The following is a 201,933-nucleotide window of genomic DNA, read 5'->3' on the forward strand; positions in this document are numbered from 1 at the left end:
GGCATATATGCAAAGCAGGAGGTAGTGTGCTCTCCCAACTAGTCGTCAGACGTGCGGTCCCGATGCCCACGACTGTTGCATCTCATGCTAACAGTCTATAGGATACAAATTGGTCACTTGCGGGAAAGTGATCATTTAAAGCAGTTGTCCATTTGAGGTCTTCCAGACCTCTGTGCCTATCTAGTCCTCTTTACTGAATGGAAGATAACATTCTTCATCATCATTTTAATTGACAGAACCAGAACAGTCCACCAGGAAATGTTACCTGAACTGAATAGAACAGTGATCAAGTGTCTGTTACGCAACAGGCATAGGAGCCATGGGATGGGTCAATGGAACAGGATCTGTAAATATACTGATGGTACTGATAACATTTTTTCAGTTTTTCAACTGAATGATTGTCACTTTAACTACAGAGACTATAATTCCTCAGGATTTTTAGAGTTACTCCTATTTTTTGTAGCCGATTGATTAAGCTGCTGTTCCAAATTCACCCAACTTACCTACCACCTCCCCTAACTGAACTTGTGTGCAGAACTTAGCTCCAGCCCCATTGAGAAGGGGCAGCCATGAATTCTGCACAACTGTTATTTTATTCATCACTGGGAGGAATGTATTTATCTTCACTAGGGTAATATATTTATATAACTTGGAATCTTTTTGTTTTCCAGGGAGACTCAACAGTTCCATTAAGCAACGGCAAAAGCAGTAGCCATCGCTGAGAACAGACTTCAATCTTAGCAGGATTTACATTTCACAAATAAATATTTAAAAGCAAATCAAAACAGAGCAAACCCAACATCCTTGCATGGACCCAGACCACGCCTATTAGCCTGGGTCCACTTCTCCTGGGAATGATGTGATTCTGAGACCTATGTTGATCTTGTTCTCTCCCTTAGGAAAAGTTTGGTGTCTTTAAGAGTCTACCTACAGCCTGACCAGGCTGTGGCGCAGTGGATAGAGTGTCGAACTGGGATGCTGAGGACCCAGGTTCGAGACCCTGAGGTCTCCAGCTTGAGCGCAGGCTCATCTGGTTTGAGCAAAGCTCACCAGCTTGGACTCATGGTCACTGGCTCGAGCAAGGGGTTACTCAGTCTTCTGCAGCCCCACAGTCAAGGCACATATGAGAAAGCAATCAATGAACAATTAAAGTGTCACAGTAAAAAACTAATGATTGGTGCTTCTCATCTCTCTCCGTTCTGGTCTATTCCTCTCTCTGACTCTCTCTCTCTCTCTCTCTGTAAAAAAAAAAAAAAAAAAAAAGAGTCTACCTATCTAAAAAGCAAAATCAAAAGATGGAGGTAAGTAGAATTGGAAAAAACTTATTATTATTATTATTATTATTATTTTACTAGATTCAACCAGAAAGACGTTGAGATTTTAAAAAATCTCATTTTACAGGGAAACATTACGTCTTGACTATGGGGCAACCAATCTATATAGACTCTGTAGATACAGTCACTCTGTCAGCTGGGATGATGGGTCACATCTGTGGTGAACAGGTGTTTACCAAGAGTCTAAGGTGCACGAGTCAAAGTGTGCTGTGGCTGAATGGTGAGATGCTCTCCGCAGATGTTTCAAAAGAGAGTTGTGCTTCCTAATTAGCCTGACAGACAAACCATCCCCACTGGAGAAGACAGAACGATATGACCATGCTCTTCTTTGCCTGCCTGTGAAAGATTAACATCTAAGGAGGCTTGACTCTGTTCTTGATGATTCTGGACTAGAAAGAGGTTGCTGGGATGACTGGGGCTCTTGGAAAGGGACACTGTGGAACTTCTTCTGGAAGGAAAATCTAGACAGGGTCTCCAGACTTGGTAAGTAAATGTTGAAAGAAATAAAAAAAAAGAAGGAAAGAATAAAAAAAGAAGGAAAGAAAAAAAGGGAGAAGGATTTTTTCGCTCAGACAAGAGCCATAGGAGTAATTAACCCTAAAGATGGAAACAGCACATGACCTTTGGTGAGGGATACTTTCTGAGCATTTTAAACAGGATGTGACTGCTTTGTAATACTTCGGATGACATGGAAAGTACTCCGTCGTGAATGAGAAGTATCCTGCTTAACGCGAGCGCAGCCTTAAATTAATCCACACACGACCGCGTCTCTGGCCAGGTGGAATATTTCAACCCTGCATTTCCTGGCCTGCCTGTACTCTTCAGAGCAATTGCCTTTCATAAATTTCAGGAACGTGCCTGCTGCAGGTGGTTGAGACGTGGGAACAGTCATAAATCTGGGGCTCAATGGCTTCTAGCGTCTAAAGTCAAGGCTCTCTCAAGTGCTGGCCTTGGCACCAGTGGAATCCATGCCATAGGATCGTCTTCCACAGGTGGAAGTTCGATATCTTATGTTTACTTATCACCGTCCTTGTCAAACGGCAGTGGATAGGAATGTGAAAAGACCTCTGTTCTCCCAGCCGGCCATAAAAGGCTCGAGGGAAGCTCTTCGAAGCTCTTTCCTAAGCAAAGAGAACTCGGTTGAAATGTTCTACACTCTGTGGCCCAGGCTGAATTCCTGTTGATCAAGATGTGCAAATTTTGAAACTGCGGACAGTACTGCACCCTGTATACACTGTGCTTTTTTCCTATACATACACAACCTTTTCAACCATAGGAAGCATTGTGAGGCTCCTCTTTGGCACATCCAAATTGCTAGCACCATGCCTCTCAAACTTTGGGGCCATTCTTAAGTAACACAAGGGTGACTTGGACACAGGCACTGCCATACTTTGGCAGCTGATCTGATAACTGAAGGTGGCCACTGAATGACTAACGGGTGGAGTGTGTACACAGCACAGAGATGTCGGACAAAGGAATGACTCACGCCCTGGGTGGAACGGAGTGAGATGGCATGAGGTTTTACCACACCGCTCAGAACGGCATGCAATTGAGAACTTATGAATCGTTTATTTCTGTAATTTCCTGTGTATCCGTTTTGCCCTGTGCTTGACCACAGGTCCCCAATACAGCTGAAAGCAGAATCTCAGGTAAGTGGGGGAGGGGACGACTGTCTTCCAATTTGTGGCTCATTTGAGAAAGGAAAAAGCAGGGAATAACACCATACCCCCCACCTCAAGCTGATTTTGTTGGGAAACATCACCCAACTGTTTTCTTATTAATTTACCTTGGCAACACCTCTCTATTATGTAATTATGTGGAATTTCAGACCCATATTTACTTCTATCCCCCACACACCTTATGTTACCTCAGCTTTCCACGACCATATTGCGAGACAGGACTTCCTTCTCCTAGTTCCTGTAGGAGCTCAGATAATCCTATTGGGAGATAAGCTACATTGGCTCCAAACAGCTGGGGAGCCATGTAGTGCAGGGGTGAGACCAGGGCTATGGCAGGAGGAGGTCGCCTCAGAGAAGGGAGGCCGGGGAGGGAAGCCCCTCTTTCACACGTGAGCAGGTCTGTGGTAAGCAGCATGATCCACGCACAGGAAATGCAGAATAGAGATTTTTGGAGCAAAGAGCCAGAAAAAGCAAAGTGTCAAGTGCTTGGTGTGAAAGAACCAAGCGTGTCCTGGATCACATTGATCCCGAGGGAGGGTTGGACAATTCTGGCCAGTGTGGGACACCTCTCAGAGAAAAAGGGGAAGCTGAGGCCTCTTGGGGGTAGGGGGAGGGGGATGAGAGTGTTGGAGACAAAATGGTGATACATTTGTAAACAGAAAGTAGAGAACTGGCTAGTGCTCTGCAGCTTACACACAGCAGGGTCCTCAGACCCACGGTGGCCCCAGAGGGGCTGTCTTTGACTCTAACCTGCAGGTGCAGGGAAAACCCTCCAGGACCTGTTCTGCGCTCTTTTACCTGATTCAGAGGGTTTGGGAAGGGCTTTGACTTCACCATCTAAAAACTCCCCCCACCCCTGCTCTTCTAATGCATAGCTGGGGTCAAGAAGCACTGCTCTCCAAATATGGTCCCAATCCAGCAGCGTCAGCATCACCTGGACATTCGGTAGAAATGCAGATTCTCAGGTCTCAGCCCTGGCTGACCAAACAAGAGTCTGGGAAACACGCACTAGAGATGCAGGAGCCTCAGGCTGCTGCTTCTCCCAACAGCAGCTGTCGCCCCCTCCACCCCACCCCCATTCCTCTCGGGAATCCCTCCCGGGCCCCTCCCTGCCTCCCTCAGCTGGGCTTGGAACCTGGGGTCTCCCTCTCCGGGCTGCACAGACTAACTCCAGGGGCACTCTTCCTCTGAGAGCTCGTGGACAAGACAGTTTCCTGGCAGGCAGAAATCAAGGCCCTAAAGACGTGTCTTTCTCTAAGTTGCACAGAGTCAGGATTCAGCCCAACGCCAGGCCACTTTCTTAGACTCTCCTCTCTCCGTCTTCTTCCAACCAGTTGATTTACCGTTGGGAACACCTGAAGCCACACCTGATGTCCACTATCCACGGCCTCCACTTGTCTCGTGCCCCAGCCCTCCTTCCTAGAGTACCACAGAGACCTCCCAGCAGGCCTCCCTTACCTCAGAGCATCCATCCGTCCCTCTCTGCACCGTTTAGCACGTGCCCCTCCTTCCATATCCACAGCCCGTTCACTCATGCACACCAGGGCACGCCCCTGCCCACCTGCACATGCATGGACACGTGTGCGGGCCACAAGCATCTCTTCCAGCTACTCTGCTGCGTGCGGGGTAAAGTCCACACTCCCTGGCCTGGTGTCCCAAGGCTTCCTCCTGCTGGCCCTTCCCTGCCATTCCAACCTTATTGCTCACTAGCCTTATTTGCGAACCCTCTGCTCCAGCCAAATGGGTCTACTGGGAAAACCCTGATAAGATAAGCAAGTAAAATTGGAGCCAGCGAACCCGGAACAGGTGCGGGCAGCCACAAGGGCGTCAGGCTGAGACAGCTTCAGAAACGCCAAATGCGCAGGAATCTGAATAGATACTCTCGGGTCTCTGAGTTAAACAGGAGAATAGTTTAATGTGGAGAATGGCAGCGGCAAGGACTTGAGGTCTCAACGGTGCTTTCTTTCCATCTCTTATTTCTTAAGGTTTTTCATTTGTTACATTTTTTCTAGAGCATCTAGCTTGAGAAATGACTTGGTGGTTATTTCAATTAACTGAAATATTTCATAGAAGATTAACCAAGGGCTTGGATTATGGCAACAAACCTCATTTTATTTCAGGCGTTTGCCCAGGAAGAGCATCAACGCCTACCTTCATAACCCAAAGAGCACTGTTGCCATCTGGTGGTTGCTACCTGAAATACAGGCAGAACTGCATTTATTCATTCAACAAACATTTTGCCAACACTTGCTGAGCGACAGGCAGGCCTTCTCCCAGCCACTGGGGATGCCCTGTCAAATCAGGTACAGTTTCTGTGCTGAAAAGGTTAACATCTAGAATGTAGACATACAACTGATCAGGCAACTTCAAAAGAGAAGGCCTGGGTGCTAAGGTAGAATCCAGAGGTAAGATTCATTGTCATGAGTGGTCCCGGTACCTTCCTCGGAGGTGACAACTAACCCGAGTGCTAAAAATGCACTAGGACAGGGGTAGGTTGACACAGGGCCTGTCATAACTCAGGTGAGCACAGGTATAGGCAGGCTGGGCCTCGGTATTCATTCAGACCAGCGCAGATGGAGAGGGAGCTGAGACCACTAAAGATAAAACATTCAAGGTGTAAGGTTTACTTCTTCAAGCAGAAATAATATTTCTGATTCACAACGTCCAGTGGGGTGTAGAGAATGGAGGCCTGATTCCAGTAGCACTCCATCCTGAGAGGGTCTGGTTGGGTGGACTAGCCTTGTCTCATTGGGTCTAGAAGAGTATCACATACAGATGGCTCCAACGGCTTCATGGAGCTGTGGGCAGGCTCCTGGCAGTGAACTGGAGCAGGACCTGCGCTAGCAGCTGGGGCTGGGGGAAGTAGGCTCAGCCTCCTGGGGGAGACTTGAGGCAAGTGGGTCAGGTGTCAGCTCTCCATCACCACAAAGGCTAGTTCCTCTTTATCCTTAATGCCTGAACTGACTACAGGGCTTTGGCTTTTAGGGACTTCCATTGTCCCTCATACCCCCATTGGCCGGCTGCTTGCAGGTGACCCAGTGGGGGCATCTGAACAGTAGTAGATGGTGGGATCAAAAGACTGAAGGAGCCTGTGTTTCCAAATCACTGCATGGACAGCTGCCCCCGGGACACCCATATTTGAACCGTTAGGTGAGCGGGAAACAGACTTCGATAGCAGCAGGCCCTGGAGATTGGGGGCACCTTGTTGGCAACACTTACTCTATCCACTTCCCCCCTAGGACTCAACTCCATACCGCCGTTGTGGGGAGTGGGCTTCTCCTACCTGCTCATATACATATCGCCTTGAAGGCAGCCGCTATCGAAACAGATTATCTTCTGCTTTAGGGATTCCCCATTATTGGGCCCCGTGTATATGTCACAATGCCCCCTTTGCTCTGTGTTGGGGCTGCAGGCTGCCAACTTTGCCTAGAATACGATCGTGGTCTGCTGCCAGACTGGATTCTCCACTACCTCATCCCCATCCCCAGTGACTAGGAGGTGAAAAGTGGAAGTTCCAGGCACGAGCTGGCCTGAAAACTCTAGGACTTGCCTTAAGGAAGTCCAGCCATCCTCCGACTTTGTGTTCACCAGCAGAGCAATGCCTCATCGTCCATACGTAGCTGCCCTCAGCCATGAGGTGTGCCAGGAGAGATTCGATGCCAGTGCAGACAGTGCTGGCATCTGACCACGCTGAGATCGTGGGGGATATCAATTGATAGAGGGGGCTGACGTGGGAAGGAAATGGGGCAGGCCACCTCTGATTGCAACATCAAGAGCAGCCAGCAGCCAACAGGTTGTCCCCACCTTCTGAGGAAACACAACAACCAAGGTCCGAATGGTAGCACTGCATCCGAGCCAGCACTGTATGACCGGGGCGCCTGGATGATGCTGATGGACAGATGTTAGACTCGCATCTAATGAGCTCCATCCTCATTTTGATAATAAAACCAGGTGGGAGAGAACTGGCCTGGATACATCATGTTACCCTCTGCTGAAAGCCCTCACTTCAATGGCTCCCCTTTCCTTTCAGAAGAAAACAGGACGTTGTTCACCTGGCCCACTAGGTCTTAGGTATTCTGACCCCTACGTATTCTCCTACATCAGGGGTCAGGAACCTTTTTGGCTGAGAGAGCCATGAACATCACATATTTTAAAATGTAATTCTGTGAGAGCCATACAACAACCTGTGTACCTTATGCATTATCCAATAAAAATTTGGTGTTGTCCTAGAAGACAGTTGTGATTGGCTCCAGCCACCCACAACCATGAACATGAATGGTAGGAAATGAATGGATTGTAATACATGAGAATGTTTTATATTTTTAACGTTATTATTATTTTTATTAAAGATTTGTCTGCGAGGAGTCCTAGGTTCGATTCCCAGCCAGGGCACACAGGAGAAGAGCCCATCTGCTTCTCCACCCTTACCCCTCTCCTTCCTCTCTGTCTCTCTCTTCCCCTCCCACAGCCAAGGCTCCATTGGAGCAAAGTTGGCCCGGGCGCTGAGGATGGCTCCATGGCCTCTGCCTCAGGCGCTAGAATGGCCCTGGTTGCAACAGAGCAATGCCCCAGATGGGCAGAGCATCGCCCCCTGGTGGGCATGCCAGGTGGATCCCAGTCGGGTGCATGCGGGAGTCTGTCTGACTGCCTCCCCGTTTCCAACTTCAGAAAACAACAACAACAACAACAAAAAGATTTGTCTGTGAGCCAGATGCAGCCATCAAAAGAGCCACATCTGGCTTGCAAGCCATAGGTTCCCGACCCCTGTCCTACATCCTCCAGTCTATGTTCCCCTTTGCTTGAGCCATGCTGGTCTCCTCTACAGCCTTCCAGCACACCCAACACAGTGCCAGGTGCCTGCCTAGGACAATCTCAACAAACCAATGTCAATGAAGAAATGAGAGGCAGAGGCTGTGTCTGGAGACTGTTGCAATCTGATAAAATGGAGCTGCGATTTGGGCAGACCCCTCGTTAATTACAAGGACCCTGAGATCAGAAATCTAGCTTGTTTGCCACTCCAGCGTACTCCACTGTTAAGAGCAGCATCTAACCCTGACTTGACGCTGATACATTTATGGAGTCAGCAACGTGAATAGAACGGATGAGAGAATGAATGGATCAAGGGAGAAGTGGCCAGAACCAGAGAGACTCAGTAGGCAGAACCAACAGGGGAGGGGCTTCACTGGATGTGGAGTGGGGAGGGGCTGAGAGAGAAGGAGGAGTCAAGGAGTCAGGTGTCCGACTTGGGGGCTGAGCAGAAGGAGGTAGCAGTTACTGAGACAAAGAACATGGGGTGAAGACAGGAGGTCAATGGAGAAAGGAGGCTGAGGTGCTGAGTCTGGTTCTAGACATTTCAAGTCTGCAGCATTCGTGGACTCTCTGCAAGAAGAGGCCCAGTGGGCAACTGGATAGATTGGTCTGAAAGTCGGGAATGATCACTGGGTTGGAGAGGCGAGACTGGGGAGCGATCAGCCTGTGGCTCCTAATTAGAGTCCAGCACACACAGAAGGCGGCAGCGTGACAGGTGGTATGGCTGCACAATGATATGTAAAATATGGTCCCTGCCCTTATAACCAATACAGAAATCAAGATTTGACATAGACCTTAAAACTGTTTACAAACCCATCCATGTCTCCATAGCAACCCTGAGGAGATGAGACAATACTGCATTATCAGGGCGGATGGGGGAACACACAGATGTCTGCTGTCTCCCACAGGTCTCCTAACAGGAGACCTCGCGTGGCGTGGGTCCAACAGAGAGTGGCACCTGCAGAGTCTACGCGAGCTGCCCCCAAACCTGTCTTCTCTCATGTCTCCCTCCGCCGTGGGGCCCAGGAGATGGACGGGGAAGCTGATCAGTCCTTACCCAACATCCTTTTTTCTGGTCCTGTTTCTCCACGCCCACCACTGCCCCAAAGTCATTCTGGGCATGGCCGTAATGACCTACCTGCCAAATCCCAGGACGCTTTGGTAACGAAAGCTGGAAAAGCATGGCGTTTAAAGCCAGCCTGGCCTCTGGGATGCATTCAGTGTGTGATTTCAGACAGACTCATTACCTCTCTGAGCTCCATTTCCTTCTGCCTGGAACCCAGGAGTGAAAAGTCCTGCTCACCGACTCCCCAGGCTCTCTCTGGGGCTGCAGCAAGGTTGTATGTGAACGTTCTCTGGATCTGCATAGTGCCCCGTTGTCTTTTTCCTTGGGGTCCCGCCCGGCAGAGAGAACGCCTCCCGGTACCTCAGACCTTGTAGACGTCGGGCTTAGCGCAGCCAGCTGGGAACCGTCAGCAGAGGAGGAAGGCATGGCTTAGACTTCTGCACGGGCCAACTTTAAACACAGGGAACACGGAGGAAATACCACAGTTTATGGAGTGAACTCTTTAAAGAGAAACACAAGACTTAAGTCAAAACAGTTGACCCAACTCTGGGGGAGGTGTCTGCCTGGAGAGAAGAGAAAAAAAGATGGACATGGTTGAGGTGGAGGGGGAAAGCTCTGGGGGGTGTCTGGTCAACTGGGGTGAGGGCACACAGCTCGAGGGAGGAAATACTGACACTGCCTTTATAGGAGGCGGCACCCAGCAGCCGTGTTAAAATGCACATGCCTTTGGTCCCAGCAATGACGCTTCTAAGAAAGTCACCTGGGATACAGCCTCAGACGAGGCCACAGAGATATGTACAAGGATGCTCACTGCAGCTTTGTTCGTAGCTGGGAAAACTTGGAAACAGCTGGAATGCCATTCTATGGAGGGCAGGCTAAGGATAACAGAGCCACACACTGGAAGTCTGAGTAGCAAAAGATGCATTTCTCTAGGTCTGGGTGCAGAAAGATAGTCGTGATGCATACAGTGAGAGGGAAAGGCCACGTGCAGAAGGGTGTGGTATGATGATTTTGTTTTCTTTTTTTTAATTTTTACCTATTTTTTAATTTTTCCATTGATTTGAGAGAGAGAGGAGGGGTGGGGGGAAGAGGAGGGAGAAGGGGAGAGAGAGAACCATCCACTCATTGTTCCTCTTAGTTATGCACCCATTGATTGCTTCTCATATGTGCCCTGACCTACGACCTCTGGCATGCCAAACACTTTATCCACTGAGCCACCTGGCCAGGGTCATGATGATTTTGTTTCCATAAAAACAAAAAATATACCCATGTTTATATATGCATAGAAGGACATATGAGAGGATATATATTAATTCATTGACAGAGTCTGTCTCTGGGAGTTGATAGAGTTCCGCAGAGTTGATTGTTTTTTTTTTTTAATTTATTTATTAAATTTAATGCAGTGACATTGATAAATCAGGGTACATATGTTGAGAGAAAAACATCTCTAGATTATTTTGACATTTGATTGTGCTGTATAACCCTCCCCCAAAGTTAAATTGTCTTCTGTCACCTTCTATCTGGTTTTCTTTGTGCCCCTCCCCTCCCCCAACCCCTCTCTCCTTCTTCACCCCATACCCCCTCCCCCCATGCCCCACCCCTGTTGCCATCACATTCTTGTTCATGTCTCTGAGTCTCATTTTTATGTCCCTTCTTCTATGTATGGATTCATATAGTTCTTAGTTTTTTTCTGATTTACTTATTTCACTCCATATAATGTTATCAAGGTCCATCCATGTTATTGTAAATGATCCGATGTCATCATTTCTTATGGCTGAGTAGTATTCCATAGTATATATGTACCAAAGCTTTTTAATCCACTCGTCCTCTGACGGACACTTGGGCTGTTTCCAGATCTTTGCTATTGTGAACAATGCTGCCACAAACATGGGGGGTGCATTTCTCCTTTTGGAGCCATTCTATGGTGTCCTTGGGGCATATTCCTAAAAGTGGGATAGCTGGGTCAAAAGGCAGTTCGATTTTCAGTTTTTTGAGGAATCTCCATACTGTTTTCCACAGTGGCTGCACCAGTCTGCATTCCCACCAGCAGTGCAGGAGTTGATTGTTTTTAATAGACATATTATGTAAAAGAACACATCCAGAGAATAAAGGCCTAGTTATTGTGTGATGATAGCAAATACCATTGCATCACCCTGCCCTTTATCCGGAAAATGTACCGGCCAGAGTGTCCCTGCCTTGCATCACAGATATCAAAATTGTAACGCATCCTTAATCAAGTTGCTTTCCTGATGAAAATCCTTAATATCTGACCCTTTCACTCCATCCTGGTTAGTTTACTGCCCACAGACCTCTGAGTATTATCTCTGCTCTGAGGCAAGCGAAGAAAGGGTGTGATGATCTCACCACAAATCACGTAGGAAGGGCTCCAAAATAACCAGTTGGAGGAATGAATGAGTGAGCTCAGTGCCACTAGGGGCACTAGCCACGCCTCAAGAAAGTCAGACCTCTCTGAGCTGGCCAGCCACCAACATTCAAAGAAGTCTCCATGAACAAGGCAGGACCTGGGCCAGGCATATGGGTGACATGTCCACGAAGTGGTGTGAGATGCGGAGCTCCAAAAGAGCGACGAGAGACCTGCGCCCTGTCTCTAGCCGGCTAGGGGACTTGGTACCAGTCCCTCCCTTTCTGGGTTCCTGTTTCTTCCTCTGTAAATAAGACTTGGGGTTGGTTAACATCTTTCAAAGCACGATCCTAGGAACGCTCCATCTGGGATGTGCTGATAAATGTCCCTTAAAGGGGACCCCGTGGTCAAATATACTCGGGCAGTGCTGCTCTCAGCACTCGCTCGTAGAGCTCCACGGGGCACGTTAGCAGGTTCCAGTCTCCGAGAGGTCTTCCCGTCTCCCATTTATTCCGCCTTTGCATTGTAAATGGAAAAGAATTTGTTTTTCTGAGTGACACGTACACTGCTTCCGGTAACCTCAGAGGTCCTTCCGACTCTGGATCCATGGCTGTGATGAACGTGCTTCCTCCATGCCAGCCTGCTGTCCTCCACAACCCACAGCCTCGCAGCTCTGCTTTGTGAGGACAGGGAGTCTGCTGATTCGCTGACATCTCAGTATCTCTGACTGCGTGGGACACAGGAGACCTAGCGCGTGGAGAGGGGAAGTCTGAATGGGCTGGGCTGGGGCATGGGGCAGTGGGGTCCAGATGGGGTGCAGCTTTTGGGGACACCTACGTAGGGATGCAAAACAGGGAGGCAGGGAAAATGGACAGAGAAAAGGGAAGTACGTGGTACTTGGGTGGTTCACGCTCTTATTTGTGGCTGGAACTCAAGTATTTCTCTGAATTTAAATACGATTTGTTTACCGATGGTGCCAATGTCTGAATATCAACTTTAGTTAAGAAAACGGGCTTTGGAGCCCTACATCCCATGCCTTTCCTATAAAACGGGATTTCATTTCACCTCATTGGGTTGTTTATGAGGAGTCAGTGAGTTAACACACGAGAGCACTTGTAGAATAGTAACTAGGCACACAGTCATACTCCACACATGACACTGTCATGACTCAGGATCATTACTTATATTTTCAGATGAGATTACTCTCTGACCTGACAGCTCCACTCAGATGTCTCCCAAGCATCTCAAACTTACAACCAAAATAGGGTCTTGGCTGGTCAGCCCAGCATGTGGATGTCTCGGGTTCAATTCCCAGTCAGGGCACACAGGAGAAGCGACCATCTGCTTTGCCAGCCCTTTCCCCTCCTCCTTCTCTCTCTTTCTCTCTCTTCTCCGCCCCTCCTGCAGTCATGGCTCGAATGGTTCGAGCAGTTTGGCTCTAGGCACTGAGGATGGCTCCACGGCCTCACCTGGGCGCTGAAATCACTTGTTCTCTTCACAACAGAGCAGCGCCCCACATGGGCAGAGCATCGCCCCCTAGGGGGCTTGCCGGGTGGATCCCAGTTGGGGCGCATGCGGGAGTCTGTCTCTCTGCCTCCCCCCCCCTTTCACTGAATAAAAAAAATAAAACCAAAACTGAATGTCTTGACTTTTCCCCAATGAGACCCCCATCTTCCCCATCTCAGTAAATGGCACCCAGTATACCCATAGATCAAGTCAGAAACCTGGGAGTCAGACATGCTCCCCCCTTCCCCTTTCCATCCCCCCACCAGGAAACTCCGCAGCGTCTACCCCCAAATACATTCCAGGCCCATCCACTTCCGCTCACCCCCCACCCCTGCTGCAGTCTGAGTGGCCGCATCTCAGGACAGATGCGACAGTCTCTAAGCACCCTCCCTGCTTTTTCTCTCCTTCCCTTCCAATGAATTCTTTACATGTGGCCAAATGATTGTAACAAACATAAATACTAAGTGGCACATCAAATGAAGCCCAGGCCTCTCAACCAGGGCTCTGCGCTGTCTGGCTGCTTCCCTCAGCTGGCCGGCCCACTGTACTTGGGGACACCTGCCCCATTACTAAAGGTGTCTTATGATGACTAATAAGTAAAATAGGACTCAGTCTCCTTTTGTCAGATAAGCTCAGAGCTAGAACAAAGGATCCATACATAAGTCTATGGATATGTTTTTAGACATTTAAGAAATCCTCCAAACTCAGGACAAGGCAAGATATTTGAGCTGTTCCTACAGCCAGCCCCAGAGAGGTCATTAGACCCTGGGAACCAATAAACTTGCAGGATGGATGGACTTGGGGTGGTCAGCATTATTCACGTCTGGAATATAAAGGTTCTCTTTACCCATACCTTCATTTAATTATAAGTTAATTTTATTTTTTGAGAGGAGTCTTCCTTTAAGGACCACTTATCCAAGTAGAAACCCAGGGTTGAGCCATTCTGTTCTTCAGCCAACATGGGGCCCATCCTGCTGCCGCTTCCCAGGGAAGTTAACATAAATGTTTATTGACAGCACAGTCATCAAGAAAATAGAGTTGCTGATTCATTGCCTTACACAGAAACCCTTTGTTTTTCCCTCCTCTTCCTTCCTCTTTGTAAGGACACACTCTGAGAAAGAGCACATTTTGGAAACCCACATGATGTGACGTTTTCCCGGCTGCCTCTTCCCTTTTCCACCTGCAGGTCGCGGTTCCTGTTACAGGCAGGGCGGTCATCGGTCACCGGTCAACCTCTTTCTTCTGGAGGACACCCCCTCGGGGGGTCTCGGAGGGACCATGGAAGTCTTGGGCTTTCTCAAGCTGGAAGCGAACGGCCTCACACTGATGGTGGCCCTGTTGGTGGTCCTCTTGGCCTTCCTGAAATGGTAAGTGCAGCCAGCAAGACCCAATGCCCGTGGCATTGTCAGAAAGAGCCGCCCGCCCGGAGTTTTGCTGGAGCCGGGGTGCCGAGGGGGTGGTGGTTGAGGAGTGGAGTGGGTCTGTGGGAGTGTGTTTTCCTTCTTTTCTAATCTAGAGGGAGTTGAGTATTAACACAGCTTCAGCATGAAAAGCAAACAGCCAGGTTAATCTTTTGCTAAAATGCATGAGGCTGAGGTGTCAGGAAAGGCTGGGGATTCAGTGACTGAGGACGCCATTCATAATTAAGTTTGAGAGAGAGAGGGAGAAACATGTTGTCGGAAGCTTTGGGCAGAAGTAGTTGGCCGCACGCCGTCCCGTCCAGTCCAGTCATCTCACCTTGCGTTTCTAAGACCCTCTGCCCGAGTTGGATTTAACCAGAATCAGCTTCTAGTTTGTGTTATGTTAAAAACAGGAAGGATCGGGGTCTACGTTGTGGGATGTCACAGTTTAAGGACATTTCTGGAGGTTTAAGGGCAAAGGGGTGGGACTTTCTTGTTTTCTTGTATTTGATCAAAGGGAACGGACCCCTATGAACATAGCACATGCAATGCCCACAGAGTCAGACTTGGACTGGGAGGAGCTCCCTGTCATAATGTTAATTCAACAGGTTTTTCGAAGTCTGGCTCAATGGAAGGCTCCACAGCAGGCAACCTTTATGCATACTCACCTTCTCAGGGAAACTTACCCTAGTGACTCCCACCGGCAGCACCTGGATATAGGTGGCTCTGGTGCTGGAGGGGAAAGTGGGAGCAATCACGGGGAACTTGAGTTGGAACAGAATTTCAATGTAGGTTTCCGGTGGTAATAAAGCCTCCTGTGGATTAATAACTGGGAGAGCCCTTCAAAAAACATCAAGCCTAATGCAAACGTGAGGTGTTATTCTGTCTGGTATGTGTATAGTCTGCAAATGGAATTCCCCGTCTGATGTTCTGTGATGATGAAGTTACTTCTTGGAAATTAGCTCTGAAAGGCAGCTCTGGTGGTTTTTAACTGGTTTAATAGTTTTTTTGGACTTTTCTATTGCAATATAGCTTCTCTTGCCTTGAGACCAGCCATATGTAAATGGTAGCCCTTTCCTCCCATCCCAACCCAGCCCATCAATCCATCTTAATGTCTTACGCTCAGTGACGCACACAGCCCAGTGCCTGACACCCAGTAAGGTGTTTACTTAGTAGGTGTCAGCCACTCAACTATCATCTGTGCAACCTGAATGCAGAGGTAAATAAGTCTTTGGTACGTTAGGTGTATTTTTAACTTCTTATTAATATTAATGTCCCATCAATAGCCAGGCTCTGACTGTGGTTCTCAAAGCACATCCCACCTGAGTCCTCCTGATTGGTCTCACAGCATCGATGTTGATATTATACACTTTTCTACATGCTGGCATTTGTCTCTATTGTGTCTTTTTCCATTTCTGTAGTCTTATACACGCAGCTTAGTGCCTGACATATAGTATGGGCTTGATCAATGTTCGATAGATGAATGAATGAATAGCATATATTAGCGTTACTCTGGTCATGGAAAGGGGCATGTGTCCTGACTGATAAGCTGTCATAATTGGGCATTTATAATCAGCGCAGATCAGAGAGTCATGAACAATAATAACCCCGCACCGGTCAGCAAGGCAGCTATGCATTTGTAATGTATTCCCGGGGCCACATTAATAACCTAGATCACCGACAGAGATTAGATAAAAGCACAAACCAGAAGTAGTGAATAGGAAGTGAAGGCTGACTTCCAACTGTTATCACAAAAAATATTTATTGATCTGTTAATGTGTGACAGGCACAGAGGGAGGCCCTGGGACAAGGTCAGGAAACAGGAAGTCTGAATCAGATGCCCATGGCAGGTGGGGGGACATGGAGGTTCTGGGGGGAGCTCGATGTCTGGAGAGAATGTTCCAGAAGGGAGAAGAGCAGCGGGAGGAAGTGGCCAGGGCTGTGGCTTGGGTGCCCTTGGGTCTATCCCTTGATTCAGCTCAAGGAAACTGTCCTTGGGCTGCCATCCCTCTTCTTCCAGGCAAGACTAAGTAGCCACCAAGTGACAGACATCAGCTTGAACGAAATGGGGACTCCCTCCTGCCTCATTTTTTAAAGAACATACATGCAGGAGAGACAAGGGTGTTCAGCGAAAGCAGGAAGTGGAGAGGCACAGCCTTCATGCCCCGGGGGGAGAAATGGTGGAGGGTGGCATGTCCTATACATGTAACCCCTTAGTCTCTCCTCTCAGAGTCACACCTGCTGTGGGACCAGGTAAGACCGCAATGGGGAGCCTAAAACTCTGAGAAGGTAACATTATGGGGAACACCAGGATTGTTCCTTGCCTCCTGAACCCACCAGTGACTTCCTTCAGGGTAGGGGTGAGGTCTCATAGCTTGTTACAATTCTGGAGACCTCTGTCCATGGCACAGGTGTCCTTCTAGCTTTTGGTTCAAGGACTTGGGGTTTGGCTTCTGCATCCTTTGGTGGCCTCCTGTCCCCTCCCTTTCCCCCACATCCTGTGCTGTTCGAAGTTCTCTGAAGGCTCACATTGCTGCAGGCGCATGCTTGAAATGTCCATCCTCCTCTCTTTTCTTCAATGCTAAGCTCAGGGGCATCTCCTAAGAAGCTTTTTCTGTGGGTGCCCAAGGCAAGCCCCACCTCAGTGCTGCTTTTACCTTGCCCCCTCCTCTTGCCCCCTCTCTTTCTCTCACGATGCCTGGCTTGCACTTGGCACCTAATAAATGTTGGCTGAGGACTAATTCCAGCATCTAAACTCTGCTGGTATTTGTCTTGCCCATTCTTCCCTTAGCCTTCACAGCTCTGTACAAGTCTTCTGACCACGTGAAACCAGCCCCTTTCCTGAAAGCCTATTATCGTATTGCCGTTTTGTACCTACTTGGTGACCAGTTTCCTAATTGTTGCAGGTGGACTGTCCTTTGCAGCCTCACTCACCTTGCAGAGCAGAGACGGGGACATGTGCTTAATCAGCAAACACTTCTTAGTCGTTAAGTGCATGTGTGGATTCAGGAAAAGGAAGACAAAATCATTCATTTCGTTTAGAAAGAATGCATTGTAAACTAGGCATAGCAGATTTTGACAGTTTTCCCCAAACTGCACTTGACATGATTTTTTCAAAGACGATCACTCAACTTGGCAGGTAGGAGACTGAGCAGTGGGATTGGGGGTATGAGGACATCAGGGCGGTTCCAGGGGGTGGGAGACGGAGCCCGGTGGTAGAATGTATCAGTTAGACATACACCGAGCTCAGCAAAGGTGATTAACACCAAGTGACAAAACATTTTAAAATTTCTGTTTGAAATTCTTACTCCTGGAAGAGATGTGATGTATAAGAAATAAGTTGTATGAGTTGAATATTGCTAAAGTCAACCTTAACTTCTAGGGCACTTAAACTCTCAAGCACACCTAAGGACCGGCAGCTGGGTTACTGTAATAAAGGTTTCTTTATTCTTTAAGAAAAAGTGTAAGGAAAGATACTAAATAGTAATAGTGATTTTCGTTCTTTAAAAACATTTATTTATTTAATTTTTTAAAAGATTACTGATTTTTTGAGAGAGAATGGAAGGGACAGACAGATTTCAATTTGTGGTTCCACTTGCTTATGCCTTCATTGGTTGATTCTTATATGTGTCCTGGCCAGGGACAGAACACACAACCTAGAGATCTAATGTATAGCACGGTAACAATAGTAAATAATAAGGAATTAAAGGAATTATACTTGCAGTTTGCAAAGGTCTGTAAACCCTAAGTGTTCTTACCTCACACACACAGAAACAAAGACAAACGAGGACTATGTGAAGTGATGGATAGGCAAATTAGCTTGATTGTGATAATCATTACACAAGGTATGTGCATATGAAAACACCAAGTTGTACACCTTAAATAAAGAAATACAATATATAGGCCCTGGCCGGTTGGCTCAGCTGTAGAGCATCGGCCTGGCATGCGGGGGACCCGGGTTCGATTCCCGGCCAGGGCACATAGGAGAAGCGCCCATCTGCTTCTCCACCCCCCCTTCCTCTCTGTCTCTCTCTTCCCTTCCCGCAGCCAAGGCTCCATTGGAGCGGAGATGGCCCGAGCACTGGGGATGGCTCCTTGGCCTCTGCCCCAGGCCCTAGAGTGGCTCTGGTCGCAGCAGAGCGATGCCCCGGAGGGGCAGAGCATCGCCTCCTGGTGGGCAGAGTGTCGCCCCTGGTGGGCGTGCCGGGTGGATCCTGGTCGGGCGCATGCGGGAGTCTGTCTGACTGTCTCTCCCCGTTTCCGGCTTCAGAAAAATTAAAAAAAAAAAAAAGAAATATATACACACACACACATTTTATTTGCCTATTATACATCAAAACAAAACAAACATCAGGATAGAACATGGGAGCCCAGCTGAGAAACCTTGAACCTGTCAGAGCAAGGCAGTCACCGAGTGTCCCTGGTGTCACTGGAGGTAGAGGGAGGGGCCATCCCGCCACAGTCATGGGGATTTGCAGACTGAAGCTCAGGTTAGACACCATTTCCCAAGTTTTGTTCCTAAAATTGTTTGGGAAGTTAAGTGTAATTGAGTATAAGGCCTTTCTTGGAGATTCACAGCCAAAGGCCCTAAAAGGTTCTATAAGTAAAGAAATCTGTTTAACTTTATTTTAACTCAGTGTTTCTGACACTTATTGAATTAAGTAATGTCACATAGGGCCATGGTGAGAAGGGCAAGCGGGACCGTCGGGGACAGTCCCTTGGAAACGGCGGTTGGACATGCCAGCAGGGAGGCAGCTGCACAGCCTGCTGGGGATGGAGGGGTGGCTGAGCAGGAATAAAGCACGGACAGTGTCCCTTTGTGGGCTCTCAGGCTCCAGGTTGATGATGTTGATGATGTTTCTCAGGATGTAGAAGGTACAGAGTCTAGAGGCCAAAGCAAGGCCAATGTTGCGGGGCTGGCTCCAGTTCAACTTCAAAATAAATGACTAACCACAGCTGTTCGGCAATGGCCACAGGAGGTTGTGAGTGCCCCTCAGCGTCCATCAGGAATGCCTGCCAAAGCGCTTCCTTGCGCGGGATGGGCAGCTGGCATCAATGACCACCCAGCACCTTCTAGAATCTAGATCTAGGCTGCAGGATTATTGCATCTGTTGATGCTCTCACATGAGTGGGTCTGTGCTGAACTCAAGTGCTGCTGGTGAACGCAGGTCAGGTGAAACACACATGATTCACGAGCGACTGCTCCTGCTTCCGCCTGCACACCCCACTCATCCTCAGCGGCATTTCCCGTGGCACCGAGAGTGTCCCCAGAGCCTGGAAACATGCCCACAGAGCGCTTTCTAAGGGGCCCCCTTGTAGATTCGTGCATGACTCTGGCTTCTCGCCTCTCTGTCCCAGTCCCTTGGCTTTTGTGTCTCGCCTGGCAGTCAGAGGTGACTTTGGAAAGCAGAAGGGTCTTGGGCTGGGTCTGAAAATGCAGGGGAGAGTTGATCTGGGAGAGAGGAGAGGGAGACAGTTTCAGGTGACGTATCACAGGTGAGGGCAACATCAGGGTTCCGCAACAGGCGGTGGGACAACACATGGAGAGTAACGAACATGGTTTAGAAATGCACGTTAGAGGCTGCGGGTAATTCCCAGCGCCACCGAGCCTCCGGCGAAGGAGGGAGGCTACTTCCCTTTTTTATTTTTTGCACTTTTCACCTAGGATATGATGGGTACTTCGGTTTAATAACTTGCTGATGAGCTTGGAGATAAAATTGAGCCTGCTTATGAAAACTAGGTTGGTGCTTCCTCAAGGACCCTTTTCACAGAATATTATTATTATTTTTTTGTTTCCTCTCCTTTACATAGTTATACACAATATCCCTAGCCTTCTCCTCACTTTATTGATTTTTCAGAATGAGAGTACGAGGTGTGACTATAAAGTAATGTGACTGATTATTTTAGTACACACGCCGGAACTTACACAGCCAAATGAGTTATATGACCTGCAGAGGTGCTGTCCTGATAGGCTAACCCTCAACTGCAGAGATGTCACGCGTGGAAAATGCATTCTTAGCCCTTTTCTTTGGGAATGATCCTTGGTGTCCAGATGCTGTCTTTTGACAGCCCTCTAAGGCAACGAATTATCACCATTGTTGAGAATGAATTGATTTTTAAAAACAAAACAAAACAAAACAGCCCCGATGTGGGCAAACAGGAGATTAGACCAGGGTATGATTTCTAACCCTAGACAGAATGTGCTCATAAAACAAGAAGACATTGTTGTTGACTCAGAGGCTCTGGAAGCCTGGGAATGATGTCGGAGGGCACACTTATTGGGCGTATGAGCTTTTCTTAGTTTTGTTGGTTTGTTTATTTGTTTGAAAGGAAACAGTAGCAATAGTCTTCATACTTATGATCATACTTTCTCTAAGCTGGTAAGGAGTTCAGGCTTCTGGTAGCAGAGACGGGAGAACCACCTCATTCATTCTATAAACCAAGCAAATCATCAGATTCCTGTTGGTGCCTTACTGAGCCTCCAGAGTAAATGTTTGCTGCCACTTTCCCTGGGAGGACAGTGACTCTTCCAGAAAGAGAGCTGTTGGTTGAAGCCTTCCCTCCACCCCACCCCTCCTATGACTGACCGTAAGAACCAACCCAACAGGCTGTCATTTGCCGTTGAGGGTGGGTGTTCTGTTCTCGAGAGCCTCAGCAGCAATACAGGGAGCTGTTTCTGGCTACAACACTGAAGGTGCATCTGAACACAAGGATGAGACTTTGGGGAGAGAAGGGACAGGGGAACAAGGTCTCACACCGTTTGGATTGGAACTTAAATTATTAAGAGCTGCCTTGTTCCTGAGTTGCCAGAAATATATATGTGATGTTGTACAACTTCCAGGGGACGGGACGGGGAAAGAGTGCCAGCTGAGTGGGGAGATCCTCAGAGCCCTGGCCTCCATTGTGCTTGGCCTCCTCTCAGAGCCTGGTCCTGCTCCGTCCTCAATCTGCATATGTCCCTGCAAAGGTGTGCTTCTTGGTTCCGCCTCTATAAACAGCAATTTCTGAACATGGTCCCAGAAAGAAGGTGGACTTTTTTTGTTTTCTTAAAGGCAACTGGGAAAATGGTGTCGGAAATGGTCTGAAAGCAAGGTCAACCTCCACAGATAGTGGCTGCACCAAAATCCCATTTTCCAAGCACTACGCCCAGACACCCTGGGAATGGCCCACACTATGCACCCAAACCAGCAGCTGCCTCCCCTACGGGAGCTGAAAGGTGCCTAAAACCCTCCCTCCTTCCCCTCTTACCTGCACACAACACGCCCCTTCTCTGTACACCACACACACCTAGTCCCTGCTGCCTGGTGCCTTTCCCTCTCGGCTGGTCTCAATCCTACCCATCTTTCCAAACCTTGTCTGCACGTTGCTCTTCCTGAAGGTCTAAATCAGGCCGGCCCTCGATGATGCTGCTCCCTTTGAACTCCAGTAGCTCCTTCTGACTCTATTGCTACCTTGGCATGTACCAGATTATTTTATTGTTTCTGTGTGTGTGCCCTCTCTTCCTAGCCTGATTATAAGCTCCTGAAGGTGGGGACTGAATCTTAAGTCAGTGAGTGAGTACCTTGCACATAGTAGCTGCTCAATAAATGTTAACGATGACCATCATGCCTCAGGTAACTGAGATAGCAGCTCCGCTTCCCAATGATTACTGTTTTTTGTGTGTAAGTGCACAGAAGTATGGGGAAGAATCACTCTCCCTCTGACTTGCACACTAGTCACTAGTGGCACCATGCTCACAGTGCCTGGAAGAACACCTTGCATGTGGCTCACTGGAGAAGTAAATAACTTCTTCATTCACATGCTCACTGAGTGCGGAAGGTTTTCTAGGCTGGGTGCTGGCTCCACCTCCTTGATGTGCAGTGGATGACATTCCCGTGAATTCAAACAAAGCGATTGTCACATTAGGAAATGAGGAGCATGGCTCTGATGCAACAGGAGGGGATGGGACAGAGTGCAGGACACAGTCATTTGGAAGGTGTGATATATAGGAATGCACAGAGCACTCAGGGTCTGAGCTGGGTGTCCTGACCACAGTGTGGGGGGACAGGACACATCCAACCCAAGCGGAGAAGCTACAAAGGACGAGCACTTTCTCCTCCATTGTTCTGTTGAACACCCCCCCCCCCCAGTTTAAAGCAATGCTACCTAAACTCTTCACCACCGCCCACTGTTTGCATCATTTCCTCATAGGTTCCCATGTTCTGTTGTCCAAACAACAATGTATATTTAAGCACTGATTGATTTATTTCCCCATTTTAATTACTCAAAGACAAGCCGAAGGAAGCTCTGCCAATGAGAACAGCTGATCAATGGGATAACCCAGCACCCAGTATACCAGGTTATAATTCCACTCCAAAGCAAAGAAACTTGACATTTTAGTTAACCTGCACAATCTTATTGTCAATAAATGCCCAATTTACATTAGGCTCTTTGAAATGTTGAGAATATCTCCAGTGCCTCTTTCCTACCTACACAGATCAATAGGCATCCAGGGACCTCCGGCTGTAAGCATCATAAAGCCGTCGGTTATACTTTTACGGGTCTGAACTCTGTCTGTGCAAAGAGGGTGACCAAAATCAGTAGCATCATCTCACGGCATCAGGGATGATCGAGAGAGGTAATTGGGGAAGTCTCAGGAGAAACGTGGCATTGTGGACGTCAGCTAAGCCTTGACAGTTCAGGACAGGTACACTTCTTATACTGGGTGGCTGTCCCTCTATTCCTACTATTCTTATTGATGAGAGGACTGACAGTCCCTCCCCTCAGCATGTGGCACATCACCCCCCCCCACCCCCAACAGTGGTTCTCAGCTTTCCCTCACCCTCAACAATCAACCGACCCATGGACTTGGCAGGCTGTGTCCTAAGAAGTCCTTGAATTATTCCTGTCACTCTGCCTGCTCTCCTCCACTACAGCTCAGGATTTCAACAGCATCCTTGGCCAGCAAGTCTCCCAAACGGTTTTCCTGCTCCTGTCTTAGACATGCTCCTCGAATCTGTCCTGCGACCCTCCAGCTAGAATAACATCCCAGGATCTTGCCCCTCTGCTGCATAGAACCCTCCCATGGCCTGCCCGCCTAGAGACCGTCTCCCTGGCCTGGCACACGACGCCCTCTCTGGCCTGGTCCCGTCCACCTTGGCATGTTCGTCTCTTGGCAGGTCTTACCTGGATCTCTGCTCTTGGGTGCTCAGTTCTTTCCACACATCACCTGTTTATCATCAGTTTCCTTCCCTCTGCCGGGTGCCCTCCTCCCTTCATTCAACCAAGAGCTTATGCATCCCGTGTTCCTGGTCCCACGGCACCTGGTTACCACCCTCTCTCTGGCTCCCCCATTAGAAGGTGAGCTCCCCAAGGGCAGGACCGGGTCTTGCTCAGCTTTAGCTTTAAGAAGTAGGATGGTGACTAGGGTGCTCAATCCGTTTCTATCAGGTAACAAGCACTCAATCTTGAATGAAAAGTGGTCACACATAGGATTTCGTGCGACACATGCCTGGCACATATAGACACCCGACCCACATTAAGTTGTTCTTTGCTACTATGAATATCACCGTAGAGAATTTCCATTCATTCCTGTCGCATACCTCTGCAACCCGTTAGCTCCCCTACCTGTTATGTAACTAAGTTTCATTGACTTCAACTCTGGATCTCAGTACAAGATGTTGTCGTTATAATTCTGTTTAGGCTGGGCTGTGAGTTGAAGTTCACCCCTGCACGATTTATTAAGGGAGGATTGCTAAACAAAATTATAGCACCAAGGTGACAGTTGACCCCACTCAGGAAAATAAACTACCGTCAAGTACTTGAGCCGCACGTTACTTCATCGACATTGCCTTTCAAAACGCTTTGCTCTTGGCTGCCTTTTCTCACTTTGTGTAGTGCTCCGGAGCTTGGACGTCAGAACCATATTCAAATCCTCACTAGTGTGGTGACCTTAAGCAAGTTTGTAAGGTTTCTGTGTCTCAGTTTCCCCCAGCTGCAAAATTGGGATAGGAATCGTATATACATTGTAGCATTAAAAGTAGGTTTAAATGAAGTAAAACATAGAGTAGACTTAGAGCAGTGCTGGGCACAATTTGTGTACAATGATCTAGTCATTATTATTATTCAATAACTGCAGGCTTATATGCAACAATATTTGCATAGCTGCCAGGTGGATAGATTGTGGTTTTAATTTAATTTTTTAAAACATCGTTCAGCCTGACCAGGCGGTGGCGCAGTGGATAGAGAGTCGGACTGGGATGCCGAGGATCCAGGTTTGAGACCCTGAGGTCACCAGCTTGAGCGCGGGCTCATCTAGTTTGAACAAAAACTCACCAGCTTGGACCCAAGATCGCTGGCTCCAGCAAGGGGTTACTCGGTCTGCTGAAGGCCCACGGTCAAGGCACATATGAGAAAGCAATCAATGAACAACTAAGATGTCACAATGTGCAATGAAAAACTAATGATTGATGCTTCTCATCTCTCTGTTCCTGTCTGTCTGTCCCTGTCTATCCCTCTCTCTGACTCTCTGTCTCTGTAAAAAAAACAACAAACAAACAAAAAAACAAAAACAAAGAAAAAAAAAACATCATTCAGAGTTCTCACACGGTCTCCAGTAAAGCACTGAAGTGAACATGAAGAGAGCTGTATTTCACACAAGTGGTCTTATTTGAATGATCTTGGGCTTATACCACTAGGTAGTTTTTGACCTTAAACAAATAAGATGAGGCTTAAAAAAAATCCCCACTGGAGTTAGCAACTAAGAAGTCTTAGGTGACGTTGGAGATGGTCACCGATGGCGCGGTGGGGACAGAAGCCAGGATGCAGCAGGTTTAGAAGTGACTGGGAAGGAAGGCAGTTGAGAAGAAGAGTGTGGATTTTTCTTTCAAGAAGAAGGTCTGAGACATCAGCTTCAGCTTCCAATGGTGACGTGGAGATAGTTATCCTGGCCTGTCTCTTTGAAAAGGAATATGAGCACCTTGTGAACAGTAAATTTTACGGCGACTCATGGAGAATTTGCCAGCTGAGATGCTGACACGGTGGGTCCTGGTGGGGTCTCTCACTGCAGAGTGAGGAACCAGCACCTAGAATGCTAAAAGCAAGGGCACAAGCTCAGTGTAGGGTCTCTGCTTGGACCTGGGCTGAGCCTGGGGATGCACCCAGAATTTCTAGCTGACTAAGCAGAGGAGGTCATGGGTTGACTGATGATAGAGCTAGCACACACTCTGAGAAGAGCAAATATTGATTCAGCGGATGGGGTGGGAAGGAGGATGCTGCCTCCTGAAGGACCCAACTCCGGTCTGGAAAAGCAGAATTGAGGGAAGGCATTTCTGAATCTTAGCAATACCCTTTGGATTCTGGGGAAAAGCCTGAACGCAGCAAGTGCAGTGTGTTCACCACGTCCTGAAATATTACAACCGGGGCACATCCTTGCAGATTGAGAGCCGCATTAAGACAAATTCATTCTTCTGTTCTCGGCAGTCAACGTATGGATGCTGCCATGACAAGAAACGGCTGTGGACGAAAAGAGACACCGCCCCAGAATTCTCTTAAACAGTCTCAAGGGGGTTGGAGCCCTGCTGGGTTCCTAAAGAGAAAATGTCTTAGGATTATGTCTTCCCTCCTAGAAACTACCACCAGGTGCTGGCTGAAAGAAGAAAGGGGTGAAACCCACTATCGCAAGTCCTGTTACCACAGGGTGAATTTAACTTGGGCTTGCCCATGTGCAAAGTGGCTTTTATCTCTCTCTGTGCTCCTCTGTGTCGCCTGCTTTGTGTCTTCTCCTCTAGTAGTGGCCAGTGCAGGCAAACATGCAAGAGAGGTCCTGCGATCCAAAGTCTGCCACAAAATTTCATTTCCTTTTTCTCTGTAAAATGGGGGTGCTAATTAAAACAGTTAGGATATAGGTTGGTTTGTATAATAATACTAAATAGCAAAAAACAACAACAACAACAACAAACAAACCCAAATCCCCCACAAAACCCAATGGACAAAAGAAAAAACAAAAAACAAAGCACAACTTTCCAAGTAAGCCAGGAAAAGAAATGTTTTCGAAATGTCTTCTTCTTTCATTAGGGTTCTTTTCCTTCCCTCTCCCCTCCTCTGACCCTAGGGGACCAGGGAGACCCTGTCCCCACCAACACCTTCATGCAGATTATTTCTTTGATGGCTGCTCACAGTTCTGAGGGTATTTTTACTGGGTTGAGTAGGGCCCTGACCCACGTTCATGTGCACGCAGCAACCACCAAACGTGCCTAATTTGCAAATAGGGTCTTTGCAGACACAACCAAGTTAAGATGCATTCGTAGTGGATTAGAGCGGGCTGTAATCTGTGACTGATGTCCTTGTAAAAGGAGGGAGGTTTGGACACACAGACGCACAGAGTGAAGGTGATTTGAAGACATGGACGCATGGGGAGAACACTATGTGATGCTGCAGGCAGAGATGGAGGGATGCAGCCACAAGCCGGGGACACCAGGACTGCCAGCAATCTGCAGCAGCTGGGAAGAGCCAGGAAGGCTCCTCCCCGAGAACCTCAGAGAGAGAGCGAGGCCCTGTCGCACCCTGACTTCGGACTACCGGTCTCCAGAGCTGGGGAGAATGGATTTCTGCTGTTGTAAGCACCCAGCTTGTTCCAGCAGCCCCAGAAGACAACTGCAGCCTCCTTCCCTTCATGGGCCTGAGTCAGAACAGACCCATCGGATGCCTGGCTGGAGGCTCCTTCAGGCCCTTCACTCAGGCAGCCCAGGGCTAGGCTGGGCTGCAGCCTGGCTGCTGACCCGTGGGCCAGTCCCTGGGGCTGGTCTCCCAGTCTCAGTTTCTCTGTCTATGCAACAGACATAACAAGGACATTGATGGAGACTAGAAGCCACAATATTTATAATGTGTGGGTGCAATGCCTGACCCAAAGCAAATGCTCAGTCCATGTTCGCTATTATTAGCCATATGGTTTCCTGGAGGCTTTACATTCATTTTTCACCCAAGTTTGAAGTTTCCCAGATTTCACTTTTCCAGGAAAGCCAAGCAGATCCTATCTGTTCTCCCAGTGATGGACGATGGCACCTGGCACCGTGCCTGGCACCTTTATGGAATAAAAAATGGCACAACGACAACTTGTTTCAATACCTCTTCATAGGAGAGCACAGCATACATACCCAGGAGGCTTAGGAACCAGCCTGAGACACCCAGGGGGAAGCTCTAGGAGAACGACATGCTTTAAAGCAACTGGTCACCTTGGGGCTTAGGTGACACGGTAGCCAGCGTCCAGGATGTTCCCTAAATGGTCCCAGTCCCATGGTATTCACACCCTTGCACCGCCCCTCCCCCACTGCACCAGGGCCAGTCACGTGACCATAGACCACAATAGAGGTGACAATGTATCACTTCCAAGGTTAGGCTGAGTGGCTCAGAGAGGGCCACACAGTGAAACCTGCCAACTGTTACCCACCTGGGCAAGGAAGCAAGGTCCAGGCACTGGCAAGTCTCAGAAGACCTCATAGCAGCCCTCGCTGACAGCTGAACTGGAGCCCTGCGGGAGACCCAGAGCCCAAACCACCCAGCTAATCTGTTCCCAGACCCCTGACCCTTGGAATCTGTGTGCAATCATAAACGCTTGTGGTCTTATGCCACTTCGGGTTTATAGTCATGTGTTACACAGCAATCGATAAGTAACACAGGTGACAAGAGAGGAGTGGCCTGGGTGAACCACGACTAGGACAAGGAACAGTAACCCCCCTACACGGGATGACAAGGTGTGGGAGGCAGGCACCTTATAATAGGGGAGGCTGGGCAGGTTCCACATGTCTGCACATCTAGTCCAGAGCCCAGACGGGTGAGAGCCATGACCAACCGCATCGCTGAGCGAAGGGCACTGAGACTCTTGGTGCTCTTAGACTGGAGCTACTGCCTTTTGACCTTGTTCCATGCAATTTCCAGTTGGACCTCTAGCTGGTCACCATAGCTAAGTGGTGACCAGAGGCCAATGAGTGACCTTGGCAAGAAATCAGGTCAACACAAAAGATTTGAGGATTACAGCAACAACAACAACAAAAAGAGGCAATGGAATTAAAAATATTTTTGGGACACTCACAGTAATCTTTTGTTATTTTGACTGCCTAAGCTTTTCAAGTCACCTGTCAGGTTGGGAGACGGAGTCGGGTTTCCCAAGCCTATTCTAGGCGATTGGGCAGGTCCCATTGCAAAGAGAGATGGAGATGCTGGCTGGGTTTATGAAGGCATACCAAATCCAACTGGCAAATAGTATATTATTTGAACGCCCACTAGGCTAGATATAAAGCAACTTAGAATCATTCTGTGCACTCACTGCGAGTACCCAATACCCCTGAGTACCAACCTTGGCTACTAAGAGATACAGCAACTTAAAGAAACAGTTCCTTTACTCTCTACATAGGCTAGGTCTTCCCTTTAAATTGACCTGTCCTTGTTTCAAGCCTTGGGGTCCTGCTGACTCACTGGCTAATCTGATCAATGGATTTGATCCCAGGAGAGAACAGAGTCTTGTGAATGGTATCTGCCCCTTCCCAGGGCCCTCAGAGTTGTCCACCCACAGAAGTGAGCAACGCAGAGCTTTCCACACCTCCTGTCCTGTAAGACAGATTTGGTTCTAGGCACTTGGCTGCCCTGAAATGTGAAATGAGACACAGCCCAGGCTGCTAGTTAAGAGCACAGACTCCAGAACCAGACAGCCTGGGTTCACATGTCAGCCCTGCTTCTTACTCGCTGTGTGACCTTGGCTAAGTTACTTAATCTCTCTGAGCCTCTGTTTTCCCGTCTGAAAAACGAAGATGATCACAACACCTCCCCACACTCTGGGGTAATAAATGAGTTAACATGTGTGAAGCACTTAGAGCAGCTCTCGGCACCCGGAGAACACTCAGCAACTTCTCACAATTATGACAAAGGGCATGGAGGCATAACAATAGCAAAGAGTTTAGTGCCTACACTGTGCTCTCTTGGGGCTCCAACTGCCATTGAGGTTCACCCACGGCAGAGGTCTCTTTCACAACATTTAAGGGTTCTTGAAGGACTTCATAAAAACAGAAGGATTAACTACAGATGACTAAGCCCCATGATGGAAACAGAATGAGGCACAGTAAATAATGGACTTGGGCAGGATTATATTCCTACAAACAATACACCAAGTTCCCCCATTCTTTGTTTGCAGTCCCTCTGCTTTAGGGAACCAGTGGCCAAAGAAATGTATCCATGTGCCTAGGACAGTCTGGGTGGACCCCTGGAGAAATCTGAAGAATAATTAGGACTTGCCAGGTGGAGAAAGAGGGTGGATACCCCAGGCAGGGACCAGGGTGAGGTAAGTAGGCATCCAGGGTATAAGATTTAAGGAGGCATTGACGCTCAGGGCCATACTTGAGCAGGGGCAGTACTTGCACATCCCTGACAGTGAGTGCTTCCTTAAATATTGTAACCCCCACCTCCCCTGATGCTTCATTGCCTCACCTTAGTCCTGGTTCTGCAGAAGAGCATAGGTTTCAAAGCCGGAAGGGTGAAACAAGCTGATATAACTAGAAATGTCCAAGTCCTGCAGGGTTGCTGGAGTCTAAAGACCACTTGGAGTCAGTCTGGGGCCAGATCATCAGAGGCGCTATGGGCCAAATAAAGGAATGTACTGTTTGGTCTAAGAGTGACAGGGAGCCCATAAAGAATCCTGAAGTGGTCACAACATGGTCAGATGTGCACTATAGCAGGATTCTTCTGGCAGCAGCGTGGCCGGCAGACCGATGGATAAGGAGAGAAACGGGGCTGGGAGGCCAGTTCAGGGAGCTACTGAAAAGTCCATGCCTAAGGGCAAGACAATGGGTATCTGAAATAGGGCAGTGCCCGCTAGAAGGAAGGAAAGAACCCACTTGAGACATTTTGAAAGCAAAATTGACAGTCCTCGGGGACTGACTGCAGATGAGGACTGACGGGAAGGGTGGAAGGTAGCGCTGAGGTTTCTAGTTGGTGACCAATCTAGAAGCCCTGGGGCATTGCTAGGTAAAATAAGAACATGGAAGGCTGTTGTCAGGGCTTCCCCAAGTCCAAGGGAATCCCTCGTTTTCCTATTTGTTTTCTATAGGACACACTTTCTATCTCACTCACCCGTACTCTGTGAGGATCACTGAGCTAAACCTAGTGGCTTCCAGACCCCATCCCCTCATCCTGCTCATTGGCTTCTAAGTGGCCTTGGGGGTGTCAAAGTCCCTTCAAAGGTGGCTGTGCAGCTGGGACCGGACCAACACAGCCGCATGCCCAAATGCCCATTATTCCTGAGCCATAGTATCCACAGCTCCGGCTTGGCCACCATGACCTTGCTGAGAACCTGGAGGGGGTCTGCATGCCAGGCCCAGGCCAAGCTGGCCTGGAGCTCTGGGGGACAGGGGCATAGGAGGCGGGTAAAGGGGAATGAGGATGTGTTGGGAAGCTGAGAAGCTTGAGCTGCCAGGAGAAGACAGATTAATGAGACACAGTCTGAGACCAGTGAGTCAGCCAGAGAGCATGCTGGGAGGAGAGGGGTGGGTTTCTAAGGTGCAGCCCAGAAAGACAAGTGGCTATGCTGGGCGCAGTGGCGAGGTGGCCAGTGGCTTCCCAGCAGCCAAGTCTGGGGCAAGGAGAAGTGCTAAGACTGCAGGGCAGCATTTGAAGGCACTGACTTTGGGACTAACTTCCTCTGACCCAGGCACAACCACACACGCTGACCTTGTGGTCAACTAAGCCCCCCAGATCTTCTTCTATGAACTTCAGTGAAGCAGGTCTCACCTTTCTGCACTTGAGAAGCTTGGGGAAAAAATTGCTCTGCACGCACTTCCCCACATTCTCATAAAAAGAAAGCAGGTTAAAAAGCAAGTCTGAGCTCTTTGAAACGTTAATTAAAGGCACGACAGTTTCCTTATTTAACTGAGGGTTGCTACCTCATTTGGGATTATTAGCAAAGCAAGACAGCCTTTGTTGTGCTTGACAAAGTGATTAATTCAGACTCTAGGTGAATTTTGGCTTTCTCAACATCTTTTGATGTGCTAAGATTCCCCAGTGAGGACAAACACCATCAATTACTTAAACAAGCCATTACCTTGTGAGCACAGTTATTGGCCAGGTCCAATCTACTAATTGGCAGATGGAGACAGGGAAGTGAACTCTCACCCTGGCTGGGACCCTTACGCATCTAGGAGGGGCAGGAGTCTTTTCAATTGTCTCATGAGGGTGTTCCTGCTGATGTGGGGCAGCCTCGCTATGGCCGCTTCAAAAATGCATCTTGGGTGACTTTGTGTCTCCAGCACCCAGAGCTGACCGTGGTTCTCTGATGACAACTTCATCACCTTGGGCAGGCTCTGCAGAGCTCAGCGTTGGGGGGATGTGAAAGAGAAGCGTCTGTAGAAGCAAAATCCGTACTTGAAAGGAGTTTGCAAAAAATTCTTTGGCTTGCTTTTTGGCCCTCTCGAGAGCCAAATTCTCCAGCTCCTGGGACAAAGCAGGACAAGGCAGGGGCTGCGCAGGATGCCCTGTCTGGGCTTAAATCCCCTGACACGTAAGGAATTCAGGGTCCAGATCCAAGAGGCTGCCTTTCGTTTTTAAAGATACAAACACATGAAATCACATTTGAACACACTGGTATTTAAATTTGTAAATTAAACTATATTATAATACATTTAAAGACATTTTGTTTTAAAATGCTTATTATATGTCTATCTTTAAGTGCACTAAGCCATTCGAGACCCCTCCCCCGAGAGGGTTGGGCGGCAGGTTTTAGGTCGCATTTATATATGTCACCAGTTTTTCCAGTGGGTGACGGGGGAGCTTGGCCTAGTTAAATTCAGTCAAATACTTAAAAAAAAAAAAATCTAGGAGTGGTTCATAAATATCAGCCACTTAACTGGTTTTATGACATAATTCAATTGCCTCATTCTATTTTTAAAACAGAAAGGTGAGTTGCACACCCATTCGTGTTCTGAAACTGCTCGATGCTCTGCCTCCATCCTCCTCTGATTCTCACCAGCACCAATGGGCAGGGCACCCTCTGTGCATCCTTCTGGGACCAACCCTGTGACCACGTGGCAGAGAACTGGGGGGACAAAGGCTGAGGCAGAGCCTGGCTTGGGGCCTCCCACAGAGTCCCCTCCTTTCCGAACCACCTACTCCAACCCCACGCCTTTTGCTGCTCTTAGTCCTAGAAGGGACCCGTTGGTTTTCATGGGGAAGGATGGGCATTGGAAAGCATACCAGACTCAGGCATGTACGTAGCAAACTTGAGTGCAGGCTCACCGGCTTGAGTGTGGGGTTGCCAGCTTGAGTGTGGGATCATAGACAGGACCCCATGGTTACTGGCTTGAGCCCAAAGGTCACTGACTTGAGCAAGGGGTCACTGGCTCAGCTTGAGCCCCCAGTCAAGGCATGTATGAGAAAGCAATCAACAAACAACTCAAGTGCTGCAACTACGAGTTGATGCTTCTCATCTCTTTACCTTCCTATCTGTCTGCCTGTCTCTCTCTCTCTCTCTCCCTCCCTCTCTCCTACCCTCTCTTTCTTTCTCTCTAAAAAAAAAGGAAAAAGAAAAAAAGTGACCTGCTTGGACCATGCTTGGCCTAAGAACCATCTGTAGCAGGTGAGATCATTTTAGGGGGTTCATGGACTTTTAAAATTTTCCATTGCAAAGTGTTTATTTTTACCATGAGTTCTTATTTATGAAAGTAGTAATGGTTTTCCTCTGTGGCCACGACATAAAGGTTTCTTTTAAAATAAATGCATTTAAGATTACTCAAAGGAAATGGGAAGTAAAACAGCACAAGTGACTTGCAGATACGGCAAAAACTGTAAAGATGCTAAACAACTGAAGTTAGAAGACTAACGTCTTAATACCGAAACACTGATCTGTTGCCTGTTTAGATAGTAGAACCACCAGAGTCCGGTTCAGTGGTGCCTGAGGCAGAGGCTGAGTATCGTTCGAGCTCTTGGTTTGCTTCCTGCCCACCTCCCACAACTGTACCATCCAATGTTCCCTAAACAGGAAGCTCTGACAATATCCCAGTCCCCACCCCCAGACACTTCTCCCTTATCGGCACACTCCAAAACTATAAAATAAAAGCAAGATCTATACACAATACAAGTTGGTGTGGTAGCTAAATAGCGGCCCATGTTCGAATCTCTGGGACCTACAGAATGCCACTTTCTATGGCAAAAGGGACTTTAAGGATGGGAGTGAGGATCCTGAGATAAAGTGTTATGGGTTACCTGGGTGGGCCCTAAGTGAATTCATGAGGGTTTTGTAAGGAGGGACTCAGGAGGAGTTGGTCACAGAAGGCAATGTGATAACTGTAAGCAGACATTGGAGTGATGTGGCCATAAGTGACAGAAATAATTTCCTGTATCCTGTGGAAGGAACCATTCCTACCTGATCCCTCAACATTAGGCTAGCGAGACTGATTTTGAACTTCCAGCTTCTGGAACCATAAGACAACACATTGCGTTGCTTTAAGCCACTAAATGTGTGCTTATTTGTTACAACAGCAACAGGAAATGAATACAGTTGAGAAAGGTTAGTTTACTTAAAAGAATGCCTTCACTTTTTAGTAGGACTCACCATATTGATCGTTTATGTAAGGTGTCACTATACATTGAAAATGATTCTCATTACAAAGGAGTCAATTCACAAGTTTCAAAGTCGGTTTAAGTTTTTGAACAGGCACTTAACATGGTTGAAGACTCAAATATGATATCATGACGTATCACCAATACATACAGTGAAAAGTCTTCCTCTTCTTACTAGACCTAGATGCCATTTCCCACTCAAAGGAACAGGCTACTTGGGAAAATTGCTGGTGCAAGTTTTGGGCAAGAAACATGTAAGCCAGGGGTCCCCAAACTACGGCCCGCGGGCCACATGCGGCCCCCTGAGGCCATTTATCCGGCCCCCGCCACACTTCTGGAAGGGTACCTCTTTCATTGGTGGTCAGTGAGAGGAGCATAGTTCCCATTGAAATATTAGTCAGTTTGTTGATTTAAATTTACTTGTTCTTTATTTTAAATATTGTATTTGTTCCCGTTTTGTTTTTTTACTTTAAAATAAGATATGTGCAGTGTGCATAGGAATTTGTTCATAGTTTTTTTTATAGTCCGGCCCTCCAACGGTCTGAGGGACAGTGAACTGGCCCCCTGTGTAAAAAGTTTGGGGACCCCTGATGTAAGCTAAACCTGGAACATCTTGCCATTTAAGGAAGTTACGGAAGCTGTTCTGTCTAAAGTACTCAGGAACAAACTTATATGCACCCAACCAGACAAAGATGGGATAATTTGATAAATAATAATTGCAATGGATCAAAGCATAGCAAAAACACTTAAATCCATGAATTCATCATGATGCAAATATATCATGTGTCACCATTATAAGGTGATATGGAATCAACTCTTCAGCTTAGCACATTTTATATTCAGAAGTTGCCTATAAGAATACAACAGACACTGAAAGTACTGCATGTCAAAATGTAAAATGTGTGAGATGCAGCTAAAGAAATATTAAAGATTTTAACCTTAAATATATTCATTAAAAATAATATTGAAGACAAGTGAGCTAAACTGTTAAGAAATTAAAAGAAAAAGAAACAAGAATGGCATATCAACAAAAAATGGAGTAAACCCAAAGAAAATAGAAGAAAGATGATACTGAAAATCTGAACATGTTAATTAAATAGAAAGCAAAAAATTAGAAATTGTCAACAAAAGCAAAAGTTGGTGCTTCGAAAAGATTAATAAAATAGACAAAACTATGGCAAGACTAATCAAGAAGAGCTTCTCTAACTAAACTAGGAATAGAAGGAAATGCCCTTAACCCAAAAAAGAATATCTATCAAAAATCTACAGCAAAATCTCACACTTGCCCTGGCTGGATAGCTCAGTTGGTTAGAGCATCATCCCGAAATAGAGAGGTTGCCAGTTCAATTCCTGGTCAGGGCACATACAGAAGCAGACTAATGTTCCTGTTTCTCTCTCTCTCTTTCTCTTTCTCTGTCTTCCTTTATCTCTTAGTAAAAATCAATACACATTTAAAAAAAAAATCTCACAGTTAATTTTGAAACATTATATGCATTCTCCTAGAGTTAGCCATATGAAAAGGATGCTCTCTTTTACTGCTACTTCTAAATAGTATTGTACTAGAGATTCCAGCCAATAGAATAAGAAAAGAAACTGAAAAGTGAGAGAGGATTAGAAGGAGAACAAACTGATATTATTTGCATAACACACAATTGTCAGCAAAAGAAATCAAAGAGATTCCACCTGTAAGCCAATAAGAAAGTTCAGAAGGATCACTGATTACAAGATTGGCGTAAGAAAACAACTGTTATTCCCACACGCGAGCAGTGCCAATCTACCAGATGCACACCAGATGACTTCCAGCCTGGATGGCAAGTCAGAGCAAGGGTTTGTGGGATGGGGCACAGGAGAGGGTGATGAACATGAGCAGGAGGACACAAAAACAGAGTGAGGCACTAAACGGGGAACTGAGATGACCTCATTAGAAGCTCTGCATTTCCAAAGAACTCTTGGCATGATGCATGACTAAAGCAATTTCTGTAGTTACAGTTTCTCTAGTTGCAGTGGTCAGGGTAGAATGAAGTACGAAGGAAGAAGGAAAAAGAATTTAAAGTCAGCTAATAAGGCTGTGGTCAGTTACTTTCTAAATGAAAACTGTTCAGAATTCTCCCTCCTGCCCAAATACGTGTTCAGAGTTGAGTCGGGTTTGTGTCCTGTAGCAATAAATGACTGCATTGATTGTCACAATAAAAGCAAAGGACGCTCTCTGAAAAGACCACATACACTTTTGGCTGTCATTTTCCAACTTAAGTCCCCTTAATGTAAACAATGATATAGGTCCATATGCACAATTGTGGGACAAATATGCATTAATTTCCATCAAAGGGAGCATGATCTAAATATTGTAATATGGTTGTGTATTACCTGCTTTACCCAGCAGCACCCTCAGCCACTTGCACTTTTTTATGGTACAGGAATTAAGGGCATATTTTGACATAAAAGAGCAAATTTCTCTCACATTGGCACCTGTTAAAGGACCAGGAGGAGATAATTATTTTTAAATCCTTTTTCGTTGACTCTCTCAAGCTCATTCAGGGGTATTCCCAGATGGCCAGTTTTCTTGGGTGGCCATAACACATTACCACAAACTGGGCTTAAAACACCAGAAGTTGTGATCTCTCTGTTCTGAAAGCTAGAAGTCTGAAATCAAGGTGGAGACAGGACATACTCCCTCTGAAACCTGTAGGGGCGAATCCTTCCCTGCCTCTTCCTAGCTCCTAGTGGTTTGGTAATGATCTTTGCTGTCTGCTGGCTTGTGGCTGCATAATTCTGGTCAATGCCTTCGACATCCCTCAACATTTTTCCGTGTCTCTGTTCACGTGGCCATCCTCTTATAACAACACCAGTCAAAATGAATCAGGGGTCCACTCTACTTTGGCATGACCTCATTTTTACTAATTAAATTTGTAACCACCCTATCTCCAAATAAGGTCATATTCTGAGGAACTGGGAGTGAGGACTTCAACATATCTTTTTTGGGAGTGACACAATTCAACCTCTAACTCCTGGGGTCCATAGATTCTGGGTTAAGAGCCTGTTGAGAGAGACAGAGGGGACCCTGGGACCAGGGAATAAGAAACAAGGGAGCAGAGAAGAGAGTGGGAAGGAGACAAATGAAACCCACTTTGTAATTTTGCTCAGAAGTCCAGTGGCAGTGACCTCTCTCCCTGCTGATTTCGGTGCAAGGATTTTAGCTACTACTGACAGCAGCATTTGGCAACTCCTAGTCTAAGACACTCAAGGCCTATTCATGAGTCCAGGCCGCAGAGTGAAGTTTATTGACTGTGTCTAGAACATCCTCTGCTGATGCCATATGTTTGAAAATGTCTGAATTTTGTGCAGGGACACACAAGCAGTATTTTCATAAGTGGAGTTACATAATCAGGGCATGGACTAGCATAATAATTAGCATGTGTAATTAGGCGCAGACTTCTTGTCCTTTAATTAGACAATCAAGACATCTAATTACAAAATTAAGATGTAATTACGTGGCCCAAGATGACATATTTCTTTCTACCCATTAGAGATTACATTTAGAAAATAATTCACAAAAACGGAGGAACAAAAGGAACCTAGAAACCTGATTGGAGATGCTGAGGGAAGTTTTAAGTGGACTATGCGTCTCCTTTGGTCTTTTTCCCTCTTAAGAAGATGTGAGGAGTGTTATTTAAAATATCCTAGTTGACTTGAAAGAATCACTGTTACACTCCGCGCTGTCAACCTCTGGTACACACACTAATGAAGAGGAATGTGGGCACGACTAATCCGTGCAATTTGGATGTGGCTCTTGACTGCGGTTTGCAATTACACTTGAACATGGAGTTAAATGTTCGAGTGTCCCGGGGATTCACTCAAACCCAGTAATGCAGCCCGCCGGTGGAAACATCGGTCAGGAGAGCTGGGAACAAGAACCCCTCTTCCTTTTCTGTCCTGGATGAGCTCTCCCTGGTGGCCCCTTTCCTGACCTGTGGTGGCACAGTGAATAAAGCATTGACCTGGAACGCTGAGGTCACTGGTTCGAAACCCTGGGCTTGCCTGGTCAAGACACATGGGAGTTGATGCTTCCTGCTCTTCCCTCTGTTCTCTCTCTCTCTCTCTCTCTCTCTCTCCCTCCTCTCTGTCTTCTCTCTCCAATAAAAATGAATAAATAAAATCTAAAAAAAATAGTAGTAACAGTTAAAAAAAATAAGACTTAAACTGCTCAGAACAACACAAATCAACACTTAAGTTGGGTTGGCCTTACTGAAGATTTGAGTATTCGATGAAAAGTTCTTATTTTAAGTGTTCCTTACTGGCCTGCGGGTGGGAGGTAGGGGGAAGGCAAAGACTCGAGCAAACATTCCATCTTTCTAATAATAAGTGAGTGATTCTTACAACGGTGGCTTTTTTTTTTTTAAGTTCCAGTACTGCTCTGAAGCCCAGCTGTAGCGATACTCCCTCTACTTTTTCTCGCTCCTAAATGAAGATTTGGCTGATCTCGGCATGATGCTAAACACTCAGTTTGACTCATTAATTTTTCTGAACGAACTGAACTTTTGACCTAATTAGCCGGCTGATCAGGGATTACAGCCATATGTCCGGGTTTTTCCAAGCCAGTTCTGACTTTCAATGTGTTACCCCTCTGTTCCCATAAACTGTTGAAATATCCTAGTAATTCCAATGTTTTGACAGCCACACGGCACTTCTCAGACTGCCGCTTTCTCCTGGAAAGTGGCACAGAAATCTGTCGGGCCACATTTCCTGATTTTTGGTTAAGAAAATATGTTTCCCATATGGTTTCAGGCCGTGAAAACAAAGATATAAAGAGGTTGTAAGTGGCTGGTGATGAGGTCTCGTCTCCACGGCGTGTTCCCTCCGTCTCTGTTTTTTTTTTTTTTTTTTTTCTCTCTCTCTCTCTCTTTCTCTATTAGGCCATGAAATGTGCTGAGGGACGAATTATGTACAGGGGCAATTTTGACCAAGAAAATAGACAAATCTGCACAAGGAACTCGTGTTTGCTATCGTTGCTTTTTCACCCCATGCTTTCTGAGACAAATGTTCACAGTAGTTTCAGAGGCAAAGGGGCTGAACTGGTAGAGGTGTGTTTTAGAAAACCATTTACATTATAGGTGGTGAAGGGGTATTTGGACAACATCATTCCTCAGGGGGTCGCCCAACTGTGAGATTGTAAGATTCCTTGATCTCCAGCCTGCCACTCAATCAGAAGGAATTCACTGAGTCCTGTGCTTCTCACTCACCCATAGGGCTCTACCTCTGCAGCCCTTAGGCATCATCAACTGGAAACTTCTTTTTTTTTTTTTTTTTTCTTTTTTCATTTTTCTGAAGCTGGAAACAGGGAGAGACAGTCAGACAGACTCCCGCATGCGCCCGACCGGGATCCACCCGGCACGCCCACCATGGGGCGACGCTCTGCTCACCAGGGGGCGATGCTCTGCCCATCCTGGGCGTCGCCATGTTGCGACCAGAGCCACTCTAGCGCCTGGGGCGGAGGCCACAGAGCCATCCCCAGCGCCCGGGCCATCTTTGCTCCAATGGAGCCTTGGCTGCGGGAGGGGAAGAGAGAGACAGAGAGGAAGGCGCGGCGGAGGGGTGGAGAAGCAAATGAGCGCTTCTCCTGTGTGCCCTGGCCGGGAATCGAACCCGGGTCCTCCGCACGCTAGGCCGACGCTCTACCGCTGAGCCAACCCGGCCAGGGCATCTTTTTCTTTTTCTACCCTTACTTCCAGAGGAAATAATTCGGACACCTTCCAGGGCCAAAAGCATGAATGCACACTTTGGTTTCTCTGTTTTTCAAATGTGCTCTTCCCCCCCAACAGGTACTCTACTTCGGCATTTTCAAGACTGGAGAAGTTGGGCATCAGGCATCCCAAGCCTTCGCCTTTTATTGGAAACCTGACATTCTTCCGCCAGGTAAGGGCTGTCTTCCATGCCTTCCTGCGTAAGACACGCTGAGCCCAGTGGCGCTTCCCCGTGAAGCACTGCCCTATCTAGGGCACTCACACCTGCTGTGCTCTGCAGGTGAAGGTGCCAAGTGATGACAGTGATTCATCGCTTGCCACTCATCAATATATATTGAGCCCTATAATCCATTCATTCATCCATTCACTTAAAAAAGCCATTTATTGAGTGTCTACATGTCCTGCACCCTGGAAATGTGGGAGAAGTAGCAGTTACTTATGCACCAAATATGATAATAGTGGACAACACCAGATCGGATCTATAGAGCCCTAGACTTGTTGTTGTTCAGAGGAGCAGGAGACCCTTCAGGGCTAGAATCATCCCGGAGGACTTCCTGGAGAAAGGGGACCTGCAGGAGCAATAGACACAGAGACAAGGACACACAAACCAGACGGGGAGTAACAACGGGCAGGATGTACCTGCATGAGAACCAGGGCACAGCCTGATAGGCAGCCTGAATGCAAAGACTGGGGAGCCCCGAGGAATGTGGCTGGAGTGGGAGGGAGAGACAGGTGGGCTAGGTTCCTGACGGTCTAGAAAGGCAAGCCAAGAACCATTCATGCACCATCATTTGTGAGTAGGAGATGGATGGCCAAGTGGATGATTACTCTGTAAGGGAGAGAATTTAGGTCAGGTCTGTAGACCCCAACTACTGTTGATGTCTAGGTGTGTAGTGAATACATGGCTCAAGTTGGTAAATGACAGTAAAAAGACAGGGACATTGGGGGCAAAACCGGTACCTTGTGTGACTAATAAAAGTATACAGGATTCAAAGCAAGACAAGTCAAACATGCCTCTAACTTTGGGGCCTGGGTAACAGGGAGAAAGAACTCCATGAGTTGTCAGCAACAAAAGGTCAGAAGGGAAGCTGGTTCAGCAAGATACCCTTGATTTACCAGAGTGACTAGCAAGTGGAAATGTTCACATTTGTAGATATAGGCCTAGGGCTCTCTCTTCTAAGGTTATTGTTATTTTTTTCCTCACACTGGGTTTTATCAGAAGCCAAATGGTTTATTCTGCTAACCCATGGGGCTGCTGCCACCAGACCCAACATCAGCAGCCAACAGATCCAGCATGTGACAGCCACTAAGCCAAACAAAGGAAGGAAGGACTAAATTTGGGCCAATGCTGATAACACCCCTTTAAAGTCTCTTTAGCATTCCCCCACCCCTGCCCCCCAGAAAGACAGGTCCTTGGCACCAGAGAGAAAAATCACATTAGCTATTTCTGTCCTTCCTCCTTCTCAGGGTCTTCTCTGTCCCTTTCTGTCCCTCTCTCCCTTTTTCAGTCCCACTATCCTCTTTCACCCTTTATTGTTGTTACTTCTCTCCTGATAGTGCTTTTTTTTTAAAAAAAAAATCTTCTCCCATCTCTATCTCAAGGGTGGTGGGTTCACAACTTTGAAAGCCCACAGCTACTCACCTGGGCTTCCTGAGAGATTCCCAAAGCAAGTGTAAAGAGATTTCTAAGTGTCAAAATACAAGATCAGATCAGATGGGAAATGAGATACATTTCTATCTTTCTGGGGGGTGTGGGAGTGATCAGTAGCATTCAGTTGAGTAGTTACAATGGCATTTACATGTGGAGGGAAATAGCTGTTCCTGTGAGGAGAGCACTGTCCCCCTGTACCTGGAGAATTTCCACATGGACTCGTTTTCAGCTTGGCATCCTTGCGTGTACAAATCCTGCCCAGTTCTCTCCAGAATAGAGTAATTTCAGTGCCTGTTTTTATATTCATACACACTCTCCTTGATACATGACAAGCTTAGACTGTGAATGTCAACTTCATGAGGATGGAATGCATGTCCCTCGAGGAGGACAGCTGCCTCTTTGACCTCCCCCAACCCTCACCTCTCACCCGCCCCTCACAGATCTGCTCGTAGTCTCCATTCCCACAACGCACATAGCATCTTCCACTCCCCACCTCCGACCAGACCACGCATATTTTCACATATACTTCATTCCCACAACACAATTGATCTAGCATTTTCTGACCGACACCCCCCCCCCCCGCCATGCCTCTCTCCAGGTATACACGCCTTTCCCGCCACAAAATGTGCCTAGTGTTCCTTCCTGTAGAAAGTGGCTCTGCGGTCCTTACGTTCTGAAGATGTTGATTTTAGTGAAAATTTAACTTGGATCATGATCATTCAGAATTTGTGATAAATTTGGAGAGACTCGGCAGATGTTTACACATATCGCGGCTGTGAAGCTAGGCTTTGCCAAAAATAATAATAATATAAACCAAATTGCAGAGGGGAATGTGAACGGAGTTCAGAAAGCAAACAGTTTTCAAATATTTTAGCAGCAATTATACACAAATAGTTTAAGTATAGATGATCTTTGCTGTCCATTAAAGCGGAGCTGATGGAGACTTTTCCTTGGCGCTCTCTCTCTCTCTCTCTATATATATATATATATATACACACACACACACACACACACACTCACACATATATGTATATATTTTAAAGCTGTTAGCTTATTCTAATACTCCAAAGTACTTGAAAGCAATATCACTCCAATTTTTTTTATTGTTGATGTAATTGCATTCTTGCTGTTCCAGACCTTTGTTTCTGAGTAAGTTTGAACACTTGAAATTTTGTTGCACTGTGTTCTCACTCTGGTGCTGTGTTTTCTGCAGGGTTTCTGGGAAAGCCAAATGGAGCTCCGAAGGCTTTATGGGCATCTGAGTGGGTAAGAGGGAGACTCCATTCTTCCGCCATACATTTTGATTGTTGCATGAATTATTTGGAAGTGATGACAAGGGGGGAAGGTGTGTGTGTTTCTATCTTTTGAGGAAGGGGGTGCCCAGCCCATGAGGCCCCTAGAATTGACCCCAGGGTTGGCCAAGGGGCTTGATATAGCATGAAACAACGCCACTTCCCAGACTTTATGACCCTGGCCTGAGTCAGGCCGTGGGTGCCTTCACCATCTCTCAAGACAAAGGGTACACCAGGGTGTGCTGCCGCGGGACCCGGTGGCCTCCATGCCTTGCTCTGATCTGCCTAGATAAACCATGGCAGGTCTATCCCTGTGAACTTATCTGAACCATACTTGGACCTGTTTTGTTCAACTTTATGGTTACAATATACTGTCAGTTGTATGACCACATCATCTACCATCCAACCCAGTCCGCTGTGGAAAGTAAAAGGGGGTGCTATCAATAATTACCCCAGGACAACAGTGGAAACTGAGGCTGTCCTGGATCTCCTGGGACATAGGATGACCCTAGTTTTCAGGCAGGTAATTTAGCTTTCCCTTTAATTTTTCCTAAATTTTCTCTTTTGTGCTTCAGAGTATGCTCCCTACCCACCTTAAAAAGAGAAATGAAATTCCAGAATCTGGTGAACAAACTCATGTTCAGAGCACTTGCCTATTCAAGATTTCACAGACTTGAATCAACTGACTCTTGACATGTGTCTTTCCACACGGGAGTCCTAATCATTCCAGCCTGCTCTCACACAGCTTATCCTTAGCCCCTGGGTGATTTTAGCAGCTCTTTTGCAGACCTCCAGTGATAACTTTTCTGGTGCAGTAAAGTTCTGTTGTGTTCCTGATGTACACCCTAATGGGGTCCCGTGGCTTGGGAAGTCCTTCAGTCCCATGGCTTGGGAATTCCTTCAGTCCCTTTCCTTGGCTATATATATATATAGCGCCAAGGAAAAGTATCCATCAACTCCGCTTTAATGGACAGCAAAGATCATCTATACTTAAAGGATACGTAATGCCTGGTCTACCAGGGATGACTTTTGAAAGAGATTGACTTGTATCCAGGAGACCCACAGTTCGGCCAAGTTCTAAACCACTCTTTCATTTGCTCTGTGCCCCTGTGAAAGTAATATATTAAGATGGTCTACCAGATGCTCTCCGTATGGGTTTGTTATTTCTCTGTAACAAACTAAAACGAAGAGACTTAAAGAACAAAGTATGATTTTTATCCTGTGTCTTAGGGTTAGTTGGCATTGACTGAGCTAAGCCACCCTTGTCTAGGAAGTGGGACTGAGCTCCAGGGACATCTGCAGGGCAGGCTCTTCTCATGGGGAAGGCAAAGGTTCAGAGAGCAAACCCAATGACACAAGAACATTTTAAGTGTCTGCTGTATCATGTCTGCTAACATCCTGTTGGCCGAACTAAGTTATATGACTAAACCCAAAGTCAGGGCAGGAAGTCATGTGGCCATGCATGACATTGATGGAGCAGGAAGGTGTATTCCTGCAATGGAAAGATGGAAAGATGATGCATATCTTTCAATAATAAGCAACTAGACCATATGCTCTAAGATACCTTTCAGCTTGGTCTTTCTTTTCCTTCGATTTTTTTTTTGTAGGTATGTGTATAGCTTCTTGCTTTCAGCACGATAGGTACTCAAAAAAGCTCAAGGGATTGAACTGCTTACCTTTCTCTTTCTCGTGTGCTGTTCTATTGCTCTGTAAAAGTCCTCATTCCACCTTTCCCTTTCTAATCGTCTCCTTCTGCTGCTGGCTTGACCCTGACCCTATGGGCTGCTCTGTACATTTCTGAGACACCACCCTGACACAGAATGACATCAGCTTCCCCAGAATTAGGAAAAGGTTTCCTTGGGTTTGAATTCTAGGAACTACTTTCCTGAGTACTTTTCGTACAGATTTTCAAAGTCAAGTCTTTGGGTATTTTAAAGTAATTTTGAAATCTCAGATGAAGAGTTTTAAAGGGCACTGCAATAACCGGTGGGTGGTATATGAGTACGCACGCAGGCGCATGCATAAAAGAGAATGAGAGAGTAAGACAATTGGTTTCCTTGACAACAGGATGTCCAATCAACTTTCTCGCAACTTTAAGTTAAGACAATTTATCCTTTGCATTTCAAGGGAACTTCTATCAAAGAGAATGATTTCAAATGAGGTTGTAGAGATAGAAATTGCAGTATTATCTACACTCTTTGTTCCCAGCTCTGGTGAAAAGGAAAAAACAACAAAAAACAGAGAGATGGTGGCATAATTTCTTCATACAAAGCTATCACCTTTTTCTGCTTTAGGCAAAAAAAGATGAGCCCTAAAATGACCTCTTTTGAGACGCGTCCATTCCTGGATTGGGTGGCAGCACAGGGGTGGGGTTAAATCCTGCTCTAGCTCTAATCCAGATGACACTCAGACCGCTCACCTCTTAAAACCAAAGCGTTGACTACTTCCAGTCAAGATGGCAGCCTAGGTAAACGCAGTACCTGCGTCCTCCCACAACCACATCAAAATTACAATTAAACTATTGAACAACCGTCATTCAGAACCCCCTGAAATCTAGCTGAATGGAAGTCCTACACCTAGGGATTTAAAGAAGAAGCCACATCAAGACTGGTAGGAGGGGTGGAGATGCAGAACAGGCTGGTCCAACACCCACATGTAGTGGACAAAAACCAGGAGGGATATCTCAGCTGCAGAGGTCCCCCCTGAGGAGCAAGGGGACCCAGCCGCACCCCAGACCCCTAGCCCAGGTTTCCAGAGCCAGGAAGAGAAGTCCCCATAACCTCTGGCTGTAAAAACCAGTGGGGATTGAGGCTGAAGGCCACGGAGGGCTGCTAGAGAACCAGGCAGATCCTCTGACGGACTTCCTCAGACTCACTCCCTCTGAGCTCCAGCACTGGGGCGGCAGCTGGAAAGGAACCAGGGACACACAGGGAGGAACTGAATTGTCTAGCATCAAGGCAAGACCTGGTGAGGGGGTGCTTTCTGCCAGAGAACAGTGCTGGCAGAGGCCATTGTTCCTTTGCTGAGCCCTCCCCACACAGAGCCAGCAGGCGAGCACCATTTTTGAGTCTCCATCAATCTGGTTGACACTACTGGACACTGGTCATTCCCTGAGACTCCGCCCAAGCCATTTCCAGTGGTATTTCTTTACAAATGGCCTCTCTTGCTTCATGCTTCAGTCTTCCTAAACTCTCTCAAAGAGGGAGCACCTGGCCTCTGTGTACCCTATACTTCTTGCTAAGTGGCCCCAAGCCCAGCATTAGTGGCAGCTGACCTTGGTCTGCAGCCTGGCCTCTCTGGGACACCTCCAAGCCCAGCACAAATGGCAGCCAGCTGAAGACCACTCTGTAGTTCATGCCACGTGGCCCCAGGTGGGGCACAGGCAGTGGCTGACCTTGCACCTCCCAGAAGGCCCCAGAGCCACTGTACTCAGTGGACAGCTATAAACCACGCCAGATTACAACCCTATCTAATCCATGAGCGACATCCACCATGAGCAACACCCTCAAGGGGTGGGCTCAGTGGGTACCAAAGCACCACTGAAGCACGTCCTGCTCTGTACGGGCAACTCCTGCACAGCAGTTCCTCTGCTGTGGTCACGGCCAGCCCTCGCAGCAGATCGGCCTAAGGGTCAGTCCCTCCCAACAGCAATCAGGGCTCAACCACCACAGGACAGTACACAGCCTACTCAGGGGCGCACCTGGAGCACCCAGCGTGGATGACTGGGGAGGCTGTGCCACTGGGCCCCACAGAACACCTTCTACACAAGGCCACTCTACCAAGTCTGGAAGACGTAGCGGCTCTACCTATTAAGGGAGAAGCTTTCTGACAAGAGGGGTTGAGAACATTAGTGTTTATCATCACCCCCACCATCATCACCATCACCCCCACCATCATCACCTCCCCCACTACCACCACCATCACCACTACCATCATTACTACAACAACCATTAAAACCACCACCACCATTATCACCACCAGCACCACCAAACACAAAATGTCATCATCAGATGTCGAATTATGTAGTCTGCTTTGCCAGGCTGTGTGCAAATAACACTACACATGTTGTCTCTGCCTTTCTTGAACTTGAATATAAAGTGAGAGGGCTGGTATGAACAGCTATATGGCTTTTACTCATAATACACGGTTACGACTCTTCTGAATTGCACAGCGGTATCCTGGGCAATCTAACATGAAGAAAGCAAGGCTTGATCACTGTAGATAGTCTTCAGTCAATGAATGACTCTGGTAATCTCCTCCAGTCTGAAAATAAACCCTAAACTGGCTTTATATTCCCTCCCAAACCCTAAAAGACCAATATCAACATAATCATACATTTGTGACTGAATATAAACAGGATAGAGATTATGTTCCCCTCCCCCAATTTTTAACTGACTTTGCCATCCAGTGGATAACAAGCCTTTATTATGCTATTACTATTAATTTCTTATAAATGCTTACACAGCATCCTAAATTCAGCTCATTTTAACTTTTAATGGCTCCATTCAAAGCCCCTTTTCTCCTTATCTCAGCTGTCTTTTAAGTGACAGCTCTAAAGATATTCTTTTATCTAGCTTCATCCCCATTTCTTCTCACCCCTCATCACTTTAGTCTTGATGTCTAGTGCACGATTACCTCTCTTCTGTTGAACTTGATCTTCATGCTTCCCAGCATCCATCACCTATGCCCCTCCATTAGATTAATGGTACCTGAAGCCTATATCCCTTCATCAAGCCAGATTTGTTAAATAATCTCATATACGCTCATGAGACCATCGAGATAAACAGGCACATTGTCCATAATTTATAAAGTACAAACAACTATATAGAAAAAAGTTTTATATATAAAACTGACTCCCCCCCCCTTGGGCCCTCACACTCCTTCTCAGAAGCAACCTCTGTTCTCCCATGTCTTAATACTCAAATGGATAATTCATGATAGATTCTGTCCTTTACCTTGCTTTGTTCATTCCTGATAGTGGGAAGCTTGTCCCATTTTAATACCTTCATTCTTGTTCAATACTATTCTGTTTTTTAAGGATTCAACTGTATGGATGTATCCTAATTTTAAAAATAAGTTCTTAATTGGCAAACACCTTTTACTTTTATAAACAACAGTGCCGTAAATATTCTTGTATATACATTGTTGTCCTGTGTCAGTTTATCTGTAGGATAAATTCCTAGAAATAAAATAAAAACTTTAATTTAATTTTTAATTCATTTTAATGAATTCAAAATTTACCTTTTTCACCCAGTCCTGCAATCCTTCTCCCCTCTGACAGCTGTCAGTCTGTTCTCTATCTACGAGTCTGTTTCTATTTTGTTTCTCAGTTTATTTTCTTCATTAGATTCCACATATAAATGAAATCACATGGTACTTGTCTTTCTCTGACTGGCTTATTTCACTTAGCATAATACTCTTTAGGTCCACCCATGTAGCCCCACAAGGTCAGATTTTCTTCTTTTTAATAGCCGAGTAATACTCCATTGTGTAAATGTAGCACAGGTTTTTCTATCCACTCATCTACAGATGGGCACTTGGGCTGCTTCTAAATCTTGTTTATTGTAAATAACAGTGCAATAAGTATAGGGGTGCATATAGTCTTTTGAATTAGTGTTTTGGGTTCCTTTGGATATAGTACCAGAAGTGGAATCACTGGGTCATAAAGTAGTTCTATTTTTAATTTTTTAAGGAATCTCCATACTGTTTTCCACAGCGGCTGCACCAGTCTGCATTCCCACCAACAGTGCGCAAGGGTTCCTTTTTCTCCACATCCTTGTCAGTACTTGTTTATTGATTTATTGATGAGCGCCATTCTAACAGGTGTGAGGTGATATCTCATTGTGCTTTTAATTTGCATTTCTCTGACAATTAGTGACATTGAACATCTTTTCATCTGTCTATTGGCCATCTGTATATCTTCTTTGGAAAAGTGTCTATTCAGGTCCTTTGCTCATTTTTAAATCAGATGGTTTGAAGGGGATTTTTGGTGTTGAGTTGTTTATTAAGTTCTCTATAAATTTTGGATATTAACTCTTTATCAGATGTAGCATTGAGGAATATGTTCCTGCATTTAGTAGACTGTCTTTTCATTTGGTTAATGGTTTCCTCTGTTGTGCAAAAATTTTTTAGATTGATGTAATCTCGTTTTGTTTGGGTTTGTTTTTTTTTTCTTTTATTCTCCTTGCCTGAGGAGGTATACCAGAAGAAATGTCACTACAAGAGATGTTCAAGATTTCACTGCCTCGGGTTCCTTCTAGAATCTTACATTTAAGTCTTGAATCTTGATGGCAGTTTTAATTTGCATTTCTCTAATTACAAGCAAGTTTGAACACCACTTCATTTGTTTAAAATCCATTGTATTTTGTTTTCTGAAGAATCCTTTTCCATTGGGTTATTGATATTTTCCTAATTTATTTGTAGAAGCTCTTTATATATTAAAGAAAAGCACCCCTTATATTTAATATATGTTACAAATATTTTCTCCTTTTTCTCATTTATCTTTTGTTTATTATATATATATTATTTTCCAATCAGAAAACATTCATTTTTTTGAGTTGTTGAATTTAATCCATTTTAATGGTGTCTACATTTACCCAGAAAGGCTTTCTTCACCAAAAAATTTTAACTTCCATCTTTCTAATATTTTTTATTTCATTTTTAAAATTTTAGATATTTGAGGCATCAGGAATTTATCTGAGGGTAAGGGTGGGAGTAGGGCTCTAGCCTTATTTTTTCCAGATGGTGGTGTTTCATCTGGAAATTCATCCTTTTCCAGCTGATTTGAAATATCACTTATCATTTACTGGTTCCCATATGTATTTCTGACTTCTCCCTTCCATCCCTCTGTCTAATCACATGCTGTGCCTCAGTGAATAGCCTTCTTCTGATATCACACATGCCACACCTTCCTGTACCTAGCTGCAATAGTGTTCTAAGAACATTTGTGTGAGTATCTGATTCTGAAGCAATCTTTCTCCCATGACCTGATGTCCTTGCACTGAAAAAAAAAAAATTAGCAAACAAATAAGCCTTCAGTATAAAGTACCTAGCACTAGACACAAGGTTCATGCCTGCAGGAGGTAGAGGTGACCCAGATGCCTATAACTTGGAGGTTTTTAGCACCGCTTTTTATTTAATTAGCTAACACACGTAAACAAATAGCACCTTGTCACCAGGCAGGGAGGAAGTTGAGAACAGTTGGGGTACTTATGGAAACGCATGTGGCATCAGCCATGAAAATGATAAGGTTGTTGGCTCTGGCCAGTTGGCTCAGTGGTAGAGCATCAGACTCACATGTGGATGTCCCAGGTTTGATTCCCGGTCAGGGCACACAGGAGAAGCACCCATCTGCTTCTCCACCCCTCCCCCTCTCACTTCTCTGTCTATTCCTCCCCCCCTGCAGCCATGGTTCGATTGGAACGAATTGACCCTGGGCACTGAGGATAGCTCCATGGCCTCTGCCTCAGGTGCTATGAAGAGCTTGGTTGTTGAACAATGAAGCAATGCCCCATATAGGCAGAGCATCACCCCCTAATGGGCTTGCTGGGTAGATCTGGTCAGGATGCATGTGGGAGTCTGTCTCTTACACCTTTCCTCTTACTGAATAATTTTTTAAAAAAAGATAAGGTTGTTCAAAGGTTTTTTGTTTGTTTGTTTGTTTTCCCTTTTGCATTTTTCTGAAGCTGGAAACGGGGAGAGACAGTCAGACAGACTCCCGCATGCGCCCGACCGGGATCCACCCGGCACGCCCACCAGGGGCAAAGCTCTGCCCACCAGGGGGCGATGCTCTGCCCCTCCGGGGCGTCGCTCTGCCGCGACCAGAGCCACTCTAGCGCCTGGGGCAGAGGCCAAGGAGCCATCCCCAGCGCCCGGGCCATCTTTGCTCCAATGGAGCCTTGGCTGCGGGAGGGGAAGAGAGAAACAGAGAGGAAGGGGGGGTGGAGAAGCAAATGGGCGCCTCTCCTATGTGCCCTGGCCGGGAATCGAACCCGGGTCCCCTGCACGCCAGGGGATGCTCCACCGCTAAGCCAACCGGCCAGGGCCTCAAAGGGTTTTTTAAAACTCATATTCCACTGTGCCATCCATTAGGAGAGGGTGTGCCCTGGAAGTCACTAAAGTATAAAAACTTCTCATGTAAGTGCCCTTCACCATCATCCTTAGGTATTATTGAGATGAGGCGGAATGGAGATGGTCTGCTTTAATGCAGTTGGATAGCTACGTCATCCACATGCAGAAGATCTACTGGCCTATTCGCATAGATCAAGAACTCTAGGATCATTTACAATGACATGGATGGACCTTGATAACATTATATGAAGTGAAATAAGTAAATCAGAAAAAACTAAGAACTATATGAATCCATACATAGATGGGACATAAAAATGAGACTCAGAGACATGGACAAGAATGTGATGGTAACGGGGGTGGGTGGAGGTGGGAGGAAGGAGAGAGAGGGGGTGGGGGGAGGGGAGGGGCACAAAGAAAACCAGATAGAAGGTGACAGAAGACAATTTGACTTTGGGCGAGGGGTATGCAACATAATCAAATGTCAAAATAATCTGGAGGTGTTTTCTCTGAACATATGTACCCTGATTTATCAATGTCACTGCATTAAAATAAAAAAAAAAAAAGAACTCTAGGAATTACAGGGCTCCAAAGGACTCAGCCTGTCAGCCTGTGTCATGTGATTGCTCTTTAGAAGACAACAAGACACTTGAACGTACTGGACTTGAGAATGTGGCGGAGGATAGGGTGGTGTAGGTGATTGCTGATTTGTGTAAGAAAATAGACGTATTCAGACTCACACTGGGCTGCCAACATGGGGAGATTGTTACCGTTTTTAAAATGGATTGAATTCAATGGGATCATAGATGTTTAAGAATGTCAGAATTTAGGTGGGATTTTTCCACTTAGGTGGAAATAAAGCCACAGTTGCAGGAAAGTGTCACAGACACTGATGCACAGCAGTCGAACTTGAACTTTCTGGTGCTAATGTGGAGTGTATGCCTTGGAACGAGACTCGTTTAATGAGTATTGGACCTAAAAATGCAATTCAGTTCCAAGAGGTATTGATGTAAATAAGCACATGCTACGATCATTGAGAAAACACAATATCTATCCCTGAAACTATGGAATTCTACACAGAAATCCTAGATTATCCTAACTTTGCAATGAGGCCCGACTGGGGGCAATATTTGGGTCCCCTAACTTAGTAAAAGTTGAGTCTTTCACGAAAGTGTTGAAAGCAAAGCTTAGACTCACCAGTTCAAGTAATGGGAATCTGGAACCAAAATTAATATGAGACTGATGGTCTGTATGTTATAATTATTGAGAAGCATTCGGTGAATTAAATATCAACAGGCTTGCTGGTCAAAAAGATTAATCGCTAATGCATGGCCTGTAAGGGCACATTTAAAATGAGTGTTTATTAAACTGTCACTACATTTTAGGGGAGCACATTATTTTATAAAAACCAATACCCTAAAAAAAAACCAACCAAACAAAAAAAAACCAATACCCTGACATGTTGGGTTGATTTTTATTTATTTATTTATTTATTTATTTTAGGCTTAAGAATAGGAAGAAAGTTGTCATCAGAAACACACAGGACAATTATCACCAATCCAAATGTGTAGCCCAATAGGTAGAATTATCAAAGGAACAATTGTTCTTCAATGAATAGGCAACTTAGACCAAAAGGGACAGAGAGAATCTATTAGAGCCTCACTTTTCTTGAATGAACCTTTAATACACTATTCACCTTGCCTGTCCCTATCACAGTCTCTTGTTATACAGAATAGTAGATTACTGCCAAGCTTCCATTCTTACTGACAGCTTAAGACCACCTTCTCCCTAGCCTTCCTGCTAGGCCTTTCTAAAGCTGACCCATTTTTCTGCATTTCTGACCTCTTCTTTTTCCTCTATTTCACCTCTCCCTTTCCTCCACCCTCATTCTGTGACAACCTATCAGTACGGTTGCTGCATATTTCAGTGACTGCTGCTGGCCAAGTCTTTGAGACTCACACTCTTAAAAGATCAAGAGCCTGTATTAATTCCTCTTGTTCGGGGAGCAAAACACCTAACAGAGCATGGTGACTTACAGTGGGAGCCTGGGGTTCACGTTCCAGCTCCAACTCTCTACTTGCCACTTGTTAGCTTACCGGATTTAGGCCAATCATGTCTCCTCTCAAAGTCTCAGTGTTCTTAGATGTAAAATGAGGGAATTTGGATTATATCAGTGACTTTGACACTTTAATTAATTATAAGCCTCAGAAAATAATATACTTTACATTGTGATCCCGTACACATACACGCACCAGAAATAAAAGTTTCACAACTTATTCACTATATAAGACTCACTTTACTCTGGCCAGATAGTTCAACTGGTTAGCGTATTGTCCCCATATGCAAAGGTTGCAGGTTCGAACCCTGGTCAGGGCACATCCAGGAAGAGATTGATGTTTCTCTCTTTCTCCCCCCCCCTTCCTCTCTGAAATCAATACATAAATTTTAAAAAGACATACTTTGATCTATTCTAGTCGATTCTTTCATGAAAAAAACAAAAAACAAAAAAGCAAATATAAGCTGGTCACACCCCATTAAAGTGGTTTCATAACCACTAGTGAGTCAAAATGAGCAATTTGAAAAGCAAGGGGCCAAATGATATGTGAAGTCCTTTCCAGTTCAAAACAAGATGACCACAGACAGATGACTCAACTCCAACAGTCTACCCTGGAACATTTTTATGAGCCCCATTTTTTGCCCCATTGTGGTTTAAGATGCTGAGAAACCACTCACAAAAGTTAGCAAAAGCCCACTGTTGGCAGGGGAGGTCAAACCTGGACCGAAACCCTGTTGCCCTGGAAACGGGCTCCTGCACCTGACTGTGGACACAGGCCTGTGCTGGCTGCCCCGTAGCACCTCCCCTCGTCATCTTTAGAATCATAAATTCAAATACCATTATAATCACTTCCCAGCCTTAACCCAGAATCCTCCAAGCTAAAAAGCTTACTACCAAAATAGAGTAGTTAGTCCACAATTTACGTCTCTCCCTGACTTTTTGCATTGAGTGTCAATATCAAAATAATTTGCATGGGTGTCCATTCTCAGTGAGGTATGGCCAGTGGGCTGCTTATCCCAGAGGGTGGGGCAGCCGGAGGAAACGCCCTAGGAACTGGAAGCAGCCCACTCGCTGGGGTGGGTGAGGGGTGGAAACAGACCGGGCTGCAGGTGCTGACGGAGCAGGCTCAGCTGATAAGCAAAGCACGCATGGGAAGGGTGAAAAACTGACACTGTCCATTCTAGGAGGCGCTAGCCGTGCACAGCCCAGGAGAAAGCTGCCCACAGAGGTGCTTCTGGGCAATAGTCAGGCATCTAGGAAAGCAGGAATCACGAAGGTCTGGCAGTGGTGTGAGGGCCCAACGACAAGGCGTTCTGGGCCCTGAGAAGCCAGTCTAGCAGGAGCAGGAGCAGAATCTCAGGGAGATGAGCCCACAGGACAAATCACCTGCAGACTCAGTCTTATGCCTTAGAGCATGACGTGAGACCCACAGCTCAGAAACCAGACCCAACCCCTGTTCTCAGCTGGGGACAAAATGTCCATCCTGGCTGGGACAGATGGCAACTGAGGATGTTGTCGGGTGTTCCACTTCTGGGAATGGGCTGGGACAGCAGGTGGTGGGTGCTATGCACCCAGCTTGGAGGAGTGGACGGTCTTGAAGGCTGGGAGGCCAGCCACAGATGTTCAGTTCTGCATTCCCTGGTGTGTGTTTCCAGAACACACCAGGTATCTCGAGCTCACGGTGGAAGGGAGCTCATTCTCACGAATGATGATCAAATGAGGCAACACCAACTTCTTTACACCCTCTCTGAAACAGATGTGTTCCCCAACAACAGAACATCTCAAATTAAAATCACATATGAGCTCTACTTCTAGCTAATATTTTCGAGTAATGAATTCTGTATTTAATTGACTTGTACCTGCATCAAATCCAAGTTGTTCAACCCAAATGCAAAACAGAGTTATGTAACACAGCCCTGAATCACCGTGGCGTTTGCCAAGTAAGGCTTTCTCCCATCTGGAGGCGGGTCCAAATGACACATGGCATAACACATATCTCTTCCGTCGAGAATGCTTTCGCACAGATAATCTCAAGAACCGTACACATCTAGCCAAGTCTTACAGCTCTTAACCCAAATTTATCAAGAACGCAAATAGCATTCCCATTCTATCCAAAAAGCAGAGTGACAACCCATCTTTAATTTCACACTTAAAAAAACAAAATCACTACCCAATTCAAAGAAGCAACTAACTCCTAATTTTACGGAGCTTAAAAGTTCTTCTTTGATCACTATGTTGTGAGCAAAGAAACTTTTTCTGCACATGCTCTCAGAACTCTTGAATAAGTTAAAAAAAACAACAACAGCAAAATCCTACAGTTTTGAATCTTGCTACACACATTGGGCAAAAGGCAAAGGTATCTAAATGTCTAAACCTAATTAGCTCTAGATATATAGTATAAATTTAAAAAAATAAATAAGCCATATACCATTACACATACATTTGAAATTCTACTAAATTTGGAATAATCCAAGTTTCTCATTAAATGACCGCATTCTCCTTTCTTCCTCAGACTCTTTTAGAGTTTGGGTTGTTTCCTATATACCCAGTTATTCCTGGTCAGTCTTATGTGTAACATTTCTATGGCCGTGCCTGTCTAGTTGTTCTCAGCCATGCACTGCTGGGCTTTCTTGGAGTCGACTTGCCTGGGGCAGCTCATGGAAACTCAACTACTAAGATCTCCTTGATTATCCTTTGCATCTCAAGACCATGCTCATAACAACTTCTTTCCAACCTTGCCCCAAATCGCAAGAATTTTGCATCCTACTCTATGAAGTTTCCCACTCTGGGTAAGGCTCTCGGTTTATTGGCCTCTTTACGAAGGCCTGACTCTCTGACATGTTCCCCAGGCTCCCCTGCTTCCCCCCACACTAACCACTATGGAGACACTGTGAGCACATGATGCTATTTTTGTCTCTGCTGAAAGTGGAACTTGCTAACCTCTGCCCTGAGCCTATGGCTGGTGGATAGCTTTTTACTGCGTGTTAAGCAGACGTGCATGAGTGTGATCTTTTGTGTTGCAATTCCCATCAGCACTGACTGGGTACAACTCAGGCTACAGGAGAGGTGGGCGTCCAGGTCTGGACTGAGACCAGTGCCTTCAACGGCAGGACCCCGGGAAGCGAATCCAGGTCCTCCCCGGGTTACTTCTCAGCATCGCCTCCATTGCCAACGCTGTACCTGGTGCCTATTAACCACCAGAGACTTCACTTTCCTTTGAAGTTTGTCTGCTATTCTTTAAGTTCATTCTCTGGTTCATTGCCAGACCACAGGTTGTGTCTTATAACTGACATTGCCACTGGATCTTTCCAAAAGATTCCAACCTAGATTCTTAAATTTTTTAAAATTTATGATTTTAGAGAAAGACAGAGAGAGAGAGAGAGAGAGAAATGTTGATTTGCTAATCACCCATCCATGCATTCACTGGTTGATTCTTCTATGTGCCCTGACCAGAGATCTAACCCACAACCTTGTATACTGGGATGACACTTGAAGCAACTGGCTAGGGCTCCAGCCTAAAGACTTTTAACTGCTTCCCCAAAATCTGAGAGTTCTATGCTAGAGTTTGGTCCCCTAGAACATCACACGGGCAAGTGGCCACAACTCCCGTTCCTCCCTGTCTGGGAGCCCACTGTGGTGCTTTATCTCCCACCCTCAATGGACACTCAGCATCCTGAGTTCCGCCCTCCTTTACCCATCCCTGTAAATGAGCACCAGCTTCCAGGGCCTGAGAACCCAAACTGACACCTACAAAGATTTTATCTGAGTAGGCAGAAAGGGTCATCACGCTCTACAACCTGGCCAGCAGGAGGGACTCTATAGCCCATGGCTGTGGGATTAACAGCTCCCCTGCTTCCCGGCTGATCCAGGTGTTCAGGATGGCATGAAGAACATTTGGCTGAAGGATGATATGGTTTAAATTATGGTAAAATATACACAACATACAACAGATACCAAATACACACAACAGAATTACCATCCTAACCATTTTTAAGAGAACAGTTCAGCGGCATGAAGAACATTCACATTGTTGTGCAACCATCGCCACCATCCATCTCCAGAATTCTATTCATCCTGAAAAACTGAAACTCGGTGGCCCTTGAATACAAACTCCCCATCTCCCCTGTTCCCTATTCCCTGGAAACCACCCTTCTGCTTCCTGTCTCTGGGGATCTGACTGCTCTACAGTAGCTGTCCTTTTGGGACTGGCTTATTTCACTTGGCATAATGTCCCCAGGATTCATCCATGTTGTCGCCTGTGTTAGAGTTTCCTTCCTTTTTAAGCCTGAATAATATTCTATTGTACATGTATGTATGCCACATTTTGTTTATCCGTTTGACTCACCTTTTGGCTACTGTGAACAATCCTGCTGTGAACATGGGTGTACATATGTCTCTTAGAGAGCTCACTTTCAATTCCTCTGGGTATATATCCAGAAGTGGAATTGCTGAATCATGTGGTAGTTTTACTTTTATTTGGAGGGGAACTGCCACATTATTTTTTGTACCGACTGGACCATGTTACATTTGGAGAACACTTTATAGCAATGCTTTATTGTCCCCTTTGACCATGACTGAGTGGCTATAACTCCTTGCCTTCAAGCCTTGACAAGTGAACTCCTGAAGAAATTTAAGCGTCTTGTGCTCTGGAACCTGATTGCTCAATGTGAACCACACATTTCTGATGGAAAGGCACAGCTCCCAGCAATTCTGCCCCAACTTCCTGTTGACTATAAGCCAGTGAATGCTCTTCACCAGGCCAACCCTGTTATCAACAAACACTTGTAGTGCACCATAAATTCAGTTTGTTTTAATAATTCCCAATAGCCCCCGCCCAGGGCCCCTTCTTCCCTTATCTCGCACTCTGCCAAACCCTTTACAATTTACATTTTGCTTTTCTAGTCTGCTTTCAGACCTCTCTGAGTTCCTTTTTACCACTATGTCACTGTGGCCTTTATGTCTCGTGTAAATTTAGTCTTCTCAGTCTGGGACGCGTTGACTTCTACTTTCTTATTGCCTGGGCCTCCACTCTCCTTCTCTCCTCCCTGGCACCTGCTTTTTCATCTCTGGGCTTCCTACTGCAAGTAATCTGTCAACAGCACATCCTTGCAATTTGTAACTTATTTGCTCTCTCTCTTTCTGTGTTTCTTTTTTTTTTTTTTTTTTTTTTTTTTTTTTCTGAAGCTGGAAACGGGGAGAGACAGTCAGACAGACTCCCGCATGCGCCCGACCGGGATCCACCCGGCACGCCCACCAGGGGGCGACGCTCTGCCCACCAGGGGGCGATGCTCTGCCCCTCCGGGGCGTCGCTCCACAGCGACCAGAGCCACTCCAGCGCCTGGGGCAGAGGCCAAGGAGCCTTCCCCAGTGCCCGGGGCCATCTTTGCTCCAATGGAGCCTTGGCTGCGAGAGGGGAGGAGAGAGACAGAGAGGAAGGAGGGGGGGCTGGAGAAGCAAATGGGCGCCTCTCCTATGTGCCCTGGCCGGGAATTGAACCCGGGTCCCCCACACGCCAGGCCGACGCTCTACCGCTGAGCCAACCAGCCAGGGCCTCTCTCTGTGTTTCTTTTTTTTTTTTTTTTTTTTTTTAATAAATTTTTATTAATGGTAATGGGATGACATTAATAAATCAGGGTACATATATTCAAAGAAAACATGTCTAGGTTATTTTGTCATCAAATTATGTTGCAAACCCCTCGCCCAAAGTCAGATTGTCTTCCGTCACCCTCTATCTAGTTCTCTGTGCCCCTCCCCCTCCCCCTAACTCTCTCCCTCCCTCCCTCCCTCCCTCCCATGTCCTCCCTCCCCCCCCACCCTTGTTAACCACCACACTCTTGTCCATGTCTCTTAGTCTCATTTTTATGTTCCACCAATGTATGGAATCATGTAGTTCTTGTTTTTTTCTGATTTACTTATTTCACTCCTTATAATGTTATCAAGATCCCACCATTTTGCTGTAAATGATCTGATGTCATCATTTCTTATGGCTGAGTAGTATTCCATAGTGTATATGTGCCACATCTTCTTTATCCAGTCTTCTATTGAAGGGCTTTTTGGTTGTTTCCATGTCTTGGCCACTGTGAACAGTGCTGCTATGAACATGGGGCTACATGTGTCTTCACGTATCAATGTTTCTGAGGTTTTGGGGTATATACCCAGTAGAGGGATTGCTGGGTCATAAGGTAGTTCTATTTGCAGTTTTTTGAGGAACCACCATACTTTCCTCCATAATGGTTGTACTACTTTACAGTCCCACCAACAGTGAATGAGGGTTCCTTTTTCTCCACAGCCTCTCCAACATTTGCTATTACCCGTCTTGTTGATAATAGCTAATCTAACAGGAGTGAGGTGGTATCTCATTGTAGTTTTGATTTGCATTTCTCTAATAACTAATGAAGCTGAGCATCTTTTCATATATCTGTTGGCCATTTGTATCTCTTCCTGGGAGAAGTGTCTGTTCATGTCCTCTTCCCATTTTTTTATTGGATTGTTTGTTTGTTTGTTGTTGAGTTTTATGAGTTCTTTGTAAATTTTGGATATTAGGCCCTTATCTGAGCTGTCGTTTGAAAATATCAGTTCCCATATAGTTGGCTGTCTGTTTATTTTGATATCAGTTTCTCTTGCTGAGCAAAAACTTTTAATTCTGATGTAGTCCCATTCATTTATCTTTGCCTTCACTTCTCTTGCCATTGGAGTCAAGTTCATAAAATGTTCTTTAAAACCCAGGTCCATGATTTTAGTACCTATGTCTTCTTCTATGTACTTTATTGTTTCAGGTCTTATATTTAGATCTTTGATCCATTTTGAATTAATTTTAGTACACGGGGACAGGCTGTAGTCGAGTTTCATTCTTTTGCATGTGGCTTTCCAGTTTTCCCAACACCATTTGTTGAAGAGGCTTTCTTTTCTCCATTGTGTGTTGTTGGCCCCTTTATCAAAGATTATTTGACCATATATATGTGGTTTTATTTCTGGGCTTTCTATTCTGTTCCATTGGTCTGAGTGTCTATTTTTTTGCCAATACCATGCTGTTTTGATTATCGTGGCCCTATAATATAGTTTAAAGTCAGGTATTGTAATGCCCCCAGCTTCATTCTTTTTCCTTAGGATTGTTTTGGCTATTCGGGGTTTTTTATAGTTCCATATAAATCTGATGATTTTTTGTTCCATTTCTTTAAAAAATCTCATAGGGATTTTGATGGGAATTGCATTAAATTTGTATATTGCTTTGGGTAATATGGCCATTTTGATTATATTTATTCTTCCTATCCAAGAACAAGGAATATTTTTCCATCTCATTGTATCTTTTTCGATTTCCCTTAACAATGCTTTGTAATTTTCATTATATAGGTCCTTTACATTCTTTGTTATGTTTATTCCTAGGTATTTTATTTTTTTTGTTGCAATCGTGAAGGGGATTATTTTTTTGAGTTCGTTTTCTAATATTTCATTGTTGGCATATAGAAAGGCTATGGACTTTTGTATGTTAATTTTGTATCCTGCGACCTTACTGTATTGGTTTGTTTCTAATAATCTTTTTGTGGAGTCCTTCGGGTTTTCGATGTATAGGATCATATCATCAGCAAAAAGTGATAGCTTTACTTCTTCTTTTCCGATGTGGATGCCTTTTATTTCTTTGTCTTGTCTGATTGCTCTGGCCAGAACTTCTAGCACCACGTTGAATAAGAGTGGAGAGAGTGGACAACCCTGTCTTGTTCCTGATTTAAGGTAGAAAGTCCTCAGTTTTATGCCGTTTAATAGGATGTTGGCTGATGGTTTATCATATATGGCCTTTATCATGTTGAGATATTTTCCTTCTATACCCATTTTGTTGAGAGTCTTAAACATAAAATTGTGTTGTATTTTATCAAAAGCCTTTTCTGCATCTATTGATAAGATCATGTGGTTTTTGTTCTTTGTTTTGTTGATATGGTGTATTACGTTAACCGTTTTGCGTATGTTGAACCATCCTTGAGATTCTGGGATGAATCCCACTTGATCATGATGTATTATTTTTTTAATATGTTGTTGTATTCGGTTTGCCAGTATTTTGTTTAGTATTTTAGCATCTGTATTCATTAGAGATATTGGTCTGTAGTTTTCTTTCTTTGTGCCATCCTTGCCAGGTTTTGGTATGAGGGTTATGTTGGCCTCATAAAATGTGTTTGGAAGTATTGCTTCTTCTTCAATTTTTTGGAAGACTTTGAGTAGAATAGGAACCAAGTCTTCTTTGAATGTTTGATAGAATTCACTAGTATAACCGTCTGGGCCTGGACTTTTATTTTTGGGGAGATTTTTAATAGTTTTTTCTATTTCCTCCCTGCTGATTGGTCTGTTTAGGCTTTCTGCTTCTTCATGACTCAGTCTAGGAAGGTTGTATTGTTCTAGGAATTTATCCATTTCTTCTAGATTGTTGTATTTGGTGGCATATAATTTTTCATAGTATTCTACAATAATTCTTTGTATTTCTATGATGTCTGTGGTGATCTCTCCTCTTTCATTTTGGATTTTATTTATTTGAGTCCTGTGTCTTTTTTCCTTGGTGAGTCTTGCCAAGGGTTTGTCAATTTTGTTGATCTTTTCAAAGAACCAGCTCCTTGTTTTATTGATTTTTTCTATAGTTTTTCTGTTCTCTATTTCATTTATTTCTGCTCTGATTTTTATTATCTCCTTTCTTCGGTTGGTTTTGGGTTGTCTTTGTTCTTCTTTTTCTAGTTCCTTAAGGTGTGAAGTTAAGTGGTTTACTTCGGCTCTCTCTTGTTTGTTCATATAGGCCTGAAGTGATATGAACCTTCCTCTTATTACTGCTTTTGCTGCATCCCAGAGATTCTGATATGTCGTATTTTCATTTTCATTTGTCTGTATATATCTTTTGATTTCTGTGCTTATTTCTTCTTTGACCCATTCATTTTTTAGAAGTATGTTGTTTAGTTTCCACATTTTTGTGGGTTTTTCCCCCTCTTTTTTGCAGTTGAATTCTAGTTTCAAGGCTTTATGATCAGAAAATATGCTTGGTACAATTTCAATTTTTCTAAATTTTCTGATATTGTCTTTGTGGCCCAACATATGGTCAATTCTTGAGAATGTTCCATGTACACTAGAGAAAAATGTATACTCTGTCGCTTTGGGATGAAGTGTCCTGTAGATGTCTATCATATCCAGGTGTTCTAGTATTTCATTTAAGGCCACTATATCTTTATTGATTCTCTGTTTGGATGACCGATCTAGAGCCGTCAGCGGTGTATTGAGGTCTCCAAGTATGATTGTATTTTTGTTAGTTTTTGTTTTAAGGTCAATAAGTAGCTGTCTTATATATTTTGGTGCTCCTTGGTTTGGTGCATATATATTAAGGATTGTTATGTCTTCTTGATTCAACTTCCCCTTAATCATTATGAAATGACCATTTTTGTCTCTGAGTACTTTTTCTGTCTTGTAGTCAGCATTATTAGATATGAGTATTGCTACGCCTGCTTTTTTTTGGGTGTTGTTTGCTTGGAGTATTGTTTTCCAGCCTTTCACTTTGAATTTGTTTTTATCCTTGTTGCTTAGATGTGTTTCTTGTAGGCAGCATATAGTTGGATTTTCTTTTTTAATCCATTCTGCTACTCTGTGTCTTTTTATTGGTAAGTTTAATCCATTTACATTTAGTGTAATTATTGACACTTGTGGGTTCCCTACTGCCATTTTATAAATTGCTTTCTGTTAGTTTTGTATCTAGTTTGATTCTTCTCTTTTGTTTTTCTATCATTTGTTTTTGTTTGTTTGTGTTCCATACTTCTTTCCTCTGTTGCTACCTTTTTTAAGTTAAGTGTTTTTGTGGTGGTTTTTTTAAGGGTGGTTACCATTAAGTAATGAAAAGGGTACCTACCATATTCATTGTAGTACCCTATCTTATAAGTATTTCTGCACTTCATCGTCCTTTGCTACTGTTAATCTCCATCCTCTCCCCTCTTTTTTTCCTTTGTTGTCACAGTTTAAGTTTGGTTTTATTGTGTTCTTGGTGGAGCTGTTACTTGTGGTGTTGTTTTCTTTTGTTCTTTGAATCTGGTTGGAAAACCCCCCTTAGTATTTCCTGGAGTGGGGGCTTTCTGTTGATAAATTCTCTCATCTTTTCTGTATTTGTGAATGTTTTTATATCTCCTTCATACTTGAAGGATAGCTTTGATGGGTATAGTATTCTTGGCTGAAAGTTCCTCTCTTTCAGGGCTTTAAATATTGGGGTCCACTCTCTTCTAGCTTGTAGAGTTTCTGCTGAGAAATCTGATGATAATCTAATAGGCCTTCCTTTATATGTTGTACTCTTCTTTTCCCTGGCTGCCTTGAGAATTTTTTCTTTGTCATTGGTTTGTGTCATCTTTATTATGATGTGCCTTGGAGTGGGTTTGTTGGGGTTAAGAAAACTTGGTGTTCTGTTTGCTTCTTGAATTTGAGGCTTTAGTTCCTTCCACAGGCTTGGGAAGTTCTCGTCTATTATTTGTTTGAGTATATTCTTCATTCCATTTTCTTTCTCTTCTCCCTCTGATATACCTATTATTCTTATGTTATTCTTTCTGATGGAGTCAGACAATTCCTGTAGGGCTTTCTCATTTTTTATTATTTTTGAGTCTCTTTCTTCTTCTCTCTGTTGTGCCTCAAGTTGTTTGTCTTCTATTTCACTAATCCTATCTTCAATCTGGGCTGTTCTGTTAGCTAAGCTTGTTACCTCGTTTTTCAGCTCGTGAATTGAGTTTTTCATTTCTGTTTGATTTGTTTTTATAGTTTCAATTTCCTTGGTAATATATTCTTTGTGTTCATTGAGTTGTTTTCTGATCTCCCTATATTGCCTTTCTGTGTTTTCTTGTATATCTCTGAGTATTTTTAAGATTTCTATTTTAAATTCTCTGTCATTTAGCTCCAAGGCTTCCAATATGTTAAGTCTTTTCTCCATAGATTTTTCCACATCTATTTGTGTTACCTCTCTTTCTTTTGTATCCATAATATTCGATTTCCTCTTTCTTATCGGCATCTGAGGGTGGTCTTATTGATAGCACTAATTAGAATTAATAAAGAGTAAAAAGAAAAAAAAAAAGGGTAAAACACCCCACAAAAAAAAACAGTAATAATTTATTATTTCCCCCTTTTTTTCTCTCTTCTCTTTCCCTCCTCTCCCCTCCTCAGGGAAATATCGTGCCTATAATGGAGGGCCTGATTTGGGGTGAAGAGTTCAAGGGGCAAAAAAAAGGGAGTAGGGACCTACTAAATGCAAAAAAAAAAAAGGAAGAAAATCTTAGACAAGCATAAGATGATTTGCTTGTAAGTGATGGTCAACTAAGAGATATAATGAGAGGGATAAGAGGGAATCAGAAAAAAGGACCAAAAAAGAATAATAAAGAAGAAAAAATAAAAATAATAAGTAAAAATCTGTTGTATTAAGTGGAGCGAAGACTAAATACAATGGAGACCTTGGGTTGGGAGGACCCAAAATGCCACAAAAATAAACAAACAAGAGAAAAAAAAAATAAAAGCAAAAAAGAGAAATAAAGCCAAAAAAAAGCCTTGAGTCCCAAATTAACTAATTTGTTTGTGATTGAGGATTATATGGGAGGGAAGTAAAATGAGAAAAGAAAAAATGAATAGAAAGGAAAAAATAAGAAAAAGAGAAAAATGAAGGAAGAAATAAAATAGGAGGAGAAAAAAACAAAATAAAGCAAGACAAAAAAAAAAAAAACAAAAGAGGAGAGAGTGAGAGTTAAGTGTTTTGGAGTATAACCTTAAAGGAGGGTGAGGATGAAGAAGAAAAATAAAATGCAACACTCATGGGTAGTGTAGTTCAAGAAAGGGGAAGCATAAGATGGGCAGAGAATAGAAGGACCGAGGTGGAGGAAATAAAGGCAAAAAGATAGAAGAAACAAACAACAACAACAACAACAAAATTAGTGGATCAAGTTGTAAAGTCTGTGGGTTTTTCTTGATTTTGAGAGGTTAACTTCTTCCTTTTTCTTTTCTCTCCCTCTTCCTAGTCGGTGACTCTGTACCCCAGGCTCTGCCCCTGTGTCACTCTTAGGTAGGGATTTGCAGTTGATGGGATTCTATGGCAATGTCATATAATTGGCTTTAGTCTTGCTGGAAGTAAAGGCTTGTTGGCGTTTGCAGGGTCCAACGATGAGAGAGTTTGCTTTCCTGGATTCTCTCTCCTAGTCCCCCCTTTCTGAATTAGCAGCCTGGTGATCCAGCTATAAGGCTGCAACTGCTTCTGCCTGGGGAGTAAGAGGCTCAAAGAGCTGGGAAATCCCCACTCTATCCCCACTCAGTGCAAGGCTTTGGGAAAGGCTCTGAGAGTCAGGGCCTCCAGTGTAATCAGGCGGGGGTGGGAGTCAATTGTTTTCAAGGTGACTGTTCAGCGCCTATCATTTAGTTGGACCTCTCAACCCAGGCTTTCCACACTTTGTAGCCTGTTTTTGCAGGGAAGAAGAGGCACTAGTCTCTGCTTACGACTAGTGTAGTATAGACCTTATTATCTGCCAAGTCCTTCTTGTTAGCGTTTATCCCTGAATATGGAGGCTCTATCAATCAGACGTTGCCCCCGCCCCTTTAGCGAGAGGCACTTAAAAAATATCACGCCTCTTGTCTTGGATCGCTGAACTGAGAGAGATCTTATCAATTAGAACCGAGGGTGCGCAGATTTTATGGGTTAAGCTAATTTCAGTGATTGGGTCGCAGCTGTGCTTCCGAAGGTATTTTAGGCTGCCTGCACGCGCCCCTCCCCCAATGCTTGATTGTTAGCTTGAATGGCTGGGTGAGGTGCCCCGCCCACGGAGAGAATCTCCCAAGCCTCTCCTGCGCTCGCCCGGCCGCTGGCGGCTGGACCACACCAGGCGCAGGATAATGGAGCCCCCTGGGTGTGCGGGCCAGCAGGGCGCCCTGGGCGCGTGGAATGCCCAAGGCATGCGCGTGAATGGGGCGCTCCAGGCACCGGTGGCCGGCGACCCCCACTCGCAGTGTGCGGGCCGCTGGGAACGTCAGCGGTGCTCAACCTGACCGGGCACGCGCGCGGCTGCTCGCCGCGGCTTGCGGCGGCGGCTCGTGGCGGCCGCTCCTGGTGGCGGTTCGCGGCGCGGCGGCTCATGGCGGCTCGCGGTGGCGGCTCGCGTCGGCCGCTCACGGCGGCTCGCGGTTCCCAAGTATATGGGCTGACTCACCGCAGGCGCACTCCCTCGCGGCTTGAATGAGCGTTGCTGCGGTAGCTTCCTCCACACCCTCGTCTCTCAGATTCAAGTGATAACAGTCCTTTTGCTTTCAGTTTGTGTGGAACTCCGGAATGCTCCGAGGATAAATTTTTCTGTTTCTAGTTGATAAATTTGTTGTGATTTAGGGGAGAGCTGTCGGACGCGCTTCTCACGGTGCCATTTCCGTGACGTCACTCCTCTCTCTGTGTTTCTTTAGCACAGCTTTTCTGCTACTGTCACAGGCACATGTCCCAGCTTTGTGACCATTTGCTGGAGGAGACCTGTTCAGTTCCCTTTTGTCCCCACAGTCTCTGCACTGAGCGTGCTCACTGGGAGAGGCTCCATCGCTGCCCAAACACAAGAGAGATGGCAAGTGGCCTGTGTGACTGGCACATAAGTTTGGGAGAAAGTTTAGAGGCTTGGGCTGAAATAAAACACGGGAGAGTAGAGGCCGAGGGTGTGCCAGGAAGGTGTGACGTCTGGGACACCAATAGAGAGGACAGCTTTGGCAGTGGCAGGGGAGGAGACAGACCTAAGGAATGGTGCTGAGGAAGTGGGGTACTTGCAGGCAGCCATGCAGATACCCAGAGTAGAGAAGGGAAAGGCCAGGGGTGGAGGGAGGATGGAATTTATAAACAAACAAACAACCAAACAACCATTCCAATAGCCCACTGGAGTGATTGCAATGATTTGAATCATCAGAAACATAAGGAAACAGATTCATAGATACAGAAAAGAGATTGACAGCATTAGAGAGGGGGGTGGTTGGGGGCTGGGTGAACAAGGTGAAGGGATTAAACAAACAAACAAACAACCTCATAGACACAGACAACAGTATGGTGGTCACCAGGTGAAAAGGGGGAGGGGGCGGTAGGAGAGGGAAAAGGGGGGATAAATGGTGATGGAAGGAGACTTGGCTTTGAGTGGTGAACACGTAATATCCTATCTAGATGATGTAGTATAGAATTATATACTTGGAACCTATGTAATTTTATTAACCAATGTTGCCCCAATAAATTCAATGAAAGTTTTTTTTAATATTTTTAAAAGAAACATAAGGAAAAGAATAGAAAAATGTTATGTAGGAACTGTCCTGCTGCAGCAGAATTGGACACTCACTGATTGTAAGGAATAGGAGATGAGCCAACATTAGTCACCAACGCTGGCTCAGAATTCTGCAGACAGAATGGTCATTCCTGCCATCATGAGGAGGCTGAACATGGCAGAGGAAAAGACAGTTCCATCTACACCGTGGTTCAAATGCATGAGACACTGGGTTCAAGGTGGCTTAGGGACCCAGCCCTCTAAGGATGACCCAGCACGTTAGGAGGAGAGGAGAGGTTATGAGTCCCAGGCTGTGCTTGAAACCTGGAACACCCAGCCTCCCAGCCTTCAGCCATCGAACATGGCATTTCCTACAGTGCGCCCTTTGGAACATTTCCAATAACAATCATCACTACATGGAAAAATAAAGGGGGGGTTCCCCCTGGTCAAATGCTGGAAACACTGGGTTGATCAAAGAGACACAGGTCTCTTTATTGTAAAACTTCTCAGAACCTTTCATGGCATAATGTGCCTGGGAAACCTCCAAGTGAGAAATTGAGTATGTGGTGTTTATTTGACCACAGACCGTTTCTGTTGGTTTGTTTTTATGGAATGTCTCTTGGGACTAGAATACGGAGAGCAGGCTTTGAGAGAAAATGCTGATCTGATACGTAGCGACATCTTATTCCTAAAGAATTCTACATTTTTTTAAAAAGCCATTGATGAGAATAGTTTACTTCACCACTGTGAATTATCAATGTTGCAACCAATAATTTTGATTTCCTCCTTTTCCAGGTGTGGTTCAGGTGTGTGCATGTGCGTGTGCGTGTGCATGTGCGTGTGTATGCGCCTGTGCATCTGTGACACCTGGAGCACTGGGAACACACTGCTATGTTTTGCTAGTGCCTTTATTCCTTTTATTCCCATACTTTTCTCAGAGTCTGCTTCCTATCCTCAACAACACCCCCAACTGTGCTTCATGTTTATTTTCTGATACATGTTCTTGCAAACTGTGCATTCTCGTTTTGTGCTCATCTTTAGCTTATGCCAACAGTTGTGTCATATCTCATTTTGTTCTTTAGTGTGTTCATTGAGCATTATGTTTTCAAGATACATCGTGTCTCTGTCCCCATCGAGTCTATTGCATTTAACTACTGCCCCTGTGCAGGGCTCTCCCCACCCATCTTACCTATCCACTCTCCCAGAATGTGACACCCAGTGGCTTCCAGCAAACAATGCTGGAGAGGACATCCTTTTTTTTTCTTAAGTGAGAAGCGGGGAGGCAGAGAGACAGACTCCCACATGTGCCCCAACAGGGATCTACCCAGCAAGCCCCCATGGGGTGATGCTCCAGCATCTGGGGCCATTGCTCTGTTGCTCAGCAACCGAGTTATTTTTAGCACCTGAAGTGAGGCCATGGAGCCATCCTCAGCGCCTGGGGCCAACTTGCTCCCCCTGAGCCATGGCTGCAGGAGGGGAAGAGAGAGAAGGGAGGGGGGGGTGGAGAAGCAGATGGTCACTTCTCCTGTGTGCCCTGACTGGGAATTGAACCCAGGACATCTACACACTGGGCTGACACTCTACTGCTGAGCCAACTGGCCAGAACCTGTTGTGGACATCTTTTTAAAGTCCTTTATGGCCTGACCTGTGGCAGCACAGTGGATAAAGCATCTATCTGGAACACTGAGGTCGCTGGTTTGAAACCCTGGCCTTGCCTGGTTAAGGCACATATGGTAGTTGATAGTTTCTGCTTCTCCCTTCTCTCTCTCTCTTTCTTTCTCCTCTTTCTAAAATGAATAAATAAATAAATAAATCTAAAGGCCCTTGATTGGACCTGTGCACAAATTCTATAGGCTACATATCTTGCTTTTATAACTGTAAGAAACATATATCTTTGTTCCCTGGGGCCACTTAGTATATGTTATCAATCCCTAACAGTCTTTCCATCCTCTGGATGAGTCTTGTCCTTTCAATACAGTATCTCATGGGACCATCCCAACAACCCTGCAAGTTCGGGAGGGCTGATCATATTATCCTTAATTTATATGTAAACATAAGTGACTTCAGTTGGAGAATGATATAGTTTAGTAGGCAGTGAGAGTAGACCTATGTGAGTTCTCCTTAATAATCCAAAGCCTTTCTGTTCTATTGTCCCTTATTATTGTTCCCTGGACACTCCCAACGCTCCTGCCTTAGGACATCGGCCTGACAACAGGTCATGTCATTATCTGTTGGTTGTCCTACTCTCCTGCTAGAACGCAAACTCTGTGAGGACAGGAACTCTGTCTCTTCTTTGCTCTGGTTTCCCGTGTGCCTAGAACAGTGCTTGACATATCACAGGTGCTCAGTAAATAATTGCTGCATGATGAAAAGAGTCATTCAGGATAGATGTGTCCCCAAGGAAACCTCAAACAACAGGAAGGTCTTGTTTTGCTGATTTTGGTAATCAGTATGATTTCCCTGGGACATCAGGAAAGGGTATTGGGGGAAGTCTGCCCTCCTAAAATCAGGGCTTTGGGTGGGGGGCTCTGTAATCTTTCCCCATTGGTGCTCCATCAATTCAGCAGTTAGCCCATAAAAGTATAGTTGATTTATGACCATGTCAGGCCATCTTGGGACCCACAGGATATGGGGGGGCTCCATCACTTGGGCCACGCTTTGGGCTTTTACTGGGCTGCTAGCTCACGTCTCATCTCCCCTAGCCTTACTTTTGGGGACTGGCTGAGGGTGCCAGAGGGAGCACCGGATTGGTAGCCAGATCAGGGTTCTGGTTTCAGCTCAGCTGTTCTGAGCCATGGGACCAGAACCATCATCCTTTCCTTTGAGCAGTCACTGAGCTCCGGCCTCAAGGTCTGCTGTGAGAAAGGAACTCTGAGCGGCCCCTATCAGTGCAGCCCGCCCAAGGAGCAGGAGTTCAAATTCCGGTTCCTCTGATCCCGCCCTGGGATAGTGATGATTTCTGAAGCCTGTCCCTGGCCAGCTGTGGAGGGACCTTTACTAGTCCCACACATGGGTCCTCAGAAACGCTGGCGAGGAGTTCTCTGGGTCCTCCCCCTTCCTCCTGGATAAGGGGCAGCTCTCGGATGACGGCACGTGTCCTGGTGGCATCCACCGCATCGTCACCTCACCTCTTTGGACCTGTTTTCCTAGCTCTGACATTGGGGGCAGGGTGCTGGGCTGGAATCACCACCCTGAAGATCCCTTCTGTCTCTAAAACACCATAATCTGTGCTTTAATGTCTTTTTATTTTTCTCTGCCTCCTGTGTCTCCCCACCTGGGTCTAAAATTCTTTTGCCATTAAATTCTCCTTTCTTCGGCTTGCTGACATCTAGCCGAGAACAGCACTTTATTCCTCCCACGGCCTGGGCCCCTCCCCTAGCCACAGCGTCTTTGCAGAACTGGCTCTGGCTTTCCTCACACCCTTTAATTCATATTCTGAGTCCATGTATCATTTGTTGAGAAGAGATCTTACTATATACTGTTGCATAAATATATGTTCCACATGTATTCTATGCAACAGGGACCCCCACCACTACACACACACACACACACAATTCCCTCCAGTGCCTGAGAATCTACATGCCTGGGCATAACTGTGTAGGCGCAAATACTCAGGGACAGCCAATGACTATTTTAATGTTTCTTTGTCCCTGTAGTGCCATCTAACTATTTATTTAGTGTCTTGATGCTGTTTGCATCAACAGCTTTGCCTTAGAGGCTGTTCTTCACGTTTATGCTTCTTACTGTGAAAAAAAATTGCTTGCCTAACATCTGTTCTGAATTTGTTTTCTCTTTATTTTTTTATTTATCTAGTCCCTATTGAATTGCATTGGCGCCAAGGACAGTAACTGGAATTGTAATCTTCAGTGTCCTTCAGGATTTCTGTATACTTCAATATAGCTCTTAATTACTACCTCCTTTTTTTTTTTTTTCTGTTAGGAGATACACGTATATACTCGTGTTTCATGCAGGCAGGTTGGTTTGTAGCTTACCTCTCTGCCTGTCTCCCTCTGGGGAATACGTTTTATTAACTGAATAAATTAAATGGGCACGTATATCCAATAGAAGAGAGAGGTTTTTCGTCATAGGTTTGTTTCAGGTAATTTTCCCCCTGGCTGCCTAATTCCCTACTTTAACTATAGCTCTGCTCGAGAAGCAGCGTGACAGTAGCCCACACCGCTGTAACTCACCAGGGTTAGGAGGGCTACTGCGCCCTGCAGATGGAGAAGCTCTCCCAACTCAGGTCTGAGTGTGTGACATTGGGCCCGCGTCCTCATCAACGCCCTACTCTCTCCACTTAGAAACTCGCTTCCGGACCAACCAAGCATCTTCCTAGCTGTAGCCAAGAAGGTCCCTAAAAAAGGGCAGTGAGACCTGCCGTCTGCCTGACACCTGGGAAATCTACCAGGTGTCAGACTGTAACCCTGAAACTCAAGGGACTGGCCCAAAGTCACCACGTTCTAACTCCAAAAGCAGTGCTCTCTCTGTCTATGATCAGTTCTCGGTTCATTTTGGGAGGGGTGTCCTTTCCCCCTGTCTATGACCTTTCCCACACTCATCTCAGGGTCTGAGTCCAGGCCTTCTAAGAGCACAATGACAGTGAGGCCAGTTGCCCCCAAGTCTGGAAGGACATGCTGCTGGTCCCACTCCACACATCGTCACTCAACAGATGTCTCAGCTCCGCTCTAGGTGGAGCCCTGAGCTGACAGCAGAGGGAGAGGCCACCCCTCCCTTCTGAAAAAGTAGCATTCATGTCTCTTTTCCTGAAGGAATCTGGCATCTAATTTAGAAGAAACACATGATATGGGCCAAGTCGCCCAGGAATGCCAGGTGGTAGTAAGTGTCTGAAAACCAATGCCAAGTAGTTAAGTGTCTGAAAACCACATGATTGAACCAGCAACCTGAAGCCACAAACTGCGTAGGATCATGGGCCAGTGAAGGCAGAGGAGGCTTCTCGGAGGAGGCAGTACTTGAGCAGGGTCTTGAAGGATGAATGACGAGGAGGTGAGGGGAAAGAGAAAAAAATTGTTCTTCCCAGTGAGACTGGTTAGAGAAAGACCGTGGGGTGGGAATAGTTGGAGGAAGGGATGTTGACAGCTGGAGATGGGGACAAAGGTGGGTCAGTCGACTGTCATCGCCTGATGGAAAGGCTCGGTGTCCAGGCTGAGCATGTCCATCATTATACTTTTTGCCACTGGCTTCTGAGCTGGTTAAAGGTACACGATGCAGGTGGATTTCCGGAAGCTGACACTGAGATGGAATTTGGGGTGCAAGTTGTTTAATAAAGATCAGTACCTGTGAAGGAAAGGGGCGGAAGCTGTCAGAGACATCCCCCAACAGGACAAAATGGTCAGACCGCTACACTCCTGCATAGCTCAGTCACCAGATGCGGGTTCTCCTTGGGTAAAGGGGCTCTGTGCCCCTGAGCAGACTCTGAAGGAGCCAAAAGCAGAGACCCTCAGCTTACTGCACTCTCTGCAACTAAACAAGTCCTTCCCTGGGGCGGATCTGAGCATCACACCTCAATGTCACCACATCATGGAAACCATGATTCAGATGAAATCTGTCTATTGGCAGAGCCATTGGACTGCAGAAGGGAGGCGATCTCAGCGTTCTGCACGTCTAGGTGGCCATATACAGCTAGCCCCAAGACTCACCTGCCCCGGCCACACAGGGAGGCACGGAGTAGAGCAGACCCACAAGTGGATGCCTCCGCCACAGTGTGGAAGAGGAACAGAGTGGGCCACACATTTTAGAACAAACAGGGGTTGGGTGGCTTTGGGAATGGAGGATAAAGGTGAGTCAAGAGAAACAAGGTTCTGAGATTTCAACTCTGGCTTCAAAGCCAAAGGAAGTGGAAAGTCAGGAGGGTAAGAAGTGACTGCCCAGGACCAGAAAGTCAGGCTCAAAACCATCCTCTCATTCATGTGAACGTGCAGGGTGTTCTCTAGCTTCTGGGGGATTGCAAGGGAAAGAAGGCGGGGCTCTGTTCTCAAAGAGCAGCAAGAACACAGAGTGAGAGGCAACTCAACTGAGGAACGGAACAAGGGCTATGGAGACTGCAAAGAGGAAAGGGTCCCAGAATGCCCCACGGGAGAGGGGACAGGTGACCTGAGTGTCACAAAGCCTTTTCCAATCTAACAACAAAATGAAGACCAGAGGAAAACTCACCTGCAAAGTTGGAGAAAAACTACCAATTTGGGAACTACAAATAACTCTATATATATCAACAGTGTGGCTGTGGTTCCCAAACTATGTGCCAAGGCACCCTAGGGTGCCACAGCAAATTCACAGGGCTTCCTGGGATACTCTTCATGGGGAACACAGCGACATCTGTTGGTCACTGTGAAAACTACTTTTAATTTATGTGTCTCTTCTTCAAATATCCACTAAGTTGTTAGAACATAAATACTTATTAAGTAGTTTGGACTTAACTAGTTAAAAAATAAGAGTGTCAGGGACTTCTTTTGGCCTTGAGAGGCTATGAAAAATTACTGAGCCATGAGGGTGCCATGAATTGAGAAAGTTTAGGAACCTGGGTGGAAGGGGAGTGAGGCAGGGCCAGCAGCTGCGAGCGCCGGCGAGGGCCCTGGTTACCAGGTCAGGATGCTCGGACCCGTTGCTTCAATGGAGAAGTTTATCTGGAGTGGGACATCATGGTCAGCTTCTGTTCTGCAAAGTTAGATTTGGCCGTGAGTGGGGAGTTGGTTTGGAGGCTGAGAGCCGCATTGGGAGCTACTGCAGGGGTCCAAGTGAGAGACAGGCCTGGACCCGGCAGCGGCAGGATTGGGACACCCCAGTACATGGAGCACACTCCATTAAAATGATGGGAAGCCTACTGCATGCCTGACACTGCAGCAAACGCCAGACATCAAAGACAACTGAGAGCCCTGGCCGGTTGGCTCAGTGTTAGAGCATTGGCCTGGCGTGCAGGAGTCCCGGGTTCGATTCCCGGCCAGGGCACATAGGAGAAGCGCCCATCTGCTTCTCTACCCCTCCCCCTCTCCTTCCTCTCTGTCTCTCTCTTCCCCTCCCGCAGCCGAGGCTCCATTGGAGCAGAAGATAGCCCGGGCGCTGGGGATGGCTCCTTGGCCTCTGCCTCAGGCGCTAGAGTGGCTCTGGTCGCGGCAGAGCGACGCCCCAGAGGGGCAGGGCGACGCCCTGGAGGGGCAGAATATCGCCCCCTGGTGGGCAGAGCATCGCCCCCTGGTGGGCGTGCCGGGTGGATCCCGGTCGGGCACATGCGGGAGTCTGTCTGACTGCCTCCCCATTTCCAGCTTCAGAAAAGTACAAAAAAGAAAAAAAGAAAAAAGACAACTGAGAGACAAGGGCCCTGTGAGTAAAGCACTCGCAATCAAGTGGAAAGGCAGCCAAGAAAACAAACCTTTACAGAGTGAGACCCATCAGGAATTAACCAGGGAAGAGAAGGAGAAAGAGCGCTGTTCCCGGAAGCCAGGGGAACAGCATGTGCAAAGGCACGGAGGTGAGAGATGGTGGAGGGTGTCAGTAAATCAGGTTGGTCATCAATGCTGGTGCTTGGGTGACAGGAAACAGGGAGGGACGCTGCCAGAGAGCAAGGCAAGGGCCAGGGTGTGAAGGACGTTGCATGAAAACTCCCAAAGGGCTGGATGGTGATCAACCACTGAAGGGTTTTAAATACGGAAGTGGTACATCTGCATTATACAAAGTCCTAGGTGGACAAACCGAGCCAGGGCCCAGTTGTAGACAATTAGCAAATAGGAACACCAGCCAGAAAGACAGAGACAAACATCTCTGAATGGGAGGTCCGAAGTCTGGCCAAGAACAGAGGAACCAAAGGTCTACCTACCAGAGGAAGGCAGGAGACTAATGCCAAACGGACCCCAGGCACCCCAGAGAGGGAAAGGGATGATAAAGGGCTGATTCTGTCCATCAGCCCCTGGAGGGTATGTGAGTTCAGGGTCAGCCCCCAGGCAGGAGTGCCCTGAGGCTTCCCCACGCAGGTAAGACACACCCTGCTTGGAGTGACAAGTGGGAGTCCAGAGAAAGCAGCTCCCAGACTGTCACTAACTCTGCCAGAAAAGTGTCCCTAGAGGCTTGAGTCTGCTCTGCCACTCAGCTAACTCAAAACACCCTGCTTTAATGGCAGACTAGATAGCATGGTGCCCAGTGAGCCAGGTAGGGCCAGAGCCTATGGCTCCCGGGCCATGCTTTATCCACAGCATGGTGCAGGCTGCCAGCCCAGGGCCAGCCCCTGGGGAAGCTGAATACTCATGTGCTCCCAGCCCTGGACTTCTAGTTAGCTTTTTGCTAAACTTTTGGGAAGTTGAGAATCTCAGACACTCACAATTGAGTGTTCTGGGAGCCAGTGGCCACCATTGCCCACTAAGCTTTCTGACACATCCACATCTAGATTCCAGAGCGGAGGTTAGACCTAAGGTCAGGACCACAGTTACCCTTTTAATATCCTCAACCTGCTGGGAGAGCAGACTGTCACCCAGGCAAGGACTTCCCAGATGCTTGGTGTTTCATAGTTGTCAGGGTTGCTGGAGGCGCTCATCAACCCTTCCGTCTCTGCCTGGAAACCAGGTCTCTGGATGCATGCTTAGAGTCCTTCTGCTGACATGGGGGCGTGGGGTGTGTGGTATGTCATCTGGTCTCTGAGAGCACTCCTAACCTAGCTTCTTCGTTCTCTATAAGTGGCACTAGCAGGTGTGGCCCACCCACTGGAGGGCGCAGGGCCCCTCAATTTTGATGGGGAGTCTATCATGCCTAACATGTTACTGTGGATTAAGCGTTTCCCATCTGACCTACATAACAGCCTCTTTTATCAAAGAAGCTGGCTCAGGAAGGTTGTGGTTTGCTCAAGGTGACACAGCTGTTAAAGCACAGGGCAGGGCCTTGAACCCAAGTCCCCACAGCCACCCTGACTCTTGACAAACACAGAGGGGACGGGACACTCCAGGGAGAAATTTCCTTTTCCCTCTTTTTTCTTGTTCTTATTGCAAAAGTCATAGGCACTCATTATAAACCACTTAAACATGAGATACACGATGTGATGACAAGGAACAGTCGCCCAGAACTTCCTGCTCCAGATACATGCCCTGTTAGCTATCTGATATATCTTCCTGCAAAGTCCTTCTGGGAAGATGACTCCCAGGCCCCGGCATAGTGCCTGGCACAGAGAATGAACTGGATAAGGCGCCTGTTGAATGAACTAATGGAGAGACTACCATTTATTTACAGAACCCTCTGGGCCATTTCACAATGTGCTTATCGGTTCAGCTGTGTCTCTTGGACACCCTTCCGTGCGGGTGCCTCCCGAGGAACAGCCTCTAGAGCTTGGTCACCCCAGATGGGAGCAGGTCTTTGGAACAGGGCCAGGCAGCCCCCTGGCTAACACCAGCTGTCTACCCTGCCTCAGTTCCCCAGAAGGCAGCTGTGAACTATTTTGGTTGAACTGACTGGACAGTTCTTTTCTTTTCTTTTAAAAAAAGAAAATGACTAATTAAACAAGTGTTATTTTTGTCTGCAATAATACTTTGCTGATCTGCCTCAATTTTCTCTTCAACCAGGTGCACTGGGATTGCACAAGCAAATTCTTATGTGCATAAATAAATATACATGCACAAATGGCTGAGAAGTTTTTGCTCTGAAAGGAGACTATATACACATTTAAATCAGAGGAAGCAAGAACTTACTTTGGTCATTGGGCTGGTGGGTGATTCTGGTTCATTCAGTAGGAAGCTGCTTTGAATTCCCACCTTTAAAAGACCATGGACACAGTGGGAGCCGGGCTTTTTCCTCACACACATCTGCTCAGCACATGGGCTGTGCTGCAGGGGCTGGCCTGGGACAGGTCTGTTGGAGTAGATGACAGCATGGTCAAGGGCCCAAGCTGTCACACTGAGCTCAAGTCTCTATCTCGGGCAGCTTACCTAAACTCTCTAAGCCTCAGAGAGTTTATACCCACTATTCCGAAAAGTGGGTATAACAACTACCACATCCATTTTTTTTATGAGGATTAAATGAGATCATACAAGCAAAGCACTCAGAACAAGGCCTGGCAGGTAGTAAGCACTCATCACAGGCTCATGATGGTGGGTCCCTCAAAGGTTCTGAGAAGCGTCCTCAACCCTTCTGCCCTCACTGATTTCATGAAGATAGGAAGTTCCTTCACACCCCGCAGAGAGTTGACTTGATATTCTAAGACCATAATTTAATTTCCTTTTTAATTCATAGGAATTATAGGATCTACAGCTGCAGCTGCAAAACGCAGAGACTGCCAGCTTCCCTCCCATATTTCAGGGACGAGGAGGCTGGAATGAAGGGTGTCTATGGAGTTTGCCTTAGATGGTTTTCTGAGTGCGTGGCAGGGCTGGGTGACCCTGGACCCAGCCTCCGTTGCAACAGGACGCTGCAATACATTCATACTTGTGCACACAACTAAGGCCAGACCCTCTGTAGACGTCCATTTGGAGAAGCATAATGAGACAAGGCATGCCCGGGGTCGAGAAGGGGGCACCATGTTAGTGAGATCTTCAGGTTCACAATGCTGGAAACCCAACTCAAATGAACTGAGCTACAAACTAACTTATGCTTGGAGGATCTGGGGAAGATGGCAAGAGGAAAAAACCTCGAACCAGACTTTGTATGTACTTCCTCCACACTCCATTTATCTTATATAATCTCTGTTAGCAGCTTCTGCAGAGAGCTCTTGCCATGGGCTAGAAAGATGGCCACCAACAGCCCTAGGTTCATATATTCCCAGCTTAGCAGCTCCAAGAGGAAGACAGAGCATCCACCCCAGCCTCCACATGTACATCCTAATGAAAGATTCTGCCTAGCCCTGACTGGGACATGTATCCACCCTGTGGACCAGTCACAGTTGCCAAGGAGATGAGATACTGTGTCTGGCCATGCCTGGATGGTGAGTCCATCCCCATGGCCAGAGGGATGGAGTGGTTGCTATCACTGACAGAGGCTCCAGAACTGCATGGAAGCGGGGGGGGGGGTGCTATTTTGGATGGGGGGGGAGGTGTTACCTCGGGGAGGGCTGGGCAGATGAAACCGGAGAGACTGTGACCCAGGAACCAAAAAGGGGGACCTGGAAAAGGAGATTTGTTTATACATTTTGCTTTTCAAGATCTTTCCCAGAGCTCCTCAAAATACAGATGAATTCTGGGGTAAATATAAATTCACAAGATTACACAATTTACATGTAAAATGGGGCCAGTTTTCTCACGAGGTTCATAAACCAGCTCTGAGGCAATTCTAAAGAAATTGTGACAAAATTGTTTTTAGCGTTAGCGATATTACTAGAAAAACACATAAAGACTCCCCAAGTGCCCACTTGGGAGGCCAACTTTCATTGGAATGTAGGAATATTTATTTTGGTATTTTTTTTGAAAATTCAGATTATGTGTAAAATTATTTTGGTAATAACTAAATCAATACAAATATATTACCCAAATATGTTGACACCCCAGTGTAAATGTTTTCCTTGTAGAATTAAGAATTTGGGAAAATAGGAATGGTGTAAACACTGGTTGGATACAGAATGAGGTTTTTAATTTGGGAAGTGGGGTCCCCCAACCTGGTTATTGTTATCATATCAGGATCCCCTGGGCAGCCTGTTACAATTAGAAGAGACTGGGTCCCACCCCAGAGACCCTGGTCAGGTGGCTCTGGGTGGGGCCAGGCATCCTTATTTTCTGAATGATGGACAGGTGGTTGTGACTAGCCGCTGCCCTCGGGCAGTGCTCTCAGTGTAGGAGCAGTTTTCTGGCATCACACTCTGGAGAACCCATTAAAATACATATTCCTAGGCCCCACCCATGCCTACTAGATCTAACTTGGTGAAGAGGAGAGTTATGACTCTCTAGTTTATTAAGCTCCCAAGTGAGTTTTCTAAAAATATATTTTGAGACAATTATAGATACACAGAAAGTTGTGAAACAAAATGTATGGAAAGGCATTGGCTGGTTGGCTCAGTGGTAGAGCATAGGCCTGGCGTGTGGAAGTCCTGGGTTCGATTCCCAGCCAGGACATACAGGAGAAGCGCCCATCTGCTTCTGCACCCTTCCCCCTCTCCTTTCTCTCTCTCTCTCTCTTTCTCTTCCCCTCCCACAGTCAAGGCTCCATTGGAGTAAAGTTGGCCCAGGCACTGAGGATGGCTCCATGACCTCCTCCTCAGGTGCTAGAATGGCTCCAGTTGCAAAGGAGCAATGCCTCAGATGGGCAGAGCATCGCCCCCTGGTGGGCTTGCCGGGTGGATCCCAGTTGGGTGCATGTGGGAGTCTGTCTGTCTGTCTCCTTGCTTCTCACTTTGGAAAAAGACCCCCTCCAAAAAAATGTACAAAGAGGTCCTGTGGGCCATTTATTCCATTTTCCCCAGTGATAACCTCTTGCAAACCTAGAGTACATTAGCAAAGCTAGGAATTTGGCATTGGTACTATCCACAATGTTTATTTGGATCTTACTAGGTTTCCGTGTGTGTGTGTGTGTGTGTGTGTGTGTGTGTGTGTAGTATCTTATGTAATTATACCACATGTGTAGGTTTGCGTAACCACCGCCGCAGCCAAGACACAGAACTGTCCACCGCCACAAGGCTCTCTAGCCAAACCAACCTATCACTACCATTTTCCTAACCCCTGACAACTACTAACTCTTCTCCTTCTCTATAATTTTGTTATTTCAAAACTGTGATATAAATTGAATAGTAGAATATTAAATCTTTTGCTCAAAAGGAGGAGCATAGATTATAGACGATATTTTTTAAGTAAACTTTCAAAATTCAAAAAGATACATGAAACCTTTTAAGAGTGATTTTTCTTCACTCACAGAAGTCCCTTGAGATTCACTCAAATCACACAAGTATTAGCAGTTTGGGGTCTTTTATCTTGCAGCATAGTATTCTGCTGTATGAATGTACCATTCTCACAACAGAAATCTCCCTGCTCAGGTTTGAAAACCTGAAAGTTTTATTTGATGCAGTGTTTCATTTAAGGAAAAGAGATCAGAAATTCCAGATGAGAAAGTGGAGGTTGCCAGCGGCAGGTGTGGCAGGGACTGTTTTGTGGCAAGCCCGTCTCAGTTAGAGGTCACTCATGCCAGCTCACTGGCTGAGCCTGTCCCCTATCTCTTCATTAATGTCAAACTATCTGTTGAATTTCATCACATACAGATGTGGCAACCAGATGTTCAGACCTTCCCCAACAGGTTTAATTCTTTCCTGAATTCTCAGTGTTTATTCACTTCAGACTTTTTCTAAGAATCAATATATAAAAGTTATTTATACTCCCCCCCCCCCCAGAATGCCTATCTTCCCCATTTTGGGACAATATGGACAACAGAGGCCTCTAACATTTTCCTTCTTGGTCTCACTGCTGGGTCTTATGCATTCCTTATTGGGGCAGGGGTTAAATGTACAAATCTATCTTTTCTATTGTGAGCTCTCTGGGGGCAGGAACTCGGCCTTTTTCATCCCAGAATCTCCAGGGACTCCATAGTACAAGGTTGGATTCCATAAATGTCAGAATGAAGTTTAACGTCAGACCATCTCGTCAATACTGTTCCTCATGAACAGGACACGCATTCCACCTTCTTCTCTGCATCTTTACTTCCTATTTATTGTTTATCCTTCAGTCTAAGCCACTGCAAATTCTTTTTGGAAAGGATAAATGGATAGATGAATACAACGCGTTTCAAAGTAACTCTTGTATCTGTCCCAGGTACTATCTCGGCCGTCGGATGTTTGTCGTTATCTCGGATCCGGACATGATCAAGCAGGTGTTGGTGGAGAACTTCGCTAACTTTACCAACAGAATGGTATGTAGTTTTCTTCCTGCATCCAGTGGATGGGGAGTTATGCTCAGATGCAAAGACTGCACATCTCATCCCACAGGGACACGATTGGGTCTCTGACCAGCTTTAGATCAGTTCGACTCGAAACTGAGCGCCCCCGCAAATTCAAGTTTTCAAAAGAGGTGGACAGACCGGTACAAAGGAAGGGCACTTACATTGAAGAGATGCTTCCAGGCAGCTAAAACTCATGAGAAGTTGCAGTTAATAAAAATCCTAAAACCAGGAGGGGTTTTTTTTAAGCTGTGTATTTAAAGCTAGAGGAATCCAGAGGGCATAAATCATTGGAAGATCCAGCAAGGTTAATAAATATCAGAGAAAAGGCAAAATTTTGAGCCTCTTATGCTGACATCATTCCCAGAGAACATAAAAGTCTTACGGCTGGAAAGAAAAGACCAGCAACATCACAAGGGAAATTTGTCCCCAAGTAGCAGGAGGAGCCTGTAAGAGAGCCCTTTGATGTCAGTATCAAGCCTCCGGCCCCGGAAAGGATGTAAGTACCCCGTCTTTTTAGAAAGCATAGTTCCTCTTCTTATCTTCGCTGAGAAATCCCAGAGAATGGAAGAGGCGACTGAAAATGGCAGAGGTCAGTGTGGTCCATAGTTTCCCAAAGCGGGGAGATAGGAATTCTGGCAGAGAAGACCAACGTTTATGTTGATTCTTAAAAAGAGTCTAAAGTGAATTAATAAACATTTGCTTGTGAGAATTCAGAGAATCACTATGTGCCAAATTCCCCCTTTTTTTTTGTCAAATTAAACTCATCTTCCGTTCCTATAGGAATAGTAGGTCATGAAGTCACTGTCTTGTTGGTTACTTGGCAAACATCTGCACCCTTGCCGAATGCCAGGCACTATCTAGGTGCTGCTAATAAAGAGATAGAAGACTCAGCCTTGTCCTCAGGAGCTCAGCGTCTAGTGACAGAGGTAGACAGGCAATTATGGTAGGGTGAGTGTTATTACTATAGAAAATTCTGTGCCATCTAGGATGGGGATGGGAGAAGACTAATTAGGTGAGAGATCTCGGAGGCGGGGGAGGGTGGGTGTTGAGTCTTAAATAAATTTGCATAGCTCCACCCCCACCCCATGTTCCATACCCATTGAGCCACCCAGAGTGTTTTGTTCTCATTCAATTTCACGAGAACTTATGAGACTGGTACAAGAATCATCTCTATCGTACACAGACAGAAACTGAGACCCAGTGAAGTGGCAACCCTGGTCACGTGACTAATGGGAGGCAGAGCAGGGATTCACATGCCATCTCCCAACTCAAGGTCAGGCCTCTTTTTTACTGCCATGACTGGAGCAGCGGTGTCAGGTGACATTTCCGGACTGCCAGGGTTCATTGAGCAGTTGGACACTCATCCTCCAGCCCCCGGGGCATCATGCCCAATTCCAGGCACCACCTGGCCACCAGGAGAAGGTGACCTGGAGGGACAGCTGAAAGACACTGCAGAAGGTTAACTGATGCTGCCTCCAGATTCTTGTGTGCAAACATCTTGTTGTCATTCCCTGTTCAAAGTCCCCTGAAGGTCTTCTGGGCTTTTAGAGATAGAGCCTGATGGTTAAATGCAGCTGTAGACTGGTGCTCAGAGTGTTGATTAAAGAAGTGGGGGGCCTGACCAGGTGGTGGCACAGTGGATGGAGCATCGGACTGGGATGCGGAGGACCCAGGTTCGAGTTCCCGAGGTCACCAGCTTGGGCGCAGGCTCATCTGGTTTGAGCAGAGTTCACCAGCTTGGACCCAAGGTCACTGGCTCGAGCAAGAGGTTACTTGGTTTGCTGAGGGCCCACGGTCAAGGCACATAAGAGAAAGAAATCAATAAACAACTAAGGTGTTGCAACGAAAAACTGCTGATTGATGCTTCTCATCTCTCTCCATTCCTGTCTGTCTACCCCTATCTATCCCTCTCTCTGACTCTCTCTCTGTCTCTGTAAAAAAAAAAAAAAAAAGTGGGGGAAGACAGTCGGTCAGAGGGCCCAGACCGCCACGCCCTGTCTCAGCAGGCAGTGAAGGCACTTCCTGAGCTGGCCAGGGGCTTGAGTACCCATAGCCCCTGAGCTATGAGATGGGACCTGGCAGGCATGTGTCTCTCTGTTGTTTCAAGTGACACCCAGACATCACCATGACAGCTGACTTGGAAGAGGCTGCCCTGTAATTGATATATTAGGAGCAAACATTCACTCAACACACACGCGCAAGCAGAGGGCACCAACAAAGTGGCCCTAGCTTCAGTCTACTTCTCCCCTAAACCATTTTTCTGGCCTCCTTAATTTTTTCCAACCCCAGACTAAGTAAGGTCCCTAGTCCCCAAACTCAGAATATGGTTCTTGCACTCAATACAGTGGCCTCAGGAGAAAGTTCAAGTTCCCCCAATAAGATTTAAGGGCCTTGATACTTTAGATGCATTTTATATCCTCAAATATCACCTCTCACTGCTCCCCAATAAAAGCTGTCACTCCAGCTGGACCGGCCTCTCCATTCTCTCTGTAGCCTCTTCTGGAAAGCCCTGCCCCAGTGCCTTTGCTCATGCTGACACTCCTACTCAAATTGGAGGCAGTATAACAGTAGATCTTGCATTTACTAATGACGTGAGCTTGAGCAAATTACTTAACTCCTTTAAGCCTACCCCTCCTCCTTTGGAAGATGGGGATATGGTCTACCTCCCTGGGCTGTTGAAGGCTAAATGCAATCACACGTATAAACTCTGCCTCACATGTAGGCAAGACAAGCACTCACCATGCACCGGCTGCTGTATAAAGGAAGTCCTCCACCTCTTTGGCACCCATCCAAACCCTAGCTATTCTTCCAGCCTCTCCTCCCATTCTGCCTCCTCCAGGAAGGTTTCCTTCCCTCACTCCACATGTCCTTTTCCCCTTCTCTGAATTCTGTTTATAACACTCACCGCTGGTATCACTCACTTTCACAACTGATTCCGTGTGGTACCTTCTGTCGCAGCTATGGCTTGCACCGAACTTGATCATTAGTTCTTCCAGGCTTGTACTTCGTTTTTGTACTCCATGGCCCAAACACATCATGGCTACTCCGTCTCTGGTATTACCCTTGTTCAAACTGAATTGAGTCTCCATCAACCTGACACTCGCCCCTGAAGAACGCGGCATTGCCTGAACCTGCAGAGTCTCTATACCGTACACTTTCTCTTCTAGATCATTCATAAACATGGAAAAAGACCCATCAGAGATTTGATCTCTAAGAAAACCCCAATGTTTATACTTTTCCATCTGGGAATGTATCCACTTAACTTTAGTTTTATTTACGGTCTTTAAGCCAATTCCGTATTGATGATAAAACAACCCTTAGTGACTCAATTAAAAAAAAAAACAAACCCATCTTTAGAGTGGGATTTTCTCACAGGTTTTTGAAAGTCAAATTAAATTGGGTTCCGTGGTTTGCTCTTATCCATATGCTTATTTATCTGCTCAAAGAACTCAAGGAGATTAGTGAGGCGTGATTTCTCCTCACGACACCATGCTGTCTTCCCTCTAATAAGCCATATTTACTTAAGTGTTCAGCGAGTCTGCTTTATTATACATTCATTCAGTGAACATTAAACGCTTACTCCATGCAAGCTTCCACCAAATGGTCCCTGGTGATACAGAAAGTACCTCAGCATATTAGTTTGATACATTAAGTGAAAAGAAACTTAAATAACGGATGGCTTCTTTTTCTGCCTGTGAGAGCCCAATGCCTGCTCACAGATCCGAGCTGGATGCACGTGGGGCCCCGCCAGCCCGGCGGAGAGCAGCCATGATGCAGAAGGTGATGCCAGCTCCATACACCCAAAGGGACTTGAGAGAGCATCCTGGCTGGAGGTGGGGGTGACACCACAGGGCACTCCCCAACATGTGTTGCTATTGAGCAAATGCATGAATTCAAAAATCATTGAATGAAATTATTACTCTATCAAACTCCACAACACTGGGCTGGACAGACTGTGAGTCACACCCAGGGTGGAATTCACATATTTTGAGGCACTCGGTCTTGCAGAACGATGGCTCTGGCTTGCCCATTTCCCAGCTGGACTTTGTGGACCCCTATCGGCGCCTCCAGCACTTCCTGACGCTGCTTGGTGGCCGGGCAACCAGTTTACTGTCAAACCCAAATCAGTCTTTTCAAATTTATAAAACCTGTTGCCCCAGCACTTTGAGACTTGGTTATTTTTATTTAGATTTTTTAAATTAGCTCCTCTTTGCTATTGGGCACTCAACAAAGCCATGGAGGCAGGAAGGTTCTGTTTTGTTTTGTTTTTTAAACTATCTGTGGAAACTGGAGCTGGGGTCCATGTGACTCTGTAGAGATGATCACAACCAGGGGTAGAATTTTCCATCCCTGGCCTCTCCTCAAGGCGGGGGAATTGTGGGAAGGGTGGCCGAGGTAGGGTGGTCTAGTTGGAAAGGGCCCTGGAGGGGATGCACTCAATCATTAAACCTGCTGCCAGAAGCTCTGAGTTCTGGTCCAAAATAACAGCATGAGGTGAGTCAGGCTGCAGGAATATCCACTTCCAGGGTCTGCTGCCTCTATGTAAGTGGAGACACAAGGTGAAGGTAGTTCTTTTTTTTTTTTTAATATTAAGTGAGAGGCGGGGAAGCAGAATCAGACTCCCATATGTACCCTGACTGCAGTCCATCTGGCAAGCCCCCTATGGTGTGATGCTCTGCCCACCTGGGGCCACTGCTCTATTGCTCGGTAACTGAGCCATTTTAGTGCCTGAAGTGAGGCCACGGAGCCATCCTCAGCACTCGGGGCCAAGTTGCTTAAACTATTTGAGCCATAGCTCTGGGAGGAGGAGGAGAGAGAGAGTTAGAGAGGGGGGGGAGGGTGGAGAAGCAGATGGTCATTTCTCTTGTGTGCCCTGACTGAGAATTGAACCCAGAACTTCCACACATCAGGCCAACACTCTACTACTGAGCCAACTGGGCAGGGTGTGGTGCAGGTAGTTTTATGTATGTGTGGATGAGGGCATCAGGCCTGAGGTCCTCACAGGTGATACAAGGTCACTGCTCCAGGCACTGGTCTAGTCACACCCTCGGCTTACAAGAGACACATCTAACGCCATGGGATGGATTTGTGAGTGGTTTTATCCAGAACCACAAGAACCTAGCAGCCTGGGGCAGCCTCTCCCAAGGCCACCTACCTCCTTTCACCATGTGGATGATGGAAACATGGACAAACTCCTGAGCAACCACAAAGCCCTTAGCACTGGCAACGATCACTAAAGTTCTGAGGCAAATTAGCCACTGGAAACCTCACTGTCACTGTGTCTGCATCTGCGGCCACACCCATTGCAGCAAAGCTGTCAGCTCATCACAGCTCACCGGCAAGGAAAAGCACACAGAGCTACTGGTGGATCGGGCCACCTGTGCTGGAGACACAGACGCCTGCCTGCTGGCATCAACCCAGGGGAGAGGGAGCCTCAGCAGGCTTGCCCTAAAACTGCCCCACACCCCACATCTGTAACTGGCACTCTCCACTGACGGCTTTTGGAAACTTGTTGATTTCCTTTCCCGTCAACAAAACACTGAGTCAATGAAAAGACTCAGCTTTTCAAACCTGAGCAGTGAAATGTCTGTTGTGAGCACGGATTTTGGTGCCCAGACTAAGAATATGCTTGTTACCCCGGTGAAAGCTTGAATACTATTGTTCACTTTGCCTATCTTGAGAAGGGTCAACACACAACAGGGCCATAGCTCTGGGCGAGGTGGACGTTCTCACTTAAAACCCCAACGGACTGCGCAGAACCAGAGGCACAGGTATGCAACCTCACTTATCCGATCCCAGGATGGGCTGCCCACCGGAAGTCCCGCCCACCGGAAGTCCTGCATGACAGCTGGGGGGGGGGGGGCCTGCCCGCTACAGGCCTCCCCTTTCACCTGCTTTTGCCATGTGCGGGCATGGCTGGTCCTGAAACAAAAAACCCAGATTTGGGGAACTGCATTTATTTGTAAAACACACTTAGCTTGCCCATTTTTAACATAGTGGGTTAAGTGTGAACTCTGACATCTTTAAATGTACTGAGTATCCCGTGAAGACTTAAGAATGTAGGAATAGCGCCAAGTGGTACTGATTTGATTGCTCTGATGTTCTGCTGGTGCCTTGCAGAAAGTCCTTAAATTTCAAACCTCGTTGAAAATGATGCCATATTTTTGTCTTACCAGACCCTCGGTTCAACAGGAAGCCATCTTTATATTTTTAAAAAAGAAATAAGTAAACTCTTATTCTTACACCTTCTTCCTTAACCTTTGTGGCAGCAGAAGTAGACATAAATGTATAAACCAGGAGGTTCGTATCTAGAAATTTTGGGAGAGAACAGTAAATAAGCCAATTCTGGGTTCTCGGTATTGTATTCCTGAACGTTCCATAGAAGCCAAATCACGGTGCTAGTGAGTCCGACATTGTCCCTCCTTCTCCACCCCAATCTTCTTTTAACAACACCCTTTTCCCTTCTATTCTTCCCTCCTTGAAGCCACAGCCCAGCAGTCAAGTGAAAGGCACTTGGCTTAAACTTAAATAAAATCAGATGCCAGATTTGCTACCTTTTATTAGCTCTGTGACTTCAGCCAGTTCTTGAACTTCTGTGAGCCCCAATTTCCTCTTGTGTAAAATATGATTGTTAGACTAGCTATTCACGAGGTCTGCTGAGCTCCCAGTTCAGGTGGCAGTCACTGACCACAGGTAACCATAGAGTTCTTACCAGCATCCCAGAGAACCATTTCAAGCTTTGGATGCAAGGGTTCCTCTTAGGGCCCAACAGGAGAATTTCTTTCCTTAGCCGAGTGTAACAGGTTCTGTATCAGACACCCCACCCCTCCTTAATTCCGCTTCTGCAAGCAACTCTGCCGACAGCTGTTGCAGATGTTCCTCAGAAGATAAGATTTAACAGACCCCTCACCCTCTTCCCCAGGCAGGAAGGCCCATGCCGTCTGGCATGGTGCTAATGGAAACACACATCCAAGCCTGTGGTTTCCCTTCCTTGGAGGAAATGCTAGACACTCTATCAGGCACGGCCACCAGCATCCATATCTTGCCTTTGTCCAAATTAGAAGAGGTCCTCCCACCAGCTGATGAATCAGCAGATGGAGTCCAAGCTGGGTTTAGCCCCCAGATGTCCTGTGAGCCAGCCCTCCTGAGCTGTGGACACACCACACAACCTTACACCGAGGCCAGGCTCTCGGGCCAGTCACAGTCAGAACGAGAGATAGGGAAGACTGTGTGATCCTCACGACCAGTTTCTACTGGCAAAGAGTGAATGATAAAAATTTTCCAGAGGGGATGGAACATTGTTACTATTTCAAAGCACCAAACTATGAGCCCTAGTTGAAGTCTTTGGACAGTTGCTGCCGTATGTTGAAAACAAGATGTTGTCAGGTATAGATTTGGGGGTTCTCCATACGGCAGGATTCTAGAGTTCTTGTTGCTTTTAATATAATGAGGGGCCACACAAGATGCTTTGCACACCCAAGTGAGGAGAGAGACAGGTGCTAAGGAGCTTCCTCATCTGTGCAAGGCTGTGTGAAAGTCAGAAAGTTGGTCATAGTAGACGGGGACTTTGTGTGATCATAGCATACTTTCTGGTACTACTATTTCTGCAGCCTATGTGACATACATAACGCTAAACAAGCCAGCAACACGTGTACCAGAAGCACCAAAGTGTAGCAGTTATCTCTTGAAGTCTTTAAAATCACCTTACTCTGTTTACCCATTACCTGCAGCTCTGCGTGGCTGAGAACAGCTGACTTCCATACCAAGGCATCAGAGAGATCACACAGATCTAGAGTGTTCTTGCAGGTTCCAGGACACAAGAAAACTATTTGTGGACTACGGTTTCCTAGTCTGTTACACCTCTTATTCCATTTTCATAGTAACAGGCACACTCAGGTGGAGTAAGAATGCACTGCAGGCGTTTGGTAGCACTCTGAGAAGAGCCAGTGTGCCTTGGGTGGCTCTCTGGGTCAGCTGAGAATCACTGGTATGGCCCGTGACAAGCAGTCAGTTGACGGCTCCTCTCTTCATGGGACCACAGAATGCCGAGGTGTTGATCTTCCTTAATAATTTAATCCTCAGACTTGGGTCATTCTTCAAAGTTTACTGTTTATGCTTTGCTGGTCTGAGAAGGAGTCAGATTCTGGTTTTAACAGGCCTTAATTGAAAAGATAAGCACGTTCCACTGAGGGAAACTTGGCAGAGTCACCATTGGGCTATTGCCGCCCATCAGGGCAGGGTTTCCTACTGGCTGGAAAATTACCCCAAAATTAATGGAACGACGTGAAAAGAACTTTCTTAGCTGTAAGATCAAGGAGTGTTGGGGTTTTCTGTCTGTTTTCTGTTTTTATTTTTATTTATTTATTTTTTTTGTGTGTGTGTATTTTTCTGAAGCTGGAAATGAGGTGGCAGACAGACTCCCGCATGCGCCCGACAAGGATCCACCCGGCACGCCCACCAGGGGGCGATGCTCTCCATCCGGGGCATCGCTCTGTCGAGGCCAGAGCCACTCTAGCGCCTGGGGTAGAAGCCAAGGAGCCATCCCCAGCTCCCGGGCCATCTTTTGCTCCAATGGAGCCTCGGCTGAGGGAGGGGAAGAGAGAGACAGAAAGGAAGGAAAGGGGGAGGGGTGGAGAAGCAGATAGGCACCTCTCCTGTGTGCCTTGGCGGGGAATCAAACCCGGGACTTCCGCACGCCAGGCCGATGCTCTACCACTGAGCCAACTGGCCAGGGCCTGTTTTTATTTTTTAGTGAAAGGAGGGGAGGTAGAGATAGATTCCTGCATGTGCCCCAACTAGGATCTGCCCAGCAAGCCCGCCAGGGGGCGATGCTCTGCCCATCTCCATTGCTCAGCAATGAAGCCATTTTTTAGCACCTGAGGCAGAGGCCACAGAGCCATCCTCAACACCTGAGGCCAACTCACTAGAGCCAATCAAACCATGGCTGCAGGAGGAGAAGAGAGAGAGAGAAGGGGGAGGGGTAAAGAAGCAGATGGTCATTTCTCCTGTGTGCCCTGACCAGGAATTGAACCTGGGACATCCCCATGCCTAGCCCATGCTCTAGCACTGAGCCAAACAGCCAGGGCCTGCCCTTTCTTTTTTTAAAACACTGCTCGCCTCCCACTACACCAATGTCACAGATTACACTGGCCACAGCCTGCTATCTGGAAACCTCTGGCCAGAAGGTGAAAGGAGATGTCTTCATTGAGACCTGTGACCCAGGGCTCGGCTCGCTGACAAGAGCCTGGAGAGCCCGGTCTCCCTGGGTGCCCCTCCCTAGGCCAGCACTCCCCTTTCCGCCCCAACACTCACGGTCCTGCCCCAGCACACCTCCCGGCCCCATTGCTCCTTTTTTCAGAGGACAGCCCTCTGCTTCTTCCAAGGCAACACTCAGCAAATCTAATCAACTGGCACATGCAGACAGGGCGGAAGGAAGGGAACCCTTTACATGATGTATATGTTGCTACAATTAATATGTGGGTATCTGCAGGCAAGCTAACCAAAAGATACCTGGAGGGTGTTCTAGAGAGGAAGTCTCAGGGTTGGAAGAGTTTTTAAAGGGTTATGTTGGGCAGCCCCCTGGACACTCAAATCTCATGGGAAGAATTTCTAAAAACAGAAGGGGGGGGTACAGTCTTCAGCAATGGGGGCTCACCGCTCAGGGAAAGTTATTTCATCTTTAAACAATGCTGCCTTTTCACTTTTGGGACGTTCTCCTTTGGATGTGCAGGACTTTCCCCACAGCTTTCCCTACTGAACCCGATTCTACCCCTCAGGTCAGAAGAACAGCCTGTGTTCCCTCTTCCACGCAGTATGCATTCAACAAACATACTTTTGAGCACATACCAAGTACCGCTGTCTGGTCGTCCAAGTCTCTTCTTCCCAGCCAAACATTCCAAAACTTGTCAACTATTTCCTATGACATTAATTTATGTCCCCTCTTCTGAAATGACCGATTTTCCGCTCTCCCTCTTTTGAGTACGACATCCAGAAATGAAAACATTTCTTTCACCAATGCCCCTGAAAGTTCCCATGAAACACTGGAGACTTCTCATGGACGCTGGAGGCCGGGGAGCGTTGTCATGGCAGGGTGGTGAGGGAGAGATGCGAAGGCTGTGCTGATGTCACACAGAGGGCTGGATTTGTCTTCCAGGTGCAAGATAAAAAAGGCCTTGGATCCAGTCCCGTGTCTGAAGGACGGATACAAAAATCCAACCTGTCGTGACTCTTATCTCTCATTCATTCTGTTTCATTAGAACCCCATAAACCACCAGCAGCTTTCCTTGCAGTGAAAGGCTTTATTGCATGTAGCACTGCACCAGACTGGGTGTTGGTCAACACAGAAATATACATAATGTATGCTTTTCTCCTTTGACTCTGGAACCTAAGCAAATGAGTTACGTTCCCCAAATTCCATAAACCCACAATTCTGTGTGGTGACCCAGGAGCTCCTAAAGAACGTCATTCTAAATACAGAGAGGTATTCCTTTGCAGAAACAAGCCCAGCAGCTTGGTTCTACTATATAATTAAATCTCCCCGCCCCACCCCACATACTTTGCAGTTATGTTTTATGGCTTATTTGGAGTGCTCATATTTTATCAGAAAATTATACTTTCCTCTAAATAGGTTTTACAACGCGTTTGAATTATGATGGCTGGCTTCGTGTTCCAATTATAATTAAAACAGTGAAAAATAGTGAAACCATATGTCACATGTGGTTGAGAAAAGTGCTTGGTCCTCTGAACCCCCCAGCCCCTCCTCACACCCTGCAGTCTCGGGGCTGGGGGGGCACTCTGACCAGCTGGGAGGGGGCCAAGTTTGACCACTGGGTGGGAGTAACTGGTTTTAGAAAGAAACAGAACAGCCTAGGGAGAAGGAATGAGGAGGCCTCATCCTTTGCATGTTCCCAGACTCAGCTAAACTATCTCCTCCTCCAAGAAGCCTTCCTGTACCTCTGGTCCCCTAACATCTTCTCACCTGTCCAGTTTTCTCCTTTTATAGCACTCACTTTCTCATGAGCAGTAATGAGATCTGTGTGTTAGTTTATGAGCATGCTGTCTGCTTCCCCACTGGACTATCAGCTTCTTGAGGGCCAAAGCAGTGTCTTCATTGTTCAACACTGGAGAGCCAACTCCTTGCAAATATTAGTCAACAAAGGTTTGCTGAATGCAAAAAATGAATGAATGAGTGAGCACATGAACGAGTGGTGATGTTTCTTGTGGAAGCAGCTTTGTTGGGATATGCTTCTAAAGTACTGTCCTTTTTCCCTCCCTACTCCCCCAGCCCTCCCCACACACATACACACCAAGGACCCAAACACATGAGTCTGTCAAGTCCTAGCCCAACCTGACCAATCCAGCCCCACAAAATCCCTTGCTGCCAAGTTCAAACATGAAACTCCTTCCCAGGAGAGACTAGCCCAACCCCAGAGGCCTGCTGTTTGGTCCTCAGGGAACGTCATTCTGTAGGGAGACAGAAGAACACATAGATCCACCGAGGTACTTATGCAGTGATGACCACATTGTCATGGAGCAGAATGAGGCCATCAGAGCTGATCTGTCTGCTGCCCTGGGGCCTTGGCCGTGAATCCTTAGGTCATTATCCCTGAGCCTTTATAGTCTTCTTCTCTATCCTTGCAAAAGAAACCTCCTCATTTGTTGGTCACTGGTGGACCTTCAACTAGAGTGTTTATCACGGACCTGTGCTGTCCCCAAGTGGCTTGGGCTCCCTTAGGTCCTAACCCTCTGCTTATTGCTTTCCATCAGGCATCAGGCTTGGAATCCAAACCAGTAGTGGACAGCATCCTGTTTTTACGTGACAAAAGATGGGAAGAGATCAGAAGTGTCCTAACTTCTGCTTTCAGTCCTGAAAAGCTGAACGAGGTAAGACACAGGAAATGCAGACCCCCATCTGTAAGGGACAGGTTTCTTCTCTCTGTATGTGCTGGAGAGCTGGTCCACATTGCATCGCTCGTCCACAAGGCACAACAAAATGCCCGCCCACTGGGGGGCCTTCAGACCTCCCTATTCTGCAAAAAGCACAGGATACTGTACTGGAGTGTCTTCCTATTCTTTAGCCTCCCACCTCCCCAGCTGCCATGAGTCAGTAGACTCAACAACCATTTAAGGCACTGTCCTTGTGTCAGGGGACTGTGCCCCAGGCACATCAGGGGCACCCAGGAGAAAGCTGGAGCAGCTCTCCTCACACTTGCATAGATAATAGATCATCTGGCGGTCTTGTTAAAATGCAGATTCCAACTCAGGTCTGGGATGGGCCCAAGACTTTGCATTTCTAACAACCTCGCAGGTGATGTGGATGCTTCTGAACAGGGAAGCATTCTTCCGGTAGCCAGGAGGCAGAGAACAGCCTGAGACAAAGGTGAGCTCAAGAAAGAGACGGCCATGCATTCTTGGGGAGGAGCAAAGGGGGAATGTTCCTGGAAGAATGCTAGGTCCATAGACATGCCCTTCTGGTTAACCTCCCTGGCCAAGCCAGAGGGCAGAGTGGTACGGCCAACATGCTGCCAGCTCTCTAAGGCCCTGAGGTCCCTCCTTCCCCACCCAGTCACCTGCCCCTCTCTACCCCTTTGTCCTTCCTCCCAGCCACATTCTCACACCTGATCCTCATTGATGGCCCCTCCATGCTGCTCCGGCTTTAGCTTTTGTTCTGAATTCTGCAACAACTCGGGAAGTGGCTAAGGGACTGCCTCCGTTTGAGTCCCAGGCTGGTGGGCACCTCCAGAGCAAGGAACCTTCCAGAGCCATCCACCCCATCTCACTGTTCCATAATGCCTGAGCCCAGAGTGGCCTGTCTTCAGCTCAATAAATGAAAGCTGCTCCTAGCTTAAACTCAGGACGCTCACCCATATGGTCCTGTTTACTCCCCATTAATCTCCTGAATTCCCCCAGCAGAGGAAAGGGCCTCATACATCATCAGTAACCCCAACCAATTACACTCACTCGGAAGCCGGTGATCCTGCCCACCTTCAATGAGGTTTAATTTGTGTCTCTGCTGCAGCCTTTGACATCTGAGGGCAGAGGGTGAGCTCAGCTCATAGCACCAGCGAACACTCACAGCTCTACCCGGGGATCAGATGCCACCCAGAGGCTTCCTATCTGCTTAAAGCACTTAATCTTCACCACATCCCTGGGAGGCAAATGCTATTATCATCACTCCCTTTACACATGAGGAAACTGAGGCACAGAAACACGCTCCACGTCACACAACTACTAGGTTGCAGAGTCAAGATTAGAACCCAGCTCTGGAATACTCTAAACCCCTCTGATTGGCGGCTTCTCTTACCTACAGGTGGTTCTGAAACTGCCTGGATTGTCCCAGGGGTTGCCTGGAAGGGGGGATGGAGGGAAGTGGAGCAAATGGGGGGTCAAAAGCAACCCTCCTGGGCCCTGGCCAGTTGGTTCAGTGGTAGAGCACCAGCCTGGTGTGCAGGAGTCCCAGGTTCGATTCCTGGCCAGGGCACACAGGAGAAGCGCCTATCTGCTTCTCCACCCCTCCCCCTCTCCTTCTTCTCTGTCTCTCTCTTCCCCTCCTGCAGTCAAGGCTCCATTGGAGCAAAGTTGGCCCGGGCGCTGAGGATGGCTCTGTGGCCTCTGCCTCAGGTGCTAGAATGGCTCTGGTTGCAACAGAGTGACCACCCAGATGGGTAGAGCATCGCCCCCTGGTGGGCATGCCAAGTGGATCCCGGTCTGTCGCATGCAGGAGTCTGTCTGACTGCCTCCCCATTTCCAACTTCAGGAGGAAAAAAAAAAAAAAAAAAGCAACTCTCCTGTATTTTATACCCAAGTTTGGAACTAACTGAGGTATGGAAACAGAAATCGCTCCTTTCTTACCAGTAACGCTGTTTGAGAAGCATCGCTCCGCCATCTAATCCCATGAGCTCGCTAGTACTCCCCCACCCCCACCCCCACCCCCAGCAGTGGGAAGATTGCAGCCTCCCCCGCAGGAGGGCGGCCCAGAGCACCCACGAGGATCTGGGCGGGGCCTGTCCGCACATGCTCAGTGCCTTCCTCCCAGGTGCGAGTCTGGTAAGGCAGGGAGGGCGTGGAGAGAGGGAGACAGGCTGGCAGTGTAGCTCAGAGGCAGCCCTCCTCAGCCACAGGTACATACTGGCGTCACCTGCGGAGCTGTGACAGCTACTGCTATCTGCACCCCACCTCTAGATGTTCTGATCAAATGGGTTTGGTTTGGAGTGCAGCCCGGGGGGGAGGGTTTTTACAGCTTCCCAGCTGATTGTATGTCAGCCCTAGGTTGGGGACCACCATTAGCAGAAGGAAAAGTGAGGTTTCCACAAAAAGGGGAACACCCGGCTTCGGCTGCAGTGAGGGGGCCTGCCCCACTTTTAGTCACTGTTACGTATTGAGGTTTCGTGGAAGAATTTGTTTGAAGGAAGAACCTTCTCCTTTAAAAAGTTGTAATGCCCCATTTTAACTACTGGACAAGCTGAAGGGAGGGCACCTTTATTACAACTCCTCACTAAAACGTTGAGTTAACCCAAAGAGGGGAGTGACATCTGTGAGTCAGTCATGGTGCATCCCATTTCTTTACTCATGAGCAAACAGTGGCGGGACAGAGCTGCAGATGCAGAAAGAATCTCTTTTGTGCAAAAGAAACTGATGAGGTGTATCTGATTGGGGGAAACAGACAGTTTTGAGCTACGTTTCTTTGAAAAAAAGAAAAAATGAACCTCATTAAGGTCTTGATTTTTTTTTTTAGCACCTTATAGGGTATATTCCAAAAACTGAAACTGATAACGGTGTTGTTTCCCAAACAAACCTAGTCCTTTTGGGATCCAAAGCATTTCCTTCTTCGGGTACAGAAATTGAATTCTTAGTTCCTGAATTAGTTGCAGAAATAGTCACCTCTAAGTCAGTGGTTCTCACCCTTTCTAATGCCCTGCAATACAGTTCCTCATGTTGCGGTGACCCCAAACCAAAAAATAATTTTGGTGGCTACTTCATAACTGTAATTTTGCTACAGTTATGATTCGGAATGTAAATACCTGATATGCATTATGTATTTTCCAATGGCTGTAGGCGACCCCACTGGGGTCGCGACCCACAGGTTGAGAACCGCTGCTCTAAGTGGTTCACAGCCCTAGGGGAAGTGGGTAGTCATAAATTAAAGGGAGGGGTGAGGGAAAGAAATTTCATAGACAGATTCCCTGTCTGACCATCTCAGACCCACGGCTCTCAGGATCTGGGCCCCAGAGCCCTGAACCCCTCCCTTGCCTTATTTTTCTCTGTAGCACTATCACTAGCTAACATTACCTGTACTTGACATCTTTTACTCTTTATTGTCAGCTTCACAGCAGTAGGCACATAATGGACACTTATAATCATTTGTGGAAGGAAGGAAGGAGGGAGGGAGGGAGGGAGGGAGGGAGAGAAGGAGAAAAGGAAAGGAAGGAAGGAAAAATCAAAGAACCAGGGAAATAATTTTGTCAAGGAAAAATTAAATATAAAGATGCAACCAACTGTTGCCTTTCTCTTCAGAGAGTCCTTGCTATATATTATATATATGGAAATAGGAAAAGCAAGTCACAAAGACATAAAGAGGACAGTGAGGCACACGGGGTCTGGGGTTGAGGAGGCAGAGACGGTAGAAGCTCAGAGAACCAAAAGGAGCCTGCGATTTATTTGGTTGCTAGTTCCGGAGTCTCTTTTCCCAGAAATAGCTTTGAAATACCGATATCTCCAATCCTTTCTGAATTTGTAACTAGCTTTTGGACTTTAATTATCAAATTTCAGAGTTTTTTCTTGAAGTGAAGGTTTGTTTTCCCTTGGAAGTCTGAGGTTTTTCCCATAGCACCTTGGCAGCCTGCGTTCTTTATTGTGTCTGTGTCATTAATATTCAAGAGGCACCAGCTTTATTTGTGTGCATATTAGGCTGCCTTGGTCAACAAACGCTTGAAAGTTCCTTTCATATCAACATTATATCATGAATCCATATTTTTACTTAAAATAAAATTGGTTTTCGGCTTAAGTTGTATCAGGGATAATATAGAGAGTGAGAGAACCAGTGAAAATTTGATTGATGCGTGCCTGATTCCGGAAGAAGAGACCATCCAAGTCGTAGCCCAGTGACAGGCAAATTATTGAGATTTATATTAAAGGATGACTAAGTAATTCTGGGGAAATAACTGATTGTTTTATTAGGAGAAATTTTGCCAGATTAACTTGCTGGAGGTTTCATCCTGTCCCCTAAAGGATTAATATTTTTTAAAGGGGGTAACTGGTAGATTTACTTACATTTTTAGAGTCTTTTGCTATGTGCTTTACCTAAGATTATTACTGAGTAACCCTAGGATTCTGGAAAACTTTATTATGGGTAGAAGTAAATCAATTGAACTTTGGGAAACAAAACTGAGGCTAATTTAATTCTTCTCTGAGAGAAATGCATAAGTAATGGGATTCTCTGGGGACCCAGGTTAGCACTAATTTTATTTTTAAATTTTATAACTCATCTGAAAGAGGGAGAACACAGGGCAATGTATACATTGGTATATTCCTCAAAGCTATTCTGAGTTGAAAACTATTAAATCAATTGGAATAAGTTGCTAAGACTGTTCTAAGATTGTGTTTGTCAGCACAAAAGGGACAGGTAACCTTCAGTGTAAGCAAGAATAAAATAGTACATGGAGGGGAAAAGCATTTAGACTGTACTTATGTGACAATGAACTTCAAGCTATGAATTACTACCAAGGAGAAGGATTTGAAATTGTTGAGGACCGAAAAGGCCCCGTGGTCATACAATTCAGTAAAATATTGCAAACCATCTTTTTAGAGATTCACCAGGTACCTCAACATATTAAAGGTTTAGGGGAGACTTGCAGTAGGTGAAAATGTAGGTAATTACATCATAGTCAGTTACTAAGAGAAATTAAGCAGTTGGACACTGTGTCTTTGGCGATAGATTTCATAGGCAACTCCATTTTCAAGTGCCTCTTGAGTAGAGAGACCGAGCTCCAAATTGGATAGACCACGGACCCAACCCAATATGGCGGCTGGTATAGTCTCTGTTCTCAAAGCCCAATAGAAGGGATGGCATTTTCTCATTCACCCAGATAACTAAGCCGGTGGTCACCCACTGAGCAGATATAAGAGAACTGGCAACTTCATCCACGAGAGCCTAAGGCTGTGTGTGTGCATGTAACCCAAGAGGAAATGAGGCAGTCCTGTATCTGTGCTTGGGGACTCCATTAAAGAAAAGTCAGACCAACAGGGAAGGCTGGTATCTCTCACAGTCACTGAGAATCCAGCTTGATGCCTACTTTTTAACTTTCATCCAGATGTTTCCTGTCGGGAAGGCAGTCAATAATGTATGAATCTTAAAGACAGAGGCAGATGTGGTTATTATTCCCTCTAGGCCTTCCTTGCCTTGGAGAAGACATAATACTCTGGGATGACTACAGTTTTTAAAAATTTAAGTTGAAATAGCCAGCTTATGAGTAAATGCATAGCAATAACCATTTCAGTGCAAAAGTCTTTGCAGGATTACAGACATCATCACAGTTTAGTTTGCCCTTTAAATTTTCGCTGTGAACTCCCAGACAATCATGCACAAGGGCTTCTAAAACAGAACACAGCTTCCCAATAATGTTAGAACAAGCAGCTTTTTCTTGGCCGCATCAGCCTCCAGCAGTCTATTTTTAATATTTGCTTTTATTTCTTCATCCTTCCAAACAATAAAAAATGAAGGTCATTAGAACCAAGTGTGGCTGTGGTGATAAATACTTCGGAATCCAAAAATACATTGTCCCTGCCTGACCAGTTGCCCATTCTCCAGAATGTCTGGGTATTTATTTAGCAGCAACAGATCATTACCTTGTAACACAATTGTAGTCCACTGACACCTAATCTCCTAATTAAAATCAATACAATGATAGACTGTTTAAATTCTGGTTAAAATTTTCCTTTTCTATTTGCATTTAAAAGACAACACACTCCTCATCATAGGTGCCCCCATCCTGGCTTGTAATTTGGCTCTCCTTTGCCAGAATTATAATGTCACTCCAACTTGCCGCTAGTTAAATCTAACTAAGAGCATCTCAATGTGCCTCCCAGCTTGGCTGTTGCCTGGCAACGCCAGCAGCCACCTTCTCATCAGGGTGAGTTCTAATTGGTCAAACTCTTGATAGGAGCCACTGACTTATTAGAAATGACACTTGATTATTCACCTAGATGGCTAGAATTGATATATATATATATATATATATATATATATATATATATATGAAATTTTGCATAAAAATAAGCCAGGGATGTTTTTAATATCTGGGTAGCAGAAGGAGGTTGTAAATTTTGTTAACTTGTATTAATTTTACCATTGTTAGTCACCAATTTAGAGCACTTCTGGGTATTAATTTTTTTATTTTTTCAATCAACAATATGGTTTAATACCATCTCCCATCCCTATTAGCTGACTTTTATTTATTCATAAACTCGACCTCTGACATTAGTTTCAAAATAGCATTGCCCCCAGGTCTAGGAGTGCCAAGTAGAATGAAACATTAAATTCATAATATTCAACCAATATTTATTATTTCCTGTTTTTGAGGGATTTATAATATAGAAGGGCAACAGAGTACATATATTCCTACATTATTGCCACGTTGTGGGAGACAGTATCAGCTCGTGCCCTCTTTCAAGCATCAGAAACCACTTCGGGCGGCTAGGGGTGGGTAGCATTGGAACTGAGCCCCAAAGCTTTTGCTGAGTTTTGACAGAGGGAGAAGGTGTGCTGCAGGTGGAATGAGCCGCAGGAACAAAAGCATCTGGACAAGAAAGTACAGGGTGTGTTCAGGGAATAGAGAAGGACAAATTGGCTGGAACACAGAGTACATGCAAGGGCTGAGCGAAAGCAGACTGGAAAAGTAGGTTGAGGCACATAGAGTTCACCAATCGCTCCCGGGGGTGGGGAGGGCTCTGTGCAAACATCACTGGGAGCAAGGAGCTATTAAATACTTGAAAGAGGGAAACTGAGGAAAAGGGGTTCCAATTCAGCCATGCAGCCTCCGAGATGCCAGATGTCCCCCCTCCAACCCATAGGACAAACACTTTACTTCTACAGCAGGTTAGGAGAGGTGCACGTGGTACCTCTAACATCTCCACTTTGCCATGGCCCCAAGGAAGGGGGGGCACCCAGGGGCCATGTTTTGATCCCAGAGTGTCGGGCTCTTTTCTGAATCTTCCTTCCCGTGTGACAGATGAGTCACCCAGCCTCCACACTGTCTGTGTGTGGGGTCATTTCAGTTTTTAGGGGTATAAAGTAACACAGAAGAGACCCTCTCCTCCCCTCCCCGCTCAGGAAATGTGTCTCCCGAGCACTCAGCTGTCTCCAGTCTCTCACCTTCCTGTGGCTCCAAAGGCTTCGTGATGTTTGTTTTCTCAAGTTCATGGCATCAGAACTGGGTTGGGTGAAATTATAACCTTGACGTTAATTAACCGAGGAGCAAAGGGAGTGTGCCTCCTGATTTTGGAGGAGAAGGGCATTAAGCCGGGAGCCAGAGGATCTGGTGTTCCAATTCTCACTTTCACTAAATTATTTGAACATAAAAATAACCAGAGTCTGTCTTTTAGGTCTTTATGTAATTCTGAAATCAAAGAGATAGAAAAAGGTTTTTTTAGGGATGTCATGTGCTGGAGCAAGTAGATGGGTCCACTGATCTGAGTGTTTACTGCCTGGAACCAGGAAATTGCCTCATCTTTCCATGGTCCCTAAGCAACGGTCTCAGCCTGGTGTTTAGTGACCTGCTTGGGGTCCTAAAATGTCCATAGAAAGGGACCTTATAGTCTAGCTCATTACAAGTAGCCTCTCCTTTGGGGGTGAGGACCCAGTTCAGAGACATTCAAATGATATGCCCAGAGTAAGAGGTAGAACCACCATGGGTCTCAGGCCTTCCTTCGGGACCAGCGCCCAGGAAACTGCACTGCATTCATGCTAAGAGCACCCCAATGTGTCAGAGCTTCTTGGATTCTCTCAATGTCAAGGGTCTCAGAGAACATTCAGGCCATCAATTATCACATAGATATTTCTAGAAAATCAACTGTGTTGTATTGTTCTTATTCCTGATGGAACAAATACCAAGAACTTCAGTAATACATGACAACATACAAGAGTTGCCACAAGATAAGGACATTGAGAGTAAGTAAATTAGTTATCTACTGCTGTGTAACAAATTACCCCCAAATTTAGCAGGTTAACAAACCTTCATTAGCCCATAGTTTGTGTGTGTCAGGCATCTGGACATGGCTTAGCTTGCTGCCTCGGTCTCAGGGTCTCCAACCTGAGCTGTGGTCTCATGGGATGGCTTGACCAGGAGAAGATGGACCTCTGAGTTTACTCGCCTGCTTATTGGTAGGATTCATTTCTTGTGTGTGTGTGTGTATGTGTGTGTGTGTGTGTGTGTGTGTGTGTCAGAGACAGAGAGAGAGACAGAAAGAGGAACAGATAAGGACAGATAGACAGGCAGGGAGAGAGATGAGAAGCATCAATTCTTTGTTGTGGCTCCTTAGTCTCCTTAGTTGTTCATTGGTTGATTTCTCATATGTGTCTTGACCGGGGGCTGCAGCAGACCGAGTGACCCCTTGCTCAAGCCAGGGACTTTGGGCTCAAGCCAGCAAACTTGAGCTTCAAGCCAGTGACCTTTGGGCTCAAGCCAGCAAACATGGGGTCATGTCCATGATTCCATGCTTAAGCCAGCAACCCCACACTCAAGCCAGGTGAGCCCGTGCTCAAGCTGGCGACCTTTGGGGTTTTGTACGTGGGTCTTTTGTATCCCAGTCCAACACTTTATTCACTGTGCCACTGCCTGGTCAGGCAGGATTCAATTCTTAATAGGCATTGGGAATTAGGCTCAGAAGCTTGTTCTCTGTCCCTCAGTCAGTAGGGATCTCCAAAGGGTTTCAGCGAAACATTGCTCAGATAATACAAAATTTTAGAAGGCCAATCCAGTGACTGCATTCAGGATAGATTAGAAAGTGAAAAGGCAGGAGACAAAGGGGCTCTTGGAAAAAATTTTAGTACTCCTCTGTGCCAGGCACAGCACAAGGTACTCAAACAACAAATATGCTTAAGATCTAGTCATTGCTCCCAAGAAACAGGATAACAACCATATTCCAGGCGGCAGGTGGCAAAGCCTGAATTAGAGCAGGCAGTGGGGAAGTAAAGATAAAGAGGCAGACACTGAGGCAAGAACACACGAACCCAGTGGGTGTTGTCTGGGAGGAACACGAGAAGGCAGAAGGATGCACCCAATTCCAATCTTTGTCACACTTTTCAAGGGAACTATTATTTTTCCCATTTTGCAGAAGAAGAAAGATTTGGAGAGGTTAGGTTGAACACAAGTAAGAAGTGCCAAGGAGAGGAAGCCTAATGATTCTCAGTGGCTTTGAGTGTTTGCTCTCTGCAGGCCAAGTACATTTAACAAGATCCAAGTCTTAGCCTCAAGGAAGAAACACCAAGGGTGAAATTCTGGAGATTTCCTAAAAGGAAAGAAGAAAGCCTTTGAGCAGGTGGATTTCTTAGCTCTTCTGTGTCATTATCCCCTGAATTGTCTGTTTCGTCTGCTCATAAAGCCCTCTTCCGCTTCTTGAATGAACTCTATTGCCCTCGGTCTGCACCTTGACTCGGAATCCTTTAGACCCAGTCAGTAAAGATTCCGTCTCTCTTGTTTTAAACTGGGCCACTTTAATTATGTGGTAAACACCAGGTTAGGAAGGACCTCCTTCCTTGGGATTTTCCTCTCCAGGCTGAGGATGGTTACTGCTAGTTACCAAATAGCAACCAGCTCTACCCTCAGCGTCATCAGTAACGAAGATGACCAATGTGAGAAGGTGACAGGAGCCAAGTGGGAAACTTTCTCCCCCAGGCTTGGCTGCTGGACCGTAACCCCCAAGAAGAAATCGCTCTTTAAAAGTCTTAATAGCATTAATAGTTTATCTGATTGTCAGTGTAATATGTGCAGTATGAAAAATCTAAAACAACAAAAATAGAAACCACTCTTTATGCTACGAAGATAAAATGTAACAACCAAATGAGAGTCTTTTGTTAAGATTTGCGTGATGATAGCATTGTGTGCTCATCTGTGCATGAGTTTGCACAAGCCACCTATCCCTGCTTGTCTGCAAATCTACAGGGATAACTGTAGGCTTTGTGGCTTGTATAAAGATGATTGCCAGAGAGCTTTTGTTTGTAAGCAACCCATGGAAGAGCAAATATTCTGTAACCACTTGTGTTCTAATGCAAGGAAGAAAATCTGAGACGGTGGCTATTGGCCAACATACAGATCCTGCTCTCCTGTGGTATAATATTTGCCTTGTATTGCTTTTTAAAACATTTTTCATATTACATGCCCCATCTCACATCACATTAACCCAACTGAAAATGTCAGTCTCCATTTAGTTCAACAGACAGCAGGCAGAGTGTGGTAGAAAATTACAATCACACCAGCCAGCAACAAAGAATTCTAGTCGCAGGCACGTGGACGAAGCGATGGTGGGCATCTGGTCCAGTCCCCACCCTTTGCACTGTCCCGGCATATGATTAGATTCAGTATGGGTGGACCTCTCTGTACACAAAGCATGCTTCTGAAGAGTTGTATGTAAATCAAATTTTATGTTGCATTGCATTTTGGAATAGTAAGAAAGCTTCAAGCTTGACATCTAAAGAGATTTTATTTGTTTGTTTGTTTATTTATTTTGAGAGTGAAGAAGAAATAGGGGAGAGAGAGGGAAGAAGAAAGAGAAGCATCAATACATTGTTCCACCTAGTTGTACCAGTGAATGCTTCTTATATGTGCCCTGACCTGGGCTTGAACTGGTGACCTTGGGGGTCAAGGCAGCAATCCTGGGACAGAGCTGGCAACCTCGGCACTCAGAGACCATACTTTATCCACTGTGCCACTGGCCAGAGCTAAGAGACTTCCTTTTAAACAGTAGTTTTCTTTTCACCATGTTACTATTCCCCTAAACTAAATCTACAAGGTATTCTTGTATATGTGATGTTACTGAAGTAGAGTTCACTTGTCCCACTATGCTTATTAAAGTACTGGAAGGACCGTAGCCAGTGAAGCCAGTCCTAGAAATGCAGCTTAGATAGCACTGAGTCTACCAAACATTAAGGTGGTAGGAGATTTCTTGAGAGTAATAACCCATCACACACACTTTTATACTGATGGATTATTAAATTGATGGTTTTGACTGACCTGTGGTGGCATAGTGGATAAAGCGTCGACCTGGAATGCTAAGGTCACTGGTTCAAAACCCTGGGCTTGTCTGGTCAAGGCACATATGGGAGTTGATCCTCCCCCCTTCTCTCTCTCTCTCTCTCCTTTCTGAAATAAATAAATAAAATCTTTTAAAAAATAAAATAACTTGATAGTTTGTGAGAATTTAGAAAAGAATTCGGTAGTCCTAAAGAATCCATCCAGAATTACCAAGAGTAACTCAGAATCGTCACCTTCATTTCCTTTTTGAGTGGATAGGTAGATGGGGTACATTTCAGCCTCAGCAAATCATTTGACAAAGTCTCCCTGCTCACCTATGGATTAGATGCTGCCTGGCTGAAAGTGTACTTAGGTCCATGCACAGCTGGCCGAAGGGCCAGAAACAGTGAGAACGACCAATTCTGTGGCCACCTAAAGTGGCCATCTAGCAGAGAGCCTCAGGCTCTGTGTTGATCCTGTATAGATGTCCACAAACTGAATGTAGGCGTAGAAGGCACACTTACCAAATTTCAAATGGAACAAAGGAGTAGTTGCGGGAGATAAGATTTGAGTGAGGGAGCACACCCCTCAGCTCAGCCACCCTGGGTCCAACCAGCCCACGGCTCTAAGCCCTTACGGCTTCAGGAGCAGAAAATCCCCCTTTCCCCCCCAGGATTTTCCTCTCCTGATACTCCCTCTCACGTAACAGGAATGCCCTGTTTCTCAGGAAGAACTCCTTCAGAGAAGGCTTACACAGCAAGCAGTGGGGTCCCTGGTGACACAGCTCTTTTGGGAAACCCCAGAGCACATGGGACTGGCTTGGAGGGAGCTGAGGGGAAGGGGTCCAACAAAGCCATGTGTCCCTCCAACCTCGGCCAACCACCACCCAGTCTGTCCTCCTCTGCCAGATTTCTCCAATCACCTCAATGTTTTAGGGCACTTAAGAGATTGTTCTGCTCAGAACACATGGTAGGACAATCTTTTATGACAATTTACATGCAATGCAAAAGTAAAATCTTTCCAATGAATGGACCTTTAAGAGTCAAAAAAAAAAAAAAAATCAATGGCATGTGGTGACGATTCATGGAAAAGACCTCGTGGTTTTCATTGACCTGAACCTCAATATTTGCCTGTGTTATGTGTCTTCTAAAAAAGTCAACAAAACCTTGACTTGCAAGGAAATGGTCTGTTTACAGTTTATGGGATTGCTGTGTTCCATTTACGGAGATGACATTCAGGAGTGACACACACACACACACACAGAGAAACTAGATTTTGCCTCAATACAACCACACACCTGACAAGTAGATAACATTTTAGAGCTTTTCCCAATGCATCAAGACTTCACAAGCAACGAGTGGGTCTTACGTAGTCATTAAAATCCATTCACTCATTCACTCAAAAAATAATTACTACGTGCCAGGCACTATTCTAGGTGCTACAGACACAAAAATGGACAAAAATCTCCCATACTTTGAGGGACTGACATTCTTGTGTCAACAAGATAACATCTAAATGTGGATAACATTTTAAAATATGCATTCCAAAAGAAATGCCCGGAACAATGCATTTTAGCATGTTGCTTTCCCTATGATGTTATTCTAGAATGCGCACTGGGTAAAATGACCCCCCTCCATGTTTCCCACTTGGCTTTTAGAACATCCAGGAGAGAAAGAAAGGTCAAGTGGATGGCCCTCAAGCTCCACAAAGAATTCCACCCACTCAGGCCAGCCTATTGGGGTCAAAGTGGCAGGAAGCCCAAAGTGAGATCTGAAGTTGTTGGAGCAAGACAATTAGTTACATGAATGTTCATAATACCATTGTGTGTGTGTGTGTTAGCAATTTTCCATAATAAAAATATTTAACTATTAAAAACAGAAATTCAGCAACTGTCCTAGGTGGGCATAGAAGGCCTCTTGAGGTTAAGGGCTCCTCTGTATTTGAAGGTTTAAGCAATTTAAGCAGAAATGAATAACCATCCATCAAAAATGCTCTAAGAATAACTTTTGCATTGAATAAGAAATATAGCAAGGGGCAACCTGAGGTTCCTTTGGCTATTTAAGATTCTATATTTTAGTGGAAAAATCTAAAGTATAATTGAAAGCATGTAAGCATGGATTTGGGCTAATTCCAGAGACAGTACATATGGACTCTGGTCTTTTTCCTCTCTGATGCTAACCGAATGTCATGAAACCAAACACAGATTGTCATTTCTATCTAAGCACTTAATAATCATTTTTATAATTATTTCACAGTATTTACTCTAAATCCTGTCTTCTTTTTGTTTCCAAAAAACAGATTGCGTCAGCTAACATAGATGCTTACAGCTATTGTATTTCGTGATGTTTGTGAATTTCAGCCCTTCCTCCCGAATCTCAGTGGCATGAAAGTTACCTTCAAAACAATGTTCATTTTCTAGGAAAAGCTCCACACACAGCCTCTTTATCTGCAGCTGATTTAAGTATGCTCCCTGCATGGCGTCCTAATCAAACCTTTGTTATCTGCCATCAGATGATGCCCCTCATCAGCCAAGCCTGCGACCTTCTCCTGGCTCATTTAAAAGGCTATGCGGAATCTGGGAACGCTTTTGACATCCAGAGGTAAGGTCTATCCGGCGACATTACAGATGAGAAATCACATTTGTGAATTGCTGCTTCTTATCACGGTACATAATTGCTGGACAATTACCCCGAGACCAGCAAACTATGGAAATGCTAGACGCTCACAAAAGCACAGGGGCAGACTGATAAGTAGAAATGAAACCCACAGGAAATGTAAAGCAAATGTGAACACCACCCCGGGCAGGGGGTGGCACGCTGAGGGAAGCCTGGGGTGGGCAGTGGCTTGTGGGTGGACACGCCCTCCGACATTTGCAGACCTTGCAGTGGGCAGGAAACACGCTGGACAGGAAGGACAGGGTCCTGGGGAAAGTGCTTGCATTTCTGCACCCAGAAAGATTGTGGTACTCCTCAGCCTCAAAGCCATGACTTAGCAGTGACCCCCAATTTAAATAGCTGGTGACCTGGCTTTTCTCCTAGTGGCCCTATGCTCTAGTATGGCAGATTAGGGGTAAAGTGGAGGTGGCGGATAAGCCAGAGGTTGACTCATTTTTCTCATCATTGCTAATAAACTAATAGTATAACCATCACCAGCATTTAAATCGTACCATATTGTTCACAAAATTCTCTTGGACACATTCTCTCTGGTCATGAGATGCACGAGTTGGCCAAAAAGAAGATGGGCACAGCATCTACCAAAGGGGAGTAAATGACTCTTAAAACCCTTGAGTCTTCCTTCCACCCTCAGGATCAGATGAAATCCCATCCAGTCGTCAAATTGTTGTTTCCGCAGTAGCAGGGAGAGGAGTCATCGATTGTGGGAACGTTTTCAGTGAAAACAGTCAGAATAAAAGAAGTCATCTGGAGATGTCATTTATTTCCCCATGATAAGTTGTTGGTTATAGACTTCACAAGGGGGCGGAACCAAGTGCGTGCCTCTATCAAACCACGGAAACCGTCCTTTTAATTTGAAGAAGATACGAACACCCAGTTGTTAACCCTTTTAGAAATAATCTTACTCCTATGAGATAACAAACACAGATCATTCTAGTTTAAGATGGCCATTTGGGGGGGGGGGGGGCAGGTTTCCTAGAGTCTAAGAGATTCGTTTTTCTAGAGCTACCACCAGACACTTTTCCGTCTGTTTGTTTCTAAAACACAACGTGTGTTTTCTGTAATAATGTAATATGCTCATGAAACTGGTCCCAGAGTGTGTCTTGATTGACTGGAGTGTGAGGGGCCATGAGGAGGCAGAGGGGGAAGGAGCTAATGCAACTAGACAATCAGGTTGTCAATGCACCCATCACAATTGTCTCTACTTCAACTCATCGTTAGATGCTGGCTCTGAACAGCTTTGGGGTGACATGCAGAGGCTTTGGGTCCGCTCTTTTCCCTCCACTGTGGTAGAGCACACACTACCACAGTGTTTGGCTGTGTTTGGCTGTGTCTGGCTGATCTCAGCTTTACATTTTACATCTCCTCTGGTGTTCCACTGTCACTACTCAGAGGGTCTGAGCCCCCCCTCCCGGCTTCTCTGCCTCCCCCTCACTGCAGACCTGCAGGCAGCTCCTCTTTAGAGCGAGTGGGCGATGGAAGCACTCCCGTTCAGGTGGGCGATGGGCAGGCCAATGGCAGAGTCCCTTTGAAAAATCAATGGTTCCCTCCCCCGTAGGTGCTACAGCTGCTACAGCACAGATGTGGTGGCCAGCGTCGCCTTCAGCACCCAGGTGGACTCCCAGAAGTCGCCCGAGGACCCCTTCGTGAAGCACTGCAGGCGTTTCTTTGCCTCCTCCATCCCCAGACCTCTCCTGGTTTTAATCTGTACGTACAGGCCCTGCCAAGGGCAGTGACACAGGGCTGCCGCCAGGTGGGACATGTGGACAGTGCCAGGCAGCTCTCAGGATCCAGCCTCTGCCACTTGGGGGGTCTCTGGGAGTCTGCCCTGCAGAGTCCTGTCTTCCCAGAGCCTCCCAGTCTCCCTGTCACCAGCTTGGGGCCACTTCCCACCAACACAGGGGCCCTGGCCTCTCTCACTACCCCCGTAGTGAGAACAGCAGCCGAGCCCTCTGCCGAGGCTTTTGCATGCGTTGCCTCATTTAGAGCCTGTATCCACCCTATGCGAATGGTTTTCTTATCCTCATCTTACAGATGGGAAAACCAAGGCTCAGAAAGGCAGAGCAGAGGCTAGAACCTAAAGGCTTTGCTGGGCATATTTCTCTCCACCAGCAAAATTCTCTGCAGAAGACTTCTCTGCTTGAGGCCCAATGCACAGGAAACTAGACATCACAGTGACGAGTGACTCGCAGGTTACCTAATGCTATGGAGACCAGTCAATTTACTTTAATTTTAGATGTAAGTTTCTACCCTCTGGCCAACTCCAGTTTCTTCTTGCTTTTACGGCAAAATAGTGAAGTGGTTAGTAATTATTGCCATAGTTTCCAACCATTTGCTGGGCTGGTAAATGCTATCCATCCCTTGGTCGGTTTAATTTCCATTTCTGAGTCAACGTCTGTGGAAGCCCCTGTCGCCTCCAGCCATTCCATACTGAGACCTTAGGAGTGACAGAGGAGGTCCAGCAGCCTCCTCCTTTGCCCCCCATCCCCACCCCAGGCTCAGTGGGCCCCTCTTGCCGTCAGACACAGCGCGGTGGTTCCGCTGTCCCATGCCGCGGCCACTCTGAGCCTGTCTCCCCGCCTGCCGGGTCACGCTGGTTCGGGCTCTGACTCTTGAAAATGGGCAGAGGATTCTGAGAACTTGTGAGTCCAGAACTGTCCTCCCCCAGCCGAACTTCTGCACAATGCCTGCTCACAGACGGAGGATTCAGGTGGTAGCTCTGGGGACAATTAGCTGGGGGGAGGAGGGGAATGCAAATGACCAGAAAGTTGAGAAAGCAGATCAGCTTCTACTGCGTGCTAAGATCTGGAGCGTGGCCTGCAATCTGTTCTTTCTTGATGAAACAGAAAGAGCTTGGGCCCTCATATCAGGACCTGGAAAATGAATTTATAGGCACGAGATTGCTTTCTCAGGGGCCAGACGGAAAGCGGGGATTCAATTGTATAAATGTTTATCGAGTGCTCGTGAAGCGCAAGGAACCAGGAGGAGTCCAAAGGTGGAATGAGAGACAGCCCGTGCTCTAAGAAGTGGCAGTTCAGGGAGGGAGCCAGGCCTTTGAGTGACTCTAATTCAAGGCCAGGGTTTGCTTCCTGGCAACAGGCATCTAATCGTCTCGGTTTATTATCACCCCCTTCTCAATGCCACTTTTGTTTTTCTCTTTCAAGTATCATTTCCATCCATAATGGTCCCACTGGCCCGGATTTTGCCCAATAAGAACCAAGAGGAACTGAATGGCTTTTTTAACAAACTCATTAGGAATGTGATTGCCTTGCGGGACCAGCAAGCTGCAGAAGAGGTAACGTGTGTTAATAGGACACAGTTTTTGAAATGGGATGGAACCTGATTTGGCATCGCTGTCTCTTTTCTTTCTCTTCTTTCCCAACCCCGTCCACCACACCATGCCATCCTGTATGGGTCTACCTACTGCCTCGAGATTTCTGGGGAGGGTAGAAAGAAAGGAGACAGATCAAGGAGGACAGAACAAGAAAGAGAAAGTGAGGGCAGGCAGGAAGTATGGTGGGGAGAAGCCCAGGTCAGTAGAATTAAAGCTGCCCCCCCAAACTCATGGCCTATTTTAAGCAGCACCCCCAGCACAGGTGATAGCGCCCCCAAAGGAATCCTAATATGCCCACGTGCACTTTTCATCAGCACATTCTTCACATTGGGAAATGGCGAGGGCGGAGTTTGACAGCAGACTGATGTTAGAGAGGGGTTTGGGCAGCCGTCACTACTACCGTGTTTCAGCTCAGAGGACGTTCCTACAGAATTTGAGGTCGAGGGCCCTCTCCTGCATCATCTGAGACCTAGAGACTTCTTTCCTCCTTATAGACTTGCACTATGCTTGGCACAAACTAGGAATTAAGGAAATATCTGTTGATTGAACTTGGCTGAGAATGGAAGAAGGACTTTTTAGTGTTAAGGAGAATTGCGATATTGAATGCGCTATGCTGATATTGGTGCCTGCGCCATGCTGTGCCTCGGGCCCTGTTGTGTGCAAGAAATTGCTTAAAAGAAAAGACAAGGCTGCAATATCTTATCTTGAATGGAAAGTTGTGGCTTTAAAAGTGTTTCCTCAAAGGCTGGGTGGCTCAGAGAGATTGACAAGGAAAGGACGTGAGGTCCCATTGTGGCAGCTGTGGCTGAGAATGAAATCATGGGGTCAAGGAGCGGCTGGAAGGATGGAACAGGGTCCTCTGGGAACGAGGCAGCATGGGTGTCCAGGTCTGGAAGGTGGGGAAGGTGGATACAAGCTCACAACCCCTCAGCCCACCCCACTGTGAACTCAACCTGATGCCTGTGAAGGCGTGAGAAGGATGAGCTACCTGGGATCCCTGGCTAGCCTAAAAAGACAGAACACTCATCCAAGGGCCATGCTTCTCCGAAGTGACACTGGAGCCCGGGGAAGGAGGGTGAGGACGACCTCATTTCCAAACAGTGCTGCTACAAAGGGCTCCCCGATGAGCGTCGGGTCACTCACACCACACCCCCACACCCCACCTCAACCCGAAACCCACGGGCTGTGGAGTCAGGCTGAAATTCTAAAGCTGTCGCACCAAATGGCTTACTAAGAGGTGAGGGGTTATTAAAGATCCAATTACTGGGATTGCCTCCAGCTTTTTCCCTTTATAAACTTGAGAGCTATTTGTTTCAAACAATGAGTGGATCTGAGAAAAACCTCCCAACCACACAGCCAGGGCTGCCTGTGTTCAAACAGAGCTATACGGTTACTAAGAAAACTTGCTTTTAACCCATCTGAACGCGGTAGACATTCCATCAAGCAGATGTGTGTTTGCGCAGTGGAAAACGCAGCACAGATGTTAAAAGGTAAATATTTTTCTAAGCTCTAGCCGATGGGTGGATTAGACACCTACATCTATCAGGATGTGTGTTTTTCTTGGGTATAACCATAAAGCAGCCGTGGTTCGGTCCTAAATGGGCAGTGTTCAAATAGCCCCCGTGATGCAGAGCAAATAAAAGAAAGCCATCTGCGCTAATGCGCCTCTCCCCGCACAGGCCCTGGAGGGCAGCCCTTTCCAGCCTCTGGAGTGGAGGTTAAGACTGACTGGTATAAGGCTCCATGGCCCCATGACAGCCTGTCTCGGCCGGGAGGAGGGGAGAGGACGCCAGCTGCATCTGCACCCCGGGAAAATCCAACAGTGTGAATGTAGTGCCCTCCTTCCTATCACCATCCCCACCCCACTCCAGCAAAGCCACGAGCAAGCCTCAGGGACCACAGCCGTATCACACAGCGAGGGGTTTCAGACATGCCAGCTGAGAGGCCTGGGGTCCCAGGCTGGCATCCAGGAGCGGAGGCAGCAGAGGGTGTCACCTGCCATGCATGCCATTGTGCCCTGCCTTTGCCCCACGGGGCCAGAGCTAGCAGTGGGCCCATCATGGCCACCCAGATGTTGACCTGGCAGCAGAAAGGAAGTAGGGGTAAGCCATCCCTTGAGGACACCATTTGGAAAGCTGAATGAGCAGGGCCAGGGTAGAAAGAGGCAGCTAACTTGGCTGAGCCTTTGCCATTCTCTCGGCTACTTCAACCTAAGCAGGCTGGCAGGATGCTGAGGCCCCGCCTCCTTAGTCTAAAGGCTCATGATGCTCACAGGCTTAGCTGTGAGCCCTGCTGGTGTCTCAGCAGACACCTGCCAAGGTCACAGACCTGGGAAGTGGAAGAGAGGCAAAGGTCCCGTGAGCCTAGGTTCCTGCTCCAGACAGCATATCATTGTAAGCAAATCCAACACAGCCTTCCTCAGATGAACTTACTGCATTGCATTTTTATTTATGGAATTATTTATTGCAGACCTAACAAGTGCTCAACACAATACCAGGCCTGGGGTAGGGGCAAAGCTCAGGGTCCCGTCCTAGAGATACTTCTATTTTTTTTTTAAGTGAGAGTAGGGGAGATACAGTGATAGGCTCCTGCACATGCACCCGACCAGGATCCACCCAGCAACTTCCATCTGGGGCCAATGTTCTGCCCATTTGGAGCCACTGGAAACCAAGCTATTTTTAGCACCTGAGATGGAGGATCAACGAAGCCATCCTCAGCACGCAGGGCCAAAGCGCTTGAATCAGTCAAGCCATGGCTGTGGGAGGGGAAGAAAGAGAGAAAGAGAAAGGAAAGGGAGAAGGGTGGAGAAGCAGATGGTCACCTCTCTTGTGTGCCCTGACAGGGAATTGAACCTGAGACTTCCATATGCTGGGTCGACGCTCTACCACTGAGCAAACCAGCTAGGGCCACCTCTACTCTTATAGAAGGAAAAAAATCAACCACACATGACATAACAATCTTAAAGGACAGAATTAAGTGCTAATGTATGTGGCACAGATTAGTCATGCAGTGGAAACCCAGAAGCCAGTAGCTGAGAAAATGCTACAAGTAATGTACTTTGAAATTACAATATTTTGTTGGTAGCTCTGATACTCTCCTTTTGCCGTTTAATTCTACAAACTTCAGAAAAGAGTAACATATTGTTTGCTACTCATCACATTAAAGAGCTTTTTCCAAGAAGGGATGTGCCAGGGATATACGGAGTCAAGGCTAAAATAATATGTAAATGCTTCTATGGTTATAACTAGTGATAGTGAAAATATAAAGAATATGCAAATTGCTGATAAGGAAGATAATGAAAAATGGTAAGACAGCTCTAACCATTGAATGGTTGCTTGAACCCGCTTGAACGGGGTAGGGGGTTACCTCTTGGTAACCCGCTTGAACAGGATAGGGGGTTACTGAGAAAGAAAAAGGGACCCGATATGAGGAGGCTAGGCTCTGGGATGTAAAGTGCAGACTGGAGACTTTGTAGACAAGCCTCTCCAAAGCTAGTGCCCCTGCCTCCTGCCCCTACTCCAGGTTCTGTTAACTTCCTGCTCTGTGATTAAAATATGGCCACCCACAGAAGCCCTGAACTGTGCCTAACTGAATAATGGAGTCCATGCTTTAACTTAAATCTATCTATATGATGCTTTGTCTTACTGTCGGAAAACCAACCAACCAACCAAACCAACTAACCAAGCCAACCATCAACCAATCAAACCAACCAACAGTACAAACATGGGTCAAGTCAACAGGGGGGTTCCAGGTTCTAGCCATCTCAGATAATGCCGAAGTGAGAATCCTTGTTCTGGTCTTTAAACACTGCATGTGCGTATCTTCTTCTGTGCTCCAAGAAGTCCCACGTATGCGGCCCCAGGCCAAAATGTGCATTTTCTTCTGTCTTTTAGAGGCGGAGAGACTTCCTCCAAATGGTCCTGGATGCCCGACATTCTGCCACCTCCGTGGGCGTGGAGAGCTTTGACATTGTCAGACAGGTCTTCTCCAATGAATGCTCAGTGGGTCCTTCCCAGAAACACCAGCCCAGACAACTGTCCAAGCCTTTGACTGTGGACGAGGTTGTGGGCCAGGCCTTCCTCTTCCTCATCGCTGGCTACGAGATTGTCACCAACACACTCTCTTTTGCCACCTACCTGCTGGCCACCAACCCTGACTGCCAAGAGAAGCTTCTGAGAGAAGTGGACCATTTTAACGAGAAATATGTGAGTACTGGTTGGGTCCAGCAGCCTGCGTGAAATCCACACAGCAATTGATTTTGCGTGCGTCGAAGTGAAACTTATTTTTGATAACTGCCTTGCTCCAGCCATATTCTAAGTTTATAAGATGAAATAGGGCCGAGGCCCCCTGCTGCATCTCTCTGGGTTAGCTTAGTGGGATGGAGTATTCAGGACAACAGAAAGAAAAAAAGAAAAGAAAAATTGTGCACATGCTTTCACTGTTTGGGCAGGGCTCAGGGAAGCTGCAAAGTCCTCGTGGGCTGCGGTCAAAGGTCAGGGGTGGGGCAGAAGGTGTGGTTTCCTGATGCTCTGACTGTAGGGTTGCCATGCTTAGGGAGGCAGGTGTGAACCAGAATAGGGAGCCAAAGTGGAAGGCAGGAGAGGGCATAACAAAGACTGGGTGAATGCAGATGGGGACATCTATAAGTGGAGTCAGGTGATGGGGCCAGTTGGTACAGAGTCTAGACTCCGAATCTTCCTTCTAGAGGAGACCCCTCCTTGCTGGACTTAAAGCACACCTTCAAGGGCGCTGAGGTAAGCTACTCTATCCCATCATTTTTTTTCTGGAAGCTATGTGCATAGTGCTTTGACTTATGAGTTGTTAAAGAAAATCATTTTTTAAATCTGTGCATTCAAAAAAAGACTACCATAATAGCATCCTTTCTGTTACATTCTGATGTAGTTAGTACATTCGGGGGGGGGGGGTCCATGCTGTTATTGGAACTATTAGGATTTTATTTTTTCATATATTGAGCTGAAAACTGCTTCCCAGAACATTCCACTTCTTCATTCCACTGGGGAAGTAAATGCAAGGTTAGCCTCTTTCCTCCAATGCATGAGCTGTGTTACTAATTGCTGCAACTTTTGGCTCATCATGAGCTTACTACAGTCATCCTAAAGTTCCACGATGTTATGACAACGGCCAAGCTGGGCCTCCCCGTCCCACTGCGTGTGCAATTGATATTTTGAGCTTAGATGCAAGCGTTTATATTTATCCTTGTGATTGCTCAAGTCAGTCAAAATAATTTTGAATCTTGATTCTGCCATCTGTCATATTAGCAATTCCTCCAGCTCTGTGTCATCTGAGACTTGCTAAGCATGTCTCTTATTTCATTCAAGTCATTGATTAAAATGTTGAACAGGACAGGGCTCCCCTCCAGGTTGACATTGATCCATTAATCAATATTCTTTGGGCATGGAATCTCAACAAGCCATGAATCCAAATCACCTTATGACCCACTCCCACCACCTATCAGTTCCTACTTTATTGATAGTTGTATTTTTTTTTAATTGAGGAGGGGGAGGGGGGGAACCAAAGATGATTGGCGTATATACTGCAAGAGAAATAACAGGAGTTGAAGGGCACCTCTATTAGGATGTATTTGCTGGGTTTTGTTTAAAAGGGGGCGGGGCTTATTAAGAGGTAATTGAGCAGCTTTATCTGCTAAGATGTGGCTTCAGGAAAATCTTTCTCCAGGCCTCAGTGCTACGCTCAGGCCCCAGGTCCCAGTTCTTGGTTGTGCTTCCTCAGCCCTGGCCTCATTCTCAGGTATGCTCTCCTCTCGAAGCCCCAGGCAGCCCACAAAGAATGTGTGGACCACAGGTTTCCTTGCTCATAATCAGTGGAGCAAAGGGTGTCTGTGACCCCGGATTCTCGTTAAGAGATGTGAGGTTCACTCCATGGCGATGCATAGGTCACTGCCAATTCTTAAAGCAACAATTGTGGCCAGGGGGATGGGGGGGACGAATGGGCTCAAACCAATCAATTGCATCCCCCAGAGTCAGTCATACTCCAGTTATATGACTGAGAACTCGGGAGGACACTTCCCAGGGGAAGTTCTGGCTGTTGTCCCAGGAAGGCAGTCAAGACTGGTCTTAAATAAACCAAAAGGCAGGCCACATGAAAGACTTTTCAGCATCTGGTGAGTGCCTAGCAGTTGGCAGATATGGCAGCAGGTTACACAGGTAGAAGTCATGATCCTCACCATCAAGGAATTTAATCACCCATTGAAAAATAAAAACAAAAAACGACAAAAAAATAGGAAGAAAAAAAAGAAATTGTGTCTATTAAAATAATATTTCTCTCCCAAATAAAACCCTCCAGGGAAATAGAGGGCAGCAAATAATCAAGTCTCTTTATTGGCTGAGGCTAAAAGGTAGAGAAGGGCAGATTCAGGCCCAGCATGAAACAAGAGTCTCTTTCCTGGAAATTTTAGAGAAAGTCTCGCGGCATCACACTGATAGAGATTGGTCCTGGGCCCACCCCTTAACCAATCACCATGGCCAAGGAGAATATGACGCTTTGATTGGCCTACACCTGAGTCACTCTCCCCATCGCTGAAGTTGGTGTCTACGTGGGATTCCAGTGGATCCCCAAACCTCTGTCACTTAGCAGCTTTGTGGGGTGGGGTGAATGGCTGCCGAATGGCCAGAAAACAGTGTGTCTGCTTGTGTACATAGCATCCACGGTTCCCAGATTAGAAGCTCCCACTTTCAAATTTACCCTGAAGGTTTAAAAACGGACTTGCCCAAGTCAGTGGTTACAAGTCCAAGAGCGCCTAGGACAGCCTGCTCTGCGTAATTCTAAATGACGTGTGCGTGGTCTGCTCTGATGTACTTCTTGTAAAGGATGCGGCCACTTCATACCAAGTGTCCTGCGATGTCCACAGAGCCAGGCGCGGCTTCCCTATTGGTTAGAATGAAGCCCCGAGTGCCAGCTGGCCTCAGTGCACCCTTTCTCCCGTCAAGATGTGAAATGGTCGGAGGCGCAAGTCACTAACTCAGGTGCCGTGCTGTCAGCAGGACTGAACTTCTGGGACGCATAGGATACTCATGGGTCTTCCTGCACTACTGAGGATTATCTTAGACACGTTTTACCGTTCACACATTCTATCTGGGATGACCCCATCTTTCAACACCTGTTTTTGACCCAAGTGGTGTTGATTGCCTTTCTCCTTTCAGGGTAGAGATTTCTGTTTCAGCTTATAATAACGGGTGTAATCTGCTTTATAATTCATGCCTGTGGGCTGCTTCATTGTAAACCACATGTGTTTGCTTCCAAACCATCTGGCTTTGGATCAGCCTGGCTTTCCCTCCTCTCGTTCCACCATCAAAATTCAGCTTAACACCCCCTTTCTCAAGCCACCCAATCTTTTGGAGAACTCTCTCTTTCCCCCTGTTTTCTTACACATATTGATGAGGAGGTATATTCATGAAATTCAAGAGTTGAGATGGGAAAGATCTGGACCACTTGTACCACTTGTGAAATTAGGAAAGCTCTGATGATTTAACAAGACCTTTGTAATGGGAACGCTTCATTGTGATCTCCAATACCTAATATTGAAAAGGATAAGAGAGAGGGGAAAAAAATAACAAAAAAAAAACCTTCTTTCCATATAAATTGTTTTTGCTATAGCATTAGCACTTTATGTTAAAATTATCGACTTTTGATCTGGCTAAACCATTCTCTTTTTTTCTCTTTGGTGCCGGACTGTGCCAGCCAAAATTTATGACCCATTTTCCTCCTGCTTAATTGTTGTTATAAATCTGTGCAGAACCCAGTTGTAAATTTATCACAAATTGGACTAGATTGATAGATAGCTTTTCTTTAGGATAATTTGAGCATAGTTATGGCTTTGAAGGAAGGCCACTTTTTTTTTTTAAACTCCTCTTGAAGAGCTGCTTTGTAACCATGATAAATATCTAATTAAAATACAACTTACTCTTTTTCTCTTAAGGATAAAAGAACATTCAGTGCTGGGTATTTTAGCTGATTAGCTCACGCTGCTAATGTGAGCACGGTTGAGGATTTGTTTCTTGGAGTGGCCATGGGATCTCAAAAGGGGGTATAAAAGCATATTCATAAATATACATCCTGATATGAGAAAGCAATCAATGAACAACCAGGTGTCTCAACGAAAAACTAATGATGGATGCTCCTCATCTCTCTTCGTTCCTATCTGTCTGTTCTTATCTATCTGACTCTCTTTCTGTCTCTGTAAAAATAAAATAAAATAAATATACATCCTTTGTCATGGGGAGGGTATGTTGAAAAAAATGTAAACAGCTTAACACAAATTTATCCTTACTATGGGGGGAAAATGCCTCCCAGTTTGGAGTCCACCCAGGGTCACATTCACACAGGAAGTAGGGCATAGTTGACTTTAAGATTCAAGTGAAGAGCCTGACCGGGCGGTGGCGCAGTGGATACAGCGGCAGACTGGGATGCGGAAGACCCAGGTTCGAGACCCTGAGGTCGCCAGCTTGAGCACAGGCTCATCTGGTTTGAGGAAAAGCTCACCAGCTTGAGCCCAAGGTCTCTGGCTCAAGCAAGGGGTTACTCGGTCTGCTGAAGGCCCACAGTCAAGGCACATATGAGAAAGCAATCAATGGACAACTAAGGTGTTGCTACGCGCAATGAAAAACTAATGATTGATGCTTCTCTTCTCTCTCCGTACCTGTCTGTCTGTCCCTGTCTATCCCTCTCTCTGACTCTCTCTCTGTCTCTGGGAAAAAAAAAAAAAAGATTCAAGTGAAGAACTGGAAATGGGTTTATTCCCATTGGGAAGTGTTACTACCTCTGTCTGCTCTGATCTCGCTGTCCCACATTTTAGGAGGAGGAGGTTCAGGTACACAGGGTAGAAGTGGTTCATCCGATGCATCCCGTCCCTACAGATGCTAACAGCACAGCAGAACACAAATCAATAAGGTACAAGGAAAGAGGTAGAGACAAAGAACAATGTGGAGCCCTATAGTCCGACTGTACAACAAAGGCAAGAACTGGGACGCCAGCAGGGTGAGTCCTGCGGCCATAGACTGAAATACCAGCCGGCAGTTTTGTTAATAAATTTTTAAATAAACTAAAACAGTTTCAAAATTATTCCAAAAATAATGATGCCACTCTTATGTTACTGAGTGAGAGAGAAAGTGCTGAGCAAGCTACCCAACCCTGGGTGTCTTTAGAAATGTAGTGCCCGCAACCCTAAAATTATCGGGCCTCCCTACACAATTTTCTCCAGGGTAGGAAGCCAGGGAGAATTTTTTGGGTTGATTGAAGGTCATTTTCAAGGCGTATGAAGATGGCAACCAGGGCCGTTTCTCAGCAGGCACGGGTACACTGGTCTGTGTCACATACAACAGGCGCCCATCTGACTGGACCTTTTAGGCCGGTAGCTCCATCTGGACCTGAAGCTCCCCTAGTGAGCCCTTAGTGATGGTAACTTTAGGTCCCAACTGAGAGGCCATGTCAAAGTGCTATGGTCAAAGAAGCTCCCCAATGCTGTTTCCCTGGGGGTCTAGAGCAGAATCTGTACTATTCCTGCTGCAGGAGCAGCAGCCGCAGTGGGGGAACCTGGGAAAGTGTCTAACATGCCCACTTACTGTTCTTTTTTTTTTTTTTTTTTAATTCATTTCACATGATACTACATTTAGGTAATTACCTTTCTTTTTTTAAATTATTTTTATTTATTTATTCATTTTAAAGGAGACAGAGAGAGAGAGAGAGAGAGGGAGAAGGTGGGAAGGAGCAGGAAGCATCAACTCCCATATGTGCCTTGACCGGGCAAGGTTTTGAACCAGCGACCTCAGTGTTCCAGGTTGAAGCTTGATCCACTGTGCCACCACAGGTCAGGCCCACTTCCAGTTCTTAATCTCCACCCCCAGAGTAGACTCTCTTGCCCTCCCTGTCATCCCAACAACTAATACCAGAGCAGAGAAGTCTTCACAGCTGACAAGAGTGGCCTCTGGTGGGGGGGGGGGGGGTGAACCTGGAACTCAATATTGGAAATTATGATTGGTGGCCCTGCTACCAAAGCACCCACTCTTGGGAAGGCAGAAAGAAGACAGGGTACGAGACACGTCTGTACCCCATCAGTAGACACTCAAAAGCCCCCAAAGCGGGGTCACAAGTCAACCTGCATCAGATGGCAAAGCCCCAGTTTTCAACTGCTTACATAATTATTAGACACACACACACAATAGTCTCTGTGATATAAGTCATCTGCCCATTCTTTCTGCGGGGACACCTGTAGGAAGGTAGATTGTGCCTCTCTATGGCCATCTGTACTTCTTCATGCCAAGAACTTCCTCTGCCACCACCCAGGGGTCCACTCTTCCACATTGCCAGGGGACATCCAAGGCTCATACCCACATGACAATCAGGGAAACTGACCCGCCTTGACTTTGGACTGCTCCCAGGAGCTTTGGCAGTGGCAGCCACTACCCAGGCCTTGTGCCATCCAGGAACTCAGAGATCCACTGTGACCACTGACTCTTCTTCTCTTTCTTCTCCCTTCTCTTCCAGCCCCACATTTTGGATTCCTTTTCTCTCTCCCCTCTTTAAGATTTTGGAGCATTACTTAGTCTTCTTGACTCTTGTTCTGACTCTGTTTCTGGGACTCAGAGAGACACAGAGGCTTCCTGCTGGCCCACTGTCTACTTGGGGCCCCAGGCTGTCCCCAGAAGCCTGTAAATTTGCACAGTGATGTCCTGCATGCGTGCAGCAGGAGTGGTCACCTGGGAGGCGGGTTGTAGAGCAGGAAGAACCTGCAGGTGTTTTTCTGGGCCGCCAGGCTTAATCAAGTGGAGCACTTCGGCACTTGCAATTTTTAGCAATTAATGCTCCGTGTGCCACTCCGCCTCGAATCCCTGCAGAGCAGTTCTGTCGCGGCAGAGGGAGAGGTGACCTGCAAAGAGATGGTCCTCCTGGGAACAGGTCACACCAATCAGCATTTATTTGGTGCCTTTCATGTGGCAACTCAAGAGTATTTTATACTCAATATCTGGGCCTCTAGAGAGGCCAGGCTTTGCTAAGCAAATAAGCTGGTGGGGTCGGTTTCCACAAATCCAGAAGAGCAAGAATTTAAAATAAGCTTGGGCAGGTGAACTCCACAGATGAAGCTTGGCATTCTGTGGGTCCACTTGGCATTGAGCTAGATTCTCTACCGAATGGCTCATTTGTTTAACTATTGCTCACTTTATGGGCTCTTAAAACATGAAAAGTATGAATTTTACTCCCCGCAATTGGCTTTTGGAATAAAGAATAAACACACACTTTTTAAAAAATGTCACTGGACTCCACTGACCAAAATCACTTCTCCACCAGTAGAGCAGAATGGTATCGGTCAGTGGCAAATTTGAAGACTCCTAGTCCCTGAGAACTCTTTCTATCAACCCATCATTAGGCTTTAAATTTCCCCATTAGGGTTTCTTCCTTTGTTTCAACCCATTAGCCATCATTAAAATGCCACCATTCTTGGGAGGGGTAATACACTCAAGTCCCCAGGAACTCAGTCTGCTCGGCACACTGGTATATTCCAGGGCCTCCAACGGTGCCCAGCACAACAGGTGTTGAATGAATGAATGAATGAATGCTAGTTCTCACATTCCTTTCTAACGAGAGGCTACCTGAAAGCAAACTGGAGGTGGGAAAGCCTGGGGAGACGCCCAGGAGGAAGCATGTGGTCACTACATTCCGGTAGACTGGAGTCAGAGAAGGCCAATGCCAAGGAAGATGAAGGCAAGTGAAGGCAGCACCCAGCAGTCCCTACAATCCTACAATTGTGTCCCCACAGGACTTTCGTGGGGTACTCACATACCCACCCATTCATGCCAAGGAAAGGAAGGAACCAGGGCCCTTGGGCTCCAAGAGGGACCTTCAAGACCATCTAAGGCAGTCTCCTATCCAAGACAGACATCTTGAGAGATCATGCTGCTCTTCTTGAATGCTCCCAGGAACAGGGAAGAAATTTACTACCTATGGTCCCCCTAATATCTTTGATATAGGTCTTTCTACATCGAATTGAAATCTGTCCTCACTAATTGCATACCTATGCACCTTCGATTACTCCTATCTGAGTTCACGGTGTTTATCTACTAACAGCAAATTAACAGCTTCAGCCTAGGGGACTACTTCCCTGCTCACTAATAGCCAGTCACTGAGCATCTCAGAGACAGAGGGGGGAGAACTGAAAAATCAGTTGAGAATAAGGGACTTTTCTAAAATGTTTGCTTGTGGTCCAGACATGTAATTTACTCTTAAGTTTTCTGGTAAATCTGTTTTGCCCCAGTACTGTGGGTAACATTGTGTGTGTGTGTGTGTGTGTGTGTGTGTGTGTGTGTGTGTAGCATTATGCATTATAGCTAAATATGGGATGTGTGAAAATATAACCACATGAGCCTGTTAGGCCAGCGTATGAATATTCCAGATCAGAGAGGAAATTCGACTCCCCTATGAATTGCAATGTGGAAGGTTTATAAAGTTAAGCACTTAGAATTCCGTCTTTAGAATTTAAATATTTAGACTGGGTCTCTAGGACACAAAAGGCAATGCCTGTTTCTCAATAGCTTAATTTGATTTTTTTTTCCCCCTTTTGGTAGCAAAAGTTGTTTTTCAAAGCCTCATTCCTTGAATGTTCCCTATAGGAGGAATGTAATTAAACTCCACCAGCCTCCCCCTGCTGGGACCAGACTGGGGCCAGAGCTGTGGGAGGCACAGAACAGATACCCTGCGAAAGGAATCCTTATTATAAAGATGAGAAGAGAACCGACATCCCTCTGGTTATGAATAAGGAGCTTTAGAGAGCCACCTAGGCGCTCTGGCAATGGGCTTAGTCTCGAAGACATTTTCATTAGTAATTTAAGGCCAGAAGGAAGAGGATAAACTCCTTACTTCCTCAGCTACAGGCAAGAAGTTCAGCTCGATGAGAAACTCGTTGGAGTGGTTAAGAAGGAGGGAGGTGCAGGGGAGGGTGATTCTGCAACAAGAACAAACATTTACATGGAAATGGCACAGCGAGGTATGCTGGCCTTTTCACCCACGATGTTTGGGGTCCCACTCCTTGAAGGCAGTTTTCACCCCTCCTTGGGAACAGGCACTCACTGCCCAGCTGGGAGCAGAGTCATAAAGCTCTCTCTGAGGGAGCGACTCCCAATTACACTCAGACCAAACCTAGACTTCTCTCTGAGCAAGGAGAAAAAGGGGACCTGAGACCTGGGGGCCGGTCTCAGCCTTTCCGATAGCATACACTGTTACTCACTGGCACTGTGACAAGGATAAATGGCATAATCTCTTTGCTCCTCAGTTTTCCTGTCTGTGTAATGGGGATATGAGTATACAGCTCATGAGATTGTTGTGAGGATTAGGGGAGTGAATCCACCTACAATTCCAGGCACACTGCCGGCCGGCATTCATACCCATGTGACTGTCACCCCACCCCCACTGTGCCTCAGTTTCCTAGCATGTCTGTAAAGGGGAATTTCCAGGCTGCCTTCTGGGGTAGGGTCCTGAAGCTATGCTGGCACAGCACTTCTATGGCATTGAGAAAATGCCAACTCCCCAGGTGGGTGGGGGCACACACACCCTCGGACACCTCTGTGGGCACCACCTGACCTGTCATCCTGGCTCTCGGGCCTAAGGATAATAAGTGTTCCTGGGTTTGTTGTGGCTTTACCCCTCATTTTTTGCGTGACATTTTCCAGTCCATTCTCTGAGGTCACGTATTCTCTTTCTTTGTGGCCCACACAGTGTAAGATGAACACATGGGCGGTTTCAGGCCTGCTAACTCCCTTCCCCCCCCCCCCATCCCTGGAACATTCTTTTTTTTTTTTTTTTTTTTACAGAGACAGAGAGAGAGTCAGAGAGAGGGACAGACAGGGACAAAGAGAGATGAGAAGCATCAATCATCAGTTTTTTGTTGCAACACTTTAGTTGTTCATTGATTGCTTTCTCATATGTGCCTTGACCACGGGCCTTCAGCAGACCGAGTAACCCCTTGCTCGAGCCAGCGACCTTGGGTCCAAGCTGGTGAGCTTTTTGCTCAAGCCAGATGAGCCCGCGCTCAAGCTAGCGACCTCAGGGTCTCAAACTTGGGTCCTCCGCATCCCAGTCCAATGCTCTATCCACTGCGCCACCGCCTGGTCAGGCCCTGAAACATTCTTGAAACAGAGATATCTTACCCCAGGGCTGCTTTCTGCCTGCACAGACAGCTTCTTGATACTTTTCTCCCTTCCTTGTGAGCTGATCTTGTCCCAGTCACTAGAGAATGTCCTTCTCCTGTCAGCCCAGCCTTTCCCTATGGGTCCCATGCCCCTGGAACTGTTCATGAGGCGCATTTCCTTGTGGTGTATTTGTGTCATGTTCCCTGGTAGAGAGCACGCAACATGCACCTGAGCCATTTGTCCCGTAGACTGATCGCCAGCCTGGCCCTCCCTCTGCTCCTCGTTGCTGGTGCCGCTCTGTCCTCCCTCTCCCTGGATCTCTGCTGGACGCCAGGGCTGATGCTCTCCCTATGGGGAAGGGAGGGCAGCCGATAACTGCTGCTGAGGGCCATTTTCATCTCAGGTCTGGGGACACAGTGGGGAGCTGGGAACAGCTTTACATCTTGAGAATGTGAAGAGGCCACCTGCCCTTTCTCCCAACAGGACCCTCTTTGTGCCTGAGTCCTGATACCTCTGCTACATGCAGCTGCTCCCCTGTGAGGTCTGCATTGCAGGAGTGCCTTCCTCTCCAAATTCCCAGTTTCCAACCAAAGTGGGCCTAGTTTTTAAAATAGACCCCAGCCCACCTGTAGGCAGAATCGGACTTTAGGCAACTAGAGAGCTTTTAACGGTTCCGTCTCCCACACGCAAACCAAGGCCCAAGAGCAGCCAGATATTTGGGTCCTCATGAACATCTATCGATACAAATGGCAGGTGCTTGGGGTCCAGCCTGGAGAGTCTGATCTAGTGGGCCTAGCGCGAGACAGAGAGAGAGTCAGAGAGAGGGACAGACAGGGACAAAGAGAGATGAGAAGCATCAATCATCAGTTTTTTGTTGCAACACTTTAGTTGTTCATTGATTGCTTTCTCATATGTGCCTTGACCACGCCCCCCGCCCCAAGTGACCATAAGATACAGGCAGGGGGAAGGACCATCGCCACACTCTCACGGGATGTGGATGCCAAAGTCACGCTAGTACTTGGGATGCAGTATTAACAAGACAGCTCACTTTATAAATATTCTGCATAATTGCTGGAGTTGCTCTTTGCTTTTTAGAAAAGTCACTTATCAAGTCAGCAGGAAGTAATGGGTTTTCTGTGGCCATGCTGGTCACAGATCCAGCCCATCCACAGAGCCGAGAAACTAAGGCCTGGCAAGACCCTCCAGGGGTTGCTCTGAAAATGACGGTCCTGAGACATGAAAGATATGAAACCCAAGAGGTCATCTGTTCTGTGCCCCATGTCCAGGAGAAGGAGGGGCTATTTCTCCATCTCACAGACAGGATAACAGATGCCTGGGAGGTTCTCTCACAGACCACGAGTTATCTCAGAATTCAGGGAGTGTTTCTGGCTGTCCTGAGTCTCAGTCTCTGTGTCTCTGCTCGCTCTCTCTGTCTCCCTATCCTTTCTCCCTCCCTCATCTTCTCTCCTTCCTCTGAAAAGCTCCTTTAATGATTCCCCAGTCTGGCTGCAAATTAGTGATTTATAAGCCTGAAAGACGCTAACGATAGCGGTCACCACCACCATCATCATAACAGTAAACATTTATAGAGCACTATAATTATTCATAATAATTTTTATGTGTTAAATAAATCTGACCTAACTCTATAAAGAAAGAAGTCCTACTAAACCAAGGATATTATGCAAATTAGCAATCTACTAGAAGTGCCTAATGGAAAAGTCTCAAGTTCCACAGCACACGTGCACTTGGTGGCTGTGTTTATAGGTTCGTTTCACTGTGGGTCCCTTATACAGTTTCCAGGGGGTTTTGTCCATCTTCTCGGTTCTCAGCCTGTGGCCAGGGGCCAGGGGTAACCCTCTGCTGTCCATGTTGGCTGTTTTCATCAAGGAGCGATTCTTTGGAATCAAGTATTCAATATCAACGAATGTTGATCATTATAATAGAAATAATAATATAATATTGCTTCCATGTCTAATGCTAGGTCAAGTGATTCTAACAACCAGTTTGATATTTTCTCCCCATTTTAAAGATTAGGAAATTGAAACTCGGAGATTAAATGACTTGCTCAAGGCAGAAGCAGAATCAACGTCTGAACCCAGGTCCACAGCCCCAGCATTCCGTGGCGCTAACTGGGGAATGACCAGGAGGTCTGTGGCAGATAGGTCTAGAAGAGCCGTTGTCCAAAGTGGTTTAGCACAGTGGTTTTCCAACTTTCCACACTTGGGGATGGTGAAAATAGGAGAACTCTCTGGGGGACCACTAAGGCAGAAATCACCCCGTGCATAAGTGAATTCAACTGAGATTATTGGGGCTATAACCCTTTGAGTAGGGTTTTTTTTTTTTTCATGCTCACTGACCCCCCAGGAGTGATTTTTTTTTAAATAAAATCAGTTTCAGTTATAGTTTTATTAACTTAAAATCATGTTTGTTTGATAACCAATTTATGGAAACAAGAAGAACAGACATTTTCCTTTTTTAATGTTGCCTTACACATTTTTAAAACAAATCAATTGTACTCTGGAGGGTCAGGAGTAACAAGGACGTACGTGAACGTTTGTACTACTCAAATGGATAACCTTCATACAACATCAGGACAGTTAACTCTTTTGTGGACCAGCATGAAATTCCTTGTGGACCGGTCCAAGGACCAGTGGTTGAAAAACACTGGCTTCACACACTTGTAGACACACTCATGACCATTCGTTAGCTCTGCGGCAGCCAGACCTCTGTCCAGGTGTTGGGGAGTTCCCAGAGTCATTTCTTCCTCTGTCTCGGGTGTCCTCTCCCGTCCTCTGTCACCAAGTAGCCAAGGACATGATCAGAATTAAGTGGCATTTTTACTTGTATCTTCAGCTTTGAGAAACTAAGAAGTCCTAGTAAGTCGAGATGCGTCTTTACCATAAAAAGAAAAACTAAATTAGTTTCCTTCAATAACCAATAAACAGATCAAACAACATAAAAGTCCACAGCAAAAGAGAGAAAGAAGCCTAAGCCGAAAGGTCGAGTTTCTTTTTACTTAGCATTTGACCAATTTACATTCCCTCCCCTCCCCTTGGGTATCTTAGAATAAAATTCCATCGATATTTCCAGGTAAAAAATTTTTCTATAAAATCTAACGTATCAGGGATTTCTCAATGCATTCTGTCCCTTGGGTTTCAGGCAGACAGTGTCTTCCCTTGGGAATAATTCATATGTTGAGCTTGTCCTCTATCACTGTATCTAGTTACAGTTTTCTCCCTGTCCCTCAAAGTTTTGCTCACTTAATCAGGTTTGTGGTGTTCCGACAAACGTCCTTCTCAGGGTCCATGAGACTTCTGTTGACACAGGATGTAATCTAATTAAACAAATCCTATCCATTGCTGGCTTCTAAACAGCATCCACACCTGCCTTTCTCTTCTACAACTGCAAGAAGGGATGAAAACACGCCCCATGCCTCCAAAGCTTATTTCCCAGATCAAACGTCAAAGCCTTTGGAGACGCAAGGCAGGTGTTTTCCTCACTCGTTCATTCATTTCCATGTGGATCAGCAGGAATGAGAAGGGGCCATGGGGTCAGTCCATTCCAGTGGGTGCTCCATCTTGGACAGAAACTTCCAGAAATCAGATCCTCCTAGCTGTGCATGTCATCAGAGACTTCTCCTTCCTCAGCTGGGAGAGAACCAACGGCCAAGAAAGAAACAGATTTTCCTCTTGGACTTTGTCTTCCTTGGACTTCTTCAGAGAGTCTGAGTCGGCAACCTTAGAAGGAGTTTCATATTCTGTGGCCCCTCCCCCATCCTCCTTCCCCTGTTTTTGGGCAAGATTACACATTCTTGCTTGTTGACCCTGAGTCAAGCCCAGCGGTTGACACCATGAGTGCAGCGTTCTCCTTGTCATCGCGTCCAGGCACTTAGTAGGTGCTCAATGTTAATTGAATGAAGGCGTGAAAGTTAGAAATCATTCCACCTACTGCCTTTGTTTTGAAGATGAAGAAACTGAGGCAAAAGACATTAGGAGGCCAGCCAAGGTCACTCTGGGTGTGGTTACTTGACTGCCACGCCCCTGCTCATTCCTCTGGGTGCTCTGACACTGTCCTCGGCAGACAGAGTGTAGAGAGTGTGTCCCCACCCCTGCCCCCAGGCCGGAGCAGGGATAGTTTGCCTTTGTAGCAGGGGGAACAGCAGCAGTACTCCCTCAGAGTCTGGTATTTTCTCTCCTGCATGAACAAAGAGTCCTTTTTCAATCCTATCGGCCTCACCTGCCTTTCTCCCTGCAATTTCTGCAGCAAACAGCCTCCCTCCTCCTGAGCCTGGGCCTGGCATTCTTCAAAAGACTCCTTATGGCCATCTGGCTCCCTGTCCCCCCTCAAAGCTGCTGCTCTGAGAAACACTTTGCAGATGTCATGTGCCCTCCTCAAGATTTCGCCCCTCCCTCCCAGAACAGACACCAGTATTTCTGCCACAAGCAGGATTCCACTTTCTTTTACTATTATTATTATAAATGCTAAAAACAAACCTCAAAACCAGCGGAGTACCAGGAGCCGCTAAGAGAATGACAGTCATCAATTAAAAAATGAAGCAGATCAGCCTGCAGATATACCATCCATTTCTATTATGCTCTGAATATTAAATGAGCCAACTGGTAGACATTTCGACTGCTCCGCCACAGGAAGGAAACATGGGGAAGTGGGTCTTTCTTCCCCTTGGTGTATAATCACCAAGAAACGGGAAGGCACAGAGATTAAAAATTAAAGGATCTTTCTCTTCTTGCATGCCCAGTCCAGCTAACCTTCACAACGCAGTTTTTATTGGTGGGAAACTGGCAACTTCCAGGTGAAAGGCAGGGGAGTTCTCTATTTCACCACGGAGCTGTGTGTCTCCCGAAAGGCGTGAGAATGGAGGAAAGCAACCCCAAACCACTCACTGGGATTGTTCTTGGAGATTCTAGACCATCCGTGGAGCCCCTCGCAAAGACCCAGGCCCTGTGCATCTATCTGTAGCTGCCGCGTCCGGGTGCACCAACGGTAATCAGCGCCGCCAAAATGCAAAGCGAAACTCTTATCAGAAGGTGTCATTTTTTTCCCCCTAAATGTCATATATACAATTTTTATTGGAGCGTGATGACAGATAGTGAATAACTCAACATAAATTTGCATAATATAATACAGCTGTTAATTTATGATCATATTAAAGCCCAAAGTTTTGCCATTTGGGGCGCTTAAAAGTCTTAATACTTTGGAAACTTTCCCTCCGGTTTGCTGTTTATTTATTACCCGGGAGCTGCCACATAAAACACAGTTGTCTGGTTACGTTTAAATTTCCGATGAACGGTGAATCATTTTTCTTTTTTTTGTATGTCTCATGCAATACTTGGGACGTACTTATACTAAAAACTGATTCATTGCCTATCTGAAATTTACACTTAAGTGAGTGATTGTATTTTTATTTGATCAATCTGGTGACTCTATTTTTACTTAATGAACACTGTCAGCCTGCGTGCCCTTTGCTGGCAGGGAGAGGGGCACCAGCTGCTGGGACCTTGGTACCTTCAGGCAGGGTTAAAGGAATCAGATTACAGAGGCATCAGTGAAAAGGGGGAAACTGAGGCAGGCAGCACTGGCAGTCTTAGAGCTATGTTTTTCAAACGTTTTGGACCACAACCCATCATGACAGCTCAGGACAGTGAATGAGGAGATTTTTTTTTTTAATCCACTTGACAAATAAGGAAGCATGTCCAATCAGTTCAGAGACCTTCCAAGACCCTCTCACTCATCCGGAGCCAAACTAGGAATAAAACTTAGGTCTCCCAACTCCCAAGCCTGTGCTTTCTCGTATGCATTTGCCTGGTTTCCATATCCCAGGATCTGCACTTTTTAGCTTTATGTTACGTAATCGCATTACTTCTATACCGTTCTATCACTCCGTATCTTTATAAAATTCCCAAGATTTATATCACTTCTGATCTAAACTGACTCCATCATGGCTTGTGGCATCCACTTGACTTATGCCAACGTTTAAGTTCATCTAATCCAGCTTGGTACTCACCCTTTGGTCTTTAGTATCTTACTGCCCTCCTCCCTGGGGCCTTGTCTCAGTGTGTTGGTGGCTCAGGGGATCTGTACCATGTATTCTCCCCATTTTCTCCACTAGAGTGGATGTTGTCAGAGACAGAAGAGGGATGTAATAACAGAAACTATTATTCATTACCATTTATTCTCCCCAATCTATTAACTTGGACATTACACATATTCCCTTTTAGAGATAGAAGATAGGCTCAGAGAGGTTAGGCGTCTTTCTCAGGGTCACACAGCAAGCACAGGACTCAATGTCCTTGCTCTCACTCATGCTCTGTCAGCAGGACAGGGGGGCTGCCAAGTTGAGATTCCTGCAAACACATCAGCTGGAGGGAAAAAGACATCAATCCAAGAGCTATCTATCCATTTTGTATGTTTTGATCATAGACTAAGTCTAGATTTTCAAACCACATACAGAACTTTCTGGCATCTTACAATCATTCAGTTTATCATCCTCTAGTTCCTCCTCATGGGTACCCACTTCATAGATATAATTTTTTTTCCCAATTGTAATAGACAATTTCCCAGAAACACCTGGTCTCCAGAGCGCCTTCCCCAGAACACCACGTTCCCGCCTCTTCTCTCCCTACCACAGCTCTTTGTGGCTTGCAGAATTCAAATTCAGGGGCTCCTTCCAATATCTTTATCAGCTTAGTGGTCAATCAATTTACAAACAGAAATCCACTGGACTCCCTCCCTCCTTCCATCCCGTGGAACAAACTTGCCAGCCAGTTGGTTCCTACCTGAGCCCCTGGTGTTAAAAGGGGTTCAGCACAGAGGAGCCATGATCTGCCTCTTGAGGGTGGTGCAGAGCAAGGACGCTCGTAGCAAGACACCCAGACAGCGTTGTGCAGGTCCCACAGCCCTCTACCAATTTTACCTTCGTCCACCCTGGGTGGAGCCAGGCTGACAGCTGCGAACGTAGGCGCTGGGTCAGTCTCCTCACCTCAAAGTCAGGCTGACCCCCCACTACCAGCCATGGGACCCTGATGCTCAGTTTCCTAGTCTGCTAGAAGGGGGTGGCCGTCATATTTTCTCTGTTAGGTGGGGGTGATGAATGGAGATAACATATATCAGCATGGAGCCCAGCAGCTAGGAGCTCTCCAGAAACATTTGTTTTCCTTTTGCTGTTGTTGTTTCAAATCTCCCTGTTATTCTCATTGTGCAGATCATCTCAGAAACCTCAGGTAGACAAAGGTCACTGCCACGTGTCTCTCTTTACCCTGCCACTGAGAGCCTCAATGCCACCCAGCAACTCGGCACGTGCAGCCTGCTCCCTGTGCAGACAGGGTCCCTTCTTGGTCACTCCTGAGTCGCCACTGCATGGCTCCTCCAGGTCCCCCACCCTTTTAGCTCGGAACTTTTTCTACCATCCTTCCCTTCCAACAAAACACTCCTGCCATCCCGTTTGCCCAGGATACTATTTTCTTCTCGGGGCCCATCAAAATAATCAAATAACCGAGATCTGAGGACTCAAGGATTTTAGAGGTGGTTTGTTGATCCCAGCAACCAAGGTCCCAAGCAGGACCCATTTCCATGCTATCTGGGTTTAGGTCTTTATGAAGTATCAGTCTCAGATTGTCCCTCAGCCACTCCCGTACCACAGACCCACAGCCATCAGAGAGGAGAGCACACCCCTGCGTGAGGACCCACTTAAATGAGGAGAAAGGCCTCCCTCCCGTCCATTTCTGCCTGGTGTTGTCATAGCCATTGAACTGTGTAGACATGGGTTTTCAGTCACTCCACACTACATTTTTCTGCCAGTCTCTGCCCTCTCTCTGCCTGATGGGCCGCTGCAAAAACCCCTCTGAGCCTCCGTTTTCTGGTCTGTAACATAAGAATTCACTAAAACGGTGCAAGTGAAACTCGCCCTGTGCCTGCCCCACCAGACTCAGTCAACAAATACTCAGTGTGGCTGCAGAACTTTCCCTTTTTCCAAAGATGTCGTTGGTTCCGCTCTCTGCCTCCCGCAAGGCCAGGCTTTCTCTCCCTGGTCCCCACTGTGTACCCACATCTCCTGTCCCCTGCTTCCGTACCCCACGCTCAGGGCCTCAGCTCAGGGGAGACGCAGAGGCCATCAGCAAGGTGTACAGGGGCATGGCGGGGTGCTTTGGCTCAGCACAGCTCTTTTTTTTTTAATTTTTTATTATGTTTATTGATTTTATTTTTTTTAATTTATTTTATTGATTGATTTTAGTAAGAGAGGAAGGGAGAGAGAAAGAGACAGGAACAGTTGTTCTTATATGTGACCTGACCGGGGATCGAACTGGCAACCTCGGCACTTACAGAACGATGCTCTGACCAGCCAAGCTATCCAGCCAAGGCTGTTCTCTTATTTTATAAATGCGCACGTGGGTGCAGCCATTAGAGGCAGGGGGACACACCAGCTGCAGCAGGACAGCCTGTGACTCCTGGTGGGAGTGGCCACAGGGAGAGCAGGAGCTGGAGGGATAGGGGACCTCTGACTTGTTTCCCACGTGGATGCATGTGACCTGTCTGTCCTCTGGGGAGCCCGTCACCCTTAGGTTTGCTGGGAGGTCCTCCCACCACCTCTGAGCCTGACCCCTGTGACCTCTTATCCTGGACCCCAGGAGCTACTGGGGGCTTATCTACTGTCACCCTATGATGAGCAGGAAACAGAGCCCTGCTATAGGCCTCCAGCTCAGCCCGTGGCCATTGCCTCAGGGCTGCCTCTCTGTCCCCAGGGTGCCCAAGCCCCTCCCCCAAACAGCTGGTCCATGGATGTGGACTTGACCCCTAGCTGCCTATGATCCTGCAAAAATCCCTCCATGAGTCTGGTTCCACCCCTCAGGGCCTCCTCGAGTGACCCTGTCACTCTGGCACCTGCAGGGACCCCATCTGTCCCCACCTTAACGTGCGGTCCCGGTGAGAAGCCACAGTAGTGCGGGAGTGGGGGACAGGATTGGAATGAGGCCGTGCACACACAGCACGTTACAAGGAGCCGCAGACACGGAAGACAAAAGAAACAAACGATTCCTTGCGATCTGCGGCCCAAACAAATTGCCGTAATTAACATGTGCCACCGCCGGGATCTATGGGCCGCGCGGTCGGCGTGAGGCGGAGAGGCGTGAACCGCGCAGAGCACGCGTGCCAATAAAACAGCAATAAATGGTGCAGCTGTGATAGAACTCGTTTCAATTTTGTTCCAAAACCTTGTTTAAGTGCTTTTATTGTTTCTGTATGAAAGAACACGATGCTTTTTGAAAATTGCTTCAGCGTAAGCTTCACCTTCTCAGGGAAGTCTTAACGATCGCCGCAACCCCAACACGGGGTAGGTTCTGGGGGGCCCCTGACCCCCCCGGGTTCCCAGGGCGTGCACACCTCTGCCACAGTTGGGGGGTGTCTGCTGGGCTTGTCCAGCCCCTGGGCCAACACCCCATCCCTGGAACAACACCGGGACACAGCAGGCATGGGTGACCCGTGGACATGCAGAATAATTGTCAGGGTCTGGATGAGGCCATTTATAAACATCAAGGGAGGCCCATAGGTGGCTAAGAGGACCTGCAGGACAGGTGAAACTCTTGTTAGGAGTATCTGTTAGCAAGATCCCTAAAATACATAAATATATCAAATGTGCAAAGAAAAGAACATGTAAACAGAGGATCTTTTCTCACTGGAGTGGGGAGTGGTGACTTGCCTATGGCTACAGTTACCCCCTTGGGGCTTTGTCTTATGTTGGAAGGACAGCTTAATAGCAAAGATTTAAAAACAGGCTAACAAAAGTGGGGTCCAGGGTGGGGACTGCGGTGAAGCCCCCAGGGTTCAGGCAGCTCTGTCCAGCTGAGAGGCTGCCTGCCCCCTGAAGGGGTACCCCTAACTGAAGTCTTTGCTGGATACCTTGGGGGTCCACAGGCCTGGCTTGCCCAGCGGGTAGAGGATAGGAGGAGAGCGGTTTTGGCTGGGAGCACTCAGCACCCCTATTCTATTAGAGATGGAGTGTGTGGGTCTCCTTCGCAGGCAGGCAGCCCCACTACCCTTGTTCCCCGGCCTGCAGACTTTGGGGCACATGTGAGAAGGGTGGAATGGGACAGTCCTTATCTCCCATCCACACTCACCCTGGGGAGGACAGCCCTCCACATCCGGTAGGAGGGGGAGGGTCTTCCAGGCCCCTCCTGAATGGGGACCACCTGCGGGCCAGCTGGTGGGAGACTTGCTATCTGGGCAGCTCTTCCCCACCCCCCACCCCCGTGGCTCTGTCCGCACCCAGCAGACAGACAGAGGCCAGGACATAAGTGCAGAGGCTCAGCTACTTGGAGCAGAAATTGGCTATCAAGGCTCTGAGACATATGCTGAGATTTAGTAAGCCCCCTCCCACCCCAAAATTTAACTTAAAATATAAAACGTTTGCTCCCCAAGAGCCTCATTCTTACCTATCTGAACCCACTCCACCAGCTCCAGGAGGAAGGGGGGAGACGCCATTTTGTGCAGACAGGCCCATGACAGTGGAGCCGCTGTGTCAGCCATCACTCTGGGCCCAGTTCTATGTAGCTGGCCATGGTAGACGCTATTCTTGCCATGGAACCCTTTCTACTAAGAGCCACCAGCTACAGCAAAAGGGACAGGGCTAAATGGCATGAGGTGGAACAGGTGGGAAGCCGGTGCTATGAGAGTGCGAGGTGGCCCTGTTCTCCGGTGCCTGGCTGTGTGGCCTTGAGCAAGCTAGCTGGGCTCCAGACACCTCCGTCTCCTCCTGTGCAAAGTGGGGTCTTGTGAGGATCAGACAGGATGACGGGGAGGTGATCCACTCAGTTCTTGGGGAAGGGAAGTTACAACTCTGTGCGAAGCCAGCGGTTTCCACACAAAGGCACGTGAGGAGAACGAGCCACCTAAAGGCATCTGTCACTGAGGGTCCAAAGGAAATTGAGGGACTGTGATGGGCACTTGCTGGGAATGGCCCCAGATCAGGGTCCTCCTCCCAGAGGCCACACCGAAGAGGGGTTTTTATTCACTCTTGAGGGTTCAAGGTTAACAGGCAAGTGAGTCAGAAGAACAGGCCTGAGGAAAGAGGGTTCGAGAAGCCTGGTGTCCTGTCCACCAGCTCCTCCCTACTTCCGCCAGCCCAGAGTCCGGCTCTGGGAAGGCAGGCGCTCTGATGCAGGTCCCTCAAGGCCTTGGCCCTGCATCACCTGCCTTGCCATGGACTCCCTAGTCCCCGGCCCCCTGCAGGCCGCAGCCCAAGCCCCAGACCTCATCGATGCTAAAAGAACATTCCGGCTCCCTTTCCCCGCCTGCAGCGCCTGGCTCAGGCCTGTGAGCAGGCGCCCACTTAGTGGGGTGCACTGAGTCATGCAGGTGGTTCCCAGTGAGCCCAAGCATGGCCACCCTCACCCCGGTCCAGGAAGGACTGTGTCTGGGCTGGAGGTGGTGGCATGGATGTCACAGTTTCAAGCTGGGCCTAGGTCTCCCCTCCCTGGGTCAGGCCACAGTTTCAAGTGGCCCTGACCTTATTCTTGCCACAGGAGTGGGCCAGAGCGAGAGCCAGTCTCCAAGGCCCAGCCAAAGTTCAGCAGCAGGGTTCTATCTTCTAGAATCTTCTACTCTTCTCTGATGACAAGAATGGGGACTTCTCATTTAGCATCTCCCCCAAAGCGGTCCCCAAGGGTGTCTTCATTCTCATCAGCACAATTGTTTCTCTCTCTCCTGGAATGACAGGGGCTCACAGGATCTCTAAACAGCACTTCTAGAAACAGATTTGATACTTAAGCTCCTCATCTCATGTCCCAAAGCAGAAGAATTGCAAACGGAGCTCCTTAATGAAACTCCTCTATATGGCACCTTACGAGGAGTGCTCGCTACTACCTACCCTTCAAGGTGTGATTTCTCCCCATTTTACAGATGTGCTAACTGAGCCTTGGCGAGGCTCACTAACCTGCCCACCTCCCATCCACATCTGACAAATACCACATCCCCGCTCTGCCTTTGTGAGAGCAAAAATCAGAATCTCGGGGTTAATTGTGAAAGAGAAAAAGAGAGAATTGCTCTTCAAACTTTTGATTTTTAACTTCAAAAATGGACTCTTAGCCGGGGTTGGGTATATTTCAAAGCGTGGCTGGTTTCATGGAATAATTTTCTTCAAGAAGAATAATCCGTGAGAATTTCTGTGTGGGCAAAAGTGCAGGTGTGTCCCCTGACTCCTCTGGGCTGTGGCTCCTGGTCTGGACATGGGAGAGTTGAACTCATGTCGCTTCTGAGTCTCTGCTCTTTTTATTATTATTATTTTTACTGTCCTGTGATTGTTTTCCTGGTCACCCACCAGCTGACAGCATTGGTCGACTCTCCCCTAAACTGGCCGACAGATGTACCTCACTTCCAGGCATTTGTTAAAATCTGGTGCCAGACTCCACTTCAGCCATTAGACATGGTTGTTGAGCAAAGGAAGTTTTTTTCTTCTCCTCTTTTTTTAGCTTGCCCTCCCCACTTACATCTTGAGATGTGAAAATGGACTGAGCAGGCACCAGGGAATTTAAAATGAGCTTGGGAAGGAAAAAAAGAAAACAAAACAAAAAAAACACCCAAACCCTGTGCTACAATAAATCATATCACAGTGGAGATCACTATCTATCCAGAAAATTCTCAGCCCAGACAATGGCTCATTTATTTGCAACAATATTCAATACAACAGCATTCCCGGCCAACAAAAGGATTTCTATAGGTTCTTGGAGTTGGTTGCAAAGGGATGTAACCTACATAGAAAAGAGAGCTGTTCAATTATAGATTCCCCTGGCGGGAGAGAGACCTTTGTAAATAAATTGTAAGGTGGGCTGTTGAAATGTGGTCACCTCCCCTGGGGAACATCTCACCTCCCGACAGTGTGGGGCTGAAGCCCCGCCCTGCCCAGGACATCATTTGGGTAAATATTTGGGTAAATATTTGGGTAGCGATGGCTGCCACTGGAACAGTAAGCAGACCAGCTCTCTGAGGAAATGGTCCCTTCCTTCCAGGCCCTCAGATGATACATTTTTATAAACATCCAGGCAGGCAGCCTCTAAAGGCTCCTGGGCTTTTACAAACACATTTCAGATTCATGGTCAGCAAGACTCTGCTCTGAGCATGGGCACTGAGGAGGAGGCAGGAAACCGAAGGGCGGGGAGGGGTCTGGAACCAGCCTTCTAAATTTAACAACATGCAGTGGCTTTTCGGCCAAGTGGATAAAAAATAAATTCCAGTGCTTCAAGCTCTTATCTTTATTTACCATTTCCCCAAACAGTCAGTGACCTGGGCTCTGACTCTTAGCTTGAATTATCAACGCCATGCACACAGGACCGAGGATGGGAATGCTGGGGGCGGGGGAGGGCTCACAGAGCAAGTGGATCACTCTCCGTGTTCCTGTGACATGCCTGATGTTTATTCGGGCTGGCAGAGTGACCCGGGGATCTGCTAATGTTGCAGGCTGTCCCCGGGTGAGCTGGGGGGTGGCTGTGATATTTCAGACCCTCCCAGAAACGAAAAGCACCCGGGAGTGGCCCATATCCACCTCCTATTGGGGAGGGATCCGTGAATATCTCACCGAGACCTTGTCAGATGCTCAATAGCAGCTTTTGGAAATCTCTGGTGGGCGTGAGGCTTGCCCAGTTGCCTTTGAAGTTCTAGTCACTTGCAAACCATTCCCTACATTGAGTCAATACCTCTCTCTCTGGGACTTACCACTGGGCCTGATTTTGCCCTCTGAAACTGTAGGAGAAGCAGGTCCTTTCCCTTTGTCACCTGCCTGCCGCTCAGACCTGTGACTGTGCCCTCACCTCTCCCAGGGTCTGCTCTGTCCCTCCCACTCCTTTCAGTGTGCCCCTAGGAGGGGTGGCCGTCCCCTCCCTCCCTGCCCATCCTTGAACAGCACCAGTGCTGGCTTTGGCCTCACCTCCCTCCCCCAGTTGACTGATGCAATGACCTTTCCTAGCCCTTAAATCTCCTCGGAGGTGTCCAGGAGATCAGCGACACTGTCTGTCCTCTTCAGCCCCTGTCCCTTTCCCCGGACAGTCCTGATGGTGCAGTCCTCAGCATCATGCTATTCTTCCCCACCCCGATCCCAGAGTACTCCCCTGTCTCCCCCGGGACCCTCGACAGGGCCCTGCCAGAGCTGAGCCCCTCCTGGAGGAGGCAGGTCCCACTGGTCGTCCTGTTTCAAGCTTTTTTCAGCCACCCAGGAATGAAATCTGGGCATCCCTTCTATCTCTTTGCAGCCTGACCCCTTCCTTATCTCTGAAGATCCCTCCCCGCCCCCCCCCCGCCCCCACCCCCGCTGCAAGTCTTCCCTTATTCCAATGACTCGATGTCCTCAGGAGCCTTTAAAGCAATACCATTCTGGCACCCCAAGCCAGACCCATGAATACTGAGTATTCTGGGGTGAGGCCCTGGCATCAGTATGGAACAGCCAAGATGGAGAACTACTGTTTCGATTGCTTCTCTCTTTCAACCCCTCTTCCCATTCTGACAGCAGACACTGTGATTGGAGCTCATCACTTTCACCTGAACTACTACACTAGTTCCTCCTGTCTTACTCCCCAGCTCCTCTAACCATCTAGCCCACACGTCACTGTCAGATCACAAACTACCATTTTTGGTGTTACCTCCACTCATCAAAAACCTTCAGTGGCTCCCTATTACTGCAGTATGAAATCTTTGAATGCACAAGTAAACGTTGCCCAAATACCTAATAAGTCATATGGTGTGAAACTGTATCTTATCTCCCCCCCCCCGTTCCCAACCCCCCAATTCTGCTACATGCCTGTCAGGTACTCAACATCTACCTAGGAGAGAGTGAACAAAAATAATTTCTCTGCAAATCAACGTAGAGAAAGCGGGCAGGGTAATCGATCATTACTTAAGGGTTATTTCTTTAAACATCATATATAGTACAATCAACTGCGAACAACCCATGGCAACAGAGAGAACAGATTCTAAATATTATAAAATAGCAGATAATTCAAAGACATGAATCTGGTTGATATTAGGATGTGTTTTGTGCTTATAAGTGCTTGTATCTGACAATTGGGACAATTTTTTAAAATTAGGCAATTAGTGTGTCTTATTTGTCATCCCCCCACACACACATATTTACACATACATACATACATACATACTATAGGAATAAATAACTCAGTTCCCAAAATAATGCACTATTTTTTCTCTCAACCGCTGGCATAGAGATGATGGTTAGATTTCAGCACTTTGGAGGGGGCGGGCAGAGAGGAGAGGGAGGAACCCATCATGAGAGAAAATCGAAGGAACTGGGGTGTTAACAAGCTGCTTTTCAACAGATTCGGTATTAAAATTTTAGGCAGTATGCACAACCAATTTGTAAAACCATTTGAAACATCCACGAACTTACACATCCCTTGTAACCCACAAATTCCAGTCCTAGGTTGTGCATGCCCAACAGAAACGTGCACATATGTTCACCAAAAGCCACATCCAGGAATGTTCAGTTTACTCATACTGTCCCCCAAACTGGGAACAGCTCAAATGTTAATCCACATTTGAAAGGAAGAGATTGTGAGGCACCACACAACACAACACTGGACACAGGAAGGTGGACGCAGACACCTACATACTGCACATACCAGTTGGGTAAAGTTTTGTAAAAGGCAAAAGTAATCTTCCGTTTGAGACGTCAGGAGAGCAGTTACAGAGTGCTGGAAATCTTCCATGTCCCGCGCTGACACTGGTTACATAGGTGTGCTTGCTTTGGGAAAATTCATTGAGCCACACGAAGGAAGGAAAGGAGAGGAGGGGGGGAGGGAGGAAAGAACAAAGGGAGGTCTAGGCAGCACAGCATGATGGGAAATCCTTGGCATTTGAAAATCTAGATTTATTATAGTTCTGACCCTGCTATTTACTAGCTGTGTGACTCTGGACAAGCCACAGACCTCTCTGAACCTCTGTTTTCTCCATCAATAAAGTAGGCAACAAAACCTGCCCTACCTACGTCACAGCGCAGTTGTGAGGACTGAATTATATAACAGATGTAAAAATCCTTTTGGGGGGCAGTAAAACGTGGCAGGGGGCAAAGTGCAATTAATATCGCAGATCTCTGAAGACAAGAATTCCTGCAAGGGTCAGTGCTATCAAGAAAGCTCAACCCAGGCCGTGAGCAGTGAGGGTCGATAGGGGGAGTGTGTGCATGTGTATGTGAGTTTGTATACACAGGCTGGTTTATGTTCTCATTATATCTCCTCACTTAATCCCTTAATGGCCTGGACCCCAGAATGCAGAGCACCTGGAATAAGCTATGTGTTTATGTGAGATGGGTCTATTTCTTTCCTTTCAAAGCAGCTATAAATAGATGCTAGATCCACTTTCCTAATTACTTTTTCTAAGGTATGGATGCATGTCTACATGCATCCGCCAGATTCTTTAAACTAGCACGTAGGATTTTCTGGGCATTAGCTTCTAGGCAAGCCAGCAATGCTGAGAGAAAGACACCCCCCACCCACCCATTCGTAACCCCCACCTCCCACTCCCCATTCCCTTCCATTGCTTCTCACTCCAAACCTGACACAGCTCAGTCAGACACATCTATGGAATCTCAAAGCTGAAAAGTCAGGGCTGAAAGGGCCTCGGTGCACCTCCTACCTCTCTCCCCCCATCCCCGTTTAGAGGGCTCAGTGCTCATCTTGGAGACGCCGCAAGGGGAGGGGCTTTTCTTCTGGGTTAGAGGACAAAAAGGCAAAGCCAAAGGTCACCACATTTTCTGTGGATTCGTTTCCTATTATAGTCCCATGTCCCCCGGAGAGTCGGAGCGGATGGAAATCTTTATTCTTCATCTGGCTGGACTGCCCATGGCTGCCCTTCTGTCAGAATGCCGCATCTTAAGGGATTTCAAGTTCATTGCCTCCTGCAGGGCGAGGCTGGGGTAATTCAGCCCGCTTTATAGAACACCAAGTCCATCAACATCTGGCGAGCACTCACCAATCACGTTTCAGGCTGCTGTTGCGCCTACATGGGAGGAGGAACAAACCTGCAGCCACCTCCACTTCTGTTTCCTTTAGCAAAAGAGGAAAATGTTCAGTTTTCTACTCGGTCCCTGGATCTCCAGAAAAAATCTTTTTGAAAGCAATGACATTTTAATTTTCTCACGTATACTCCACATCATGTCTGGGGCATGTATGTAGGTGTGAGTGACTCAGTACGTGTGTGTGTGTGCTTGTGTGTATGTTTGTAGCTTGCAAAGAAAACGGTACACAAAACTCTAAATGTAGCAAAGCGATATTAACAGGAAAGAGCAGCGTGAGTTCCTATTTAAAGACTTTATCAATAGATTTTCCATGAAGTTCCCTGAACCTTCAGGTTTATCTCTTGCATTTTAATATTGGTTTACAGATCCTAAACTCTATGATAAAAAAAAACAAACCCCCAAAAACCTAAGAGACCAAGAACCTTAGAAATAAAATTAGAAGTTAGTGCCTGCTGAAAATAAAATATAAGTGGAAAACGAGGAACTCTGGACTGAGAATGTAAACCACGAAGACGAAGATTTGGTTTACTTCTTTAATTTCTGTTTTCCCCATATTTAATCGTTACTTCTCGTTGTAAAATATTAGTAAGCATTTAATATTTATTTTTCAACCTTCTAAGGACACGATTACTTATTTTATGAAGTAAGCCCGAGCTGAAGCCGATCCTATTGGACTGTAGAATCGCTTTCCTCTTTGACACGTCCTTATAGAGTAGTTTAATACACAACAGAGACCTCATATAAAATGAGCTCTCTGCTGCTGCATACATTCCAATGGAAGTATTAACAGCTCATTTGGGCCATTACAGTTTCCAGGGACCTTTCACCTTCACTGTCTCATTTACTCTGCCCTGATAGATGGGTGGGGAACCGTCATGACCCCAACTCATAGACCAGGTGACCTGTTGATGTTGCCTTGGCAACTGCCCAAGGCCACAACTGACGGGCAATGAATGAAGCATGGAACCCCTGGCTGAACCTGGTGACTACTCTGAAGCATGGCCAAGGTCAAGGGGTGAGGCTGCAGAAGTACCCTTGTTGGGGCTGAGGCCATGCAGGTTGACTTTAAGAGTCCTCCTCTCAAGTCTGATTCTGAGTTACTCTGTCTGTGCAGCAGGACTTTGGGGGGAACCCTGGGGAAACTACTTTCCAATGTTATCTTTTGGAAGACACTTAAAGCACTTCCTAGCTTGCCATAAGAGAGTCTTCTGCTTAGACCCCCCTCCCCAAGTTCTCCTGACGTTCCAGGACTCCCTGGAGGTCCCAGCAGTTAAGAAAGTTCTTTCCTACACATCTCTCCTCTCCACTTCAAATGAATTCTCGCCCACCCCCCACCTCATTTTTTTTCTCTCTTAGTTTTTTTCTAGATGGCAAAGAAAAATATGTAGCGCCCATAGAGCAGAACTCGCTTTGTCATTGCTTTTAACAGCTTTCCACCATGAGGTACAGCCCCTCCACATTTCATTGACTTCTCCTGCCATGGCCGAAATGGTTGCCCCCTCCTGGGAGGGCTTTCTGCCTTCTGTGCCTGGAGAACTGCTCTCTGTTGTCGGAGATTCAGCTCAGAGTGGCCCCTTTCCCACTCAGCTAGCCCAACACTATCATTTTATCTCAGAGTCTTTGCATAGGCTGTTCCCCCCTGTAATTGTTACTTAAATTTCTATTTAGTATTTTAACCTTTTAGAAAGCAAAACCTGAACCTACACAAGTTGAAAGACTACTTGTGTGAACCCCTGATAAACCCATCATCCATCATTAACCAGTGTCAATTTATGGCCACTGTAGTTTCATGTGATTTCCCAACCTACCCCACTTCCTTTTTAAAAATTTATTAATTGATTCTAGAGAGAAAGAGAGGAAAAGAGATAAAGAGAGAGAGAGAGAGAGAGAGCATTCATTTATTGTTCCACTTAGCTGTGAATTTATTGGTTGCTTCCCGTATGTGCCATGACCAGGGATTGAACCCGCAACCTTGGTGTTTCAGGACAATGCTCTAACCAACTGAGCAACCTCAGAGCCTCCACTTCCATTAAAAAAAAAAAAAAAAATCCCAGGCATCACATCATGTCATTTTTAAATATTTCAGTATATATTACCTCTACAAGAAAAAGGCTCTTTTCTAAAACATGACCACTGTACCAACATCATACTAAAAATAAACCATAATTTCCTAAGCACATCAGATATCCACTCAGGGTTCAAGGTCCTTGATTGACTCATTTTTTTTTCTTTTTTTTTTTAGTTGGTTTGTTTGGACCAATATCCAAACAAGCCCACCCACTTTTCACTGGCCCATTCTCATTCATTGTAAAGATCTCTGTTTAGACATCACTTCCTCCTAGCTGCCTGCCCGGTCCCCAGTGCCCGGATGTGTGTCCCTCATCTGTTCTCCCACCATGCCCATGATGGCCATTCTAAAGCCCTCCCCACTGTTTGTCCCCTGAGATAGACTGTGAGCACCAAGATGATGGGAAGGGTCAGTGGGTCTCAAAGTGACGTCCCCGTGCCTGGTCAACAGTGTGCTCCGACTCTGTATGTGTTGAATGAGTACATAAATAAATGAGCTGCCAAAGAGAGCTACAGTTCCCGTTCCTGAGCCCACATTTGGTATAATGACTCACTTAGAAGTCTGTCTCCCCAGGGAGCAGAGACTTCATCGTTTCGGATTCCCAGCACCCAGCCCAGCACTTGGCACGCAGTAGGTGTTCATCAGGGGATTGCTGTGTGAGTAAACACTTGGGTTTCTATTCCATATTCTATCTGTGAGACTTGGGGCTCTCACACACTTTCCTCTCCGGGTCTCATCTTTCCTGCCTCTATAATGAAGAATCTAGATTTATGAATTCTAAGGTCCTTGGGGTCTGATGTGTGATTCTGGGGGCCCAGCCGCTTGGGGAGTCCACATTTGCCATACTTTTGCTGCCCTCTGCTGACAGGATAGGCTCAGAACCTCCTTGTCCCTGATTTCCTGAAAGAACAAGGGACAGGCAAAACAAGGTCCCAGTGGGTGAACTGGTCTGTAAATGGGACAGGGACATAAATTGCGTTGTTTGCCTGGGTCCCATTTAAGTGTGGAGGCCTGAGCCTCCCTCCACCCCGTCCCACAAAGACGGTCACTATCGTAAGTCACAGACAGATGGAAAGACTAACACAGTGGTCTCATGCCCCTGGCTGTACATTAGAACTTGGGAGGCGGGAGGACTCACAGGAAGAGATGGGGCCCAAGTCCCGCTTCAGACCAACCATCAAATCCCTGGGGGGGGTGGCAGGGCCCAAACATCCATATGACTGAAAATTTATCTGCTGCATCTAATGTTGGGTGTCAGAACTGCTGGATCAAGTGGATGCATACATGTGTAAATTAAGCCAAATGCTTAGAAGCAAAGTTTAATGCTCATCCAGCAAAAGAATAAATGATGACTTTGTAATATAAATTTCCCTTAGCCTATCTGAACATGTTTTCTTTCGGAAGAGCCCCACCACCACCACCACCAAACCCACAGTAGGTCTTTAGACCTCTGTGCCAGAACACAGCGGGTCCTCAGATAATGTCATTTCATTCAATGTCGTTTTGCAGGGTGAGGGCCAGAGAGATGGTGCCACTCCAGTGAAAGTCACCTGGGGGATGTCAAGGTCCCCCACCATGGGATACTGTGGTCTCTACACCTTCACTCCCAGCATCTAATCAGTATTCCCCCCTCTTCCTAATCTGATGGGTGACAAATGAACCCACTGTTTTCGCTGGTACTCTTCATTGTGACAACTTATATCTCTTCTTCTGTGTTACCTCTCCATAGCCTTGGACCACTTCCTAACGAGTTTCCCTTCTTAGCTCTTTGGGTTTTACTACTATTAATCCCTTATAGGTGTTGTAAATTTTGTGTGTGTGTGTGCGCATGCGCGCTATTTTACTATTTGTCTTTTAACTTTACAATGTACCAGTTAGTACCTACGTGACCAGTTTCTTCATCTAACAGCTGCCTGGTTGGTTTGCTGGGAGAATTCAGTAAGGTAGTGTCTGCACAACACGTAGCCTGCCACACCATCCGTGCTCCATGAATGCCAATGATGTTTTATAACCAAACTTCTCTATATGACACTCAGAGACAGCCCCCCACAAGCTCCCCGCCGAGCCTGCTTGTCCTTAACGTAGAGCACCATAAAACAAACACAAGAGAATATTCTGCTCAACTGAATACATGGAGTGCTTCATTGAATGGGATTTGGGTAGTGTCAACTGCTGATTTTGTGGGGTTTCCATTTAAGTGTTTGATAAAATTGGAAAGACAGAAGGCTGCGTGACTTGGTCTAACTTTACACTCTTCTTTTGTCACGATCTCTCCGTCAGACAGCCCCTGAGTACTGCAGCCTTCAGGAAGGCCTGCCCTACCTGGACATGGTGATCGCAGAGACGCTGAGGATGTACCCACCGGCTTTCAGGTAGGTTCACAGCCCCCCACCCGCCCTGCACCCCGGGGTCCCTTCCGCTTCACTGTTTGGGGTCCTTGCTTGTCCTCAGTCATCACCACCCAGTGTTATCACCAATGCTGGACTCCTGGAGGCAAAGTCTTAGGTTTCTTTGTACCCCCAGGGGCATCAGCCATAATGCCTTCCGCACTGTAACCATAGCAATAGATCTCTTGACATGACCTTCCTCTCCAACCCACTTTGGCTTCCTAGCCTCAGGTGGCTTTTGCTATTCCCCAGGCCCATTCATTCTTTGCTTCACTCAGCAACTCCTTATTGGGCACCTGCTCTGCGCCAGTCCCTGGGAAATCAATCATGTACAAACCAGATAAAGCCCATGCCCTTGGAGTTGACATTCCAGGGGGGTCACCCAAGGCGTGGGATGTACCTCCCTGCTCCCTAACAACCCACGCCTGTCTCGTCCTTGGAGATCCAAGCCACAACTCCCTTCTTCGGGGAGGTCTGACTACTCGCTCACACTGCATGGCTCCTCGCTGCCTCCCCTCCCCTAGCTCTGTCGGCTCTAATGATACTTGGTGCTATGTTCCTGGACACGTTTCAACCACATTCTCCAGTGTCCATCCAGCCACACTGCGTGCCTTGAGAGCAGGAATCAGGCCCTTTGCTGCTTTCAAAGTCCCCCTAAACAAGGATCCCCCGACCCTCAGAGAATGAAACAGTGGCCAGATTTCAGGCCCTAGAAACAGAAGCAACACAAAGCATTTCACTGTGCATCACAAATTCCATCCATGTTCCTGTGAGTGAATACTCCACACGAACTGCACGGATATTATCTTTTGCCAATTTAAAAAGAGGCAATGATTCAAAGGTATCTTAAAATTATATTCCAGAAAACATAACTAGAAGGCAAGATTGTAGATTCTGTCCAGTATGTTCAGACCCAGAGCAAATGTAGAGAATTCCAGGGTGTGAATCAAATCACGTGGTCCCCACATGCACAAGGTTTCTGTCACCTGGTCTGGGAGCAGTGGTAATGCCAGGGTCCACCTTGCTCTCCTGACACCAGGGTTAAGAATGACTCTACAGGCCTTCCCTGATTTTGGGGGAACTACAGAGCAAACTGTCATTACGTGATTTATACCCAACATCCTTCCAAAGGAACTCTGGACAACTGCTATACATATTAAAAGAAAATTGAAACTAGACATTCATGGATACAAAAGAGCAGAGACCATCGAAAGGAAAGAAGCCTTTACAGGTGCCCCGAGATGGCTGGTTCTCCAGGCTGGGCCTGTCTAGGGGCTGAGGGTCCTGGCACCCAGGGAACCCCACTGAGCTAAACAGTCCTGTTCTCTGTTGGGAGGAAAGTGTAAAAACTCATCAAAGACATGTCATTTCCTGGATCTCAGCTCAATCATGAATGCATCACATGGGATCTTGAATAGACAACTTGTTGAGTGACAAAGTGAACAGGCTCTTGAATGCCAAATGTGGCCAATTCTCTGGCTCATGCTTTATAAGCAGCCCCGCGCAGGACATGGGTGGAGGCTCCGCTGTAGGGAAGCAGCATACGGGGATCTCACTGGAGGGCGGGGCGGAAACCAGAGGGTCTGGAAGAATTTGTTACAATTCCCTCATAAAGTGTCCTGTGGTGTCAGAGCTCTATAATGACAATGGGTCTAGACCGACGATTTTCAACCTTTTTCATTTCATGGTACACATAAACTAATTGCTAAAAATTCTGCGGCACACCAAAAATATGTAGTTTTTGCCGATCTGACCAAAAAAAAAAAAAAAGTATAATTTGAATTCATTCACACCATATGGCTATTGCTGTGTTGACTGTTGTCATTTTTTCAGTTGACAATCTAAGAGAAAAGAGGTCAGTGCCCCTGACAAGTCAGGTGTTGCATGTTTTTAAAATTTTTGCAGCACGCTGGTTGAAAATTACTGGTCTAGACAGAAAGTCAAGATAGTCTAGGCCCAGCCCTGGGTTTGCTGTGTGATCGTGGGTAAGTTCTGCACTGTTCTGTGCTCCTGTTTCCTGAGTCATCAGTAGGCACATGTGCCGGCTCCGACCGCCCCACAGAGAGCAGTGAGAATCACTGGGCTAGTCGGCGGGAAAACACCCCACCCCTCCGAGCCCAGCCTCAGCTGTGGAAGGTGTGAGGGGAGGAGCAAGGAACACTGAGCTGTTGGTTGACCGACCAGCTTCGAGCCCTGCCCCCACCTTGGGCAAGCCATAACCTCCTGGGTTGCACCTTCCCCTACCTATACCAACTCCACTGGTATTTTTAATTAGGCTACCTCTGCTGATTTCTGTTATCAAACCACAGAAGTGAGACAGGCAAACCACCATTATTCTCACCCCGACAAGAGGTCAATTGCTTTGGCTCCAGGCATAGGATTTGGGGTAAATGTAAGGAGAGTGAGAATTTTATTATTTTATTTTATTCTATTCTTTTTAAATTTTTTTTTTCTTGTATTTTTCTGAAGTTGGAAACAGGGAAGCAGTCAGACAGACTCCCGCATGCGCCCGACCCGGAATCCACCCGGCATACCCACCAGGGGGCGGTGCTCTGCCCATCTGGGGTGTCGCTCTGTTGTGACCAGAGCCATTCTAGCACCTGAGGCAGAGGCCATGAAGCCATCCTCAGCGCCCGGGCCAACTTTGCTCCAATGGAGCCTTGGCTGTGGAAGGGGAAGAGACAGAGAGGAAGGAGAGGGGGAGGGGTGGAGAAGCAGATGGGCGCTTCTCCTGTGTGCCCTGGCTGGGAATCGAACCCGAGACTCCTACACATCAGGCCAACGCTCTACCACTGAGCCAACCAACCGGCCAGGTATTCTATTCTATTCTATTCTATTCTATTTCAATTCTATTCTGTTCTTCTATTCTAGTCCATTATTTGTTTATCTATTCTTTTTTAAAAATTATTCCATTAAATCTCAGAGAAAGCCTGAGAGCCTTTCCCAAGCACTAATACAATTTGACTCACACCCTCATCCACAAAAATAACTCAGAATGGCCAATGTGAAAAATATCATTCTTATTGAATAGTTATTAATGTGAGCCCAAGATCTATGCAGTGTAATTCAAAAAATCTTTCTGGTCTTGTATGTGGCTTAACCTAGCCAGACAGAAGCCCAACCACGTGTAGAAGAGTAGACCCTGTTTTCCAGTTTTCAGGGGGTCCTGCCTGCAGGTCCAAGCTACCTCCGATAAATATCAAAAAGAAGGGGTGTCAGGAGTCACCTTGTTTGGTTCTTGTGGAGCTGAGATGGCGCACATCAGAGCCCCCCACTTCCATCTCTGGTTTGAGGTGTGGAGTGTTGCACCAGCTGCAAGTACATATGAACTGCATGAGTAGCTGGAACTCTAAATGGGGTGCACCAGCCCTGGCCTTTTGCGTTCTTGACTTGGCTATGAAATGCTCACGATTTACTGATGAATGCTGCAAGGAGCACTGGGTTGCTCTTAATTTCTTTCATGACTATAATTAGTCTAATAATTTTATCTCCTCTAAAACATTTAGGGAAGCCCCATCCTACCATTTGCCATAAGAGCCAGCACAGAATATTTTTAATTTTTATAATAATTATTTATCTTACCAAAATAATATGCTCATACTGGAAGAAAAGGAGGGAAGGAGGGAAGGAGGGAGGGAGGGGGGAAGGGAGGGAGGAAACCTAAAGAAAAGAAAGAAACCTAACCAATATAGAAGGGCCCCCCCAAAAAAAACTGGCACCCCTGGTCCCTGTCATTCTCCACCCAAGTCCCATCCCTACAGGAGACAGTGGCAGTAGTTCAGAAATTCTTCCAAAAGTTGTCTATTCATATACAAACATGGTCTAGCCCTTAAAAAATAAAACATAAATGGGATTATGCCATGGCTGTTGATACAATAAACAATCTGACCAGCATTTTTCTTCTCTAGTAGAAATATTCCATAGCACCATAGACAATAAATGGGAGGCCAAATTTCCTCTTCCTAAAGCAAGGGGGTGGGTGAGGGCAATTAAAAGAGGCTTGATGCAGGTAGGGTGTGGCCACGGCCATGCAAACCCCCACCAGAAACAAGCCCTTGACTGGCACCAGTGTGCCCCCCAACACCAGGCATAAGATGGGCTCTTCAGGTTCAATGAAGGAAGAAACGTCAAATGTTTTCACCTAGGACCAAGTGAGTCTAGAAACTAGTGACTGCAGGATGCTGGGTAGGAGAGGGTTAATGGGGTGGGGTGGGATAGGGCTTGGTCACCCAGGAAGAGAGCAGGGCCTCCTCTTCCCATGTCCTCCAATCTCATTCCACACTTCAGACTCATACCTCCTTTGCCCTGGCATGTCCCCCACCCGAGCTCTCCTTATCTCTACTCTGCACCAAGGTGGGGGTGACCTGTATGTCCCTGCAGGTTCACACGGGAGGCGGCACAGGACTGTGAGGTGCTGGGGCAGCGCATCCCCGCGGGCACCGTGGTCGAGATGGCCGTAGGTGCCCTGCACCACGACCCGGAGCACTGGCCACGCCCAGAGGCCTTCGACCCCAAGAGGTGAGCATGGGTCCTTCAAATGGGCCCCTGAGGGACTGAGCGAGGAAATTAGAGGTGGCTGCAGGGAGACACAGATTTGGTAAAGATTCAGTGAAATCTTCCCAGTCAAAAGCCAAGGCAATCTTACATTTGTGAGGCATAATGCCCAAAGGAAATAATTGTAATATTTTAAAGCTCCACACAGAAGCCAGAGAGTTAGCGTTTCAGCACCACTGCTTGCAGAAGACAGGGCAATCTCACATGGGCGTCTTCTATTTGTTCAAACCAAGAAATGACGCAGAATCAGGTGTGCACAGGAGAGTAACAAAACATCATTTCCTTCTTTAAACTTGGAGCCTGCTCCAAAACAAGAGGATCAACCAGATTTCCCCAGGAATTCATGAAATCCAGCTCTGCTAGCATAGTAGACCCGGATCCCACTTCTAACCCTTACATGGATTTGATCCACTGTCCAGACTTCATTGTTAGGCTCCCAAATTTAAAATGTCTGTGCAGGCATCCACATCCCATCCTCGAAATAACACCTTTCTATCCCTTCCTGTATGAGCTGGCAAGCAGAGGGCTGGCCAGGCAGCAGGTGAGTTTCCACCGTTAGCAATTCCAACTTCCTGGGGAACGCAACCCAGCCCCACAACTCTGCAACCCAGTCACAGGGACACTGGGCAGTGGGACCGAGATAAATATGATACCCTGCTGCAGAGCAGCTCCCAGGCATACGGTAAAGATCCAGCACTATAAACAGTAGCTGCAGAGCTGACAGCATTACCTTTGAAAATAAATAGTATTAGGTTGAGAAAAGGTGAGTCCAATGGCTCCTTGGCCCAGAAGAGTGCAGAGGTATTAAGAAGTGAATGGGCTATTACAAAACAGTGGCTGTTCCCTAGCTTTGCTGTCACAGAAATATGCTGCCATGTGGTAGCAGACAGGCAATTCCTCTGAGGAAGGGCTTCAGTGGTTCAAATACTACAGTTAGCAATGGCTGCGTTTCACAACTTCAGCCAGAAAGGCAAATGTGTGCAAGGGAGACAATCGGCGGGCCTGTCCCGGACAGGGCGAGTGCCCAGGGCCTCTCCTTAGGAAGTGGGTGACAGCTGGTGTCACTTCTCTGATGGAGAAGTTGGAGCCAAGGGTCCAGATGAGGGCTGTGGTTTCCTTAAGACTCATTTATCCTTCAGGATCATAGTGAGCCCACAGGCTCATTAACAACACGGATTGTAGGAAGGCAGGAGGCCGACCCTGACTCTCCAGGTGATTCCTTTAATTCAGCAGAACCTTTGCATGAAAGGGGGGGAAGGGCATGAAAGCTCACGGATTAGCAGCCACCAGCTCCAGAGCTTAGGGACTGGTCCAAGAGAAAACAGGATGCTACTGGCTTCGGTGGAGGTTAGGCCCACTTAGTAAAAGCGTCACCTTTGATGTCAGGGACCCTCAGCCAGATCCAATGGCTGAAGAGGCCCCGGAAGGGAGGCAGGTGTCCTGAGCCACCCCTGACTGCCCTGTCCCTCAGGTTCACAGCAGAGGCCCAGAGGAGCAGGCGACCCTTCACCTACCTGCCATTCGGAGGGGGTCCCCGGAGCTGCCTCGGGGTGCGGCTGGGGCTCCTAGAGGTCAAGCTGACGCTGCTCCACGTCCTGCGTGAGTTCCGGTTTGAAGCCTGCCCGGAGACTCAGGTGAGCCCCCTGCAGGTGAGCCCTGCTGCTCCAGGCTCAGGGGTGCTCGCTCAGTCTCTGCGCTGAAGCTGGCCTATTACTATTATTATTATTAATCTCTATACAGCAAAGCTGGGCCTCGTGATGCTCTTGCTCTTCCCTTGCCTGAGGTCACACTGTTGGACTGCAGGCTCCATGAGGCCAGGGACCAAAAGTCTGTCATGTTTGTTGTTGGATGCCAGCAGCCAGCTTAGCTCCAGAAAGCCATGAGTCTGGATCCTGCCGGGTCCCAGGACCCATCTGAGCTCATTTTACATTCCCCAGCCCAGCTACCCACTCTGCGAGGGTCCCACCTGCTCCTCCCTTCCTGCTCAGGCTGCTGCCCTGACCTGAATGTCATCTCTTCCACGTCCCACCCCTAGTCCAATCTCATCCTTCAAATCCCTTGGTGTTGCCTAAAACCCAGAAGCGGCCCCGGAGAAGTGCTGCTCTCTCAGCTTCTCCCCTTCCTAGCTCCACCTCAGGTGTCACTTCCTCCAAGAAGCCCTCTCTGACTGTGCTAGTCCCAACTGACCTCTCCTTTTTGAAGTCCAATGGTGTTTCAAGTTTGTCTAGACCTACATTAATGCAGTAGCTGCTTGCCATATGGTGGCTATTCATTTTAAGTCAAATTAAATAAAAAGACTCAGCCCCTCTTTTGCACTTACCACATTTCAAGCACTCAACAGCCACATGATGTCAGTGGCGACTGTGCAGTATAGCACAGGTCTAGACCTGCTTCTTGAGTATTTCTTTGGCTTTTCTGCCAAGACCCAGTCTACCACTGACTTACCTCATATAAGGAAAGAACTTTATAAGGGGCAGTGAGGCTTGAGCACAGCACGCATGAGCAGAACAGCCCCTCCAAGAGGGGGGCAAGAGGGGGCCTCTTAGTTTCTGGCTTGGCACAAGGAAGGAGATGGAGAGATGAAAAGAGTTTGAGGCTTTGCTACTTTCAAATCATGTGAACTTGAACAAGTCACTTGGCCTCTCCGAAACTTCATCTCTTCATTTGCAAAGTGAGCCACCACCACCTCTCTGGCAGGACTTTATTAACCCAGGAAAGGGGGACGAGCTCCAGTGCTGCTGGGGCCCCCGGGCCCAGTCCTGAAGAGGCAGTTCTGCTGGGTTCTCAGGGGCAGCGAGGAGGCTGCTTTGCTCACTGCTGGACCCGCTACCCCTCAGCCATCAGCCAAATTTCTATAACCCTGCTTCATGCTTGGTTCTGAGGAGGTCACCCCGTAGATGTGGTTAACTGTGACAAATATTTCAATCTCCTCTATTTTAGGTACCACTGCAGCTAGAATCCAAATCTGCCCTAAGTCCAAAAAATGGCGTCTACATCAAGATCATCTCACGCTGACACAATCAGTTACAAGGGCAATTTCTAATTCAAAGAAAACCATTGTGGAAATTCAGAATTGGGGGGAAACATCTCCTAACTAATTGAAAGGGTGCCTGGCACACAAGTATAAAAGGTCATTTATGTAACATTTCCTAAATGCTTAATAAATGTTTGTTGCACTTAAGTTTTGACGGTGTTGAATGACTGATCCGCCTGTCTCATAAGAAATTGCTGATAAATAAGCAAAACTGTAGTCCTGACAGAACAACTGAGAACTTGGGGTTTTGAAGGAAGTTCTCTACAGGGCAGGGGACACAGGGACACTCGTGAGGTGACCTCATGATACCAGTTCACGAGCCTTTCCAGCCTCCCTGGTGCTTTGTGGTGTTTGACTTAGACAATGACATTTATCAGAAGCTCAACTTCAAAAGTGGTTCACAAGAGTCTTATTACGCTTTGATATTTCTAGTAGGGTAATACCGACTTTATAAGTTTCAATTCACAGAAAAGTGATAAAGGCTGAAGCGTACTTTTTCATTTTAAGAGCACCATATCTTTTCTTAATTTTGATCAAAGAATAAAAAGTACAGAGGGTGACTATTAGTAAAAGGAATTACTGTACTGACAAGAAGTTCAAATTCAACAAAAAACTTGCAAAGTGAATCCCAGATCTGCCACCAGCAGCCATCTGGCCATGCCTGATGATCTTCCCACTTCCCTGTGCCTCAGTTTCCTCCTGTGAGCATGGAGGCGATACCCAGACCCACCTTTAGAAAGTTCCGGCTGGTTCGGGTGAGCTAGAATCCAGCTCGGCTACGTCTGCCATGCAGACCCTGCTCTGCCCAGGGGGCTCCTGGACAGTCTCTTAAAGAAAGGCAGCCTTATTTCCCAGCGTCGCCCAGCCCTGGCTGCTGCCCGTCCTCTAGGAGGCCCCACCAGCCCGTCACACACTTGCTGCCACCACCTGCTCATCTCTGGAACCAGTCCCTTCAAGATGCCCAGCCTAGGGCTCAGACTCCCCAGAAAAGCCTTCCATTCCCATTCCCAGTGGCCCCTCGGCCTCTCCTGACTGCCTTGGCCATCTCCCCCAGCTACTGACCCCCATAGCCATCATAGAAACCCATGCAGCTGAGCACCAGTTCCCCATTTGAGGTGCAGGTCTGCATCTGGTGCCCCCAGCTCATCACCTTCGCCATCTTCAGACATAGCAATGAGGCTTCCTAATGGGCAAGAATGGCTGGGCTCCCAGGACTTACAATGTTTCACCCTGCATGCCTTAGCTCTGTTTAAATCCCACTGTTGACACCCAACACCACTAACATGGGGTAGGAAAGGCAGCAAACAGTACTGACTGGGTCCTCATGACTATTTCTTGGCTGCCACAGATCCCTTGCCCTGGATCCCACCACCTCTCTGCATTAACATTCTGAGTCAGTCATTGTGACTTCTTCCCATCACAAAGCCCACCCCCTCCTGTGCCACAGAAACACCACCCCCACCCTATAACCTGGCCACATTGACCCCATCTTCTCTCAAAGAGTTGCTCTTCCTGACTTGCTTTCTCAAAGGTCAGCAAATTCTGGTTTTAGTCTTCATTGCTCACCGGACTTTTCCAGAGCATCTGCTCATCTCCCATCCCAGGCTCCTCCTGCCACCCCTCCCACCTGCATTCCCAAATGGACCACTCCTGCTTCCCACTCAGTTCCCAGCAACCAGATGGTTAAAGAGCATGGGATCAGGATATATACATTGAAAACTTAGCAGGCAGCACATGTCCATGGTTCTCTGACCCTCCCTTCGGGCCCCGCCTACATGGCAGGAGGACCAGCAACCCAAGCAATGAATGAAATTTCAAGATTACTCAGGATGTGGAAGAAGTATTGGTAGGGGGGGCTCTAAAAATCATGACCTGGTTGTGTTGTCATTGCTTCCTTTTTCTGGTCATTTAACTCATTTTTCATCTGGCTTAATTAGCCAGCCTGTGTCAAGTTCTGGAACACTATCCCTGTTCCAAAGATGGAAAAATAGCTTGGATCTGAGAATGATGAGACAAACCAACCGCATGGAGACATGGTGTGGAGAGTAAACACACTGTGTCAGGAAGGTGGGAAGGAACGTGCAGGTGAGGAGGGGAGCCTGTTGCTGAGGACTGAACCTGGGCCACTGGGTATAGCAGGCGGGAAGGGGCAGGCAGCCTCATAACGTGGAGCCACCTGCCAGCCCCTCTGCCCCTGTACCAGAGGAGCCAGTGCCCAGCAGAGACTCCATGACCTGCTGAGTGTGGAGGACACAACCACCTCCTCCATGTCCACATGTATTCAACAGTGATTCTGGACTTTGTAGGCTTTGGAACTTTTTATGAATTGGAAGAAAGAAAAACAATACCAAGATGTAACTCTTGCAAATTTAATAAAAATTCATGTAACTATAAAACTGGGCCTCTACTAGGGCTGCGGAAGAGGCCCCAGCAAGTGAGAGGCCCTCAACCCTCTGCTTCATCGGCTTCAGGAACAATCTACACACAGCTCCCCAAGGCCAGTAACAGCAGCTCTATTATACTGCAACACTCAGAAAAGTGCTGGTCCCCAGCAGGGACTCTACACAAACGTGGAAGAATGGGTTTTAGTCGTCACCCAGGTGAGATAAATATTATTTTATTACCGCACTCTATTGTGACATTTGCAGCACAGGTATTCAAAGCTCATGAAGACATAAAACCCATATTCAGAAGATGTCCCGTGCACTTGGAAGACGCTGGGACAAGCATTCAGGGGCCAGGCCCATGACAAAGGAAACCAGCAGGGGCTCAACAACATCCCACAGTAGCCATTTGTCTGATGTCATATATGGACCAATTCCAAGGCCAGCAGCAGCAGAAGTGCTGCACAGATTAGAGCAGGAGTAACAGGCACAATGACTGTTCCTCCCTACGCCACAAGACAGGTTTTCCTGTGCCACAGGCACTGTGTCACTCTGACAAAAAATAAAACAAGATCCTAATGAGTCCCTAAAGACAAAAATTATTAAAATTAAAATCAATCCATAAAATTCCCAATATCTGAAAATCTGTGCCTGGTGCCAATCAGTAGCAAAGTCACCAAAGAGTAAAAAATAAAACCCTAGTAAAAATCAATTATGGGCTCGCCTATAATCATTACTGATTAGCCCACTACCGAGCTCAAGACTGACTTAAAACCGAAAACTACCATCAATGAGAGATTAAGAACATAACTTCATTGAGAAGTCAACATTAAACAGTTCATTAAAAGCTTGTTAAAAAAATAAAAAGGGAAAAAAAAAAATCTTTCCCAACGGCTACTTCAAGAAAGACAAACGAGAAAGGCCTAAACTACAGCCCCAAGCTCATTGCCGGAAACCCAAGAAGGACGCCAGGGAGAAGAGGGTGGAGGCCCCAGCCGCAGGCTTGCTGGAGGTAGAGTACTGGATGACGTACTCAGGGTAGGCCTGGTGCTTCTCGAAGATCACGAAGATAGAAGGGTCGGACATGCTGTTCACACAGCTGTCGTAGAAGACGCTGTTGCCCCGGCCATCCTTGGCTGGGGGACGGACAAAGGAGGCATTGCCCCGGGTGAACTCGCCCACCAGCACCCGAGCCAGAAACATGATGTAGAACTTGGAGTCGGACTTGCTGTAGTGGTGGGAATACGCGGCATCTCGGGCAAAGTAGCTCCCTGCAAGGACACGCATAGACTCAGCTGGGCGCCGCAGGACAGCTGCAGCCGGGGAGGAGAGGCCTGGCGTCCTGGCCACAGGCAGTGCCCTCGGCCCAGGCTCCTCCACCACTGCATCTCCCCCCTGCCTTCCCCTAGCCTCCCCTCCTTCTCTAGCCTTCCCTCTTGCAGGACATCAGAGGGGACACCGAGACAGAAAACTCCTTTCCCATTCTGAATCTGTTGCTCAAATCGTAAGGCTCTCTGGGCAGAACACTACCTAACCCCCAGACCTGCTTCCTCAGCTAAAAACAGATGTCGTGCTGACTTGATCAGGCAAGGCTGGGGGTGGGGTGGGGTGGGGTGGGGTGGGGTGGGGTGGGGTGGGGTGGGAGGGGGGGTGCCAAGACTCAAACAAGGAATCACCTGTAGGTGCTGGCGGCCCCATGTGGATATTATGAACCTGTCTCCTGGGAAGCTGCCCTGGAAGCTTCCACCTCTACATCTAGGTTCACAATCTCCCCTGGCTCCGGTCCACCACAACCCCACAGCCATCATGCCAGATCAAGGCCAAAGGGTAACTGACAAAACTGAGGCCTTTCCTTAGGAGGTGTGAAAGGGTGAGGGGGCATGCGATGTGCCACCTACTTACAAATGGTTCAGAAAAAGTAGGGGCGGGGTCATAAAGCCAACATGGCAAAATATTAAAACAGGCCCTGGCCGGTTGGCTCAACGGTAGAGCGTCGGCCTAGCGTGCGGAGGACTCGGGTTCGATTCCCGGCCAGGGCACATAGGAGAAGCGCCCATTTGCTTCTCCACCCCTCCGCCGCGCCTTCCTCTCTGTCTCTCTCTTCCCCTCCCGCAGCCAAGGCTCCATTGGAGCAAAGATGGCCTGGGCGCTGGGGATGGCTCTGTGGCCTCTGCCCCAGGCGCTAGAGTGGCTCTGGTCGCAACATGGCGACACCCAGGAGGGTCGCAACATGGCGACGCCCAGGATGGGCAGAGCATCGCCCCCTGGTGGGCAGAGCGTCGCCCCCTGGTGGGCGTGCCGGGTGGATCCCGGTCGGGCGCATGCGGGAGTCTGTCTGACTGTCTCTCCCTGTTTCCAGCTTCAGAAAAATGCAAAAAAAAAAAAAAAAAAATTAAAACAGATGAATGTAGGTAAACATATGCAGGAAATTGTGCAGTTTTTTTTATATTACTCTTGCAACTTTCCTGTGAGTTTGAAATTATTCCCAAAGTTTTAAAATAACCAAGAGACAAGAGAACATTCAGATAACTCACCATAGAGCTAGAATGACATATTCACATGAGTGTATCCAAGCTGTTCATTCTAGTCTAACAAAATAATGCAGGCAGAAGGCTGGGTAGGAACCCCTCTCCTTTCCCACTGTGCTCACCATGTTCTGAGGCCCCCATGCCACAGGACACAGGCCCACCCCTTAGAGAAGCAAAACGCCAGCCTAAGCAAGAGCACCCATGGTCAAACCTTGGGCCAGGCTCCCAGCTGCACAGAGTGAGAGAAAGGGTGCCGACAGCTGGGCACCCCCCAGAACTGGCCGGGGCCACTCTTCCCTGAGTGCCTGAGTGTGAACTGGCTCATCAGCTTACAACACCCCCCCACCCTCCATAAACTGCTTTAAAATGGTTTCCTGAATACTCTGTTATTTCCTTAGATCATGTAACTCTTTCACCATTTACTTAAATGGTTCCCTGGGCCCTGGGCAGCGCAGCGAGGCCAGGTTCTGCTAGTGGCAGTTGCACTCGCCCTTACCTTTGCCATAGGAAGTGCCATGAAGCCCACAGACCCGCCAGTCAAAGTTCTGCTGGCAGATGGCATCGACAAAATAGGCACTGGTGCCGTGGAACAGCTGCCTCTCATCCACCATCCGCCCTCCGTTTCTCTTCTGCATCTGCCCTTTCTGCCTGTAATCGAGGGAGAGAAAGCACGCTGGAGGGAGAGGGCACTTCCCACCCCACACAGGCCACCCGACCCAAGGAAACGTTTTACCAGAAGTGTCAGGAGACCAGGAGCCACAGAGCCTGGCCCACAAGGCTCCGGCGGGGAAGGTGGAGCACAGAGCCTAGATGGGCGCAGAGCTCCCTTCCCTCCACAGCCCTTGGCCCCCAGCAGTGACCTGACCCTTCAGAGCAGGCCGGCCAGGGAGAAGGGCGCTCCGTCCCCACCCCTGCCCCCCTACCCCCAACAAGGCTGAGCCAGAGCTCCTGGATGCTGCTCAGCAGGGCCTTTGTCTCATCTCGCCCCGTTAAGTCACCCTGATTTCATCACTGGGCCCAGGGTACATAAGACTGCTCCGGCCTTCTGTGGGGACAGGTCAGCAGGAGCCCAGGCCTGCCATGGTGACCTGCTGCCCTGTGCTGACAGGGCACAGAAATGAGCCCGCTCTCTAGCTGTCAGAACAATAGATTTACGTGTCCAGAGCGTGGGTGGCTCCTACGGATCAGGCAGCAGAGAGGCAGAGCACACGTACATGCTCAGGCCGTGCCTCTGCAAGCCTCTGCGCCTCGTCTCTGGGGACTATGCAGCACTAAGCTCTGAAGATGAGGAGACGGGTGAGAAAGCACCGACCCAGTTCGAGTCCACCAGCACTGTGCAAGCAAGAGCTGCTATCTAGACTGTGTCCAAAGCCCCAGGCATATCAGGGAAGCAGTCAGCCTACTATGTAAAGGTGTGAGGGGACAGAGTCACCAGGCTGCCCAGAGCAAGCCCCTGACCTACCACTGGTAGACTTCCCAGAGAGCCAGGTTCTGGACTCGCTCGATCTTCTGAATGTAGTAGGGCAGTGTACGGTTAAAGAGATTATAGACCTTCTCATATTCTTCTGAGGAAGAATGGAGGGTGATCAGCTGCAAGGGTCAAAGATTTTCATTGTTTTCATCAAAGTATAAAACAGATCTCTCTCCTCCCAAGGCTGCTCCTGAAGTGCGAGAACCGCAGAAGCAAGCCCAGAGGGTGAACACCACTCCCCCCACTGGGGGCAGTCTCTCCGGGTGCACAGCTGTGCAATCTGTGTTCACTGGGACTCCTGGCTGGAGGACAGGCATGTGATGCTTACATCAGCTCCATCCCAGGTATCCCCAGGATGTCCCTGCTCTTCTGACCCACACAAGGCAGACTACTATGTAGTCGACAAGCCCACAGAGTTGGTGTCAACAAATGTGGAAGGCATACATTTGGTGGTGAGGAGACAAACACTGCCATGAGCAGCAGTGCTGTGTGAACGCCCCACACAAGTGCTGATAGGCCACACTGGCAGGCGGGCACATGGCAACTGAGGAGCATGGCCACTGTGTCCCTTCCAGCTGAGCCCGCCTCTCCCTTAGGCTCCTGCCTGCCCTGGGAAAAAGCACTTCTAACAAGCCAGGAGAGGCTCCTGGATCAAGGGCAGCCAACTGACACACAGAAGAGCAATGCACAAATTCCTGCACTTGCAGCCTGGACCATACGATCAGCCTCCCTGTTCCCAGCTCCATGAGGCTTGACTCAGTGACAGACCATTTAGGGATCTCTGGGGAGTCCCTCAATACTATCCCTTTCCGTGACCCCCAAGTACAGCCTTATAATAATAGCCATATAATAACCACCACACTCCACGGCCCAAGACCACAAATGGTCAGAGCTTGGTACGCATGTCCATGGGTCTCCCACGACCCAAACCCGGACTCTAGCTTCCTTGCTCCCATCTCTTGGATGCTGCCAAACTCCTCTTCCTCAAGTACAGAAATCAGCCCTGCCCCTTCCAGACCAGAGATCCTCATGGGCTTCCATTCCTGCCGGGGCTGCTGCTCAGCCCCATGACCAAAGTACTCCCCAGCATAGCCCCAAGCGCTCCCCCGGTCCCACGTCTGTGCACACGCTTCATCCCAGACACACCCGATACCAGGATCCTGACCTGGCCTGCTTCACATGCAGTTCCCATTGACCTGTATGGTCTCCCAGCCCTGCCTGCACAGCACCAGCCATCATTCAGATGTGGACCCAGGGCTTCCTGCCCTGATCTCCTCAATAAGGGCATCTCATCCTCTGACATCTGAGTGCGGCTGTCAGCTCACCCAGCCTTTCCCACGTCTCACCTGTGCTGCCAGCTCTCCCAGGGCAGTGGCAGTCATGTTGTAAAAGCTGATATGCAACGTACCTGGCAGGCAGCCAGCTCTCAGAGGCCACCCAAGTGCCCCCAGAGATGAGGTAGCACTGGATCTTGGCTAGAGTACTCTCCTGAACTCAGCACAGCTCCCAAAATCTGACAGGCCCTAAATGAGCTGCTGAAGTGACTGTTCCTTCTCTTGTCTTCTATTATCTGGCACCATCTAACAGGAATTTCCTCTCAGTACCCCTCATCAGGCTCCAATTGTCCCATGGTTTCTTTTCCTTTTCTTGCTTAGAAAAACTAGTATTTACTGGCTGAGCCCAGCTCTTAAGCCCCTTACATCTACCCTTTCTAGAAATTTTCCTGCTTATCACCCTCCATCCCTAATATATCCTCTTCCCTCAGGACCACAGCCATCTTCTGGGTGGTCTCTAGCTTTAAAAATCTCCAACCCCTGGGAAAAAACCCACCTACTTCTTCCCTCCTCTCTCACAAGCCCTAGCCTCACAACTAATTCAGTGGTCGAGGAAGTAGCACAGTCACTCACACTCACCTGTCTCAAAGAATACTTCCCGCCCCTCCCAAGCCCAAGGCACCACAAGGCCCATACCTGAAAGCCAGGGTCCGGCAAGGCTGAGGGGTCCCAATGGTCTGGGATATTCTTTGGGCCTTGAAATGTGACACTGCTATGAAATATAAACAAAAACACTAATAAGACATTTAGTTCTCAGACACAAGCAGACTACCACAGGTGGCCTCCACTAGCCAATACCACCAATCTCAAGTCTCAGCATCTCATTTTATAAAAGCAGGGAGAAGGAGAGGAAGCACATCAGCACACTAGCCATCTTGTGAGAGCATTTTCATCTTTGCCTAAGTGGCCCAGACTGAAACTATCAGAGGCCTGAGGGATCTACTTATCACCTATGTCTCAACTCCTGTGCATATGGGAAAGAGAATACAATTAAAGCAGCACATACAACTCCTACCAATGATTTTGAAATTTCAAAACCTCTGAAACTTGTATTCAAGAGCTCTGAATTATTATTACAAATAGCCTCAAAAAGGTGTACATAATTGACATATAAAAATATAAAATTATGTCAAAACTTATTTAGCAATAGAAATTTGACTTGAAAGAGGGTACTGTGGCCTCCATCTTCCTTAAGTGACTATGCATACATTTACTGCAGAATTACAGGGCATCATGCAATACAAGCAGCATGTGAACTTTATAAAAATAAAACTGAGCTCTAAAAGACATGTGGCCCAAAGGGTTTAGAAACAGGACTGGGAAACTATTTCTAAGTCACTGCTACTCAGTTTCAGAATGCTCTGTTATACCTACACTAGATCTACCTTCTATTCCTGCTGGCATGAAATCTGCATCCTAAGCCTCAAATAACTCCCACAAATAACATTCCTAGGAAAATAGTACTGTTTAAAATAACTAAGTACGGTTCCATGAGCAAGAATCAGCCAGAAACATACCCACAAAGAATTAAGTTGCTGAAATTGTCAGTCACAGTATAAAACAACCATTCTTTCTATGTTTGAAAAAATAAGACAAACTAAAAACATATGCAAGGTGCAGAAAACTATAAACAGACCTGGAGGATTCCAAAAAGGATCAAATAGAACTTCTAGGAATAAAAAATACCATCATCCTTGATACTAAACATCAACGGACATGCTTACTAGCAGATCAGATCACCTAAAGAGAGAATGAGTGAGCTGAATGATATGGAAAATGGAATTCATCATATGGTCCAGAGCAGTAAGGAGATGGAAAATATGGAGGAGAAGCTGAAATGTGCAGAAGTAAGAAGGCCTGAATCTGGTCAGAACCTAACTGAAATCTAAAAAAAGGACAGAGAACAAGGTGGAAGCAATCTTCAAAGAGAACTAACAAGATTCGCCAACTCACAGGTTTAGGAAGCCCAAAGACTCTCCTATAGGATAAAAACACACACTAGAGCCTGACCTGTGGTGGCGCAGTGGATAAAGCATCAACCTGGAAATGCTGAGGTCACCGGTTCGAAACCCTGGGCTTGCCTGGTCAAGGCACATATGGGAGTTGATGCTTCCAGCTCCTCCCCCCTTCTGTCTCTCCTCTCTCTCTCTCTGTCCCTCTCTTTGTCTCTCCCTCTCCTCTCTATAATGAATAAATAAAAAAATAAAAAATAAAATAAAAAAAATAAAAAAATAAAAAAACACACACTAGACATGCCATAATAATAACCTATAACATCAAGACAAACAGAAAATCTTAAAAGTAACCAGAGGAAAAAAAAAAAAGTGAGTCAGACAAAGAAGCACCAGTTAGACCTATAACTGATTTCTCAAAAGCATCAATGGAATCCAGGGGACAGTGGAATAACATCATCAGTGTTCTAAGAGAAAATTACAACCAAAAGTTCTATACCCAGTGAGAGTATCTTTCAATATTGAGGACAAAATAAAGACATATTCAAACAATCACAACACAGTTTTCCAACAGACCATCATCTAAGGAAATCTGAAAGTGGTAATGATATGAGTAAATTTAATGACAGATTCACAGCTTAAAATAACAGTGCCCCATTAAATTAACATAATTTGAGAGGAAGGTAAATTGAATAAATTATATAAAGGTCCTTATATTAGTTAACAGAAGAGAAAAATAAAATTTACTGACTTATACCTAAGTGAAGAACCCATGTTGTAATTTCTAGTGTGGCCTTTAAAAGAATAGTAACACAATGTATCACTTCCAAACCAGTGAAGAGGAAAAAATGAAATAACAAAAATATCCAAAAAGATGAAAATACATCAAAATATAACTGCCTATTTTGGAACAATGGGAAAAAATACCTAAAAGGTAGGAAAAGAAAAAATAAGGCCCAGTAACCTGAATAAAACATTTTCACGGAGGATGGAATAGTAAGAAACTAAACTAGATACCTGACGTAAAAAAAGCCGTTTTGAACTTTACATTAATCTGCTGTGACCCTGTTAACTGTTGTAAATAGAGAGCTTGTTTCTGAAAGTGACCATCTTGAAGAGTCCCAGTTGGCCACGGAGGTCCAAGCAGACTGGCCTGCTGAAATCATGACAACCAGCCCATCACAGGTTAGCAGAAAGAACCGCACACTTCACCTGCATCAACACATACGACTCTCAGGTTACAGAGCAGGGAGCTTCTGAGTCACTCATATCTTAGTCTGAATTTAACCAAAATAACTACTTTTACTTCTGATGTGTGGCCTCTGCTTATGGCCCCTTGAAGACTAAATTAGAGTGATGACAAAAGAGATCCAGTCTCAGAAAAAAGATTTTTCCAAACTGTGCCTAAGGTAGACTCTGCAAAGGGAAACAATCAAAAATGAATTGCAGAAGTAGGAGCAGTAGTCATAGATGACCAAAACTCTAAATCCAGAAGCAATACACAGAAGAGACTGATACATTTAACTAAACAAATTATACTTCTGCATGATAAAATAGTTCATAAACAAAGCCAAAAGACAAATAATCCAAGAGAAAATATTTGCAATTTATATAACAAACCAAGGGTTGATCCCTGATAGGTAAAAAGGCTCTTCTATTTAAGAAAAATACTAAAAGGTTGATAGAAATATACAAGAAGACAAAAAGTCCATGGGGGGGGGGGAAGTCCATGGCCCTTACATGTTAGGAAAAAAACAGTAAGCCTTATTTATAAGAGAGCAAATTAAAATGCACTGACATACCCTTTCCCACCTAAGAGATTAGCAAAACCCTAAGAGCTAGACTTCTACGTTGGCAAAGCCGAGGGAAACTGGCACTTCGTTCTTTTGGGAACATGAGTACATGATGGTCCAACCCCATGAAAAGAAACCTGCACTGACCTTTTAGGACTGTAACCTGATGACCCACCCCCACAAATATGAAACAGCACATACACCAGATCTTCCTTTGTGGCACTGTACTTGTAATAACAAAAAAATCAAAAAGATCCAAGGCCAGGCCCAGAGAACTCAGACACAGAGAGCGCTGAGGCACTCAGTTACACAGCCAACAAACCTCTTTAAGCCTCAGCTAGTCGGAGGATTTTTTGTACTCAGCAGAGCATGCGCCAACCAATATACACAGTAAGTGACAAGTTCCCCAAATGCCACTTACCAGGTTTGCTTCATCTTCACTTCCTGAGACGACACATACTTGGGTCTCCGACAAACCTTTCTCAATTTGCCATAGGCCACATTTTTCTGAATAAAGTCTGAAAAATACACACACACACACACACACACACACACAGAACGGCAGTGTTTTATAAACAAATTAAATGGGTTGGAAAGCTAATCCAAATGTATAAAGCCCAAAGTCAGTCTGTTAAAAATAAGGCAGTTTTATCCATTTCAAATATTCATAAAGAAAATAGGAATCCTTAGGAGATTGTGTTTAATGAATAGATGAATGATTAGTAATTGACATATCAATTATACACGAGTGCTTTTAAATTGTTCCTTCCAATCTTGTTTAAACTATTATTTTGCTCAGCAATTTTTCCCAGTTTGGATATAAAAGAGCTCAGCCCAGCCTAAGACCAAATTATCACATCTTGAGCCAGTGGGATTTAGAGTTAATATAATAATTTTACTTTTATGACTTTTCTTACTTAAACTGACTCTATAGCAGTATTTCTCAACCTTGTAAAACCCGTACCATCTTTAATGAGCAATTTCTTTTTTCTTTTTTTTTTTTTTTTGTATTTTTCTGAAGCTGAAAACGGGGAGAGACAATCAGATTCCCGCATGCGCCCGACCGGGATCCACCCGGCATGCCCACCAGGGGGCAACGCTCTGCCTACCAGGGGGCGATGCTCTGCCCCTCCGGGGCGTCGCTCTGTCTCGACCAGAGCCACTCTAGCGCCTGGGGCAGAGGCCAAGGAGCCATCCCCAGCGCCCGGGCCATCTTTGCTCCAGTGGAGCCTCGCTGCGGGAGGGGAAGAGAGAGACAGAGAGGAAGGAGAGGGGGAGGGGTGGAGAGGCAGATGGGTGCCTCTCCTGTGTGCCCTGGCTCGGAATCAAACCCGGGACTTCTGCATGCCAGGCTGACGCTCTACCACTGAGCCAACCGGCCAGGGCCTTAATGAGCAATTTCTTGTCCTACACCCATCCCTAAGATCCTTACCCTTTGAGCTGAAAACCCACAAATACCTCCTCCAAGTTAGATTACATGTCCTAACTCCCAAGAAAACTTGGTCAAGTCTTACTGCCTACACCTGGAGTACAAAAATAATTTTTTTCATTTAAAAAACATCTTAATATTAATTTGTATTTATTTGTAACTTACCTCACTGCATTTGAGTTGTGTGTGCCCTCTGCTACCGCCCAGGTGGTCAAGATCAGGCACTCCTGTGGGCCCCCATGTTCTAAGGGGAGCCCATACTCCAGACCAAGGGTCCCCAAACTTTTTATACAGGGGGCCAGTTCACTGTCCCTCAGAATGTTGGAGGGCCGCCACATACAGTGCTCCTCTCACTGACCACCAATGAAAGAGGTGCCCCTTCCTGAAGTGCGGCGGGGGGGGGGGGGGGGGGGGGGGGGGGGAGGGGATGGGGGGGGAGGCAGATAAATGGCCTCAGGGAGCCACATGCGGCTTGCGGGCCAGGCCGTAGTTTGGGGACGCCTGCTCCAGACCCTGCTACTACAACTCCTTCTGTTAACCTGCTGCTCAGTAGCTTATTAGCACACAAATTTTACTGACCTGTTGACTAACATTGTGTTGAATCTTAAATGGGTTTTTTACTAGCGAAATTGAAAATTATTCAAGACATGCGGACTATGTGTGTGTGTGTGTGTGTGTGTGTATGAAACTTATATATATTCCTATACTCCACAGAGTAAAGTGAGGCCTTTTCCCTAATTTACCCTTAAAGAGGATACATGACAGTAAGCTCCTAAGCAAGCCCTGCCTGCGGAGATTCTTCCTGACAGATGCCAGCAAACAAATTATAGAGTTAGGCCTCTTGGCATTTACCTCGAGTGACTCTTTTGGGACAAGAGTCCCTAAAAGAACAGCCAATTCTTTGCCAATCCTACAGAACCAGTCATTTGGCCTGTGTGTGTTTCTTAGATGTACTTACTTCCTAGTAAATATTTCATTAATAAGTATGAGTGGCAGATTTGGGTCTGAAACTTGTTTTCATTACACCTGGTAGTAAGCTTGTGAGAAGTTAACTCATCTCAAGCTTCTCCCGTGGCTGCTGTTACCTACCAACAACAACAGCAACAAATGTGTCTACCTGGGTGAGCTTGAGGCCGTCTGGGTGAACATGACTTTCCTGCAGTTTGCAGTCCCAGCCGCATGTGTGCCCTTTTCCCCACCCTCACCTGACTTCCTGCTCTGTCCATTAAATCAAATTTTCTAAATAATTTTTTTTTTTATTCAAAGTCCTCACAAATCACTGGAAGACCTGGCCAAAGAGTGTTTGGCCTGCCTCTGTCAAGGTAAAAGGGACAAGTCATTTAGGCCTAGTTTCAGGTGACCATGAGAATATAGAAATGTGTTTCCCAGCGACTTTTTTTTTTTTTTTTTTTTTTTTTTTTTTTTTTCTTCATTTTTTCTGAAGCTGGAAACAGGGAGAGACAGTCAGACAGACTCCCGCATGCGCCCGACCGGGATCCACCCGGCACGCCCACCAGGGGCGACGCTCTGCCCACCAGGGGGTGATGCTCTGCCCATCCTGGGCGTCGCCATATTGCGACCAGAGCCACTCTAGCGCCTGAGGCAGAGGCCACAGAGCCATCCCCAGCGCCCGGGCCATGTTTGCTCCAATGGAGCCTTGGCTGCGGGAGGGGAAGAGAGAGACAGAGAGGAAAGCGCGGCGGAGGGGTGGAGAAGCAAATGGGCGCTTCTCCTGTGTGCCCTGGCCGGGAATCGAACCCGGGTCCTCCGCACGCTAGGCCGACGCTCTACCGCTGAGCCAACCGGCCAGGGCCCCAGCGACTTTTTATCAATGTATGCATCTACCATACACTTAACCCAGAAGCCCACTTACACTGAAGGCACCTACTGGAAAGATTAACATGGCCACACCTGAAGTTTGAAGCAAAGCTGCATAGCAAACCACCATAACACTTGTCAGGGACTAAGGTTAATCCTCAGACACAGAAGGACTTGGCCACGGCCAACAGGACAGCCACCCTGCGCAGACACTGACCCTGCCTGTACTTCTACTGCTGGGCTCCTGTGCCTACCTCGGGCTCCTCTGCTCCCACCCCTCTCCGACCCCACGGGACTGGCATCCCGTTTACAGGCCTGCCTCCCCTTCTGGATAGGAAGCACTGCAGCAGCAAAGAGCACCCCTTTTTCTTTCCTGGCCCTCGCTGCGTGTACAGAGCTCCTCCGGGGCTGACGTGAGAAAGGCACAGCCAGCAGATGGCCAGGCCCTGCTGCATAAGGGTAGCAGGGCAGTAAGTACCTCTGAAGTCTAGCTCATATTTGTGCTTTCCAGCCTGGAACTTGAGAGTGGCTGCCTTGGTGTCAGAGCCTGATGCACAGTATGCCAGGTAGGCCTTCTCCAAATCACTGCTGCTGATGGTGGCCGTGGGGTGCTCCACGTCCTGCAAGGTGAAAAGCCAGACGCCTCATGAAGCAACAATCTACAGTGATAAAGACAGACACTGCTGCTGTCCTTGCCACATTGAAGTCGTGCCCACAGTGGTACTGGTGTCATAGGGGAGGCATGAAGGGAGCAAGGATATGGTAGAAAAGGGAGGCATGGAGCAGAAGCCAATACAACTGCTTCCTAAAAGATGCCTGGGAAAACAAAAGATTGTAAACATAGGTGCTGCTAACCAGAATAAGCACAATGGGAGCCGTGGAAGAGAAGGCCCATGGTTACTCATAACGGGTGATACAGCACTCAGATGAAGGTGAAACATCAACAGTGAATTCCCAAATGCTGCCTGACTGCACAGCCTGAGCACTGCTGCCTCTTCTCCGTCCAGTCTTGCTCCTGCCACCCTTTTATCAGAGGGCGGTCATCCTTGTTTGCTTTTTTAGTCCCTTGGAGAACTCTTCTATTTTTTCAATTACTCATTTGATCTCTCATCCTCATTCCAATCACCTATAGGATATCTAAGATTTTGGAATGGGTTGAGTTTGTATTCTGGCCCAAACCAGTTTACTCTATAACCTCAGCAAGTTATTTTAACATCTCTGAGCCTCAGTTATCTCACCTCTCTAATAGAAGTAATAATAGTACTGAAATCATACTTGTGTCATTACACAATAGCATCATGCCATCCACAAAGGGTCGGAAGTAATTAAAATAAGGCATGCAAGGCACTTAGCACAGCTCCCAGAACAAAAAGCAAAGGAACTGCAGAAATATCAGGCAGGTGTCTGGATACACAAGTCTGATGTTTGAAGAGGATTCTGGTCTACAGACAAAGATAGAGCTCACCTGAGGGGGGCACCCCTGCCAGAAGAATCAACATCATCACCAGTGCAAACATACAAGTGGGAACAATGAGGATATCGACTGGATCTTGGAAAACACCAACATTCACCAAGGAGAGTGGGAAAGAAGCCCATAAAGGACAGAGGGGAGAAGCAAGAATGCCAGGAGAATGAGAAGGGAGTGAGCAGCACTCTAGGCAAAGATTTAAAGTGCCATGGATTTCCTGAGCCTTCTGCCCCTTGCCAGTGTCTATGGTACAGTAAGGGCTGTGTACGGTTGTGTTCCACCTCCTGAATAATGACCAGATGAACAATAATGGGAACAGAAGTCAGACTTTGGTAAGTGGAGGAATATATGGGAGTCTTTCCTTCCAAGTAGGTGAATAGGTGGCTCAGACACAAAAGGGTGAAGGTAACTGTGGACCTCAGAGATTAAAGCAGAGATCATAGGAAAGGGGTAAAGTGGAAAAGGTAAGCTGACATGAGAACCCTATTGAGAAAATCCCAATGAGGATATAGGTCAGGGTAATGAATCCTAGAGCCCAGCACCTCAGGGACATCAAGTTTAACACAATAAATTTCAGTGGGCCAAGAACAGTAATTCTTTTATACACAAAATAGGTTATGGCAGCGGTTCTCAACCTGTGGGTCGTGACCCCAGCGGGGGTTGAACGACCAAAACACAGGGGTCACCTATATGTATTTTCTGATGGCTTTAGGTGACCCCTGTATTTTGGTCGTTCAACCCCCGCCAGGGTCACGACCCACAGGTTGAGAACTGCTGGGTTATGGGTTTGTGTCCCTTAATCCCAAATACCTCAAAAATTTGGCCTTATTTGGAAAAAGGGTCATTGCAGACGTAATTATATAGTTAAGAGGGACCCCTAATCTGATGTGACTGATGTTCTTATAAGAGGATGGTCACATGAACACACAAGGAGAACACTGTATGACAACAAACGCAGACTGGAGGGATGCATCTACAAACCAATGAACGCAAAGATTGCCAGCAACCAACAAGCGAGGAAGAGGCAAGGAAGGATTCCCTACAGCAGGGGTCCCCAAACTTTTTACACAGGGGGCCAGTTCACCGTCCCTCAGACTATTGGAGGGCCAGACTATAAAAAAAATATGAACAAATCCCTGTGCACATTGCACATATCTTATTTTAAAGTAAAAAAAACGGGAAAAATACAATATTTAAAATAAAGAACGAGTAAATTTAAATCAACAAACTGACCAGTATTTCAATGGGAACTATGCTCCTCTCACTGACCACCAATGAAAGAGGTGCCCCTTCTGGAAGTGCGGTGGGGGCCGGATAAATGGCCTCAGGGGGCCACATGCGGCCCGCGGGACATAGTTTGGGGACCCCTGCCCTACAGGTTACAGAGGAAGCATGACCTTGTAGACACCTTGCTTTCAATTTCCAGCCTCCAGAAATGAGAAAATAAATCACTGTTGTTCTAAACCACCCAGTTTGTGGTACTCTGTCATGGCAGCCCTAGGAAATTAATATAGTGGAGGCAATTTGGACCTGAAATTTGGGAGTACATCCTGAGCTCAGGTAGAAAAAAACCTAGTTTTTCTGAGAATCAAGAGAAAACTATCTTGAACTGGCAATCTGCAGAAAACTAAGAAACAAATAAAAATATGGGGTCACATCTGAAATGTATGAGAAAAAAAGGGCTGGAATAAAAAGGTCACCTTATGAGGCAGTCCTGCTGATTGTACAAACTGAGACCATACAGCTGAACGTCCCCACGTCCCCACAGTGCATCTGTACCACCAGCACTATGTCTATGTCATATATGGGCGTGTCAATCATACCCACAGAGCCATCTCAGAGATTCTAACAAAGTTATGCACTCTGACTACACTGCATTAAGGAATAGTGACATAAAAAAGGGAATACCCTAAGTGTAGGCTGTTTGGAGGAGAAAGGTCCCTTGTCCCCAAAGTGACACCTAGTTTGGGAAGCCACCCAGAGAAACGTACTTTCTATCCCTAGGGTCCCATGGCAAACCACTAAGCTCCAGAGAGCTTGCCTCCCCCAGAGGGAGACAAACTGCTGAACAAAAGGTGCAAGATTACCACATCTGCTAAGTGTTTCTTGTCTGCCATGTGTCCCTCTATGCTGTTACCAGATCAACTCGATTCCTAGAGTGTGACCAACCCATCACCCTCTTCCCTTTCTCAGTGCCACACAGGACCCCTTTCCTCCTGCTCCTAGCCAAACCGAGAGCAAAGCTAGAGCACCTCCCTGAGCAAACCCACATGGCAGGAGAGATGAGCAGAGTCTCGGGATGCTGGAGAAGGGAAGTCAAGTGGGAAAGGGGGAAGATGGAACAGCCAAAGCAGACAGGCTGGTGCTAGAAGAAATGGAGGCAGAGTAAGGTCCAAATCATGCCACCACTAAGACTGACCATATCCAACTGACTGATGGGCTTAAGGCAACAATATCTCTGTCCTTCAAACAGCCGACACCTGTTCCCAAGGATCTGCTTGGTGCAGGCATCATCCTTGGTATGGAAGCACATCAGTGGCCAGAGACAACCTTCCTGACCTCATGGGGCTTACATTCCAGTGTTCCCAAAGAAGATCTTCTAAGTGCATCTGAGAATAAGAAACTAAAGCTTGAACACAGCCTCATGCAACCACAAAAAGTACAAATGTCCACTGGGCCCACACACCCAATTTCCATTTTGGAGAGGTTGTCCCTATAAAAATGGCGACTTTCCCATACTTTATACCTCTACAGGTGACCAGGACATTCCTTTTAATGTGATCCATCAATGAACATCTTCAAATAATTTATAGCAGCAGTTATTTGATCCAGATTCCAAATCAATACCTGAAATAAATCCGTTTTCTTACTCTTGCCCACTTTCTGTTAACGTTGCTGGGATGGATAAGGTGGAAAGCCAGCTGACCCGGCAGTGGCGCAATGGATATAGAGCGTTGGACTGGGATGTGGAGGACCCAGGTTCGAGACCCCGAGGTCGCCAGCTTGAGTGCGGGCTCATCTGGTTTGAGCAAAGCTCACTAGCTTGGACCCAAGGTCTCTGGCTTGAACAAGGGGTTAGTTGGTCTGCTGAAGGCCTGCGGTCAAGGCACATATGAGAAAGCAATCAATGAACAACTAAGGTTCATTGAAAAACTGATGATTGATGCTTCTCATCTCTCCGTTCCTGTCTGTCTGTACCTATCTATCCCTCTCTCTGACTCTCTCTAAAAAAAAAAAAAGGGGGTGGAAAGCCAGCTTTGAAAATCCTTAGCCTGACCTGTGGTGGCACAGTGGATAAAGCGTCGACCTGGAAATGCTGAGGTCGCTGGTTCAAAACCCTGGGCTTGCCTGGTCAAGGCACATATGGGAGTTGATGCTTCCAGCTCCTCCCCACCTTCTCTCTCTGTCTCTCCTCTTTTTCTCCCTCTCTGTCTCTCCTCTCTAGAATAAAAAATAAAAATAAAAGAAAATCCTTAAACTTTATACTTCAGACTTAAACTTTTATTATAAAAACATTCCTGCACATGCGAGCACTTGCTCCAGTTACCTGTTCAACAGTAAGAGAAGTATCTTTCTAGCCCCAGTTAACAAAACCAATAAAGAAACATGACCTCACTACAACTTTCAGTCACTCTGATCTCATGAGCCAACAAATATTGAATCGTTCAAAGATAAAACCTCGGACAAATGAAGTCCAAATTAGCTCATCTGGCCATAACTCCTTGCAAAACAGGTGAGTCAATAAATGTGGAGATCTGTGGCTCTTTCACTGAACCTCCCCTCCCCACTCAGAACAATCCTTGTGCCCATGTTTGGAAGGGCCATCCATAGGGACTCTCAGGAGGAAACACTCACCCTCTTTCCATCACACTTACTTGTTTTCCATATTCCTGCCAAGAACCAAAGTCATCAGACCAGTACCAAATCCACTCGGTGGTGAGGATGAAGTGTGGAGGTTTGGTAACCGAGGAGGCCGTAGAGAGGCGACGAAGCTGGGCAGGGCCAAACTTCATAGACTCAAAGTTCACATACTCAAAGGAAAAAATACCAAGCAAATCAGGATAAAGGACTCTGCAAAAGAAAGTGAGAAGTATACTTAAAACCCCACCAGCCAAATGAACATAGGCCCCACGCCTCAGCTTCCACCTGTGGTCTTCCAAATGCTCGGGTGGTAGATGTGAACATAAATGTGACATGCACATTTTAAAAAATAAGTTTCCGCCCTGGCTGGTTGGCTCAGTGGTAGAGCGTCGGCCTGGTGTGCAGGAATCCTGGGTTCAATTCCCGGCCAGGGCACACAAGAGAGGCGCCCATCTGCTTCTCCACCCCTCCCCCTCTCCTTCCTCTCTGACTCTCTCTTCCCTCCCACAGCCAAGGATCCATTGGAGCAAAGTTAGCCAGCCCGGGCGCTAAGGATGGCTCTGTGGCCTCTGCCTCAGACTCTAGAATGGCTCTGGTTGCAACAGAGCAACACCCCGGATGGGCAGAGCATCGCCCCCTGGTGGGCATGCCGGGTGGATCCTGGTCGGGCGCATGCGGGAGTGTCTGACTGCCTCCCCGTTTCCAACTTCAGAAAAATACAAAAAAGAAAAAAAAAGTTTCCAAGGGGCAAGAAAAGGACTGCTTTTAAGATCAGTTTGCCATGCAAAAATAATAAAGTCAATGTTATACGGAAAACCCATTACCATAACATTCCTTTCACTACACAGAAAATGCTGGTTAAAAATGTTCTAAATGCATTGCTGTGCTGGCCAGAAAGGGAAAGCTTTAGAAGCCAAAATAATGAGAGTTAACAAATGCTGAGTGTTTCCAGTGTGCATGTGGCCCTGCTGATACCCCGATTTCTAACTTCTAGTCTCTAGAACTGAATAAATTTCTGTTTTAAGTCACCTGGCTTATGGTAAACTGTTAAGGCAGGTCTAGGAAACTATTCTACCTGCTTTAGACTTATAGCTAACTTCTAAGTTGAAGCAAAGGAAGCCAGGAAACAATAGAATAATCTTTAAAGGAGCAGGATGAAATAAATACTTTCAGACAAAAAACACATTTGCGACTAGACGTTTAGTAAGATAACTTCTAGGAGATGAACTTAAAATAAGAAAATGATCCATGAGGAAATATATGGCAAAGTAATGTTGAGCACAAAACTAAATGATAAGTGTGTAAGTTGAAACAATAGTGACTATATAAAACAATGCTAATTTCCAACTTCTAGGACTACAAAAAAGAATAGAAGCAACACATATATGGTGCATCTTCTATCCCTGGCACTGTTCTGGGAGTTTTACATATATTAACTTCTTTTAATTCTCAAAATAACCCTTTGATGTAGGAACTATTATTTTATCTACTTGACATATGGGGAAACAGAGACATGGGAAGGTTAAGTAATTTGCCTGAATTCATACAAGTAGTAAATAGGCTTGAATGGAACTACCTCAGAATTCAAGTGTTCAAGATTCTTTCCTAGTTTGAGAGAATGATTTAAAATATAAATTAGCTTAAATTGTTGGAAGTAAAGTTTGATAAGTTAAAGGACTTACTTAGATTTCTAGATTAACCAGTAAAAGAACAGGTATTAAGTATATAACTTCCAAACTATCAGATAAAAAAAAAATGAGGAAAAAAAATCTAAAAGAACAAAAAGAGAAAAACATAGAAAAAGCAAGTCAAATTGTAAAAATCAGAACAAATAGTAAAAATTAATTCAAATGTTTAAGTAATCACAACAAATATAAGTAAACTGACTTTTAATTAAAAGACAGTTTGTCAAGCTGCAAAAAGAAATTCTATAACATTTACAGGAGCTCCTAATGAATGCAGAAGCAACACTCAATAAAATCCAATTTACATATATAATTAAAAAAAACTCCTAGCATATTAGTAATAAAATTAGAATTCCTTAACAAGGCCAAAGGTTCAAAACATTTATTCAGGCTTAAGTGTGTACTATTTTAACATTTAAAAGTTACTACTTTTAAAATCAGGAGAAAAACTAATATTTCAACTATTACCCCTTTTATTCAGCATGATACAGAGGGTCCTAGCCACCACAATAAGGCAATAAAAAGAAATAAAGTGTACAAGAATAAAAAAGAAATAAAAATATTAATTCACCAATTATATTAATTTCTATATATAGTTATCTAGAATACATAGATAACTATCAGTATACGGACAATTCACATAAATTAAGAGTAGATACTTATTTTAAGTTTATTGATTTTAGAAAGAGAGAAGAAGGGGGAAAGAGACAGACAGAAACAGCAATCTATTCCTGTATGTGCCCTGACTGGGGATCGAACCCACAACCTTTGTATATCAGGACGATGCTCTAACCAACAGAGCTATCCGGCCAGGGCAACATTCAATTCTTATGAGTTAAGATATTTTAGAAAGGTTGCAGGATGTAAGATTATACAACTGTCAATTACTTTTCTATGCATTGGCAGAGAGAAAAATATAACCCAAAAAATGTTTTAACTAGGGATGGAAAGTACATGATGACTACAAGTAACAATGCTGTCTGGTATACTGTATTTGATAGTTGCTGAGAAAGTAGATCTTAAAAGTTCTCATCACAAAGAAACAAAACATTTTTATAATCATATGAGGTGATGTATGTTAATCAAACTTACTATAGCAAACATTTTGCAATAAATAAGTATAAACAGGTCATTGTGCTGTATACCTTAAACTTACATACTGTTGTATGTCAATTATACAAATAAAAAATAAAGTTTTTAACCCTTTGAGTAGTGAGTGTTTTGTTAACCCTTTGAGTGAGGACATATATGATGTTGTATTGATACTATTCAAAGGGTAAAAATAATTTTAAGGGATCCTTAAAGAAAAAAAAAAAACCTAACCAAAAATATACAAGACCTTAATAGAGAAAATTATAGAACTACTAAAAGATATTAAAGATATAACTAAATGAGATGTTACCATATATATGAAAAGTCTCAGCATCACAGATGTCAATTCACTCCACACTGGCAGTAGTCAATGCAATTTCAATTTTTAAAAAGTTTTTTGTAAAAATTGAGGAGCAAAAAATAAAAATAAAAAAAAAATTGAGGAGCAGATTGTCAAATTTCTAAGCAAAAGACCAAGAACAATCAAGAAAATATGAAGAAAACAAGGTGGGGATTGGCTTCACCAGATGTAACTAAAAGTATTACGAGGTAAGACTGTTGTATTGGTGCAAGCCAAACAATGAGACAGAAGAGGCCAGAGACAGGTGCGTATTGCTACGGTGGCACCTGACACAGGCAGCATGGAAAGCTGGTGGGGAAAAGATGGCCTACTTTTAAAAAGTAGTATTTGGCAGCTGAGTGTGAAAGTAAGCTATAAAATGTGTTAACATTTTGCCAAATTTGGCTCAGTTTTGACTGGCTTAAAAATAAATTAACTTCTGGAAATAGCTATTAGTGGTGTCTGCACACAAAGTGAATGTACTTTATGGCACTGAACTGTATGTACACTTATAAATGGTTAAGATGGTACATCTTATGTTATGTATATTTTACCCCAATTTTTACATTTTTAAATTAAATAAATTTTTAACAAGTGGTCTTTGGCAAAACCTGCAATTCATCTGCAAAAGAATGAAACTGGGGCCCTGGCCAGTAGAGCATCAGCCTGGTGTGTGGAAGTCCTGGGTTCGATTCCTGGCCAGGGCACACAGGAGAAGCGCCCATCTGCTTCTCCACCCCTCCTCCTCTCCTTCCTCTCTGTCTCTCTTCCCCTCCCACAGCCAAGGCTCCACTAGAGCAAATTGGCCCAGGTGCTGAGGATGGCTCCATGGCCTCCACCTCAGGCGCTAGAATGGCTCCTGTAGCATCGGAGCAACGCCCCAGATGGGCAGAGCATCGCCCCCTGGTGGGCATGCCGGGTGGATCCAGGTTGGGCACATGCAGAAAGTCTGTCTGTCTGCCTCCTCGCTTCTCACTTCAGAAAAATAAAAAAATATAAAAAAGAAACTGGGTCCTGGCAGGGTGTCTCAGTGGACAGAGCATCAATCCCGTGAACTGAGGTTATGAGTTTGATACCTGGTCAGGGCACATCTGAGAAGCAACCAATAAATGCACAACTAAATGGAACAAATCTGAGAAGCAACCAATAAATGCACAACTAAATGGAACTAAGTGGAACAAGTTGATGCTTCTCTTTCTCTCCCCCTGCCCTTACTTCCTCTCTCAAATCAATGGAAAAAATTTTCTAACTCATGAAACTGGACCCATACTTCACCACCTGCAGGGAGAAATTAAACAGTCAGCTAAAACTTTTCTTTAAAAATTCAGAAATATTTCATTACAGTCTTGGGATAAGAAAGGATTTCTCATGACACAAAAAGTATAAAACAATAAAAATGAGACCGAGAAATACTTCTCTTCATAAAATACCATAACCTGACAGGAAGAATATATTTTCAACATATTTAATATCCAGAAATTTAAAAAATGCCTAGAACTAAGTAAGTAACTAAAAACACAGCACAACCCCATCAACCCTGCCAAAAGGGGCAAACTACTAGGGCAGGCATTTTACAGCAGAGGAAGCATAAATGGCCAACAAACACATGGAGAGACACTTTTCCTCATAGAAGATGCAAACGGAGATACCAAGTTACACCCCCAGACTGGGAAAAATTCAGATGGAGGACAATAACAAACGTTAGGGAGACATATCACTACAAGAGACTGCTAATGGGGGTGGAAAGTGGCATCAGCTGGCAGAGTTGAGGATGAACCCAGCCTACCCCTGTCCCCCGCAGCAGTTTCATCCTGAACTCTGCCCTGCAGTAGCCCATGTGCATGTGCCCAGCAGATAAGACAGCTTGGATGAGTCTCAAGAACAGAGTGCAAGACTCCAGACACAACAGTCCAGTGCACAGTTTCACTTGGATGAAGGTCAAAACAGGCAAAACTAATCTATGGTGACAGACATCAAAACAGCAGTGGCCTATGAGGTGGGCACTGAGGGTGGCAGCAGGGCTAGGGTAATGAAATGATCTATACCCAGATCAATCTTGGCCACATGAGTATGCATTTGTCAAACTCACTAAACTATACACTTAATATATTGCACTTCACTGTGTGTAAATTTTGCTTCAGAATGAGAGAGGGAGAGAGTAACAGGGTGGTTTGTGAGCCATTTAATCCTCCTTGGGGGAATAATTTGTTTCACATACTTTGCCAGAGTAATTTGCACACAATTGCACTCTAAGCACAAATTTATTTTATCCACTCAAAAAGTAGGCTCAAATTCTCCTCTTGGCAACATATTTTAGCAAGTTCAATTCAAGACATGGTAAGTATCTGAAAATAAGGGACTACCCATTTACTCTGAATTGACTAAGTGAAAATACTGAGACATACTTAGAAAAGAAAGTTAAAGGCTGGATAAAAGCAGTTCAGCCATATGGCTTCACAGGCAAAGGCTAAAGTTTCACAAGTGATTGTCTTTTGCTTTTCTGCACTCATCATTCAGGCTTTATGTATGTGATCAGTCCCAACAGCTCTGAACTCACTTGTTATCACCACCTCCTTCCCCCACAGCTTCTCCCTGAAAACAAAGGAAGGTGGGAGAGCAGAGGCACCAAAGCCCCAGTACGAACATTAACTTCCAAGTCCCAGCCCAGAGATTCCAGATCAGGCTGCTTATTAAGTATGTAAGTATGTGTGACAGAGTGTGTATGAGAGGGAGAGCCATCAAAAATAACCCTGCTCTGTCTAAATTTCCCACCCTGCACACAAAAGCCCAGGCACAAGCAGACACCAGTGACCCGTTTCTTACCTGTCTTTCTTGGGATTGCAATACGCCTCCTCAATAAACTCCATTTTGTCAAAATCCTTCCACCGGCTTCCATCCAAGAACTGCCATCGATACGGCAAATGGAAATGAACTCGATTGCACTTCTCTAAAATAAAAATACAAAGAAGACATTTTGGCATTAGATAGCATGACCTAGTCCCATAGTTTTCAATGAGTGTGGTGGTGCTGCATGCTGATTTGGGAACATTTTAGAATTTATAAGGGAGTCTTTTTTTAGCACAGGCATATCTAAGCATTTAAATATTGAAATACTATATATTTTATTACATATACCCTTTTATGTCTCCCTTTTTAATAGGACATTACACAGATTTTTAAATGACATATGTTGGCAGGTTACATTATATATGAATTTCATCTCATGATAGTAAAGAAGCTGAACATGAGAAGGTCAAAGGCTCTATCCCTGCAGGTGGTAGTCTGACTATACATTACTGCTATTCGTGTGACAGGTAGGTAGCGGTCACACCAAAAAACAAAGGCAGATTTATCTCTACCATCCCAACCCTGGAAATGGTTGACCGCAAATGGGGCAGCAGTGTGGTTCAAGTACACATTAATCTTTCTGGCTGCTAACATACTCACCTCTCCTCAACACATCCCCTCACCATGAAGGTCTTTATACACTGCTCTGCCCCTGCAGACATACAGTGAATTGGCCCAGGTCTGTGGGTTCCAGCCTACAGCTCCCCCTATACCTTCCCTGTGCTCCCCAGGGCCCCTCTTGCTCCCAGCACTCCTGATGTGCCTTGCCTTGGCTCAAACCAAACCCTCACCCAGAATGCCGCCCACATACTCTCTCTACCTTTCAGTATCTTCTATGAGGTTCTGATCAAAAGACCATATTTACTGAAGAATTTCCAAAAATATGAAACCGAATCCAACTGACATAGAAAAAGAAGAAGAAAAAATATACAAAGTATGCAAAAGAGAGCTGCTGCAGAAGTGGGAAAGGTCTGGGGGCTTCACAAATTCAAAGTTCAATTTAACCAGGAACAAGAAAGATACCCCAGCAATTGCAATGACAGCAATTGGGACCCACCAGAGCAGGAACTCCCTCAGTGCCTTGTGTTCAACAACCTTGCTATTTGTCCTACAGAACATGTAAGTGTAGACATAAGGGCCACAGAGATGGAAGCCTGTGAGAAAGTCATCAAAGTCCCCAGTCCTAGGACACATGCTAGCAGCCCACCCACCAAGCAAGATGTACTGCCTCTCCCCCATTAAGACAGGCATAAGAATCAGCATCCACGATGCACAGGGAATCTGAGTACTAACATGAGCAGACAACCAAGAGTCACCTATCACAGAAGGAAAAATTACATGGACAGGCCGCTAATTCACACAGAAGAATCAATACCTAAGGAAATAATTATTAGAGAAAACAGATCAAGAGTAACAGACCTAAACATAAAAGCTAGATCTATAAAACTTCCAGAAAAAACATGAGAAACATTTTTTTGTGAGTTTGGAATAGGCAAAGATTTTAAGGTACAAAAAACCCACAAACCATTAAAATATATTAAAATGATTATCAATATTAAAGCTTATATTCTTTGAAAGATACCATAAAAACAAAATGAACATGAAAGACAGAGGCTGGGAGAATATATTGTCAATACCTGTATCTCACAAAGACTTGTATAAATAATCAAAACTCTTTTATCTCAGTAACGAGATCAGCCTGACCAGGCGGTGGCGCTGTGGATAGAGCGTTGGTCTGGGATGCAGAGGACCCAGGTTCAAGACCCCGAGGTCACCAGAGGTCACCAGCTTGAGCGCCGGCTCATCTGGTTTGAGCAAAAGCCCACCAGCTTGAACCCAGGGTCGCTGGCTCCAGCAAGGGGTTATTCGGTCTGCTGAAGGTCCGCGGTCAAGGCACATATGAGAGAGCAATCAATGAACAACTAAGGTGTTGCAACGCGCAATGAAATACTAATGATTGATGCTTTTCATCTCTCTCCATTCCTGTCTGTCTGTCCCTGTCTATCCCTCCCTCTGACTCACTCTCCGTCTCTGTAAAAAATTAATTAGAAAAATAACGAGATCAAACAACATCTGCAAAATGGGCAAAAAGTCACAAAAGACCACATATTGTATGATTTTATCTATGTGAGATATCCAGGCAAACCCGCAGAGACAATGTAATTCTGCAGTTGCCAGTAGCTGGAGGGGAGAAAGGGAATGACTGCTAATGGGTACAGGGTTTCTCTGGAGGTGATGAAATGTTTTAGCATTGACTATGATAAGGGTTTGACTATATTAAACCCTATTAAATAGGTGAATTGTATAGTATGTGAATTATACTCAGTATCTCAATAAAGCTATTATATAAAAATAGACAAAAAACTTAAATAGGTACTTCACAGAAGATATACAAATGGCCAATAAGCACATGAAAATAAATGTTAAATATCATTAATCATCAGGGAAATGCAAATTAAAACTACAATAGCTGTCACTACTCATTTATCAGATGGCTAAACTTTAAATTGTCTGACAATGCTAAGTGTTGCAAGGATGCAGAACAACCAGAACACTCAAACATTGCTGGTGGGAAGGTGAAATAACATATCCACTTAGAAAGACAGTTGGGCAGTTTTTTAAAAAGTTAAACACACTGATAGAATCAAACTGATAAGAGAAAATGGAGAGTAATGATCCAGTAATTCCACTTCTAGGCCTTTGCCAAAGAAAAGTAGAAACATTTAATCTACATGGTAACTTGTACATGAAGATTTAAAGCCAAAAACTGGAAACAACCCAAATGAATAAACACCATCTGAATAAACAAATGGTAGTCAATCCAGGCAATAGAACACTACTCAGCAATAAAAAGGAACAAACTACAGATATGCCTTATGACCCAACCTCAGAAACATGCTGAAAGAAGATAGTGCAGGAGAATGCATGCTGCATGCTTCTATTTATATGAAATTCTAGAGAAGGTAAATCTAACCTACAGCAGCAAAAAGTACATCAGGGATTTCCTGGGGTCAGGAAATTGGGGGGCGAAGACTAACTGTAAAGGGGCATCAGGGAAATTTTTGGAATGAGGGAACTAGTCCATATCTAGATTACAGCCATGGCTACATGTACATATATACTTACCAAAACTCAGTGTACACTTAAAATGGGTGCATTTTATTGTGTGTAAATTAGATCTCAGTGTTGATTTTAAAAACATACATATATATGTATATACAGCACATATTCTTTGACTTAGCATGCCATTTCCAGGAATATATCTATGCAAATACACATATGTACTCAGATGCTCAATGGAACATCACTCTAATCAAATACTACACCGTTTTTGAAAACAAGGTGGACTTATATGTACTAACATGAAAAAAACCTTCAAGACACAATGTTAATCAAAGGAAGCTGGTTAAATAACATGTTACATGTTCCCATCTGTTGAAAACTACGTAAAACAAACATCATGACCTCTGTTGAAAACTATGTAAAACAAACATCATGACCACATGGCATGTGTTTACCTTTGGGGAAGGCTGAAGGAGAACTCTAGACTTTACTCTGTATTATTAGACTCTCTTACAAAGTGAAAAGTATTCATGAAGTGCTTAGGTAGTTTTTAAAGACTAAAAACCAAACAAGAAGTTGTGGTGGTTGTTTCTTAAAGAGTCACAGAATTTGAGAAAGAATCATTCTTCAGTCAAAGCCCAGGAAAGCAGTAAGTAGAAAACAAAGGTTTACTAAATACATAAGCACACACATAGATACAAGATTCACTACTTCTGAAAAAAGAGGGACTGTGTGGCCTTGGCTGGACAGCTTGTTTGGCCAGAGCATCATCCTAAAGCACAGAGGCTGCCGGTTCGATCCCCAGTCAGGGCACACACAGAAATATATAGATCAATGTTCCTGTCTTTCTCTCTCCCCCGCCTTCCTCTCTCTCTAAAATCAATAAAAAAAAAACATTTAAAAAAAAAATTTTTAAAAGAAGGACTGTGAAGAGTAAACCCCAACTTACTCATCCTCCTAAAGTGAACATAGGTATCTATCTCCTCCTCAGGGCGGGCCTTCCTGGTTTCTAATGCATCTCTAAGTCTACAAACACCCATTATAAAGGACACTTACTTCTGTTCCCACTAGACTGGGCATCTGTGTCTGATGCATGGCTGTGACCTCATGCTAAGCTGAGCAAGGGTTTACTCGCTGAATGAACTCAAATAATTCTTATTATCCCAATTCCTCCCAAAATTCTTCAGTACTGATTTGGCCCAATGCCACTCTAACTCATGATTAAGAAGGCCTGACCCTCTCTCAATGGGGGAGGGGAGAGGGAGGTCTCAGAGAAGAGTTTCAGGAAGGAGAAGGAGCTATCCTACCACATGTGGATGAAAGCGTTTCCTGTGACTTACCTTGAAAACTACAACTTTTCCGGATATGGTACAAGCAGATCTCATCACTCTCTTCCTGGTTACTAGTGGTTGAGGATACAGAACCTGAACTGTCTCTTCTTTCTACAAAGAAACACCACAGATGTATCAGCTTCCATGGAAGCTTCATTTATGAGGCTGGAGTAGTTCAAGATACAAAGGAGAGAAACAGAACTCTTCAGATCTCAGCACAAGACAAAAGTGGGCAAGCAACCCATGAAATCCTACAAAGCTCGGGATAACAGCACCCTCAGGCCATAGGTGGGTCCTCTGCGTTTTGAGAGATAGGGAGCCCAAGGCCAAATCAGGACGCCATGGGAGCTCTTTTCTCAGCTCTGGCTGTGTACCCAATTCACCAGAAGACCTATTTAAAAATACAAGTACCCAGCTCTGGCTGGATAGCTTAGTTGTTTAGAGCAGTGGTCCCCAAACCCCAAGCCGTGGACCGGTACTGGGCTGTGGGCCATTTGGTACAGGTCCGCAGAGAAAGAATAAATAACATATTATTTCCGTTTTATTTATATTTAAGTCTGAATGATGTTTTATTTTTAAAAAATGACCAGATTCCCTCTGTTATATCCGTCTAAGACTCACTCTTGACGTTTATCTCGATCACATGATACATTTATCCGTCCCACCGTAAAGACTGGTCCATGACAATATTTTCTGACATTAAACCGGTCCATGGCCCAAAAAAGGTTGGGGACCAGTGGTTTAGAGCATCATCCAGAAGCACAGAGGTTGCTGGTGTGACCCCCAGTCAGGGCACATACAGGAACAGGTTGATGTTCCTGTCTCTCTCTCTCTCATCCCTTCCTCTCTCTAAATCAATAAAATAAACATTTAATAAAAAAAATACAAATGCCCAATTCTGCCCTAGACTGACTCAATCAGAACCTGCAGGGGAGGAACCTGGGGAGAACTACTATCCCAAACACATGACGGCCTAAGAGTCCACCTGTATCTAAGGTGGTGATGATGCCAGAGGGCCAGTGGAGGGCTGCACTTTATAAACTGGACTTAATTTTAATAGCAATATTTGTTAATGAACTATCAGAATTGGGTACCAATACCAAGGAAAAAGCAATATATGGAAAGTATACTTCTCAAAATAAAACCTTACTTTTAGGTTAATTACTATTTTAGGGATTTATTTATTTATTTATTTTGTATTTTTCTGAAGCTGGAAACGGGGAGAGACAGTCAGACAGACTCCCGCATGCGCCCGACCGGGATCCACCCGGCACGCCCACCAGGGGCGACGCTCTGCCCATCCTGGGCGTCGCTATGTTGTGACCAGAGCCACTCTAGCGCCTGAGACAGAGGCCACAGAGCCATCCTCAGCGCCCGGGCCATCTTTGCTCCAATGGAGCCTTAGCTGCGGGAGGGGAAGAGAGAGACAGAGAGGAAGGAGAGGGGGAAGGGTGGAGAAGCAGATGGGCGCTTCTCCTGTGTGCCCTGGCCGGGAATCGAACCTGGGACTTCTACACGCCAGGCCGACGCTCTACCACTGAGCCAACCGGCCAGGGCCTAGGTTAATTACTATTTTAATATAAACAGGGTATACTGTAAGTGACTCCAAAGTTTACCTTTACCAGTAGTGCTACATTGAGCCTTTACCTAGTGGTTACATTTAATACACCCCCTTACCCCGATATATAAGTATATAGTGAACCATCTCTACTTCTGATCACCTGTTATTTTGTTATTCATCTTCCCTTTTCTTTTGATGTGCCCCTCAGATCACGGGCTGGGCCTCTAAACCTATACCTGTGGTACCCCGGAGGTCACCTCCCTCTATCCCCAAGGGCAGGTATCCTACCCTCCCTTGCTAACAAGGCCATAATCCAATTGAACTCTTCAAGATCTAGTTAAAGCAAAACCTGTCTACTTTTAGGCTTCATATTATTGAAAGAAATTAACCAAAATTAATCAAAGAAAATGTAAATAAGAACACATATGGCAAGGATAATAATTAAATATAAAAATCAGGTAAGATTAGCCCAGGCCGGTTGGCTCAGTGGTAGAGTATTGGCCCAGCGTGCCAATGTCCTGGGTCCAATTCCCGGCCAGGGCACACAGGAAAAGCAACCATCTGTTTCTCCACCCTTCCACTATCTCTCTCTTCTCTCCTCCTGCAGCTAGGTCTCCACTGGAACGAGTTGGCTCGGGGCACTGAAAATGGCTCCAAGGCCTCTGCCTCAGGTGCTTAAAAAAAAATGGCTCCAGTTGCAATACAGCAAGGGCCCCAGATGGGCAGAGCATCACCCCAGGGTGCATGAGGGAGTCTTTGCCTCCCCCCTCCTCTCACTAAAAAATAAAAAATGAAAAAAAAACCAAAACAGGTAAGATTAGCATGACCAGGTAGTGGCACAGTGGATAGAGCACCAATCTGGGATGCTGAGGACCCAGGTTAGAAACCCCAACATTGCCATCTTGAGCAGTGGACTCACCCAACTTGAGAATGGGTCATCAGTTAGAGCGCTGGGTCACTAGCTTGAGCATGAGATCACAGACGTGACCCCATCCATGGTCACTGACTTGAGCCCAAGATCACTGACTTGAAGCCCAGAGTCACTGGCTTGGTTGGAGCACACACACCCCACTTTTATTCTCCCCACCCTTCCCATCAAGGCATGCATGAGAAGCAATCAAAAAACAAAGTGCTGCAACTGCGGGCTGATGCTTCTCATCGCTCTCCCTTCCTGTCTGTCCCTGTCTCTGTCTCGGAAAAAAAAAGAAAATCAAGTAAGATTAGTATGGTAAGTTTGTCTGCTGGCAGTCCTGACAAACTCCTAGATATCACTCCAGCTAACAAGTGGGTTTGAATGTGGGTTTGTTTGGTATCGCAGAGTCACCAAAACATAACAAGCGCCCAGGACAGTGACTAACACATGGCAAGCACTAAAATTTGTTGAATGAAACAATGGCCAACCAACAGCCCATAATGTGAAATACAAGGGACGCCAATTTATCAATCAGGGACCATGTTATTTGTTTCCCACACAATAAGTACTCAAGACATACTTATTACATAAACAATTTCTGCTCAAAATCCCCCCAGATGCCTGTCACTAAGCCTGACATTCCTTAAGAAAAATGTAATTATTCTAGCATGCTCACTCATTCAACAAATGTCTGAGTGTCTACTGTGAGCTAGGCACTGTCCAGATGCCAGAGACGAGCGTGAATAAAGCAAATTTACAATAACTAAAAATTTGCATTTATTGGCCTGACCTGTGGTGGCGCAGTGGAGAAAGCGTCAACCTGGAATGCTGAGGTTGCCGGTTCAAACCCTCGGCTTGCCTGGTCAAGGCACATATGGGCGTTGATGCTTCCTGCTCCTCCCTCCCCCCCTCCCTCTCTCTCTCATTCTCTCTCCTCTCTAAAAATTAATAAAAGTAAAAAAAAAAAAAAAAAAAAAAATTAAAATTTGCATTTACTCATACGAAGAAAGCCATCATTAAACTATGCTTCATTTACTCATCTTTTAAAAATCGAAACAGAACACAATGCAAAGGAAGCCCCTAGATTTGTGCAGCATGGCGTCCTTAATTCTGGGGTCCCTCATTGAAAGGCAAGCTGTTGGGGGCAGAGGGATGGCTACAGAAAGAAGCAGTCACCCATCTCAGTGCAAATATGGCCTGGCGGGAATCCATTCACTAGCTACAACTAGCATTTTCATAGAATGTCTTGCTTGTTCATGACCATGGTTTCAATTCATCTTCACAACCCACTAGCTAGAAAGGGATCACTAATGGTATTTTACGAAAAGAAGCACAGACTTAACCAAAGTCACACATTCCATTTCATCTCCAGCTGAGCTGGCTGCCTTACCAGAAGTCCCCTGTGGGCTGGAAGCAGAGCTCTTATTCTTGATGTCATGAGCATTTCTATAAATGGAAGGTAGCCTGCTCACCAGGTCTGAGCTCATGCCCAACTTCTGCAGTTTTACCAGATTCTCAGAATTAGAGAAATCATGAGATCTCTTACAGCCTGTGCCAAATTTGCATTCGCCCTGTAAAAAATACTGGCAGACATGGAGTTTGATACACTGCTCCTGAAAGGTACAAGAGCCGTGGAGTCCATTTCCTTTGTTGTAGTGAAGGCAGATCTGTTGAAGGAAAGACAGCAGTTTAGGAAGGTCTCATGTGACACCATCTTCCTATTGATCAGTCCACCCGTTAGAAGTGGTTCTTCCAGAGACCTAGCCATTGTTGCAATTCCATCATCTACACGGCCACAGAGTTATGAGAATACCCTTCACTCTAGATGGATGGCCGTTAACATATGCCCTCCCCTGGGAAAATCCAAAGAACATCAAACTGATCAGAGCGCTCTTTCACAAGAGACACTTTAATGTAAATTTCATAACAGTTTCTAACAACTCTTATATTTACCTACACCCTTCCCCCTGATTTACCAACTTTCCCCTACTCAGGCCCCAGTTTCTCTCAGCTTTTTTTCCTACAATTCAGGGTCTAAGAGGCTCTGAGGGTTTAAAGCATTTTAGAGAGGACAAAGTATATAGCCCTTTATTTCTCAAGGGAGCAAACGAACTCAGAAGTTAACCAGCTTGTCCTAGTCCCTGGTCGGCAAACTGCGGCTCACAAGCCACATGCGGCTCTTTGGCCCCTTGAGTGTGGCTCTTCCATAAAATACCTCGTGCAGGCGCTACCTTGATAAGGAATGTACCTACTAGGAGCTGCCAAAATAGCTCAGTTGGGAGAGCATTAGACCAGAGATCTAAAGGAATGTACCTACCTATGTAGTTTAAGTTTAAAAAATTTGGCTCTCAAAAGAAATTTCAATCGTTATACTATTGATATTTGGTTCTGTTGACTAATGAGTTTGCCGACCACTGTCCTAGGTTAACTAGGACAATCTGGCACATACAATGGCTGCTGAACTAGGTTGTTGGCAAAGCTGGGACTTGAACTTGAATCAACTGCTTCTTCTCCTCTACACTCTGAATTCCTGGAGATGGAAAGCAGATGAGAGACTACTAAGGGGCTCACCCAATTCCATTCAGAGGCAGGGACCTCACTCTAGGGATAGAAGCCCCAAAGAGAAAGGCCAGAGAGGGCTGAGCTCCAACCTTCATTCTGTCACTTGCAAGCTGCATGACCTTGGGAGAGATTTTCACCAGCTCTGAAATTCAGTTTTTCAATCCTTAAAATGGAAATATAATTCTACCCACATCGCTGGGTAATTGTGAGGATTAAATGGGAAATACACAAAGTAGCTAACACAATACCTGGAACACAGTGGGTGCTCCATTCATGGTGGTGGCCCCTACATGGTCACCTGATAAGGGGACTAGCCTGACAGCAGAAGTCCTGGCAGAAATCCTACACTGGGTCTGAGTTTATGATCTCAGCCCCCACTTGCTGACACTGGGTTCTGAACCACCTGTACACACAAGCACACAGATGATGTGACAAGATGATCTCTCCAAAACATGAATGCCCACTCTGCAAGCACAAACCTCCCCTACCCAACTTCTTCCCTGTGATACAGAAGGCTGCGTGGATGAGCCTCTGCCCATCCATTTGCTTTTCTGCCCTCTCCAACCCTAAATCCGTGTTGTGCTGACCTACATGCAGTCTCCTGACCATGCCAGCCTCCCTCCTCTCTGTGTCTCCTTCTTCCCAGACTTCATCCTCCAATCATCCTTCCACTCCCAGAGCAGGCACCATCTACTCAGGACGCCTTCCCCAGTGCCCAAACTGTGCTCCCAAGACCAGAGCACTGCCTTCTACTAGAGCATCTAAAACGGCACCTTACAACTATCCACTGACTTGTCTGTCTGATCCAGTCAACGTGCCTTCTGGAAGGGCAGAATGGGGTCTCTTATCTCTGACTCACAGAGGAAGAGGATATGCAATAAAGGTTAACTGAATTAAATCAATACAAATTTTCAAAAGGAAAAAAAAAAGTTAATACCTATTATGAGCCAGTCACTATGCTATGTAGCACCTTTCTCCAAAGAGCAATTTTAACTGAATCATGTGGAAACATCTTCACTGAATATGCTGACTTAATCTCTGTTGCCTCATTGCAGCAGGAGTGTCAGAGCACCCAGATAACCTGGCCGACCACAGGAAGACACTCCTCAGGCGTGCTGCAGAACACAGCTAACTCTCTGCCAGCTGCTGCCCTCTGGAGCCATAGCCTCATTCATACAGAGGCCACACTCCAGCAGGATGCTCCCAGCCAACAATGGAGCATGCCACTCTGCAGAGACACAGGCCACTGCCAACAGCGAAGACTTTAGCTCAGACCTGCCTGTTGGCCGGGCAGCAGCTTTCTTGGAAATGGATTATAGGCAGGATATTGTTCTACCCAGTCCCCTTCCTTCCCCCTCTCCTGCCACAGATGTAAGACTTACATCTTTGCCTAAAGGCTCAACCCAACTTCTTCTGCTCAACCCTCAATAAATCTCTCTCACTTGGTGTCTGCTTCTAGGAAGACTCAAAGTCTTGCATAACCATTGCAGTAAGCTTTGAAACAAGTGATTAATACCTAAAATGCAATACGAGAATTCACATCACTCAAATTCAAAATTCGGGATGCAACTGAGTTAACAGAAAGTGCATCGTCTACCTGTCAGTAGCCCTAAAAAGCTTCTTCCCAGACCCCACTGGGTCCAGTAATATCTGCCTGGTTCCACGGCCTGCTAGACAGGGACAGGCTGGCTGGAGTCTCTCATCCTCTTAGCTGTGTAAGTAACATCTGGCCACAGCCACTGAACAGACAGACAGGCTCCCCCAACCTCACAGAAGCCCTGGAAAAGGAGTACGAGTCCAACTGATACAGAAGGAAAGGAGGCTTCAAGGGGCAAGGCTGGCCCAAGGTCACAGAGCCGAAGACTCAAGTTAGGTCTCCTCCAGGCACTCCCAGTGGTCATGATGGGGGCCTTGGCTTCTCTTTTGCCATAGTATTTCCTATCTTCCAACTTTCTGGCCTCTCCCCATTTCCTTGCTCACATTCGCATTCCCTCCTGGTACTCACCTCTGGCAAAAGCCATGGGTCATTCTGAAACAAGAGCTGGCAGAGCTCACTATAGCTGAGGTGGTCGACTCCATGAGTTTTCAGCACACTTAGGTTGTGTGCGGTTGTCAAGATGTGACCGTTCCTACAGTTCTTCCTGCAAAGGAGCAGAGCTGCTGTTAGAACGGAACTGTGTCTCCATAAAATTCTTTTGATGAAGTCCTAACCCCAAGTATCTTAGAAGTGACTGTATTTGGAGACAGAGTCTTTAAAGAGGTTATTAAGTTAACATGGGGTCAACAGAGTGGGACCAATCCAATCTGCCTGCTATCCCTCCAAGAAGAGGGGATTAGGACACAGACTAGCACAAAGGGAAGATGATGTGAGGATACAGAGAAGATGGCCATCTATAAGCCAAGGAGAGAAGCCTCAGAAGAAATCAACCCTTGAAGTATAACTTCTAGTCTCCAGAATTGTGAGAAAATAATTTCTGGACGTTTAAGCCACCCAGTCTGATAACTTGTAACAGCAGCTCAAGCAAACTAATAAAGGAGGTAAAATCAGTCTTTAAGGTAAGTTTAAAAGAACAGTTCTTTATGCTGTTTAGAAGTACTAGAGAAAAGTCCAGTATGTCTATGTAATGATAAAACATAAAACTTATGTACAAAGGAAGAGATGGTGATTTGTGAATTTTAGAACTCAGAACAGCATCTCTCAGCAGGTATCCAATGAGAATGACAGGGCCATTCTGCAAAGAAGTATCATGCATACCAGTCACTGGACACTTCAATAGTGACTAAATAAATGAGTGTGGATGTCTCAAGGTTCTAAGTGCTTACATTCGCCTGTACACACACCCCTGAAACCCAGCGCTTTCTCCTCCCCTCATCCATTTTTCCCATCAATAAACCCTTGTTCACACTCAACGTGAGCCAGGCACTGGCACCACGCCCCAGTGATCCAGAGACTGCAGCTGACTGCCCGTGTCAACATGACCCGGAAGAGTCAGGCAAATACCATTTGCTTGACTCAGACACTGCTGTACCTCATACATCATGCTTATGATAGGTATCTCAAGAGAAAACTGAACAACTCCCCCAAATCTGCACCTCCCACAGGCTCCGCCAACTGAGTGAAAGGCAATTTCCCTTGACTACGGTACAGGCAAAAAACTTCTAACTTATCCAGAGTCCTCTCCTTCTCTCATCTAGAGGAGGTGAAAGACACAGAGATGACTCTAAACTAGAAAGTGCAAGTCAGCTGTGTTCCGAAGACATCAGTGTGGAGAGGAGGGGAACCTGAGCTGGACAGAAGTTGCTAAGCAAACCGAGAGGGCCCAAGCCAAATTCTTAGGGTTAAGGAGGGTCCAGGCACGGAGAGAAGTAACTCACATTCTAGGCAGAGGGGCTAATAATCTGTGCTGCCAGAGCCAAATCTATCTAATCATTATAATGACAATAGCTGCTAAAACTTGTTGAGCATTTACAATAACCAGGGACTGCCTCAAAATGTTAAGACAATTCATTTAGTCCTTAAAAACTCTATGATGTAGGGGGCATTATTATCCCCAATTTGCAGGTGATGGACCTAAGGCTCATATAAAGTTACTTGTCCAAGGCCACCCAGCTAGCAAGGAGCAGAGGCAGGGTTGGAACAAGGCAGGCTTGCCTTTGGGGCTGTGTTCTTGACCACAATGCTCACTGCCTCCTAAGCCCAAGATGGAAGTCAAGGACTAGGGACCCTCCCCAGCACCAATGAGCAAAAGCAGCAGTGAGGATCTACACTGCTCACAAAAATTAAGGGATATTTTATTGTTTCATATTCATTTTAAAATAGCCCCCCTACTCTTTGTAAGCAGTATATTTCTGAAACAGTTGACTCGCAGTTCAGAAAGACCAAGAGTCAAAGGAAAAGCATAGAAAATACAACTGGGCACATACACTCTCCCCATGCAACCCAAAAACAGTCAGAGAAGGAAGGTGCAAGAAACTCTTATGTGAATTTCAAGGAAAAGGGACACTGAAGAATACAGAAGATGTGGAATCTGATGAACAAAATAATTGAACAACAAAAGAGAAACAGAAGCTTAGATACTAAAACAGACTGACAGTGGTCAGAGGGAAGGGGGCTGAAAGGCTGTGTGAAAAGGTGCATGTATTAAGCAAAAAAAAAAAACAAACCTCAGACAACACTATGGTGATTGCCAGAGGGAAAAAGGGAAGGGGAGGTGGAAGAAGGCAAAGGGGAGGATAATGGGGTGGAAAGAGACTTCCTAGAGCAATGAGCACGTGATGTACAAAATTCAACTAAGCAAAAAGAAATGAATACTCAGGACCATCTAGGCCAGTAAATACCAGATGTACAGATTTCCAAGACAAGTAAAATTAGACCCCAAATTTTGGAAAGTGCTTAAGAATAGAGCTGCCACCTTTATCTTACCAAATAACAGACATTAGCATTGACAAGATCCACTAATTATCCTCATAATTCAATCCATTCACCCACAATTTATTGTGTCTGCCTTCCTCAAGGCTGCTGCTCCTCACTGTCTCTGGAGGTGCCACTTCTCCACCCACCCCTGAAGGCCCAGTTTCCTCAGGGCTCCACCCTCAGATCCTGCCACTCCTGGAGCCTAGGCCTGCACTACCCAACAACTCCCAAACCAGCCAATCAAGGCCCTGGCCGTCCTCCCAAGCTTCACACCCCTAGGCACACTTCAAAACAAAATCCTCTCCTGCTCTCTACCCCAAACAAGAAGGAAAGAGTCATCTCTCAGGCAACGGTGAGACAGAAAACTAAGTCATCACCCCTCTCAGTGTCACCACAGTCTCCTACTCACCTCTCCCAAATTTTTCACCCTTGTATCCCTTCTTTAAGGCCTCACCTGGACCATGGAATATTCTAAGCCAAATCTCTCTGGGCTGCTGCTTCCAGGGACTACAGTGCCCCCCCTCCCACCCTTATTTGGTAGAGTTAAGAGACACCTTGTAGTCCAGAGGATTCCAGTGGAAAAAATGTCTATCACTTCCAGACTTGGTCATAAAGACCTCTCTCCAGAAAAACCTGATACCCACAGGTTGAGGAGAGCAGGGTAGGGCAAGCTAGCCTGGGTTCCCGAATGGTCATGGATCAAGGGCCCTACCCCACATTGACTTTTGGGCCTGATATGAGCAAGAAATATCTACTGTGTTAAGCCCCTCCCCCCCCCAAAGAAAAGGAACTGTCTTAGGTAACTGGACATTTCCAAATACATCCCCATGACATCCTCCTGTAAATCATGACGCACACCGAAACGCATCTTCCAAAACGCAGACTCAAGGCTGCTCTCTCCTGCCATCTTGGGACCTTCTCCAGCTCCTCCAGGGTGAGGGCCAAACCGTTCGGCCCAAACCCATTCCATCCACCCCCGTAAGGATCTGCGGCGTGCAGACTAGGAAACCGCCTGCCAGGGCCCAGCGGTCTCTGCCCTCGGCTTCCGTCCCATGGGAGCGAAGGAGGCGGCAGGACGGTGCTGCGAGCAAGGAAACAGGCCCGTGCGACGGAGAAGCAAAGGGCTCAGAGAGGAGAGCGGGTCCGAGCGCAGCCGGGATTCTCGGGGCAAAACCAGCAACAGCCCCTAGCTGGGCAAAGGCTGGGAGTGCTCCAGAAACCCAAGGGCACCCGGAGGGCGGCCGGGGCCGGTTCCCCAGGGGCTTTGGGGGCCGGTGATGTGGAGCTTGCACTCGTTTCCAAATGCCCCGAAGCCGGCAGCGACCTGGGAGCCAGTGGGAAAAGGGGTTGAGAGGGATTTTAGACGATGCCACCTGTTGGGTGGCCCTCACAGCTCTGGGGACAGGGCGTCGCTGGGGCCGAGAAACCAGACCAGCCCCTTTTCCGCAGAAGAGCCCGCCCCTCCCTTCCCCACCCCGGGGGTGTCCCAGCCAGGGTTCCCAGCCTCCAAGTCCCACTCGGCCGGCCGGGGCTTTGAGGGCACGGATGCACCGCGCCCGGTATTCAGCAGGCGCTCAATAAATGTCCGCTGAGGAGACGAAGGGGGAACGGCCACCAACTCGCCCCCCAAACTTGAAGGAGGGCTGTAGGCGGCCCGGGAGTGCAGGGCCCCGCCTCCGGGGCCGCCGTCGAGCCGCGGCCGCCTTACCCGGCCTTCTGGAACTTGCAGGCCCCGTAGATCGTGAACTTGCAGAAGTGCAGTTGGCCGCAGAGCCCGGCGCAGGTGGCCTTGGGGCCCTGCTGGTGGCACAGGCGCAGCGCCGAGACGGCCAGCACCACCCGCTCGGGGGTCGCGCCCGCGCCGCCTGCCCGCGCCACCACGGCGAAGCGCCGGCGCTCCCGCAGCAGCCGCTCCAGAGCGTCCGCGCCGACGCCGTCCCGCAAGCGGCGCCGCAGCTCCGTCAGCTCCAGGGCCCCGCCGGCCGCGCACAGCGCCTGGGTCACCTCGGCCATGACACCGGCCTGGGCCATGGCCGCGGGGCCAGAGGAGCGCTGCCCGTCGGGCGGCCGGTTGGCCGGGCGGCTCCCGTGGGGCGGAGACGCCAGCGGGAACCGAAACCGAAAGCTGCCCAGGGCCGGGGAAAAACTGAACCCGTGCGGCCGCGCCACGCCCCCGGGCCCGCAGCTGAGCGGGGGCTGGAGCCTTCCGGCCTCAGCGCCCCGGGCGGAGGCGGCCGCGCAGCCGGACCACGAAATCATGCGTTCCGTCCGCAGGCCGCGGGCGACCCGACGATGCCGGGCGATTCGCGGGCCCCTCGGGGCACCGGGGGAGACGCGCGTCGCGGGCACCCTTCACCTCGAAGATGGAGGGCGCCTGCCGCTACGCAGAGCAGGCCGGGTGTGAGGACGCCGCGCTGCACCCGGGCCGAGCTTTTGCGCTCGGCGCCGCGTACGTCGAGGGTCTGCGACGCCCCCTGGGGAGGAAGCCGCCGGGAGCGGACGGCTGACGTCGGCGGCCCCTCGCCCGACGCGGCGCAGCTGCAAACTATCACTCGCAGCGCCGCGGGCCCGGTCGCCCCAGCGTCCGCGGCCAGATCCTCCTTTCAGCCCGAAAAGGCCGCAAAAAGCCGCCCCGCGGCCCCGCGCCCTCGCTTAATAAAGCGCGGTCACGTTGCGGGTGGAAACGCGGATGGTTAGGGTCTCAGGGAAACGGCGGGGAGCAGCTATTCACAGGGGCTGTGGGCGTGACCTCTGACCCAGCGGCCCTTCCTCGGAGAACCTTCTAGAACTAAAAGGCGCAGTAACGAAGTTAGGCGCCCAAGTGGCGAGGGAGGCTGACCGCTGGGTACGAGGGTCGCCGGTCACACGCGCGGTGAGACAGCTTGAACGACCACGGACGACCTCTCCCTCCGTCTGTTCACCTGGAGGCCGTCCATGGCGTGTTAGGGGAAAGGGCTGTGTGGAAATGGCGGAATCGGGAGCGAAGGGAGAGCGGCCTGTAGGGGGGATGTGGCGAGCCCAGGGAAGGCTAAGGAAGGCTTTTTGATTTGTATGGAAAACTTAATTTTTTTGTTGCAAGCTTAATTTTTTATTTTTATTGTGCTTTTAATAATGTTGGGTGATAACATAACAAACAAAAAGGGCGATGTCAGCGAAAAGGCTGGAGCAAGGACCTCAAAGTTTGCAAGCAATGAAAACCTGGCCAAGGCCCTGGCCGGTTGGCTCAGCGGTAGAGCGTCGGCCTAGCGTGCGGAGGACCCGGGTTCGATTCCCGGCCAGGGCACATAGGAGAAGCACCCATTTGCTTCTCCACCCCTCCGCCGCGCCTTCCTCTCTGTCTCTCTCTTCCCCTCCCGCAGCCAAGGCTCCATTGGAGCAAAGATGGCGCTGGGGATGGCTCTGTGGCCTCTGCCTCAGGCGCTAGAGTCTAGGCTCTGGTCGCAACATGGCGACGCCCAGGATGGGCAGAGCATCGCCCCATGGTGGGCGCGCCGGGTGGATCCCGGTCGGGCGCATGCGGGAGTCTGTCTGACTGTCTCTCCCTGTTTCCAGCTTCAGGAAAAAAAAAAAAAAAAAACCTGGCCAAAAAAAAAAGTCAGAATGAACGTTTTCAGAGCAGGTCTGGCAGCAACTCCTTCAGCATTTCCTCAGGAACAACAGCTGAACCGAAGAAAGAACATCCAGCTGTGTGGCATTCGGACTTACTCTAGTCCCCGCCCCTGCTCCCCGCTGCGCGCCGCCTGGAACGGGGCAGCCCAGGCTCACGGTACCTGCGCCAGACCGAGCAGAACCGAGCTGGGGCTCCTTCAAAGCCCCTCCTCCAAATAAGGCACGATCTGGCCGGTGGAGGGGTCCCCTGGACAGCTTCCTGAGTGGGCTGGCATTTCCCCTGCTCCCTGGCAGCAGCCCAACCCTGGGGGCTTCTCTCCACGTGGCTTTGGCCATCTCCACGCTTTCATATTGCAGCTGGTTGAGGCAGTGGCTAACAGCTGCAGCAGACCACGAACAAACAGAAAAGCTCACATAAGAGTAAAAGCTGAAGCAAGATGCCCGCTGGGGCTTTGCAAAGTGCCAGCTTCTTTGGAGGAATCTGAAAGGCCCCTCTCAAGGCTCACTGTGGGTTCTCACTATTCCGGGTCGTTATTTTCTATCAAGTCACCATGAACACTGAATTAGAGCATACTCAGTCACCACTCTTAGGGAACATACAGAGTTAGGCCCCCACATGCCTCTGGTCACAGATTGGTACTTTAGATCAGTGGTCCCGAACCCCCGGGCCGCGAACCGGTATAGCGGTCCACAGAGAAAGAATAATATGAAACGTCAGAATAACAAATTTAAATACAGCCTGAATAATGAGGACATGTTCATTCCTCCTCTAACTTAGCCCAATAAATATCGTAAATTTGACAATTATATTTAAAAATACCACAGTTTTGCCTGGCCTGTGGTGGCACAGTGGATAAAGTGTTGACCTGGAAATGCTGAGGTTGCTAGTTCGAAACCCTGGGCTTGCCTGGTCAGGGCACATATGAGAGTTGATGGTTCCAGCTCCTCCCCCGTCTCTCTCTCCTCTCTCTCTCTCTGTCTCTCTCTCTCTCCTCTCTAGAATGAATAAATAAAATAAAAATTAAAAAAAATACCACAGTTTTTACGCCGGTCGCATAATTTTATTTTGTGCATTTATCCGTCCCACCCTAAAGGCTGGCCCGTGAAAATATTTTCTGACATTAAACCGGTCCGTGGCTCAAAAAAGGTTAGGGACCACAGCTTTTATATCGATGCACCGCCTTGTTATATGTGCGTTTTTCCTCAAAGACACCAATGTGTTTTGTTGATTCCTTAACATTGAAATCACAGCCCACATCACTATAGCTCGTGGCTGAACAAACCTTACCTAACAGACATTTTTTTCTCCATAGGGCACATCACAGCCTGCATGCTTTTAGTAATCGACAACCCTTCATAAGGCTTGGGGGTCATTTTAAACAGTGAGGTCACCAAAAAGTACCCAAATGTGAAAAGCACACACTGGACCACAAAAAGAACACTTGTTTACCCTGTGAGAGCTGAAACAAGTGGCAGAGTGTTGCCTCACTGTGTGTGCCCTTGAATGACCACGAAAGTACCGCAGAGTGATTTGCGGTTACAAGTCAATATCAGTGCATAGGCAAATTTGCAAGTATGGAATCTGTGAATGAGGAGGGTTGACTATAGTGCTCAGGGTGTGTCCCTCCTCTGGGCTGTGAGACCCCTGCACCATCACCCATCAGGCATTGGCTAAGGCCCGCTGGGGAGCCAACGAAGGGGCAGCAGGAAAGCTCCGGCCCTTCTGGCTCTCTGCACCTGCTGGCCCTGGGCAAAGTGGCTCCACACCAAAGCTTGCAGGTGGACGCACAGACAGTTGAACAGGACCCAAAGATACGTGGGTAGAGCAGTGTCCACGGCACACTCTGTAGCGCAGGTCACAGGAACATCATTAATGGGCAGAGGTAATGCCCACAGAAGGAAGAGGAAGTCTACACTGCTGACTGGGATGGACACCAGACAGCACTGCATGTGACCCCAGACCAGACTGTAGTGCTGTTGTAATGATAGCAGTGCTTTTTACTGAACTGTCACCCCCTGCTCTGACAGATGGGACCCTTCTTGTTCCCATGGACCTCCCCATAGCCTAGCCAGCGCCTGATATTCAATAAATATTTGAGAAAGGAATAAAGACAGCAAATGTCCCCCATAATCCCATCACCCACATGGAAGTGCATTCCTCCCTGGGGATTTGCTCTGGACACGGGTAGGGCTAGAAGCCCTGCCCGGAAACTTCATCTGCCCTAAGGTAAAGGGATCGATTCAAGGATCCTAAGCATGCCAGTGACTCTCTAAAGGAGCACGTTTGGTGTGTTACCACTGACCTGGCCAGGGGATTCTAAGCAGATAATGTAGTGATAAGAAAAATGTTTCTTTTTAAAAAACAAAATGTGGATTAATAAACTTGACTTGCTGAGTTAGTTTGTATATGTATAACTGATCCAGTAGTGTTACAGCTTGAATCTGTCCTCAAAGTTTATTTGTTGAAGTTCTAACCCCCAGTACCTCAGAATATAACCATATTTGGGTATAGGCTCTTTTAAGGAATAATTAACACCTTGGTCTCCCAACTTCTAGCCTTGAGAGTTATGAAAACAAATTTGTAGTTCATGCCATGCATCTGTGGTGCTTTTATAGCAGCCCTAGCAACCTAATTCCGTTAGCCCCCCAAACCAGAGAAAAAGCACACCTTTGCTTCCCATTGGCAAAACCTCAGAAAAGATCAGTCTTTGGAGTGGCATCAAAGTCCTCCCCAACCTCACAGATCAGCCAAAGTCCACCTTCACCAGCCCCACCCCCACCCCCCCTCCAATATTATAATTGACTGACATTCTTATTCTTGGGATTCCTATCTCAGATTTCAGGAGAATCTCTGCTGGTGGTTATTGCAGAGAGGGAGGGAGAGCGAGAATGAGACTTCTTTCTCCTTCTGTATCCAGGCTGATCTTTACCAGAGCTGAGGGGCAGAAAGTGGTGGCAGGAGAAGCTGCAGGGAGAGCAGGGCAGTGGCATCGCAGCGGTTTTGTCCTGTCCAGTGGAAGGGATACACTAGGCATGGCCTAGCTCTGAAACTTCAGGACTTCATGTTAGGTTCATGTATTCTAACAAGATCACATGTCCCTTGTTTATAACCAGTTCTTCATTAGAAGGTGGGTTCCTAGAAGACAAACAGCATTCTTTCATATGTACCCAGCCCCTGAGAAAAGGACTCACATTTTAGTTGAATGACAGAAAACTTCTATAAAACAGTATGTTCTCAATCTATAATGGATACCTACAAGTAAACTTTTAGAATACAAATCATTCCCAAAAACCACCTATTCCTTTTTACTCATTGAAAACATAATTACAGAGAAACAATGCACAAAAAGAACATGAACTTTAGAGTTAGACTTTAAAATATCAGTTCTGCTTACTAGCAGCGTGAACTTGGATGTGTTATTTACCATCTTTGGCCTGTTTCCCCTGCAGGATGGGGAGTATAGCACCTACCTTGTTGGGTTGTGAGGAAGTAATGAAAATACGCCTTGTCCACAGTAAGTACTCAAATGGAAAATAAAGATGAGAGTTTTTATTCAAACAGCTGTCTGCAGCATAGTGCCCTCTTCTTCCCACTCTAGAGTGCAGGGTGGATAACACCCCACATTCCACAGGTATGATCTCACAGTCTCACTGCCCAGTGAAAATACAAAGGTCAGGCTAAGGGTCTAAGGAGCAAAGGTCCTGATAATTAATTCCTAACAAACAAGCTTGACGAAGAGTACAGACCCTACAGGTTTACAGATGGCAGGTAGATTTTTACACAACAGATTGTGGGAATTGAGTGTTCAATCAGCTGGAATAAAGCAGGCCAGCAAGAATGAGGAGGTGCGAACATGTACCAGCTGTTGAGGTGCATTTAAGTGGGTGCACCCTGGACCACCTACTCTCTTGCAAGTATTAGCACAGAAAGAGCAGAGGTGGTTGGTCCTTCGGTTGCCTTGGTTTCCATGAACCTGCATTTGGGCTCCTTCACCAGAGCAGACCCTCTGCCTGTTTCCTGCCCCTTCCCAGGCTCCTCTTCTGCCCTGAAGTGCTGTCCCCAATGCTCCTTCCCTCCCTTGGTCCCTGGCTCCTCTCCCCACGCTCAGTGTATCCCAGTCCAGGCTCTCAGACCCCTCCGGAAGCACTATGTCCAGGACAATTCATCTCACTGAATTGGCACTTCTGCTGGGATATTGTCTTGTTCACTCCTGTAGCTCCAATGCTAGAACAATGCCGGATATATACACTGCAGGTGCTCAGTAAGTACTTGTGGATGACCATGGTGGGGACAACTGTTCTCAGTGTGCACCAGTGGCACCTGCATCCATGGCCACAGCCTAGCCCAGTGTTTTTCAGCCGCTGATCCGCAAGAGTTAACCATCCCAACGTCCCATGAAGAGTACAGACCAGTAATCACTGGCGAGCCTCATCTTGCCAACCACCCTCTTGTCTTCTTTCCTCAGTTGCTTCCCCAGCATACATCTAACAAAATAATGACACTTTTTACATCTACATCTTCGGAAATAGTAAAGAGCCTAAGTTTGGTATGGTTTCTCACACACTCAAATAATTCTCCCATGATTCAATAAGCAGAAAAAGGGAACCGAAAGTCAGAATGGATATAGAATTCAATTTTTTTTTCTTTCAAAGACACATTTTATACAATTTTCAACATTTATACTTTCAAACAAAATAAGCCAAAAATACACCGAGCGCTAAAAAAATCAAAAACAGAAGTAATACAATTTTAATTTCAATATTTTAAAATACAGAAATTGGAAAGAATACCAAATACAACTATAAACAAGTCACTTGTCCTCCCCTCTAATAACCAAAGGAAGCTATTTAAAGACTTACAAATTTAAAACAGAAGCAAAATAAATACTGTACACTTTCCCTGCCAGCAGGCAAAAGATGGGAAATACTGTTCTGAATAGAAAGAAATGCTCTGAAAGCTTCAGCATCCCACTTCCCAGGCACACCCCACTCTGTAGTCACACAGTGTGCTTCTCTAGTCAAAGGACACACATGTGCACACACACTGACCGCCTACACAGACAGACAAGATACTACTCCGCAGATGCCCCAGATGAGAAAAAGTAACAGTCACCGTGGACCACGGGCATAAAAATCAGTTTAGTCAGGCTAGCAAAACGTTACTACAAAACTAATAAATACCATAGGCAGCAACTGTCCCCTCTGCAAATTTCACAGATTTGAAACCGCTAAAATCAATACTACCCCTCCCTATCACCACTCTACCCACCCCCCACCACACCCTCCCCCAAAAATAACCTGCTGAAGCACGGGCAAAGTTAGACATTTCACAGTAAATGTGAAAACTCATATAATCTCTTCAAATGAACCTTTCACCCTCTTTCCACAGCATGAAACTG

At 46.5% G+C, this 201,933-nt stretch overlaps 2 protein-coding genes across 4 annotated transcripts; one reads left to right on the forward strand and one right to left on the reverse strand.

Moving 5' to 3' along the window:
* The first annotated feature begins 13,651 nt into the window (after window positions 1-13,651).
* TBXAS1 (thromboxane A synthase 1) lies at window positions 13,652-153,216 on the forward strand. Of its 3 annotated transcripts, none has more exons than XM_066255277.1 (13): window positions 13,652-14,123; window positions 39,551-39,644; window positions 42,337-42,389; window positions 80,500-80,596; window positions 92,393-92,509; window positions 106,363-106,451; window positions 108,082-108,230; window positions 109,688-109,818; window positions 113,751-114,062; window positions 145,385-145,476; window positions 149,872-150,009; window positions 151,517-151,694; window positions 152,986-153,216. In XM_066255277.1, exons 1-13 carry the CDS (start codon window positions 14,035-14,037, stop codon window positions 153,058-153,060), a joined length of 1,614 nt encoding a protein of 537 aa, XP_066111374.1. In that variant the 5' UTR covers window positions 13,652-14,034; the 3' UTR covers window positions 153,061-153,216. The 3 variants fall into 3 exon arrangements, with proteins under 3 accessions (XP_066111374.1, XP_066111375.1, XP_066111376.1); XM_066255278.1 differs by having other exon boundaries at window positions 151,517-151,679; XM_066255279.1 differs by lacking the exon at window positions 92,393-92,509.
* A 2,218-nt stretch (window positions 153,217-155,434) lies between these two features.
* On the reverse strand, window positions 155,435-195,047 carry PARP12 (poly(ADP-ribose) polymerase family member 12). The gene is made up of 12 exons (XM_066262438.1): window positions 194,634-195,047; window positions 190,517-190,652; window positions 187,340-187,616; window positions 183,485-183,586; window positions 179,058-179,181; window positions 173,132-173,327; window positions 168,267-168,408; window positions 164,963-165,059; window positions 161,433-161,508; window positions 159,454-159,581; window positions 158,488-158,639; window positions 155,435-156,734 (listed from the first exon to the last, which is right to left on the reverse strand). The coding sequence occupies exons 1-12, from the start codon at window positions 194,954-194,956 to the stop codon at window positions 156,406-156,408; spliced, it is 2,082 nt and encodes a 693-aa protein (XP_066118535.1). The 5' UTR covers window positions 194,957-195,047; the 3' UTR covers window positions 155,435-156,405.
* Window positions 195,048-201,933: the final 6,886 nt, after the last annotated feature.

Source organism: Saccopteryx bilineata, chromosome 2, assembly GCF_036850765.1.
Source record: "Saccopteryx bilineata isolate mSacBil1 chromosome 2, mSacBil1_pri_phased_curated, whole genome shotgun sequence".
Classification (NCBI taxonomy): domain Eukaryota; kingdom Metazoa; phylum Chordata; class Mammalia; order Chiroptera; family Emballonuridae; genus Saccopteryx; species Saccopteryx bilineata.

What these genes read in the sequence shown, in the direction of transcription:
- PARP12 (XM_066262438.1), bottom strand. Translation starts at nt 194,956, where the DNA reads ATGGCCCAGGCCGGTGTCATGGCCGAGGTGACCCAGGCGCTGTGCGCG. An exon ending in ACCCATGGCTTTTGCCAGAG is followed by an intron (nt 187,617 to 190,516) that starts GTGAGTACCAGG and finishes TTCCTTCAACAG; the next exon opens with ATCTGCCTTCACTACAACAA. An exon ending in CAGCCCACAGGGGACTTCTG is followed by an intron (nt 183,587 to 187,339) that starts GTAAGGCAGCCA and finishes GTTTCTTTGTAG; the next exon opens with AAAGAAGAGACAGTTCAGGT.
- TBXAS1 (XM_066255277.1), top strand. Translation starts at nt 14,035, where the DNA reads ATGGAAGTCTTGGGCTTTCTCAAGCTGGAAGCGAACGGCCTCACACTG. An exon ending in AACGCTTTTGACATCCAGAG is followed by an intron (nt 106,452 to 108,081) that starts GTAAGGTCTATC and finishes CCTCCCCCGTAG; the next exon opens with GTGCTACAGCTGCTACAGCA. An exon ending in ACCTCTCCTGGTTTTAATCT is followed by an intron (nt 108,231 to 109,687) that starts GTACGTACAGGC and finishes TTCTCTTTCAAG; the next exon opens with TATCATTTCCATCCATAATG.